Below are 284,518 nucleotides of genomic sequence, written 5' to 3'. Positions count from 1 at the left end.
TTGAAGCCGATACGACACATACAGCATATCATGTTTTATTGCTAATTGAGTTCTCGTCTTTGGTCTTCAGATTGGACAGGGTATTCATGATTTAAAAGTATGCAGCAATTCCCATTTTCTTTTAGACTCTTTCTCCCTCTCCACTTTTAATATAAAAGAGGCCAGCCGAGGACTCCGTGCAAAGCAAGCACAACATAAATCTCACTGCGTGTTTGGAGAGAATCAATTATGAGCTGTCACTGGGACGCCATGCTTAAGAGCTTGCACTCTAAGTAGGAAACATGGAGGTGACTCTGGAACCGATCACTTGGCAATGGGGTCTATTTATTATGGGTCAATTCATAAAATTACCCATTACACCCCATTCCGATTTTAGACTTCCAGTTGGAATGGCTTAACAAAGTATGTGTCCCTCTTGGCTGATTGGGGGGGCTCTCCAGAAACTTTCTTGGAAAGTTGTCATGGAACAGATCCTGTAGACAGCGAGCTAAACGGATCTAGACCAAAGCTCTGACATAATATGGGCATCTTCACATGAAAGAATCCACATTAGATTTTTCCACACAGATGCCACATCTAAAACCATGGCAGAAATCTATGACTAAGTTATGGGTTTGACCCGGTGTTTCTTGCGGATTCGTATACAGATTTTGCCGTTATCAATCGGCAGATCCCCAAGTGGAATGGAAAAAGTGAGTGAGAAAAACAAAAAAGATGGAGCACCCCTATTAGTTTGTCATAGCAAGCTACAGGAATGAACAACCAAAAACAGATAAGCGCCTCCTTGGAAAAGAAAGAGCAGCCACAAAAAAATGCAAAGGTGAATGAACGGTGAGCACTCACCTGGTGCTCGGTGGACTTCTGGTTAGCATGTATCTGAGACTCCTAATCCAGCTCCCTGGAGAGTTGTCTTGGGGAATACACCCACTAAGGGCTGACGTAAATTCAATCAAAGGAAAAAAGATCCCCGTGATCCGGAGTCCCGAGAAAGCAGCCATATATACGTATCACATAGGATAAAAGTTTTTAATGCAACGCGTTTCGGCAATCTTCATTTGCCTTTCTCAAGTGCAGGGGTCTTTTTTCCTTTGATTGAAGCTACAGGAATGAGTGCTCTTGGCTGGTCAGATGGGTGATGGGACAAGTGAGAGTAGTCTAGGTGCCACCAGCTTAGGTGAACGCCTCACCCAAAATAAGTGTGTGTGGTATCAAAGGCGAAACTGATAGAAGAACTGGGGTTTGGTGCAACTTGTCTGCATAGAAAATCAGAGTTGAGGAAAAAAGCCACGTGCGCCTTCAGCCAATCACACCCATTCAATGATGTCATTGAATAGTGTGATTGGCTGAAGCCACGTGCGCCTTCAGCCAATCACAGCCATTCAATGCTGTCATTGAATGGCTGTAACTGGCTGACGGCGTGTGTATTAGCTTTCTGGAGGCGGGGATTTCAAGCCCCGCATTCAGAAAGCAATGCTGCGCCGGGGACGAGGAGCGAGCGACATCCTGCCGGAGCGCGACAGAATGCCGGGGGAGGTGAGTAATGATTTTTTTTTTCTCCACTACGGTATGTCTTACTTTCGGGGTACGGCTTACATTGGCTGACCCCCCTGACACCCCCGATACGTCTTACAATCGGGGGTGTCTTACTATCGGGGAAACACGGTATTGTGCCACAACTTGGGCCCTCGAGAGGATCTTTTGGAGATCTAGTGGTACTCTGCTACTCTGACTGAACCTAAACCTACTGAGAGAGCTCACTGTATCACAGGTGAGGGTATCTACTAGAGGTTGGCCTGATAACACTAACTTAAACTTAATGGTGCTTTTTTTTCTAAGGCCTCAGTCAGACGGGCATTTCTATGTGCACATGTTACCTGCGTTTGTGATCCGCATCTATCCAGAACCAATGCTTTTCAATGGCAGCGGTCATATGCCCGATATTTACCTGCGCACAAAAATGCGCAGTGGTAAATATAGGGCAGTGGATTTTAAAACGCAGGTAACTGGGGCCAGAGGCAGCAGCACCCACCCCATTGAGAACATACAGTGAAAATCGCGTTCCTCTGGCACAGCTGTGGAACAGGAGAGCAATGTTCTCCCATTGAATTCAATGGAGTCAGTGCTACAGATGGCTCAATTGAAAGCAATTGGCTGCTGGCAAGCCCTGCAGTGATTTTCTGGGAAGGGCTTTAAAGCTTCCCTAAAATGTGTAAAAAAAAAATTTCAAAAATATATATACTCCCCTCCTCACAGCTCAGGGGCTCAGGGGCATCCAGCCGGGTCTTCACCCTGCACTGCTCTGAAGTGCTTTCAGCAGGAGGGGATTTTTAATTCCATGTCTGCTGAAAGGGCTGCCTCTGATTGGCTGACCACTGTGACCAATCAGAGGCAGCTCTCAGCTATTGAAAGCACTTCAGAGCAGTGCAGGGAGAAGACCCGGCTAGATGAATAGAAACAACTTGCTGTCGAAAGGGGTCAGGGAAGGATGTCAAGAATCATTCTGCACAGTCAAGCAAATTGTAACCAAATACAATTCCGGTGTCCAACCAACATCTCCAAAAAGGTATTGAATTCAATGTAATCTGTGCTTGCCTTACCAACCTGCTACAATGTGAACCGAGCTATCTACTTCCAAGGATACCTGCTCTGACAATGGGCCTGGTAACAGCTGGTCACCTTGGGTCCCAATAGATCAGCAATAGATAAGTCCAAGAAACCCCCTTTAATCATTGAAATCTTAATTCACACTCAATTTCTATGAATGAACTGATACTGAACCACAAGGCATAAATCCGCGAGAAGTAAGAAGGTCTTCTGGAAGTGAGGTCGGCGCACCAAGCACTGTCTTGTTCCATCTTACATGTACAACCTGCACTATAAATATATTCTGCAAGCAAAGCTCCCATTCCAGGGTATTTATTTTTATTTTTGTAGAAGTTGCATCAGCAATTATATTGAATCCGACAGGCACAAGAAATGCAAGATTTCAGCATTTATACATCTAATACTGGAAAACGGCCATTTGTGGAGTTTTTCGCAAGAACCTATGAATTTTGTGTACTGAAAGAAAATTACATTTGTCCAATGGCTAGAATATAGCTCTGCTGATATGAGATCACTGAGGGGTCTTCATGAACACCAGCCATGTACTAGGAAGACTCAGGAGCACATTATAATCTATAAATAAGTGAACCCTTCAGAATGACCTGGATTGCTGCATTGATTAATTAAAAAATGGGCTTGATTGTTAGGAATCATAATTATACATCAACACAATGTAATTAATTACACACAGACAGGTGTGCCATTCATGTCTTTTAGGGTCCTCCTGTGGTGCAGAGTGCTAAGCAGTATGCAGTCCTAAGCTCTTGCTCATGACCTGAAGGTTGCGAGTTCAATCCCTGCTTGGTTCAGGTAGCCGGCCCAAGGTTGACTCATCCTTTCTGATGTCAGTAAGATGAGTAACCAGCTTATAAGTAAATAAATTACTTGAGAGCACTGCAGAATAAGTTGGTGCTATACAAATAACAAGTCCCATTCCCACCCCTACCATTTTATTGAGTGGAGGGAGAAAAAGTAAGTGAACCTCTGTGTTAATGACTAGAGATGAGCGAGCACGCTCGGTAAGGTGAGTTACTCGAGAGAGCCTCGCTCATCTCGAGTAACTGCCTTCTTCTCCAAGCGTGCTCGGGGGGGGGGGAGGGGAGAGCGGAGGGGAGCAGGGTGGAGAGTGAGAGAGATCTCTCTCTCTCCCCCCCCCCAGCTACCCCCTGCCGCCTGCCGCTTCACCCCCCCCCCCCCCCCCCGCCTTCCCAAGCACGCTCGGAGGAGAAGGCAGTTACTCGAAATGAGCATGGCTCGCTTGAGTAAGTCACCTTACCGAGCGTGCTCACTCATCTCTCTTAATGACTTCTTCAAGAACTAATTGGCAAATGGTATTTCAATGAGGGCTCAGTCACATGGGCGTTTTTCCACACATAAAAAAGTGCACACTAGATAGAACCAATGCTTTTCAATGTGAGCGGTCACATGTGCGAATGTTACATAGGGGAAAACTCCAGCGGCGAAAATCATAGGACACTGGTTGGCAGAACACATGTAACTGCGGCAAACCGGTGTTTTGTGTATGTGAAACACAGAAACACGGGTTTCACCTTGCACTCAATGGGGCCGGCGGCATATATTGAGAATATATAGTGAAGATCATGATCCTCTGCCACAGCTGTCACAGGTATGGCAGAGGAGCGTGATGTTCTCCCATTGAATTCAATGGAGCGGGCAATACAGTCGGCACCATTAAAAGCAATGGGCTGCCGGCGAGCTCTGTAGTGTTTTTTGCGGAAGGGCTTAAAATATAAGGCAGCACTCATGAATTCATGAATGGAAAGTTGGAGCTTCACAACATAGAGAGAGTCACAGCTTGGGGGTTACTGTTTCATCTATATATATAAAGACGAAAGCCCTTACTGACTCATTGACTGACTGACTCATTCACTCACTCACTGACTGACTCGCCAAAAGTTCTCCAACTTCCCGATGTCGTAGAAACATGAAATTTGGCGCAAGCATAGATTATCTCCAAAATAGGAAAAGAAATTGGGTCCCAACTCGATTATTCAATTCTAGCGCAAAAGAATTGGCGTCGAAATTTTACGTGCATAATCTAAATCTCTCACTTCCCAATGTCATAGAAACATGAAATTTGGCACGAGCATTGATTATGTCATAAAAAGGAAAAGCTAATGGGTCCCAACTCGATTATTCAATTCTATGCGCAAAAGAATTAGCGTCCAAATTTTACGTACAGAATGTAATTTTCTCACTTTCCAGTGTCATAGAAACGGGAAATTTGGCACAAGCATTGATTATGTCATAAATAGGAAAAGCTAATGGGTCCCAACTCGATTATTCAATTCTATGCGCAAAAGAATTAGCGTCCAAATTTTACGTGCAGAATATAATTTTCTCACTTTCCAGTGTCATAGAAAGGGGAAATTTGGCACAAGCATTGATTATGTCATAAATAGGAAAAGCTAATGGGTCCCAACTCGATTATTCAATTCTATGCGCAAAAGAATTAGCGTCCAAATTTTACGTACGGAATCTAATTTTCTCACTTTCTGGTGTCATAGAAACATGAAATTTGGCACGAACATTGATTATGTCACAAATAGGAAAAGCTAATGGGTCCCAACTCGATTATTCAATTCTAGTGCAAAAGAATTGGCGTCGAAACTTTACGTGCGAAATGTAATTTCTTCACTTTCCAATGTCATAGAAACAGGAAATTTGGCACAAGCATTGATTATGTCATAAATAGTAAAAGCGAATGGGTCCCAACTCCATTATTCAATTCTATGCGCAAAAGAATTAGCGTCCAAATTTTACGTACGGAATCTAATTTTCTTACATTCCGGTGTCATAGAAACGGGAAATTTGGCACGAGCATTGATTATGTCATAAATAGGAAAAGCTAATGGGTCCCATCTCGATTATTCAATTCTATGCGCAAAAGAATTAGCGTCCAAATTTTACGTGCGGAATGTAATTTTCTCACTTGCCGGTGTCATAGAAACGGGAAATTTGGCATGAGCATTGATTATGTCATAAATAGGAAAAGCGAATGGGTCGCAACTCGATTATTCAATTCTAGCGCAAAAAAATTGGCGTCGAAATTTTACATGCGGAATGTAATTTTCTCACTTTCCGGTGTCATAGAAACAGGAAATTTGGCACGAGCATTAATTATGTCATAAATAGGAAAAGCTAATGGGTCCCAACTCCATTATTCAATTCTATGCGCAAAAGAATTAGCGTCCAAATTTTACGTACGGAATGTAATTTTCTCACTTTCCGGTGTCATAGAAATGGGAAATTTGGCACAAGCATTGATTGTGTCATAAATATGAAAAGTTAATAGGTCCCAACTCCATTATTCAATTCTAAGTGCAAAAGAATTAGTGTCCAAATTTTATGTACGTAATCTAATTCTCTCACTTCCTGATGTCATTTTATATGAAGGAAACGTCGCATGGTTACCTCCACGTGGTGTTTCCTGGGTAACACAGAGAACCATGCAAAATGGTGAACATATGTTTTTCCTCAGTATCTCTAAAGTAACCACGACTTCATAAGACTTTCCGTGTGAACACCAGATAAACACCAGTACCAAATTAACTCGGGCGAAGCCGGGTATATCAGCTAGTCTGATATATAGGAATCTCTTTCGGAGGTTATATAGTTACATAATATATTCCTCTGTTTCTATAATTTTGCAGAGGTCTTTCTCTCACTAAATCACCAAATACATTTGTAATACATTTTTATTAAATTCTATGTGCAGAACGTTTACGCAGATCTCTGTGCAGAAACACCAAAGTAGTGCTAGGAGAGAAGTACGTTGAGTTTTCCTGCAGACAGAGAGATTAGAGGCCACTGCTGGCCACAAGTGGTACTGCAGTTTTATTTTGCTTACTACGACTTTTTATTTAAAAAATGTGATTTTAACCCATCTAAATCTGGTTTATCATATTGCTGTGTGTGATGATAGATAGATAGATATGAGATAGATAGATAGATAGATAGATAGATAGATAGATAGATAGATAGATAGATAGATAGAAAGAAATGGGATAGATATAGAGAGAGAAATGGGATAGATAGATAGATAGATAGATAGATAGATAGATAGATAGATAGATAGATAGATAGATAGATAGATAGAGAGAGAGAAATGGGATAGCTAGAGAGAAATGGGATAGATAGATAGATAGATAGATAGATAGATAGATAGATAGATATGAGATAGATAGATAGATATGAGATAGACAGATAGAAGATAGATAGATAGATACGAGATAGATAGATAAATAGATAGATAAATGATAGATATATAGATAGAGAGATATATATGAGACAGATAGATAGATATGAGATAGATAGATAAATAGATAGATGAAAAAGATCTAGCACTCCAAATATACACTCATAGAAAAAGTGAGTCTATTATGTTATTATCTTAGCCCCTACCCTGCCATTGCACAGTCCGATTTGTGGTTGTCTAAACAAAACCAGGGGAGTGATATATATCATGTAATACACCAATTGCAATATACAATATATAAAATAGATGAAGAAACACTTATACTTACATGTAATGTATGGGAAGAAGTGTTTTATGATCATCTATATATACACTGAACGATCCCTGTATTCGGACCAGCTGGCGCATGACATCATGTGATCAGTCACATGGTACCACGTGATGGTAACGTAATGATCTACTCAGATAATATGCTAACTCTCCTCTGAGCAGCAGAAGCCAACATAGGCAAACGTGTAGACTTGAGTGACTCTAATTATGGGGGATTGTTGGTGCCCGGTGGTGTGGTGCCAGTATTTCTGAAACAGTTGCTGGCTGTTCTCAAACCACCATATGAAGAGTGCATGACTATCTGAGCCATAGACAGACATTCGACAGAAGAACATCACACAGCAGCAGGCCACATGTGGTTGATCCTAGAGGCAATCCTAGGGTACCACATCCGGTATCTCAGCAGCTAGAAGCCACAGTGGACCAACTGACCTAGGATGCAAAAGTGGGGAAGTCAACAAATGGTCCCTCATCATCGCTAAGAGTGCCAGGAAAAATGTCAATGGACGTTGTACACATGATAGAAGGGGGTTTGACAGATGGTAGTGTCAGTGTCATGGTCTGGGGAGCATTTTTTTACTATGACTCTGGACTATTAGTCATATACCTTAATCCTGTTAGTTGACCATTTGCGCCTATATATTTAGGAAGTCTTCCCTGATCATAGTTCTATCTTTCAATAGGACAACACTTCACATCATTGAGCTCGGATCACTAGGGAGAGGTTGGAGAAACACGACAATGAATTCTCCACACTGATTTGGCCCCAAACACACCAGGCTGTAACCCCATTAAATATGTTTGCGATATCCTGGGAAGGGTTGTGACATCTGCTACCACTTATCCACAGATGGAGCTGCTGTAGGGGGCATGGATTTTAGTTGAGTATGGAGGATGTTTGCCACCTTGTGTAATCTGGTCCACGATGCCTGAAAGCCATGATCACCCAAAAAAATGGAGAACGAAAGAAGCAAGCTCCATATTGTATGTTTGCACTCATATCATTATGTGTATATCACCAAAACAATTGATCTTTCAAAATCACATGCATCCATTTCAGGGCTTACTATCACAACCGTATATGCAGCTATTTAGCTGCGTCCAAAAATCAGGCAAAAATCGTAACCAACTGAAGCATTGGATTCCAATGTATATATTCAGATGAGCAATTTTGGCCAATATTATATGGTGCGTCCAAAGATAGGTCTTGCCTTATCTTTGGCCGAGATACACTGGAAGTTCCCATAAACTCATAAGGGAGCTAAAAAAAAAGAGGGAGGTGGAGGGAGTTACCTGAAACCAATGCTGGCAAAAGTAGCTGGTTCTATTTAAGCATTAGCAGTCATTCCAAGGATTTCTGATGATCGAGGTATTTGCACACGGCAGCGTATTTTTTGGCCGGTAAGCAGCAGCCGGCCGTGTGAACAGAAGAAAATACGCGCCTAAAGATCGGGACTTGATCGCGGCTATTCTTCATTTTATAGCATGCACGGGTGACCGTAAAAAGTGGGCAAAACTTTCTTTAGTGGAAGAGCTCACTCATTTGACACCATTGCCAGGTTCTAGGCTCAGGAACTCACTTATACAGGATATACCCACTATCACCTGAGTCTGGTTGCTCCTGTATTTCTGGTCTTATAATTAAGTATAACCTAAAACTAATTAAGTTTATCCTTTTCTAAAAATGTAATGACAGCTTAAAATCCGGGTAAGTTCCTCCTGTGTCTTGTGAGATGGTTGTTTCTGCTGTTTGCAGCCAGGAAATATTCATAGAATGTCACTATAAAGGTAGAGAACGCATCTCCTCCGAGGTCTAATTAATGAAATGGAAAAAAAACGCGCTAGATTGGCTGCCAATTGGGAGAATTGAGTCAATGGCAATGAAAATTAAGAGTTGTTTGGGATTTAGTTATTATTTCTATTCAAAAAGCAACACATGTCAAGCCAGGTAATTAATTTTTAGGAAAGATTGTAAATAACCATTGAATTATTTAGGCATATGTGTGCACATAACATTATTTAAAGATTACAACAATTAATTGACATTTCTCACATATGCCTGAAAAAGTTAAAAATATACATATATAAAAGTCTTGTTCATACCAAGCCCTCCTTTACTAAAACAACTTGGAGGCCTCCAGTGCTGCAACCCCACTGGAATAAAATCAAGCAATACTTTAAAAATGGCTCAAACAGGGACTTTGGAAAAAGGCCTTTGTAGGTGGGAACTTGTAAAAGACTCCCACCTCCGAGGAACTGTAAAATCTCAGGAATTTACCATAAAGTCATAGAACAGAATTACAGGGGTCAACAAATGGCAGGTTCTTCTGCCATGTGTGGTAAATCTGGCTCCATATTTTGCGGTCCAATTTAGTTTTTGCCGCGAGGCATACTTTCTTATGAATATGCCAATAAAGATCAAGGTGCAGCTACTGTAGAAATACTTTTAATAAAACAGCAGTAGCTGATTTGGAGTACTTTGCTACATTATTTCATGGGGTTGCTGTGCTCTATCTGTTCACTACAGAGCTCCAATATTCTGTTACAGGAAAAAGATACTGTGCACTCTGCTTTTCTGTAGTGAGTTCCACCTAAATATTGTCCCCCCTAATAATGTTGCCCCTTACTAAGAATACTACATACAGTATGCAAAATTATATACGTACAAGAAAATGACCCCCTATGTACAAGAATATAACTACTATAATACTGCTCCCCTATGTACAAGAATATAACTACTATAATACTGCCCTCTATGTACAAGAATATAACTATTATAACACTGCCCCCTATGTACAAGAATGTAACTACTATAATACTGCCCCCTATGTACAAGAATATAACTACTATAATACTGCCCTCTATGTACAAGAATATAACTATTATAACACTGCCCCCTATGTACAAGAATGTAACTACTATAATACTGCTCCCCTATGTACAAGAATATAACTACTATAATACTGCCCTTATGTACAAGAATATAACTACTATAATACTGCCTCCTATGTACAAGAATATAACTACTATAATACTGCCCCTATGTACAAGAATATAACTACTATAATACTGCCCTTATGTACAAGAATATAACTACTATAATACTGCCCCCTATGTACAAGAATATAACTACTATAATACTGCCCTCTATGTACAAGAATATAACTACTATAATACTGCCCCTATGTACAAGAATATAACTACTATAAAACTGCTCCCTGTGTACAAGAATATAACTACTATAATACTGCCTCCTATGGACGAGAATATAACTACTATAATACTGCCTCCTTATATACAAGAATATAACTACTGTAATACTGCCCGCTATGTACAAGTATATAACTAATATAATACTGCCCCCTATGTACAAGAATATAACTAATATAATACTGCCCCCTATGGACAAGAATGCAACTACTATAAGGGCTCAGTCAGACGGGCGTTTTTTCACGCGATTTGCGCATGCGTCCGGCGATTTTATAAAACCATTGCTTTGCAATGGTATCGGACACATGAGCGCTTTTTATGCGCTCGTCCGATAAATTATAGAACAAAAAACGCAGATCGCACCTATCTGCGATCTGCGATTCCTGTTCTCTTCTCTATATGCGCTCAATGGGGCCGGCAGCAGCAGCGCCGACCCCATTGAGAATATATAGTAGACAAATCGTTCTCCTCTGCCACAGTTGTAACAGCTGTGGCAGAGAAGAATGATGTTTGTCCATTTAATTCAATGGAGCCGGCAATACAGCCGGCTCCATTGAAAGCAATGGGCTGCCGGCGAGCGCGGGATGAATTTTCGGGAAGGGCTTAAAAATATAAGCCCTTCCCTGCAATTCATCCAGAAATGTGTAAAAACAAAAAAATATATATACTCACCTGGTCCCGGCAGATGGAGTTCAGCCGCGGCCGGCGGCAGTTCTCCTGAACTGCTCTCTGTAGTATTCAGCAGCCGGGGATTTAAAATCCCCGCCTGCTGAATGAGCTGCCTCTGATTGGTCACAGCCTGACCAATCAGAGGCAGCTCTCACTCACACCCATTCATGAATTCTCTGAATGTAAGCTGAGAGCTGCCCCTGATTGGTCCCTGCGCTGAGCCAATCAGAGGCAGCACTCACTCACCCATTCATGAATGGGTGTGAGTGAGCGCTGCCTCTGATTGGTCAGGCTGTGACCAATCAGAGGCAGTTCATTCAGCAGGCGGGGATTTTAAATCCCCGGCTGCTGAATACTACAAAGAGCAGTTCAGGAGAACTGCCGCCGGCCGCGGCTGAACTCCATCTGCCGGACCAGGTGAGTATATATATATATATTTTTTTTTTTACACATGTCTGGATGAATTGCAGGGAAGAGCTTATATATTTAAGCCCTCCCCGAAAATTCATCGTGAGATCACCCGCAGCGCATTGCTTTCAATGGAGCCGAATGTATTGCCGGCTCCATTGAATTCAATGCGTTGGACAGCGCTGCACTGCTCCGGCCCGTTTCTATTGAAACGCAGTAAGGAGCAGTTTTTTCGGGCGATTTTTCAGCCCCAGTCACGCGATTTGCAGATGCGCATCCGTCATGCGATCTGCAAATTAAGAGAAAAAACGCCCGTGTGACTAAGGCCTAATACTGCCTCCCTATATACAAGAATATAACTACTGTAATACTGCCACCTATGTACAAGAATATAACTACTATAATACTGCCCCCTATGGACAAGAATATAACTACTATTATACTGCCTCCCTATATACAAGAATATAACTACTGTAATACTGCCCTCTATGTACAAGTATATAACTATGATAATACTGCCCCCTATGTGCAAGTATATAACTACTTTAATACTGCTCCCTATGTACAAGAATATAACAACTATAATACTGCCCCCTATGTCCAAGAATATAACTACTATAATACTGCCTCCTATGTACAAGAAAATAACTACTATAATATGGTCTCCTATGTACAAGAATATAACTACTATAATTCTGCCCTTTATGTAGAGGAATATAACTAGTATAATACTGCCCCTATGGACAAGAATATAACTATTATAATACTGCCCTTTATGTACAAGAATATAACTACTGTAATACTGCCCCCTATATACAACTATATAACTACTATAATACTGTCCCCTATGTACAAGAATATAACTACTATAATACTGCCTCCTATGTCCAAGAATATAACCACTAAAATACTGCCTCCAATGTACAAAAATATAACTACTATAATACTGCCTCCTATATACAAGAATATAGCTACTATAATACTGCTCCTATGTACAAGAATAAAACTACTATAATACTGCCCTCTATGTACAAGAATATAACTACTGATTTATTGCCCCCTATGTACAAACATATAGCTACTATTATACTGTCTCCCTATATACAAGAATATAACTGCTATAATACTGCCTCCTATGTACAAGAATATAACTACTATAATACTCGCCCTATGTACAAGAATATAACTGCTATAATACTGCTCCAATGTACAAGAATATAACAACTATAATACTGCCCCTATGTACAAGAATATAACAACTATAATACTGCCCCTATGTACAAGAATATAACTACTGTAATACTGTCTCCTATGTACAAGAATATAACTGCTATAATACTGCCCCCTATGTACAAGAATATAACTACTGTAATACTGCCCCCTATGTACAAGAATATAACTACTGTAATACTGCTCCTATGTACAAGAATATAACTACTATAATATTGCCTCCTATGTACAAGAAAATAACTACTATAATACTGCCTCCTATATACAAGAATATGCAGTGACCGAGGAGCAGGCCACTGCCTAGGTGACAGCAGGGTAGAGTTTGGGCCTTGCCACAGTGGCTCTACCATTTCTCACCAAGAGAGTAACCGGTGACACGTCCAAGGGCCGAGGGCTGGTTAATAAATGAGAACCCACATAATGGATTACCTTTAGCCTGCTTATGTCTCATGACGCCACCATTTCTTCCACAGCGAGGGATTTCTGGATGATGGAATAAATCCTCTCCCGCGTAGCTTCCGTGGAGGAATTCCTAGGTGACGGAGTAAATCCATCCCACTGCCGTTCCCTGCTACTTAAAAAAAATCCGAGCCTGGCACCTCTTAATCAGAGTGCAATTGTCCAAAGTGAACTAACTTTCAGTGTCCTACACAATAACATCTGGAGCACAATCTATACAGTCGTTGAGTGTGCAAGGCCAAACTTGTAAACATAACTCACCTTCCTGTGCTATTTAGAGCTCACCCATCAAAGTGTCTTGAGACTACTTATTATGTCACGTTTTGTGTCTATCATTTATGTTTATGGCGGCGTGTACGGAAAGTGGTATGGCCATTACCACAAGAATCTGTTAGGCTGGACAGAATCCTGAATGCACGAACATTGCCATGGGGCACTTTCATAATTCTTCTCCCCAAGGACTAGTAGAAAGAGAAAAAAAAGCATCATACCGCTACTAGTCAAAAAAACTGAAAAAGGGTTGACTGGCAGTATTAACACAGAAAAAGTGGAAATATTCAACACTATTCCGGAAGACTATCTCATGAAGGGTCATAACATTAGGTAAATACTCCCAACTGAGTGAAAAGGAAGATGTAGATTGTGGATGTTTTCCTTGAGACAGGTAAAGAAACATGCTGACACACACACACAACTAGGAAGACTTGCAGAAAAGGGAACTCCCACTCAATTTGCATACAATGACTTCCACAAGCATACATGAGAGGCAAACCAATTTTGCTTCACACACTTTCTTTATCCCTCCTCCACCATCACTTAAACATTACATAACATTAGTAGATAAGTGCAATATAAACATTTTTGCAACAAATTATTGTTTCTATGAAAAAGGGAAACATTTCTTTAAGTCCTTTTGGGGCTAATAACAGTGCAGTAAATAAACAGTCTCTTTCTGTACATGAGTCTTAAAAACAGCGGGTAATGGTGGACTCTTCGACCTTTGATTTTGATGTAAAACCAGTGGGAATGGCACAGCTTCTCAACAAACAAACACCCACATACGGGTAGAGCAACAGACTTGGGCAGAGAAAGGCTCTCCCTTCCTCCTTCTCGGCATCGCTGCAGTCCCCTGAAGAAGTGACCATGGTTGAAGGTCGACTAAGGGGCCGAGGCAGCTCCGAATACAATGTCGGCGTCTTCTGCCCTTCGATATAGCGCTGCACTTTGGGCTCCTCAAAGTCCCTGATATGGAAACGCAACCTTGGAGGTACGACCACTCAAACCTTTGTGTTGTGCTGATGGATCACAATCCATGTAGGTGGAGAAATCCACTCTCGGCTGAATGACCTCCATGCTGGGAGCACTCATAGTAATGGGCGCCTCATTCCCCATGGTGGGGCCTGGAGGAGACCTCTTCCGGCCAGGTGCAGGTTTCAGACCTCTACACCGAAGAGACTCCCATCGGGATGGCTCCTCTAAATGCTTCTTAAGCAGTGGAGAACTCGAGGACGGCAGGAGCATCACTAACTCTTGTATCCCCGGCTCGTCGCCCCAGTAGAACCTGGGCTGTGGCAGCTGGTATACCGCTGGAACAGCGCGGAGCACAGCGCATCTAGACATGTCCTCTTGCTCAGGAAGCTGCAGGTGTGTCTGAGCAGACAAAGCCAGCGGTTCGCTGGAAACAGAGGGACACTCCACCTCTGGGCAGCCTTTTACTGTAAACTGTTGCTCCGCGGTGGGGCGACACCCCCCCCCCCCTACTTTTTCTCTAGTCTTGGCAGGAATTGAGTGGCAGGAACTTTTTGCAGGCTCGACACTCTCTGAAGAACATGGGGCCTTGGCGCCATCTTGACCCATCCCAGTATCAGAGTCCATAACTTGAAATGGTTGTTCACCATTCCATAAGACCTAACAACACCACACACTCTCTTTGAAGACAGTAGAGCATTTTTTCGCCACATAAAAATCAGAATCTTATTGCTGTATTTTAGACACACCACTAGTCTGACACCACTCTGACGAATGTCCATAGGCTCAGAGGACCCACAATCTATTTGTAAGAGTCAGAGGGATCTTGTCCTGGATGACTGGGCGAAACAGTGGGCCTTGAAAATTGAAACTAACTTCACCTTAAGCATTGCACGGGCAAAATCCTTCTGCGACGAGAAAATGGCGGGAACTTCTTTTCTTTAATTTTTTTGCAGTTTCTTGTAAACAGGAACATGAGGTTCATTCTATTCATGACACACCAAATTAACCCGTGCCCTGCAGTGACCAAGGAGCGGGCCATGGCCTACGGGACAACGGGGTAGAGTCTTGGCCTTGTAACGGTGGCTCTACCATCTCCCACCCGGAGGGTAACTGGTGACACGTCCAATGGCCAAGGGCAGGTTAATAAACGGGAACCCACGTAATGGATTGCCTTTAGCCCTGTTTTCTCTCATGATGCCACCGTATCCTCCACAGCAGGGACTTCCTGGTTGATGGAGTAAATCCTCCCTTGCGTAGCTTCCATGGGGGATTCCTAAGTGATGCAGTAAATCCACACACACATGGGTAATGTCAAGACACAGCCTCCGGAAATAGATGGTTGTTTTACTTTTATGGGACGTCTGGAAAAACCACAGCCACAGTTATCTGTAGGTCCTGGCCCAGTACCACTCTTCTTTCTCTCTCTGCCTCTACCGGTTCACATTCATGGTCGAAAACACGCTTTAAAACTTTTGGAGAGTAGTCCCCAACATTCACTAGGCCATCCACTCAGCCTCCTCCATTCTATGTCTGTGAATTGAAGGTACCCATAGACATCTGCCTTGTACTCCTCTCCCTCACAGGACCCACTCAGGACTCCCAACTCAGCACTCTCACAGCTTTCAAAGACATATATTATGCTACATCACATGATGGACAAAAAAATACAAAACCAGACAGCCATCCCACCTACCAGTCACTTTAACCCTTTCAGTGCTGCAGCTATGCAATACACACCAATCTTGCAACATGAAAGACACAGACAACACAATACTGAGCATGCACACTATTCAGGAGGGGCCACTACAAAAATAGCTACTATAATACTTCCACCTATGTACAAGAATATAACTACTATAATACTGCCTCCTATGTACAAAAAAATATAACTACTATAATACTGCTCCCTATGTAGAAAAATATTACTACTATAATACTGCCCCCTATGTACAAGAATATAACTACTATAATACTGCCACTATGTACAAGAATATAACTACTATAATATTGCTCCCTATGTACAAGAATATAACTTCTATAATACTGCTCCTATGTCCAAGAATATAACTACTATAATACTGCCCCCTATATAAAAGAATAAAACTACTATAATACCGCCTCCTATATACAAGAATATAACTACTATAATACTGCCACTATGTACAAGAATATAACTACTATAATACTGCTACCTATATAAAAGAATATAACTACTATAATACTGCCCCCTATGTACAAGAATATAACTACGTTAATACTGCTTCCTATGTACAAGAATATAACTACTATAATTCTGCCTCCTATGTACAAGAATGTAACTACAATAATTCTGCCTCCTATGTACAAGAATATAACTATGATAATACTGCCTCCTATGTACAAGAATATGACTACTATAATACTGCCCCTATGTATAAGAATATAACTACTATAATACTGTCCTCTGTACAAGAATATAACTACTATAATACTACCCCGTATGTACAAGAATATAACTACTATAATACTGCCTCCTATGTACAAGAATATAACTACTATAATACTGCCTACTATGTACAAGAATATAACTACTATAATACTGCTCCCCATGTACAAGAATATAACTACTATAATACTGCCCCCTATGTACAAGAATCTAACTACTATAATACTGCCCCCTATGTACAAGAATATAACTACTATAATACTGCCTACTATGTACAAGAATATAACTACTATAATACTGCTCCCCATGTACAAGAATATAACTACTATAATACTGCCCCTATGTACAAGAATATAACTACTATAATACTGCTCCTTATGTACAAGAATAGAACTACTATAATACTGCCTCCTATGTACAACAATACAACTACTATAATACTGCCTCCTATGTACAACAATATAACTACTATAATACTGCCTCCTATGTACAAGAATATGACTACTATAATACTGCCCCTATGTACAAGAATATAACTACTATAATACTGCCCTCTATGTACAAGAATATAACTACTATAATACTGCTCCCTATGTACAAGAATATAACTACTATTATACTGCCCCCTTTGTACAAGAATATAACTACTATAATACTGCCCCCTATGTACAAGAATATAACTACTATAATACTGCCCCCTATATACAAGAATATAACTACTATAATACTGCCCCCTATGTACAAGAATATAACTACTATAATACTGCTCCTACGTACAAGAATATAACTACTATAATACTGCCTCCTATGTACAAGAATATGACTACTATAATACTGCCCCTATGTACAAGAATATAACTACTATAATACTGCCCTCTATGTACAAGAATATAACTACTATAATACTGCTCTTATGTACAAGAATATAACTACTATAATACTGCTCCCTATGTACAAGAATATAACTACTATTATACTGCCCCCTTTGTACAAGAATATAACTACTATAATACTGCCCCCTATGTACAAGAATCTAACTACTATAATACTGCCCCCTATGTACAAGAATATAACTACTATAATACTGCCTACTATGTACAAGAATATAACTACTATAATACTGCTCCCCATGTACAAGAATATAACTACTATAATACTGCCCCTATGTACAAGAATATAACTACTATAATACTGCTCCTTATGTACAAGAATAGAACTACTATAATACTGCCTCCTATGTACAACAATATAACTACTATAATACTGCCTCCTATGTACAAGAATATGACTACTATAATACTGCCCCTATGTACAAGAATATAACTACTATAATACTGCCCTCTATGTACAAGAATATAACTACTATAATACTGCTCCCTATGTACAAGAATATAACTACTATTATACTGCCCCCTTTGTACAAGAATATAACTACTATAATACTGCCCCCTATGTACAAGAATATAACTACTATAATACTGCCCCCTATATACAAGAATATAACTACTATAATACTGCCCCCTATGTACAAGAATATAACTACTATAATACTGCTCCTACGTACAAGAATATAACTACTATAATACTGCCTCCTATGTACAAGAATATGACTACTATAATACTGCCCCTATGTACAAGAATATAACTACTATAATACTGCCCTCTATGTACAAGAATATAACTACTATAATACTGCTCTTATGTACAAGAATATAACTACTATAATACTGCTCCCTATGTACAAGAATATAACTACTATTATACTGCCCCCTTTGTACAAGAATATAACTACTATAATACTGCCCCCTATGTACAAGAATATAACTACTATAATACTGCCCCCTATATACAAGAATATAACTACTATAATACTGCCCCCTATGTACAAGAATATAACTACTATAATACTGCTCCTACGTACAAGAATATAACTACTATAATACTGCCTCCTATATACAAGAATATAACTACTATAATACAGCTCCCTATGTACAAGAATATAACTACTATAATACTGCTCCTACGTACAAGAATACAACTACTATAATACTGCCTCCTATGTACAAGAATATAACTACTATAATACTTGCTGAATATGTCCAAGTCAGGAGGTGGAGGTAAATTAGCCCTACTCTTTAGGACAGGGGTCCCCAACTCCAGTCCTCAGGGACCTCCAACAGGTCATGTTTTCAGGATATCCTATAGTAAGAATACTTGTGACGATGTCTGAGGCACTGACAATAATTATATCTCCTGTGTAACACTGAGGAAATCCTGAAAGCATGAACTGTTGGCGGTCCCTGAGGACTGGAGTTGGACAACACTGCTCTAGTAAATAGGAGGAGTAAGCCTCACCCTCTCCAGAACAAGCCTGAACGATTGGGAAGCTTCTAGGCTTTGAATAGGTGCTCTGTTAAAAAAAAGGCCTGCGTCACAGCAGTGAGTGACGCATCATATCAGAGGGACACAGCTGCCATTAAAGCAGTGGAGGCCGTGTTGAAGGTGCAGTAGATGGAGTGGTAGGAGTCTGACGCGTCTGAAAAAGATCTGTGCAGCAGCCACTGCGCAGATAAGGAAAAGGCCTGCTGCTACTGTGAAGCAGTTTCCTCAAAAAAGTAGAGGAGATGGGCCTGAGGACCCAAACACAGAGGAGGTGGTGTTGAAAAGGTCTGCACAGCAGACACCGCACAGATGAAGGCCAAACAGGATGCTGGTATCCATCATAAGTGCACTCTTTTTCCTGGATAGTGAGGAGGAGTTTCAATGGTTGGTTCCATAAATGTGGGGTTGAATGGTTTAACAAAAGTAAAGTTGCATTTAGACAGAAAGATGATCACTCAAACTACAGTTTGAGTGACAGGTTTGAGGGATCATTTTTGCATAACTCTTAAGTGGCTAATTAGCTACTTAAAGAGTTAAATGCAGGCGGAGCTGGACACCGCTTATAACTGAGAAAAGCAGCTGTTTTGTATATGCAAACAGCTGCTTTGTTCTTGCAGTTATCAGCAGTGTTCTGCTGAGCTGATAGCTCCACTAAACAGCAGGAGTTCTGACAGCTGCTTTGCTTTCAGAGCTTTCAGCTGGTATCCCACTGAGAAATCACAGCAGAATACCAGCTGAAAGTATGCTATCAGCGCTGCTGATAAGAGTTATCAGTGATTTCTAGCTTGCTAGAAATCACTGATGAGCGAATCGTGCACGAACAGTGCATGATGCTAGCAAATTTAGACATGACAATTATCGCTAAAAAGATGGCTTTTGAGCAAATTTTGAGCGATAATCGTTGTGTCTAAATGGGCCTTAAGTTGCGAAAACCATATAATTTTGTAAAAGACTTCCGTGCATGTATTATGTATCAAAATGTTACAGAGATGTATAGCCAACAAGCTTCCACACAACTTGGCAGAAGAATTGCTGGATGTGGAATCCCAGTGGCTACCAGCATGAGTGAAAGTTATGGAAAGTATGGTGAGAGCCTTAAGGCATAAGGTCCGAGGAACATGGAGGCCAAGGAAGAAGTTGACTAATGTCACCACCTGCACAGCCAGTCCATCTGTTTGGTGGTCACCTATTGAGCTCAATTCGGACTTTATTGTGAAAATGAAGGGGGGCCCCTTCTGTTTGATGACGAAACCCTTTGATTGTTTCCTTTTGGAAAATAAAGGGTCCATACATTTTCCTACAGGTTATGGAGCAAAACACATTCACCTTGAGGGGTCACACATACGCTCCACATAGACAGGTGGGTTTTCCCTCCCCAAGATTCTGACATTGCATTTGTTATCCAAAGGTGGTAGGTGGCTTTATCACTAGAGCCCCCTGAGTGGTGCAGAGTGTTGTGGTTGTTTATTCATTTTTCCATCACATCTCTCAAAAAATCGTACGTCTAAAAGTTTAACTACTGTGATCGGAGTAATTTATTATTACGATGGTTATAGCTGGATGTCCGCTATCAAAGACAGCCAACACCCACCATGTATAGAGTGGGCTAAGCTGCCGTCACTCTATACATTGATATGTGTATGGCAGGGCACTCTCTTGCTTCTGCACTGCCCACATGGTGATAAGAGATAGATAGTTAGATCGATAGATAGATAGATAGATAGATAGATAGATAGATATGAGATAGATAGATATGAGATAGATAGATAGATAGATAGATAGATAGATAGATAGAAAGATATGAGATAGATGAGTAGGAGATAGATAGATATGAGATAGATGGGTAGGAGATAGATAGATAGATAGATAGATAGATAGATAGATAGATAGGAGATAGATAGATAGATAGATAGATAGATAGATAGATATGAGATAGATAGATAGATAGACATGAGTCAGATAGATAGATAGATAGATAGATAGATAGACAGACATGAGTCAGATAGATAGATAGATAGATAGATAGATAGATAGATAGATAGATAGATAGAAAGAAAGATATGAGATAGATGAGTAGGAGATAGATAGATAGATAGATAGATAGATAGATATGAGATAGATAGATAGATAGACATGAGTCAGATAGAAAGACAGACATGAGTCAGATAGATAGATAGATAGGAGATAGATAGATAGATAGATAGATAGATACATAGATACATAGATACATAGATAAATATGAGATAGATAGATAGATAGATATGAGATAGATAGATAGATAGATAGATAAATAGATATGAGATAGATAGATGGATGGATATGAGACAGATACATAGATAGAAAGATATTAGATAGATAAATATGAGATAGAGAAAGAAATAGATAGATATGAGGCACATAAGTAGATATAAAAATAGGTAGCTAGCTAGAAAGATATTATACATAAATAGATACGTAGATAGATAGATATGAGAAAGATAGATCGCTAGATAGATATGAGATAGATAGAGATGAGCTATGTAGATAGATAGATGGATAGATAGATATGGCATATATACCTATGAGATAGATAGATAGATAGATAGATAGATAGATAGATAGATAGATAGATAGATAGATAGCAGGAGCCCTGTGTGTTGCAGACTGAAATGCAGTCCTAAGCTCTTACTCACGTTCTGAAGGTTGTGGGTTCAATCCCCGCTTGGTTCACGTAGCCAGTTCAAGATTGACTCAGCATTCTATGCTTCTGAGGTCGGCAAAATAAGTGACCTGCTTACTGGGGTAAAGATGACTGGGAAAGGCAAGAGCACACCACCCCGCAAAATCAGTCTGCCAAGAAAATGTCACGATGTGACGTCACCCTAGGAGTCACTCATGACTCGGTGCTTGCACCAGGGGACTTTACCTTCATAAATCGGACAACCCCTTTATAACTTTTTAGAATGAAGTAAGAGCAGGAATCCAGCTTCTGAAAATCTGGGCCATAACATTGATAACAAGTGTCAGCCTTCCATACATTTCTTCTGCAGAGGAAGTGTAGTATCACATGGCAGCCATTGAACTTATGTAAGACATTCCCATTTTCTTCTGTATTCTGCAGAAATGCCCTTTGAGGGTTAATATGCTATTTTCACCTCTACAATGGCTCCGTACATTCAGTGATCTGGTGTTACAGGTTTTTAAGCAGCCCTTATACCGCCATATAATGACTCTGTGAGGCACCCTACTTTAATTTATCTAAAAGTTTAGCTAATGTGATCGGAGTTATTTATTATTATGACGGTTATCAAAGACAGCCAACACCCACTATGTATAGAGTTGGCGGAGTTCTTGTCACTCTATATAATGATATGTGTATGGACATGAAAGGCTCCACCCTCTTGCTTCTACACTGCCTGCATCGTGATACCATCCCAAACATTGGGAATCTGTAGGTGCCATATTATAGTTCCATTTATTGTGTAAATGCAAAATTTATTTTCCGTTTTCCTGTAGATATATAGATAAAAAGATATGTAGACAAATAATAGATAGATATGAGATAGATAGATAGATAGATAGATATGAAATAGATAGATATGAGATAGATAGATATGAGATAGATAGATAGATAGATATGAGATAGATAGATAGATAGATAGATATGAGATAGATAGATATGAGATCGATAGATAGATATGAGATAGGTAGATAGATAGATAGATAGATATATATGAGATAGATAGATAGATAGATAGATATGAAAACGATAGATAGATAGATAGATATGAGATAGATAGATAGATAGATAGATATGAGATAGATAGATATGAGATATGTAGGTAACTAAGTATGAGATAAATAGATAGATAGATATGACATAGATAAAAAGATATTCGATATGTAGATAGACAGATACGAGATATACAAAAAGATATGAGGCACATAGGAAGATGGAAATATAGAAAGATATGAGAAAGATAGAAATATAGATTGATAGAAAGATCGAGAAAGATATTAGATATGTAAAAAGATAGAAATGAGATAGTGAGCTACATAGATAGATACATAGATAAATATGTAGATAGATAAAAATTAGATAGATAGAAAGGTATGAGAAAGATAAATAGATATGAGGCATATAGTTAGATAGATTAGAGATGAGCGATCACGCTCGTTTAAGGCTGATGCTCGATCCAGCATCATTCTTGTCGAGTAATTAATTACTCGACCGAGCACCATGCGGGGGGGAGGGGGGGCGGCGTGAGCGGGTGGGGAGCAGGGGGGAGAAGGAGAGAGAGAGAAATCTATATATAGCTATATAACTAGATAGATAGAAAGATATTAGATATGTAGATAGAGACATGCATGATAAGTAGATAGATAGGAGATACCGTATATACTCGAGTATTAGCCGACTCGAGTATAAGCCGAGTCAAAAGGTTTTACCACAAAAAACTGGACTCGAGTATATACTAGGTAAAGAAAAAATGCAATACTCGCCTCCCAGTCTGCGTCTATGTCCCTGGCGCGATGATCTCCCTGTCGGTGTGGCAAGCTGCTTAAGACTTCTCCCCGCTGTCATCTACCTGCTCGCCACGGTCAGCGCTGTGTAAGTAAGCACTGTAATTGGATTGAGTGCCAGCCAATCACAGCTGGCGCTTGATAAAGCAAATCACAGCCATTCAGGGATATCATCCAATGAAAGGCTGTGAATGATCGAGCGCCGGCTGTGATTGGGTGGCACTCGATCCAATCACAGCACTTACCTACACAGCGCTGATGGTGGGGGAATTCAAAGCTGAGCAGGGAGCTGACAGTGGGGAGACTTCTCAAGCAGCTGGCTGCACCGCTGGGTAGACCATCACGCCGGGGACACAGACGCAGGCTGGGAGGCGAGTATTGCCGGTTTTTTGTTCTTTTTTTTTCACCTCATTCAAGTATAAGCCGAGGGGGCTTTTTCAGCATTAAAAAATGTGCTGAAAAACTAGGCTTATACTCGAGTATATATGGTATGTAGATAGATGAAAAGATAGATAGATAGATAGATAGATAGATAGATAGATATGAGATAGATAGATATGCGATAGATAAATAGATATGAGACAGATAGATAATGAGATAGGTAGATAGATAAATAGATAGATAGATAGATAGATATGAGATAGATAGATATGAGATAAATACATACATAGATAGATAGATAGATAGATAGATAGATAGATAGATAGATAGATAGATAGATATGGGATAAATAGATAGATAGATATGAGATTGATAGATAGATAGATAGATAGATATGAGATAGATAGATAGATATTATGGATAGAGAGATATGAGATAGATAGATAGATAGATATTATGGATAGATAGATAGAAGATAGATAGATAGATATGAGATAAATAGATAGATAGATAGATAGATAGATAGATAGATAGATAGATAGATATGTGATAGATAAATAGATATGAGACAGATAGATAATGAGATAGGTAGATAGATAGATATATATAGAGAGAGATATGAGATAAATAGATAGATAGATATGAGATAGATAGATAGATATGAGACAGATAGATAGATAGATATGATGGATAGATAGATAGATAGATATGATGGATAGATAGATAGATAGATATGAGATAGATAGATAGATAGATAGATATGATGGATAGATAGATAGATAGATAGATAGATAGATAGATAGATAGATGATAGATAGATATGAGATAGATATGAGATAGATAGATAAATAGATATATATGAGGCAGATAGATAGATAGATAGACAGATAAATAGATAGATAGATATGAGATAGATAGATATGCGATAGATAAATAGATATGAGACAGATAGATAATGAGATAGGTAGATAGATAGATAGATAGATAGATATGAGATAAATAGATAGATATGAGATAGATAGATAGATATGAGACAGATAGATAGATAGATATGAGATAGATAGAAGATAGATAGATGATACAAAGATAGATAGATAGATAGATAGATATGAGATAGATAGATAGATAGATAGAAGATAGACAGATAGATAGATAGATAGATAGATAGATAGGAGATAGATTGATAGATAGATAGGATAGATAGATAGATAGATAGATAGATAGATAGATAGATAGATAGGAGATACATAGATAGATAAATAGATATATATGAGGCACATAGATAGATAAATAGATATATATGAGACTGATAGATATGAGATAGATAGAAGGATAGATAGATATTAGATAAAGAGATAGATAGAAGAGATAGAGATATATAGATATATAGATAGATAGATAGATATGAGATAGATAGATAGATATGAGATAGATATGAGATAGATAGATAAATAGATATATGTGAGGCAGAGAGATAGATAGATAAATAGATAGATATGAGATAGATAGATATGCGATAGATAAATAGATATGAGACAGATAGATAATGAGATAGGTAGATAGATAGATATGAGATAAATAGATAGATATGAGATAGATAGATATGAGACAGATAGATAGATAGATACATAGATAGATAGATATGAGATAGATAGAAGATAGATAGATAGATGATACATAGATAGATAGATAGATAGATAGATAGATAGATAGATAGATAAATAGATAGGTAGGAGATAGATAGATAGATAGAAGATAGACAGATAGATAGATAGATAGGAGATAGATTGATAGATAGATAGGAAATAGATAGATAGATATATAGATAGATAGATAGATAGATAGGAGATAGATAGATAGATAGATAGATAAATAGATATATATGAGGCACATAGATAGATAAATAGATATATATGAGACAGATAGATATGAGATAGATAGAAGGATAGATAGATATTAGATAAAGAGATAGATAGAAGAGATAGAGATAGATAGATAGATAGATAGATAGATAGATAGATATGAGATAGATAGATAGATAGATAGATAGATGATAGATGGATAGATAGAGAGAAGATAGATAGATATGAGAGAGAGATATGAGACTGATAGATAGATATGAGATAGATCTGAGATATAGATAGATATTAGATAAAGAGATAGATAGAAGAGATAGATATGAGATAGATTGATATGAGATTGATTGATATGAGATTGCCAGATATTAGATTGACAGTTATTTTCTTTTAGTTCATTTTTGCTTTTGTTGATTGTTTATTTGTTTTTGCTTACTTTTTCTGTTCTTTTTTGTGTTTTCAGCTTTACATTTAATTATTTTTCTAAAATTGGAGGAGTTGCTTTTTTTCAGTTTCTCCTTTCATTTTTTATGTATTTTGTTGTTTTTTGTATTGTTTTTCTATATCTTTCTGTCTTCATTCATTCCTCTTCAATACCAGCAAACCTAAACTAGAACCACCTCAGTTACAAACACAATATTGTTGTTTTTTTTATCTTCTCGGTTATTTTTGCTGATAATAAGCATTTTTTTCTGGGGGAGATGCAAATGTTGAAAAATGTGAGTCTCTATTGTAATAAAAGAAGTAGCTGGGCTGATTTGCTGACCCAGTGGTACTGCTGTATATAGACTTTTGGGAAAATGGAATCTCAATCACAGCATAGGCTTTCTTTGCCCCAGGCTAAAGAAGGTTTGGAGGTGATGCTGGGAGACTGGGATGAGGGATGTGTTCAGGGAAAACGCAGTTGGTTGGTTTAAGATGCAGCAATATTGTGCTTCATCAGACAGGAGTCGGGTCCTTGGGGAAATTCTTGGGAACACTTAGCTCAAGATAAAAGACTCGTCGCAAGCCAAGGCTCCCACATGCACAGACCACAATGTAATGCTGAAAATCCTATGTATTAGGAAAATATTGAATACGATGGTTTTGGGTGCAGAAATAATTAGACATTAATCTTGCGTTCCATAGTCGTGTCATAAATTAATATGATTGTGTGATAATAGGATGATAACGGATATGAGAAATTAGATTATATAAAGCACAACACATATAGCATATCCTACAGGAATCAGTAATACAAGAGCTAAATAAAACATCTCTGTATCATATTATCTTGGTGCAGAAAATGTGACCTGAAATCATGGAGAGGCTCAAATCTGCTTTTTTATAGATAGTTTGGGTGTAGACTATGACAAAAAAAATTCTCTCTCCTTGTTTTTTTTAGAAGACTTTCATATTAGAAATGGGATAGATAGATAGATGGATAGATGAATAGATAGATAGATAGATAGATAGATAGATAGATGTGGGATAGATAGATAGATTGATAGATATGAGATACATAGATAGATAGATATGAGATAGATAGCTATACGATAGAGTGATATGAGATAGATAGATAGATATGAGATAGATAGATATGAGATAGATAGATAAATAGATATGAGATAGATAGATAGATATGCGATAGAGTGATATGAGATAGATAGATAGATAGACAGATAGATGGATAGATAGATAGATAGATATGAGATAGATAGATAGATAGATAGATATGAGATAGATAGATAGATAGATATGAGATAGATAGATAGATAGATAGATAGATAGATAGATAGATAGATAGATAGATAGATAGATAGATATGAGATAGATAGATATGCGATAGAGTGATATGAGATAGATAGATAGACAGATAGACACGGAGATATGAGATAGATAGATAGATAGATAGATAGATAGATAGATATGAGATAGATAGAGATGAGATAGATAGGAGATAGATAGATAGATAGATAGATAGATATTAGATAGATATATATGAGATAGATAGATAGATAGATAGATAGATAGATAGGTAGGTAGATATGAGATACATAGATATTAGATAGATAGATAGATAGATAGATAGATAGATAGATAGATAGATAGATAGATAGATAGAGGCATACTTATTTACCGGTGAAAGTTAGTTATGCTCCGGGATCATTCTGACAAATGTATTAAAAGGCTCAAGCCTCTTAACACATTTGTCAAATGTGCATGCCACCTCTATGCAGCAGAATGAAAGCTATGCCAACTACGAGCTGGCGTAGTTTACATCTACGGTTTACGCCAGCTGCTGGCATACATTTCAGTAAATCTGAAGAACCGTGCATGCCCATGTGAGGGGTTAATTCTAGATTTTCCCCTGTCTCAGAAAAAATAAGAAAAATACATTTAATTTCTCTTCCAAACTTACCCTTTATCTGTCCTCTTCCCACTATGTGACCCTGAAACTTGTCTTATCTGTCCTTTCACATAGTATCCTGTTTTCCTATTCATGTTCCAAGAATCTTATCCAAGGACATATTCTGCTTTGATACAACTGTCACCGAGCGTTGATATATTGTTTATGTAGGAGACGTCTTTGAAAGACGTATTGTTCATTAAAATTTCCAGATGTCCAGCGACCTCGGGCATGCGCAGTAATTAAATCATTACGTAAGCAAACTTTTTCTATAACTTCTGTAACTCTGTGAATAAACTTCACTTCGCTTATGACCATCCCATGGTGCATGTGGCTGTCCATTTGCGTCGTCTGAGTACTCACATCTAAGACTAATTCGGAAGCAGACAGCATCAGCTGAACGGTCTGTTTGACCCCCAACACCCACATACACTAGCACTGCAGGGCCTGGAGCAAGACTTCAAAAAGTCCCATGTTTGGTGCGCACACAACATAAATACCTATGCACCATTGATTCTAGGATAAAATGGGAATCGGAACAACTTAAGACATTTTTATAATCATTTTTGTCTTCTGTAGCTTCTACATATCACTGCATACCGGCACTGCAGTATAAAGGCTCTTCTACACAGAACGATTGTCGGGCGCCAACAGTTGTCCCAGTGATATCGCTCCTGCGCTTTCACACAGAAGTGATGATCACTCAGTGATCGGAGGTGGAGCCGGTCCAGATGTCTTCATTCACAGTAATGGGCAGTTGTTGAACGACTGCCAGTTTTCATGGGCCAGTAGTCGGTTGGTTCTTATATATGCACAAACTGAGCAACAGACGATTAGTGACCAAATATCATTCATCATTCAGTCGCTGGCAGCGTTTACACTGAATGATTGTCATCAGATTCGCACGATCCAGAAAGAATATGAATGCTAATTGTTCCATGTAAGAAGGCCCTGCGTTTCAGTAGGAGATCCACCAGTGAGGCTGGACTGATGGTTCGGCTTCCATCTGCTCTCCTCTCCTGCATCTTCCTGACAAAGACCCATCTTTGGTTCGAAACGTGGTACTTATTCAACATGGAGGAATAAAGGTTTTGGAGAACTCTGCACCAAAAAATTCTGCCACAGTTCTTTCTTCTGATTCATTGGCTCCTCCTGCACCTTCTTGTCTAATTTATGACCACAACAAAGTTTATCTTATACAAGTAGTTATAAGAAAAAATTGCTTGAACCTAAAGTGGATAAACTGGCTCAGAAGAGGTCTTAGGGGGGTTCGTGTTGGTGGGTTGCTTAAAGGGATTATCCCAGAATCATCTTTTATGACCTCACCACAGGATAGATGATAAAGGTTTGATCTAAGGGGTCTTACCTCTGAGATTCCCACTGATCCTGAGAATGAGAGTTCTGTGTCCCCCTCTCCTCCTTACTGCACTCTCCACAGTGAGGATGAGCTTGAGTAGAGAATCAGCCAAATATATATGCTGCTACTCCATTAATTTCAGTAGGACTACCAAAGATAGCCAAATGCAAGTGCTGAGCTCTTTCTGCAAACCCCATAGGGTTAAATGAAGTGGTAGCATGCATGCTGGCTCACTGTTCTATTCAAGCTCATCTTCACTTGGGAAATGCAGTGATGAAGAGAGGGCATGGGACTCTCATTCCTGGCATCAGTGGGATGCCCTCTGGTGAGACCCCCATGGAACATCCTGCAAATAGATGATAAAATTCAATTTTGGGAAAACACCTTAAAGTTAAAGGGGTTGTACGGTTTCTCGAGAGCGTTGCCCCTATACCAGTAACAAAAGAGCAGTACTTACTGTTTCTCGGTCACAGGGATCCAACACTGTAGCTCCACCATTCTCCCAGAGTTTGTTATAGAGATGTTGTCCTAGGAAGACACCTGACTGCTGCAGCCAATCAAAGGCTGCAGTGTCACCATTTTGAACTCCTGGCATCATGATGTGAGCACTGATGCCAATAAAATGGGCGGTGATGCTACAGCCGCTGATTGGAGGGGACACCTATTACTAAGGAGAGCAGCAACAGTCCTAAAATGTCTCCATTCATAGACAATTTGTCTAACCATGGATTGATGTACACGAAGGTCTTTAGCAATGCTTTTGTAGCTTTTTCCAGCATCATGTGCCTCTGTAACACGTCTTTTGAAGTCTTCTGAATGTTATTTCCATTGAAGCATGGTTCACATTAACCAGTCTTTCTTGAGAAGAGCAGATTTGTTAGTAAACAGACTTTGTGTACCTTTATTTAATGGGCAAAGCACCTGTAACACACAAAGTTCCAATCTCATTTCCTTAATTGAAATACCTTTTGCCAATTAGCTCTCAGAGAAGTCAAAACAAAGGTTCACTTACTTGTTCTCCCTGCATTCTGGATAATTACTCAATGTGCTCAATAAATGTAACAATCAGACCACATTTTATTAGTATTGGTATTTCTATTTTATTCCACATTTTAAAGGGCCATACAGAGTGACAGCACAGAATGTTACCCTGGTCCATTTACACAATAGGGTCATATCTCTATGCTGGGGGAGCTTCAGAATTAGGCATCCTGGGCAGATGGCAATGCCAACTAGGCTTCTGGGCCAAACTTCAAGTTATTGGGGGTGGGCCACGCAGGCTTATCTCCGCTTAATGCAGGAAGACGAACAGCTCTCTCCCTACACACAAATGGAGAGAGGGCTGTCAGTCTATAGGGCACTCAGCTCTGAGTTAAACTTCAAAGTTCATTTATTCTGAAACACAACAGGGTTTCAGAATAAAACACCCATAGGGGCAACAGGCTTCTCTGTCCTGGGTTCACGCTGCCTCTGTTTCGAGCAACATGATCCTGATGACAAAATCTGTTTAAAAGGTATTCCGGTCATTTACCCCTTTTATTATCGATGACCTATCCTCAGTATGTCCACCAATTGAAACCTCTAGAAATCACCTGATCTCAGCTACCACCTTCAATGCAGCAGGGCTAGACATCCGCCACACTGGGGTTAAAGCTGGAAGGCTTTGATCCCATTGAAATTAAAGGGAATTTTACCTTCTATGGTGCTTACATCTCCAATCCCAAAAGAAGAAGATTTGTGTTTTAAAATGGCCAAGTCAAAGTCCTGATCTTAACCATATAGAGATGCTAGGGTATGACCTGAAGAGGGCTTTGCATGCACGGCATCCCAGAAATATTGATTTACTATAACATATTTACAGAGAGGAATGGTCCAAAATTCCGCCTAAATGTTACGCAAATCTTATTTACGGCTACAGGAGAGCTTTGGTGGAGGTGATTGTTGTTAAAGGGGATCTGAGGGCTCACTTATATGGGCATATTTAATCCACCTATTATATACAGATTTTTCACGAGTGTAAAAACCCGTTGATTTCTATTGGGCCACTTACAGCCACTTACATGTAGTACACACGTGGAAAAAAATGCAGCATGTCCTATTAATACAGAGGGCGCGTGGAAAATACACGCGTAATAGAGAATGACAATACGCCCATGTGAGTGAGCCCTAAAGGTTATTAAATTCATGGATTCATTTACTTCCTCTCCCTGCACTATGGATGCTTATTCAATGTAGCCAATAGAAGACATGAATGGTACAACTGTCTGTGTTTTATTAGTTAGATTGCGTTTGTCTATAATTGTGACTTAGATAACAAGCAGACCCCATTTTATTTGTGTTCAATGCTGAAATCCAGGTGATTGCCGTACTGGGACCGAGACCAGGTGATCGCTGGTGGCCTGAGGAGTGGAGCCCTGCCAATCAACTACTGATCACCTATCCTGAGAATAGGTCATCAATGCTAAAAGGGGTTAAATGCCCTAAAGAGAACTAATCAATCTGAATGAACATGTTGTCATACTTGTGAAGTTTGGCACAGAGTATAGGGGACCCCTGTCACTTTGTTGCTCCAGAGCCCATACACTGTAAACCTTCAGCCTGTTCTGTAATATGGAGCACAATTGGTGAGATTGATTTAATCAATTTTTGTCCTGTAATTCCAGTATTCTGAGTATCTGGAAAATGTGTCAATATTTGTAACTGTAATCTGCACACTGATCATTGGGGTTGCGATGACTTGTCCTAGCTGACACTTATGACTATAAATAAGTGAAATGAAACCATAGAATCTGAATTCAGGTCGAGCTTAACTACAAGTGTGGTTCAGTGAGAACCCGAACCACAGTCAGATTGTTTTTGCCGAATCGGAAGTTCATGAAACCCCCTGAAGCTAACATTAAACACTGTCTAAGAGTAAGGTGGTAGAATGGAGGCAGCTACATAGTTAGCACTGGGACTAAGTTCAAATCTGACGAAGGGCAACATCTGCAAGGACTTTGTAGGATTCGATGCAGATGTTGTCTTTAGTTAGTTTGGAACCTAGGATCCCAGTGCTGCAAAGCAACAGTGCTATACATTGAGCAACCAAGCTTTCTTCTACTACTTGATCTTCTTATTTTTCTCCTCCCCCTTCTTCTTCTTCACTTCCTCCTTCTTCATTCTTCCCCTTCTACTTCTGTTTCTTTTTCTACGCCTTTTTTATTCTTCTTCTACACCTTCTCTCCCTCCAGAGGAAGCAAAGGAAGGAGAACAAGAAGGAAGAAAAAAGCTTGGTGGCTCAGTGGTTTTGGATCCAGGGATTTGCCCTTCCAAACTGACATTGAACATGTATTTTATTCCTGGTGACTGAGTGGTTAAATCACTTCTTTGCTGTTCCGGTGGGTTTTTTTTTTGTTTGTTCTAAAGATTCCAACCTTGTTTAGGGCATTACTAATATTATCCATGGTGGGTTAGTGGTTTAGTGATAATAACCTAGGAGATCTGAGCATCATGTGGTTAAGCATTGTACATTCTGCCTATATAAGGCAGGTGAATGATATAAGAGATAGAAAACTGTTTATACAAGATTTGACTGTCTTTGGGATTAGGCAGAGTGCTGATCAGTCTGATCAATAGCTCATATTGACTGCATTTCCAAGGTTCAGTTAACCAACTAATAAAGACAAGTCCTCATTTATAGTTGGTCCCCTTAAGCTCCAAGGCTGGGGTGCAACCAGATCCTGTGCACCTATTAAAGTTATGCCCCTTATGAACAAGTTTTCTGTGGATCAGTTTCAGTGTGGATCCACATCGGATGAGAAAATCCAGCAATCTGAGTGACGTCTAACGAGGCCCGTTCATCTGTGCTCGACTAGCCAAGGCCAGGATTTCACTGTCAGCTTTGAGGGGTTTTGTCATGCAGTGGTGTGGAGAATACACCAAGAATGATATGATCGAGGTAAGACATTCAGCAAATGGAGATTAAAACAACTCATTGGTGAAAGGGGTCAAAGGGGGATGCCAAGAATTGTTCTGATGTACAGGCACTGCACAGTCAAGCAAATTGAAGTCAACTATAACGCTGGTGCTCCAACTAACGTGTCCGAATGTGCAGCTTGTCATTTCTTAGTGCAGATGGACTATATCAGAAGACAACCAGTTCCAGTACCATTATGTCTAAGAAAAACAGAAAGACAAGACTACAGATGGAAAACCATCCTCTGGTCAGATGCATCCAGATTTCTGCTGCAGTATGCTGATGCGAAGTCAGAATTTGTCACAAGCGGCATAAATCGATGACCCCTTCCTGTCAGACTGTAATGGTGCGGGAAATGTTTTTCGGGCCCCCTTGAGTCCTCTGATACCTGTAGATGGATGTCATGATGAATTGCTTTGCTTCTGAAGCCCAAATAAAGTCAAAGGTGATACTTGATGAGTGTCTCTAATGAAATGGCCATTTAGTGTTTATATATTACATTTTTTATTCTAATCTAGGTGTAGATTTTCTCCAACTTTTGCCCAATTTTCAGGTTCTCTTCTTAATACATTGGACTAGAACTACATCTGCCTGGAGACCCCACTCTCTATTGTCATTAGTTGGTTTTCAAATATGGCGACCAAAGAGAAAAGTCACAAATGTTTGTAAAAATTAGTTGCAAGTCATTGTTGGCAATTTTTTGGCGCAGTTTATGCCAAAAACTGGTTTAAAATATTAAGTAAATGTTGGATGTTGTGGATCACTTTCTTATTCTTTGTGTCAAATTCCTGAAATTGTCACACAATGGGGCCTATTTACTGTCTAAACGTTGTGCCAGATTTCTTATAGTAACTCTGCTGAATGATAAATTGGTAAGTATACAGTTGGCTGTCTAGTCTAAGCTTAGACCACCTTTTATTTGTCTTAAGTTGCTGAAATTTTGCACACTTTTTGGCGCAGTTTGGGTTCTGCCCATTTTTATTTTTTTTTACAGAGGAATGCCCCTTTTTCAGATTTAGCAAAAAAGTGTCAGAAAGTGTCTAAAATACATACTAAATGTGATGCTTAGTATATTTGACAGTTTTTGGTGCAATTTTCACCAGAAAACTGTTTGTTTTTCAATAGTGAATAAACACCAAGTGTGAGTTAAATTTTGCCCAACTGGCGCCAGCGGGTAGAAAAGAACGCATGTGACCAAAGTGGATTTGAAAATAAAACGAATGATAAATTCTCCCATTGTGTACATTCACATGTCTTGCTCTCACCAAGTCCTGCAGGTCAAGTGCTCAGGTACAGGGGCAGAGAAGAACACATAGATACATATCTGAGCATGTTGGACATGTGAAGGGCAGCCTCTATAAAAAGAAAAAACAGGAATGTTTCCATTCACTGAAAGCAAGCAGAAATGCATTGCAATTCCATGCATTGTAGTATAGTGTAAAGCACTTTCAGCAGGACACAGACAGCAGAGGGCCTTGAGCACAATTATAGGCTCCTGATCATAGAGGACCCCTTTATGTCACTCTAATAATCCACCAGTAATAGTGACCTACATAATTAAAGGGGTTGTCTAGGGAGGTAAAATACTTACCTGTTCCAGCAGCAATAGAACCTCCACTTCTGTCTCAGTTCCAATATCTATGTCTCCTTCTGCTACTGGTGATGTCATCGGAAGGTGTGGCTATTCAGCTCATTTGAATAAATAAGCCAACCAACATCTCTGTTACAGATGAGGTGGAGCCAGAGAAGGGGCTGGCTTAGTTATTGAAATGAGATGAACAGCCAGTCCCCTGACATGACATTACTGGCAACAAAAGGTCCATACCATGTGACCTGGTGTCAGACTGGGGACAGAAATGGAAGTTCTGATACTTGCTATACCAGGGTAAGTATTTCCCCTCCCTGGACAGCCCCTTTATGTAGCTCAGTTGCAGTGGGTCTATTTATTTTCTGGACTTCCGTGTAACTGCACAAGTTTAACAGAAGGTACATTGACTTGCAGAAAGTGTAGCACTGCTCATCACATACACACAGTTGCAAGAAAAGTAAGTGAACTCTTTGGAATATCCTAGATTTCCTCACTGATTGGTAATAAAATGTGGTCTGATTGTTACTAAGTCGCCATTATGGACAGATACAATGTAATTAATAACACAAACAATTGTAACATTTGCAAAAGATTTTTGTTTTGTAATGGCCAAGTGAGACCAAGTCAAAGTCTTGACCTTAACCCTATGGATCTGTTTTGTGTCAAAATTTACTAAACATTCAGTGCAAACACAAACAGATCATCCCAGCCAAACCACTGGCAGTGGTTGCCCTGTTGCTCAGCAGTTAGCATTGTTGCATAAAAGCAATGGGGTTCCTAGGTTGGAATCTCACCAATGACAACATCTGCATGGAGTTTGTATGAATGTTTATAGAAACCCACACAAGCATACATGCAGATGTTGTCCATGCTCAGATTTGAAGCTATCATGTGAGCAGAAGACCACCACCTTGAGTAGTAACGGTGCCATGGGATGTGAAAGCAAATTTCAGCTGCTCACATTCTACTCATCAATAGGCTTTTGCTCTGTATTGCTTCAGGGGCCACAATACAATATTGAAATCCATGTTCCAGGGCCCAGAGGGGCCCGTGCATCATACCATTATGTTGCAAATCCACGCCTTCCTATTGAAGTACGCAATTGTTCTTTCAAAAGAGGACACCAGTACTGAGATATATCACTGGGTCAGGCTGTATAAGCAGGACATCCATCTTTACCTGCCGTATTGGACTCTGACAAAAGTTTTTGTCCCTTTTCTCATGCACTGTGCATTAAAGTCAGTCCTACAACTGTAGACCCGGCAGAGTTTGCTAGGTGTTGTAGCTGGTCAAAGTCTGTGTTTTAAGAGTTGGAGATGAGCACCACTGTGGTGTATTGTGTGTGATGTAACAATGCTCATCTCCTATACAGCATAACGGTAACTCAGATTAGCAATTCATTATCCCCAAAAAATGATTGGAGATAATCCCTTCATCTGCTATGCAAATGCATGTGACAGAATGGCAAGGAAGGGAAAAATAATCTGCACTAAACTATCTCTTATAATTACACAGCTCTTCCAATTCAACCCTGTGACACACAACTTAGACTGTATTAAAATAAATGTACAAGTATTTAGTGACTAATCCCTTTAAGTATTTTAATGCCTAATGAAGATTTCTTGAAGAGAGAAAGGCATCTGCTCTTTCCGTTAGAGCTTGCCTGCAGGCGGGGATTCAGCAGATTGGACTATATTAATTAATATTTCAGCCCTTTGTATTTGGCGCACAGAGCTGCTGCTGGTGCTGAAAGGACAGCACCACTATCCAGATAATTCAGATCATTCCTCAGATCCAACATAGGGGGCACTAAAGCATCCATAGTAAGGTCCGTGAGCTGCCAGAAAATAGCCTCACAGGCAGAGTGGGTTATAAGGAAAACTTTTTTCATAGGATGGATGGGTGAATAGAGAGATAGATAGATAGATAGATAGATAGATAGATAGATAGATAGATAGATAGATAGATAGATAGATAGATATGAGATAGATAGATAGATAGATAGATAGATAGATATGAGATACATAGATAGATAGATAGATAGATAGATAGATAGATAGATAGATAGATAGATATGGGATAGATAGATAGATAGATAGATAGATATGAGATAGATAGATAGATAGATAGATATTAGATAGATAGATAGATTTTAGATAGATAGATATGAGATAGATAGATATGGGATAGATAGATATGAGATAGATAGATAGATAGATAGATAGATAGATAGATAGATAGATAGATAGATATTAGATAGATAGATAAATAGATAGATATGAGATAGATAGATAGATAGATAAATAGATATGAGATAGATAGAAAGATATAGATATATAGATAGTTAGATAGATAGATATTAGATAGATAGATAAATAGATAGATATGAGATAGATAGATAGATAGATATGAGGTAGATAGATAGATAGATAGATAGATAGATAGATAGATAGATAGATAGATAGATAGATAGATAGATAGATACATAGATAGATAGATAGATAGATAGATAGATAGATAGGAAATAGATAGATATGAGATAGATAGATAGATTGATTGATTGATTGATTGATTGATTGATTGATTGATTCACAAGTGGAAAATCAAAACAGAACTTGATTCTGAAATCAATGCATTTCCAATAAATGTAAATTAATAATTTTAGATAGAAAGATCTGAGATAGATATGAAATATATTGATGATAGATAGATATGAAATATGTTGATGATAAATAGATAGACCAGATGGTTAAAGAATTGATCGATACTGCTGCTAGTGCTGAAAGGACAGCTTTACTCCTACAGCTAATGTGTCATATCCAGCATAGTAAGTACTGGAGCCCCCTTAGAAACTTCTGTGTGCTTCCATAAAGTAGCTTCGGATAGATAGATAGATAGATAGATAGATAGATAGATAGATAGATAGATAGATCAAATGTATATTCACATCGACATATCTAGCTAGTTATCCATCAGTTCAGTATAGATTCTCTTATGACTATTACTATATATGCGTTGTCCTCTTGGCTTCCGTAATGTAACTTACATACACCAAGTGCTAATGAACAGATTTCGCTGTAGGACATGATACTAATCCAACAGTTTACATTATTCTCTCTTCACAGGCTTAGAACTCGTCTATAATGTACTGAAGGTTCTTACTGGTTCGGTTCACCCAACCTTGGACTGCAGTCCGTGCACTTATTTATAAAGTGTTGGCTAATATAATCTGGAGGAATCAGCTGCATTATTTATAATGATATTGCATTGATTAATTATGAATTAGATTTTTTTATTAAGAGTAGGCACGAAAAGTGTAAAAGTAAGTGTGTGTGTCTCTTTCAGAAACCTCCGTGCAGTAGATAGATAGACAGATAGATAGATGATAGATAGATAGATAGATAGATAGATAGATAGATAGATAGATAGATAGATAGATAGATAGATAGATAGATAGATAGATAGAAAGATAGACAAGAGAACCTGCTACATTAGTGTTTACAATATTTCTTCAGTTGCTGCAGGTTTGTACTTGACATATGGGTATGTCTAGCAGAGCTGAATTTGTAATGCAACTGTGTATGTCAGAGATAAAACCATTTGGTTAAGTAATTGTAGTGAGGAATTTCGTTACTCTGGTTATAGTTCTGCATGCAAATACTGTATTGGGTTTATTCATTATTACATTGATCTAGAGCAGGAATAAAAATTAAATGCTCCCAAGATCAAAGTGGAAATAATTACAGGTCGTCGTTTCATCCTTGGAATGGCAAGTTTTTTCTTCAGTTAATTATTTTTAGGTTTGCAAGTTATTCTTGTTTAGGGGACCGAGGCTTAGATGAAAAGCCGTAATACACATACATAACATTGCAGATACAGTAAAGCACTTTCTGTGCTGTACTATATAATACACTGCAAACACATAATGTGCTGTATAACATATTGCAGATAGAGTAACATATAATACACTGCAGATACAATAGAACACATACTGAACAGTATAATCTGTTGCTGATACAACACGTATAACACACTGTAGATACAGTACAACACATACTGTACTGTATAACACATTGCAGATACAGTAACACATATGATACACTGCACATATAGTACAACACATACTGTACAGTATAATACGTTGCAGATACAACACGTATAACACACTGTAGATACAGTACAACACATACTGTACTGTATAACACATTGCAGATACAGTAACACAGATAATACAGTGCAGATATAGTAGAACACATACTGTATTGTATAACACTGCAGATACAGTAACACATAATGTACTATATAACACATTGCAGATACAGTAACACATATAATGCACTGCAGATACAGTATATCACATGCTGTATTGTATAACACTGCAGATACAGTAACACATAATGTACTATATAACACATTGCAGATACAGTAACACATATAATGCACTGCAGATACAGTATATCACATGTTGTACTGTATAACCCATTGCAGATACAACACATAGAGCACACTGCAGATATTAGTGCAACACTTAATGTACTGTAGACATTAAAAATATAGTAATACATATAACACATTGCAAATACAGTAAAACACATACTGTACTGTATAACACATTGCAGCTACACATATAACACACTGCAGATACAGCTGAATACAAGGTCCTGCTGTAGCGGATATTTGGCTGCATTTGGGTCCGGGTTCCCTCAGTGTAATAATCGCTGATAGATTAACAACACAACATTTAATGGGTTAGAACTTGCATGTGATATGAGTTATTTAACAAGACGAAAGTGTATGGTATAATACAAATGAGCTATGACATAAGTATTGTAATTTATAATGCAAGAGTTAAAACAAAAGACGTTTCAATGATGAGAGCAAAATAAATAGTTTAGAACAACATAATATTACATTTATGGCAACATACATAAAGATTAACCCTTTTCATTTATTACAGAATTAAAGCAGAAGACAGACAAGTGAATAACAAAAGACAGCTATGACACAAGCATGAATGTGACAAAAGACATATATGATATGAGTTATATGACAAAAACCAGTGATAACAAATCAAGTAAATATGTAAAAGTCATGGATCAAGATAGAGGAAACAAGAGAAAAACAAATAAATGCATGTGTTTAATATATGTTATGAAATATGATATTATATATGATATAGGATGGTATATGTCAAATGATATGACATGGCATATATCGACAGTATGATAGACCATTTATTACACAAACACAAACATGAGCCCGAAAAAAGACACCTGCTAGAAGGTTTAGGACAAAATACATGACAATACATGAAAGTTAGGACATAAAACATTTAGTTATGACTCGATTTATAATAAAAGTTATAGAAGTGGAAGTGGTTAATAGATAAGTTATGACAAAATACAAGTTATAAGACATGATTGAAGTCACATGACGTGATTTACAACGTGCAGTGATGACAAAAGAGATATCACTTATTATTACATGAGCCTGACAAAAAAAGTAAAACGTAAGAAGTGATGACACTGCATTTCACGCTTGCTTTGAGGCAAAATAAACCCGGAAAGTGGTGAAGTGAGATTTCTCAGCGATTCTCAGCGACAACAGATGTTCTCATTTCTGTCCCCTTATTACATAACAGTTGATAATGTGATCAGGCTTTCTGTGGAAATAGAGCATAACGTGTACACCTAGAGGGGAGATTTGTGCAGCAGCAGCAGCCCAGTATATCCTGGAAGCATATAAATCTAGATAGATAGATAGATAGATAGATAGATAGATAGATAGATAGATAGATAGATAGATAGATAGATCTGTGCAAATGTTTTAGGCAGGTGTGGAAAATATGTTGCAAAGTATGAATGCTGTCAAAAAAGGTGTTACTAGTTTATTTTTGTTAATTATTAACAAAATGCCTGACCAAAAGCCAATTTAAAAGCAAATCAAAATTTGCTGTGACCACTCTTTGCCTTCAAAGTAGCATTAATTATTTTTCAAGGCGCACTTGCACACAGTTTTTGAAGGAACTCAGCAGGGACATCTTGGAGAACTAAGCACAGATCTTCTGTGGATGTCAGCTCGCTCAAATCCTTCTGTCTATCCATGTAATCCCAGACTTCCAGGACTCCTTGTTCTTCTTTACGCTGAAGATAGTTCTTAATGACACCGGCTGGATGTTTGGGGTCGTTGTCCTGCTGCAGAATATATTTGGAGCCAGACAAATTCTATTCTTTCTTGTCAGCACTTGAGCACTTATGTCCACAAGTGCCTAAAACTTTTGCCCAATACACTATATATATATATATATATATATATATATATATATATATATATATATATATATATATATATATATATATATATATATATATATATATATATATATATATATATATTGCTACAGTTTATTACAACTTGTTGCAAGCAATCTACTGTGAAATCTCAGTTTGCACCTCAACACCTGCACCTCAGTGCGAATGTAGTAGATTGGTGATACACAAGCCACACCAAGTTGTAACCAGATGTTGCTACATGTGCTTCCTCCTCCTTCAGATACTCTCCATCCACCCCCAGAATCTCCTCCATATTCCATTTTGTACATTGCATTTATGTGTTCCTGTATATTGCACAGAAGTTGCTTGAGTCTTGGCTTCCTCTCCTCCTCCTCCTCCTCCCATTCATGGTGACGCTATCCAAGACGCCCTGCCCTCCTCCTCCTTGTGTTTTATTTGATTAAGTGAAATGGAGCACATTGGCTTGATGAGGCTGCTAATAACACGTAGATAATGCTTTGCTGTTGACCCCTATGAGATGCACTTTTCTATTTCACACAATGAGCCTTGGTGTGCCTTTGTCCATTACAGAAGAGGCACTTGAATGACAGCTTCTTAAGACATTTAAGAGTCTAGTAGCCAGCCCTACTAAATCCTGACCCTTCCTGCTTTGCAAAGAAAGAGTCTCTCGTCTTTGTTTGCCTGCGGCCCCTTATTAAGACACCTTCCTCATTTTAACACTTGAAAGCAAAACCATATTAACTCCCAATTAAAAACCAGTCTCCAGTCTTATGTCTTCGGGCTGTGTCTCCACTTCTGAGGAGGTGTCTATTATCACAATCCACACATGCAAGGCTTCCTAGATTCCTAGTCTATTTGTTCACATGTATCCCCTACATTGAAATACCCTGTGTCTATACAACCTGTTTGCTTTGTGTCAAATATACATTGACGTATAGTATAAAGCTGCGTCAAAACGTATCAAAAATGCATCAAAATGTATCAAAATGCATCAAATTGTATCAAAATGTATTAAAATGCAGCCCGTCCCATTAGAAATCTCTATTATATTATATATATTAGGTTTCATCTTTTAGCCGCTTTAACAAAAGCAAGGCAAAAAAATCGATTTACTTATATGATTATTAGATTTCCTCCATATTTACCTTTATTATATGTTGTCTTTACAAATACCTTAAAATGCAGTTTCCTGTTGTTATTGCATTGCCATTTTATTATATCTTTGTGCATCGTTTGCATTTGTCTCCAAGTAATTCCTATTTGGTTGCATTTTTATTGCATTTTTAACCTAAGAATCCGATAATAAAAAAAATTCTAAAATGTACAATAAAATAGCATCGACCTAAGCAAAGTTAAAGCAGTAAGATTAAGAAAGAAATGGATAAAATGTCGAAAGATCCCAGAGATCCCTATTAGGGGAAGATACAATATTTATTCCTTGTCTCTTGGGATGAAGCTGCTCTATCTATTGTCCTCCCATTTCTCACTGCTGATGCTTAATTTTCAAAACTTCTATATTGCCAAGGGACCTACGACATCAGCTAAAGAATTATCCAGCAACTACAAAATCTGATCCAGGGAGCTGGTTTTGAGCAGAGGGGAAATTTTTTTCCTCCTGCAGCTTTTTCAGGGAGAGTAGGCGAAAGAAGGTCTATCTGCAAGCCCCGCATTATCTTCTGGAGAAGCTACAGGAGAGGATTCTTCTAGGAGAAGTCTAGATATATCTAAACTAAAAAAAGGGCAAACATGTCAACTTCATTCCCAGGACTGGTCCATGATTCAGAGGTATATTTTATCTTTCTTTATTTGCTTTGGTGTTTTTATCACCCCTAATCCTTGTTGCAACCGTTACAGTCAATGACTATGGGCTTCTGCAAAAAAAAAAAAAAAGTTACAGAAGAAGAGAAGGAAGGAAATTCGTTATGACATCTGTCGTCTGGAATGGCATTCTGCAATACAACAGTTGTTATAACGAAAAAGTAGGGGAAAAATAATCCCTGGTAAAGCGCTACAGCATAGGGGGGCATGCTAGATCTGCAAGAAGTGATCATCAGATGCTTTGATAGACAGACTCAGAGGTTTGTGTGGGGAAGATGGGGTGTGTGTGTTATGATTTAGGGGAGATCAGTTCTGGAGTTTTTGCTTTTAGGGTCTTATGGTTGGTGATTTTATGAGTCAAGATTGAGTTCTTGGAGGAATTGCGCTTCTATTGGACTGCTTTACTACATTGCACCTGGATTAGAAGACTTGAGGACTGTTCTGTTGTCGGTACTTGCTATTTTAAATGACAAACCTATTTTTTCCTGTCTTTTTCTCTCCCTTCCTTCTAGATACGTCATGATGGATCAAACAGTTACCGTTTGATGCAGCTTGGGTGTCTGGAGTCTGTGGCCAACTCCAGTGTCGCCTATTCTTCCACGTCTCCTCTAACTTATTCCACCACTGGAACTGAGTTTGCATCCCCGTATTTCTCTGCAAATCACCAATATACTCCACTCCACCATCAATCCTTCCACTATGAGTTCCAGCATAGTCACCCGGCGGTCAATCCTGATGCTTATTCTTTAAACTCCTTGCATCATTCCCAGCAATACTACCAGCAGATCCACCATGGGGAGCCTACAGATTTTATTAACCTCCATAACGCCCGGGCGCTCAAGTCTTCCTGCCTGGACGATCAGAGGAGAGACTTTGGGTGTCTAGATGCCTACAGACGGCATGACTTGTCTCTTATGAGCCATGGATCTCAGTATGGCATGCACCCAGATCAAAGGCTTTTGCCAGGATCCAGCTTGGGTCTTTCTGGTGCTGGAGGGGACGATTTCCAGGTAGGAAATGAAATTCATTTTTATTCTTTATAGTGCGACAGTATCATTCCTGTCAACAAAGGAAAATATGAAAATTCCTATCTGCTCATAGCTTAGGTGTGGCGGAGAACCTGGTCTCAAAACTATCAAGGTGTAGAGAAAACATATTGTGGGACTGTGTTAGCCAAAAAAATCCTTGTTATAATAAATACTCTTGTATAAGAAGAGCACAAAACTATTATAGAGGTGATTCAAGTCATATACATGCAGGCTTTTGAGGTTGCTTTATGCACCTTCATCAAGCTGTAGTGAGATAATAACTGTCTCTAATCTGCTGTATATAAATATGTTTCCTCGGGCATAATCTGACTAAACCTAATGACGAGGCATTAAGTAGCCTCAAAAGCTTGCATATAAAAGGTTTTTGATACCCAATAAAGGTATCACCTCCACAATACTTTTGTCTGGTTAATATTACAAGTCTCAGAATTATAAAACTACTAATATATTAATAGATAGATAGATTCAAATAAGTTTTCTTTTGCAGGATTAAATCGACATCAGTATTGGCAAAGCGGATAGGGTAGGGTGAAAAACAGGGCCGGGGATTTAGGAGGTAAGGGTACTTCTGAAGTGAGGGGCATAGAGTTTCCTGGCATATACATATATATGCCATGGATTATATACATATATAATCCATGGCATATATGTATGCGCATATACCTCATGACATATGTGTATATGCATCATGCATCAGGTAGAATACCTGCCTTATTTTTCTCCCTAGATCTTTAATTCCATAACTACAGAGAAAAAAAAGCGACCAATTTAAATAAGAATAAATGGAGAATAATGGGGTAAAAAATAAATTAGGATGAAAACAAGGCATCAAAAGATAAAAAAAAGATGATTTAAAAAAGATCAAATAAAAAAATCGAAAATGCCTAAAAAGTGTAATAAAAAGGGAGGTAAGATATAAAAAATGAAAAATCAAAAAATAAAATAATCTTTAAGAATCAAATAAAAAGTCATGGGAATAAAATGGGACAAGGGGATACAATAAAAAAATATAAAATAATTTACGACACAGTATAAAGGAAGTACATGCTATTAAGCATAGAGAAAATATACAAGTAAAAACTGGACTGATAATGATGTGAAGATATAATAAAACACGGAAAATAAGGATGAAAAAAGAAAACGGCATAGGAATAAAACATATCTAATAACAATAACAATAATAATAGTACTAGTAGAAGCAATAATAATAGTAAATAGGAATAAAAATATATACACAAATAATAAAAGCCGTAGATATAAAAGTCAAAGTAGGAGATTATATATAAATAAAACAGAGACAGAAGGAAGTTGTATAATTCTTGCTCGCTGTGTAAAGAAGTGTCAGTAAACGTGACTTTCCTTGTTTAAGTGAGTAAATCATTGTAGCGGGCAGTGTCTCTCACAAGCTCTAGTCCTACAACAGGCTCTTTAAAGTGGATAAACCCTTCCAGTTTTCAATAGGAGAGCGACTCATTCTTTTTATTCTTTTCCACGTCTGCTGCTGATTTTCTCAATCTGTACAAATTTTTTTTCCTTTGCCAGTCACCAAGCATGGCATCATTCAAAAGAGGGATTAGAAAATTTGCAAGGGGGGGAGACAAAAGCTAATTCCCCAGCAAAAGAACACCGTAGTTTATCCAATTTGCGACTTAAACCTATTCAACTGGTCATTTATGCAATGTCATCCGACCAAACAGCATGTTACAAGTTACCAAGAAGACAAAAAAAGAAACACTAACCAATCCATATGCCGAGACTAAAATAATCTGCCAGATGTTCCCCAGAATAATATTTATTGAAACTGTAAGATTTTTTTTTTATTTATTTTTTTATACAAAATGAAAGCATTTGTCGGCTATAACCGCATCGCATGGCCAAATGCACGCATTCTATTCAGTAGTTTATTTAGCCCATTTAGAGTAATTAATGCCAGAAATGTAAATATATTTCCCTGTGTGGAATAGTAAATGAGCCCCCCAATACTTTGCAGGGTGTTTAAGTCAAGGGAACAGATGCAAACAGTCTTGCGGCTGCTAGACGCATCTTTGAGTCCCCTAAAAAGATTTTCCATGGGCAACAAAAGCTCCTGTCACACCTTTTCTCATCACGGCGGTAATTTATACAGAGCCTCACGTTTTCTCTTCTATCGATTTCATAATCACTTTAAGGCAGAACTCAAACGTGTGTTTTTTCTGAAGAGATCTTACAATTCGGGTTTAGAAAGAAAACGTCGAGACTGTAAAGGGCTGCTGGGGGGGAGAGAAAGAGGTGACATGACCTGACTGCCTTATCCCACCGTTTGCCAGACTGGTTTTTCAAAGCTTTTGAGGCCTGGAAATTATATCTAGAAGATTATAGACATTAGAAATGCAGCAAATTATCGGTATTGTTGGTAAAAAATTGGAATAAAATATGTTTAAACATGGTCTCCTCATACATATTCAGTGTGCATATGGTTTATAATCGTGATAATAGTATGTGCATGCAAGAATATAAGCTAAACAGATATATCAATGATAGATAAATAGATAGCTAGTTTAAGATAGATATGAGATAGATAGGTAGATAGAAAGATAGCTATAGATAATTTGAGATAGATAGATATTAGATAGATATATAGATAATATGAGATAGATAGATAGATAGATATGATATAGACAGATATGAGATAGATAGATAGATATGAGATAGATAGATAGAGACAAATATGAGAGAGATGGATGAATGAATAGATGGATAGATAGATAGATAGATAGATAGATAGATAGATAGATAGATAGATAGATAGATAGAACCTCGAAATGTGTTTTGACTTTCATTTCTATTTCTCTATTTTTTTTTTCATTCATTCTCTTCCTCTTTTGCAGGGATCGGTTGAGGCCCAGTGTGGACTTGTGCTTAACAGTCAGGGAGGTGTAATAAGAAGAGGTAGGTGCTCCTATCTTATAATGAAATGTTTATGAACTGTCTGGTGTGTATTATAATATGTATAGCCATACAGTACCGACTACATCCTGTCATACAGAGTCACAGCTTACTGACACATGGACATACAGCAGGTTTATTCCTTATTATGAGGACTCTTGTTTGCTAGAAGCAGTCATTGTCTTCGGCAGTCTGTTTACTGGGTTCTCCACCTGCTGCTTGATGTATTTTCTCTGTGTTCCATACATTGCAGAGATGAAATAGTTAACTGTTATATACAAAGCCTTTATATCTGTATAGAGGCCCGTGTATTATATTATCTATCTATCTATCTATCTATCTATCTATCTATCTATCTATCTATCTATCTACCTACCTATTTATTCTTTCTATCTTATATATGTCCATGTAATATGTAGATTTCAGAATAGCTCACATAACTCACCGCAAGACACAGATTGGAATGAATCGACTTATTGCAATCCTTACATATGGATATTTGCATTCATAGTCCGTTTTATCCTTTTTTAGTTCATCATGTTGCATTTACCTATGTAATATTATGATATGATATTTATAAGTAGAGCATCCAAAAGTAAAACACACAAATATATATATATATATATAAATATATATATAGCTAAATGAGTAAAGCATTAATATATGAAGTGTATACTATATATAAATATATATACACACAGGTACTAATGCATCTGTACACGTGCTTAGAAACACACATCGATAGAAAGACAGATAGATAGATATGAGATTAGATAGATAGATATGAGATAGATAGATAGATAGATACATACATAGGAGATAGATACGGAATAGATAGGAGATAGATAGATATGAGATAGATAGATAGATAGATAGATAGGAGATTAGATAGATAGATTGATATGAGATAGATAGATAGAAGACAGATAGACACACATGCGCACACAAATACATACTGTAATATAGACGCATAAAGCACTCCCAGATACATTGACACATACACAGCCAAATACATAAATGCAGTACTATACATGCATGAAGCCGTACAGTACATACATGCATGCACACAAAGGATAAGTACTTCCATGCCTCAGTGCAGTACATAGGAAGGAGGCAGTAGGAGGAGAGGGATGGTGCTGAACGGACAGCTCCTCTCCCGGCGATATCAGGAAAGTCTGCACATATTTGTATTGTCTTAACTAATATGAAGAATTATTCTTATTATTTCAATAGTTTGCCAATAATCTTGTGATAATTAGTTCCGTGTAATTACCCTAAGGGCCAGTTATTTAATTTAGATAGCAGTAAATGAACAAGATCGAGCTTTACCAAACCAGTAAGGTATGATATGTGATATATGATAATTATATGAGAATATAATCTCCAATGCTAACCATATATTAAGTAGGATGTACACCAGCAATACCCAGATATCACTTACTAAACACCAGGACACATAATGAAACACATAATAGTATTATTATCATTATTACATGTTAAAGGGACAAATTATGCCAACATCTATCTTTATCATATCTATCTATCTATCTATCTATCTCATATCTATCTATCTATCTATCTATCTATCTATCTATCTATCTATCTATCTCATATCTATCTATCTATCTATCTATCTATCTATCTATCTCATATCTATCTATCTATCTATCTATCTATCTATCTATCTCCTATCTATCTATCTATCTATCTATCTATCTATCTATCTATCTATCTCATATCTATCTATCTATCTATCTTATCTATCTATCTATCTATCTATCTATCTATCTATCTATCTATCTATCTATCTATCTATCTATATATCTCATATCTATCTATCTATCTATCTCACATCTATATATTAATATGTCTATCATCAATCATTGATTATCTTTTCTTTTTTTTAGCATATTTAGCTATTTCCTTTATTCACATCTTAGAAAGCCAAAGGGCTACCCCAAAATTGAATGCAGGAAGTAGTGAATAGATTAATAGTGCACTAGCAACATGCATACATCATAAAATGTGCCAAAAGGACTTAAAATCTAAAGTCTATCTGATCTACCATTGTAGTGTTGATCTACTTATTTTAGTTATCAACTATTCCAGGCTGAGGAAAGACTAACTGCCGTGTTGGTCAATGGGATGATTGGCAGGAAATCCGAAAAATGTCAAAACTCAAAGCCCCCACTTTTTGTCATTTCTCTACTAAGACCCTCCACATGGGTTTGAATACTATTAACAGCAATTTGATAAAGGAATTTCCTTTCCTACGCTGTAGACCTCAGCCCTAGTATTCCATTGGTCCTTTCATCCAGATGGGTGTTGTTCATTGTCTGAGCGCCTTGTTTTGAGAATGTTCTACCACAAGGCCTGGGATCGTAGGGACTAGATATAATATTTGCAGCTGAAGTGACGCAAAGATCCCGCTGCTATCACTTCTAGTTAATGGTGTGCACCACATCCCCTCCAGCTCCTCTACTCTCCCCATCACAACCAATAATCTTTACTCTGTCTGCTTCTTGTGTATCGATGCTTTTTCCAGCCTAAGGCACCTACTTTGATATGCTAATATTTCCGAGTAGCAAACTCTGCAGAGATCATATTAATGTTGTTCATACAGAGTCGAGCTTTTGCCTTAGTTGAATATTCAGATAACCAATTTCAAAAGAAATTACTAAGAAGCCGGGCCGCTATTTACAGGAGCAGGCAGTGTTTTTAATCATTAAAAAAAAAATCTACTTTTTTTTTTTTCACGACTTTTTTTTTTTTTTTGTCGGAGAATTGATGCTTAGTTAAAAAGATCAGTGTGTTTTCTGAAGAATTGTTTGATAAAAAGTCAAATGTACAGCCGTATGGAGTGGAGCTTAATGTATAAGGTGGGGACAAGGTTCTAAATATTTGGAGACAAAGAAGGAAATAACAAAAAAAAAAAATAACATGGTGACATTTTGGCCCGTAACCGTTTCATGATATCTCGATGATGGAGTCCAAAAAAACTCATGTTCCTCTTTGTGATCATGCAGCCTGGACGCCCCAGGCAAATTTCAAAAAGCTTAAATACTACTATCGCCTCTAGGCCATGAAGAGAGGACAAGACTAACGGCAACAAGGTTTTTTTTCTTCCATTTGCCCTTGGCAACATAAAATACAAACTACTTTGAATCAAAAACATTTTTGGGGAATTAATATGATCTGAACTCCTTTCAGTTTTAAAAGATCTTGAGATTGTCAAATCGCTTAGAGGTGACTGACATGCGGATAGCGAGGCGTTTACTTCAAGATACAAACGTCAGATCTTATTTGGTTAAAACAAAACCTCTAGACCGGGCCTGAATCACTAGAGTAATGTCTGCCACTTAGCAGAGGGCCATTCGTCAATGCCCAGGTGCCAAAGAAAGGGGTGAACAAGCTTCAGTGATTATAACGGAAAGGCACTCCACCCATCACTACATCCCATAGACATATAACATGTTCCTGCTGCATTACTAGACTAATATGTGCCCATATATCTGTGCCTGGGTGCCAGGGCAAGGTGTATGTGGGAAGCTTCAGTGATTATAATGGAAAGGCACTCCACCCATCACTGCATCCCATAGACATATAACATGTTCCTGCTGCATTACTAGACTAGTATGTGCCACACAGCAGAGAGCCATATATCTGTGCCTGGGTGCCAGGGCAAGGGGTATGTGGGAAGCTTCAGTGATTATAATGGAAAGGCACTCCACCCATCACTGCATCCCATAGACATAGAACATGTTCCTGCTGCATTACTAGGCTAATACCTGCTAATTAGCAGATCGCTATTCATGCATGCCAGGATGCCAGGGTAAGGGGTTGGATAACGTAAGTCATTGAGATAAGAAGACACTCCACCCGTGCCTACATGCTATAGGCGTACAATATACTCCTAATGTGTTACTAGACTAATACCTGCTACTTAGCGGAATGCTGTTTACTCATGCCAAGATGCCAGGGTTAGGGATTGGTAAACTTAAGTCATTGCAACAGAAAGGCACTCCAGCCGTCACTGCATCCTATATATACACACTATGTTCCTACTGCATTACTAAACTAATATCTGCCATATTGCAGAGGACCATTCATCAATGCCTCGGGGCCAGGACAAGAGATGTGCAAGTTTCAGTCACTATAATGGAAAGGCACCCCACCCATCACTATATTTCATCGATATGTAACATGCTCCTACGGCGCTACTAGACTAATATCTGCTACTTAGCAGAATGCTATTCATTCATGGCAGGATACCAGGGCAAGGAGTGTGTGGGAGACATCAGGGATTATTATGGCACTCCACCCATCTTTTCAACCCATAGATACATCATATGTCCCTATTGTATTACTAGAGCAATATCTACCATAATGTAAAGGCACTCCACCCATCACTACGTCCCATAGACATATAACATGTTTCTACTATATTACTAAACTAATATCTACCATATTGCAGAGGGCGATTCATCCATGTCAGGATGCTAGGGAAAGGGGTTATAGTGGGAAAGCGCTCTATTCATCACTTGATCCTATATATATACACAATATGTTCCTATTGTATTACTAGATTAATACCTGCCATATAGCAGAGATCCATTTATCAATGCCTGGGTGCCAGGACAAGGGGTGTGCAAGCTTCAGTCATTATAATATAAAGGCACTTCCCCCATCACTACATCTTATAGACATATAATATGTTTCTACTCTATTACCAAACTAATATCTTCCATACAGCAGAGAGCCATTCATCTATGCCCGGGTGCCAGGGCAAGGGGTATATGGGAAGCTTCAGTGATTATAACGGAAAGGCACTCCACCCTTCACTGTATCTGAAAGGCACATCATATGTTCCTCCTACATCACAATACTAATGATTGACTCTTAGCAAAGGCTATACTTTAATTCTCAATGTTCCTCTACGTCACTAGACTGATATCTGCCACTTAGCAGAGGGCCATACATAAATGCCAGGATGCCAGGGCATAGGGGTGTATGGGAGTCTTCAATAATTATAACGAAAGGCACTCCATCCGTCATTTGATCATATTCTATATAATATGTTCTTACGGTATTACTAGACTAATATCTCCCACATAGCAGAGAGGAATTGATCTCTCTGTCATGTCAGGATACCAGGGCAAGGGGTGTGCAAGCTACAGTCAATATAATGGAAAGGTACTACACCCATCACTACATCCCATAGACACATCAAATTAAATCATACTTCATCACTGTACTAATATTTGACTCTCGGCAAGGTGTTCTTCAATGCCAGGATGCAAGGGTCCAGGGCATGTGGAGAGCTTCAGTAATTATGAGGATTCAACAGTCCAGCCATTACTGCATCCCACAAAACAGATGCAACATGTCTTTCTACTTCACTAGACTAATATCTGGCACTTAGCAGGGGGTCATGCATAAAAGCCAGGATGCCAGGGCACAGAGGTGTATTCACTAATTAGGAAATGGTATACCACTCAGAACTTTATCCCATATGTACATAGTATGTTCCTACTGCATTACTAGACTTACATAACAAGGCATTATGTATCAATGCCAGGATGCCAGGGCAAAGTAAGAATGGGAGGCTTCAGTCATTATAATAATGGAAAGGCAATTCATGCATCCCATAGACACATCATATGTTCCTACTACATCACTACACTAATGTTTGACACTCAACAAAGGCTGTGATTCAATGCCAGGATGCAAGGGTACAGGGCATATGGAAGCTTCAGTAATTATAAGGATACAACAATCCATCCATCATTGCATCCAATCCCTCTACTTCACTAGACTGCCACTTAGCAGAGGGTCATGCATGAATGCCAGGATGGCAGGGAATGGGGTATATGGGAGACTTCAGTCATTATTAATGAAAGGCACTCCACCCGTCACTATATCCCATAGATACACAATATGTAGCTACTATATTACTAGACTATTGTCTACCACATAGCGGAGAGTCATGTATCAATGCCAGGATGCCAGAACAAAGGGATTGTGGGATTCATCAGTACAAGCAAATGGTTAATAACCCATCATGATATCCCACAGACACATCATTTGTTCCTACTAGATGTCCACTAATGTCTGACGCTCAGCAAAGGCATACTTCAGTGCCAGGATGCCAGGGCATGGGGAGGATGGGAAGTTTATCTTATTATGAGCCGCTTATGAGAAAGCCATATATCTATGCCAGGGCAAGGAGCGTTTGGGAGGCTTCAGTCATTATAATAGAAAGGCACTCTTCCCATCACTTCATCCCATAGATGCATAACATGATCCTACTGCATTACTAAATTAATATTTGCCAAGTAGCAGAAAGCCATTTTTCCTGCCAGGGCAAAAGATACATATAAAGCTTCAGTGGTTATAAAGGAAAAACATTCCACCTGTTACTTCACCCCATTGACATCTACAATAACCTGTCCTACTATATCCCTTAAATAATACCTACCGCTCAGCTCAGGTCATGTATCGATGCCAGGACAAGGAGTATATGTTAGACTTTACATCTTGTAGTGGAAAGGCACCCCCCTCCTATTACTTCATCCCATGCATGCATGTTCCTACTATAGCACTAACCTAATATCTGACACTCAACAAAGGTCATGATTCAATGCCAGGTTGTCAGGATACATGGGGGCTTTAATCATATAAAATATAAGGTGAGAAATACTTCACCCATCATGTCATCCCATATATCGCATCACTAGACTAATATATACCACCTAGCACAGGGCTATTCATTAATGACGGGATGCCAGGGTGCTGGAGGCTTCAGCTGCAATAAGGGAAAGGCACTCCTAACTTCACTTCATCCCACCAGCACATTACATGTTCCTACTGCATCACTAGAGTAAGATCTGCCACTTAGGAGAGTGCTATGTATTAATGCCAGGATGCCCGGATAACTGGTATATGCCACACTTCTGTCATTATAAGGGGGAAGAACACTCCATGCGTTACTGCATCCCATTAATACAAAACATGTTCCTACTGCTTGTATAGATTATATAGTTAAATAGATTAACCCCTTTAGTGGCACGCCCGGAAAATCTCCTAAACATCGGTGTTGAAATGTGCTGAAGACTACCTAAACCTGCCACGGAAGGGGTTAATATCAATGCCAGGATGTCCAGGCAAGAAGTATACGTGAAGCTTCACTTATTATAAGGAAAGTACAGTCAACCTGTCACCTCCTCCCATAGACAGAAAACGTGTTCCCACTGCTTCTCTAGATTACTATGTGCCACTTATCAGTGGCCTACAAATTAATGCCAGAATGCCAGGCACGAGGTCATTATAAGGCCACAGTCATTATATGGGAGACACTCCACTTCATCACCTCATCCCAGACTAATATCTGCCGCTTTAGAATGGACCATGTACCAGTGCCAGGATGCCAGGTCATAGGGTACATAGGAGGTTTTCGCTTACTTCATCCCATGGCCACATAGCATGTCCTTAATACATCACTACTCAGCAAAGGCCATGTATCAGTGCCATGATACAAGACCACCGGGGTATATGGGAGGTTTCAAACATTATAAAGAAATGACACCCTTCATCCCATATCACTAGAGTGAAATCTGCCACTTAGCGGAGTGCCATATATCAATGCCTGGACGCCCCGAGTATATGGATGGTTCAGTCATTATAACTTTATCTCATAAACATATACATGTCATTACTCATCGCCTGCCACAGAGTATATTGGGGGCAGCAGTCATTAAAAAGAAAGTATACACCATGCGTTACCAGCTCCCATAGACACATACATGTCCCTATCACATCATGTTATTGTTCTCAGTATGAGAAACCAGGTAATCTTGTAGATATGATACCTTTTAGTGGCTAACAAAAAAGAAATTGTTATAGCTAGCTTTCGAGGCTCCTTGACATCTTGATTAGGATTTAAAGCCTTTTAAGCCTGATGAAGAGGCCAAGGTGCCTCAAAAGCTAGCTATAACAATTTCTTTTTGTTAGCCCTTAAAAGGTATCATATCTACAAGATTAGAGAACAATAACATTTTGTCCTATTGTCTAACACGGTACCAAACCGTTTTCAGTTTACCTATCATATCGGTAACATAACAACAGAGCCTGTATAGGGCCATGCAACCGTGCCAGGATGCCAGGAGACAGGCTACTGTATATGTCACTTTACCCCTATAATGCATTGGGTAAACCTGTGTGCCCCCACATCACTGATAGGGGACTTATACATGTGTGGATGTAGCTGCCTGTCTAGGCCTTCATAGGGAGCCCATTATAGAGGAGTGTTAATGGAACCATTTGTGGGGATGGATAAAGCACTTATATTTATTCTTACTCTTCCCTGAGAGGCCGAGCGTGATGATATAAAGGTATACAGTAGAATGCCTCACTTCTGTTGTAGAACATGTGTCCTTATGGACTTTAACAAGGAAATCAGGCATGCTATTGCATTGAGTGTAATGTGGGATATCACATACCAGGGTAGCGTAATAGGACTATAATACACAAAGAGAAGTGATATTGTTTAAAATAGTATATTAAAGACTATTAAAGAATAAAAGAGTTTAGTATAGTGTAGTTTACGGCGTTTTATGGTATGTAGTTTAATATAGCGCAGCATGCTATAGTATAGTGCAGTAAAGGGCAGTATAATATAGGGTACTATAGTATAGCATAGCATAGTGTATTGTACAATAGTGTAGGATTGTATAGTATGTAGTGTACTGTAGTAGGATAATGTAGTGTAGTATAGTATATAGTAGGGCAGTGTACTGTAGTAGGATAATGTAGTGTAGTATAGTACAGTAAATTGGAGGGTAATGTAGTATAGCATAGTGTTTTGTAGCATAGTCTAGTGTATTATAGTATATCGAAGGATAGCATAGTATAGCATAGTGTATTGTAGGATAGTGTTGTGTAGTATAGTATATAGTAGGATAGTGTACTGGGATAGTGTACTGTAGTAGCATAGTATAGTGTAGTATGTGAAGAATAGTGTTGTGTATTATAGTATATAGTAGGATAGTATAGTGTAGTATGTGAAGAATAGTGTTGTGTTGTGTAGTATAGTATATAGTAGGATAGTGTACTGTAGTATAGTACGGTAATTTGTGGGATAGCGTAGTATAGCATAGTGTATTGTAGGATAGTATTGTGTAGTATAGTATATAGTGGGATAGTATAGTGCAGTAAACAGGATGCAGAAATTGCAATCACACTCATATTGTGGAGTTTGAGAGGGCCTAAAAGGTTCTTGCTTCATACGAGACACTCTTATACATGATGCATAATAATTGAAGGGTTCACTTACAGATTTCAATGGAGACCATGAGCTTTACATTATCATAGTATGGTGTATAGACTTGTGCAATATAGTACAGTGCTAGTATGGTGTGGTGTAGTATAGTATTGTCTCTTCTGTCAAGGCTCAGCGCACGTCCACTGATTGTGTCCGGCCAGGTGTTTTTGTGAATTAATTGCCACTTAATGATTTCTTGGTTTCATATAAGTCTCTCCAATGATTCCAGGATACTTTGTATTGTTAGTATTATTATATAGAGTGAGCTAAAGCCCCAGCACATCTATCTGATCCTCGGTAATGGAGCTCACCATATAACTGCTTGTGAGTCACAGACAGGGATAGAACACAAAACCTGAGCCATTATAACTTTAGGATGAATGGAGGAACTTTCATGAATCAGGATGGGTCACATATTACAAGTTGGCAATTTGTCTCTGTCCTGTCAATAAAATTGTCTAAATGGGGTTTACGTTTTTAAAGTTTCTTTCGGAAGAGACTCAGGTTGTGTATATAATAAAAAAAATCTTATAAAAGACAGATAAAGGATGGAGACTGGGTAATGATCAGTCCGTGGCCCGATATTTTTGGACTTGCGCGGATATAGTGTGGGGAAGTGAAGGCCAAGTGTTCTAGTTTGCCACAAGTTATGATATAAACCTGTGGAGTGGAATGGGCCACATGCATTTGAGGGCCTTTTTTTAGTTAATTAAGCATATCCCTCATGTTGGTTTTGAAGTCTTTCAAATTTTTGTTACAACTAAAGCTTGTGAATGTAATATAGACTTGATAGAATTAGATTGCATCGGCTTGCCTTTAAGTCTAACGGCTCCGAGGTATATTGTCTCGGCCTACATCCTTAGACTCCGTAAAGTTTAGCTAAAGTAACCTTCCTATTGACTCTACAGTGCTCCTTATAACTACATACTCTCTACAACGAACCTTCTGACTATGCTCCTTCACACCTTTTGGTATTCCTTAAAAGTCTACAACGTCCATTTAGACACCAAAATATTCTTTCAAATTCCATAACCTCTACATCGGTCCTTAAGACCACGTTTCTTCAAACTAGTCAATACTCCTTCAGATCTTTGAATATTGCTTTAGAATTTACGATATTCATTGTGACACTAAAATGTTCTTTCAAACGCTATCAACTCTGATAGTCCAGTAGAGAACTTGTTTCCAGTTTGTATAATGACTTGACGTTGACCATAAAATGCTCCTTAACGCTTGACGATGTCAACGTAGACACTACAATGTTCCTTCAAGCTTTAGAGAACTCAATGATGGTCCTTTAGACAATGTTCTTATACACTATAAAGTTCTTCCCCTAACTGCTCCTTAATACTCTGGTCTTCTACAATGTTCATTCGGATTCGATAAAGCCCCTTCAGAACTTTAACTGGAGCTTGGAGCCTGAGAATGTTCCATGAGACTCCACCATAATGCTGAACACTCTACAATGCTCCATAGAGTTTAACATTTATTTGTAAATCTTTGAATGTTTCCTAAGACTTTCCAATGTTCCTTTAGACTCCATAATGTTCTTTAAGATTCTTAAATTATGTCTTAAGACTCCACAACATTCCTTTACACCCTCCCATGTTGCTTGCAGTCTAATATTGTATGTGATATCTTTTCATTTGCTTTAGACTCTACTAGGTTACTCCAGACTTTAGAATGCCTATATAAATTGGTAAATGCTCTCTGACATTGCAGCGCTTCTGTAAACTCCACCAAATACCGTCACACTCTACAATGTTCCTTACCGTTTAAGATTTTCTCTAAAGCCCAATAATTAATACTTAAACCCTTAATACTCTATAATTTTTCTATATTTATAAATAGTGACGTTATTCTTTAAAAACAGTTATTGGATTGGCATTCAGGTGGTTTCAGATATCTTATATGTGTAAATGTGTTCAATCCAACGTGCTAACATTCTTCACATATTCTATTGGAAAATGTACATAGTATGGTATCTGGTGAAGATTAGTTTCTATGCCAGACCAAAGTCAATAGTAGTATTGTGGTGAGTGTATTATAACATTAATTTTTAGGAAGATCTATCTACCTCCTATCTATCTCCTATCTATCTATCTCATATCTATCTATCTATCTCCTATCTATCTATCTATCTATCTATCTATCTATCTATCTACCTCCTATCTATCTCCTATCTATCTATCAATCTATCTATCTATCTACCTCCTATCTATCTATCTATCTACCTCCTATCTATCTATCTATCTATCTATCTATCTATCTATCTATCTATCTATCTATGTATCTTATCTATCTATCTATCTCTCTCTCTCTCATATCTATCTATCTCCTATCTATTTCATATCTATCTATCTCCTATCTATGTATGTATCTATCTATCTCATATCTATCTATCTCATATCTATCTCATCATCTATCTCTCATATCTATCTATCGCTCTCATATCTATCTATCTCATCTATCTATCTATCTCCTATCTATCTATCTTATCTTATCTATCTATCTATCTATCTATGTCTCTCATATCTATCTATCTCCTATCTATTTCATATCTATTTATCTCCTATCTATGTATGTATCTATCTATCTCATATCTATCTATTTATCTCATATCTATCTATCTATCTCATATCTATCTATCTATCTATCTATCTCATATCTATCTATCTATCTATCTATCTATCTCATCATCTATCTATCTATCTATCTATCTATCTATCTGTCAATCTATCTCCTATCTATCTATCTATCTATCTCATATCTATCTATCTATCTATTTATCTCATATCTATCTATCTATCTCCTATCTATCTCATATCTATGTATCTATACCATACCTATCTTTCTTATATCTATCTATCTCCTATATATCTCTCTATCTATCTCATATCTATCTATCTATCTATCTCATCTATCTATCTATCTCCTATCTATCCCATATCTATCTATCTATCTATCTATCTATCTATCTATCTATCTATCTATCTATCTATCTATCTCATATCTATCTATCTATCTATCTATCTATCTCCTATCTATCTATCCATCTAGACTTTTTGGATTAACTTTCAAGTATATATATATTATAACTACATTTACATAACTATTATTTGCACACATGACCATTTAATATTCAGTAATCATTATTGAAAACGGGGGTATAGCTCCATAAAAAAGCTACTCTGAAAAACATTGGTGAGAGTATTGTTTGGACTTGAAATATGTATGTATTTGTCAATAGCCATCAGAGATTTTCTCATATATATAAATATATATATATATTGTATCCTTATATCTCCTACTAGATTCTACAAGTATTAGCAGAGCTCACGTATCACGTCATTATGTCCAATGTATATTATATGTCATAAAGACACAAGCGTATATATAGCATTCCATTGTATGGAGCCTTTCCTAATGATGTAACACATACCACACCGTTCCTTATATGTTTGAATAAGCTCCTACTTCCATGTATATCATGCTGCATAATATATCTCCCCAGAATGCAGGCAGTGTTGAGCTGAAGCAAAGATGTAGCCTTCAGCAATGTGATTGTTGTTACCAGCAGGATCCTTTTGTGAGCATGTTCATGATTTATTTCATAGTGCAATTGTCATTCATGTACATTAAAAATATATAGTGTACAGTCAGCCTCAAAGACGATCGCAGAATCAAGAAATACAGGCCACCGCTAATTTAAATCTCACACGTCAAAGCGCATTATTTGAGGATGCATATCATATAGATTTATGAGGTGAACCATGGGCTGCTCTCAAAGCTCTGCTACCTTCTCACAATCTAATTTATAGCCATAGACTGGAAGTTCAAGACTAATGAAATGCATATTATACAGTCCTCCAAAATCTGTATTTGGGATTCTTCTTTCAGTTCTTGGTAATCCATAAAATGTCAACCGTATGGATGAAATAACGTATAAATCTACTCTTAATCTGTAAAAAAAAACACCATATTTTGCTACTGTGGGGATATAGAAAAAGTCCCGGCTGGCGAGGAGCCAAATGTCATTTTTTTTTCTAATTTGTGTTTTTCTTGGCTTTTGTATTCTGAAATTGTATCTTCTTGATATATTACATTATTGACCCATAACCAGTTAAACTGTTTTAATATCAATGTTTGCAAAATAATTTTAGTTATAGCAACTATTAAGTAAATATTTCTTATTTTCTTGGCATTTACATATAGTTTTTTCAATATGAAATTCCTATAATGTACTGTACTCAAACTTTTGCCCATAGGGGGGACATTATAGTGCTAGGATTAGCATTTGGATTAGGATTAATTGTATCCAAACACATTATAACCCATATACCCTGTTTCCCTGAAAATAAGACATACCCTGAAAGTAAGACATAGCATGATTTTCCAGAATTTTTGAGGATGCAAAAGGATTTTTTCAGGCTTTTTGAGGACGCTTGAAATGTAAGCCCTACTCCAAAATTAAGCCCTGCTAACAGTTAGTTAAAAAAGTGAATTTAAATAGTGTCCAGGCAGCTATACATGTAAAAAAAGTTAAACCTTTCTGAGCAAAAATTAATATAAGACACTGTCTTATTTTCGGGGAAACACTGTATGTCATTTCATTGACTACTCAAGTTCTAATTTTTATGTTTTTTTTATTGAAGTCTAAAAAAATGAGCAGCACAAATACATAACATGTCATTTAGAAGACAGACATTTCTAGAGAACCACTATTCCCATAGTCATCAGGAGACAAAGGTCACTTGAAATAGTCATAATAACATATGAATGATAATTATATACAAGAACTGAGATAATATGGATTTTAGTCTTGCAGGAGTAAAATGATCTTCCTGCCGAATTAATATGTAAATGGTGGATATACTGTTTGAGCAGTCCTAACATATGCTTCTTGTTTCTCTCCCTTCTCAGGAGGTACCTGCGTAGTAAACCCCACAGATCTGTTTTGCTCAGTTCCTGGCCGGCTCTCTTTGCTAAGCTCCACGTCAAAATACAAGGTCACCATAGCAGAAGTAAAAAGACGTCTCTCTCCCCCTGAATGCCTCAACGCTTCTCTCTTGGGTGGTATATTGCGAAGGTAAATGCAGGTCAATATTTCTATATTTGTCTTAAGCAATTACGAAAGGAATTTAACCGTATCCACATACGAGTATACAATCTAATGCATATCTGCTCTGTGGAGGGTTCTGGATGTCCAACATAATGCAATTCATAGGGTTGCCGTCTGGATCATTAATAACTTAAATAGATCTTTAAGAGTCATCCTGTAAACTACAAAGACCAATTTGTGGATCCATTCATATTTTCTCTAATGGCCTTCTCGTTGTGCTCCTAATTACTTGAGCACGATGGAAAGGGATATATATACGCAGGACTCTCTTTGGGGGTATTTCAAGCAAACAGAGAAGGTACTATGTGGTCAATAATTCCTGCAATATGTGAATAATTATGAAAAATATCCCCATATAGCCGTTTTTCCTAAAATTAGTACTTCTATGTAAACATGAATCTGGACAACCCCAAGTAGAATCAACTGATTGCCGCAGGTCCAGTTTCTGTAAGTCTCGGTGATTAGTTGTGATCAGAGTAAAGATTTCTGTATGTCCACTCCTTTTCTGCCCTGTAGATGTAGTATAACAAGGCATCCATGCAAATGGCAAGACAGCCAATTAATACTTTATCACATGATGTGGTCTATTAGAGTTGGAGCCACTCTTTGGAGTGACTCTCTGCACCGAACAGGTGACCCTCTCCCCCTACAATGTCCATATGCCCTAATAGAATATGTGGACAGAGATTGTCCAAATGGAATAACGACCTTACTGATGACCAATCTATCTACGCAATTCTAGAGTCCACTTTTCTACTCTTCTTTTTCTACTTCAGTATACATAACGCAGTGGAACTCCATTCATCAACCTTAAATTTGGTGCTTCAAACATCTATTAAGTCTACCTGCTTCATGTGTTTCCAGACATCTCTACAGCCTATGGAGGTGCTTAGGCATGGACAATATCGAAGTTCATTTATCAACTTCTCCATACAAGAATCTTTATATATATATACTCCCTAAGATGAGACAAATACCTAACATACTTTGTAACACCTAGATAGATTTGTAGCTCATTGTAGTTCAGTCCTATATGCTAATTTAATTACACTAATGACATGCATATAATAAGGGCGGTCTATGCAGTTGGTTTAAGACTTCAGCATAAAGATTTTTCTTCACTGTCTATTTCAATGTATGGGAATCTCTTCTCCACAGGTCCTAAATAGAGATGAGCGAGCATACTCGCTAAGGGCAATTGCTCGATCAAGCATTGCCCTTAGCGAGTACCTGCCCACCCGGGAGCAAAGATTCAACTGCCGGCGGCGGGCAGGGAGCGGCGGGGGAGAGCGGGGAGGAACGGAGGGGAGATCTCTCCCTCTCTCCCCCCGCTCCCCCCTGCTCATGGCCGCAACTCACCGGTCACCCGCGCCGGCAGCTGAACCTTCTCTGCCGAGCGGGAAGATACTCGCTAAGGACAATGCTCGATCGAGTAATTGCCCTTAGCGAGTATGCTCGCTCATCTCTAGTCCTAAAACATTAGCAAAATAAAAGGTTTGAGGAATTAAGCCAAGCATCATGGAATTGGCAACCGTGCACCCATTCCTCTTGCCCTAGTTAGTAACATACCTTTGCTTATGGGTAAGGTGTTGCTGAGCAATTAAATGAGTAACATATTTGATAGCCAAAGTTTTGACAAACTTTTTATCTAGAGACCTAATAATAATGAAAAGGTGGCCTATAATTTCTTTAGGGACTAAAACATTCAGAATTTTTGTTACTGTCTCTACTAGTGTTGAGCAAAGCGAACCAATAGAGCTCTGTTTTGAGTCGGACTTTGTTAAAAAGTCAGTTTGGCACAAAACCAAAGCGAGCTTTTACAAAGTTCTACCAAAAACAGGGTTCTACTGGTTCCGTTAGCTCAACACTAGTCCTGAACACTGGTGTATTACACTGTCTAAGAGCAATTAAAGCACTGTATAACACTCTCAGAGTATTACACAGTCCTTTTATGGCTCTTAGACAGTGCCATATACTAGTTTTAGGAGTTTTGGTGAACTTCCGGTTCACTTCAAACTAATTTGGATAGAGCCAAACTTTTTATAACAGTACGGTAAACTGTCCATTCCAATAGTTCGCTAATCACTGGACCCTACAGATGTAGCAAAATCCAATCCAACATTGATAACCTGCTGCAACAAGTTATCTTATCACAAAATAGCCATTGGAAAGCTACTGAAAAGGAAAGAAAATGTCCGCCCCACAGTTCATTTAACTTGTTAAGTGTCAAGTTAAACTTTGCTAAATCTATCGATTCATTCAGGGGACATAACTTTCTTGCAGGGCAAAGTCGAAAAATGGGGGTCGTTGTTTAAGAGAGAAGTTGGACAGGCTTGGTCTAAACTTACCTGCAGGAAGGCGAAAAGCTGCTAACGTAACACTGTTGACATCCTTGGTGGAAGGTAAGTTTGCCTCTCGCTCCCACCCACAGGCTTTTACAACTTGGAATCAGATTAACTATGCCATTCTCCAGTTCTCAAACAATTGTAAATCTTTGCAGTAGTTCAGAACTTTCAGATCTGAAGAATATATCCCACTTGTCTTTGATCATTTTATATGAAGTCACACAGTGTATGAGAAGATAAAGTACCTGGATTGGAGTTCTGCTTTCAGTCAGAGTGGGATGAAAGTGCATCCTCACATACTGGGCATTACGAACCCTCTCCCTTTTATTCCCTTGAATGTTTGGAAGTGCTGATCAAATCAAGCAAGGTCTTTCTTCTAAGGTCTTAAGAGATCTTTCAAATACACTTCTAATAATTTCTCTTCATTAATTCACTTGTCTCGGCTCGCCACGTGTTTTCTCAGCCAAGAATGGGAAACTTTAATTGAAATGGGTATTTCTATCGTAGAACCGAGTAATCCATAGATTTTAGGTTCTTCTAAGACTGGAGATCTTGTGGTTTTACCTTGGAAAGCGTTTGATTGTTCCTACATTCTTTTTGGATACCTTGAAATTCATGTTTGTTCCACTTTATTCTGCGAGTTGGCTAATGCAACCCAAGCAGGCGGCTGATTTTACCGAGGATGAAGCAGCCGGCTTTTCATATGAATGGCCATCCATGTAAGAGAGAGTGGGAACCGCTGCTTGTCTATAACATTGATACACCCTAATAAGGCATACGGATATGGGTTGCTGTTGTTGAACAACCCCTTTAAGAGCTCATGACTGGCTATGATTACTTTTAGTGTTAAGCGAACTGAACCAGCTGAATCCTGTATTAGGTTGAACTTTGCTAAATGCTTAGTTCAAAGCAAAACCAAACCTCAGATAGTTCATCCTGGCTGAACCTACTAAAAGAAGAAGAAGAAGGTGACGGTCCTCTAGTGGCTTAATGGTTAGCACTGGTGTCCTAGGTTCATATCTGACCAATATAGGCATGGAGTTTGCATGTTCTTCGTGTGTTTCATAGTAATCCCCTTTATTTATACAGCGCATACATATTACACAACACTTTACATCATTGTAAATGTTCTGTCCCGAAAGGGGCTCAAAACCTATATTCACCTAGTATGTTTTTGGGTCAATTACTAGCACTATTGTCCTGCAGTGCTGGAGTCCCAGTTTCAAATCTAATCAAGGACAACATCTGTATGGAGTTTGTATGTTCTCCGAGTGTTTGCATGGGTTTCTTCCCACACTTCAAAAGCATACTAAATGATAAATATAGATTGTGATCCCCAATGGGGACAGAAAATGATGTAAAGTGCTGTGTAATATGTATGTACTATATAAATAAAGGGGATGAAACATAGAGAGAACATACAAACTCCACACAGATGTTGTCCTTGGTTAGATTTGAAACTGGGACCGCAAAGCCACCACCTTTTCTTAATGTTATACAGCAATTTCAAGGAACTGGTGAAGCTCCAGTTCAGTTCGAACCAAAGTGGCCCAAACCTTTTGCCAAAATTTATTGAACTGGCAGAACCAAATTTATCAAAAGTTTTCTCTAATTATTATGCTATCATGAGGCATCAACACGAATTCACCATTTTTGAGGCTAGGTTAGAACTGCCGAGAGAAGCGCTTGCATAGGTCTACATTTCATATTTATTAACTTCTTTCTCATTGCTTGTATAGCACCAACATATTCTGCAGCGCTGCACGGAGATCGTCACCAGTCACTGTCTTAAGCAATCTCTCAATCTAATTTCCCTACCTCAGATACATAGTATGGCCAATTTTACAGAAATGTAATATATTAGTATGTATTATGGAATCTAGGAAAAATACAAAGAATCTAGAGGAAAGTCAAGTAAAGGCAGAAAGAACATGCAAACACCACCTGATGTTTCCCTTGGTTAAATTTGAATTCAGGAACCAAGGTCTGGAAGGAAATAATGTTAACCACTGAGCCACTAAGTTGCCCATATATTCACTTTCTTTGTCACCTTTAATTTGTGGAAGAAGGGGGCATCTAAAATAATACATGTAACATTTTTGGTCAACATATACTGTGTTTCCCCGAAAATAAGACAGTGTCTTATATTTATTTTTGTTCAAAAAGGTTTAACTTTTTTACATGTATAGCTGCCTGGACACTATTTAAATTGACTTTTTTTAAATTAACTGTTAGCAGGGCTTAATTTTGGAGTAGGGCTTATATTTCAAGCATCCTCAAAAAGCCTGAAAAGTCATTTTGCATCCTCAAAAATTCTGGAAAATCATCTTATTTTCAGGGAAACATGGTAGTTGTAACTTTAACAAAACCTTCTCAACAGCGCTTGGCACCGAGCAAAAAACGCCATTAGCTGGGGCACGCTGATGTATAATATGGATGTTCTGGGTCCTCGAAAGTGATGGACACTCATTTGTTGCCTAATCAAATTGTTAGCGCTGCCAGAAAAATCATTGTTATCGGAAGCACTTTAATCTACTGGCAATAGCAATGTAAGTGTATGGGAGGGTGAGCAATCATATGAATGATCTTTCATCTTCCATACAGTCTGTGCTAAGTCCATTTAAACAGCGCCCATCATCATGCTCCTATGCAACTACCTGTTTTTAAATTAATTTTAGCAGATCTATTTGCAGCCTACAAGCCATTACCTTATCTCATGGCACTAATACTGTTGTTCCGTTCTCTGCAGGAGAAGCTCTGCATCTAGCCCGAGATTTTGGATACACTTGTGAGACAGAGTTTCCAGCAAAAGCTGTGGGAGAACATCTGGCCAGACAACACATGGAACAGAAAGAGCAGAATGCGAGGAAAAAGATGATACTTGCCACAAAGTAAGTAGTTGGGGTCTTCACAAGACTTGTTTTAGTCTTTCATGTTTGGTTTTCTGGTAGTGTTCATTTCTTTAGAACTTTACCAATAGAATTGTGTTGTTTCATGGTTTGTGGGAAATCTGTACTGGAGAATAGGGTTGATGTTCCACCATTTGGTTGTTGGGTTCACCAATGTCTTTCTACTGCAGCCATTGAAGATGGTAGAGGTTCAGATTAGTCTTAAGGCCTAGTTTACATTACTCGAGTAACTTGACCTAGTGAACTGGGTGCAGTAAATGGGGTGAGTACTTGACTTGCTGTCACGTTTCCCTGTAAAGTGCTTATATTAGGCAAGCAAAGGTACCTGTTGGGCCCATAAGCATGCAACAGCCATCCCACGGACTGCTGCCTGACTATTGCTTCTGTGCTTTTACAAAAATAGAGTTTACCAACAATCAATACATATCAATGGAGTTCATGTCTGTGTGGACGGGCTGTGGGATAATTTTGTAGTGATGGTTAAAAGGCTGGTAGAGGCGCAACTGTTCAAAACATGGTGTAGAATAAACGTTTTTCCATTGGAGTGGATTGAAAACCAGCATTAAAATGTGCTATGTTGGCCTCTCTACATCACACATTTAAGGTGTCCCTGGTCCTTTTCCCAATATGCATAACTGAGTTCACAGCGATAGTTGTGCATAATCCCAACTGAAGAAGAGACCTCAGCCTCAAAACCCATTTTTATGCTGGTTTTGAGTCCGTTCCTACAAAAATTCTTTTATTATACACCTGCTTCCCATGTTTTTGAGAGTTGTGTCTATACCAGTCTTTTACCAATCTCTTCCAAGTTATTATGCTATCCAATCTACCACTTGACTCCCCCACTATTGACCTGTTCACTCTACTACTTACTTGACCAATGTGTTTACACTGGTAAGCATATAGGCTTCTCCTGACTTGTCTGTCTACTTGGCCATTGACTAGACTAATGTAAATCAGATGTAAGGAGCAATAGAATGGCAAGGTCACTCTCCGAATCTCTTCTTGTTTGATCTCCATTTGGATAAGTGCCAAATAGCCATTCCATGGACTACAGTGTAGAGGCAGAGCAGGAGGCACATAGCTGGATCCAAACTAACCTTTCCTCTCTATTTCGAGCTGCAGAACTCCATAGGTGTGACCCACTTCAGCTAATAAAAAGTAGGTTAGGGAGGGGTTTTGGAACTGATGCCTGTCAGTGTGGATTACTGCTGGTAACAAGATAAGCAATCGCATGATAGTAAGAGTACATTTTTTTCAAAAAAATTGTGCACCCCCCCACCCCCACCCCTCCCAATATGAGGTGATGCCCTAGGCAGTCTGGGGCTACCATCTATCCCTTGCCCTGACCCTGATACACAGGAATATCATGGGGAAAGTCTTTCACTTGGAACCATAACTGTGTATGAGAACTGCTAAGTAAGAATGGCTCCCAGTCTGGCTGACCCAATTTGTTCAAGTATTACATGGTTGGCCTTTGTTTGATGGTCTGTAAAGAAGGTGGATATGGCTTCTCTAACCCCTAGTGATCAGCTGCTATGGATGAACCATAAAACTTGTGATAACTGTACTCTTCAAAAGTTCAGTTCGGCTGCTTCGCTGAATTTTGGCAAAAAATTTTGGTTCAGTCTGAATTAGTTTGAACTGAACCGGAACTTCACCGATACCCCTAAAACAGAAGATGAGGAAAGGAAGAAGGTGGATTATTTAGTGGGTTCAGCTAAAATGAAGCATCTGAGGTTCAGATTTATCCTGAACTGAACTAGTAGCAAAGTTTGACCTGAAGCAGGGTGTCTGTTTGGGGTTCACTCAACACTAGTTGGAAAAACTGTGGCAGCACAATAACTAGTTCTTATTAAAATGCAGAAATAATTTCTTATCCTACAGTATGGCCAAACAAGGTACGGCAGTTTAAATATAGTAAAAATCTGGATAAACACACAGGAAACATAAAAAAGGCAATCTAGTAGTGTACCACTCTTATTCACCTGCTCATCATGGATCAGTTAGTGTGGCAGCTATCTGGCTTCTGGTATTTAGTTTTGGGCCAGTATTCATACAGCTGGAATATCTGGGATGACACTGCAGCCAATTGGAAGGAGGACCTTAAAAAATGGTTAATTAAATTGTTTTTTTTTACCGGCCAAGCATTTTGGACTTAGGTTTATAGTTACATGATCCAAGATTGTGTGCTCTAAAATGGTTCAGTTTGCTCAAACGTAGTAAGCAATCCTATTGAATGTTTCATGGATTTTAGAAGCTTATTGAGATAGTTTCCTACGACTTTCTGAGTTGTGTTCGATATTTTTTGTCCTTAAATGTGTCATATGAAAATTACCTGTTTTACATATCAAGTTTTTATGTGAAACATATTTTTTAGAGATGAGCGAGCGTACTCGGCCACGCCCCTTTTTCGCCCGAGTACTGCGATTTTCGAGTACTTCCGTACTCGGGCGAAATGATTCAGGGGCGCCGTGGGTAAGTGGGGGGTTCCCCGCTGCTACCCCCGCGCCGCCACGCCTCCCCCCGGCGTCCCCCGAATCTTTTCACCCGAGTACTGAAGTACTCGAAAATCGTGGTGCTCGATCGAGTAATTACTCAAAACGAGTACGTTCGCTCATCTCTAATATTTTTTAATGAATTTTTGCGTATCTTTTTATTTTTTGATGTCACAATTAGAGTTAAGAGAACGTACTCTGGCGAGCTTGATGCTTGTACGAGTATCAGCGTACTCGATGGTGCTCGTTACTCGAACGAGCATCACGTCGTGTTCGACCCCGCCCCAGTTTTTGGCTCCTCCCTGCTGTGACATGCCTGTCTTGGCCCCTCCCCGCCGTGGCGCAACGTGCGCCTCAATGGCAATTTTTTTGGCTGGCAGGGAGGGGGAGAGAGAGAGAGAGAGAGAGAGAGAAAACACACGAACTAAGGAAAAAAAAAAGCTCGTCACCCGACGTCCCACATACAAAAATGCTCGAGTCTTCCATTGTAGTCAATGCGGTTCATTACTCGAGTGGAGCTCTCGAAATTTACGAAAAGCTCGACTCAAATAACGCGGACCCGAGCATTTGGGTGCTCGCTCATCTCTAGTCCCAATGTACGCTATTAAAACACTCCTAAAATCCTGTCATTTTCACACTGACCACTGCCTGCTCTGTAGAGATCCCTTCCCAGCAGTCATCTCATTATTATCACAGGCAAGATTACAATGAAAGGTGAAATCTATATACAGATAACCCAGGATCCACCATTCACAATAGATGATGGTCACAGTTCACTGTCTCCCACTCTTTGCACAGCTCATAGAGCATGCCCACAGCACTCTCCCATAGAAGTCAATGGATTCCCTTCTGCCTATTGTGTCTATGGCCTATGAATTTTTCTGTAAAGGATCTATAAATTGTATTAAAGGCAGCTTAAGCAAGACAACCACTTCTATAGTCTTGAACAGACAATAAAACCAGATCTATGAGAAAATAAAGAATGTTCAATTAGTTGGTTTCAATTATTAAAAAAATATACATGATACGGCCTGTTTTACAAGAACAGTACCACCTTGCTAATGTTCGTGAACCAGAAACATACAGATATAGCAATTGTTAACATGACTGATGATAACTCAATTTACAGTATTGTAGTACATTGTAGTCAAATTTTCATAATATGTTAAATGTCAAGTTAACGTTTACTACATCTGTAGATAGTGAAATTAGTTAGATCTTTCTTAGGAAAACATACAACAGCTGTGAGATGACATCATAAATAGTAGAAATTCATTGAGACATTGTGAGCATTTGGCTTGTCAAAACTTGACCAGAGGCAGTTTTTAGGGGCATTTTAGCTATTGGCATCTATTGACATCTTCACTGCCCTTCCACCCCATAGTGCTAATGCTCTGGTATCCCAATTATAGAGCATTTGAAGGTAGTGATGAGCCAACTTTTAAAAAGTTTGGCTAGGCCAGTCTGCTGAACTTTTGAAAAACTTCAATTTGATCTTTATTTGTTCGAACCGAACCAGAAGTTCACCAAAACCCATAAATCGGGAGTACAGCACTGTCTAAAAGGCATCAAAGCTCTGTATAACACTTTGAGTGTTAGGACTAGTGCTCAAGACTAGTGTTGAGCAAGTCGAATAAGTAGAACCCTGTTTCAGGTAGAACTTTTCTAAACTCTCACTTCGGGATTGTGCCAAACTAAAGTTTTAGCAAAGTTCTACCCAAAACAACGCTCTGCTGATCGGGTTCGCTCAACACTATTCGAGAGGAATTTTTTTTTATGAGCCATGCTCCTCACTTGTGTCATAACAAAGTGGTAAATTATGGTGCATGCCACAGATGAAGAATCATTTCCAACTTTTTGTCGTGGTTTGCACTTCTCTTGAAACTTCCAAAATAGCCGTGAATTTGCGTGGGAGTGTGGGGGAAGGGGCCATGGCCTTTTTTGCCTGATACATTCACTATAGTTTATGTAGATTTGCATTTTTGGTGCACGGACAGCCAAAGATGCTCCAAACGTAATAATAGGCGTGCTGCTCTTAGTAAATTTTGGCATATCTTTCCGCAGCTATGGTATAAGAATTCCAGACTTTAGTAAAATTACCCCTCAGCTGGTCATAATCCAGGAAATCCTGCCCTTTTGTACTTTTGGGTAACGTGAGCCTAGTGGTGTAGTTTTAACACCTTCCCAACATACACAATACATGTACAGCGCATTTCAGGTATAACTGTAGGGAGCTGAGCCTACTCATTACAGAGTGGGTGTCGGCTATCTTTGACAGCTGACACCTGCCCACAACTGCTGTGGTTGAAGATAGCACTGATTGTGGCAGTTAACCCTTAAAATGCCACTCTCTATTCTGCCAGTGACATTTAAGTGTCCTGATCGGGATTAATAATTTTTTTAATTATTTGAAAAAATACAAAAAAAAATGTTATTTTTAAAAACCCTCTTTTCCAAGTTATTGCATTAAAAAAATGTGAAAATTTAAACATTGGCATTGCTACATCCATAAAAATTCAAATTCTTAAAATATTACATTACTAAACAGTGAATTCCGTCAGTAAAAAACCCTGCAGTGCTGAAATTGCACTTTTTTGAATCCCCCATCTCTAAGAAAATTTGAATAAAAAAAGCAATCAAAAAGTCATATGCAGCCTAAAATAGTGACAATAGAAACTACAGGTCCAACCACAAGAATGATTCTTAATACAGCTCCATCAGTAGAAAAATAAAAAAAGTTATAAGGGTCGAAAGAGGATGAAAGAAAACAACTTTTTTAAAAACATTTTTTTAAGCAGCACTACATTGAAAAAAACTATATCAATTTGCTATTGCTGTTATCATAATAACCCACAGAATAAATACAACATATCATTTTTACTGCTGTGAAGGCCATCAAAAAATCCCCCCCCTCCCTCCAAAAATATTGTACAATTGCATTTTTTTTCCATTTCGCCCAATTTAGAGATTTGCAAAACTTTTACAATACATTATACAGTAAGTTAAATGGTGCCACAAAAAATACAACTCGTCCTGTCAAAAAAACAAGTCCTCATGTAGATATGTCACTGGAAAAATAAAAAGTCACGATTTTTTAATAGTGGGGATGGAGAAATGAAAATGAAAAAAACCCCAAAACGGCTGCAGTAGAAAAATGTTAATCCCTGGTGTCCAATGGACACTTCATTCCGCATGTACTATTATTCTTAAAGGAGCTGTTCAGAATTAGAAAACAGAAAACAGGTGTGGTGCTGCTTATAGGAAAAAAATGTAGACCAAGTTTTCTAATCTTGGACTACCCCTTTAAAATGGGTATATTGTCAAGACCAATTTAAAGTTTCCTTAAGATGCCTTTTAAGAGGTTTTGCTGCCAAAGGAAGGATAGAGGATAAATGTCTAATCCATGGGGGGTTCCAACTGAAATCACCATTCCACTGACTTCTATGAGATAGGTAGAGATCGCTACAATCTGCCTCCATTTTATGGAAGTCAATGGAATGGTAGTCACGCATGTGCACTGCCGGTCCATTCATATGGGGCATTAAGGGGTGCTGTTCTCAGTATCACCGGGGGTTCCAGTGGTTGGATTCTTAGCAATCAGACATGTATCCTCTATCCAGTGGTTAGTGGATAAATATTCAATTTAGTAGACACTAATTGTACCTTCTTAGTGATTCGTTAACAGTTATATGGCAACTACCAACTCAGATTCTCAATACTTGAGGCTGTATTGACCTTGTAGATTCCAAAAAAATCTCACTGCTGTTGCAACTATCATTCATGTTTGCTGAAAGTTACAACTTTATGTGGTTGTTTCCATAATGAGTGGATCATCATTGTTTTTTTAGGCAGATCTGCAAAGAGTTCCAGGACCTACTCAGTCAAGACAGGTCACCATTGGGTTCCTCAAGACCAACTCCAATTCTAGACCTTGATATTCAGAGACACTTAACGCATTTTAGGTATGATATTAATGTTGGGGCTTTAAGGGGTTTCCTCAATATATTTGCAATTGAAAATTCTATGTGAATTTCATTGTTCAAATGTTGTAGGGTTCTTTGTATTTCAAAAACTATCTCAACTGAAGAAGAGTTCTTTGTGTAGCCTCAACTGTAGTCCTTCAATTTGATGCATTGATGGTTCCTTCCACCTACTCATGATTTGAATTGGGTAAAAAGAAACTAAATGGGAAAAAAGAGTCCCGGTTTCATTTCTGTACGCTTTCAGCTATGGCGATTTGAAATATCCTGTACCTTCAAACAGTTCAAGAATAATAGAGGCCGAGGGGTGAAGTCTACTTCTGCTCAAACATTTTGGTCAAGTAGTCTGTGTAATATGAGAATCTCATCCTATTTTCTTGAATCGGTTGAATCATTATCTTCTTCTTGAGATTCTACTAAGTCTCGTTGACCCTAACCTCGGAACAATAACCTTGCCAACCTTAGCCGTCTGCTAATCCTAACCCTAATACCTTATCCGATTTCACACTATGCTACCTGCATACTCTAGCTAATATTTTTTAACTTGTTGTTGACAGCATTGGTTATATTTAATCATTGTCTCTTTTTTAGTAATGCAATGTGAAATCTGGTATCTTTGTTGTATTTATTCTTTATAGGCTTTTTTTTTTGGTTTTACTTATTTTTTACTTTAAGCTTCACTGTTCTGATCCCTTAGAATTATAGAGAAAAAAGTCAAATATAACTTTTATTAGGTAAATTAAAAATAACAATATTGAATAATACAAAATAACAAAATCCTCGGGCCAACATTAAACCAAAAGTGAGAACCCACCATCAGAATCATACAGGTCCGGGCTTATGAATGCAAGAACAGTATGGACAGTGGAATAGAATTCATAAATTAATAGTTTTTGCAATTCCTATCACAGGAGCATTATACATCCTACTCCCAGGAACAATAAGTACTTATCCCTCGGGCAGTAGTGGCAGATGATACTATGCCACCCCACTGAGAAGGGCACCCTAAGGCCCTTCTGCCTCAGGGAATACTTATTTCACTTTAGGACATTTTTCAATTTTTTTGTGGAGTGTAGAAAAAATCTAATTCTGATATCTCCCAATGACCAGTCCTATCTCGTCTTATTTTTATTCCCATGATGATTAGTATCTAGAAGCAAATTGACTCAATAACATGTGATTTCTGATGCCGATTCCCAGGGGCCCTGATGCAAAATGTGAGCTGGGCCCCCCCTCTATCTGTATCTGTACCCGTACCCATACCTAAACCATGCTGCACAGAGACATAACTTGAAGCTTCTGGGCCCCAATGCAAAACCTGTAACAGGGCCCCCAACTATAATGCTTTATTCATAGTACTGGGCTCCCTATAAGAAGAAGAAAGGGCTTATGGGCCCCCTAAAGGCTCCTGGGCCCGGGTGCAACCGCATCCCCTGCACCCTCTATAGTTCCGCCCCTGCCGATTCCCCATAACACATAGATAGCAAAAAAGTTTAGTGTAGTACAGTACGGTGCAAAAGTTTTAGGCAGGTATGAAAGAAATGCTGCAAAGTAAGAAAATTTTCAAAAATACAAGTGTTAGTTTATTTTTGTCATTAAACAAACTACAAAGTGACTGAAAAAAAAGAGAAATGTACATCCCATCAGGATTTGGTGTGGCGCCCTTTGTCTTCAAAACAGCATCAGTTCTTTTAGGTATACTTGCACACAGTTTTGGAAATCAGCAGGGACGTTGTTCCAAACATCTTAGCGAACTAACTACAGATGTAAACTCGCTCAAATCCTTCTGTCTCTTCATGTAATCCCAGACAGGCGGGATGATGATGAGATCCGGGCTCTGTGTGGCCACATCATCACTTCCAGGACTTCTTGTTCTTCTTTAGACTGAAGATAGTTGTCAATGTCATTGGCTGGGGTCATTGTCCGGCTGCAGAACAAGTTTGGAGCCAATCAGTCGCCTTCTATTTTTGAAAAAATTCTTACATTGCAGCATTTTTTGCATACTAGTCTAAAACCTTTAGGGCTCGGTCAGATGAGTGATTCTTTAGCGCATGAATAGCCGTGCTAAATAAATTGCACATCGCGTGTAGAAAAATCACGTGAATGGTGTATTTGCACTCACATGTCCTGTCTTTTGCAGGCGCAATTATTTTAGTGCTTCTAAAAGACGTACATGGGAACACTTTCATTGGAAAGCCTTGGTTCAAATATAGCCGCTTTTCAAGCACGACTCTTCATGCGCTAAAAAAAATCGTTCGTCTGACTGAGCCCTTACACAATACTGTATATCAAAAAATCCTACTTGAGCTCATCAGACCATTCATACTAGGATAGTTTTGTGTGCTCACAATACTAATACTCATTAATGTTCTATCCATATTATAGACCCCTGTTGATCCCCAGAATGAAGGGGCTGTGGCATTCCAGTGAGTGCCATGGCCCCTGCAATGCTTGCCAAGATGCTGCTGTTGCTCTTCAGGCTATGTTGTTCTCAGGTTCAGTGGGAGTCCCATCAGTTGGATCTGTATGTTATCCCTCATCATGCTGTTAGGGCATAATTTACTTTGGTTAAACAACCCCTTTAATTTAGCTAATCAGTGATGTTCCTGGCAGTTTTAACATGACTAATTACCATTTGTTGTCATAAAAAAAAACTTAAAATGATAAGAATCCCAGATCCGTCCAAATCACCACCGTAAAAAGTAACTGAAACTAAGTCAAAACTGCAAATACGTAAAACAAGTATATGGCAAAGATGTTTAGCTTTACATTTACTGACTTTTGAGGCAATGATAGTCAAAGGGGGGGAGGAGCTTCCCTTTAAAGGGGTTTTATGGGAATAAAATAAAAAAAATTAGCGGCAAATGTTGTTGTAAAAAAATAAATAGGGCCTACTCAAGCTACTTTAATGACATCCCTAGTCCACTGCAGATGCCACAGCCATGTTAATTTTATTGTGCATGTGACTATTCAGCCAATCATAGGCTTCAGCAGTCATGCTCTGCTCAAGATAGAGTCTCCACTGAAGCCTGTGATCAGCTAAGATGTTACATGTACAATGAGCCTCACAGGACTATCTATAATTTTCTGGCTTGGTTTCCTATTCCCAAAGACTTTTTAAAGAGTTGTCCATTGATTTGAAGGAATGCTGCCATCCAATAGCTGGCACTGCAGTGGTGAGGTGTTGTTCCATCTTCCTTATTTGCATAAATTACCCAGAGGAGCATGCAATGCCTTATAAGTCTCCTCACTCACCTCTCAAGTGTCTTCTCACACTCCTTCTGGATGCTTTTCTTGGGAGAGGCGATGCCCCCCTCCCCAGCCCACTCACCCCGTAGGTGTCTCCACACACACTTTTTGGGTGCTCTCCTTAAGGAGAAATGATACCTCTCTAGGACCAACAGAGTTTCTTCTGAGATCGGAGCAGTGGGGATGGATGATGGGGTGGGAGAGAGGCTATTGAAGGAAATGTCTTTGGCTTATTTCTTTTCTTTACTTTACAACATTCCCTGTCCCCCAACATTTTTTTTGTCCTGGAAAATCAATTTAAGTACTAGAATAGATTCCAGAAAACACGGCCTGTTGGCTGAGGCCTACGTAAACTATTATGCAATTTATTAAAATATTTGCAACTTATTAAAAAAAATGTGAAAAATACGAACCCAAAAATGAACGTTAAAGACAAAGTCTGTAACACAGAGCTACATTTACTGAAATAATCTGCTCCGTCTCTGTGGTTACGTAGGACAAAGGCTCTAATAAGTAATTCATCGCCTGTATGTATCCTTCACAGTAATCCATGTTCTGATAGAAACTTCTCAAGGTAAAAAATTACCATTCTGATGCCCAGGGGTTGCATGATTAGACAAGAACATTCCAGCTAATGTAGACAAGATCCATTCAACGTTTGTGAATTTTCTATTCAAAGTAATGCAGTATACCGATATGCTGTCAAATTACTATTTTTTTCAGGTTTTATTTTGAGCAATTACAGAAAATATCCAAAAAGTTAAAAAGAAAAAAAAATTCCAAAATATAAACAAATTAAAATAAAATATTCCGCGTAGAACATCAGTTAAACGAGTTCTTCCTTGTTATCGTTCTCCCGGTAGAATTGTTGAATATTCTTGTACAATAAATGGATTTTGTAAGTAATCTCATGTCACGACTTCAAGGCTATTTCACGTATTACCTCTGTATAACCTTTTTTCCCTTTTTCCTTTGTGTGTGGTTTTTTTTTGTGTATTCCAGCTTGATCACTCATGGTTTCGGGACTCCAGCAATATGTGCAGCTTTAAGCACCTTCCAAACTGTCCTAAGTGAGATGCTCAATTATTTGGAGAAACACACGACAAATAAATCAGGGGGGGTGTCGGAAAGCAGCCAAGGAAATAACAACTCAGAAAAGGGGCCTCTGAGGAAATCGTCAGACATTGTCGTAAAAGATGCCAAAACTGAAAAGACTGACTAGCTGGACTGATCTCCCTTTAGAGTTTTTTTTGCTGCTGACTATTTTTTTTAAGAAAAAAAACTGTATATCTCTTTAGGTCGGACTATTTACAAGGGACCAAAATCACGAACTTTTTGAACATTGTAAATTCCGTGAATTTTTTTCACCTTTTTAGTTGGTTTATAAATTCTTCGAAATTACTTATATATCATGAAGCAATTGATGTTCCCTACGATGGGTGTCACTACAAAAATGAGTTTCCAATCAAGAAAAAAAAAATTCTTTTCATGTTTTTGGATTTTTTTTTTTCACATCTTGTTTTTATTCGACGTGAGCTGTTTTTTGGTATGGGGGGAAAGAGAGAAGCAAAAGCACCATATTGAGATGACTTATAGAGCATAATAAAATTGAAAAGCAATTAAATTTTACTATGTTTTATGTGTATTGCATCGTGTTGTTAAAAACTTTTTGATCTTGTAAAGATGTTCGGTTCTTTGCTCAGAGAGAACGCTTCCCTTCAATTTGAAGAACGTGTTTTCAATCTAAAGTAAATTGTGTTTTTCTTAAAGTTTTAAAGCTATATATTAATTTCTGTTAAAACACTTCTCATAATACAAACTGGAAATGAAAAGGTCCAATATATAGAAAAAAGAAATACTTGCAACAGTCACCGGGTAGTCCTGGAAGTATTTGTTTTTGGATGTTTATGGATCTCTCCTTAATGCTGAGCACCACTAAAGATACAAACCTTTGACTCCAAAGTAGAGACTTAAGGCCAATTTATGCATAAAGACAATCTTTCAAATGATTGAAAGATTGACAGTTTTAGCGATCGTTTTGCATAAAGTGTTAATGGACACTAATGTCCATTATCACTTTATCAGCTTCATTTGCGTCTAAAAGGGCATCCAGGATCTGTTTGCAGAGCATTGTTCTCACACGGGCTATCGAAAGAATTCAATGTAATCTCTGACTCCCATGCAGAACACAGGGTACACAGGGTTATCTCTCTCCAGCTGAAACATTCTTCAGCTGAAGAGTGAACAATGGAAGCGTTTACACGCAACAATGATCGCTTATATGTCATCATTTGAATTAATTTTGAGTTATAATCTTAGCCTCTAAATGGGTCTTAAGATTTAAGCAGTGCTGGCATAAATCTTTGTACGGCAATTTAAAATGTACCTCCAAAGATTGTGTCAAGGTTACCAAGGCAACCATGCAACTCAGAAAGTGTGTTCTCTAAAGCTCACTTTTAGACTTGTGATGTGAGACTTGATCAGCAGCATCATTGAAGGTCACTTTTGTTGGCACAGTAAGTCTATAAATAGTCTTGTTAATAAGATCTAAAATAGTTGTCCAGGGGGATCAGGTACTTAAATGGATCCACGATTACAGAATCTCCACTTTCTGCCCAATTCCACCACCCGGTCACAAAGCATGGCCCCTTTGTCTGTGTGCATTACATCATCAAGGAGGCTAGCTGTTCAGCTCATTTTAATAAGTAATCCAGACCCTTACTTTATTTTAACATTAGTTGTAACAGAGAAGGGGGTTGGCTTAGTTATTAAGATGAGCCGAACAGTGACCCAGTATTGGGAATGGGCAAGAAGTGGTGCTTTGAACATTGCAAGAGCATGTTAGTATTTAGCCTCCCTGAACAACCTCTTTAATGGATAGTGAGTCTACTGCATGGTACCTCTGAGGGACTTTGGTTATCTTCCAGACTCCATGAACTTGCTTGGAGTCTACAAATTTCTATGAAATGTGATGGTTATGTGTTCACATAAATTCCATGACAAAATGACATATGACATACATTGGATATAAAAAGACCACACACCCCTGTTAAAATGCCATGTTTTTGTGAAACATTTCAGATTTATTTCCACCTTCGTTGTGACCCGTTATCTGAACAATTCCATTGGAAAACAAACTGAAACATTTAGGGTGGAAAAAAAATCGAAACTAAAATAATGTAGTTATATAAATATGCACACCCTAGAACTAATGCTTTGCCCTTCGACCTTACGACAGCATTCAGTCTTTTTGGGCAAGTATCTATCAGCATGGCACATCTTGACTCGGCAATCTCTGTCTTCTGTTCCTTGCAAAAGAGCTCCAAATCTGTCAGATTGCGAGGGCAACCTTGTGTGTGCTTCAGGTCAACCTGCAGATCTTCAATGGGATTCAGGTCTGGGCTCTGGCTAAGCCATTCCAAAACTGTAATCATCTTCTGACAAAGCCAGTCTTTTGTTGATTTAGAAGTATGCCTTTGGTTGCCATGCTTAAAGGTGAAATTCCTCTTCATCTTTGGCTTTTTAGCAAAGACTTAAAGGTTTTGAGCCTAAATGAACTGATATTTGGAACTCTTCAATTCCCTCCACTTTGACTAAAGTTCTAGTTCCAGTGGCAGAAAAACAACCCCAAAGCATAATGCAGGTTGGTGGTCTTCTGGTTATGCACAGTGTTGGCTTTGCACCAAAGATACCTTTTGGAAATATGGCCAAAAAGTTCCCCCCTTGGTCTCATTAGACATAACACGTTCTTCCACAGACTTCTGGCAGACTTGATGGAGGTTTTGACAACACATACCTGGGCTTGGATGTTTTTCTTTGTTAGATAAGGCTTCCGTCTTGACACCCCACGGCCCAGACATATGAAGAATATGGGAGATTGTTGTCACATGCACTACACAACCAGTACTTGCCAAAAACTCCTGCAGCTCCTTTAATGTTGCTATAGGCCTCTTGACAGCCTTCTGGCCCAATGTTGCCTGGTCTTTTTATCGATTTTTGAGTGATGTCCAGTCACTGTTGTGCCAAATTTACTCCACTTCTTGATGACCATCCTCACTGTGTTCCATGGTATGTGTAATGGCTTGGAACTTTTTTGGTCCTCTTGTCCTGACTGACACCTTCTAAAATTCAGATCCCTTTGATGTACTGTGAGCTCTTTATGGTTTTTGCTGAAAAATGCAACTAAGAAAATGTCTGGAAAATTCTCTTAGAAGAGCTGATCTTAATATGGGGTAAATTAGAATCACTGTAAATATATGGCAGCGGAGTACTGACTACTGTTTAACATGAGGTTAAATGTGATTGGCTACTTCTGAACAGAACCCTATCACCAAATATAAGAGGGTGTTCACGAGATGGCTTCCAGTCCTGGCCTAGGTCGGAAGATTGCTTTATTGACAAGGGAATGGTATGTAGTTAAGGTAGCTGGCCCAAGATACAAATGTATTCCCTATAGGATTAGGGTTAAGTGCTTGATTGTAGGGGGTCTGACTGCTGGAACCCCAACTGATCATAGGGAAGGAGATATAAATAGTATCCTTTCGATAGGGAAAAAGGATATATCTTGGGAAAAACACCTTAAGTACACTTATTGACAAAAAAAATAATGGAAGCAGTTATTGGAATTAAATTAAACTTTATATGTGTGATGGTAATGAGAATATATGTGATAAGTGATCATAATATCCATCCTACTTCTCTCATTTTAATGATGCACCAACTCTTAAAGTCTGTTAACTGGACAAAAGTCTTCTAGTGCATCGTAGAGGTGTCTAGTGGTCAACGAACTCTCAACAAGACTCCTCTACACAAAAGTGGCTTCTGAGAGCCTTTTTATAGGGCAACAGGGGAAGCAATTCTACGGACTCTGTACACAAGACCCCGTGTCTAATGAGACCACAACTGTAATCACTCCGCTTGAGACATAAGTGCAGGCTAAGTTTTGCAGCAATCCGACATTTCTATCTGGGTGCGATATTGTTTTGGAGTGTAAAAAGAAAAGATGACAATGAGCATTGTGTGAAGGGTTGTGTTTGGAGATGAGCGAGCGTACTCTCTAAGGGCAAATACTCGAGCGAACATTGCCTTTTGCGAGTACCTGCCCGCTCGTCTCAAAAGATTCGGGTGCTGGCAGGGGTGAGCGGTGAGTTGCGGGAGTGAGCAGGGGGGACAGAAGGGAGAGGGAGATCACTCCCCCCCCCATTCCTCTCCGCTCTCCTCCGCCTCTCCCCGCCCCCCGACGGAACCCGAATCTTTTGACACAAGCGGGCAGGTACTTGTAAAAGGCAATACTCGCTCGAGTATTTGCCCTTAGCGAGTACGCTCGCTCATCTCTAGTTGTGTTAGATTGGTAAAAGTCCATTTTTATGGGGAAATTTTGCTTTTAGTGAACTAAGGTGGCAGACAGAACTTAATGGAAATAGAACTCATGCCCAATCTTACCCAGAATGATCCGATCAAGTGCCAATCATCACGCTGACAATAGAGCAGATATATCAATATACTTACATCAGCTGTCTTCTGCAAATACATTTATGTGCCGCTTTTTCCTCCATAGAAGAATGTGTCAAGAAATGTTGGTGGGGCTTTAGAATTGCATTTAGAGCATGAATCATCATTTCTGAATATGTCTCTAGATACAAAAGGATCAGTAAACAATGGCTGGTAGAGCCTGGTATTCCTTTCTGCCAATGCCAAGTTATCAATTGCGCATTGCTGATAAAGCTGGTGCACATTGCACTTGAAGAGAGGTTGGTGCACCCAAGTCTAACTCAAGAGTGCTTGCTACCATTTGTTGTAGCTACCTTATTTAGTCTATATGTTGGATGCCAACTGACCATGGACGTTCTGGTTGGTGGAGTTTTTTAAATATGACGGAGTATAAAACTATGATCAATGATACGCCCTTATGTACGTAACTATATTATGGCTCTGCACAAGTTCCAATTTGAATGAAACCCTAATATGGCACCCCATGGGCTTATGACCCACATCTGTATGCCACTAATGTTACACAGTGGTATAATGAGGATCTGTCTGAGACAAATAAACTGTGTCACATTTCATCTGGTAAAGAGCCATTGCATTGGTTGTAGAGGAGAATGCCTCCATAGTACAGATCTACAAGGAGGTGCCATACAGTGGCACATGGAGTGACTACAGCTCTGTAGTATAGACCCCCATACAGACTTCATGATCTGCTGAGGCTTTACTTGTTCTCTTAGCAAAAATGTAATACATGTATAGTGAGTGGTGCATGCCTAATTAGGCTTGATCCAAAAAGTCCTTACATAGCATAGATAAAGAGATGTAGGCAGCACTCCAAGTCCAAGATCCTTTCATTTATATCTGTGCATCTTTATGCAGCGATGTAACATAGTAACATAGTATGTTACGTCCAACTAGTTCAGTACCCCCCCAACCCCAATGTTGATGCAGTGGAAGTAAAAAAAAAAAACACCAATGAGGAAGAAGTCAATTTTCCCCATTTAATGGAAAAATCCTCTTGTACTCTTTTATCGAGTTTGCCATCACCATGTCCTCAGGCAGAGAGTACTATAGTCTCACTGCTCTTACAGTAAAGAACCCCCTTCTATGTCGGTGTAGAAACCTTCTTGTTACAGTCACAGTTCTTGGTATAAATAGATGTAATAATGGTTATAAACAATTATTTTTTTGGGTAATATTAAAGGGATTGTGCGAGCATGCACAACTCCTCCCAGGATGTGCGTCCTGGGACAAGTAGCTGGTTAGCCTGGGTCCTGCTTTTAGCACCCCTGGCTATCAGCTGATTTTGGTGAAGGAACGTGCAACCATTGCAAGGGAGATCATAGAGGGGATCACTCTCTATTTCATTGATATGTACCAACAGGGCATATGAACAGGGGTTGTGCTCTTAGCACAACCCCTTTAAGTGAAATGTCCTTTAAGGGATATGTATGAAGACTGGGGTACTGGCTAAATGGTAGGCTAGACTGGGAATCAGTTTTGTGAGGGTTACAATCCCAAACTACGTCTGTGTATGTTGGGCTAAACAATAAGCATTGAGGAATAAGCTGGCGCTATATAAATAAAGATTATAACTATTATTGGTGGCTTATGATGGGGTAAACTTTTGTTTCAGCATAATTGCAACATCATTGCCTTTATATATGATCCCAATACTACCTATCCAATATAGGGCGGAGGACGGGTGCTACATCTGGTCTTGCCACCTTTCACAGCCATTGTCGGGCAAGAGCGTCCTTAAGGGGTTAAAGTATACGTGATAAATGTATAATCGCTGGGACTTCCATTGTTCACTAGAACAGGTGTCCGGAGCCCCCATTCCAGAGGAGTTTGAATGGAAGGATGGGCACTACCTATGGATAAGTGATAAATGTAATTCATGGGGAACCCCTTAAAGGATATCAGAAGACAGAATGGCAACAGTATGCAAATGAGGATGTTTTATTAATTCGCCTTCCATACATGCACTCACTGTTAGTAAATAATATATCTGTTGCTACCAGTAAGCATACCGCCTCTCTAATCTCATCTGAACAATCTGCTTAGCATTATAAGACAAGACAGAATAAATAAGAGACCACCATCTATTATCTCATTGTTCCGACAGCCCCAGTGCAGAGCTGCAGTCCCACAATAATTGAGGAGTTTTCCTGCTTTTACTGCCAAAGGCACAACCATGGGTGTTTGCAGCACCGGCATGCATGCAACAGACACTCTGCAGAATGTTCATGTTCTTTGCACTTTATTTATTTCTCTAGTAGCATAATGACCCGCCAACTCTTCAGACCAGCATTTTTGTCCCATGTATGAATTTAATTTATGGGGGAATTAAAAGAGCGTTCAGTTCAAACCAATTTGGGGTATGCAAAAGACCTACAAGTAGTATTTACCGATATACGTATCTAAAATTACAATCCCGTCATCACCGCTCTGAGTCATAAGGAGGTAAGCCCAAGTGATCAGCAAACTTTTCAAAAGTTTGGTTCAGCTGCTTGGTGAGTTTTGGCAAGAAGTTCTGGTTTGATCCCAATTAGTTAGAACCCAACCAAAACATGACCAATACCCCTAAAACTGGCGTAAGAGCCATAAAAGCCATGTATAGCGCTCTTAGGGTGAAGTCAGACAAGCATTTTTTTGTGCACAAAAAAGCACTTCTATCAGAACCATTGGTTCCCTATGATGTGTTCACATGTCCGTCTTTGCAGGTGCAAAATCTTTGCACATACAAATGATAGTACATGCGTGTGACGGGAATGTCCGTGCTGTGCATAAAGATTCCCTGCAGGGAGTCCCCTCCTCACTGAACACTGTGACAGCACTGTGTTCTGGCCCCATTGAAAGCAATGGGATGCAGACAACCCCTGCAGTGATTTTCGGGAAAGGGCTTGAAATATAAGCCCTTCCCTGAAAATCATTCTTAGCTGCTGTAAAAAAAGAAAAAAATATATATACATTACCTCTCCTCCGCTATGCAGCTCTGGCGTGTCTTGTTGCTCACTCGCTAGCACTGTAGTGAAGATCTTTCTCCTACCTCTTGAAAGAGCTGAGTCTGATTGGCTGAGTGCTTAGCCAGTCATAGGCAGCACTCAGCTATTCATTGAATGACAGCTGAGTGTTGCCTGTGATTGGTGACAGAGCTTAGCCAATGAGAGGCAGCCCTCAGCCATTCATTGAGAAAGTTCTTCAGAAGAATGCTAAGGAGCCAGCAAAAAGATGTGCCGGAGCCCCGACAGCAGCGGAGAGGTAATGTATATTTTTTTAATTTTTTACTGCAGCTAGGGATATAGCTAGCTAGCTGACATAACAGCTAGCTTATATTTTAAGCCCTTCCCTGAAAATCACTGCAGAGGTTGCCTGCGTGCAATTGCTGTCAATGAGGTGGCAGCAGTGTCAGCCCCATTAAAATCAATGAGATTGCATTGCAATCCTCTGCCACAGCTGTGACAGCTGTGGCAGAGGATTCTTTCGTCCCCGTGGGGATCTCCATCATCACTGAACACTGTGACAGTGTTCAGTGATGAGGGGGCCTTCCTGGAGCAGCTGCTCCAGTGAGCAGGCAAAGTTTCACATGCTGCACATATGAATCTTTGCCGGTTTCCATGTTTTCTACTTATGCAAGGAGCGCATTTTTTTCACACACATAGGCGCGCAAAAAACCCCACTCTCGTCTGACTGAGGCCTAAGCTTACATTTTTCTCCGCTGTGCACTTCCTGAGTATTTTTTATGTGCTCCCCATAGTAAGCTGCGTTAAAAGCGTATTGCACTAGCATGAAAATCGCAATGGGCACGGAGCTTCCATCATGCGCATTTTTAACATGCGTTGATCTGGCTTTTTTTAGCCCACACAAGTGCATAAAAACGATGCTTGTCTGACTGAGCCCTTAGGGGACCTATGAGTGTTCCTAAGTATGTTTGAACTGTTTTTAATACAAAGTTAATGAAGAAGAAAGAAAGAAGAAACAGAAGGAAAAAGAAGTAGTAGGAAAAGAAGGAAAAGTATGAAGGATGAAGAAGTAAAAGTACATGAAGGGAAAAGAACTCGCAAAAACATTCTCTTTTATTTCCTTCTTTTTCATTCTTCTTTTCCTTCTTCTTATTTTCCATCTCCTTATCTTTCCTTCTTCTTTTTCCTTCTTTTTAAAGGCAGGAAAAAGAAAAAGAAGAAGGAAAAAGAAGACAAGGAAGAAGAATTTTAGTGGGTTCGGCAAAGACCATGCACCCAAGGTGTCTCTTTCCCACAGAGTCCTAGTCAAAATGTCCTGGGTAGAATCAGCTCGAACAGGAAGGAAAAGTGTTGTGTACTAAGAGAGTGTCCAGCGGTGAGAAATGCAGTTGTTGGTAGAGTGGGAGTATGATATTTATGGTGGAGTAATCTAGCAACCAATGATCACTTACAGTATTCCGGAAATAGTAACAGAATTGTGTTGAGAAAGGAAATCCGGCTACTTAAATAAGTGGTGGCACGGAAACAGACACAGCCATGAAACGGAGAAGCAACTCAAAAAAACGTTGGCCTTAAGCCCTATTTACACTGAAAGATGATCGCTCAAAAATCGCTCAAACAACAGTTTGAGTGACAATTTTGAGCGATCATCTTTGCATAACTCTTAAGTAGCTAATTAGCTACTTAAGAGTTAAATGCAGGCAGAGTTGGACATCACTGATAACTTGTAGAACAGCAGCTGCTTTGTATATGCAAACAGCTGCTTTGTTCTCAGGGCTTTCAGCTGGTATCCCACTGAGAAGTCCCAGCGGGATATCAGATAAAAGAATGCTATCAGCATTGTCCCGCTGAGAACTAGACCTTAGTACACAAAAAACAAGCCCTCATATGACCATGTCAATGGAAAAATAAAAAAGTTATTTCTTTTGAAAAGTGAGGATGAAAATCCCCCCAAAATCATTGCGTCCTTAGAACTAAAATAGACCATGTCCTTTAGGGATTAATAGCCACCCTCTGTTTACTATCATTAAGTGGTGGGGATAGGAACAATACCGTGACTGACAAAGTTAATACTAATACTGCGATGAAATAAGAGGGAATATCCCTCATGAACCCATGCCAATATTAAGTTATACGGCTATTTTCATGTAGGTCCTCCAGGATAACATCTCTTAGAAACCCCTCAAACATTTTACCTACCCCACAATAGAAGTAAGACTTACCAGCCTACGGTTTCCAAGTTCACTTTTTGATCCCTTTTTGAATATCAGCACCAACATATTGTCATGCCAACTGTGTGGAACAAATCTCATTACCAGTTTTGGACAGGGGTGACTAGGGCTTTCCAATAAAGTTCATTCTGGGGCCCATGCCACAATTACCTGATACCTATTCACAAATTTCTATCCATCCCATTTCCATTCACTTCAATAGAAAGCTGTCTGCACTGAAGTATCTAGAGAATGTGGCGAGCAGGAACTGCTGGACCCCTGTTCACCTGATGGGTACAGATTAGAGATGAGCGAGCACCAAAATGCTCAGGTGCTTGTTACTTGGGTCAAACTTTTCATAATGCTCGAGAGCTCGTTTCGAGGAACGAACCTCATTAACGTCAATAGGAGTCTCGAGCATTTTTCAAGCTGACCGATGCTGTAGCAAGAGTATAGGCGAAACCCTCAAACCTTTCAGTAGCAAGTGTAAAGGTGAACCCCTGAAACATTTCTGTAGCAAGAGTATAGGCGGACCCCTGAAACATTTCTGTAGTGAAAGTATAGGCAACCCCCTCAGACCTTTCTGCAGCAAGTGCATAGGTGGACCCCTGAAACATTTCTGTAGCAAGAGTATAGGCAGACCCCACAAACATTTCTTCAGCACGAGTATAGGCGGACCCCTGAAACATTTCTGTAGCAAGAGTATAGGCGAACCCCTCAAACCTTTCAGTAGCAAGTGTATAGGCAGACCCCTGAAACATTTCTGTAGCAAGAGTATAGGTGGACCCCTGAAACATTTCTGTAGCAAGACTATAGGCGAAACCCTCCTACCTTTCAGTAGCAAGAGTATAGGCGGACCCCTGAAACATTTCTGCAGCAAGAGTATAGGCGAAACCCTCAAACCTTTCAGTAGCAAGTGTATAGGCAGACCCCTGAAACATTTCTGTAGCAAGAGTATAGGTGGACCCCTGAAACATTTCTGTAGCAAGAGTATAGGCAAACCCTCCTACCTTTCAGTAGCAAGAGTATAGGCGGACCCCTGAAACATTTCTGCAGCAAGAGTATAGGCAAACCCCTCAAACCTTTCTGTAGCAAGAGTATAGGCGGACCCCTGAAACATTTCTGTAGCAAGAGTATAGGCGAACCCCTCAAATCTTTCAGTAGCATGTGTATAGGCGAACCCCTGTAACATTTATGTAGCAAGAGTATAGGAGGACCCCTGAAACATTTCTGCAGCAAGAGTATAGGCGAACCCCTCAAACATTTCTGTTGCAAGAGTATAGGCGGACCCCTCAAACATTTCTGTAGCAAGAGTATAGGCGAACCCCTCCTACCTTTCAGTAGCAAGAGTATAGGCGGACCCCTGAAACATTTCTGCAGCAAGAGTATAGGCGAACCCCTCAAACAGTTCTGTTGCAAGAGTATAGGCGGACCCCTCAAACATTTCTGTAGCAAGAGTATAGGCGAACCCCTCAAACCTTTCTGTAGCAAGAGTATAGGCGGACCCCTGAAACATTTCTGTAGCAAGAGTATAGGCGAACCCCTCAAATCTTTCAGTAGCATGTGTATAGGCGAACCCCTGTAACATTTATGTAGCAAGAGTATAGGAGGACCCCTGAAACATTTCTGCAGCAAGAGTATAGGCAGACCCCTAAAACATTGGTGTAGCAACAGTGTAGGCGAACATCTGAAAAATTTGTTTACCAAGAGTATAGGTGAAGGCCTGAAAAATTAGTTGGCTAAGAGTATAGACAAAGGCCTGAAAAATTGGTGTACAAAGAGTGTAGACGAACACCTAAAAAAAATTGCTTATCAACAGTATAGGCGAAACCCAGAAAAATTTGTTTGCTAACAGTGTAGGCGAGGGCCTGAAAAATAGGTGTACCAAGTGTACAAATGTAACCCCAAAAAATTGCTTTACTCCGAGGGCAGTTGAAACCCATAAACATTTTGCAAAGATACAGCTCGTTGTTGCTTAATTTGTAACAGAGCCTGAAGGCAGCCCTCCGAAAAAAAATTGCTTTTAACAGAGCCTTTTGGCCCGCAGAAAAATTGGCAGTTCAACATGATGACATGCTGTTTGAGGAGGAGGAGTAATATCCGAGAGGGACAGATCAAGCTACTTCTCCCCTTTTTTGGAGTAATAGAGGATGCATTTTTCTCCTGTTGCAGCAAAAAGAATCTTTATGATCCACTGCTTTCCACTGGTGGAGAAGAGAAGTCAGGGGAAATCCAGCATTTGTTCATCTTTATGAGTGTAAGCATGACGGCGCTGTCAGTTGACAGGTGGGAACGCTTATCCGTGATGATCCCCCCAGCTGCACTAAACACCCTAGTGGCAGGGCAGGCCAGCACCTCCAGGGTATACAGCGCAAGTTCGTGCCACGTGTCCAGCTTTGACATCCAATAGTTGTATGGAGCAGAGGGATCACGGAGGACGGTGGTACGATCGGCTATGTATTCACTCACTATCTTTTTACAGTGCTCCCTCCGACTCAGCCTTGACTGGGGAATGGTGACACAGTCTTGCTGGGGAGCCATAAAACTGGCAAAGGCTTTGGAGAGTGTTCCCCTGCCTGCGTGGGACATGCTGCCTGATCCCCACGCCTCTCCTGCTATTTGGCCCTCTGAACTGCGTTTTCTACCGCTAGCCCTTTCAGATGGGAACTTTAGCATCAGTTTTTCCACCAGGGCCCTGTGGTATTGCATCACTCTCATACCCCTTTCCTCTTCGAGAATGTGAGTGGAAAGGTTCCCCTTGTACTGTGGGTCAAGAAGGGTGTACACCCAGTAATCCGTGTTGGCCAGAAAGCGTCTAATGCAAGGGTCACGGGAAAAGCAGCCTAACAGAAAGTCAGCCATGTGTGCCAGAGTCCCAGTACGCAACACATCGCTGTCCTCACTAGGAGGATTCTCCTCCTCCTCCTCCTCCTCTTCTGCCCATACACACTGAACAGATGAGAATGAGGCAGCATGGGTACCCTCTGCAGTGTGGGCAGCAGTCTCTTCCCCTCCTCCTCCTCTTCGTCCTCCTCCAAAACCCACTGAGATATAGACGTGAGGTTGGTCTGGCTATCAAGCGACATACTGTTATCCTCCGTCTCCTCTTCTAACCGCAAAGCGTCGGCCTTTATGCTTTGCAGCGAACTTCTCAGCAGGCAAAGCAGTGGTATGGTAACGCTAATGATGGCCACATCGCCGCTCACCATTTGGGTAGACTCTTCAAAGTTTCTGAGGACCTGACAGATGTCTGCCATCCATGCCCACTCCTCTGTGAAGACCTGCGGAGGCTGACTACCACTCCGCCGCCCATGCTGCAGCTGGTATTCCACAATTGCTCTACACTGCTCGTAAAGTCTGGCAAACATGTGCAGCGTAGAAGTCCAACATGTGGGCATGTCGCACAGCAGTCGGTGCTCTGGCAGCTGGAAGCGATGTTGCAGTGTCCTGAGGGTGGCAGCATCCGTGGTGGACTTGTGGAAATGTGCGCACACGCGGCGCACCTTGCTGAGCAGGTCAGACAAGTGTGGGTAGTTTTTCAGAAACTGCTGAACCACCAGATTGAAGACGTTGGCCAGGCATGGCACGTGTGTAAGGCTGCCGAGCTGCAGAGCCGCCACCAGGTTACAGCCATTGTCACACACGATCATGCCCGGTTGGAGGCTCAGCGGCGTAAGCCAGAGATCGGTCTGCTCCATCAGACCCTGTAACAGCTCGGGGGCCATGTGCCTCTTGTCACCTAAGCTGATTAGTTTCAGCAAAGCTTGCTGACATTTCCCCACCACTGTGCTTGTGCGCCGTGCGCTACTGACTGCTGGCGACGTGCTCACACTTCTTAATTGAGAGGGGGAAGTGGCGGTGGAGGAGGAGGGGGGGGTTGGAGGAGGTGGCATATAACGCCGCAGAAACCAGCACCGAGGTAGGACCAGCTATCCTCAGTGTGGGTAGCACGTGAGCGGTCCCAGGCTCTGACTCGGTCCCAACCTCCAACAAGTTCATCCAGTGTGCCGTCAGGGAGATATAGTGGCCCTGCCCGCCTGTGCTTGTTCACATGTCTGTCGTTAAGTGGATGTTCCCAGTAACTGCGTTGGTGAGGGCATGATTTATGTTGCAGGAGACGTGCTGGTGTAGGGCGGGGATGGCACACCGGGAAAATTAGTGGCGACTAGGGACCAAGTAGCGCGGGACTACCGCTGCAATCATGTTTTTGAAAGCCTCCATTTCCACAAGCCTGTACAGCAGCATCTCCAGGCTGATTAATTTGGCGATGTGCACGTTTAAAGCTTGTGCATGCAGGTGGGTGGCGGCATATTTCTGCTTTCGCTCTAAGGTTTGTGTTAGCGACAACGGAACGCTGTGCTGGGAGACATTGCTAGAGGCCGTGGAGGACCGTGGAGGTGAGGGTGTGGGTGCAGGCTGGTAGGCGCTCGTGCCTGCATCCTGGAATGGGGGATTGGATCTGTGTGGCAGGTTGTGGCACAGGGGAAGAGACAGTGGTCTGACCCGAAGGCGGTGAATGGCCTTCGTCCCACCTTGTGGGCTGCTTGGCCATCATATGCCTGCGCATGCTGGTGGTGGTGAGGCTGGTAGTGGTGGCTCCCTGGCTGATCTTCTTGCGGCACAGGTTGCACACCACTGTTTGTCCGTCGTCCGCGCTCTCACTAAAAAACATCCACACCTTGGAACACCTAGCCCTCCGCACGGAGTCTTGCCGCGAGGGAGTGCTATTGGAAACAGTTAGGGGATTATTGGCTCTGGCCCTGCATTTCCCCTTGGCCACCCCACTGCCTCTTCCAAACTGTCCTGCTGCTGCACTTGCCTCCCCCTCTGAAGCCCTGTCTTCAGTAGGCTTAGCAAACCAGGTGGGGTCCGTCACCTCATCGTCCAGCAGCTCTTCCTCTGAATCCTCTGTGCTCTCCTCCCTTTGGACTTACTGGCCTTACTACTACCTCACTGACAGACAACTGTGTCTCATCATGCTCATCCTCTTGAGACAGTTGCCGGAAGTCCCCTGCCTCATCACCCGGACTCTGGGAAACTTCCAAATGTTGGGCATCAGTCATGTCAAACTCCTCTGGTGGGTGAGGAACCGTTTTTTCCCACTCAGGGCAGGGACCCAGTAACAGTTCCTGGGAGTCTGCCTGCTCAGAATCTGTCATTTTTCTGGAGTGACAAGGCTGGAAGGAAGGAAGAGCAGCCAGAGGATTCAGAGGTGCGGTCCCTAGCCCGGTAGGAGTGCACTGCGTTGAAGACTGAATGGTAGATGTCAGATACTCTGCACAGGGGCAGAAAACTATTAACACAGTGGATAGTGCAGATAACTATGGCTACTTCACCGCACACAGCGAAAGGGATATGTGAGATAGTCTGCACAGCCCCAGTAAAAAGTAGCCCACTCTTTAGCGATGAGAACTTTGGCTACTTGACTGCACACAGCGAAAGGGATATGTGAGATAGTCTGCACAGGCCTAGATGCTTTAAAAAAAAGAATTGGTGCACTACTGCTCCCAGCCAGTAAAAAAAGTAATGCACACAATGAGGAGTAGCCCTAAGAAGGATCGTTGGGTTCTTGAAGAGAGGATCCTACTCTAACACTTCCCCTATCTCAGTTGCAGCTCTTTCCCCAACCTCTGCCAGCATGCGTCTGAGGCGAGCCGCGGGCAGGACCAGTTTAAGAACTCGATGGTCACCTGATCCCGCAGCCACTCATTGCTGTAGACGTGCACAAGGCTGGCATGTGTCAGCAGGAAGTGGTAATGCCTTCCCTGCATGTTTAGTGGCTAAAAAATGGCTCTAAACATGCGGGGAAGGAAATGCAATTGACTCAAGTACCGCGTGGTGCTCATCTCAATAATCGAGCATCTCGAACACCCTAATGCTCGAACGAGCATGAAGCTCGGATGAGTGTGATCGCTCATCTCTAGTACAGAGCCAAGAGTTGGCATTTATGGAATATCCTGTAAATAGTCAAATCTTGTTTCTGTTTGTGTCTTGGGCACCCTGCTGCCAAGCTCCTTTATTGGATTATTGGGCCTATCATCTTTGAGCCGGGTATCACAGCATCAAGCTGCAAGTGATCATCCATGTAGCAAGGCGGACAGCACCAGCAGACCCTGCACAGGATGCATTAACCCTTGACCTGCTTAACCAGGCAACAGATCTTTGCCTGTGTTGAAGCCACAATGCCACGACGTTGTCGTGACCGACCTGATGCGACTCATACCTCTTCTATTGGTACCCTATCTCACATATGGTGGCATTGTGCAGTAATTCACCCCTTTTGGGAGCGTATTGTACAGACTTTAAAATCTATAGCCACTCCTAATTTTAAGTTCACCTTGGATATGATTGTTCCTGCCAGAATTAATAATGCATATCGCCTCTCTAAACAGGGCTGCAAAATCTTTGGTACCTCTTAGCTGGTTGAACCAACTTTACAAGCTTAGTCTATATGAGTGGCTATGGTCAACTAGCGTATTGAGGTACTAGTAAGCTGATAAAGCAGAAAACATGACGAATTCATTAAGCTGTAGTCACCCTGGTCTGTGCTTGGACTCTCTATAGAAGCTTTTTGTCTTCTTCTCATGAAGAGCTCACACCAAAACATGCTTATAAAGTATCCTGTAACTTCTGTATTGTAATAGCCTCGGACACCCCGCCCCCTAGTCTTCCCTCCCCCCCAGCAAATTATGTTGGATTTCATATTTTTGTATTACATTGAACATTGTTTGTAAACTTTGGTCTTATTATTACATGTTAGGCTGGGTTCACACGTGGCGGATTTGCCGCGGAAATTCCGTGCGGAATTTCACCGCGGCAAATCCGCATGCGGCCGCTAATCTCCGGATTAGCCAGCCGAATGGAATTCGCTGCGGTTAATCCGGCAGAAACCGCCGCTGCGGCGCGCGGCTTTGCCGACCGCAGCCGCGGTTTCGCCGAACGCAGCATGTCTATTTTTTTTTATTTCCGCTGTGGCCACGCTCTCCTCTATGGGAGCACTGGCTGCAGTGGAAGAGCGAGCGGCCGGGCCGCTTCAAAGCCGCCGCCGCGGTTCTCACAGCGGGAATGACGTTGTTTTTCGCTGCGGCCAAACCGCGACATTTACGTCGGGAATCTGCCGGGTGTGAACTCAGCCTTAGGGTTGTTTCACACCTGGGTCCTTGATTATGCCTTCCTGCTCCATTCGGGGAGCAGGAAAGGGGAATCCCTGTGGCTGAACAGCTCTGTCTCGGGACTATTAACTCTAATGGGGTCCTTTTGGTTTCTATTCAGCTGCTCTGCCGGATGTTCTAACACACATGTGAACCCATCCTTACACCGAGAAAATGAGCCAGCTCCCCAGCAGGTTGCACAGACTTAACCAGGATCGTTTGTAGAAGACATACAATGTCCCGACAATCTGACATGTTTCAAGCTGTCACAACAGCTCTTAGTTATAGCTTGAAACGCGTGATATTATTGCAATCGTATATCCTTTCTGCTGGAATTTTAATATGCCGCAATAAAGCCGTGATTTTATGGATCCTTTACTTGCTGTCTATTATTACATGTTAATACAATAAAAAGAGAATAAACAATGGAAAAATTGAGGTGTTCTAAAATTTATGAATGGCAGTAGGCTATACAAGTATATAAAACCACCCATTTATTATATGGATGTAAAATATAGGCTGGCTAAGAGGCTGCCTATTCTGTATGTAGGGGGCCCACTCTTGGGTCAAGGCCCACCAGGTGATTCACCTGTTCCCCTCTTTGCCAGTCTCAGCCTCTTTGTCACTATGGAGTAGTTAGATATTAGATATATAATGTGATAGTATCAGCTATGTGCCCACTGTGGCTGAGCTATTTCCTACAGATCACAGTACAGAAGAAGGAAAAGCGTAAGACTTTACTTTACACTCCAGAACTTTTCCCGTTCTCTGGTCATCTTCTTCTTCTGAAGCTTCAGGGTTCAATAGTTGAGTGAGGAATAATGCAGCTAGTTACACGCTGAAGGTTATACATAGTGCACATTCTGCATCCAGCATCTGATACTATTCTCTTTGAATCTGTCTGTTGATGGAAGACAATGTAACCTTGTATCTAAAATGAAACTAAACTCCATGGACCACATGTGGATAGGCAGCTGTTATGTGAAGTATAGGCGCCCCCAGGTGGTGAATGGACAGAACAGACCATGGTGCAGATGAAATGTTTTATAAGAGTTTGTCATCCTTACACACCAATGTCGCCTATAGATGCACAGTACATTATAATAGAGTGATTAGAGGTGCTACAGCGGTACTGCTTACCTCATCTTGGAGTACAGGATTGTTACGGTTCATCACTGCAGGAAAGTCCTTCTCTGCGCCATCCGTTTACAAATAGTTGTCTTTTAAAAAGGGGTTATTCAGCAGCTGCAGTGTATATTCTGCAAGTTTATCTCTCAGCTGCTGCAGAACATCATTATGCACACCAAAGCCAGAGAACATCAAAACACACCACAGCTGCTGCAGAACTTCTTTAAACAAAAGCATGGTACGGGTACTGCAGACACAAAGTATTATATTTACAAAGTTAATAAAAGGCAGAGAAAGTCTTTACAGATACAGCTGGAATTCTCTGCTCAGTGGCACTGCACCCAGGAGACAAACCAAGGACATACAACCATCAAAGTCTGATGTCCTATTAGTATTATGGACATTCTCATGTGCATTATGTAATATCTATCTATCTCCTATCTATCTATCTATCTATCTCATATCTATCTATCAATCTATCTATCTCATATCTATCTTCTATCTATCGCATATCTATCTATCTATCTATCTATCTATCTATCTATCTATCTATCTCATATCTATCTTCTATCTATCTCACATCTATCTATCTATCTCATATCTATCTATCTATCTATCTATCGTCTATCTATCCCATATCTATCTATCTCGTATCTATCTATCTATCGATCTATCTATCTCATATCTATGTATCTATTTATCTCATATCTATCTATCAATTATCTATCTATCTAATATCTATCTATCTATACTTCTATCTATGTATCATCTATCTCATATCTATCTTATATCTATCTATCTCATATCTATCTTCTATATATCTCATATCTATCTATCTATCTATCTATCTATCTATCTATTTATCTCATATCTATCTATCTCTTATCTATCTATCTAATATCTATATATCTATACTTCTATCTATCTATTACCTATCTCATATCTATCTATCTATCTCATATCTATCTTCTATCTATCTCATATCTATCTATCTCATATCTATCTATCTATCTATCCCATATCTATCTATCTATCTATCTCATATCTATCTATCTATCTCCTATCTATCTATCTATCTATCTATCTATCCCATATCTATCTATTTATCTATGTATCTATCTACCGCATATCTATCTATCTCATATCTATCTATCTATCTATCCCATATCTATCTATCTATCTATCTATCTCATATCTATCTTCTATCTATCTCATATCTATCTATCTATCTATCTCATATCTATCTATCTATCTATCTATCCCATATCTATCTATCTATCTATCTCATATCTATATATCTATCTCCTATCTATCTATCTATCTATCTATCTATCTATCTATCCCATATCTATCTATTTATCTATGTATCTATCTACCACATATCTATCTATCTCATATCTATCTATCTATCTATCTATCTATCTATCTATCTATCTATCCCATATCTATCTACCTATGTATCTATCTCATATCTATCTATCTCATATCTATCTATCTATCTATCTATCTCATATCTATCTAACTATCTAGCTCATATCTATCTATCCCATATCTATCTATCTATCACATATCTATTTATCTTATATCTATCTATCTATCTATCGCATATCTATCTATCTATCTATCTATCTCATATCTATCTTCTATCTATCTCATATCTATCTATCTATCTAGCTCATATCTATCTATCCCATATCTATCTATGTATCTATCTATCTCATATCTATCTATCTATCACATATCTATCTATCTCATATCTATCTATCTCATATCTAGCTATCTCATATCTATCTTCTATCTATCTAATATCTATCTATCTCATATCTATCTATCTATCTATCTCATATCTATCTATCTATCGATCTCATATCTATCTATCTCATATCTATCTATCTATTGATCTATCTCATATCTCTCCATCCATCTATCTATCTCATATCTATCTATCTCATATCTATCTATCTATCTATCTCATATCTATGTCTCTATCTCATATCTATCTATCAATCTCTTATCTATCTATCTATCTAATATCTATCTATCTATCTATACTTCTATCTATCTATCATCTATCTCATATCTCTCTATCTCATATCTATCTTCTATCTATCTCATATCTATCTATCCATCTATCTATCTATCTAGCTCATATCTATCTATCTATCCCATATCTATCTATCTATCTATCTCATATCTATCTATCTATCTCCTATCTATCTATCTCATATCTATCTATCTCCTATCTATCTATCTCATATCTATCTATCTATCTATCTATCTCATATCTATCTATCTCATATCTATCTTCTATCTATCTCATATCTATCTATCTATCTAGCTCATATCTATATATCCCATATCTATCTATCTATGTATCTATCTATCTCATATCTATCTATCTATCTATCTATCACATATCTATCTCATATCTATCTATCTATCCCATATCTATCTATCTATCGATCTCATATCTATCTATCATCTATCTATCTCCTATCTATCTATCTATCTATCTCATATCTATCTTCTATCTATCTCATATCTATCTATCTATCTCATATCTATCTATCTATCTCATATCTATCTATCTATTTATCTCATATCTATCTATCTATCTCTTATCTATCTATTTAATATCTATCTATGTATACTTCTATCTATCTATTATCTATCTCATATCTATCTATCTATCTATCTATCTCATATCTATCTTCTATCTATCTCATATCTATCTATCTATCTAGCTAGCTCATATCTATCTATCTATCTATCCCATATCTATCTATCTCCTATCTATCTATCTATCTATCTATCTCCTATCTATCTATCCCATATCTATCTATCTATCTATCTATGTATCTATCTACCGCATATCTATCTATCTCATATCTATCTATCCCATATCTATCTATCTATCTAGCTCATATCTATCTATCTACCCCATATCTATCTATCTATGTATCTATCTCATATCCATCTATCTCATATCTATCTATCTATCTATCTATCTATCTATCTATCTATCTATCTATCTATCTATCTCATATCTATCTAACTATCTAGCTCATATCTATCTATCTATCTATCCCATATCTATCTATCTATCTATCTATCACATATCTATTTATCTTATATCTATCTATCGCATATCTATCTATCTCATATCTATCTATCTCATATCTATCTTCTATCTATCTCATATCTATCTATCTATCTATCTCATATCTATCTATCTATCCCATATCTATCTATCTATGTATCTATCTATCTCATATCTATCTATCTATCTATCACATATCTATCTATCTCATATCTATCTATCTCATATCTATCTATCTCATATCTATCTTCTATCTGTCTAATATCTATCTATCTATCTCATATCTATCTATCTATCCCATAGCTATCTATCTATCTATCGATCCCATATCTATCTATCTCATATCTATCTATCTATCGATCTATCTCATATCTATCTATCTATCTATCTATCTATCTAGCTCATATCTATCTATCTATCCCATATCTATCTATATATCTATCTATCTATCTATCTCATATCTATCTATCTATCTATCTATCTATCTTATATCTATCTATCTTCTATCTATCTATCTCATATCTATCTATATTATATCTATCTATCTATCTCATATCTATCTTCTATCTATCTCATATCTATCTATCTATCTATCTATCTATCTATCTATCTATCTATCTCATATCTATCTTCTATCTATCTCATATCTATCTATCTATCTATCTATCTCATATCTATCTATTTATCTCATATCTATCTATCTCTTATCTATCTATCTAATATCTATCTATCTATACTTCTATCTATCTATTATCTATCTCATATCTATCTCATATCTATCTATCTATCTCACATCTGTCTTCTATCTATCTCATATCTATCTATCTATCTAGCTCATATCTATCTATCTATCTATCTATCTATCTATCTATCTATCTATCTATCTATCCCATATCTATCTATCTATCTACCGCATATCTATCTATCTCCTATCTATCTATCTATCTATCTATCCCATATCTATCTATCTATCTATCTAGCTCATATCTATCTATCTATCTATCCCATATCTATCTATCTATCTATCTATCTATGTATCTATCTCATATCTATCTATCTATCTCATATACATCTATCTATCTATCTATCTCATATCTATCTAACTATCTAGCTCATATCTATCTATCTATCTATCTATCCCATATCTATCTATCTATCTATCCATCTATCTATCTATCACATATCTATTTATCTTATATCTATCTATCTATCTATCTATCTATCTATCTATCGCATATCTATCTATCTATCTCATATCTATCTATCTCATATCTATCTATCTCATATCTATCTTCTATCTATCTAATATCTATCTATCTATCTATCTATCTATCTCATATCTATCTATCTATCCCATAGCTATCTATCTATCGATCTCATATCTATCTATCCCATATCTATCTATCTCATATCTATCTATCTATCTATCGATCTATCTCATATCTATCTATCTATCTCATATCTATCTATCTATCTCATATCTATCTCATATCTATCTATATCTATCTATCTATCTAATATCTATCTATCTATACTTCTATCTATCTATCATTTATCTCATATCTATCTATCTATCTCATATCTATCTTCTATCTATCTCATATCTATCTATCTATCTAGCTCATATCTATCTATCCCATATCTATCTATCTATCTATCTATCTATCTATCTATCTATCTATCTCATATCTATCTATCTATCTATCTATCTATCTATCTATCTATCTATCTCCTATCTATCTATCTATCTATCTTATATCTATCTATCTCCTATCTATCTATCTATCTATCTATCTATCTCATATCTATCTATATTATATCTATCTATCTATCTCATATCTATCTTCTATCTATCTCATATCTATCTATCTATCTATCTATCTATCTATCTATCTATCTATCTATCTATCTCATATCTATCTTCTATCTATCTCATATCTATCTATCTATCTATCTATCTCATATCTATCTATTTATCTCATATCTATCTATCTCTTATCTATCTATCTAATATCTATCTATCTATACTTCTATCTATCTATCTCATATCTATCTATCTATCTCATATCTATCTATCTCACATCTATCTTCTATCTATCTAATATCTATCTATCTATCTCATATCTATCTATCTATCCCATATCTATCTATGTATCTATCTATCGATCTCATATCTATCTATCTCATATCTATCTATCTATCGATCTATCTCATATCTCTCTATCTATCTATCTATCTCATATCTATCTATCTCATATCTATCTCATATCTATCTATCTATCTATCTATCTATCTATCTATCTCATATCTATCTATCTATCTATCTGTGTATCTATCTTTCTATCTATCTATCTATCTATCTATCATCTAGCTATCTATCTATGTAACTCATATCTTTCATATATGTGGTTCATATAAAAACCACGGTTAGATGTAGTAATCAGTTAATGTGGAAGCAGTATGGGTGAGGGTCCTGCTCCAACGAGCTTACATACTACAAGTAATGGGGTGATACAGAGGGTAAAGGGGCTGGAGATGTGCATGGTATGGTGAGGTGTAGAGTGTGGGATGCTATACACATAGACAGTGGTCAGACACAAGCCGTATGATGGCTGAATCGGTGTGACTGCAGGGGTGGTTGATTACGGCTAGCAGGGGTTGAAGTCAGTAGGACACGGAGCATGTTATCAGGCTAAAGAGGGTTTGGTTTAGGGGATATGGTATGCCTTCCTGAAGAAGTGTGTTTTTACAGCACATCTAAAGTTTTGTGTGTCAGGGATTGCCTGGATAGTTTGGGGTAGCGCATTCCAGAGGGCCGGTGCTGCTCTGGAGAAGTCTTTGAGGCGGGAATGAGAGGTTTGGGTTAAAGGGGCGCTTAATATGATTTAGTTGGTGGAACGGAGGGCGGGGGCTGGGTGGTGGAATGAGATAAGGAAAGCAATGTAGGGCGATGCAGTGCTATGGTGAGCTTTGTGAATGAGGGCGGTGAGTTTGCATTGAACTTTGTATTTGACGGGCAGCCAGCACAGTGACTGGCACAGGGAAGAGGAGTGGGTATAGTGGCTGGACAGGAAGATGAGCGTGGCTGCCGCATTCAGGATGGATTGGAGAGGGTAGAGTCTGGGGCAGGGGAGGCCGATCAGCAGCAAGTTGCAATAATGGAGCCGGGAGAGGATGAGGGCAACAGTGAGCGTTTTTAGCGTGTCCACAGTGAGAAAAGAGCGGATTCTTGTGATGTTCTTGAGATGCAGCTGACATGATCGGGCCAGAGATTGGATATAGGGGGTGAAGAAGAGATCGGAGTCGAATATAACCCTAAGGCAGCGGGCGTGTTGGGAGTTATGGTGCCACACACCGAGATGGAGATGTTATATATCTATTATCTACCTATATGTCTGTCTGTCTACCTATCTATCTATCTCATATCTATCTATCTATCTATCTATCTATATATACATCTATCTATCTCATATCTATCTATCTATCTATCTATCTCATATCTATCTATCTATCTATCTATCTCATATCTATCTATCTATCCATCTCATATCTATCTATCTATCTCACATCTATCTATCTATCTATCTCATATCTATCTATCTATATATACATCTATCTATCTATCTATCTATCTATCTCATATCTATCTATCTCATATCTATCTATCTATATATACATCTATCTATCTATACATCTATCTGTCTATCTCATATCTATCTATCTATCTATCTCATATCTATCTATCTATCTATCTTTCTATCTATCTCATATCTATCTATCTCCTATCTATCTATCTATCTATCTCATATCTATCTATCTATCTATCTATCTCCTATCTATCTATCTATCTATCTATCTATCTATCTATCTCATATCTATCTATCTATCTATCTATCTATCTATCTATCTATCTCATATCTATCTATCTATCTCATATCTATCTATCTATCTCATATCTATCTATGTATCTATCTATCTCATATCTATCTATCTATCTATCTCATATCTATCTATCTATCTCATATCTATCTATCTATCCCCTATCTATCGATCGATCTATCTATCTATCCCATATCTATCTATATATTTCCTATCTATCTATCTATCTCATATCTATCTATCTATATATACATCTATCTATCTATCTATCTATCTATCTATCTACCTATCTATCTATCTATCTATCTATCTATACATCTATCTATCTATCTATCTATCTATCTATCCATATATACATCTATCTATCTATCTCATATCTATCTATATATACATCTATCTATCTATACATCTATCTATCTATCTATCTATCTATATATACATCTATCTATCTATCTCTCTATCTATCTCATATTTGTCTCTCTCATATATATATATTTATCTCATATTTACTTAATCTATCTATCATCTATCTCATATCTATCTATCTGTCATCTAGCTATATTTCTATCTTATCTACTTTATGCCATTTACATTATATTACTTGGAGTACAATGTAACACACATTTCAGTCTCTTGTTCTCCGTCATACTGATGACAAATCCCATCCCAGATAATTATCAGTAATTGTACAGTAATAACTAAGTACCGGATGGAAGGCTCTTTACTGTTCTTTAGACAAATCCATAAATTACCAGTGATATGTGGTGATTGGTGTCTCTGTCCAGTGCACTATTGCCCTCTTGTGGTGTGGTTGAGGTCATGCAGTGTCATAAATCAGTAACTCACTCTACATCAATTGTATAGATAGATATGACTGTGTATCCTATCCAGTGTAGCACAGATGTACATCCTATTTGTAGAAGGTGTATTACAATGTTTCAGTGCTGTATGTGTCTGTCATGAAGACTGTCTTGCAATTTCTAGAACTGAAAGCTGCCATGTAATTCTAGCTCTAAGCTGTCATCCGTCGTAGAAGCTTTTTGGACAGTTTTGTTATTTTGTGTCACTTCAGTTATTAGTTGCATTATTGATTCAAAATGAAAATACATAACATTTCTATTCAAGCCCCGGCACCTTGAGCAAGGTCTAATAGGCACACAGACATGGTAGGTGTGGAGCCTATGACAGGTCCAGGGCTGCCTGGGTAATCCATTGGTGTTCTGGAATTGTAGCAACAGCTGAAGAGAGACAGAAGATGCTTCCTCCTCTGATAAACCACCTAGATGCCATGGTCACTATTAATTTAGTTATCTCTGATCCCAGTTGTTCCAGAGGGATTTCAGATGTATATGGAAGCTGCTTTCATCATGCCATCACTACATCATATACACTCATTGTAACCCCCCCTCCCCCCTCCCCCAGTAGTAGTTGTTGGATGGAATGAAACTTTCTCTGTGAGATTGTAGCATCGATATAAGTGATTACAATATCAGAGCAGAAGGAGAATTTATTGTGGAAAACTGACCACTTGTAGGGAGGCTCTAGTACCCTGTTGTACCGCCTCTAGCTTGGATACAAGATGTGATACGGGCAGGCATAGAGGATCTATTACCCTGTTGTACCACCTCAAGCTTGGATACAAAATGTGATATGGCTGGGCATGGAGGCTCTAGTACCCTGTTGTACCACCTCTAGCTTGGATACAAAATGTGATACGGGTGGGCATGGAGGCTCTAGTACCCTGTTGTACCGCTTTTAGCTTAAATACAAAATGTGATACAGGCGGGCATGGAGGCTCTAGTACCCTGTTATACCGCCTCTAGCTTGGATACAAGATGTGATACGAGTGGGCATGGAGGCTCTAGTACCCTGTTGTACTGCCTCTAGCTTGGATGCAAGATGTGATACCGACTAGCAAGGATGCTCTAGTACCCTGTTGCACCGACTCTAGCTTGGATACAAGATGTGATATGGGGGGCATGGAGGTTCTAGTACCATGTTGTACCACCTCTAGCTTGGATACAAGATGTGATACAGGTGGGGCATGGAGGCTCTAGTACCCTGTTGCACCACCTCTAACTTGGATACAGGATGTATGTGATACGGGTGGGCATGGACATTCTAATACCCTGTTGTACCATCTCTAGCTTGGATACAAGATGTGATATGGGTGGGCATGCAGGCTCTAGTATCCTGTTGTACTGCCTCTAGCTTCGTTAAAAGATGTGATATGAGGGGGGCATGGAGGCTCTAGTACCATGTTGTACCACCTCTAGCTTGGATACAAGATGTGATACAGGTGGGGCATGGAGGCTCTAGTACCCTGTTGTACCGCCTCTAACTTGGATACAGGATGTATGTGATACGGGTGGGCATGGACATTCTAATACCCTGTTGTACCATCTCTAGCTTGGATACAAGATGTGATATGGGTGGGCATGGAGGCTCTAGTATCCTGTTGTACAACTTCTAGCTTGGATACGAGATGTGATACCGGCAGGCATGGAGGCTCTTGTACCCGGTGATATTGCCTATAGCTTGGATACAAAATGGGATATGGGCAGACATAGAGGCTCTAGTACCCAATTGTACCGCCTTTAGATTGGATACAAGCTATGATACGGGCAGGCATGTAGGCTCTAGTACCCTGTTGTACCACCTCGAGCTTGGATACAAGATGTGATATGGGCAGACATGGAGGCTCTAGTACCCTGTTTTACTGCCTCTAGCTTGGATACAAGATGTAATATATGCAGCCATGGAGGCTCTAGTACCCTGTTGTACCTCCTCTAGCTTGGATACAAGATGTGATACAGGCAGCCATGGAGGCTCTAGTACCCTATTGTATCACCTCTAGCTTGGATACAAGATGTGATATGGGCAGGCCTGGAGGCTCTAGTACCCTGTTGTACCGCCTCTAGCTTGGATACAATATGTGATTTGGGGGGCATAAAGCTCTAGTACCCTGTTGTACCTCCTCGAGCTTGGATACAAGATGTCTTACAGGTGGGGCATGGAGGCTCAAGTACCCTGTTGTACCGCCTCTAACTTGGATACAAGATGTGATTTGGGGGGCATAAAGCTCTAGTACCCTGTTGTACCTCCTCGAGCTTGGATACAAGATGTCTTACAGGTGGGGCATGGAGGCTCTAGTACCCTGTTGTACCGCCTCTAACTTGGATACAAGATGTGATATAAGTGGCCAGAGAGGCTCTAGTGCCCTGTTGTATTGCCTTTAGGTTGGATACAAGATGTATGTGAAACAGTTGGGCATGGACACTCTAATACCCTGTTGTACCATCTCTAGCTTGGATACAAGATGTGACATGAGGTGGGCATGCAGGCACTTGTACCCTATTTTACCGGCTCTAGCTTGGATACAAGTTGTGATACGGGGGGCAAGAAGACTCTAGTATCCCATTGTAACACCTCTAGCTTGGATAAAAGATATGATTCGGTGGGCATTGGGGCTCTAGTACCCTGTTGTACCAACTCTAGCTTTGGTACCAAATGTATTACAGCCAAGGATGCAGGCCCTAGTACCTTGTTCTACTACTTCTAGCTTGGATACAAGATGTGATACGGGCAGGCATGCAGGCTCCTGTACCCTATTGTACTGCCTTTAGTTTGCATAATAGATGTGATATGGGTAGGCATGGAGGCTCTAGTACCATGTTGTACCGCCTCTAGCTTGGATACAAGATGTGATACAGGCGGGCATGGAGGCTCTAGTACCATGTTGTACCGCCTCTAGCTTGGATACAAGATGTGATATGGGTGGGCATGGAGGCTCTAGTACCCTATTGCACAACTTCTAGCTTGGATACAAGATGCGATACAGGCAGCCATGGAGGCTCTGGTACCCTATTGTACCACCTCTAGCTTGGATACAAGATGTGATACGGGCAGGCATGGAGTATCTAGTACCTTATTGTATTGCATCTAGATTGGATACAATATGTGATTTGGGGGCATAAAGCTCTAGTACCCTGTTGTACCACCTCTAGCTTGGATACAAAATGTGATACAGGGGGTATAGAGGCTCTACTACCCTATTGTACCACCTCTAGCTTTGATACAAAATGTAATTCAGCCGGGCATGCAGTCTCTAGTACCCTGTTGTACCGCCTCTAGCTTAGATACAAGATGTGATACAGGAGGCATGGAGCCTCTAGAACCCTGTTGGGCCGCCTCTAGCTTGGATACAAGATGTGATATGGGCAGACATAGAGGCTCTAGTACCCTGTTGTACCGCCTCTAGCTTGGATACAAGATGTGATACTGCGGGCATGAAGGCTCTAGTACCCTGTTGTACTGTCTCTAGCTTGGATACAAGATGTAATATATGCAGCCATGGAGGCTCTAGTACCCTGTTGTACTGTCTCTAGCTTGTATGTAAGATGTGATATGGGGGGCATGGAGGATCTAGTACTCTGTTATATCGCCTCTAACATGGATATAAAATGTGATATGAGGGGATGGTGGCTCTAGTACTGTATTCTACTTCCTCTATCTTGGATGCAAGATGTGACATGAGGGGCATGGAGGCTCTAGTTACCTGTGGTACCTCCTCTAGCTTGGATATAAGATGTGATACGTACATGGCATGGAGGCTCTAGTACCCTGTTGTACCACCTCTAGCTTGGATGCAAGTTGCGATACAGGGGGCATAGAGGCTCTATTACCCTGTTATACTATCTCTAGCTTGGATACAAGATGTGATACGGGCCGGCATGGAGGCTCTAGTACCCTGTTGTACCACCTCCAGCTTAGATACAAGATGTGATACAGGTGGGCATGGAGACTCTAGTACCCTGTTGTACAGCCTCTAGCTTGGATACAAGATGTGATACGGGCCGGCATGGAGGCTCTAGTACCCTGTTGTACCACCTCTAGCTTGGATACAAGATGTAAGACGGGTAGCATGGTGCCATACTGTTTCTGTATGGTATCCTACAGCATATTGGTCCACATTTGCTGTACCTGAGCCTCTCGATCACACAAACTGGTAGACTGTTTAAATTGGCATCCCAAATGGAGACATGCATGTTTTACTGGCAATAAATTTGGCAATTCGTCGCTGTAGACTACCTGGTTCCACTTTGTAACGTTCCAGTTTCATCATACATGTCACCACTGCAAACAGATAATAAAACCAAGATGTGGCAGCATCCAAGGTTCAAATAGACAAAAATCCTTTATTCTTCCAAGATGACAATAAACAGCGAAGCTTTAACTTTAGGAGTCGAAACATGGCTATTTATTGTGGTCTTGGATGAATAAAGGATTTTTGTTTATTCGCACCTGGGATGCTGCCACATCTTGATTTTATTTTCAGTGCAAATTTGAACCTTGGATGCAGGTCAAACGTGGCTCTGCATTTTCTCTGCCCCACTGGAGACGGTAACTAGGACTATGCTGCTGGCACCTTCTCTCCCTTTGCACCACTGCAAACAGATGCAACAGTGGGTAGGTGTCAAAGGCAGACCAAATGTCCCCCAGCTAAACACCAGGAAATGGTTCCGCCAACACAGGGACCTATAATGATGGCATCACCTGTCTCTGGATAACGGACAATGAAAGAGTTGCAGCTGCTTGTGCTTGTCGGATGATCAGATCGATTCCTCTCCACTGGTGGTCTGTAGAGGTTGTCCTGAGCCAAGTTGCCTTGTGGTCCCAACACCTCTTTACAGTCTGTTCAGAACAGCCCAGGTGGTAGACAAGTCATTGATACGACTACCCAGCTTCTCACAATACAATAATGCGCCTCTCAAACTCTGGTAATTCGGAAAATCAATTCAACTACATCGTAGAAGCATCTAGTGGTCAACAAACTCTACACACGCTGAAAGAGATGGGGCACTGCAAGGTTCAAGAGCCACATAGGAGGTCACCTCAATATTTATGGGCTACAAAGAAGAAAGTTGCAGCTCCTAATATATGGTCAAGGGTCTATTCAGTGCTGTCCATCATAAGACAGACCTGTTCAGCCAGGGAATTCCACATTCCATCTTCCTGAATGGAGCAGGAAACTGGAACCTCCTGACGGAAATGTGAAAGAAGCCTTAGTCCAGCGCCCACTTTACTTAGACTAGAATATGAAATGACAGCCTAAATAAATATGCCCCATTGTGTGTGTGGGATCCAAGTAACCTATTGTCTGGGGTCATCATGAGCATCAAACACCGAGCACATCATGACCAGCATACCCATCATGCTAATCATTCGATCAACAGCAGTAATATACATCTGCAGCCAAGCTGCAACCTCTGATCTCTGCCATTTAACCCCTTCCCACCTCAAGGCACATAAGTAAATTTTGCGTGGGAAGAGGTTTGCATGAAAAGACGTCTAATTATATGATATGGATGGTACAGGCTCCTTTTTTGTGTAAAAAATATTATTAAAAAAAGCTAAAAGTTTAGTATCACTGCATTCATAATAACCTCATATATATACCTAATGGGTATCAATAAAAACTACAGCTTATAAAAAAAACAAGTCTTTACAGAGTTCTGTCCCTGGAGCAGGCCATTCCATTCTTTGAAGCCCACTGGCTTCTTCTTGTCTTAAGTAGTTATGACATAACCTAGAAGTATGTTTTGGATCATTGTCTTGCTGTAATATGAACCCCTAAGCAACTAGGCGTACACCAGAGGGTATTGCAAGGTGTATCAAAATACTGTGGTAGACCTTTTTAGGTTCAAATAAATTTTATTAATATTATAATAGGTTCGGGGCGTGGCCTGGAAGCCCAAGAGGGAAGACGTGCCCAGAGAAGCTCCGCTTTGCAGCCGCCTCAATCTGCGGCATCCTGTGTGACTGAGGCTCGGGGCGGCGATTCGGAGGCCGGCACTGGCTCCCCCGTCCCGGGGGGAACAGTTAGATACTTTTTTGGGTCTCCTCCGTGAAGGATTATGGTGAGGCCTTCTGGGCCTGAAGATCCCCAGCCTAGAGTACCGGCCGGCCGCAACCGGAAGTGCCGGCGGGCCGCGACTGGAAGTGGAAGACCACGGCCTCTCCTGCCCAGCGCAGAGGAGCGAGGACTGTGCCGGGGACACCGGTGGAGGGGGAGAGAGCTGGACTGCCTGCTATAAACAACAGCGGACCGGGTGAGTGGCGTCGTGGCTCCCGCCGCTGGACCCTGCGGGACTGTGAGATTGCGCCTGGGGATACCAGAGGCCCTTTGGAGTGGGCTCCCTGCCGTGTGGCTACCACCTCAGACCGGCAGATACATGGGGCCCTCCCCGCCCCTCCCCCCAGTCAGATACCATCAAGGAGAAGAGAGATAGGGGGTCCGGGGGGGAGGGGGAGAGAGAGGTGGGAGCACAGTGATGGAAAGGGGAAGTGGGGGAGCGTAGAGAAGAGCCGCATGCACAGCGAGGTGCACCGCGCACAGAGCCCCCTCGCCCCCCAGGAGAGTACTCTACGCCTGAACAGAGAAGCGCGGAGGCAGCGGATTGCCCCCCTTCCAACGCACCTTGCCTCATAACAGATAGCGCCGGAGGTGGAGGAAGACGTGGGCTCGTGGATCTTCTCAACAGAGGCATTCCGTGATCATAATTTACTGTCCTACAAACACCTTCAAACTGGGCCCCGGGCGGCCGTCTGGGGGTAGCGCGCCAGTGGCACACGGACACTACCACATTATGACCGTATCCCAACAGCTATGCAGTAAAGCCTAAACTGCGCATGAATCCCCCCCTGTGACATCTCATAAGCTCGAGCCTGCGGACATCCTCTTATACTATCCCCTAAACGCGATGGCACCCAGCAAGCAAGCCAAAATAACTAGCAAGCTGCAGCAGTATTCTTGACCCAGCACCTTAACGGATTCCCGATCTAATACACCCTCTAGCCCACAGAGTGCACCCGCCGAGGGAGGCGCACCAGCTTCACCCTCTGCACCTGGCCCGACTATTGCCGACGTACTGAAGGCAATCACAGAATCGCGCTCTGCCCTCACAGAGAAAATCGACGCACTACAGTCGGACCTTGGTCTGCTGCGGGCAGATGTCCAAACATTGAGAGAGCGCACAACAGAGGTCGAGACGCGAGTCTCCAACTTAGAGGACACTGTTACACCACTATCAGATCAAGTGCGTACCCTCAACTCCAACTTCATGGCGCAGAGGAAAAAAATGGACGATATGGAGAACCGCCTGCGCAGATGCAACCTCAGATTCATAGGACTGCCGGAGGGCGCCGAGGGTAGAGATCCCTGCGACTTCCTGGAATCGCTTCTCAAGCAGGAGTACAGCCCCAATTCTCTGTCACCCTTATTTTGCGTTGAGAGAGCCCACCGCATCCCATCAAGGACTCCACCGCCCGGAGGCCCTCCACGCACCTTCATTGCAAAGCTGCTCAACTACAGGGACAGAGACAAAATCCTGGCACTCAACCGTGAGAGAGACCCGTTAAGGGTTGACGGACAAACAGTCCGTATTTTCCCTGATTTTTCCTTAGAGGTGCAGCAGAGGCGAAAAAAATTTATAGAAGCAAAGAAAATGCTGCGCTCAAAGCAACTTGTTTATGCCATGTTATACCCTGCCAGATTAAAGGTGATCAAGGATAACCGATCCCATTTCTTCGAAAATCCAGAGGATGTCCTAAAGTAGCTCGAACAAAATTGATCTACGCTGTGAGACTCCTAATATTATAATAGGTTTACATACATATTCAAAACCAAACGTAGGGAAGGGGAAGGGGAGTTGGAGAGCAGACACCACTAAAATAAAGCAAATCTGCATTGATTATATGCATGAATAGCCTTGCGTGTGGTATTAAACATCGTCTAGTGACATATCAGAAAGAGAGTTACAAGACTGGCATAGGCACTTACAAAATATTTGCTTGATTCAGCTGATGCACTCAGACAATACGAGGAAGAGCAGGCCGCCCCCTCCCTCGCGCGTCCAGCCCTCCTTTCATCAATACTACTGCAAGGGCCATTAACTTTAGGCTGAGTCAATGATTCAACTAGACTGTGAGATGCAACTTCCCGACTAACTAGGGGGAATAAACAGAATTTTAAGACAATGAGGAAGGGGATGGGAGCAGGTAAGGGTGAGTAAAGGAGGGGGGCAGGGAGAGAAGGGGGGAAAGAGGAGGCCCAAGAATGCCATCTTCCTTCACATTAGCTGGTTTGTCTCCAAGCCGCTCCCATTCTAGCCCGCTAAAGATTCTGAACCGCCATTTGTCAGATTACTCCCAATGCTATCCAGTTCCTTAACCTGTCAGTGGTACTGAAAGCTACCCAAACCAGCCATGTCCTGTAGGTCTCTTCCCAGCCTTCAGGGTCGTCTGCCCTTAACTTGTTGTAGCGCATGAGGGTGGGAAGTTCCTCCACCCACATTCCCCTAGTTGGAACAGTCGTGGAGCTCCACAGCCTTGAAATGATTCTCCTAATTACAGTTATAAAGAATTTTAGGAGACCTGATCTGGCGTCCCTCACCGATCCTGGGAACAGTGAAAGCAGGGTCGAGTATCCTCAGGATTTGTTGTCTGATAGATTAAATGTCAGCCTGGAGTGCATCATTTTGTTGGCGTTTATTGGCAGTCATTTTAGTCCTCAAATCGGCCAGGAGGCCAAGAAGGGCAGCCGACCTTTCTTTTTTAAGTCTAGCTTCCTGTGAGATCAACATCCCCCTCAACACACATTTCAAAGACTCCCATTTCACCGGAGCTGGAGTGGGATCAGTCCGGTAAGTTTCTGTGAACTCCTCAACCGCCTACCGTTGCCATTGAGCCTCCATGAGTAACCCCTAGGGATTCCTCCCCAGCCTGAGACACTCCCGAACACAGGAGAGTAGTCAGACCACAGGAGGTCCCCATGTGAGCAAGTTGGGGCACAGTCCAGCAAGCTACGAGACACAAGGAGATAATCTATTTTACTGTAAGAGTTGTGAGCAGCTAAGTGGGAGGTGTAATCTCTAACTCCCGGATGTAGGATTCTCCAGAGGTCTACTAGATGTAGTGAGTCTATAGTTTTCCTAAATGTACGTGTTGTTGCCCAAGAGATGGAGGACTTACCAGAAGATGTATCTGTGATTGGGTCCAGCACCAAGTTAAGGTCTCCCCCCAAGACGATCAACGAGCCTCCTGCGAAGTCAGCCAAGTTTTTCAGGAATCTTGTTACATGTGCGATCTGGTTCTGGTTGGGGAGATACATATTAGCAAAAGTAAACACATTGCCTGCCACTTCCAGCTTTAGAAAAATAAATCTACCCCCAGGGTCTGTCATGGAATCAACAACCTGTTGCTGAAGGGATCTATACAGGGCAATGGAGACCTCACCCGCCTTCCTTCTACGATGGCGGTTTTCCAAATCTGTTGGGAGTGAAAGTGCAGTTCCTGTGTGTGGACATCTACATTCTCAACTACTTTCTCTTGCGCTTCTTCCATGTTTTCAACTCTCTAGCCCACTTGCCGAATCTCTTGTTGCAGGGCCACAACATCTTTTTTACGTGCAGATTCCAACTTGTGAAACAAGGTATCGATATAGTGCTGGGTCGGCATAGGCCTCAGGTGCTCCTTCCAGTCCCACTCATCTCTCTCTTCATGGACTTAATTGGAACAATTTGAACCAGCCTGCAGGTTAGGTGATGATAGCCCCGTTTGGGTGTTTGTGGCTTCAGTGGGAACATAGGTCAGTTCAGCCATGTTTGTGTGTGATCCCCGGCTGGTGGACCCGATTGCTTCCTGCGCAGCTATGAACATCGCTCTATGTTTTCGGTCATCCCTTTGCAGAAGTGGGGCTGGCGTTTGTTTTGGGTAATTTAGCACAACCAGTGAGGGGGCCAACTCGCTGTCATGTGGTCCCCTTTCTTTGCGTAGCTGGGGCGGTGCGCTTTCTGTGTTGGAGCGTGGTATTGTAATCTTGGGGGGGGGGGGCAGGAATCTCTCCTGGGCAATTGTCTGAGCTCTGAATCTTTCCCGTGTGCTCCTGAATCTCTGGGCTACTTGAGTTCAGTGACTCAGTTTGGCTCACCTGCTGTGCCGGGCTTTTCTGGCTCTGTTACGCTGCGTGCCTCCCCTCTCTCTGCCCCTCTCTCATGCTTTCTTTGGGGCCTATTACCTCCTCCCCTCCAAAATTGTCTCCTCCGCAGGGCTGCCCACCGGCAGCGAGCTGCTTCCTGCTTCTGCTGCTTCGGCAGAGCTGCCGCTTGTCAGCCTGAGCAGCTCTGTCTTCTCCAGCTGTTCCTGGTGCAGGTCGGGGACCACGTGTTCTGCCGGCAGCACCGCCAGCACCATCTTGTGTGTGGCTGAATGGGTCTTTTCGCTTGCGGTTCTGTGGAGAAACAATGCGAGGCTTCCTTCCTGCTCCTCTGGGCTGCTCTTTGGGGTGCCTCACTTTTTCCGCTTTGCTATAGTACAGGTCTGTCGGGTCAGGGTCAACAGCCAGGTGCTGTTCAGCGGGTCTATAGCAGGAACTGAGCTGCCGCACGTCCTATTACCTCATCAGCTGGCCACGCCCCCCCCTTCCCCGTGGTAGATCTTTTTGTCCAGTTTGCTAGTCACTCTGGATCCAGCAAAAAAAGCCACAGACTATCACGCTTCCCTCTCTATATTTGACAGTTGCTGTAACACACTCAAGAGCCATCATTCCCCTACTCAGTGGCATACAAAAACCTTGTACCAAAGATTTCAAATTTTAATTTATCTGTCCATAACACTTTCTTCCTCTATTCAGTAGTCCATTAAAGGTGCTGCTTAGCCCCAATAAGTCTTTGTTGTTGTTTTGCAGTCTTAGCAGTGGCTTTCTTACTGATACTCTACCTGTCAGACCTGCTGATAGAAGTCTTCTCTTCACAATTGAAATGGAAACTTGTTTATTTTTGCAATGTTAAGCTGTACTTGAAGATTTTGTACTGTGAGGCACCAATCACACAAACTGTTGACTCTCAAAAACTTGTCATCTCATTTTGTACTTGCCTTTGATCTGCCGGACCTCTTCCTGTCAGAGTTTCCTCCAGTTTCCAAGTGCATTTAATGGTATAGGAAACTGTACTGACTACCACCTTGGCTTTCTTGGCAATTTCTCTGTAGGACACAGCTACACTTCTAAGGGCTTTAATTGTCTGTCTTTTTTGGTTAATTGCCTTTTATCCTGCCATTATGATAGCAGATATATAGAATCAGAGGGTTGAAAGTAATCTACAAAAGTTGAGACACCTGTAGGAATAGTTTGCATCCAATTTTAAACCATAATTCGCTTTCTGTTTTGCAGAGTGACTGTCCTTTTTGTGGTCTCTGAAAAAACACTTTGGTTAAAATCATAAATTAAGATTATTTTTGCATTTCAGCTTAAAATTTCACCAATATCTTTATGTTTTTAACTGACTTTTAAACCTTTAAACTCTTTCACTTATTTGCAGAATTTGGACTGCGTTAATGTCAAAAATAACTGGAAAACTGAGGTGTTCTAAAACCTTTGACTAGCAGTGTACCTCAAAAATGGTACCAATGAAAACAACAGCTCGCCACATAGCAAACAAGCCCTCTTATGGCCATGGTGATAACACTGCTGACCGAATGATTTCTTAACACTAATTCAGGGACCATAAAACCTTCAGATCTATGTTTGTATTTCCGTTTTAGTATTCTTTTAAGTGCAAATTAATCCCACCATGTCTGTGCCTTGTCATAAGTATGTGTGTGTGTGTGTGTGTGTGTATATATATATATATATATACATGCCTCTTTGGATCTATTTCATTATGCTTTGATGAAGGACCCTGTGAGGTCTGAAAGCTTGCATTAACATCATGTATTTTTGTTAGCCATTAAAAGCTCTCATATATACAAGATTATTAATAATAATAATAATAAACTTTATTTGTATAGCGCCAACATATTCCGCAGCGCTTACATAGACAGGGGGCACTGGCGTACATATAGGGGGTGCTGGGGGTGCGGTTGCGACCCGGCCCCAGAGCCCCAGGGGGCCCACGGGGCTTACTTTGCAGTCAGTCAGGCGGCACTGACTGACTGCACTTACTTTCACTATGGTCTCTGCGCAGGCAGGCAGGCTCTCCTGCACATCGGCGCTCCTCCCAGGACCTCCGCTCAGACCCCTCCCCCATCTGGTTCTCCAGCACAGAGATCATCAGAGGGGAGGAGTCTGAGCGGAGGTCCTGGGAGGAAGCACCGATGTGCCCGGATATGTGCACCGATGTGCCTGCCTGCGCAGAGACCATAGTGAAAGTAAGTGCAGTCAGTGAGAGGGAACCTCCTCGGTATGATTAAGAAGGGGGAGGGGGTGAGTGAGGGGTGTTCTGTGTGTGATGGTGAGTGGGGGAAACGAGGGGTGTTCTGTGTGATAGGGAGTGGGGGTGAGTGAGGGGGGTTCTGTGTGATGGGGAGTGGGGGTGAGTGAGGGGGGTTCTGTGTGATGGGGAGTGGGGGTGAGTGAGGGGGGTTCTGTGTGATGGGGAGTGGGGGTGAGTGAGGGGGGTTCTGTGTGATGGGGAGTGGGGGTGAGTGAGGGGGGTTCTGTGTGATGGGGAGTGGGGGTGAGTGAGGGGGGTTCTGTGTGATGGGGAGTGGGGGTGAGTGAGGGGGGTTCTGTGTGATGGGGAGTGGGGGTGAGTGAGGGGGGTTCTGTGTGATGGGGAGTGGGGGTGAGTGAGGGGGGTTCTGTGTGATGGGGAGTGGGGGTGAGTGAGGGGGGTTCTGTGTGATGGGGAGTGGGGGTGAGTGAGGGGGTTCTGTGTGATGGGGAGTGGGGGTGAGTGAGGGGGGTTCTGTGTGATGGGGAGTGGGGGTGAGTGAGGGGGGTTCTGCGAGACGGCACCTGACTTCACTATTAGAGGTATGCTAGAACCGAGCCGCTGTATTGGTGACTAAGGGCTCAATGCCACAGCCGTAAGCCTACAACACTGTGGGAGACCACCAGCATCTCACACATTTCCCAGCCGTGCACGCTGCCGGCAGGGACCACATACGGCTTTGTGTAGCACTGCACATGCACAGGAGGATTCTTTTTCTAATTCCCCACTCTGTTTAGAGTGACAATGCATATGGAAACAATGTAATGTGTATGGGCAGCGTATCATACAAGTGAACAGGGCTCACGTTGCGTGGTACGCAGAGAAAGAGAGCATGCTGGGATTACCACGTGTACATAATACGTGGTGAAAACCTGGTCGTGGACATGAGCCCTAACATGTTATAAAAGTTAGCTCATGCTGTCTCCAATGTATGTGTGCCTGTATTATGTATGTGTATATATCATTATTTTTTTCTTTCTTGGGGAAGCAGAGCGTGCCTTGAGGCTTGTGTTCTGGATGTTTTAAAAATCTAAAACCCCTGATTACTAATGATCCATTGATGGGTCATTAAAAAAAACAGTAATGTAGCTAAAAGTGATATACAAGGAGTAGCTGTGAAAAGGAGTGGTGGGTGGACGGGTCTGGAAGGGGGCCCCAAGCTAAACTTTTGCACCCGGGCCCATGAGCCTCTAGCTACGCCCCTGACAGGGGGGATACAGAAAGACAAAAGTACAAAAGTTACAGAACCACAGTTACATAGTAATCAGTTGATGGAAACAATAGGGGTGCGGGTCCTGCTCCAACGAGCTTACATACTACAAGTAGTGGGGTGATACAGGAGGTAAAGGGCTGGGGATGTGTACGGTATGGCGAGGTGGAGAGTGAGGGATTCTATACACATAGACAATGGTCAGATATTTAGCCGTGTGATGGCAGAAACAGTATGACTGCAGGAGCGGTTTATGATGGCTAGCAGGGATTGCAGTCAGTAGGTCAGGGAGCATGTTATCAGGCGGAGTACAGAGGGGTTTGTTTAGGGAATGCGGTATGCCTCCCTGAAGAGGTGCGTTTTTAGAGCACGCCTGAAGTTCGAATTAAAGGGGCGCTCAGTCTGGTTTCGTTAGCAGAGCGGAGAGCCCGGGTTGGGTGATGGATTGAGATGAGGGAGGCGATATAGGGGGTCGCTGCACTGTGGAGGGCTTTGTGGATGAAGGTAGCGAGTTTAAATTGAATTCTGTATTTAACGGGCAGCCAGTGCAGTGACCGGCACAGGGCAGAGGCGTCCGAGTAGCGGCTGGACAGGAAGATGAGCCTGGCTGCCGCATTCAGGATGGATTGGAGAGGGTAGAGTCTGGTGCAGGGGAGGCCGATCAGCAACGAGTTGCAATAATCGAGCCGGGAGTGGATGAGGGCAACAGTAAGCGTTTTTAGCGTGTCCACAGTGAGAAAAGAGCGGATTCTTGCGATGTTCTTGAGGTGCAGCTGACATGTTCGGGCCAGAGATTGGATGTAGGGGGTAAAAGAGAGATCAGAATCAAATATGACTCCAAGGCAGCGGGCATGTTGTCTAGGAGTTATGGTGGCGCCACACACTGAGATGGAGATGTCAGGAGGAGGTCGGTTAGTGGAGGGTGGAAATACCAGCAGGTCAGTTTTAGAGAGGTTTAGTTTTAGGTAGAGAGAGGACATGGTGTTAGAGACAGCGGACAGACAGTTAGTGATGTTTTGGAGTATAGGTGCAGAGATGTCGCGGGAAGAGGTGTATAGCTGGGTGTCATTAGCATACAGGTGGTATTGGAGGCCAAATCTCCTGATGGTTTGTCCAATAGGGGCTGTGTAGATAGAGAAAAGAAGGCGGCCGAGGACAGAGCCCTGGGGGACCCCAACAGCAAGGGGAAGAGGAGGGGATGTAGAGCCAGCAAAGGAGACACTGAAAGAGCGGTCAGATAGGTAGGAAGAGAACCAGGAGAGGGCAGTATCCTTTAGGCCAATGGAGCGTAGCATACTGTGGAGGAGTTTGTGGTCAACAGTGTCAAATGCTGCGGAGAGGTCGAGGAGGATCAGTAGGGAGTAATCGCCCCTCGATTTGGCCGTCAGTAGGTCATTGGATACCCTTGTAAGGGCAGTTTCTGTCGAGTGTTGAGGTCGAAAGCCAGACTGTAGGGGGTCTAGGAGAGAGTGCTCTGATAGGTAGCTTACAAGGCGGGAGTAAACCAGCCATTCTAGTAGTTTGGAGATGAAGTGGAGGTTTGAGATGGGTCGGTAGTTGGCAGCATCAGTCGTATCCAGAGTCGGCTTCTTTAGCAGTGGGGATATGATGGCGTGTTTGAAAGAAGAGGGAAAGATGCCAGAGGTCAGAGAGAGGTTGAATATAGGGGTGAGTTGGGAGATGACCACTGGGGAGAAGGAACGAAGGAGGTGTGAGGGGAGGGGGTTGCTAGCGCAGGTGGTGGGGCGAGCAGAGAAGAGCAATTTGGAGACCTCTGTCACTGGTCTGAGTACAGACAGTGAGCAGGAGCTAGATGCAGTGCTGACAAGACTAGGGTTAGGGCTAGTCTGGGGTTGGGAAGTTATTTCCTGACGGATGTCATCAATTTTCTTTTTGAAGTAAGCAGCCAGCTCTTCGGCACTGAGATCCGTCACCGGGGGCTGTGGTTTAGGGCTGAGAAGGGAGTGAAAAGTATTAAAGAGCCGTTTAGGGCTGTGGGATAGTGAGGAGACTAGAGAGGTGAAATAGACTTGTTTGGCATGGTGGAGGGCAAGGTTGTAGGTTCTGAGCATGAATTTGTAGTGGAGGAAGTCTGCGGACGTTTGCGATTTCCTCCACAGCCGTTCAGCACTTCCAGAGCACCGCCGGATGAAGCGCGTTTGAGGCGTGAGCCAGGGTTGCCGTGGTCTACATCGGATGGCTCGGGTCCTGGGGGCGCCGCTTCATCCAGGGCATGTTTGAGAGCGGTGTTGCAGTGAGCGGCAGCCAGGTTGGGGCAGATTACTTGGTTTATCTTACTGAGAACAATCACACTTTGATGAAAAATAAAAGCATTATGGCCTTTGACAAAGGGAAGATAAAAATCCCCCAAATTGTCAAGTCCTTAGGTCCAAAATAGGTCACGTTATAAAAGGGGTTCATTCTTTGAATTATGCAATTAACACTCATGATGTCATTTAAAGGAAGAGTAAGGTAAGGTCTTTCATTTGATCCCTTCACAGAGAATCTCTATATTACGATGGGAGCCCATAGCTTATATGAATAGACAGCCCTGAGGCCACTGAAAGATGTGAGGGCTTCCTGAACTAAAGGCCCACTTACACTGGATGCCCGCCATTCATCCCTGTGTGTACTCGCTCCCCTGCTGCACAGGAGCGAGTATCTCTGGCTCACAGAGATTGGAGGAAATTTCTCTCCTTGCTCTCCCCCGCCCCTCTCCATTCACTTTAGCAGCGGACGTTCAGTATTGAACAGCTGCTGTTTACACTGAATGATCATTGCTCAGGATTTTAAGCTGCATATAATCCTGAAGAGAGGCGGGGAAGAGCGAGGAGAGAAATCTCGTTCAGCCGCCCCAGCCCCCTGCGATACTGGCTCTTGTGCAGAAGCAGGGGAGCGACTACACACAGGGATGAGTGTCGGCCATCGTTTGCCCGACATTCGTCCAATGTAAATGGGCCAATATTCTCTGCTTTTTGAACATATTTAGGGATGGTAATGTATTCACCTTACCCTGCGTTGGTGCTGTCTCTTTCTAACAGACTTTTCGACAGGGATTTCAGGTTTGCATGTCTGAGTTATCAGGACACCCGACTGACTGTAAAATCAGGGAGTTGGGTACTCTAGTTAAAGGGGTTGGCTGGGATTTTTTTTCTATTGACGACCCGTCCAGTCAGCTGATCACTGGTGCCAATGCCACTATGGAAAGCACAGGAAGCAGACCACACTGACCTAGTGCAGCAGCCTGATTACTATTGCATTGATTTCAATGAAAGCTGTGCTTTAATAGCAACCCAGGCCATTGGTCTATGGTCAGCACAATCTGCTCCCTGCGCTTTCCACAGTGACAGTAGCTCTAGTAATCAGCCCATTGGGAATCCGAGCGGTCGACCTCCGTTGATCATGTATTGATTACCTCTCCTGAAGATAGGTCATCTATAGAAAAAATCCAAAAAGGCCACGGCCAAAACCGACATGGATTTTTTTGCTGCAGTTTCAGCCTCTGTAAACCATGGCATAAATCTGCAGCTATGCCATGCATTTGTAACACAGATCCACACGCAGATTTAGCCCTGTGAGTCAGCAAAATGTGCATGCAGAATTTCCAATGCGGTTCCATGTAAAAAAGTGACATCACTTCATCATGTGGATCCATGCGAAATTCCATTGGAAATTTCGTACACAAATTTTGCCGATTCATGAGACTAAATCTATGTACAGATCCACAGCAAATAGGGTGCATAAATTTGTTGTTTTAGAGGCGGAATCCACATGAGAAAATCTGTATCACACTCCGCCATGTGAATATAAAACTCTGAGGCTTCAGGCTAGGCTACAGGATAGAGTATATGTTTTTCATTGGTCTGGGTCCAACCACTGGAACCTTCACCCATCCCCGAAACAAGAGTACCAAATTTCATCACATGAATGGAGGTCAAGACTTCATGCCGTTCATGTCAATGGGAGTGCTAGAGAATGCTGAGTGCCTATACTTGGCAATTTCCAGTGCTGCCATTGAAGTGAATGGAATGGTAGGGCACATGCGCGACCTCCACTCCATTCATGTGGGCACCTTTAGGACCTCTGTTTTCAGGGATCTTCTGTGGATAGGAGAAAAGTTTTTAGCTTGGCACAACCCTGTAATGCGCATAAACTATAAAGTCGTGGATATCCAGGTAACACCTCACAGGTTTCACCCCCTGGCTTCATCAAGGTTCAAGGCCAGAATAGTCATGGTTGGTAATGTTCTGGTGCAAGTTGTTTTCCTCTATCACTGAATTCTATACTTATAACTCTTTCAAATCTTGGAGAAAAAAATTGTGCATTTACCTCCTCAGGCAACTATTTCTTCCACCACCAAATCTTCCCCATCGTGTATCTCTGGTTGATTGTATTCTTTCTGCCTTATTATCTTTCTTAGATTTCAGTCTGTAGAAGAGACTTTTTTAGTTTTAAAAAACTTTCCTGGGGGCAGCCATATTGGAGATATTCCCTTCCTGTATTTCCTGTATAGACAGTGCATCTGGGTGTGTAATTTATGGCAGCTGCAATGAGTGGGAGTCTGTTGGGGACTTTTCACATTCCGCAGTCACATCCGCGCCCTAATTCTGTACCAAGTTTCATTGTGGATTTTGGTGCAGAATTGCAAGCCGAACTATGCCATTTTCATAAGGAGCCATATGGGTTTTGGTGCAAAATTTATGGTGGCGTGTAATGTAGAGAATTTCCAATTATGCGAAAAGTGTAAATTATTACAGTCACGAGGAAGCGATGGCGCTCAGCCCTTCCCCCAGAGATCATAGATTGGTAGAGGATCCACATACAAAACCTTGTATATATGTACAATGTATACTGTCTTTCTTTATCTGGGACTAGGAGCAATCTGCCAGACATGTGAGACCAGTCTCTTGCACCTACAGTATGTGAGTCCGCATTGTCACAGGTCTCCAAAATTACTGTAAAAGAGTGATAGAGATGATTAGTTGTGAGTGAAGTTCTAAGTGCCTTGCTGTTCTATTGGCACACATATAAACACTTGGCTCTCACCAGAAAAATGCAACAATGCCACTGGTGGTCACAACTCATAGACTTCAGTGCGGGAGCCCAATCCCTGCTCTTCTGTGTCTCACACAGAGACCTCTCTCCAAACTTCAGAGCTTCCAGGACAGTCTCACTCTGCCTCAGTCTTCCTTGTAAAGCACTTCCTCCATGCACTCATTGGCCTTACTCTGCCAAGCAGCATCACATTGGTTAGACAATTTTTAAAGGAACACTATAAAATTATGGTAATTCCCTGCATATTTAACCCATTAGTGATATGGGTATAAGGACAGAGCAATTTTGGGGGGAAATTTCATCTCCACTTTTCAAAAGCCATAACTTTTTAATTTTTCCATTGACATGACCGTATGAGGGCTTGTTTTTGGTGTAACGAGCTGCAACTTTCATTGCTACCATTTTTGGGTACATGTAATGTATTGTAAAACTTTTTCTGAATTTTTGTAGTGGGCAGGGAGAAAAAATTCTGCCATTTTTTTGCATTTTTTAATAGCATGAATCATGCAGCATGAGGGTTTAGTCACACGGGCGCATCGGCACCCGTGTTACTGCACTAAAAGACGGCCACACTGCAGATGCAGATGAATCTCGCACCACCGGAAGAAAGAACATGTGACCAGCTCCATTGCAATATGTTCTTTCTTCAGCGCTGCGGGGAGTTGTCCGTCCTGAAGTGCGGCCATCTTCTTCGTGCAGTAAGGGCTCAGTCACACGGGCGCCTGTGTGACTAAGCCCTGAATGATATGATGCATTTTTTTCTGTGCAGTACCTCTGTACAGCGATGCATTATCGCTATAGCTAGCAAAAATATGTCATGGCAGACTCGGACGCCAGGAATTGGCTTCCTGTTGCTATTGCAACCCATTGGCCCACTGTGATGATATTGTGGTGGGCTGATGACATCACAGAGGAAACGCGCTTTGCATGCCATGATTAACATTGACCATGGCATGTAAGCGGTTCTCACCAATCCCCACTGTTGCAGTAGGAAGCCGGATGGCATTCACAACTGGCTGTCATTGCAGATGGCATGGGCTCATCACATACGTTTACGTCCCATTGTGGTACCATCTGCCCAGGATATAAAATTATGTCATATAGTGCTAAGAAGGTAATGGAGTATTCCGATTACACAAAGTTGCTGTTGGCTGAATTATGAACAAAAGTTAATAAAGTTTACATTGTTGTTCTACTTTGGATTTTTTGTCTGTAGCTCTATAAGCTATTCTCCTCTCCCAACACTTCAGAAGTGTTTATTCTCAGGTTGCCCTGGATCCGTCCTGTAGGTATTACAGCTAGTGATGAGCGAGCATACTCGCTAAGGGCAATTGCTCGAGCGAGCATTGCCCTTAGCGTGTACCTGCCAGCTCGAGAGACAAGGTTCGGGTGCCGGCGGCGGGCAGGGAGCTGTGGGGGAGAGCGGGGAGGAACGGAGGGGAGATCTCTCTCTCCCCCCCGCTCCCCCCTGCTGACTGCCGCAACTCACCGCTCCCCCGCACTGGCACCCGAACCCTGTGTCTCGAGCGGGCAGGTACTCGCTAAGGGCAATGCTCGCTCGAGGAATTGCCCTTAGCGGGTATGCTCGCCCATCTCTAATTACAGCCCTACAGGTCAGTCTTGCTCAAAACAAATGACCTGGGACGGATTTTTTATCATTCAGCTCCCCGGACCGGATTACTGACCATTAATAGGGATGCAGACCGGACGTACAGAGCAGGGAATTGTGATAAATGTAGTTTCAACTGCATGTCAGCAGGTGGCCATCTTGGGAGAGAGGTGGTCTGTTTCCCTGGCAATGAGCAGTAACCAACCACAGAGCAGAGGAATCAATATCTGCAATATCTGGAGAACGGAGCATTTTGGAAATAAACATCTTATAGTTGAGTGCATTCTGATTGTAACACATTGTAATAGAGGTCCAGAGATGGGAATACCTTTTTTAAGAGACTGTATGTAATTATAGTGACTGTACATATATAAGGTAAGCTGCAATGGGCCTATAGTTGTGGATAATTGACTTGTTCCTCCAAAGGCTGCGAACTGAGACAGTGTTACCAATAAGCGCAGTCAGCACTGCCAACATGTTTGCAACTATGTTGCATCGTTCAAAACGTGTCTCAAGCTAAAGGGATTCAACTGCCAAGTAAAGCCAGCTGTTGTTTACCGGATTCTGCGTTTCATCTCTCAATCTACCTCCATGTAGGGGTCCCCCACATATTGAACCATCTTTCTTGAGAAGAACAGATTTGTCAGGGACCAGATTTTGTGTGCCTTTATTTTATGGTCAAACCTGCGCTTCCATATCTTTGCTTTTGGAGCATCATTAGTAGAGGGGTTCACTTACTTTTTCTCCCTGTACTATGGATGATTACACGAACAGTACAACTCTATGCGTGTTATTAGTTACATTGTGTCTGTCTATAATTGTGACTTAGATATACATCAGAACACATTTTATTACGAATCAATGCAGAAATCCAAACACTTTCAAGGGTTCACTTACTTTTATTTGCACTGGTATATCTTATATATACATTAATATTAATCGCTTCTTCACCTCTGCCATACCATAAATGTATGGTGCTTGTGGTTGGGCCTTTACTGTTCTGACAGCTGTACATTTGTCGAATTGTGATTATACGGGAACAGCAGTCACACCCATACAATCATCCACCGGAGGGAACATGTGACTGACAGGCGCCACCCCGTGGCAATAGCTGGGATCAGAGAAAACATTGATCTTGGACATTTAACCCCTGTGAAGTGAAGGCCAAGAGTGGGGGTCCTCCTTTTGCCCCTGATCATCAATTGCTAAGGATTAGAGTAAATTTCCAGGCCTGGAGAAACAAAAGATGGCTGCACCAACGTCTCTGACTACCTGGTGCTGCCAATGTGCTACCAGCATGAGCAGTGCTGATGAGTCAGAGCAGCATGGGAATCAGGTAAGCAGAGAAGCAGTTTGGCCATCTTTGTTTAAGGGGTTATCCTGGACACAGGGGCGTAGCTATAGAGGGTGCAGGGGATGCGGTTGCACCCGGGCCCATGAGCCTTAGGGGGCCCATAAGGCCTCTTTTCTCCATATAGGGAGCCCAGTACTATGAATAAAGCATTATAGTTGGGGGCCCTGTTACAGGTTTTGCATTGGGGCCCAGAAGCTTCAAGTTATGCCTCTGTGCAGCATGGTTTAGGTATGGGTACGGGTACAGATACAGATAGAGGGGGGGGGGCCTGCTCACCTTTAGCATCAGGGCCACTGAGCCTTTAGTTACGCCCCTGCCTGGACAATACTATTGATGACCAATATTCAATAGTTGATTGGCATGGGTCCGCCACTAGGGATCACCACTGATCAGCTGATAGCAAATAGCAATGGCCAGGCTTCATACTACAGGTACAGCTCCCATTGAATTCAATCAAATCCTATCCTAAAGGTTGTGAATAGTTGGACAGTAGTAAAAGTCCTGGACAACCCCTATAAAGCTGTATGGGACTTACCTTGACAACGGCCTGTGTATGTTTATATAGGTATTCCAATGCATTGTAGAAAAAATAACAGTAAAATAAGATGTAAAATCTGATTCAATAGTCAATTAAAACAAACATATTGTTAAAAGGGAAAAAAACGAAATCATTATTTTATGCTAAAAAAAGAGCTAATAAAAGTCATAAAACAGCAAGAAGGAAAGTATAAAAAAAACAATGGCAGATCATCCTCATTCACCTCCACAGAGGTGAGATGCAATACCAAATACGACCACTGGACAGGTGTGGCGCCACTTCTGGAAGAAAGCAGCCAGCTTTTTCTAATTTTGGACAACCACTTTTAAGCTCTATGCCTTATGTACAAGAAAATTATATCATAATACTAGGTGGGTTGATTTGGCTGGTTGATGGTGTGGATTTCTCCAGCCAGCCAATCACCTGGGGTCTGTGCACATATATATACCAGCCCCTCTTGCTGGAGGATGCTGGTCATTATACCTTTACATCTCCTAACTTACCCAGGTGTTATGATGCACGCTGTGCAGATCTTTATTTTGTTTTGTGTCTTGTTCTGTCTGGTTTTTGTCTGATGGCCCCTCCGTCTGTGGGTGTGCAGACACCCATTTGTGAACTATATTGTTTGATGTACTTTTTCCATCCTTAGGTAGGAGGACGCCTGATCTCCTTTAGGTGTGCAGACGCCTGGTGTGAATTATTCTCTGTCTGAATCACGCTTCATCCTTAGGTGTGCAGACACCTGTGTCTGAACTACGTCCTATGTCTGATCCACCCCTCCAATTGCTAGCCAGATGCCCAGTCCATGTTTGTTTGTCCTACCTGTCCATTGGTGGGCAGTTTCCCAAGTCTTGTACTGTTCATTCCCCTTCATCTATTGGTTGGTGGATGTTAGGGCCTTGTCCTGTTCATTCCCGTTTGTCCATTGGTAGGTGGACCCTAGAGCCTTGTCATGTTCATTTCCCTTCATCCATTGGTAGGTAGATGCTAGGGCCTTGTCCTGTTCATTCCACTTTGTCCACGGGTAGGCGGACGCTAGGGCCTTGTCTTGTCTGTCCGTCAATCTGTAGGTGGGCAGACGCCTGGTGTGATCTATGTCCTTTTGGTGGTTGCTGTGTCTATACTTTGCCCTGAGCCCATCTTGTGTTCCCTATTTCCATCTAGGGTGAGTGAGCTTCCCTAGGTTCCTGTGTAGGCCATCCTTATCAGGACGACCACCCTGCATTTAGACAGGATTCCAATTTCTGTGGTCTTTAGTTATGTTAGTGTAGGGACAACATAACGAGGACCATTGACGTGGGCTTGCAAGCTTATGTACTTGGTCCAAAATATTAACCAATATCTCATACTTATTGGTAATTCTATCTGCCTTTTAGTATTAGTAAATGTCTGGTTGGAACTCCGTCTAATGTTGTGTCTGATGCCTGAATCCCCCTTTTCTGCAGTTTGGTTCTTGTTTGGTGTATCTCAGTGTTTGGTCTTGAGTGTATAGTCTTCCCTTTAGCCCTATATATATGACATTCGTGTAAGTCGCCAATTACACTTCCTGCACGAACAGGACAATGACCGAATACACATTAATAGCAAATAAAACAAGATGTTACATAGCAATGCCAAAGAGAAAATGAAAAAGTTATGGCTGTTGGAACACAACGAGGCAAAAACACTCCGCATCCTGAGGGTCAAAATTGGCCGCATACATAATTTGACTCTCCAATTTCAGGACAAAATTCTGTCCTGGGACTGGAGGGGGGCATATTACCGGCAGTTGTTCTTTCTGGCAACCACCATTTACAGGCCTCATCTTCAGCCATCCAAGATGGCTATCAGATTGACCAGCGCTGATCATCTAAAAAGCTTTTGTCAATCAAAGGGCAAGTATAGTGTGTTAGTAGACTAATACTAGCAATGCACGGTGGGGATTAGGTAGCCTGAAGAATGTGTCGGCCATATTGGTTGGGCGAAAACATGAATCAGAACCGGTGGATTAGAGAAATGGCAAAGAACAACAACTGCAAGTAATATACCCTCTGCCCCCCCAGGTCATGGGAAAGAATTATGTTCCAATGGAGGGTGATTAAGGGTGCATTCACAGGTAGCGGATTTGGATGCAGATCTGCAGCAGACTTCACCTCTTCAATTGAAAGTCAAAATCTTTGTCAAAGTCTCCCTCTGTGACATCATCAGCCCGCCATGATGTCATCGGTGTGGGTCAATGGGCTGCAATGGCAACTACATGCCAATTCCTGTCATCTGAGTCTGCCATGGCATATGTTCGCTAGCAATAACGATAATACATTGCTATACGACGTACTGCAGTATATTATCATAGCGATCATACAATCAATATAAAAAATGTGTAAAAAAATCTGGTGTCAGAATCGGAATCTGATGTTGATTTTGATGCCGATTTTGCCAAATCCGCTTTGTGAGAACGCACTCGAAAGGCTTTGATCAATGTCACATCCGGTTAGATTTTTTTCTACTCTGATGTATCAAAAAATGTAAAATGATGCACGTTAAAAATTATTTCTTCATGGTTTTCGAGATCTCTGCTTGCTGTCATTCAATAGGAACCTTCATTATTAACTACCAAGGGATAAAAATCTGCGCTGGTCATGTGATGTAAATGCAGGTTCTGGGCTCGTTACAGTGCAGGTATCAGAGCTGTGTCTGGCCATGAGCTGTGCGCCTGTGAGACCATCACATGACCAGCGCAGAATTTTATATTCTGGGAATAAGCAACGAAGTGTCCTATTGAATGACAGCAACTACACTGCAATACTTCAGTATTGCAGTATATAGTGATTTTTGATGTTGTCTATCCAGCCCTGACACGGCATCTATGATATCTAAGATAGGCATATAATCATGGCAGGCCTAGAGCCGTCAGCAGGCTCTGGGTTGGGCCGCCTGCACATGAATGGAGTTGCATTGCGGACTCCGCGGTCAGCGTCCGCGCTGTGGATCCGCAGCAAATGGTGTTCACTGCATGCTTTTTCCTGCACACTCGCGGAATCAAATGGCGAAAACTCTGATTGTAGCAGTTACTGGCGGCAGTCAGGTATCAGAAACAGCTGTGTACGGAGCAGACTCGGCTTCAAAGCTCACTCCATAGACATTACATGGTCATGAAGTGGTTAACCTATTGACGCCACGGGCTGTAAGTTTACGTCCTGGTTGGGGAGCAGTTAACGCGACAGGACGTAAACTTACATCTTATGCATGGCTCAGGCTCAGAAGTGAGCCAGCACCATCCCGTTGCGGGAGCTGGCTGTGGCTTCTAGCAATCAATGTACATCGCGGCCTGTATAGGATTCACAGAGCGAATGCTGGGTTGCCATAGCAACCAGACGCCTTACACTGGTACTGCAGTACATAACCATAGCGATCAGAACTTTTGTGTTTCAAGTCGCCTGCAGGAACATAAAAAATGTTTTTAAAAAAATAGCATTAAAAAATGTAAAAAAAAATTACAAAAAAAACGTTTTTGCAGATCTCCCATTTCTAAAACAAAAAATAGACATTCTTTAAAAATCCCACATATTTGGTAGCATCGAATCCTCTGCAGTGCATTGAACACACTATGTATCTTGCGTGGCAAAAACTTGAGACAAAATGCTTATTTTCTTCATTTTGCCTCCCAAAAAAACACAATAAGGCCTCGGTCAGACGGGCGTTTTTTTGCGCGACTTGCGCATGCGCATGCGATCTGCGCATATATAGAACCATTGCTTCGCAATGAGATAGATCACATGTCCTCTTTTTATGCGGATATGCGATAAACACGACGAATCGCAGATCGCGCCTATCTGCGCTCTGCGATTCCTTGTGTTCTATATATGCGCTCAATAGGTCCGGCGGCAGCAGCACCGACCCCATTGAGAAATATACTATAAAGATCATTCTCCTCTGCCACAGCTGTAGCAGCTGTGGCAGAGAAGAACGATGTTCGCCCATTGAATTCAATGGAGCCGGCAATACAAGGAATACATATCTATTATATTAAAAATATAAGCCCTTCCCTGAAAACCATCCTGAAATGTGTAAAAATAAAAAAAAATGACAGCTGAGAGCTGCCTCTGATTGGTCCCTGCGGTCAGCCAATCAGAGGCAGCACTCACTCACCCATTCATGAATTCATGAATGGGTGAGTGAGAGCTGCCTCTGATTGGTGAGGGCTGTGACCAATCAGAGGCAGCCTATTCAGCAGGCGGGGATTTTAAATCCCCGCCTACTGAATACTACACAGAGCAGTTCAGGAGAACTGCCGGCGGGCCGTGGCTGAACTCCGGCTGCAGGGAAAAGGTGAGTATAATTTTATTTTTTTATTTTTACACATTTCAGGATGCTTTTCAGGGAAGGGCTTATATTTTTAAGCCCTTCCCAAAAATTCATCCCGCGCTCGCCGGCAGCCCATTGCTTTCAAGGGAGCCGACTGTATTGCCAGCTCCATTGAATTCAATGGGCGAACAGGAGACCGCGCTCCTTTGATTGGGCCTGTTTCGCTGAAAAGATTGCTAGGTGCAGATTTTTCAGCGAATCGTCGGCCCCGGTGCGCATCCATTATGCGATCCGCAAATCGCGTGAAAAAACGCCCGTCTGACTGAGGCCTAAAAGTGATTTAAAAAAACATTTACACCCTGAAATGGTACAAAAAAAAATCTACAGCTCATCACACAAAACGCAACCCCTCACAGAGATCCGTCCATGGAAAAGTTAAAAAGTTATGGGACGTTGAATATCTCTGACAACAATATAAAAAAATAATCATTTCCCCCAAAAAAGGGATTTTGTTGTGCAAAAGTGGAAAAAAATTAGTAGTAGTAGTAATTTTGGTATCATGTCATTTATGCTGCATGATTGATGCTGTAAAAAAAACTATAGCGAAATTGATGCGATTTCTGTCTCTTGCCTCCCCAAAAAAATGAAAAAACATATAATGTATTGTAAACGTACCCAAAAATGATACCAAGAGAAACTTTAGTTTGCCACACAAAAACAAGCCCTTATACGGCCATGTCGACGGAAAAGTAAAAATGTTATGGTTTTTGAAAAGTGGAGATGAAAATGCCCCAAAAAGTGTTGTCTCTTTATGGCCAAAATAGACCTTGTCCTTAAGGGGTTAAAGAGTAGGACATTGCTAATCAATATTTAGAATAAGTCATCAATATCAGATAAGTGGTGTTCTGCCTCCCAAGACCCCCGGTCGATCAGCTGTTTGAAGAGACCGTGGCATCCTCTTCAATGCATACCACGCAGAGTGCCGTACATTTTGTAGTGGCAGTGCCTGGTATAGCAGTTCAGTCCTATTCATTTGAGTTCTCAGGCCACATCACAAATGAATATGACTTTACTAGGCAGAGAAGAGGTGATAACATTCACCTGAGGGCCACAGAGTCTTCCCACAGCTGACCGGTGAGGTCCGGGTGGCACATCCCCAACCAACTTGATACTGATGACTTCTTCTAACGCTAGGTGTGGATTTCCCTCTGAAATCTTATTACAAAGTACTTCCCATTCACTTGAACAAGACACCGTGTCGCCTTCACCACGCAGATTTTTACACCAAGGCTATCTAACCCGCATTGCTGAAATGAAGAGAAGGGCCGTGACACTACTTAGCGCAGATCTGCGCAGAGTCGGCACCCGAGAAGTAACATACTCAGTACTACCATAGTTAGATTTCTTCACCATTTTGCCCTTTGTTTCTGCGTAGTTCAGAGAGCGCCCTTAGTAAATGTCTAAAGCTGTGCCATTGGACTGCATGGCCAGCAGGGGGCGCTCAGAAGTGATCATTTCTCTGTAGAACACTAAATGCACATAAAGCAATGAACTGCTGTAACTTCAAGATCTGGGTTGCAAAATCTGAGCCACCCCGAACTGCCCCATGTTATGTATTACAGCTGTCTGCACATGGTTAGCTCTTCCATCTGGCTCTAGCTCACAATTCAAGAGAAGTAAAGCTGCCTTCCAATAGGTGGCACTGTAGAGCTATTGTTCCATCGCTCCAATTGCATATTTCCCAGCAGCATGGATGGCTTTACAAGTCTCCTCACACCTTCTAGATGTTCTCCTTAAGGCTGAGCCCACAGGACCCTAACGCACATCATGTCGGCTGTGAGGTGTATGCGCATGGCACGCAGTGAGCACTCAATGACATTGTGTATTGGCTGCATGGTGCCCATTGGCATTTACTATCTTGGCATGCATGCGATAATAATTTGTGCCAAGATAGAACATGCTGTGATTTTTCTTCTGCACGAAGTTTGCACAATTTGCACAAGTGAAAAGATTGGTACAGCGTATTCTGAACGCAACATACACTATACTGAAACACTCATGTGAGCCCGGCCTAGGGAGGAACTATACCTTTCTTGACCCAAGTTATATATTGTTACATGTGTATGATGATAGAGAAAAGTGCATTGCAGATAGATAGATAGATAGATAGATAGATAGATAGAGATAGATAGATAGATATGAGATAGATAGATAGATAGATAGATAGATAGATAGATAGGAGATAGATAGATATGAGATAGATAGATAGATAGATAGATATGAGATAGATAGATAGATAGATAGATAGATAGATATGAGATAGATAGATAGATAGATAGATAGATAGATATGAGATAGATAGATAGATAGATAGATAGATAGATAGGAGATAGATAGATAGATAGATAGATAGATATGAGATAGATAGATGATAAATAAATAGATAGATAGATAAGAGATAGATAGATATATATGAGATAGATAGATATGAGATAGATAGATAGATAGATAGATAGATATGAGATAGATAGATAGATAGATAGATAGATAGATAGATAGATAGATAGATAGATAGATAGATAGGAGATAGATAGATAGATAGATATGAGATAGATAGATGATAAATAAATGGATAGATAGATAAGAGATAGATAGATATATATGAGATAGATAGATATGAGATAGATAGATAGATAGATAGATAGATATGAGATAGATATGGAATAGATAGATAGATAGATAGATAGATATGAGATAGATAGATAGATAGATAGATAGATAGATAGATAGATAGATATGAGATAGATAGATAGGAGATAGATAGATAGATAGATAGATAGATAGATAGATAGATAGAAGATAGATAGATATGAGATAGATAGATAAATAAATAGATAGATATGAGATAGATAGATAGATAGACAGATAGATTATAGATAGGACAGATAGATGGGTAGATAGATAGATTATAGATAGATAGACAGATATGAGATAGATAGATGATTGATAGATAGATAGATAGATAGATAGATAGATAGATAGATAGATAGATAGATAGATAGATAGATAGATAGGAGATAGATAGATATGAGATAGATAGATGATAAATAAATAGATAGATAGATAAGAGATAGATAGATATGAGATAGATAGATATGAGATAGATAGATAGATAGATATGAGATAGATAGATATGGAATAGATAGATAGATAGATATGAGATAGATAGATATGAGATAGATAGATAGATAGATAGATAGATAGAAGATAGATAGATAGATATGAGATAGATAGATAAATAAATAGATAGATATGAGATAGATAAATAGATAGATAGATAGATAGATAGATAGATAGATAGATAGATAGATAGACAGATTATAGATAGGACAGATAGGTGGGTAGATAGATAGATTATAGATAGATAGACAGATATTAGATAGATAGATAGATAGATGATTGATAGATAGATAGATAGATAGATAGATAGATAGATAGATAGATAGAGAGATATGAGATAGATAGATAGATAGATAGATAGATAGATGGATAGGAGATAGATAGAAGATAAATAAATAGATAGATAGATAGATAGATAGATAGATAGATAGATAGACAGATAGATTATAGATAGGACAGATAGATGGGTAGATAGATAGATGATAGATAGATAGATAGACAGATATGAGATAGATAGATAGATAGATGATTGATAGATAGATAGATAGATAGATAGATATGAGATAGATAGGAGATAGATAGATAGATAAATAGATAGATATGAGATAGATAGGTGATAAATAAATAGATAGATAGATATGAGATAGATAGATAGACAGATAGATTATAGATAGGACAGATAGATGGGTAGATAGATAGATGATTGATAGATAGATAGACAAATATGAGATAGATAGATGATAAATAAATAGATAGATAGATAGATAATAGATAGATGGATAGAAGATAGATAGGACAGATAGATAGAGAGATAGAGATAGATAGATAGATAGATAGATAGATAGATAGATAGATAGATAGATAGATATGAGATAGAGAGATAGATAGATAGATAGATTTATAAATAGATAGCTAGATATGAGATAGATAGATAGATATGAGATAGATAGATAGATAGATAGATAGATAGATAGATAGATAGGAGATAGATAGGAGATAGATAGATAGATAGATAGATATGAGATAGATAGGAGATAGATAGATAGATAGATAAATAGATAGATATGAGATAGATAGGTGATAAATAAATAGATAGATAGATATGAGATAGATAGATAGACAGATAGATTATAGATAGGACAGATAGATGGGTAGATAGATAGATGATTGATAGATAGATAGACAAATATGAGATAGATAGATGATAAATAAATAGATAGATAGATAGACAGATAGATATGGGATAGATAGATAGATAGATAGATAGATATGAGATAGATAGGAGATAGATAGATAGATAGATAGATAGATATGAGATAAATAGGAGATAGATAGATAGATAGATAGATAGATAGATAAATAGATAGATATGAGATAGATAGGTGATAAATAAATAGATAGATAGATAGATAGATATGAGATAGATAGATAGATAGATATGAGATAGATAGATAGATATGAGATAGATAGATAGATAGATAGATAAATAGATAGATATGAGATAGATAGGTGATAAATAAATAGATAGATAGATAGATAGATAGATAGATAGATAGATAGATATGAGATAGATAGATAGATAGATAGATAGATAGATAGATAGATATGAGATAGATATGAGATAGATAGATATGAGATAGATAGATAGATAGATAGATAGATAGATAGATAGGAGATAGATAGAAGATAAATAGATAGATAGATAGATAGATAGATAGATAGGATATAGATAGGAGATAGATAGATAGATAGATAGATAGATAGATAGATAGATAGATAGACAGATAGATTATAGATAGGACAGATAGATGGGTAGATAGATAGATGATTGATAGATAGATAGACAAATATGAGATAGATAGATGATAAATAAATAGATAGATAGATAGATATGGGATAGATAGATAGATAGATAGATAGATAGATAGATATGAGATAGATAGATAGATAGATAGATAGATAGATAGATAGATAGATAGATAGATAGATAGATATGAGATAGATAGATAGATAGATAGATAGATAGATAGATAGATAGATAGATAGATAGGACAGATAGATAGATAATAAATAGATAGATAGATAGATAGATAGATAGATAGATAGATAGATAGATAGATAGATAGATATGAGAGAGATGATAAATAAATAAGTAGACAGAAAGATGATAAATAGATAGATTGTAATGCAATCCTATGCTGGTGTCCAGGGGCGGAAATTCTGTGAGAAATCCCGCCGCACAATTTCTGCCCATTTGCAGGGGGCCATATGCTGCCATATCTACAACATTATTTTGTTTTTCTTACTGAAAGCAGTGACATTTTAGTTTGCACGGTAACAAACTCTTCTTTCTTAGAGCTTTCATTGTTTTTTGTCATATATGTATGCATCACAGAAATGTCCATGTTGCACACTCCACCACTAGGGGGCACTCTGGCTTAGAGAATCTGTGCTATCATGCAGAACACAGTATTGATTGCTTTGGGGGTGTTTTTTCGCCTTTTTGCTTAACATCATTAAGACACAGAAGATAATAAAGTAGTTTTTCTTAAAATAATGAGAAGGAGACATTAAAACAGAACTATCCAAAAAGTTGGACTCAAGTTAGATAAGACATTAGAGGAGACATTTGGACATCTGAGAGGATCCTCACAACAGTTTATATGGAGGCCCATTGGCAACTTTATAGAGGGAAGTACCGGGGCTACATCTCCCAAAGACATTACTGAGCGTTCGCCCCCATCCTGCTGTTCGAACGCACGTGTAGTCATCATTATGAAGCCCCAATGGACATAGCATGCAGATGATCTGCCCGTATAAAGCATCTTAAGAAGAACCTGTCAGCACTTTTACCATATTAAACCAAGCAGGAGAGTAACTATAGGAGTTTCAGAGGTAGCAGTCACTACCGGGCCCTAGAGCCATAGAGGGCCCAAAGGCTCCTCTATCATATAAAAAAGCGCCAGTATTATAAATTGCACAGATTTTGCAATGGGATCCCCTACATTTAGCCTCTACCAAATCTTTTAAGATTCAGAAATGTCCCCACCTGCTAGTGTTGCATGTTTGAGCTCCTTAAGAAACCAACAATGCATAGAAAAGTTGTAGGGGGCGCATATTAGCCTATTACTCCCCAGTTCTACACAAACCAATCTAAACAACCAATCACCGTGAATCAGGCAACTCAAATAACCAATCACTAGGACTCAGCCAATCCAAATAACCAATCACTAGGACTCAGCCAACTAAAATAACCAATCACAGGGACTCAGCCAACCCAAATAACCAGTCACCGGGAATGAGTAAAACCAAACAACCAGCTAGGTTGCGAATGGTGTGCATTTGGGGAGTAATATAGATATATGCGTGGGAGGCACCTATGCTGAACTTTTGCGTCCGACGGGCCTATGAGATTTTAGCTCCGCCTCTGAAACCCAGCACTAGAATTATTTCCTACACCCGTTTCGAAAAATATTTTTCTATGTCTCTATATAAATCTGTATCTGAGGAAGTGGTGTTAAAAAAGTTCCCGCACAGCATGTAGATTAGGCAGAGTGATCTGATTGGTGGGCCGGACCGTTTCTCTTCTCAGCAAGCTTTACCTGTAAGTCACCCCTTTTCTTCTCATCCAGCCAATCATATAGGAATCTGGCCTAAGTCATAAAGGTAACCATCTACACTTGGCAAATTCACCCCATGTTTGACCAACTGCCTTATAACCACTTGGTGAAGATGTGTACAACCTCATTATTACTCTTAATTCATATATTGGTCATTACTTCTTAGCATTGTGTGATCTAAAACTTTAAAGAATGGTTGATGAACTATCCAACCAACGAATGATATTAGGATCGGCCTCCAGAGATCATTCATTTCATATACAGACAGTTATTCCAAGCACTTGGTATAGGCTGCACTGTACTACTGATCTACCTGTGTGAAAAGACCCCTAATACACAGCCAACTTACCATATGAGAGCAAGATGTCACCCCAGAGAGAGGAGAGTGAGTCTGTTCCAGGATTGCAGTGCATTACATTAGGTAGGACAATAGAGGGCGCTCTTGGCCAATTTACCTGTTGGTTTCTTGTAAACATAAATGATAACTTGTTTTCTTTGGTTGTAACAGTGAGATTAGTAGCTACAGATACATGGGCATGTCACTGCCAGTCTGTGAAACGTGCCTGATTCTTCATAACCATGGGGCCTAAATTAATCAGTAGATATTAAATATACTTTATATTTTATTATCCAAAATACTGAATGATGTCATAATCATCATTATCATCATGTTTTATATGTCTCGGGTCCTTTAATAACGGCTCCGTATCTCATTTCATCACCTTAATGATCCACATGTAATAATACTGTGTATTTGTACTATTTATGTGTCAATTATCTATGTAATATTTGTCTATTTACCTATCTACCTCTCTTCTATATTTGTTTTTCTTTCTCACGACTATTTATCTTTATCTTCTATCTATCTTGCATCTATCTTATATCTAGATAGCTTACTGCCTATTTGTGTGCTGAGGTTATTTTATCTAGACATTACTTAAACTTTCTCCTATTTGTCGATCGTTTTCTTCCCTGTTACCATTTGTCTTTCCTTCTTTCTATCCTCCCTCTCTCTATTATCGATTCTATCTATCTTTCTTTTTCTCTTTTTTTTCTTTTTCTTTTTTTTCTTTCTTTCTTTCTTTCTCACAGCTATTGATCTTCATATCTATCTATCTATCTCATATCTAACTATCTATCTCATATCTATCTATTTATCTATCTATCCATTCTATCTATCTATCTATCTATCTATCTATCTATCTATCTCATATCTATCTATCTATCTATCTATCTATCTCCTATCTATCTATCTATCTCATCTAACTATCTATCTATCTATCTATCTCATCTAACTATCTATCTATCTCATATCTATCTATCTATCTATCTATCTATCTATCTCCTATCTATCTATTTATCTATCTATCCATTCTATCTATGCATGCGTATACATTATATCTACATAGATAGCTGGCTGTCTATTTAGGTATGCTTCTGCTATTTTATCTAGAAATGACTTTGTCCAACTTTATCCTATTTGTCTATCGATCTTTTCCTTCCTTCTTTCCCTTTTTTTTCTCTTCTCTTTCTTCCCTTCTTCCTCTCTTTCTTTCTTCATTCATAATAAAACCCTGTACTTACTATATTTTGCATCATCATACAGTGATAATGAGTGGGGAGGGGCAGGGGACAGGTAGACTCATCCCTCAGTTGAGAGAAGGTGTGCCTGACCAGGTTGGCTGGGGTATTATAGCAGGAGATGTGGGGACTATGACTACCCCAAATTTCTCCCTCTCTGCTCCTTAGAAGGGCAATATCCCTGAGCCTGGTATTTACTCCCGTGATACCCACTCTCCGCTTATTCTGCATGTAACAATCATCACCTCTACCAATTGTATTTCTATAGATGAATTAGATAGAAAAGTTATAATTGCACTTATTATTTGTGGGCGATAACAGCAGAATTATTAAAACGGAATTAAAAGAATCATCTGGAATAGTTATTTAGTTGCTAGAGATATAGAATTTGTAGTTTGGGTTTCATATCATAATTCTACTGTATTGTATGTTTATTTGTTCTGTTCATATCCTATTATTTCAGTTGTTAGCTTTATTTTATTATCAATAGGTTAATAGGTGAAAAAAAAACGAAAGTAGTAGGTAGAAAGATAGACAGATATGAGATAGATAGATAGATAGATAGACAGATATGAGATAGATAGATAGATATGAGATAGATAGATAGATAGATAGATAGATTAGATAGATAGATAGATAGATAGATAGATATGAGATAGATAGACAGATAGATAGATAGATAGATAGATAGATAGATAGATAGATAGATATGAGATAGATAGATAGATAGATAGATAGATAGATATGAGATAGATAGATAGATATGAGATAGATAGATATGAGATATATTGATGACAGATAGATGTAGTTAGATAATACCATCAACAAATAAGAGATGATATACTGACAGATACATAGATAGGAAATACATACCGTTCAGAAATAAGAAAGAAAGAAAGAAGGAAGGAAAGAAAGAAAGAAGAGAATAGATAACTGTATGTAACCAAGTAGTTAATAGAGATTTAAACAGACTATGTTTTGTGTGTGTATATATATATATATTAGTTAGGGTAGGTAGGTGGATAGATGGATATTCCTAAACAGATAACGTCAGTGGAGAAAGAAAGAAAGAAAGAAAGAAAGAAAGAAAGAAAGAAAGAAAGAAAGAAAGAAAGAAAGAAAGAAAGAAAGAAAGAAAGAAAGAAAAAGAAAGAAAGGCTGTTGGGTAATTTCATTGATGATAGATAGATAGATAGATAGATAGATAGATAGATAGATAGATAGATAGATAGATAATTAGATAGATATGCGTTTATAATTGATTACATTGCAAATACGACTCGTATAGTTACATACAAATAACATCTATAGACAGAAATATCTATATTCCTGTAAATCCTGTACAGCTGACTTACTACTCCACTACAATGCTGTACCCCTGGCATACTTCCTACCCCTGGCCCTGTACCCCCCTCTGTCTGGCATCACTCACATATACATAAGAGTATAGTAAATGCATATGATGGATGAGGGGTAGGGGCATATGAGCCGTGTCCTGCTAGCTCAGCCTTTTGTTCCCAGCCCCAGATAGTGAGAGGTTGCTGTATTCTGTGGAGTGGGTTCCCCCCACTTTCAGTTGTATGTGGATCATTACAGACAGGGAGTGAGTGAGACTGCAGACATCTGCTCCTCACATGAATGCGCTCACCACACACTGAACACTCAGCCACAATGCTCTGGAAACTGGTGGAAAATGTCAAGTATGAAGATATCTATGAGGTAAAGGATACCTTGTTTCACTGCTTTATTCCCATCCTGTTATATACCGACTTTATCCAGGAGACTCTCTATATACTATCCATACACACCGTACATGCATTGTCCACTTTCCATACATTGCCTATACCATAGACCCATACATCCTCTGTATCACTGATTTTACTTATACTTTCTATACTTTATATTACATTATATCTCTACATTGTCTTTATTATAAACTTTCCATGTGTTGTCAGTATACTCTACAATGACCATACTTTGTCAATATATTTATACATATGACTTTCCATATAGTACATACCTTCCTTAAATAGATTAAATAATAACTGGCATTAAGTTTCTCCACGTTGTGTGCCTTATCATCTCTATCTAGTGTGTTATATATATTGACCGTACATGGTATTTAACACACCCATATTATATAGTGTGCATATCTTGTCTGTGTAATCATTTCCCATACAGTGTGTATTCATGTCACTTTTTCTGCTCATTATATAGTTTGTGTAGCTTCTATTCATCTTCTTTACACTGAGCGTATCCAGACATTCTCCTTACCATATATTACACACAGGCTGTATATTGTCTATTGAACATTTTTATACATTAGGTTTATATCACGCCCTTTTTTGCTTTATCTAGTTTAAATAGTTTGCTTATTTTTTTTTAGATCTGTAGATGTATTTTATATCTATTTTTTCTGTACATTTTCATGCATAAACCTATATATTATACACTGTCTACAGATTATCCAATGTCTATGTACGATACAGTGTATACATTATCTGCTATACACTTTCCATACATTGTCTATATATTCTATACAGCCATACCATTACATTTCCATACATTGTTTACACTGTGTATTATACTATGAGCTGTCTGTATGTTATATGTAACACACTTTTTATACCTTGCATTACACACTTCCTCTACCAGATCTCCATATTATATACAGTCTATATTTTATATCTAGTATACTTGTTTGCCTTGTAGCATACATTTTCACAGCAAGATCTATATCTTATGCACAGTCTATAGTTTATATCTAGTACACTTTTTACATACACCTTGTATTAAACATTTTCCATGCAAGATCTATATATTGTATTATAGATTATAGATACATATTGTTTTATGTACATTACTCACAAGGTTTATATAGTGTACAATTTCAGTACATTCTTTTATACATGTATTATACATTTGCCCTACAAGATATATATTATATACTGTCTACAGATTATCCAATGTCTATACAGAAGATAAGTCTATACATTGTTATACATTTTCTATACATTATCTATATATTATATAAGCCTACACATCATATTTGTATACATTGTGCATTTATTATACTGTGCACTGTCTACATTGTAGATTATATGTAATAAACTTTCTGTCTTGTATTGTATACTTCCCTTACAAGACCTATATTTTATATACTGTCTACAGATTATATTTCATGCACTTTTATACCTTCTATCATACATTTTCCCTACGAGATCTATATAGTATATACTGTCTATACATGTTATATAGTTCCTATGCCTTTTATTGTACACTTCCCCTATATGATGTATTTATTACCCACTGTCTATATATTTGTAATACATTTTTTTTATTCCTTTTTATACATTTTTCCTCCAAGAGCTATATATTATACATTGTCTATAGATTTATGTCATGCACTTTCTACAAAATCTTTAAACACATTACTCATAAGGTTTATATTGTGTACAATGTCAACACATTCTTTTACACACTTTTTCTACATTGTCCTTTTTTTTAAAGCTTTTCCTTTATGCTTCCGTGTTATGTTATGTATAATATCCTATATACAGTTATTATATAATTATGTACTCTGACAATTAGATCTGGTTGCTTTCTTTACGAATTCCACTTTAACTGTCATTTAAAAATTACCAAAAAGTACAAAAATTCTGAGTTTCCTTAGATGTAGCAAAAAGTCGCACATAAGTTACCAACTATAGTACAATTCTATGTTGTCCTTCTGCTGTTATAAAGATGCAGTACAGTTCAGCAGGAACCCCTTTCTGCTCACTTGGGACGGGTCTTTACCCTGGAGATCTGGTACTTGGGGTGTTTATCCTTAATAACAATGGAGGAGTGTAAGTGAGGGATGGGGGTGGATGGATGATTTGGGGAGGTGAGACCCTGAAGGGTGAGTGTTAGGAGAGGTCACTGCTGCAATATGGCCTTCAGTCCTGGCTCTAGTTAATGGTTAAAGACGAATTTAGAACTTCAGGAAATACAACAGGAGATGAAGTGGAGATGTGAGAGCTGGCGGGTAATTTATTCTGTGCAGGTTGAGTGCGGCATGGAGGTGTAACGTTATACGATTATTATATATAGTGCGGTCAGATAGGGATGCATCGGGTTTGGAGGGGATAGATGGCCCCCACTCCCTGCAGGCAGCCGGCTCTTAGATAAGGGGGATGTTTCTGCTCTCAATAGCGCCAGTCACGCTAATTAGCACCGGAACGCTGTTCATAATCTGGCATATGCTGAATTAGTTACGCGCGATGCAAAACTGTGTTGCTCTCTCTGTGCCCTCTCTGTCTTTCTGTACCCCCTTTCTTTCCGTGCCCTCTTTGTGCCATATTTCAGTTCCATCTCTTTCACTGTCCTCTCCATCTGCTTGTGCCCAATCCTTCTTCTCTTGCCCCTTCTCTTTTCTTCTGCCCCTCTCTACTTCTGTCTGCGCCCCCTCTTTTTATCTCCTTTCTCTGTGTTCACATCTTTCTATTCCTATTCTTTGTCTGTTTGTGCCCCATATTTTATCATGCTCTTCTCTTTCCCTCTGCCCCTCTCTCTTGCTGTATATACCCCACATTTTGCGCCCCCACTCTTTATCTCCCCTTTGTTTGCGCTCCTTCTTCCTGTCCCCTCTTTTTCTATCTGTGTCTCATCTTTCTGTTCCATCTTCCTTCCTCTATGCCCCCTCTTTCTGTCCTATTCATCTGCATGTGCCCCATATTTCTTTTTGCCCCTTTTCTTTCCTTCCATACCCAATCTTCCTGTGCCGCCTCTTTCTCTATGTGTCCCTCTTTTTGTCTTCTCCATTTCTGCTCCCATGTTTCTATTCTTTCTCTTTTTCTGGCTGTGCCTCATCTTTCTTACTGCCCATTCTCTTTCTGTACATGCCCCTCTTTTTGTCCCCTCTCTTTGTATCCCTCTTTCTGTCTTTGCCCCATTTTTGTTTGCATGTTCTCTTCCTTTCCCCTCTGTCTCTATCTGTTTCCTCTCTTTCTGTCCCATCATTTTGCCTATGCACCATCCTTCTTATTGCCCTTCTCATTCTGTATATGCCCCTTTTTTTGTCCCCTGTCTTTCTGTCCCCTCTTTTTCTCTTTTCCCATTTTTGTTTGTGCTTCTTTTTCCTATCTCCTGTCTTTGCCCCCTCTTTTTTTACTCCATCTGCCGTTCTCTGTTCCCCCTTTTATATCCTATCTCTCTATCTGTACCCCTTCTCTTTCATGGTCCTCTTTCCTTCTCTATGTGTCCCTTCTGCCCCCTTTCCATATCCCTTTGCTCTCTGTGCTGCATTGCTACTCTCCATTTATTTAACCATTTTGCAAATAGTTAAATCGGCCAACCACCACAGCATTTCTCTATAACACAGTCTGTTACTAAAATCCCTCACTACCCCTATTCTTAATGCTACTATACACAGTCTAATGTCCTATACAAAGAGACAGAGAAAAAGTCGGCAGCGCTTTTGAGTCTGCGTCAATCAGCTATGTAGGGAATTGAGGCAACTCTCCACCTTCCTTTCCTCTGAAGTCCTTATAATACATTAAGAAAAGAATAATTAGGCATAAAATTTGCTTATATCCTATCTAGGCTGAAAAATGCACCCAACAAACAAGCGCATCCTAAACAGCAGGAACTGATCCCAGCCTAGAAATGGGTTAAAATGCAGAAATATGTTCCAAAACAAGCAGATAATAATGACAGGCAGACTGGTTTTGCTAGTTCACAAGACATCAAAAGACAGTATAAAAAATGCCTGTGGCCATTTATGAAACTAGAAATTCACTTTTTGCAAGAAAAGAAGAAAATTCCAAAATTCAAGAACATCAGAATTTTTTCCCTCCCTTTAGTCCACCATGCGCAAAAATCTACCCACACCCCCTTCTTGTAAAAAGCCCTTTGTTTATTTGCTTAAAGCACAAGTGTTAATCACTGAAGGCTATTAGCAAGGTATAATTAAGTGAAAGAGAAGGAAATCTTTTTTTTCTGTAGCCTCCAACCTCCCACCACCTCTCATTCCATATTCCAGTAGGGGCTGTGCGTAAAAATCTCCCTCTCCTCTAATTGACAGTTGTTCATCCTTCCACTGGTAAACTTTTAGCCAAGACTTCCTATCGCCAGCCCCCTTGTCTGATTACATCTAGTAATTCTCCACTGAATGAACGTCATTTACAATAGTAGGGGAGCTAGAGAGCTGCATGGAGGAGCTGTAATATTAATAGTCATGAATATCAATTCTTATGAGGCGGTGTAGAGCATTGCTGGGAAGGGGCGTCCTAGCAGTCTCACTCTAGCCTTGGGTAGAAGAGGAGCTTAAAGGAGGACACACAGAGAGGACCATCCATACACTCCCTATTTGTGGCCATTATTTGATGGATAGACTTGGATATAAGTCAAGCAGTGTTCTTGTAAGGTTTCCATCCTATAGTAAAGCATTTGATTTGATTTAACTCTTGAAGGCTCCAGCATTGTGTCCAGATGTTAGTACACACCTATTCAGCTATGGTGAGTTCATTGCTTCCATTATTTCGTCTCCCTTTAACGCCTTTGGCTTTTAGTCATTTAGGGCAATCATTGGAAGCTACAGCTGGGCTTTCTTCTTATTATTAGGAGTGGACCATAGTCAGCTGGAGACAAGAAAAAAAAAACTTCTCCACATATTGCTGTTGGCGATTTGGACTGATTTTTTTTTCTTGAAATACCTTCTTTTTCATGGATTTTTCCGATCGCCCCCTCCTTTTCCAGTTGGGAGAAGTTAAAGTTCTGATTTGTTCTTGCTTTGCATGCTGTTTCCTATTTTTAGGAGAGGTTTTTTTTTCGAAATATTTTGTGAGAATTGAAAAAAAATTGGCGATTTTTTGTGATTGTGTTTTTTGTGATTTTTTTTGTGGGATTTAAGTGGGGCTTTATTCTCTTTTGGGAATATTACTCTCATTTTTATTTTGATTTTTTAAAATTATTTTGTTATTTCACTTTTATGTATTAAGACAAATTACTATTGTTTTTTATTTGCGATTTTTTGGTAATTATTCCTTTTTAATATTATATATTAGGCTGGGTTTTATTTTTACTGTAATAGAAAATTATTAGTAGTAGTATTTTATTGTTATTCATAACAATCACCTAAATATTTTTTTCTTACTGTATAATTCTAAATCTAGTGAGAATTAAATCTGATTTATATTCACAATCTTTTTACTTTTTTTCCCTGTGGAATTTGCTTCGATTTCCTGATAAGGATTATTATAATTTGCAGTATTTTCTCCTTTTTGTCCTTCGGGCCCTTCACTTGGTTTATATTCTATCCCTTAAGGTGGCTTCACACACAACATTTTTTGAAACACGCACTTGCAGTTTTTTGAGCCAAAGCCAGAAGTGGATCCAGCAGGAAGGTGAAGTAGAAGTCCTTCCTTTATAGTTCTCATCCATTTTTAATCTACCTCTGGCCTTTCCGCAAAAGAAGTGCAGCAAAAACTGCAAATGTGTTTTTCAAAATTGCTGTGTGTGAAGCCACCCTATTTAGTCTAAAATTCTTGAAGCTTTTGACGCCTTTTCATATCTTCAATTGTCAAAAAAATCAAACAAAAGTATGTGCATATGGTTTAAAATGTTGCAATGATGATTAATAATTAATGTATATAAATAAACATGTAATAAATATTATTTTGTTCGAGTAGGAGAAAATTATTTACATGTTTCAGAGTAGAAATACGTTTCTCAAACACATTTCTCTGATTGCACAGGCCACATCCACTTGATTGTGATTGGAACGTGTAGATTTGTTATGTGAAGTTATTAATGTTACAATATTTTTTATGTATTTACAAGATTTAGGTTCACAGCATGTTTTATTTATTATTTCGTTTGCTATCCTTTTTTTTTTTTGCGACATTTATTATTCTCAGTAATTATCTGATCTTCATTACCCTGATGAATGAGAATATTATCGGATTTGCCTTCCAGGACCGCCATGACGGCGTGCCCAGCCACAGCTCCCGACTGTCCCAGTTGGGCTCAGTCTCCCAGGGACCCTACTCCAGTGCCCCTCCACTGTCACATACGCCTTCCTCGGACTTCCAGCCTCCTTACTTTCCACCACCTTACCAGCCGCTGCCCTACCATCAGAGCCAGGACCCTTACTCCCACGTCAATGACCCTTACTCCTTAAATCCTCTGCATCAGCCACAGCAGCACCCATGGGGGCAGCGCCAGAGGCAGGATGTCAACTCGGACACTGGATCTCTCTTACCGCAGCCCAGAGCCTCCCTGCCCCAACTGTCAGGACTGGACCCCAGGAGGGACTACCACTCGGTCCGGCGGCCAGATGTCCTGCTCCACTCTGCTCATCATGGCCTAGACTCCGGCATGGGGGACAGTCTGTCCTTGCATGGTATCGGACACCCTGGCATGGAAGATGTGCAAGTATGTAACTATATTACATTACCTCATGTCATATCATGATAGATAGATAGATAGATAGATAGATAGATAGATAGATAGATAGATAGATAGATAGATAGATAGATATGAGATAGATAATATTGGGGATAGGGATATTATATGGGGTCGATTTTTCCATATCTCACCTGGCATAGCAGCTATCCAGGTATATGCATATTCATGTGATCATTCTGTTATATGTTATTACTTCTCTAATCAGGGATAGATACTTCCTATAGGAAATCCTCTGCCTTCCCATAGAATTGGGCACATTAATTTATGTAATATACAGTACTTTGTTGCATTTTCTATCACTGCCCTATCATATATTAAAGCACTTTGGACGGTTTATAGATGATGTAATGAAAGGCGTTCGTCTACAATGGAGTCACTAACTTCACCCACAACCTGTTAACTTATGTAGTTCTAGGTGTCCCTCAGACAGATAAATCATATAATCAACCGTTTATACACTAGATTACTACTAGTTTTGCAATCTATGATAAAAACATAATTTATTGTGATTACCTGCTCTATTTCTTGTACTTTGTTGGATTTTTCCTTCTTCTTCCACATTTCCTTCTTCTCCTGCCTCGCTATTATCATGACTATTGCCTCAGCCAGAAGCTAGTTTACAAGGGAAGTGACATTACAACCTTCCATGTTTGCACTGAACTCTGTGTGATACATTGTTACATTCTCAAGATAATCCTGGCTGATGACTACAATGTATCATATACATCATACGTCACAAGGACCTGCCAGTGTATACAAACATTGTACACAGAGATCACTTACAGATTACATTGATATCGCCTATAGGTTACAAAGAGAGAGGGCGCAGCTTTCCTTTATAGCAAAAGCATAGTAGCTTGTTCTGATACCTTTGCACTCAGCACCCCATTAACACCCAGAATCCCCAACCACCTGCATCCCTAAGTATGAAAGATCACCTATAGATTACATAGGAATCTGTTTACATACAGATCAGCTAAAGATGGGTTCTCAGTACAGCCTTACAGCCCCGATCAGTCATGACGTGTGTTATAACAATCAGCACCGCATTGATTAACCCTTTAAAGAAACGATTGCTGTATGTGTATGGGAGGGTGCAAGAATTAAATACAGACCCATATACAAAGTAATATCACAATTTTAAGTCAAACAGGACTTGATTCTGAAATAAGTACATTCCCAATAAATGTAAAGTCATTATTGCTTCCCTTGTCAAAATGGTAACACGTCTTTTCCTAGGCTTATCCGTTCTTAGAAAAGCTGTGTGACTACCAATATGGTTGCTCCAAAGCCCCCATTGCAAAATCAGTATCGTTATGTTATGGACAAGGGAGAAGTATTAAGACTCTGGAAAAGCTATGTGACAATAGACAGTCAGACAGATAGATAGATAGATAGATAGATAGATAGATAGATAGATAGATAGATAGATAGATAGATAGATAGATAGATAGATAGATAGATAGATAGATAGATATTACAGTGTGACCATGAATAAAACAACAAGTAGTGAAGTGTCAGAGTACACTGCACCTCCCTGCTCTCTCTCCCTCCTATAGAAAGTAGTGTAGTACAGTAGTAATTAAAACTCTCAGTAGTTTGTGGCATCTTCTTTCCTAATTAAATCTTTACGATGCTCTCAGTGACTATTAAGTGCCAACATGCTGGGCACATCTCCTTCATGAGGACCCAGCAGGAGGCTGTGATTAGATACCAACAGCAGACATGACTCTTCTCATTAACTACAACAACTTCTCCATGTTACGGGGGAGGAGGAGGATGGGGGTCATCTACCTGGCAACCTCCCCACCCCCTACCATAGGTCATTACAATGATCCCAGATTATGACAAGGGCTGGGGGTAAATATTAACACTTTCCCGTTAACTCTTCAGGGGCCAGCCCTGGAGCCATGACTACTGGCCATATTTCAGCTGACCCTTTTTCCCAGTCACCACTGCTGCTGCAATGGTTCCCACATATTGGCGTTTTTTAAACTAATTATAGATAATTAGAGCTGTATATAATTCCTTGGTAATGGGATGAAAGGGTAAAACATAGTTTTAGCATTATCCCAAAACTATAATTATATACAATACAATGCAAAACTCTAGAAATGCTATGTCTTGTAGCTATGGTCAGCAACCTACCTATTGTGAGACTACAACTCTCAACATTATCTATCTATCTATCTATCTATCTATCTATCTATCTATCTATCTATCTATCTATCTATCTATCCATCTAATCTATCGTCCTTCACACTTTACACAGTTTTTCTTTTCTTTCTGTGTATTTTTCTATCTCTCTTTCTAACATCTATCTATTTGTCTATCTTTATAAACATAGATAGACATTAAATAGATAGATATGAGAAAGATAAATAGATAGATGTCAGATAGAAAAAATACATGAAGAAATAAAGAAAAAAATTATATAAAGTGTGAATGATGATAGATAGGATAAATAGATAGATAGATAGATAGATAGATAGATAGATAGATAGATAGATAGATAGATAGATATGAGATCAAAAAGTATATTTATAAAGAAACATGCCAGAAGAAAGGAAGGAAGGAAAGAAAGAAAATAATAGATAGACAGATAGATAGATTCAGTAATCGTTAAAGTAACTAGTCAGTCGAAATTGTCGAATCCACCGCAAACAAATTGGTGGTGTACAGTGGTGAATTAAGTAATTATCCCCCTTAAATTATGTGTCTTGTCTGCAATAATATTTTACTATTTTAATTTGCTGGATTGCATTGACTGTTTTGGATTAATTTTAATAACCACAGAATAAACAACATCAACAATAATAATCATCATCGTATTTAGCAGAATTACACTAATACTGCTAGTTATAATAATAATAATAATAATAATAATCAGTAACTACTGGCTGGAGATAATTTAAATCTAAATGTTCCATAGTAGAGAAACAACCTGGCACCTATAATATTGCTGATAATATAATATGGTAGTATTCCCGAACTCCTCTGATTCCTCATTTTACAAGCACCTCCTCCTCCCCCTACTTTTTCATTATACGAAAACCATTAAACAATCATTAGTTATTATACAGCCCAACTTAGAATCGAATGGAATCAAATCGAATCGATAAAAACCAAGCGACCTCCTTCCATCGGCTTCCAATAGACGGAGATTTATTTATATTTAAATGGGAATTTATTTAAACCGAAGCCAGCCTGTAAATTATGCAGAAAGGAACACATGAAGCCCATTGATTTAGCATTAGATTGCAGGGAAGGCAGAATCCTCTGTGTAATTCAATGTTTAACAAGATAAGAAAATGACTCCCTCACTTGCAGGCTCTTCATCTTTTATTATTATCATCTGGAGATATTTCATTTCCACTCAGTGTCCATATGTGCGGCAGAATAATATACAGTGTCCTGGCGGGTTAATATAAATGGAAATGTGTGAAGCACCTCATGATTTATATATATTTATATATATTAGGTTTTAATATCCCTCCTAGTGCTGCTGTTAATCTCTCTCGGTTTATATTCACAGTCAGTGGAAGATGCTAATAATGCTATGAATCTGTTGGACCAGTCAGTCATCAAGAAAGGTAGGTATTATTGTAATGGCCACCCATTAGTAGTCATTATACTATTGATAATAAAATATCACGAGTCTCTGCATAAATATTAATGTCGATTATTTCTGCAAAATGTTTTTTTTTTCTAAGTTCAAAATGGCGGTTTTCTCTTAACAAGGGATAACCAACATTTAATTAATAATTTGAAATTATTAATTTCATAAAAGATAAATCTAGAAAGGAGTTTCTTGCTTCGAAATATGATGTTTTCTGTATTTTATTAGATATTTCGATTTTACTTTGGTCTCTTTAAAAAATATGTCTGACAGTTAAATTGAATTTCCCTCAAGCCTGTTAACATGGTGGCCATTTGGGCTTAATGACTTAAAACACATGGAAATTCTGATTGATATAGCCCACTGTTACTGAGTGTGTGCTCTTAACAAATGTTTGCAGTCTCTTGTACAGCTGTAAGCAAAATAATTAACTCATTAAACTAATTAAATGTAATTACAATAACTCATTTTGGGCTTATTGCCTTCTATTCATTTTTCCTTGTGTGACAAATACTGACGATGCATGACATTGACAATGAGGATTTGCTGACTGTCAATTGTCTCCCATTCAGTAAACTAGGCCTTTAAGCTCATCAATCTGTGCTTACAATAATTCATAATTAGCGGAGCCCGGGTGTTTAATTGTGAAGGCTCTGCAAAGCATTGCTTTAAATAGACGGCATTAAATGGATCACATAGATTAACAAATGTAATATATAATCTACATTGTACCATTGCAGGGAAGGGTATATAATGTATACTTTAGGACAATATACGGAGATGCTAATGCATTACTCAATTAACGGGTATTGTTAATCACATGACTACAATCAACTACACAAGAACCAGAATGGTATATGATAGAGATAGATAGATAGATAGATAGATAGATATGAGATAGAAACTCCATTGCACTGAGACATCTCAGTTACTAAATACATAAGCAAAGGCATCCTCAGGTTTGACGGGGTTTCGATGCAATGAATTAATTCACAATCACTGACCGACAGGGCTTAATTTGGTGTTTTGGTTCAATGAAAGCTGAAGGATTCAGGATAAATGACGAATCCGACAGAATAAAATATATAAATACTAAAAATAATGAAGTATAATGAATACTAGGTAAAATACAGAACTACAAATACATAAAAACGCACACACACACATAGAGCATGTATATAACTATATACATACATATACACATATGCATACACATACACATAAGCAAACATATGCACGTATACCTATATTTATACTTCTGTACCCATATCTATCTATCTATCTATCTATCTATCTATCTATCTATCTATCTATCTATCTATCTATCTATCTATCTATCTATCTATCTATCTATCTATCTATCTATCTATCTATCTATCTAACATGTATAATACCACACACACACACACTTACAAGCATAGCTGCACATACACATACATGCACAGACATATACAAATATATGTACATATGCCTACATTATACTTTTATACTCACATCTAGACATTTACACACATATACCAATGACTTCACATATGCATATACAGTACACACAGATACATACACACAAGATGTGTAAATACATCTACATTTATACCTTTGTACCCATACCTAGATATATGCACAAATACACACACACCTACATGTATAGCCACAAATGCAAACATATATGTATATGCATGCACATGCATATACACACCTACATATGTAACTACACACATAGATATACACAAAGACATGTGCATACATATCTGCATTTAGACCTATGCATCCACCCCTACATATATACACATGCATAAAATATATACACACATATAAACAAACATATGTGCATGTACCTACATTTATCCCCATGCATAAATTTATACCACATCTACATATATTCACACATACAGACACCTACATGCATATATACATATACACATATGCATGCTCATGCATATACACGTGCTCACAAAGACATACATGTACATATAGGTAAACCCAGATACATACCCATGTACACACTCTCAATGACATACATATATAATTACTTACACACCTACATGTATAACAAGACACATACATATGCTCACAAATACACGCATACCTACATTTATACCTATATACTTACACCTGCATTTATTCACACACCTACATGTATAGCCACACACATATATACAGACAAATTCATACACCTACATGTATAATTACACAAATACATACAAAGTCATAGGCATACATACAGATACCTACATTTAGGCCTGTACATCCAGATTTGCATACATACACACACCTACAACTATAGCCATGCATGCACATATATTTTTACATATGCATATACACATATATTTACAAAGACACACAGATCCAAATATTTTTTACATAGATACATACACATTCACACACACACATATGCACATCCATGTACCTACAACACACACATACACTAATACTCCTACATGTACAACTACACAACTGCATACATATACATATGCACACATATTATATGTACATATCACCTGAAGGGTTTTCTGGGTGTAGCCCCCTCTATGTTTATATGTTTGACACTAATTGTTTATATTGAAATAGCAACAATAACAATAATAACAATAATAATGATAGCTAACACACAGCCAACCAGCAGCACATCCTGGAGGGAGGAAAGATAGAAGGGAAAGACTTCTCTTTTGGAATCTACTCCTTGATTAGGTAAAAGCACTGCATCAAAACCTGTATCAAAACTGCAAAACTGTACAAACTATCCTGGCCCTAAGGGTACATTCATATTAGGTTTTTTTCTCTTAATGCAACTGATTACATAACTGATGTATCAAATAATATCAGTTTTTCTGATCTGGTTCTAGCTTCAGGAAGTTTATTTTTCACATAGTGAGAAATGCACCAGGCAAAGCCGGTGGAAACGTGTCCTGATGCTGTACTGTGTACAGGAGGCCTAGAGAACCACAGTGATTAGAGCAAAAGTAACTGGGCAGGAAAAAAAGATACTTTTTTTTTTTTTTTTTACAGATCCCATTCATTTCTATGGGATGCAAAAATACAGACACAGTGATAATAGCCATAGGGGGAATTTACATATAATAGACTGGTATCAGTCAACTTAGAATTCAAACAGTTGGGTTGAATGGATCCCTGTGTGGTGTTCGCCATTTGCATCCAGTTGGACAGTAAATCCAATTGTCATAGGTCAACCCAAAAAAAAGGAAGGCCTTGCTTTTTTTAAAAATATTTTTTTTGCCAAAAAAATCAAGTAACGCATATTTTTACCCTCATGCAGCTCGCTACTATTATGTAGGATCAGGTAAGGCAATGCTCTCTTATGTCAGGCCATGCTTCCTCCCCCCCCCCCCCCGCCCCCCCCTGGTCTGGTAGTGAAATGCTGGAGGTAGGAGCCAATCCCATTGTATTCTATGGGATTAGTTGTTGCAGCAGACCTGTCAAGGAGTCAAATAAAAAAATATGTGGACTGCAGCATTTTCCTGTCCGGCTATTTCAGGCTGTGGACTTCAGATTGGTGCACAATGTGCATAAAAATGTCATAAGTTGTTGTGAACAGCTCAGGCATTAAAAAACTGGTCAGGCAGAACCAATCTATGTGAACCAGCCTTAAAATGACCGCAATGTATATATTTTTGGAAAAAAATTGTTTTCCTAAACTCAGGCTGGGTTTACATACATTGGTTGTGTCCAGATAGGGTTTTCACGCCAAGTGGGACACAACTGGTGCTTTGGTTAATTTCTGCTCCAGTCTGGCGTTCATAGGATAAAAAAACGCTGCATGCAACGTTTTTCTGTCTGGTACAGGGCAGCATCCAGCATATAAACGGATGGACCGAATGCCATAAGTGATCCCATAGAAATCTATGGGATCACATCTGGTATCAGTTTACCTCCGGCATTTCATTATGCCAGAGGGTAAAAAAGTTGGATGGTCAGACATGCAATATGAGAAGCTAGCATGAGGTTCTACATGATATTTATTTAAGGGTGCGTTCACACTGGCAGTTTTCACGTGACCCATTGTGTTATGGTCAGATGTCGTATGTGAAAAAAGTCAATTAATTAAAATCTGTTTATTTGCTGGATTTTTCTCTTGGGCCGATGGTTCAGGATAGAAGAGTCGCAGCGTGTCCTATGTTTGGGTGATTCTTCTTTAAGAATCACCAATTCTTTTCTATGGGAGTCTGAAAATTTGCATCGCACTCACATGAGATTTTTAGCATTTGAACAATTGGAATCATAAGTGTTTTTCACGCTCATGATAACCATGCGTGTAAATCACATGTGTAGGGATGCAGTTTTCTCGAAAAACACATTGCAATAGCTAGCAAAAAAACTGAGGTTTATGAATGCACTCGCCCTAAGGCTTTATTTAAATGGACGAATGCAGAAACGCAGACGATATCACAATCTTGGGCTTCTTTAGATGAGCCTGTTTTACCGCATGTGATCATCCCGCGCGCATAACAAGGAGAATAGAACCCATTGATTTCAATCAGTTCATTCTCACTTCTTTTTATTGGGGTTTTTGCAGGTACAAAAAAATAGGACCTGCTCAATTTTGTGCGTATTTACGCACCAAAGAGCCCCATGGATGTCTATGGGAGGTATGCAAACACACACATCTCCATGCACGGGTATACGCGGAATGCTGCAAATACCCGCAATCACTGGCACCTCGTTAGGCTAGCTAGCCATGTAAATCTGGGTGAAGTGATTCCCCCCACGCATGTGAAGGAGTGGTGCTTTCGCAAATACGCACAGTGTTTCTGCTGGCATATGCGCAAAATATGCTTGTTCACTGCGCAATTTTATGCGTAATTTCAATAAAAATAACACATTGCATCGCTGCACCTGGGATTTTTACATGGGTCAAAAATATACGTAAAAATTGCATGTTGTTCCAAATAAAAAAATTTGCATAGCACGCGCAAAAAAAATCGCAACTACATGCGATGGCGATGTGATTTTTTTTTTTTGCCTTCCAAAAGAAGAAAACTGGTAATTCTGGAACAGAATTGCCTAAAAGTAGAACATACTGCGATTTTTCTATCTTGCAGAGTCCCTGCGAGAGAACAATCAATCGACCTATGCAAAAACACATATAAAATAATGTTTTTTTCCCCCATTTTCATTTTGCAATGCAGAAATTGTTAATGTAAAGGCACACTTAGGATATATTTACACGCATGAGCGCCATATTGGATCCGTGAAATTTGGGCCAATGTTGCACTTGCAAACATGCAATTTTCCCTGTGATTTCCCATGTGTTTTTCAAGAAAAATGCATCCCATTGCATCTCTGCACAAGCGATTTTCATGTGTTTTTTTCACACGCGTGGAAATTATATATTTTTTCAAAAGGGAAAATATCAAATCGCACTCACATGAAAATCGCGTTTCCACGACAGTGCGATGTGATTTTAAAAAAAAACTCCAATAAAAAATAATGGGCTATATTGCCCAAAAAATAAGACATGCTGCAATTTTTCTATCTCGCAGCATCACTGCAGTAGACAAATTGGGCATGCAAATACACCCAATGTAAATGATGGATTATTACATGCAAGTTCTGTGCGTCTTGCAATCACACAGCACTCATGTTTTTTTGCACCCGTGTAAATACGGCTTTAAGTGAAAAGATAAAATTCAACATACTGTTCTACGTCATATTCATTTAAGGCCCCTTTTACAAGTGCACTGAGGCACCGGATGATTTCTGTTGTTTGTCTCCATCCCCAGAGCTAAATAATGAAAATACCGGAACTGTTAGATATGTCGGCACCAAACGGACCCAATTGACTATAATGGGGTCCATCCAGAATTGTGATTTTACTAGGTGAAATAGCCTAAGAAAAAAACCATCAGTTTGTATCTGTTGAGGCAGGACTCTTCTTTTGGGAGCTGGGGAAAAAAACAGATGAAAAGAAAAATGAATAAAAAAACGGATACAAACGGATAAAAAAATGTATATGGGACTCATCCAATACAATTCTAGCTGCAGTGGAAATGCAAGAAAAAAAACATTCAGAAAACAAGCAAAAAAAAAACAAAACAAAAAAACAACCAAAAACGTAGGGCATTTTTAGGTCCTAAAAAACGTACAGCTAGCAAAACCTACTGGAAAATGAATGGAAACCTACAATTTATGCATCAATTGCTCAGTTTTAAAAAACATATAAAAAAAAAGTGTAGCAACACAAAAGTAGTGTGAACCTGGCCAAAAAATTCATCTACACATCCCAGGCAAGTGCCCCAGGGGGTCATGTAAAAATACATCCGCCAGCCATCATCCAAAAATTGATGTATCACAAAACAATTGCTTTTTTGTATTTTGTCTGGAGTATACAGGACAGGTCTAGCTCATAAATCTAGGTTTTTGGCAGTTATTAAATATGTCTCAATATTAGGACTGCCTGGCAGTCTATCCCCCTTCCCCCACACACATCCAACCCAAAAAACCGGTCAGAGCTCTCCTTAGTACAAGAATTTTACCGCATAAATGTGCTACACATGCATGAGCTCTATAATATGTAACACATAGCTATAGCTATTCAGCCCAACCCATGCAATCTGAAAGGGGCAAACACTGGAGGATCCTGATTGATTCACTGAGAATAGACATTTCTATGTAATGTTTTGCCATTACACTCATTGTATATGTCGGCTATATTGAGTATAATAACCCCTTTCCCCCAATGTAACAACCATTAGTCTATCGCTACAGTTTAGTGACATTTCCCCAACACGATGATGATAGATCAGGAATCGGATCATACTCATTACTCATTGCATTTAGTTCCTCCATAGTGACATATAGTGACACCTACGGGCGCTCAGTTGTGCTCACCATAGTCATAGGTGGTAGGTGAAAAGTCATAGGTGGTAGGTAAAAAAAAACAGGTCAATGGTCGGTATGTAAATGTTCAAGAGAGGAAGGGGACTCTTGGGATGAAGGGAGGAAGGATATAAAGAAGGGGACCACAGAATAGGGGTCCCCTGTGCCATGCTGGGAAGTGGAAATTGGCTGCACTGATTTATGTCTTTAAGGATATTATGAGGGACAGAAGCAGTATATATATATATATATATATATATATATATATGCAAACATATCTTCTAGAGCAGGTATCTCCCGCAGCTGCATAGGTCCTGCAGAACACCTACGGTATATAACAATAGGAAGAGGCTGTAATAGAATGGTATAAGTAATATTTTGGTGGCGGTAGACAATGTCGCATCTGTCACTTGGCAAATTGTAATTTCAGACAGAAGATACACCCAGGAAATATATGTTGATGGCTGCATACAGTGAATGTCGCACCCCTCTTATGTCATGGCTTGCTGAATCTTACGCATGTGAAACGTAATTCTGGTGCGTGGCGCCATACAGCAAAAATGTCGCATCATTGCAGTGATCTCAGGTGCCATAGAATACTGACATTTCTAGTTTTCCCCCCCACAAGCTATAGCTTGCAGGTAAAATGAGGATCCCATTTCCAATAAATGTGTCTTCACTTCGCAAAGGTCACATGTTACAGCATGCTGCGACTTTTAGTTCCACCCACAGTTGACTAAGCAGCTCTCATTGAGGTGGGTTTCCCACCTCTGCAGAGGTCCACCTGTGTCATACCAGCCCACAGCTTATTCCTCCCCCTTATCTGCTGCAGCTTTCTCAGCTTCACTGATGTCATTTAGTTAAGGGGGAAATGAGTTGTTCCCAGTAGAGGCAGTAAACGAGTGCAGTGCAGGTAGCAGCCTGATAAATGGCTCTTTCATTTGCAGATCTCCAGAGCTCGTTTAAGGCTAATTTTCTGTATGAGCCCCCTTTGAGCCATTAATGACACATAGTCAGGGGCCCTGGTCCATTAGAGCCCTCATCAGGGGACAGATACTGGGGGGATAATGGAAGGGGCACTTAACAGCTACTAATACATATTGGCAGAGGGTGGTTAATACGATTTGGAGGGGCTGGTCAATGAGCAATCAATAAAAGCAATAATGAGAAAGATTCGCTACATTAACACATCCACATTCCAAGTAGACATTAAAAAATCATTGGAAAGGCTCCTACCATCAAGACAGGAGGCTGCAGAGGCCAGAATAACATCATTTTTACCATACAGTGGCTGCAGATACAAGGACTGCAATAGGATAGCTATTGATTACACACTAGAGTAATAATTAAAAGTATTGAACATAATAAAACACAAAACATATAGTAAGATTAATGAATACTACTAATCATGAAACTACTATTACTAATAATATAAAACAAAAAAATACATAAAAATAATATTACTACTACTAATAATATAAAACACATGAAATACATTAAATGTGTATAATAATAATAATAATAATAATAATATGTAGAGCAAAAATAATGTGATTACTGTGTTGTATTAAAAAAGACAAAAGTGTTATAGAGCTGATAGCTTTATTGGCTAACCAGAAACATTATACATGCAAGCTTTCGAGTCTACTTCATGCAACCTTCATCAGGTTTAATTATTCGGTCATACAAGGATGATGAATGGGCATTAAGTAGCCTCGAAAGCTTGCATGTATAATGTTTCTCGTTAGCCAATAAAGCTATGACCTCTATTATACTTTTGTCTTTTTTATGCAAGTGTAAGTATTACTATTATTATCATCATTAATAATATTAATTAATTTCATTTTATTACTCCCTAGCATTTAATATAGTGAATTTAATGATAATATTGAGATTATTACTATAATTTATTTTATTTTTCTTCATTTTTATTTTATTATTTTAGTTTTAGAATATATATTATTAATATTATTATAACAATTATTAGTTTAGGATTTAGTATAGACTGTAATTGTATTTATTTTTAATTATATTATTATTGTTGTGATTCCTGGTCATAACTCTCCAACAGCTAAAATGACTTCTGCATTCTAATTGCATTTCGTATGCTTATCTAAAGTTTATGTAAAACTAAAACATTCTGTACTATGACTTTTTTAATAGCTATATAATAAAATATATATTTATTATGCAGTAACATAATAACATAGTAATGTAATATATAATAAAATTAAGTTTCAACATTTTGTCAGTGAATTTGGATTCTTACATACATTGACTTCCCACATATGTCAGTAACTAATATATTTTACAACCCCTCCCCACAAAAAATGTATATATATTTAAGGTCACCACCATAACTACACTTTAGGCTAAGTAGGTTAACATTTTCCTTGCCCTGGTGGATGAAGGGAGCTGTCCCCTCAGGGCACTCTCACCTCTTTCCAGGGCTCAGTGTGTGGAAGAAGGGGTTAATGTATGCACAGAGACTGTAAACATGGAGAGAAGTAGAATCTGCCCCTGCTGAGTGTTTTCCATGCTCCATTTCCTCACTATTTCCTCCCAGAGCAGGAGAACACTGTGCACATAATTACTAACAAACCAAGCGAACCTGCACCCACAACCGCAGCACCAAATTATTATTACTGCATGTACTATCCCTGGTAGAGCACATAGCATGTCACCTACCTGCGGGTCGGTCCTGCTGGAGGACTATGTACTCCTCTATGTCCTTTTTAAGTATTAGCTCTCAATTTTTTACTATGTATATAGTGTATTCTAATATATCTATCTCCTATATTCTAGTTATACAATAATTAGAATATTAGTGTATTTTAATACATCTATCTCAGATCCATCTATCTATGTATATATCTATACATGCATGCAAGGTGTGTGTGCCTGTATCGAGAGTCAAAGCTATCAAAATCATCTGCTGATTTGCATTAGCATAACAACTAGATATGTTCTTGCTGTGATTCTAATATAACTGAAAATAAATAACTGTGTCCACGGAGTAGTATAGCATATAAGGCGTTAAGACTGAAAGAAATACTGGACGACAAAGCAATGCAAGGTTCTGCTCTAATAGCTATATATTATAAGATCGTGTTCTGATGACGTCATAGGTGTCAGTTCGATTGGAATTGTTATATTGTGTTATTGAAATAGCAAAATAATTATTACAATCCATTCCCTGATCGATCTGTTTGTTTATCTATCTATCTATCTATCTCATATCCATCTATCTATCTATCTATCTATCTCATATCTATCTATCTATCTATCTATCTATCTATCTATCTATCTATCTCATATCCATGTATCTACCTATCTATCTATCGCTATTTATATTTTCTTAGGTTGTTCTAGCATGACTATGTTTACCTTCCTCTTATTTGTCTATCGATGTATTTATTTCTCTATATACTTTCTTTCTCTCTCTCTCTTTCTTTCTTCTCTTTTCCCTTTTGTTTCTCTGTATCTATCTATCTATCTATCTCATATCTATCTATCTATCTATCTATCTATCTATCTATCTATCTATCTATCTATCTATAGATATACATAATTTTCCAGAGTCTTAATACTTCTCTCTTGTCGATAACATAACGATATTGATTTTTCAATGGGGTCTTTGGAGCAACCATATTGGTAGTCACCCAGCTTTTCCAGGAACGGATAAGACTGGGAATAGAAATGTTACCATTTTGACAAGAGGTGCAATATTGACTTTACCTTTATTGGGAATGCATTGATTTCAGAATCAAGTCCTGTTTTGATTTTACACTTGTGAATCTATCTATCTATCTATCTATCTATCTATCTATCTATCTATCTATCTATCTATCTAATATCTATCTATCATCTATCTCATATTGTCTCATATCTATCTATCTATCTATCTATCTATCTATCTATCTATCTATCTATCTATCAATCATAAATTTGAATTGAATTGGATTCCTATTTGATAGAATAATCATGACCTCGACAAAACCTAACATTGTCCTTTGTTTCTCCTCAGTTCCAGTCCCCCCAAAATCTGTGACCTCCCTGATGATGAACAAGGATGGCTTCCTAGGAGGGATGACAGTGAATGCCGGGGAAGTGTTCTGCTCTGTGCCGGGTCGTCTGTCCTTACTCAGCTCCACATCCAAATACAAAGTGACAGTGGGAGAGGTTCAGAGACGCCTGTCTCCCCCAGAGTGTCTCAATGCTTCTCTCCTGGGAGGAGTACTAAGAAGGTGAGCATCAGCACTGGCATAGAAAGGGTTATTATATCACTTCCTCTCCTCCCCAAATGTACAGAGCAGACAATCCAATCTGCAGCCATCATATTACTGCTTCTTATGGTCTGAGAAGTGGGAGTCATGGTGATTGCGGCAGATTTATCAATACAGGTGTATATGAGTCGCAGGGATATATATTTATATATAGAACTATAACGACCCAGTATACTTTATCGGACTGTATTAATATCTTGTTGCAATGCTAGACCTAGAAATCCAGTATACTTTGCTGGACTACAACGCCCAGCATGGTAGGTTTTATTGGACAAGGCTTGTAGTCTAGAAGACTCTGGACAGACTTAGGTTACAGATGTCTATAATATTCAAGCAAAGAATACATTTTCTGTGCTGGTGGAACTACAAGTCACAATATGCTATTTTTTTTTAGCATAGCTATGTCATGCTGAGACTTGTAGTTCCATTTGTCGTTTTTGATGTTCATGTAAGCTGATTTCGGTTCACGGTACAGGTCCTTCTTCTGTGACCTAAAAAACAACAACAACATCATCAATAACAACAACAACAGTTACAACAGTAACTACATCATCCGCAATTATGTCTCCAGGGCAAAATCCAAAAATGGTGGAAGATCTTTAAGGGAAAGACTGGAAAAAATTGGGTTGAATTTGCCAGCTGGAAGGCGCAAAGCTGCCAACGTGACCCTGCTGACATCCCTGGTGGAAGGTAAGACGATACCAAATGTGTAAAATTAAAAGTAATTACAAACAATCATTCTGCAGTGAGATGAGCATTCAGCTTGTGGAGTCCTGCGTGTGAAGTACATGCATACAATGTACAAAGCGGGATCGAGTGATTATATAACAAGTGCTGAAATCCCTTTATCTCCCGAGCATCAATCATGTGCAGAGAAGAACTCCCCACAGTAATAATTACCGGCTGTGTAATAGGGGGAGCGTATAGATGATGGGAGAGGGGCAGTAATTCATAGAAATCATCATCTACTTGCACTATGCTCAATGAGAACACGACTGCCACTTGTCAGAACAGCAGATCCAAGGCCTTGCAACTACCAGTCATGAACGGACTTATCTATCTATCTATCTATCTATCTATCTATCTATCTATCTATCTATCTATCTATCTATCTATCTCATATCTATCTATCTATCTATCTATCTATCTATCTATCTATCTATCTATCTATCTATCTCATATCTATCTATTTATCTATCTATCTATCTATCTATCTATCTATCTATCTATCTCATATCTCTATCTATCTATCTATCTATCTATCTATCTATCTATCTATCTATCTATCTCATATCTATCTACTTCTGCTGTATTCTTTTTTTTCTTTTTATTTCACTCTCACGTCTTTCTTTCTTTCTTTCTTTCTTTGTCTTCCTTGCTCTCCAATTTATCCCATACTCTATCTATCTATCTATCTATCTATCTATCTATCTATCTATCTCATATCTATCTATCTATCTATCTATCTATCTATCTATCTATCTATCTACTTCTGCTGTATTCTTTTTTTTCTTTTTATTTCACTCTCACGTCTTTCTTTCTTTCTTTCTTTCTTTGTCTTCCTTGCTCTCCAATTTATCCCATACTCTATCTATCTATCTATCTATCTATCTATCTATCTATCTATCTATCTATCTATCTATCTATCTATCTATCTATTTCTGCTGTATTCTTTATTTCTTTTTATTTCACTCTCACGTCTTTCTTTCTTTCTTTCTTTGTCTTCCTTGCTCTCCTATCTATCCCATATCTATCTATCTATCTATCTATCTATCTATCTATCTATCTATCTATCTATCTATTTCTGCTGTATTCTTTATTTCTTTTTATTTCACTCTCACATCTTTCTTTCTTTCTTTCTTTGTCTTCCTTGCTCTTTAATTTATCCCATACTGCTTCTATCTATCTATCTATCTATCTATCTATCTATCTATCTATCTATCTATCTATCTATCTCTGCTGTATTCTTTATTTCTTTTTATTTCACTCTCACATCTTTCTTTCTTTCTTTGTCTTTCTTGCTCTCTAATTTATCCCATACTCCTTCTATCTATCTATCTATCTCATATCTATCTATCTATCTATCTATCTATCTATCTATCTATCTATCTATCTATCTATCTATCTATCTCATATCTATCTATCTATCTATCTATCTATCTCTGCTATCTATCTATCTCTGCTATATTCTTTATTTCTTTTTATTTCACTCTCACATCTTTCTTTCTTTCTTTTTCTTTCTTTCTTTCTTTCTTTCTTTCTTTCTTTCTTTCTTTCTTTCTTTCTTTCTTTCTTTCTTTCTTTCTTTCTTTGTCTTTCTTGCTCTCTAATTTATCCCATACTCCTTCTTTCTATCTATCTATCTATCTATTTTGCAGTTTTTTTTCTCTCTTTCTTTCTTCATTCCTTCATTCTCTCTATTATCTCTTTAATTTATTCTATCTGCTTTTGCTGCTTTTTATTCATTCCTTTCTCTCTCTTTTATCACTCTAATTTATCTCATACTTATCTATCTATCTATCTATCTATCTATCTATCTATCTATCTATCTATCTATCTATCTATCTCATATCTATCTATCTATCTATCTATCTATCTATCTATCTATCTATCTATCTATCTCATATCTATCTATCTATCTATCTATCTATCTATCTATCTATCTATCTCTCTATCTATCCATTATGTATGGTCCAAGGATCAATGTGATACAGTTTTCAAATAAGCTCACGCGAGGCCTTATTCAAATGTTCCAGCACTTTTGCTCTCAGCGATTTCCCTTTTCTTCTTTCATTCTTCTGAACAATGCTCCTTGAGACCATCTGAAAGGATAGATCTTGTGGTTGCGCTCTTGAAATCTGTCCAATTCCCCTAGGTTATATAAAAGTTTTATTCTTGAGGGGTAAATCTGCCAGACTCCCCTTAGAGCTGACTTGTTGTGGCCCATTGCTGCCTCTGCTTTTTTTCCTATGTGGTGACAATCGCATTCCTTGTGTCTGAAGAAGGGTTACAGGCTGCAGGGGAGAAACCTGAGAGCTCAGCCGCTAGAGAAAATTACAGGATAATGTGAAGACTAATTCTTACTGTTATTATTCACTTTAGTATTATTATTGCTTTCATTGCTGTTATTATTGTAATATTATTACTACTATAATTATTATTTTTAGCTTCATTATTTGTTTTATTACTATGATTATTTTTTCTTCTAAATAGCAGTTCTGTTTGTCTTAGACCGTTGTGCTTTAATTATTCTAATACAGTAACATTCCTTTGATCCAGCATAAAGGTCCTGGATTATCAGATGCTGTGGATTATCCAATGATTAAAGAAAAACACAATATATAAAACTCACCTGTGTCATGGCTTCCATGCCTAATGCATCCATGATTGTATGATGAATGCCCGATAAATGTCTGATAGGACATGCTCTATTGTCCTGCGTATTTGCACACCTGAAGTCTATGGGAGATGTACAAATGCAATATGCAACGGAATGCGCTATATGCTGTGCAAACCCACCAGGAGAAGCACATACTGGGACCTCATTAGACTTTATAGCCATTTATATCAGGGTGGTGAGGGGTTATCCATGTGAACATGACATGCCTGTGCAAATATGTACAGTAAAGTACACAAGCACACGCGCAAACACGTGGCTTGCGCTGAGGTGAGCATATTTGCACATACGCTCATCTGAAACCGCCCTTAACCCCTATTTACATCATGTATTTTGCCAAGGACTTGATGTGGAATCCGCTTCGACTCTACATGTATTCCATATCCGTGACAAGTTCACGCCAATTAAAGGATCCATCCATTTGAATGGGAATCCACTTGTAATCTTTTCTCCATGGATTTTCCGTGTGCATGCAGTTGAAATCAATGTGCAAAAAAAAAAAAATATTCGTGAAGAATAGCCGAGACCAAGTCGCTGCTATTCTTCACGACTTTTCACGGCTGGCTGTGGTGACTTACAGTGAACTGACGCCGCAGCCCCGAAATCCCTTGGTCGGCAGAACTACTTAAATAACCTTAAAAGCCTCACTGGAGGCGCCTGACAGTGTTTAGCAGCGCTAGCTGTTGTTAAACTCCCTTCCCCTCCCTTTTTCTTCTGACTCCCATAGACTCCCACAGGAGTCTATGAAACCTCCTGCGTTGTGCCGTTAAAAGATAGGACAAGACCTATCTGTTGGCGGGAAAGAAAGTTGGGCGTTGAAATAACGCGCCTATGTTCTAACTTTTGCGGTGCGATTTTTTAGGCTTGTGTATTGTACTCTTTTGTGCATGCAAGCCCTGTTCATATGTGTGCATGACACCCCCGATACTGATTTGAAAGGCTGTTTAGCTTAATGGGGTCCAAATGTGTTCTGTTTCACGGAATTACGCAGCATTTTGTGCACACCTTTGAGCACCTTCCATAGACTTCTATAGGGCCCTTGGTGCACAAATACGCCGTAAAATAGAGCAGGTCCTATTTTTTGTGCTCAAGAAAGGAAATAAGAGTGAACCGATTGGAATCAATGGGTTCTATTTTCTTTGTTTTGAGGATGCAAATGAGGAGGAAGGGGGGACACAGGAACCGTTCTCGAGGTCGGAGGAGTCTCAGTGGCTGGATCCCCACCGATCAAAAAGTTATCCATATTTGATGGATAGGATATACCTTGAAATCGTAATACAACCCCTTTGACACAGGATTGGAAGAATTCGGGTCCTGAAGGTCCCCATATGAATGGAGTGGACGTCATGCAGGTGCACCACCACTCCATTCATTTCAATGGCAGCATAGGAAATAGCAGATTACAAGTCCTCACCATTGAAATGAGTAGAGCAGCAGTGCGAATGCATGACATTCACTCCATTCATATGGGGACCTTCGGAACGCTTATTCTGTGAGCTTTTTAGACCCCCATTTAGGATTGTTCCAACATGGATTTCAACTGTGTGAATATAGCCTAAGAATGAAACTGCAAACTATAGTAATCTCAGCACGCCATTAACATGGGTGCATTTTGTGTCCTCATCATGTCTGTACTTCTTATGGACGTAATTCGGACCCCAGCCAGCACCATTGATTTCCATTGGTGTATTTGGATGTGCATTTTTTACATGCATATATTAAAGACAAGTGAGAGTGAAGCCATTGAAATCAACGGGTTTTAGTCTCTGCGTATTGTGCACACGCGAATACGCACACAAAAACACCCGCGCGAATCGACCATAAGGGCTCATTCACACAGCCGTATTGCGGATATTGGTCCGTGAATACACAGCATATTCGCTGCGTATTTCTGCCTATTGGCGTTTTTTTTACCTGTAATATGCAGGTAAGGAACACTTTGATTTCAACAAGTTCATTCTCAGCCGCGTATTTCTCATGCTACTTTCGGTTGCGTGAAAAAACCCTCAGCATGTCCTATCTTGTTGTGTATTATACACCATAACAGCCTATAGAAGTGAATGGAAATGCATAATATGCAGAAAATCAGCAGGATTTTATGCGATTTTTTTTTTACGTGCGTAAAAAAAACTGCCAATAGGAAAAAAAATTGAATCAGTGCGTTTCAGGCTGTGACTACTCTGCATATCCATGGACCTAAATATGAAATATGGTCATGTGAATACGCCCTGAGGGTTTATTTACATGGAAGATATTTCTGTGTGAGTTCTGTGCGATGGCAATAGGAACAGAAGCTGCACGAAAAAATAACCCAGTCTCTTAACCCTTTCCAATCCAATTTGTATCTTGGTTTTCCTAGGGGGCTTACTCTTTTTCTGCCGTTATACAACGGCGCTATCTGCTGGCTAAAGCCAGTAGTGCATGAGGTGACCCGTTGGATAGGCTCCGACAGCAGAGAGGCTGGCAATATACAGTAAGAGAACCCCGACAGATGTCTTCCAACATCGGAGCTGTACAGCCTTAAATCATAAGGTCTTCTGATGTCAGACAGTGGATTGGAAAGGGTTAAACTGATGGTCAAAGTTTAAAAAATCTTGTCCCATTCTTGTGTGAGGTTCGCATGAGAGCAGGACTTGTAATGTACGGCGTCCTGCACAGCAGACAGCGCCCGGACGGAGTATCTATGTGCCGTCTGATACAACATGTATTCGAGAGTCTCAGGGCAGCTCGCTTTTAACCACGCGCACACGGCCTTACTTTTTTTCTGTTCAGTCTTCTGCGGTTCTAAAATTGCGCATAGTATCTTCTTTTTACACAAATGCCAGATTAACGAAATTTTACTGCAATTTACTGTTAAGAAATGTAATTGTATCCAAAGGACAAGCCAGACCTTTAAATCCTTGTTGCAGCCATCATCCTCATCGATACAATGTATCAGGGTAGATAGTTACAGAGTATTGTCTATATGTGGAAGCGCCGTCTCTGATCCCACACATGTATGTTTCCCACAGGTGAAGCTGTCCATCTAGCCCGGGATTTTGGATACATCTGTGAAACAGAATTTCCAGCCAAGGCGGTGTCGGAATACTTGAATAGACAGCACACAGACCCCACTGATCTGCACTCCAGAAAGAATATGCTGCTGGCTACAAAGTGAGTGCCAAATTCTCTGCTCCAAGTGCTATGAAAGGGATCTGCACATCTGCCTGTCTCTCACTGAGTGCACTCCAATTTCTAGCTGCACCCCTCCCCTTTCTGCATCCTCACTGTCTTCCAGTATATTTATTGTGTGCTCATTCAATGGGCTCTGCACTCTCATTTTTTGGTATCAGACACCCAGTGCTGCGGCATATCATTTTGGAATCCATGCCTAAGTACTGCATCAATATGCTTCATAGTTTTGGCGGTTAGGATTCTAGTAATGCAGCTCCATGGTTTGGGAGGGGGGTTTGATTATGGTGGCCTGAATATTTTAGGAGCAGGATCTCACTACTCAGCTCCATTGGTTTTAGATGGGGATCTCAGTACTGCAGCCTCATTATTTTGGGTCAAACTTTGCTAAAAGTTCCGTTCCTCAAGAACCTGAACCTCAGATGGTTCATTTTGGTCAAACAGGAAGGTCATGAAACCCCCTAAAACTAGTTCTGAACACTGTCTAACAACTCTGAAATACTGGTGGTGGTGGCAGTTGGTCAATGGATGTGGTCAGCACTCTTCCCTTGTACTACTAGGGCCCTAGGTTCAAATTTGACTAAGGACAACATATAGATGGAATTTTCTTTATGTTTCTTTTTCTTGTCTTCTCCTCCTCTGGAGAACCAAGAAGAAGCATGGTGGGTAAGTGGTTAGCACTCTTGCATTATAGCACTGGAGTTTCAGGTTCTAATCTGACCAAGGACAGCATCTATATTGAGTTTTACAAAGTCTCTGCAGATGTTATCCATGGTCAGATTGGAACAAAGGACTCTAGTACTGCAAGGTGACAGTACTAACTGCTGAGCCATATCCATTGAAGGGCCACCAAGTTCTTAGACAGCATTCAGTACTAGTGATAGGACTTTTTATGAACTTTTGGTTTGGTTCAAAGTAATTCGGATAAAACCAAAATTTGGTAAACCAGCCGAACCAAACTTTTGAAAAGTTCACTCATCTCTAGTTTTAGATATTGAAGCCTTATGGTATTGGCATCACGGCCCCGGTACTGTAGGCTCATTAGTCGGGATGTAGGCGCCGAGTTACATTCCTTCACTGGTGTTGTCTTCTGTCTTTCTCCCTATAGTTTTGGCCACCTCTGAAAACTATGCAAAATATGTGCTTAGACTTTGTAGTAGATGATAAATAACCTACATGACACTAATTTTTGGTTACATGTATGACATCAAAGCTTTAGGTGATACATTGTAACATGTAAGCAGGGGCCCAAATTCAATAACATCATGTAAAATTCCCCTTCATGGGACCCCGGCAGCTAAATTCAGAGGGTTTCTTTAAAGGGGTTGTCCTAGTTCTAGCTTATCTGTAAACCTCCTTTACCAAGCTCTAAAATAACAACTAGTGATATACTCACCTCTCCTGCTGTGTTCCGCACCGGTGCTCCTATGTTTGTTTACAGGCTGTTATCCTGCTCAGTTTACGGGACGTCACAGGTGCTGTAGCCAATGACAGAGCTCAGTGATCGAGCTTGAGCTCTGTTATTGGCTGCAGCACCTGTGAAGTCCTGTAAAGAGGCAAGAAAGCAGATATAGTGCATTGGCAGTCTAACACTAGCAATGCAATGTGGAGATTAGGTAACCTGAAGATTATGTTGGCCATCATGGATGGCTGAAAATGGGCCCTGGAATTGGTGGGATGGCAAGGATGAACAACAGCAGATAGTGTACCCTCCTCTCCCTCCAGTCCTTATAAAGAATATTGTTGCTTTAAATAGTCTAATTTTGTGAAGATATTTTGAGGTCCTTTGGACCAGGAGTGGTTGATTGGAAAGAAAAACAACTCTCTTTGAGGTGCTGCTCTGGAATCAGGTGGAAATCTACTCAAACACTGGTATGTAAACAGAGCTCAAGCCTTACTCTAAGCCCACCATCGAAAACTATGTCAGAGATGCAACAAGCGGATGCAGATAGTAACTAACACATTTCGCTTCTCCGAATGACCATAGTTTGGTGTTCTTATATTTAAACCTTCAAGATGAGATTGCATGCACTTCATACCGCATGATTTCAATCTGAAAAAGAAACTTCTTGTAGGGCATCACTTGACCAATACAGTACCGGTCTGTTCAACTATATGAATGACTGGACTTCCATCTGATTCCTAAGCAGCACCTCATCTGAACATACTGGTTAGCAATCCTTAGAAGGACCTTCCTATCCAGGGACGGCTTCGGGTTTATACAGGTCCTTTAGTGACCTGTACATTGGGTTCCCTGAGTAACTTATAGGCCCATGCAGTGCTGCTGTCATAGTCAATTGTATCCATGTCTTTAAGACACAGATACAGTTAGTTTCAAAGAACAAAGACAAGATTTATCCTACCCCTGAGTGGGTCCTGGCACCTGCCCGAGGTTGTTGGGCATTAGCGCTGGCCCAATTCCTGGCATCCTGCTTTGTTCACTCCCCTTTACAAAAACCTGTGTACGACTGACCTTTCCAGAGAAACTGGGAAGCAAGGGATTGAAAAATTGGTCAAAGGAGTCATGGAAAGGGTCTGAAAGAGGGAGCAAATATCATGGCCTTCTGCAGTGCTGGCTCCAGCCCTATGTGGGCCTTTGGGCAATAGAGTCACAATGGGCTCCTTATGTCATTTATAGGTCTCGGTGTGCCCTGAGTCATTTATAGGCCTCATTGTGCCCCCCTTAGTCATTTATAGGCCCCGCTATGCCCTATAATAATAAACCCTCTCCAACTCTCTAAACTCCATCATGCGCATGCCCTATTATAATAAACTCTCTCAACTATATCATGTTCCCATGACATCTTCTAATCTCTGCTTTGGCCTCTTCCGGCCAGGATCGGGCAGAATGAAGGAGGTTGTACGATGACATCATCACTCCACCTGTGAGACAAAGAAAGCATTTGGACAGTGGAGCAGGAAACGCTTAGCTCCCTGTAGTTCTACTGTCATAGTAAATTGTATTTGTGCCTATAAGATGTTGATATAATTGATTTAAAAAAATGAGGTCCCCTTGGGCTTAGTGGGCCTTGGGACCTGCCTGAATTTGGTAGGTGCTGCCGCTAATCCAGACCAGGTGATGTTAAAAACTTTTGTATAAAAAAGACACAAGTATTATAGAGCTGATACCTTAATTGGCTAACCCCCAAAAATGATACTGTATATGGAAGCTTTTGAGGCTACTTAATGACTCTTCATCAGGCTGAGATAGCTTGATGAAGAGGCATTAAGAAGCCGCAAAAGCTTGCATATATAATTTTTCTGTTTAGCCATTGAAGCTATCCACTTTATAATACTTTTGGTCTTTTTCACACTATTTCTGCTCTACGTCATCCCAGGTGACAAAAAACAACACCATAATATTGGCCCATTTTGAACTTCGATATCTTCTTTTTTTCTACCATTCTTTGGTTACCAGATCAAAAGGTATATAAGCAGCTTAAGGTCTGGTGGATCACAGAGAAGTAAGGGCCTTAGAGTGGTCATGTAGTTTGAGTTTTTGGGCCCATCTGTGTCAATGTAGCTTCAGATCGAATTACTGGGCAAATGCTAGAGTATGGTCACGGCAGGTTTCCATTCTCATGAAAGCATGGGGGGAGGGAAGAGTTTTCGCCAAGTTCAACTAGAAACATTGAATGAAAAAAAAAAATCTAAAAATACCGAGCCCATTTCTCACATATGTTTTGCTTAACATAATTTGAATTTCATTGCCTCCTTCTCCAAGGTCAGGAGATATCGGTCGCTCAGACCTTTAATTACTTTCAGATCCCTTTGAAGATGTATAATCCCTGACTTCTTGCCATTCACTTTCTAAATTCAAAGTTTCCTTTCACATTTTGGGAATGTGATTGACAGGTCAGGAAAAGCAACAATTATCCCATAATACCTTTAACCCTATGGGGTAATTAGATAACACTTAGATATAATCATTTAGCATGCAATTCAGATTATTCAAGGGTGATTTGCTACAGAAGTAAATGTTTGCAGCAAGTGTTGGGCCTACGTTGGTTTGATATGTGGTGCCGAATGCCCAGATTATGGAACTTTTGACTATGATCTTTATTTTTCATATATTTCATTATTAGAATATTTACATGAATTTGAAATTAATTCTTATTTATTTTATTTTTGATACTAATTGCATTGCTTTATTGTCTTTTTGTGTTCTTATGTGACAGTGGTCACCCCATACCCAATCACAATTTGAGTGATACGACAGGTGGTGTCATAGCTTGAAAACATATACTATCATCTATGCAGAATTCATTTCAGAGATGAATACTAATTACAAAAAGCTGTGTGCAAATTTTTTGACAGCTTTGACAATTTTTGACATTGCTGTGGCATAAAATAGAAAACGTATCAAATCCAGTAGGATATGTTATAGCATGTTGTATAATATTAGTATATTATTGTGAAGCCTTAGTTTAAGTGAATGTGATGTACATTGGGCTTTTTTATGTCAAAAATTTGTACCTTCAGCTTGTGTTTTCTAATATTGGAGGGGTTAACATTGCTTGCATCTCTAATTCCCCATCCCTTGTAGTCAACAAGGTCTTCTTGATCATTAAAGTGACCCTCCTGTTTCAGGACAAAGTTCTGACCTAAGACTGGAGCTTGCGCGGATACATTACTTGCAGTTTTTCTTTTATGTTGGCCCTCTCATCTGCTGGTTCTTGATCCCATTTTTAGTTGTCCAACATTGCTGATGAAATCTTTAGACAACCTTAACCCACAGTGCATTGGTAGTGTTATACTACCAAAGTACTAAACCTGTTCTCCCTGGGGTGGACAATCAGGGAGCATAGGTAGTTAGAAAACTCCAATCGCCAACTTGGATGGCCTAAAATGGGACCTGGAACTAACTGTTCAGAGAAACATCAAAGTATAGGTAATATATCCCTTCTGCCCTCTGGTCACAGAGCAGCATTTTGTCCTGAAATCAGAGGGTCACTTTAAGCCAGTTCTTCCATCATTTCTTTAAAATATAATTATGCTTGTGGAAAGGGAGCCCTGTGTCCCTTGGGGAAACATGGTGGGCAACCTAAGCTGGAGCTCATGCTTTTTGAACCATATAGGAGCAATAGATACCGTCTCCACTGTATATCCAGCATTGGTATTGCACCTAGTATTAGTCCCTTTCATTACTTATATCCTCTGTTTTGTTATTTGCTACAGGCAACTTTGTAAAGAATTTACAGATCTGCTGGCCCAAGACAGGACGCCCATAGGCAACAGTCGACCAAGTCCTATCTTGGAACCTGGAATCCAGAGCTGCTTGACTCACTTTAGTCTCATCACCCATGGTTTTGGTGCACCAGCCATCTGTGCAGCTCTCACGGCTCTCCAAAACTACCTTACTGAGGCCCTGAAGGGCATGGACAAGATGTTTTTAAACAATAACAACTCTAACAGGCACACATCTGGGGAGGGGCCTGTTAGTAAAAACGGTGACAAGGAAGAAAAACACCGAAAATGAAAACCGGACATCGTTTATTTAACATCTTTCATTTTAGCTTTAAAAAAACAAAATAAAAAAATACTGGACTGGCTTTGGAAAATTACAAATTCTATATATAAATATATCAGATTGAGCCCTATAGACGAATATCCAGCGCACAAACAGAAAACACAGGCTCATCATTTGTCAACAACTTTGTATTTATCTCCATTTTTAAGGACACTTTCTAGAACTCCCCAGCACCCTTAAGAAGAGAACAGTGACCATTTACTGGAGGTTTTGTGGAATGCAATCTTTCTTCTTATCTCCTTTATTTCTGACCTACAAGCCCCATTGCTGCTTCCTTCAGAACCATTGGGAGATGTCTTAGAAAACTGGAAGGAATTTTTGGGAAGCTGCAGATCTTGTGGGAGCACAGTTATGGAAGTATCTTGTCTCAATGGGACATGACAATGCCATGAAATACCCTACTTGGACGGTCATCCCCCTCTATTCAACAATCATATACCCAGGAGTTGCCTGTCTCCTGGTTCTTTTGAGTCTTCACTTTGAGACTTTTATTTGTTGTAAAATATGTGTTTTATACAACCCACGGTCAATTATATGACCATTTCCTCACCCCCCCATCTTCCCTGTACAAGTAATATCTGTATTTGACCTCTTACAATTAATGTTTTCACTGTAAGTGTTGATTTACAAAAAGGCATTTCAACCCAATGTGTCATTTTCAAAAACATTTTCAACATTTTCGACATTTTCACCAATGTCAAATATTACCCTTATAATCTACCCCCAGACTCCCCGTTGACCTCAAAAAAATAACTAAAAACAACAAATGGCACTATAGTAAAATGATACAAATATGTCAAATAATTAATTTCACCAATGTTCTCTCATTGATAGGACAATTGGTGAAAATTTGAAGCTTTGAACAATCACATAACTGGTTTTCCTGGTAGTTTGATATCTTTATTAAGCCATAAATGGTTTATTGGTTTATAATCTGTGGTAGTGATAAATATGAAGACTTGAAAAACTCCCGATAGGTCAATAAAGATTCCCAGTGTGTTAAGAAAATTGAAACTATGTTGTTATACTCTAGAAAAAGTCAACTTATAGGCTTTTCGTCTGTTCTACGAGTCCAATATAGGTAGAGCTGCACAGCCATTTTTCATTGGGTGTCTACATTTGAAGTTGCATTAGCCAATTTTAATTCAATTTCTGAATTTCGAGAAAAAAAATAAAAATATATTTCTATTTTGAATTTGGAAAAAAATTAAAATATATTTCTATTTTTAGGTTTCGTCTTTGTTACAGATATGTGTAGCCAATGCTAACTTTAAAAAATAGAATGATTTAAATAAAAACTGCAAATTACATAAAAAAGTTAAAAAAAAAATAATTATAAAATACAACACTTAATGCCTATGTTGTAATAAAGAGTCAGCTCCTGCAGGGGAGATTCACTTTAAATTAAAAGCAGGAGAGACCCCAATGAAACGACAGTTTTTAAGTTTTTCATGTAAAATATATTTGTATTTGATTTTATATTATGTGATGCTGTAAAGAATTTTTTTCCCATTTGTTATCATTGTACCTTGTCATTTTATTCAGAAGGCTGTGCCGTGTATTTTCATGTCAACATCATAAAATTATATTGCTATTATCTGCTCTTTATTTCAATCTTTTATTATGGTGTTAAAAATATTTTTTATTTAGTAAAATGAAAAAAAAAAATTCAGAACATTAAAGAAAAAAATAAAAAAAAAGCCCAAAACAGACCCCAAATTTGCAAGTAAAATGTGCCAAAATTAGAGTTTTTTTTGCTATCGAGAGCAAGGAAAAATATTTTTAGAAATGAAGCATAAAAAGTAGCATTTTCATTTTTTGACATCTTCTTATTTCCAGTTCATTTTAGACCGAGTCATCTGTTATAAAAAAAACAAAAAACAAAAGCAGAATTAAATTGTACCGAAATATTCATAATTAAAAACCCAACAAACATGCAAACCAGAGGGGAGATAATGTTAAGTTTGTATATATTTATTTATGCTTAATTTAACAGGAATTTGTATATATGGCGAGTAAGTACTTATTTATATGTGAGTCTGTACCTCTGTGAATGGGTGGAAACGCTTGAAATTAAGTAGTCTCTGACATTTTTATTTTTTGTTCTTTAAACCAACCATTATAGCAATGAATAGATAAACTGATAATTGTCCAGTGATGATCTGATTTACATTAATAAAACATTGTTGTGTTTTTGTTGTATGTTAAGCTTCTCTTTTTGTTAATTCAGTGCAGAATGAAAAGGACAGAAGGATTTGGTTACAATTTTAACCACAAATATAATTGCCGCTAATTTTTTGACATATTTTGTGAAAAAAAAAAGGAAAAAAAATCTGCAATTAATAATAATAATAATAATAATAATAAATGAATGGATCTGTTGACAGATCTAATTCATTATTATGGGAGTCAAACTTATGACCAAGTACACAATTTTGCGTTTTAGCTCTTAAAGAAAAGTAAGACCAGGAAATTGTAAGATTCTTGAATATTTTACCTGACTGTTAATAATTAGAGATGAGCGAGCACGCTTGTTTAAGGCTGATGCTCAAGAGAGTATCGGTCTTTTCGAGTAGGGGGTCGGCAGGGGGGAGCAGAGGGGGTGGGGGAGAGTGAGAGAGATCTCTCTCCCCTCCGCTCCCCGCCGCCCCCCTGTATGGCACTCAGACGAGTAATCAGTTACTCGAAAAGACCGATGCTCTCTCGAGCATCAGCCTTAAAGGAGCGTGCTCGCTCATCTCTAATAATAATATATTTCTTTGCTTAATTTATGACGGCAGCTAAACTATGTAGGATAATCCATCCAGCATGACATCGCAGTGGAGGGACAAAAGAACGGAAATTTATTTAAAGTAAAAATGTGCATAAAGTAAACAAATATCTTCAGAATGTAACAATACTTATACTTAAGCATGCTGGAAAATAAGTATACAGGCGCTAGGGTATGAAATTTAGAGAGGTATTACCCATACCAACCAATCAGATTTTCCTATTGTAGGGCCTGTGTGGAAGGAGTTTCTATAGAGGCATTTAAAAAATACTAAACAGAGAACCGTTGTGTTATGCTCCACCCCCAATGCTTTACTAGGCATTAGGGATGAGCGAACGTGTCCGTTACGGACACATCCGCACCCGGACACCGGCTTTGCCGAACACTGCAGTGTTCGCGCGTAAGTGTCCGGGTGCCGCCGGGGGGCGGGGAGATGCGCGGCGGCGCGGGCGGCAGTAGCGGGGAACAGGGGGGAGCCCTCTCTCCCTCTCCCCCCCACTCCCCGCCGCACCCCCCCGCGCTGCCACGGCGGCCCCCGAACTTTTTCGCCCGAACACTGAAGTGTTCGCAAAGTTCGGTGTTCGGGCGAAAAAGGGGCGGAGCCGAACGTGTTCGCTCATCTCTACTAGGCATTACACAGGGTATTCGTTTTAAACAGAGTGTTCCTTTAAGTTTCACTTTTTCAGCATTCGCTCGAAGAATAATTGCGAAGTTTTTTTCTTAGTTTGGATTATATATTTTTGATGCCTCACAGTATGCTTGACCCCTATAAGCCTACAGTCCTACATTAATTTATGATCAAAAACGTCTTCATGAGATTACGAACAAACATAATAAGTAAGAAATGGAAAATGGCAAATCTGTTTAGGGCTACCAAAGGGTTTAGAAGTATGTTGAAAAAATATATCTTTGCACAGTCATGAGTGCTTAACAGAGTTGACCAGGGTTGGAAAAGCAGGCCAGTTTCTTCCAAAGTCAGTGTCATCCTTGTCCATGGGTTGTATCTGATATCGCTCCCTTCCTCTTTAATGGAGCTGAGCTCCAATACCACACACAACTCTACGGACAAGGGCGGTGGTTCGTTTGGAAGAAAGCAGCAAACTTTTTCTAACCCTAAACAACCCCTTTAACGCTAAATACCTGAAGGCTTTCTGTTTTGCCATGACACTGCTTCCTGATTGATCTATGGACTTACTAGTTTCCTAAATAAGGCCATTGTCTGGATCGATATCAATGTCGTCAATATCCACATACATACTGTACATATACAACAGTCAACACTGAAGCTAGTTAGGTCATCTAAGTAATGACCTCGTTGGTTATTAGGATCCATACAATGATGTGAACTGGCAACACTTCTCTGGTGTTCTCAGTGAAATAAATGACTAATTTAGTCTGTTTATCAGAAATCACAATCAAATATCACTGAATGACATGAAAAATACAATTATATATAAATTAAAGGGATTATCCTACTGGTACATTTAAAAAAAATTGGCTAGAAATGTGGTAAAACAAAAAAAGTACCACTACTTACCCACTCATTCATTTACTTGGAGATCCTGTGCTGTGGCTATGGTTGGCCTTCCAGTCTTTGTTTACAAACAGCTACCAATTGACCATGACAGCCAATCAGTGGTTGCAGTGGCCAAGTGTCGTAATCCATACATTACTGCTCAGATGCTGGGAGCCATGATGCCAAGAGTAAGGCAAATGATCACATGATCATTTTTAGGTTTTAAATACAGGGCAGGATAGTTTTGATGGCACGATCACACTTAAAGAAAATGCTGACGTGGTTTCATATATTCAAACACTTTGATGGAGGTTCTATTGGTCATCTGGCAAAGTGCAAAAGTCGAAATGTAAAATAAAAAAAGTTTCTTTCCTCATCCGATGCTGTATGGAAGAAAGCTGTTTTTACATATGTCCAGCATTCCAAAGAGTTTAAAGCCAAGTCCAATGGGAACACCAGATGACTGTAGCTCAACATAGCACCAGGAATGTCAACTAGCCAGATCACAAAATGCTGCAGTCAATGTGTTTCTGATCTGGTGAAACAACGCTGGAGGGAAACTGCACCAGATAGTCAGACTAATGTGAATCCACTCGAAGAACTATGACAGCGTCTAATGAATACATAAAAAAATGATGGCCTGAGAAAAAGAGAAGACCTTTGAGAATACCATGGACCACAAGTTAAAAAGCAAGTAGATACTTGACCCAATCAAACCGAGCTTTCTATTTGAGTAGCACTCGCTGGATAGAGCATGGTGTGGTGCAAATCCAGGGCTCACACAGTCATGGAGTCCCCAAATATATCAGAGTACGGAAATGGACAGTACACTTTAAAAACAATGCAGAAAAATCTCAAGGCTTTATTGACAGGGTTCCTGATTAGAGATGAGCGAGTATACTCGCTAAGGCTAACTACTCGAGCGAGTAGTGCCTTAGCCGAGTATCCTCCCGCTCATCTGTAAAGATTCAGCTGCCGGCGCGGTTGACAGTTGAGTTGCAGCGGTGAGCAGGGGAGAGAGAGATCTCCCCTCTGTTCCTCCCCGCTCTCCCCCTCCGCTCCCCGCCCCCGCCGGCCCCCGAATCTTTACAGACGAGCAGAAGGATACTCGGCTAAGGCACTACTCGCTCGAGTTGTTAGCCTTAGCGAGTATACTCGCTCATCTCTATTCCTGATCTTTGCAGTAGAGGTTGAGGCAATGTTTTGGGCCTTTTGTCAAGCTGGAGGAGACAAGAATTGAAACCTAAGGTCACCGTAACGGTGATTCTTATAGCCAATTCTCATCCACTCTAGCAATGCTTATAACTAATTCTCATTTCCTCTGTCTTGCAAAGGGGCTTTGGGCCCGAAATCTTGTCTCAACCTCTACTGTATATATTGGGACCTATCAATAAATACTCAAGATTTTCCTGCATCATTTTCAAAATCTGTGCTCTCTGGTTTGGTACGCTAACCTTCAACCAATGACCAGTCTGAAGTTAAGTTTGATGCAGAACACACTGAAATGTGATCTAGCTAACTAGAAAATAGTTAAGGGTAAAGAAGAACGCATACTAATGGATCAATAGATGATAAAAATGATTGCCCATCATACACTCTGATGACCTTATTAGGGCTCAGTCAGATGAGCAAATTATTCACACATGTATAGTCGCATTTTCAAAACGGATCTATTAGAACCAATGGTTTCCAATGAAAGCGGTCACATGTCTGTTTTTAGGAGCAGAGAAAGTTCGCACCTGCGAAAGATAGAACCTGTCAGTGCAAATACACCCGGTAACGCGATTGTTTTTCTACACGCGATGTGAGATTTTTTTCCCACGCCTATAAAGCGTGAAAAATTTGCTCATCTGACTGAGCCCCAAATGGGGTTTTCTTGGACTACTATCTTCAGGATAGGCCATTAATATCTGAAGGGCTAACTTTTGACACCCCCAGCTAATCAGCTGACTGAGGGGGCTACTTCTGTTTGTTCAGATTGCAATATTTGGCATCTCAAGATATTTTTTTCTTTTTGTTGCAGGGGAAATACGTGACCAATGACCATCTCATAGTAAAATTGGTATTCTGGGACTTTAATTATTGATGACCTATAGTCAGGATAGGTCATCAATAACTGATTAACAGGGGTCCATTCGGGATTCCCACCGATCAGCTGATTATTTAGCCTACTGTCAATGCAGTGGGCTGATGTCATCATTGGAGGTCAGCGCTGGAAGTGTAATAGCTGGCTTTACACCCATTGAAAAAAATGGAAGTGATGCCTCCTAGTACACTTCTGGCTTCTCATTGGTTAGACATCTGGACATTACATTAGAAATGGCAAACCTGATTTCAACCTGCTCCTAGCGCTTGGCAAGTAGTCAAGATAGAACAGAATATAAGACTGGGTAAGAATTTTAATATGCTTAACCCTCTCTAAAAATGGCCATACACATTAGGTACATATTAGATGAAAACAGCAATGATCAAATGTGTATAGGGCCTACTAACTCTCACATGAGGACAGTTATAGGGGAAGATAAGGATAGGGCAGTTGGATTTCAATTGGTCAATCTTTTTATGTTTGGACAGATAAACGGCTGCCACAGGAGTCTAGCACTGGCTTGCCCTCCTCTTCTCACTCAGCTTACTCTAGAGTTTATGTGTATGAGGGTGCCAGGAATGATCCCTATTGACCAAAGTTTTTTGAGAGTTTAGAAGACAGCTACGTAATGTGTATGGGGGCCTCCCAACAGATATCGGGGAGGATAAGGATTGGGCAATTGGATTTCAATTGGCCAATCATTTTGTTCTTGGTAAACAAAGGCGTACTCCCCTATTCTCTCTCAGTTGAGCCTAGTGTTAATGTGCATTGAGCCTTGTGTGGCGTAGAGAGCAGAAATGCAGTCGTAAGCTCCTAATCATGACCTGAAGGTTGCAGGTTCAGTCCTCTTGTGGTTCAGGTAGCCGGCTGAAGGTTGACTCAGCCTTCCATCCTTCCAAGGTGGGTACAATGAGTACCCAGCTTGCTGCGGGAAGGGGGGGGGGGGGGTCAAAGCTGACTGGGAAAGGCAATAGCAAATCACCCTGCAAAAAAAGACACAATGTGACATCACCCTAGGAGTCAGTCATGACTCAGTGCTTGCGCCAGGGACTTTACCTTTTTACCTTATGTGCATGTGAGTGCTGGGCAAAATACCTGCTGACTACAGGAGTGTTCAAGAGACAACTACTGTATCTAATGTGTATAACCAGCTTTACTTAAAGCTTCCTTGAGGTAGCAATGGGAATTGTTAGAGTTTTCTCAATGATAATATGGTTGGGAATCATCAGGGAGGGTTTATGATTGCATCTTGATTCTGGTGCCTGAAAGGGTCCAAAGAATTTTCTGCACATAAGAAGACACCATTATAAATGATACATGGTAGGTGAGGGCCCTGTAATAGATTTTGGATTGGGGCCCAGAGGCTTCAAGTACACTTCTGAGAATCACTGTTAAAACAGCTTCTTTTCCTTTCTCTGAATCAACTTTACTATGTAGACATATTCTTCAAGATTTATACCAAGTACTGTAGGAGATTTGTGTTTATCTCATCCATTTACATGAGATACGTTCATAGATTCCTATATAAGTAGACAAGATGAGTAGAGATAAGGACTTTGCCCATATATACTGAGAGTTAAGTGAGAGAATTGATGGACTAGCGCTCCAAACTACAGGATTCCTTCAAGGAGGTGGCTAAAGGATAATAGTAGGGGAATGGAACTGTAGAGGAGGGGGACTTACCTGGTGTGGGGCGCCCATCAAGGGACAGGCATCCACACTGTCATTCCGGGAGGGCTTAGTAAGGTGTCCAGATGAGCAGAATCCCTAGTGTTTAGGGAGAGTGTCAAGGGAGGAGCCCGCAGGTGGAAAACCTTGGTTAAAACACAGTGGACAAAATAGGAAAAAGGACCCCACGCTCCTGGGTTCTTAGGATAGTGTGGAGGATATGAACGAAATGTAGAGTGGAACAGGAGTGCGGGGTCCTTTTTCCTATTTTGTCCACTACACTAAAGTCTTGGTGCCAAGCATGTAAATAGAATTTAGAGCATTCCTAGAATCTCCCAAAATGTATTTGGCAAGTCTTTCAGTGTGAATACATTTTGACAATCATCAAGATATTTCTTCTTTTACAGCATTAGCATACAATGTTTCACTCCGTGACTCGCCATCTCCATGTAGATTCAGTAAGGTTCCACTCCACTCCTATCTCCCCTGCTTAATATTACAACACCGAGCTGTTATACCCTTCATCCTGAGATCATTCTGTTTAGTGCCCAGGGCCCTTCCAAACAAGGGTCTCCATAAATCTAGCAGTAAGGTGAATTATGACAGTAACAATAAATTCAAAGGTCATGTTTTCAATAAAAATGAACAATGTGGAGCAGAATAAGGAAGTCTACAAGCATGTCACGTGTAAGTGGGAGACATTGCCACAGCAATAATGTCACCTCATTTACGGCCCATAATATACTGTACATATATGTGCACTGGACATTTTAAATGATCCTAAATTCCTTTATTTCAAAAATTCCAAATTTAAAGGGTGTTTTTCAAGCTATTTCCATTGATAGCCTATCCTCAACTATCAATACTTGATCAACTACGGTCCGCTGCTCAAGACCTCAGCCAATTGACTGTTTGGTTGCCCTCTGTCAGTGCCACAACACAGGGGTAGGCAGATAGCTTCGAACCCTATGCAGTGGCTGGTAATTGCAAGCACAATGCCAATTAAAATCAATGAGATGCACCTGCAATTACTAGCGCTAGCCACCAGACAGTTGTTGGAACAATATGCTTTAGCTCCATTCACTGTGTTGTGGCACTGACAGTGGGTGCTCAAACAACTGATCGGCCAGGGTCCCGAGCAGCAGACCACAACTGATCAATTATTGATGATCTACCCTGAGCATAGGTCATCAATAGAAATAGCTCAGAAAACCTCTTTGAGTATTACTGTTAAATCAGGGAAAGACAGAGACAACCACCGAGGGCGATACAAAAACAATTTGGGGGAGATTCCTCACTACAAGGGAGAGTGTCTGGGAATTCTTGGCCAGCTTCAGTCAGACAAGACACCCTGATTTTGTGGTTAGACCATTAGCATCTGATATTTATGGTATAGACACACAAAGCATGTATAGTGGCAAACAAAATTTACCAGGCTTCTACAGCATTATAGGAGGCAGTATTATAGTAGTTATATTCTTGTACTTAGGGGGCAGTATTATAGTAGTTATATTCTTGTACTTAGGGGGCAGAATTATAATAGTTATATTCTTGTACATAGGAGCAGTATTATAGTAGTTATATTCTTGTACATAGGGGGCAGTATTATAGTAGTTATATTCTTGTACATAGGAGGCAGTATTATAGTAGTTATATTCTTGTACATAGAGGGCAGTATTATAGTAGTTATATTCTTGTACATAGGGGGCAGTATTATAGTAGTTATATTCTTGTTCATAGGGAGCAGTATTATAGTAGTTATATTCTTGTACATAGGGGGCAGTATTATAGTAGTTATATTCTTGTACATAGAGGGCAGTATTATAGTAGTTATATTCTTGTACATAGGGGTAGTATTATAGTAGTTATATTCTTGTTCATAGGGAGCAGTATTATAGTAGTTATATTATTGAACATAGGAGCAGTATTATAGTAGTTATATTCTTGTACATGGGGGCAGCATTATAGTAGTTATATTCTTGTACATAGAGGGCAGTATTATAGTAGTTATATTCTTGTACATAGGGGGCAGTATTATAATAGTTATATTCTTGTACATAGAGGGCAGTATTATATTAGTTATATTCTTGTACATAGGGGGCAGTATTATAGTAGTTATATTCTTGTACATAGGGGGCAGTATTATAGTAGTTATATTCTTGTACATAGGGGACAGTATTATAGTAGTTATATTCTTGTACATAGGAGCAGTATTATAGTAGTTATATTCTTGTACATAGGGGGCAGTATTATAGTAGTTATATTCTTGTACATAGAGGGCAGTATTCTAATAGTTATATTCTTGTACATAGAGGGCAGTATTATAATAGTTATATTCTTGTACATAGGGGGCAGTATTATAGTAGTTATATTCTTGTACATAGGAGCAGTATTATAGTAGTTATATTCTTGTACATAGGGGGCAGTATTATAGTAGTTATATTCTTATACATAGGGGCATTATTATAGTAGTTATATTCTTGTACATAGAGGGTAGTATTATAGTTGTTATATTCTTGTACATAGAAGCAGTATTATAGTAGTTATATTCTTGTACATAGGGGGCAGTATTATAGTAGAAATATTCTTGTACATAGGGAGCGGTATTATAGTAGTTATATTCTTGTACATAGGAGGCAGTATTATAGTAGTTATATTATTGTACATAGGAGCAGTATTATAGTAGTTATATTCTTGTACATAGGGGAACCGTATTATAGTAGTCATTTTCTTGTACATAGGAAGCAGTATTATAGTAGTTATATTCTTGTACATAGAAGCAGTATTATAGTAGTTATATTTTTGTACATAGTGGGCAGTATTACAGTAGTTATATTCTTGTACATAGGGGGAGTATTATAGTAGTTATATTCTTGTACATAGGGGGCAGTATTATAGTAATTATATTCTTGTACATAGAGGAACGATATTATAGTAGTTATTTTCTTGTACATAGGAGGCAGTATTATAGTAGTTATATTCTTTTACATAGGGGGCAGTATTATAGTAGTTATATTCTTCTACATAGAGGGCAGTATTATAGTAGTTATATTCTTGTACATAGGGGAACGGTATTATAGTAGTTATTTTCTTGTACATAGGAGGCAGTATTATAGTAGTTATATTCTTGTACATAGGAGGCAGTATTATAGTAGTTATATTCTTGTACATAGAAGGCAGTATTATAGTAGCTATATTCTAGTACATAGAAGGCAGTATTATAGTAGTAATATTCTTGTACATAGGGAGCAGTAATATAGTAGTTATATTCTTGTACATAGACGACAGTATTAAAGTAGTTATATTCTTGTACATAGAGGACAGTATTATAGTAGTTATATTCTTGTACATAGGGGCAGTATTATAGTAGTTATATTCTTGTACATAGAAGGCAGTATTATAGTAGCTATATTCTAGTACATAGAAGGCAGTATTATAGTAGTAATATTCTTGTACATAGGGAGCAGTAATATAGTAGTTATATTCTTGTACATAGACGACAGTATTATAGTAGTTATATTCTTGTACATAGAGGACAGTATTATAGTAGTTATATTCTTGTACATAGAGGGCAGTATTATAGTAGCTATGTTCTTGTACACCAGGAGCAGTATTATAGTAGTTATATTCTTGTACATAGGGAGCAGTATTATAGTAGTTATATATCCTTATATATAAGGGCAGTATTACAGTAGTTAAATTTTTATCATTTAGGGGCAGTATTATAGTAGTTATATTCTTGTTCATAGGAGGCAATATTATAGTAGTTATATATCCTTAAATATAGGGGCAGTATTACAGTAGTTGAAATGTTATCAATTAGGGGCAGTAGCATCTTTCCATTACCAAAAATGATCTTGAATCTCTTTTTACTTAACATGTCTCAAATTTGAGAATTATGTGAAATGGTATCATAAGCAATATATAATACACAGATCGATTAGAATTAAAATGCATTTAATGTTGTTTATTTTCCATTTTCTGTCTACCACATATATTTCAGTACCGAGAGTAGCCAATTATCTGAAGTATATGGCAACAAAAAGAGATGTGATTACAATATAATAATTTTCAATGGTGCTTAAAATAGACTTGGTAAAAGGACATGACAAGGGCAAGAAAGGGGACCAAAGTGCCTCTTCTATGCTGGTATATAAAAGGACTTTAAATTAAGAGAGATAAAGTGATTTGCCCAGGGCCAAGGGAGTCATCCACTTCACAGTTCAGTGTTTTAACTACAAGGTCACTCCTCCATGGTGCTTAAAATGCGACTCTATTTTTATGTCTTTGACTTCATCCATTCTGATTGTGAACGATTCACTATAGAAAAAAATGACAATCTTTCCAGTAGATAAACAACTTTTCTGTTCAATGAATGGAAAACGAAGCTAAAGAAGCGTTTCCGGGGATAATAACTTAAGAGCTACAATCTAAATAAAATTTTTCACCCTATGCGCCAGGGCAAGGGTGCCAAATGTTTTTGAGTCCAAAAATATTGGCAGTGTTAAAATTCTCATTAATCTTTGCAGAAATGTTTCTTGAGCGTTAGAATATTTCCACTCTAACAGCATCAGTCCCCATAGCATCTATAGTCCTTCAGTGATAGCTACATTGACCTCAGCAGTCACAGATCCTAATATCACTCACAGACCACCAATACAATCCACATGACCCCCAATGAAAGTGAGAGTCTAAGACCCCCAATAAAAGCGCCGCTACAGACCTTCTATGAATGGGGTCGCTATACTGCCCCCCTCTCTATCAGCGGCAAAGCAGCAGCCGCCAGCACAACTGTATTTCTTCTTCACTCTGAAGTACCATGGTCCTAGGCAGATTCTTGCATGAACTACTTCCAGAGTTTACCATGTGTGTACTGGGGAAAATTTAATGATGAACCAATGTATTTCCATATTGTTTTAATGTATGGAAATGAACCAGGGCGACTTCTCCAAACCAGATGTTGGTGCTATTTAAATAAAGACTGTTATTATGTTGCCCAACGATGTTTAAACCTATGATCCCAGAGCCGTAAAGTAGCCATGCAGCTTCTGAAAAGCTTTTCAAGCAAACCGAGAAATATGGAAACAAGTTGAACAATAAATGTGTGGGAGAAGTTTGAATAGATTATTCCCAGGGGCGTAACTATAGGGGATGCAGTTGCACCCGGGCTCAGGGGCCTTAAGGGGCCCATCAGGTCACTTTTCTCCTTATAGGGAATCCAGTACTTTGAATAAAGCATTTTATTTGAGGGTCCTGTTGCAGATTTTGCATGGGGGCCCAGAAGCTTCAAGTTTTGCCTCTGTTTATTCCCATCCCAAATGGATGGTTAACATGGTCTCAACCCATTGTAGTATCAAATGGAGACCGATGCAAAGAAATCAGCCATTGTTAAAAGTACGCCTTTAGTAATCTTTAGTTGTGATCCACAGTTGAACATGCCTAAAACCTAAGTTCAGTGTTGACTTTTACCATGGGAATATTGGCTTGGATACAGAAGACAAAACTCCAGGGTCAATCACTTGGATGTGGCATACAAAGCCCCAGGGTCATTAGCTTGGATGCAGTAGACCCAACCCCAGAGCCATGGATGCAGTAAACACAACCCTTGGGTCATTGACCTAGATGTAGTAGATGCAACGCTATGTTCAATGGATTGGATATAATAGACACAGCTCCAGAGTCATTGGCTTTGATACGGTGGACAAAATCCCCTGGTCAGGTTCAGATGCAGTAGACCTGATCTGAGGTTGATTGACTTGGATGCAATGCACACAATCACTGGATTTTTGACTTGGGTGCAGTAGACACAACCATAGCGTCACTGGCAGAAATGTAGGAGGGACAACCCCAAAGCCATTGTCTTGGATGCCAAAGACACAACCCCAGGGTCATCAACTTGAATGCAGTAAACACAACCCAAGATTTATTGTCATTGATTCAATTAGCACAACTCCCAGGTTCATAGATGTGAGTGCAGAAGACACAGCCCCATGTTCATTTACTCTGATGCAATGAACACAATCCCAGAGTTAATGTCCTGAATACAGTAGACACAACTCCCAGGTTCATAAATTCATGGATGCAGTAGACACAGCCCAAGGTTATTGTTCTGGAATCAGTAGGCACAACCCAACTGTCATTGGCTTAGATGAAGGAGAGACAACCCCAGGATCATTGATGTGGTTACCATAGACATAGTTCAGGATCCAATGTTATTCTTTCAGGTAGCATTCTTTTGAGTCAGCCAACATGTTTTTTAAGTGTTGGGAAAAAATAGCACACAAAAGGTAAAACTATGCAAAGACAAGTGCTTGAATCAACTTCAAATAGACCTGATATGTTGCCTCCTGTGCTTACGACTGCACCACCAAACAACAACCAAACCTAATCCTTTTGACATTATTTCCATGGCATGTATATGATATATGGAAAATAATGCAAAACTGCAAAGATACATCCCAATATGTCTTTTTGATACAAAAAAAGTTTTGAATTTTAAAATCAGACAACCCCTTTAAAGATCTGGGGGAATCAATACTTTTTCTAATATAGGGTAAAGGCGTGACCTGTAACTGCACAATTAGTGTAGCTTCTATTAAGATACAAACTGCCATGAAAGTTCACCTGAAGAATTGATCCGGGATTGTGGAATTTCGAGAGGTAGCATGCATCTGATGCATATAAAACAGTTGCATATTGAATCCTTTAAAGCTCAAGCTGCTGTTTGAACCTTCAGATTTGATCCATGTGCTAACAATTTGTTTTCACTTTCAATGATGTGTGAGAAAAATAATGCAGATACCAATGGCTCACTGGTGTCCATTTACTAACGCGTCTAGACAGTTCTATGAGCTAGATGTATGCAGGACCAGGAGCTGCCTATGCTAACCCATACCAAGCTACTTATCCCATATTACTTGTAGTATCTGCCAAATAATATTATTCTCAGCAATAAAAATACCATATATCATGCTTTGCAGGGTTCTATCTTAAGGGTTGTTTTCCGTTAGCACTGAATACTCTACTGTAATGAGTCGTGTACCCCTTGAATAGGACAGATTTGTTCAGAGTTGAACTGAGTTTCCTAAATCTGCTGATCACCCTCCATCCATATTGGACATGCACACGTCCACTTATAACCACATCATAATCTTTGCAGGCATCATTATACACACAAGTGGTATTATCAACATGATGTAATAGGTTATAGTAAATCAGCCCACAAGAAATAGTCTCTAGTAGGAAGGGATTGACTCCAAAGTCACCTCCAAATGGGGTCTCTTCTGCTGGAATTTTGAGTCTGAATCTCTTAGGATCCTCTAGTACTCTGGTGGACCAGTCCTATTCTGGATTATTTATCCCCTACAAGTAAGGGTGGCTTCACACGAGCGTGTTTTTGTGCATGCATATGCACGCACAAAAACACACTTTTATTACATCCAATGCATTCCCTATGCTGTGTTCACATGTCCGTGTTTTATAGGCATGCGCCTGTAAAGATAGGACATGTGTGCACCAAGGGAATGCACGTATTGCCTTCAATTGAGCCGTGGCTGCTGCCGGCACCCCTGAATTGTTTTTCAGAGAAGAACTTTAAATATAAGCTCTTCCCTGAAAAACAACCATTTTAGTGTAAAAAAAAATAAAAAAAAAATACTTACCTGTCTGCCGCTGCCGTGTCCCCTGCGGGGATGAAGAACATGTCTGCCACATGCAGTAGATGTTTTCTTCATCCCCGTGGGGAATAAAGAATTACCTGCTGCACGGGGATCCAGCTGCCGGCACCCCATAATTGTTTTTCTGGGAAGGGCTTTAAATATAAGCCCTTTCCTGAAAAACAAGGCAAAGTAGTGTTAAAAATAATAAAAACCACATACTCACCTTCCTTCAGCTGCCGGGGGCTCAGCCGCATCTTCTCTGCGCTGTCCCTGGCTCTGCAATGCAGTTCTTTCAGTAGGCGGGGATTAAAAATCCTTGCCTGCTAAAGGGGCTGCTTGTGATTGGCTGAGGCGCTCAGCCAATCACAGGCAGCTCTGGCCTGTCATTTAGTCAGTGAGAGCTGCCTGTAATTGGCTGATGTGACAGGTGCAGCAGGGAATTCTTTATTCCCCGCGGGGATGAAGAAAACATCTGCCGCATGTGGCAGATGTGTTCTTCATCCCCGCGGGGTACACGGCAGTGGCGAACAGGTAAGTATTTTTTATTTATTTATTTTCTTTACACTAAAATGGTTGTTTTTCAGTGAAGAGCTCATATTAAAAGCTCTTCCCTGAAAAACAATTAAGGGTTGCCAGAAGACCATTACCTTCAATATAACCGCCGACAGCAGCAGCGGCTTCATTGAAGGCAATGGGCACGGACCTGCATTCACGCGTGTTTGTGCACGTATGTGGGTGCGCACCTTTGTGCACACCTATGTACGGCACACACACATGCTCGTGGGAAGCGACCCTTAACAACGAGGGATCCTAATACAGAATACCAAGCAGTGATCTTCAGTTCTTGCGGAATGGCTGCACCGAAAAACCCAGAGAATGCAGCTGGAAAAGCGCAACTTCATAACCAGCGGGTTTTGGAGTGGTTTCGCAGTCGGCATTCCGCCGCGGCTTTCTCTCCCCACAGAGAGAAGAGAGGCTGCTGCAGAAAAAAGAATTGACATGCTGCGGAATTGAATTCTGTACCATATCAGTTTTTGTGCGACTTGGTTGCAGGGGATTGGCCGCAGCATGGAGACATGATTTTTGCAAAATCTCATCCACTTAACTGGCTAATCCCGGGATTAGGAGCCGCACGGAAATTCCACAGCAATTCCGCACCATATGAACCCAGCCTAATTGATACAGAAAGAACACACCATCCTAACAAAAGTCATTGGACACTTGAGAAAGAATCATAAGTAATATTTATTTACTGGCATGGCATACTTTCTACTAACATCTTGATATGTTTTAGCTGCCATTTCCTTACATTCATCCTGCAAACATCTGGTGAGTTCTATCAAAGAAGATGGACACTGTTCATATATTTCCTGACTGGATATTCCTGTTCATCCTAAATATGTCCATTAGGGTTCAGGTTGGGAACCTGTGCTGGCCGGTCCAATCATGCAGCATTCATATCCTCCAACCAAAGTAAAACAATGCTTGGTTTGTGAGAAGGCGCGTTGTCTTGTTGGAAGTATGGTCGACCATTTCCAGAGTATTACCACATTGTCAGCAGCACATTATTGAGAAGAATATCAAGGTACAGCTCCGTGTTCATGGTTCTCACTACTACAATGAAAAGATGGAGAACATGTTAAGAAAAACATCCCCAGACCATAATGGCATTTCCGTTGTACTTAAAGGGGTTTTCCAGGTCGCTGCTCTGACTCCTGTTTAGTGGCTGGTGCTCGTAATTGCAGTGCAGCTCTCATTGATATCAATAGGACCCCATCATGCAATTACAAGTGCAGTTCCCAATGATTTCAATGAGAGCTGTGCTTGCACTACCTAGGGGTTGGAGCGGCAGCTTCCACTCCAACTCCAATGTATCCCGGCTATAAAAGCGGACGCTGCCTGGGAAAAGCCTTTAACTGTTGGCACAACACGCTCAGGCAAAAGGTATTCCCCAGGCATGTCCATCTGATTTTACAATGATGACAGTGATCCATCACTCTATAGAACGTTCTTCCATTGCTCAACTTTCCAGTGACGATGTTTCTTGCATCATTGTAGACCGACCGATGGAATGGACTTTGTCATAAATGGTTTGTGTGCAGCCGCATAACCTTTATATCCAATAGTGGGCAGTTTCCAGGGCAAACTGTGGCTAACACCTCCGAGGGTCTGCATCTTATGTAGCACGGTTACACAATCTATCCTACGGACAGGGGTGCCCAAATACTTTTGGTAGGGAAGAGAATTGTATTTTTTTTTTAAATTCAAAGAATGCTAATAATTTTCTGAAACTGGATTACCCTTTAAAAATGGCCATTGATAAGTGGAATCTATTGGTATAACAATAGCATTATAGCATCTTTGACTGGGCCCAGAGCCTAAGGGGACCATTTGTGAGGGAAAGTTTACCTCCTCTTGGGGCGAGAGGAGAGATGGAACACTTTTATGGCTTTCAGTTATCAGTCTCTACTATTTGCAGAATATCTGATATCAGGGGCGTAACTAAAGGCTCAGGGGCCCTGATGCAAAAGCTGAGCTGCCCCACCCTCTCTCTGTACCTGTACCCATACCTAAACCATGCTGCACAGAGGCATAACTTGAAGCTTCTGGGCCCCAATGCAAAACCTGTAACAGGGCCCCCAACTATAATGCTTTATTCATAGTACTGGGCTCCCTATATGGGGAAGAGAGGCCTTATGGGCCCCCTAAGACTCCTGGGCCCGGGTGCAACCACATCCCCTGCATCCTCTATAGTTACGCCCCTGTCTGATATACTATATGACCCTACTATTCATTCTGCTGTTTCTGATAAGTAGTTATATAGCTATTTGCATGACTTCATTGTTGACACCTTGTTACACAAACATTATGAAGATCGCCATTTATATCAATGTACATGCCCTAACTGGTGGTGCCAATTATATATGTATACAGTAGATGATAAGGTCCTTTTACGCTGTCCAATAATAGGGTAAATAAACATTAATATGAATGCTTCCAACGCAAGGAACTTCAGATGGCCTTAAAAATGTACCTCTTTAAGGAAGCATATCAAATCTCCTGATCTAATCCCCAACCCCCACAACATGCCCCCTGCCCTTTCCTATGGCAACTCACATTTTTCACTTTGCCTACTGTGTACATCTCCTGCCCCTGTACCTCCTGTATCACCCCCACCCCGTTTGAATACCACATATATTTGTTGTATTGCTTGTGTTCCCCATTCGCCTTAAAAGCGCTGTGGAATAAGTTGGCGCTATACAAATAAAGATTATTATGTTTACACTCCTTCGTTGGTTAATCACATCTTAGGTGCAGCTGAAGAAAACATTGTGTGAACAGGGGGTATGCCGCTGACAATGATACAACCGTACGTGGGACGAATGATCATATAAGCAATTGTTCGTCCGCCATAGAGTCTGAATCAGCCCTTATAAAGGCCAGGTAGACGAGCGACGATCTCATTGATCAAAACTCATCTACTGGAGCAAATCGACCATCTAATAAGACCTTTATCATGAGCCAAGTGGTCACCCCGAACCAATACAGAGGGTCACAAAAGTAAGCATGCAGCTTGCAATTTGTCCTTTAAAGCTTTCAGGAATGGGCTGAATGACCTCAAATAATCACCAGCAGTCTATTAAGGACAAGGCCGTAAAGCCAACAACGGCAAGACTACACAGTCAACAACAGGGGCAGTGGTGATATTTTCACATGGGCATGGTATCAATGTCTACTCAACTAGTCCTAGTGCCCTCTTCCTCTCAGGGTCAGTGTTTCAGACAGTGTCACTAACAGGGAGGGCTATGTGAGGACATAGATGTCTGGTGTTAGAGTCAATGTCAGGAAGAGATGTAGGGAGAGCTAGCGTTAGAGATAGGATTGCTCCCGTTGCATACCATCTGCTACAGTCTCCACCGCCAGTTTCATAATCACCATCATCTTAATCCTATTCATCGAGTTACCATGGCCAGTTACGCCCCTGTCATCTAATGGTGAGTTCCTAGTTGGGTATTGGTGTTTTCACTGTGTTGATACGTGCTTCATATTTGTTATTCTCGGAATGGTCTGGTTGGTCTGGTCTATTCGGTTCTACTGTAAGTACTGGGAGTATCTGAGTACTGAGAGACACAGTAAGTACCCAGGAAAGGCAGCTGTTGAAAGTGAATTCGAGCTCTGCTGTTAAGTGTCCAACTGGCATCGTTATAGCCACTAACCACTATTGGTCCCACTGCTCCCAAGACCGGTCCTATGATTGCCGGGATACTTGTCCAGACGAGTGCTATTTTTGCGCTTCTATGCTGCGAGAAACCAATGCTGCTATAGTCCTGAATAGATCGCGTGAACGGATGACTTCGAACTCCGTGAAGTCACCCGTTCACAGCATCTGAGGCCAGGGGCGTAACTAAAAGCTCAGGGGCCCTGATGCAAAAGGTGAGCTGGGGCCCCCCTCTATCTGTATCTGTACCCGTACCCATACCTAAACCAGAGGCATAACTTGAAGCTCCCGGGCCCCGATGCAAAACCTGTAACAGGGCCCCCAACTATAATGCTTTATTCATAGTACTGGGCTCCGTATATGGAGAAGAGAGGCCTTATGGGCCCCCTAAAGGCTCCTGGGCCCGGGTGCAACCGCATCCCCTGCACCCTCTATAGTTACACCCCTGTCCGAGGCGCATGCTGCATGTTTTCCAGCTCCCATAGGAGTATATGGAAAACACTCAGCAAACATAGGACAGGTCTTATCTTTGCACACACCTTGGAACCGACATATGAGTTTGCACTCGCATGTCCTATGTTTTTTAAATGCGCTGATTCAGACTGTCTAACAATCATCCATGTGAACGCTTCTATAGGAACCTATTGGTTCCTACATAAATGCGTTCTGAGCTCTGCTTAGCAGCGCTGAAAACACGCTAGTCTGAATGAGCCCTAAATAACGAATACACATAAAAAGTCTGTGTTCAGGTAACACCATGTGATTACCAGAAAAGTTAACTATAATGTAAAAAAAGCATCGTATTTTAATTTTTTTTCATTTCAAGCTATTAGCTAGAAAATGCTAAAGAATTCTGAAAAAAATCCAAAATATGAAAATGATTAAAATAAAGAAAAGCCATAATGTTTGCATTCATGAATTTTCTGGTGCTGGACTTCCCCTTTGCTATTACTTCATGCTTCACCCAAGACCCAGCTCAGTGCATGTTCGTGCATTAACATATTCTCCCTAGATGACTTCTGTATTGGAAACATACGGTGAGCTGCTTTTTATTCTTTCTTAAATAAAAAAAAGAAACCGGCATCGGTCATAGAAAAAATAATTGCAAAAATCACATCATTAGTCCACAAATATTAAAAAGTTTGATTATTAACCCTCTAACACCACAGGATGTACATTTATGTCCTCAGGGTGCATTCACACAAGCATGTGCACATGCGTACATAGGTGCGCACAAAACTTGCCACCTACGTAAATGCACAAACACGTAGAATGAAGGTACATTCCAATTGCCTTAAATGATGCGGCAGCAGCTGCTGACTGCGGCCCTATTGAAAGCAATGAGCTGCCGGCAACCCCTGCAGTGATTTTCGGGGAAGGACTTGAAATATAAGGCCTTCCCTGAAAATCATTTCTGGTTTGTGTAAAAAAAAAAATCTCTCTCTCTCTCTCTCTCTCTATATATATATAGATAAATATATATTGTTGAAAGTCCTCCAGGGGGTGGGGCGGCGCAGACACTCTGGACTGAACGGGGATAAACTTGCCTCAGTTTATTCAGGAAACAACACAAAAAGTCCAACTCTAAGTCATAAATGCAAAGGTGCACCACACAGGGTGCTTCAGGTTCAGGCTGCAGGATGCTGCGCTCTCCTCAGCTTGTCAGACACTGACCTCACGGACCTGCAGCCTTTTATGCCCCAGTAACGGGGTCAGTGCCTACAGCTGGGTCGAGAGCCAGGGTGAAGCTGTGGACTGGATCTCCACCCTGTCCAGACTAAGAGCCTGGGAGGGAGATATATCCCATCCACAACCTCACCCATTACCTGCCTACAATATATATATATATATATTTTCACCTTTCTACCACTGCTGTGTAAATATTCCCTGCGGGGAGTAAAGAATCCCCTGCCACAGCTGTCACAGCTGTGGCAGAGGATCCCAGTGTTCTCCCATTGGTTTCAATGGGACCGGCGCTTCTGCAGCCCCATTGAAAGCAATGGGCTGCCGGCAATCCCTGCAAGGATTTTTGGGGAAGGGCTTTAAAATAAGCCTTTCACTAAAAATCATCCTTAGAATGTGTTAAAAATAAAACAAATATATACTCACCTCTCCTCAGCTGCTGGGGCTCAGGTGCGTCCAGCCTGTCTTCTCCCTGCTCTGCTCTGAATCTGTTTCAGCAGGCAGGGATTTAAAATCCCTGCCTCCTGAAAGGGCTGTATCTGATTGGCTGAGCGCTCAGCCAATCACAGGCAGCACTCAGGTATTTATTGAATGACAGCCGAGTGCTGCCTGTGATGGGTCACAGCACTCAGCCAATCACAGGCAATACTCAGCCAGATGCTCATCTGAATCCACCCTCAGTGTTCAGGATTTATATGGATCGAGAATTAAGAAGTGACCCCATTTCATAAAAGGCGGGTGCTGTCTGTCTGTAATAGCAGAGAACCGCCCACAACAGCAGTGATCAGCACTATTGCTGATCATGGCTCTTAACCCTCGGTCCCCCATGAAAAGATCACTGGGTGTGGCTTGGTTGCAATGGCATATGGGGGCCTTCTAAAGGCCCTCAGGGCTGCCATGAACTAATGCTTATATAGCATGCCTTCATTACACTATAGAAGCGATGAAATGATCGCACGTTCAAGTCCCCTATGGGGATTAAGAAAAAAAAAAAAATAGCCAAAATAAATAAAATAAATAATAATATAAATCTTTACTAATTATTGGAAAAAAATTAAAGGAAGTCAAAGAAGTGAAAGTTAAAAACTAGAGATGAGCGAGCATACTCGCTAAGGGCAATTACTCGATCAAGCAGTGCCCTTAGCGAGTACCTGCCCGCTCGGAAGAAAAGATTCAGCTGTCGGTAGCGGGCAGGGAGCTGCGGGGGAGAGCGGGGAGGAATGGAGGGGAGATCTCTCTCTCCCTCTCTCCTCCCTGCTCACTGCCACAACTCACCTCTCACCCGCAGCGGCAGCCAAACCTTTTCTTCCGAGCGGGCAGGTACTCGCTAAGGGCAATGCTCGATCCAGTAATTATCCTTAGTGAGTATACTCGCTTTTCTATTAAAAAACCTTTCCAACATTAGTATTAATAAACATAAATAAATAACAGCATACTTGGTATTGCCACGTCTGTAAAATTCCATTCTATCAAATTAACACATTATTTTTCTGCACGTTGAACATCATCAGAAAGAAAAACTGTCAGAATTGCGCTTTTTTTTGGTCACCCATCTCCAAGAAAAAAAATTATAAAAAGCGATGAAAAAGTCACACAAACTCCAACATGATACCAATAGATATTACGGGATTTATAGCAAAAAGTGAGACCCCACACAGCTGTGCTGATGGAAAAATAATAAAGTGATGGCAGTCAGAAGATGGCGGCAGAAAATCATTTTATTTTTTTCTAAAGACATTTTATTTTTTAGAAGTAGTACAGCAAACGTAAAACCGTACAGATTTGGTATCATTTCATCTGTTTTCCATTTCACTCTACTTTTAACTCCAATTTTTTTACATTTTTCAGTACATTACATGGTAAATGTTATAGCGCCACTGAAAAATACGACTCATCCTGCAAAAAAACGAACCCTCAGAAATCTACGTCAAGAGAAAAATGAATGAGTCATGATTTTTTGGAAGTGAGGAAGAAGAGTCAAAAATGAAAAAAAAGGCAGCATCCTGAAGAGGTTAAACTACCAAGTACTAAAAATGGCTAAACTTTAAAGGCCCCAAATACCCTGAACCTGTTAACAATGCAATAAAACTTTGTGGGCCTTCATCGAATAATCTGTAAATTCTGATTTTAGAGAAAAGCAGGTTTCATCACCAACATAGAAAAGGGTTCTTTACTGTAAGAGCAGTGAGACTGTGGAACTCTCTGCCTGAGGACGTGGTGATGGCAAAATCAATAGAGGAGTTTAAAAGGGGACTTGATGTCTTTCTGGAGAGGAAGGATATTACAGGATATAAATCTTAGGTTAATTGTTAATCAGGGTATATAGGAAGGTAGGAACTATTAGGGGTTGATCCAGGGAACAGTCTTATTGCCATTAGGGAGTCGGGAAGGAATTTTTCCCCCAATGGGGCTAATTGGCTTCTGCTCTTGGTTTTTTTTGCCTTCCTCTGGATCAACAACACAGGAGGATAAACAGGCTGAACTAGATGAACATTGTCTTCATTCGGCCTTACGAACGATGTTACGAACTATGTAATCCGAAATATGACAAATTGGATATCATAATATAAATGACCTATCCCGGTTGGGCGCCCTCTGCAGGTCGGTGGCTATTCCCCTGATGTCGGTGCTAGTCTTCACTTTTTGAACAGAAGCCTCCAGATCTTCAGAATTTTCCTCTCTTAGAAATCTTCTGTAATTATTGTCTTCATGCAAATATTATTAATTATGACAAAAGCTCCAACATTTCAGGCCCACTGAACATTTTTGCAATTTAGATTTGCATGATCGTTATTACTTTTCTTGCAGCTTTCTAGGGCATAATAACATGATTATTATTCCACGTTCTTTTGTATCCAATACCTTGATGATCTGCAGTCCGGCTCATTTCCTATTCCCGGTATCCACCCTTGCCTCCCCTCCTGCACCCTCCCTGTCCTAACATTCTGTCAAGCAATGGTCTGTAAAATAGTTATCCAGCCCAGCAGACAGGCAAGTGCCGTTTGAGAGTAATTTCAGCCCCTAGCATTTAGCCAGGGGCAAAGCAAGCGTGCTCTCTAACTGATCAACCTGGATATTTCATTATTCATTAATTTACTGTTTAACCAAATCCCACTCATTATCAGAGGCAACGCTTGGCAGAGCCCAGAGAACAGTAGCAGTTGGTGTCAGGCGTGGAGAATTGGCCCATTTGATCCTGGGCTGTTTTATTATTCAACACCACTGACTGAAGAAGAAAAAAGCCTATGAATAATAAAGAAGCAAAGGATGTTTGAGCTGAGATGCATGACACAGCCTAACAAAACAGTAGCATTTAGAAAATTAAAGGGTACTTGGCCCTGTCCTAGTGTTTTTTTTTTTCTTTGTTGTTGTCTCCATTATGTCTGGCTATAGGCAAAGCAGATCTAGTCTATTGTTTTGCCTAAATATGCCTGAATAATGAGACAAAATGTGAGAGAAGATATTTATGTCTTAAGTTGCAAAAAAAAAATAAAAAAAAATAGCAAGAAAAAAATGAAATAAGAAGTAAAAAAAAAATTCAGCAAACAAAATAAAAACAAAAAACGCAAAAGAAAAAAACAGCAAAATAAATATAACGAAGAAAAAAAAAGAAAAGGCAGCAAAATAAACGGAAAATAAAAAAGACCAAAAAAATGAACAGAAACAAGAAAAACCAGCAAACATGAAAAAAGGAAACTCAACAAACACAATCAAAAAGACAAATGAAAAATCAACCAAATAAAAATAATATAGAAGAAAAAAAAGGGAAAAACAAGAAACATAAAAAAAGAAAAATCAACAAACAAAATAAAAGTCAATAAAAAAATGTAATAAAAAGAGAAAAAGAATGAAAAATAAACAATAACAATAAAAGTATATATAAAAAAAAGAATAAAAATATTAATAATATAAAAACATTACAAAAACTGACAAGATAAAAAATGAATAAAACAAGGAAAAGCTGCTCCGCCCTAATTAGTAATAAAATGATTTGTAGTCACTAAGGTAACGGACAAGTGCTGCAAAGTCTTGGAACTCCAAGGTGACCTCCAGCATTTTGTAGAATCTATAGTAGGGGCTACATGATGCTATGTAGTACACGCCTCAGCTGCTGCTGCAGAGCCTCTTTTTGAGAGATCCTTTTACAAACCACAATTTCTTACTCTGGGTCAACCTGTTGCCAACCACATCATGAAAGTATATGGCAGTTAGCGGTGTGCCCGTCTGCCCAACGGGCGTATATTTAATGAAAAAACAAACATTTAAGATTGAAAACGCATACATATTTTAGGCATCCCATAATCACTTATACATTAACCCCTTCCAGCCACCCACAGTACATTTACAGTGGATGTCGGATGCCAATATATGAGTGGGCCCAGGAATTGAACTCACTCCATTCACAGCAGCTGCTGGCTGTTAAACACGGCCGACATCCTGCTGCGATAGACGGGTTCAGAGATGGCTCCAATCCTGGCCACCTATATGAGAGAGGCAGGGCAGGCTCGCTCCCAGGCTTATCGTGGATTTCTTCTCACTAAGCCCTACTTGTGACAGCTCTTAATATGAAGATGTTGAATGTACAATTTACTGCAATGCAGAAGTATTGCAGTGTATTGTCCATGCAATCGTACGATTGCTAAAAAAAAAGGTAAAAATTGCTTAAATAAAGATTTTTAATTATTACCTAATTTAAAAAAAATGTTTAATGAAAATCTCTTTTCCAGCCATACAGAAAAATGTTAATGACAATGGTATCGTGGGTCCAACTGATTAACATCTCCCATTATTCATCCTGCACAGTGAACGCCATCGGAAACAACAATGCCAGAATTGCGTTTTTGGTCACCCCATCTTAAAAAGTTGTTTGTACCCCAATATGGTATCAATGAAAATGGCAGCTTGCCACAAAAAAACCCCAATCCTTCATCCCCGTCAGAGGAAAATGATGAAGTCCGGAGTCTCAGAATATAGAGGCAGGAAGCAGTTTTTTGAAAAACTTTTTTTAAAGAACAACATAAAATACTTCCTAGATGCCGTAATGCCGTAATCATACTGATCTGCAGAATAAAAAGAAGATGACATTTTTACAACAACTTTGCAAAAAATGGCAAAATTGTGATTTTTTATTTTCATTCGACCCCCCTGAGAAATCTATAAAGGCTTCCCAATATATTCTTTGTATGTTAAATGGTAGCATTAAAAAATATACCTCGTCCTTAAAAACAACCTTATACAGCTGCGTCCCCGTAACAATATAAATGGGGGATCAAAAAATGAAAAAAGGGCTGCAGTGGGGGAGGGGGGAAGGGTATTCGGTCAGATATACAAAATGTTAAACATTGTAAAAAAAACAAAAACTGGCAGAATTGCATTTTTCATGTATTGCGCCATTTTGAAATTCATATACATTAAATTTAAACTTATATACGTCATACTCCAAATACCGTGTTTCCTTGAAAATAAGACAGTGTCTTATATTAATTTTTGTTCAAAAAGGTTTAACTTTTTTACATGTTCAGCTGCCTGGACACTATTTAAATTGACTTTTTTTAATTAACTGTTAGCAGAGCTTAATTTTGGAGTAGGGCTTATATTTCAAGCATCCTCAAAAAGCCCGAAAAATCATTTTGCATCCTCAGAAATTCTGGAAAATCATGCTATGTCTTATTTTCAGGGTATGTCTTGTTTTCAGGGTAACAGGGTAATTTCTGCATACTTTACAACTCATCCTGTAAAAGACAAGCTATGTAGATATAAACATGGAAAAAGATGATAGTTCACAGAATGCAGTAATGCAAAAGCAACAACAACAAAAAACACAGCGCTCCCTAAAGGAATTGCCCCATGATAAATATTTAAAATCTTTCCATGAGATAGGTGAAAAATATCTGATCACTGAGAACCCCACAACGAGGACCCTTTAAAATCACAAGAAGGGTCCTGAGCACCCTGTTCCTTCTCACTACAAGATCTCACTGCACACTGCTGCTCCATTCTGTGTCTATAGGGCTGATGGAACAGCTCAGCTGTCCTTATCAGTCCCACATAGTGTGAACCCAGCGGTACGGCGCTTGCTCAACTACCACTCCATTCCAACTCTTTCTTATTACTGCGGTCATATAGTGAGATGGAAAGAGGACTTCTGGGATCGGAAAACGATCTACTATCCTATGGATAGGGGATAAATGTGCATTGTAAGATCAAGATTGGCTTAGCCCTTAAGGGGTTAAGGTGGGGTGTGTTTTTTGGTTCTGCTGAGCTTACGTTGCATCATCATAGGGAGCTATGACAGTCTAAGTTTTATTCAGTAAAAACGTTGGCGGTCCATTCATCAGAGTTTAGTGGTCCGAACTCACTGATTTCATCGGGCCGGACAACTCTCTAATGGTTGTGGAAGCTGCACAGCATTCCCCTGGCCGATGATACAAAAAACGTAATAAAAGGGACAGCTCTCCAATATACTATTTAAAAAAATTCTATCTATACAGATAAAGGGACTCATGTGGCGCGTTGGTATTGCCCTATAACTAGGCCAGACCACTACACTAATGAGCCGCGTCTGTCTTTGATCACCTTGTGGTTGAAAGTTATGGTAGAAGGAACCCTTGAGCGGGGAGGAATGGAGGGGAGATCTCTCTCTCCCTCTCCCCCCCCCCCCCGCTCCCTGCCGCAACTCACCTGTCATCCGCGCCGGCCCCCGAATCTTTAGAGACGAGCGGGGAGATACTCGGCTAAGGCACTACTCGCTCGAGTAATGTGCCTTAGCGAGTATACTCGCTCATCTCTATTTATTAGCAATAAACATTGCATTACGTATAACATTTAGGACATGTAACTGAAGTTCCCGATCTATTTTGGAACTGCCTTGTATTTAGGGGGTAGTGGGAAAATGTATGCTCCATCGCACCTCCCCCACAAGTAAAGGCCCATTTACACGCAAAGATGATCACTTAAAATTCGTCAGACACTAACAGTTTTGAGCGATCATTTTGCATTAGGTACCAATGGGCTACTTAGCCAATCAGTAGCTAACTAGATTAATTTTCATGTATTTACAGAACAGTGAGTGTGCAATATTTTTAACGTGGCTATTCATGCGCTAAAAAATTGCTCGGCTGACTGAGGCCTTAAGGGTATATTCACACAGCAGAAAATTTGCCACGGATTTGCCACAGAATCTGTGTGGATTCCGCACCAAATCCACAGTAAACCCATCCCCCATTACTGTAGTCTCTGCAGTGCAGATTTATTTTTTTGCACATGGATTAGAAATCCACATGTGGGAAAAAATGAAGTGACATGTCACGTATTGGTGTTCTGTGCCAATAATTCCCCACACAGAGAAAGGCCTAAATCCTGGTGTTGATCCGCATGTATACATACTAGAGATGAGCGAGTATACTCGCTAAGGCACATTACTCGAGCGAGTAGTGCCTTAGCCGAGTATCTCCCCGCTCGTCTCTAAAGATTCAGGGACCGGCACGGGTGACTGGTGAGTTGCGGCGGGGAGCGGGGGGGGGGGGAGAGAGGGAGAGAGAGATCTCTCCTCTGTTCCTCCCCGCTGTCCTCCGCCGCTCCCCACCCCCTGCCGCCCCCCGAATCTTTAGAGACGAGCGGGGAGATACTCGGCTAAGGCACTACTCGCTCGAGTAATGTGCCTTAGCGAGTATACTCGCTCATCTGTAATACATACCCTAAGAAGGAATTCAAAAAGATTGACATTGGTAAATGTGCATCGAGGAAAAAAAAAAGGAAGAAAATGGAATAAAAAGTTGAGATGGAATCTTGTGGAAAAATCTGACGGGGATTCTGCGGTGTAAACATACCCGAAGTAGGAATTCAAAAACATTGGCAAACGTACATTGAGAGCAATGAAGTAAGAAAATAAAAAGGTAAAAGGATATACACACCATAGATGGAGACCCTATGGCTGCTATGCAGAAATACTGAACTTTTAGGAATCTGTATAGACTAAGAGAGAATTCAAAAGCATTGATGGGAACAAGGTAATGAAATAAAAAGGTCTAAAAAGGACATGTGCAGCATAGAGGTAGACCCAGGGGCGTAACTATAGAGGATGCAGGGGATGTGGTTGCACCCGGGCCCAGAAGCCTTAGGGGGCCCATAAGGCCTCTCTTCTCCATATAGGGAGCCCAGTACTATGAATAAAGCATTATAGTTGGGGGCCCTGTTACAAGTTTTGCATCGCGGCCTGGGAGCTTCAAGTTACGTCTCTGGGTAGACCATAAGGCTCCTACAGAACTGCAGCAGAAATCTTCAGCTTTTGGAGGAGAAATCTGTACTGAAAAATCCATCCCAAATTCTACTGTATGCCCACACCCTAAGAAGGAATTCAAAAACATTGATACTGGCAAATGTACATGGAGCTATATGAAGAAAAAATATATAAAAGGCCTAAAAACAACATACATACCATAGATATAGACCATGCAACTGCTATGGAGCTGCTGAGAGCCTGGGCAGGCCTCTGGTTGCTCCTTTGCTTTTGCTATTAGGTAGCGAGAATTTGGGCAGGACCGCCTCCCCAGACAAGCAGTATTATTAGGAAACAAGGGGATGCGGAATGGTCCCAATGGTGGTGAGGGTGTGGAAAGGGCAATAGCTGGCACTATGATGGGAGGCCCACTGCAATTCTCTCAATGCTCCTCTTTGCTATGTATGCCATCACATACTCATTTTCTAAGAATTGTGGTCCAACGTCTGAATGGAGTCTAGGCATCATCTACATCTTGTGTTTTGTTATAATATCATCTACCTGCTCCACCGTGTTAATCATTAACCTGCTGTATATCCTTACATTGACGCTGCAGTGAACGACCTTTCAGGGTTTGTTTGGTCTATAATCCATTTTTGTAAACTCTAATGGTTCCATGATATTAACTTAATTGCCAGCTTTTACCCAAGCAGTGATCCATGACCACTTCGGGTTCGGAATAATAACTTTATGTTTAGGAAAACTATTTTCTGACTGATGGAGAGAACAGTAATTAGTGTTTGGGAGCTACACAAAGTGCAAATAGTATATTAAAAAGGATTATGAAAAAAGGGTTGGTGTATGTTCCAAGAACAGCGCATACTTTTATGTCTGCTATTGAGTTTATGGGGTGACCTGCAGTACCAGGTATAGCCCATGGACAAGAGTGGCGCTGTTTTTGATTTAGTACAGCAGAAAAATCTGATCCTTTCTACAACCTTGGACAACCTCTTTAAGGGGGTTGTTTGATTTCACCCCAAAGACAGGCAATGGTGACCAACTGCATAAAAAATAAATAAAATAAGCAATATTTACTGTAGCTCTTATATCTAGCGCTGCCGTTCTAGTTTTTCCAAGTAAGGAGGTAGAAAAAATAACTTAAAGGGGTTGTACCAAAGTTGACTTTTATCACTTATCCATATGATTGAGGCAATTAAAGTCTTATTAGTGGGGGTCTCACAGCTGAGACTTCTGCCAATCCTGAGATTATAAGACCCATGTCCCTCTCTCCCCCTTATTGCAGGCTCACTACACCTCCAATCCCCATAATAAAGAGGCAATTAAATAGATTGGTGGTTGTCGCTCCATTCATTCTCAATAGGACTGCTGGAGATAGTTGAGTGCTTGTACATAACTACCTACAACAGCACTATTGGAACGAATGAAGTGGCGCCATACATCTGTGACTGCTGCTCCATTCAACCTCTATATCACTGGGGGGGTGCACAAGCCTGCAGTGAGGAGAAGAGTAGGTTATTGAACCCCAATCTCATGATCAGTGGGAGTCTCTGCTGTGAGACCCCAGCGATCAGACTATCCCATGGAAAGGTGATAAAAATCACTATTGGTAGAAGCCCTTTAAAACTCATAAAAAGCCTCAACACCTTAGAGCAAAATAGAGGGTCCTATTTGATCTTTGCTATGGGGTCCCTTCGCTTCTACAGTATGCACACCATTGGTCATGTCACCAGCCAACTGCGATTATATTTTATGGGTGTGACAGTACTATTTTTTTCAACTTTAACCTTTCCATACAATGGTGAAATATCATAAAAGTAAAAAGTAGTAATAGACAAAAGTAGCAAAGTTTCTTCAATCCCTAATAGTTTGGGAATTCTGATACTTTCTTATTCATTGCCAGTCCAGTTGTATGTAGGGTTTCCTCAAGGTAGAGCATTCAAGACCTCAGAGATCAAGTTATGTGACTGAATCTTGGAGTGCAGCTGCACAGAGACAATGTAGCATTGCTTGGTTAGGTCATCTGGTAAAGCCACAGTGATCATAAATTTTGCCCAGAGGTCAAGGCACAGCTTTAAGAATCTAACCCCATTCTTCTGTCCTGCACTGTTCACAGAGATGACAGATTACTATTACATACCCCCTGCAGAATCCCCAGGCTAAAAACTGCTGATTGCTGTGAGTTTTAAGAGATGGACCCATGGTGGCTATGTTAAAGATGGCATAGATAGATAGATAGATAGATAGATAGATAGATAGATAGATAGATAGATATGAGATAGATAGATAGATAGATAGATATGAGATAGATAGAGAGATAGATAGATTGATAGATAGATATGAGATAGATAGATAGATAGATAGATATGAGATAGATAGAGAGATAGATAGATATGAGATAGATAGAGAGATAGATAGATATGAGATAGATAGAGAGATAGGTAGATTGATAGATAGATATGAGATAGATAGATTGATAGATAGATAGATAGATAGATAGATATGAGATAGATAGAGAGATAGATAGATATGAGATAGATAGAGAGATAGATAGATTGATAGATAGATATGAGATAGATAGATATGAAATAGATAGATAGATATGAGATAGACAGATAGATAGATATGAAATAGATAGATAGATAGATAGATAGATAGATAGATAGGAGATAGATAGATAGATAGATATGAGATAGATAGATAGATAGGAGATAGATAGATAGATATGAGATAGACAGATAGATAGATATGAAATAGATAGATAGATATGAGATAGATGGATAGATAGATAGACAGATAGATAGATAAAAGAGTTTTATACATTCAAGGGGCAGTAACGTTTCGGACAACTTATGGTCATCTACTGCTTGTGTTAGTATCATAATCTCTGTAATATGCTTGTACTTATATTTTTTGTTGCTTTATGACTGGAAGTCACATTTGAAGGGGTCTCCTTTCCAGCTTCTCAGCAATCTACTGTCTGTTGTTAAGTACAAAGCGTCCAGAGTAACATGGACACAGGGATGTTTGCTTAGCAGTGGGGGGGGGGGGGGGGGAGCTATATTCATAGGGGTGCTCCTGTGCACTCAGAGGCTGCAAGCTGACATATCTGCAGGAACTGCGATAACAAGCTACCCAATTTCCGCCTCTCCTGTGTGTGTGTGTCTGTGTGTACATGGACATTGGGTTTACTCAGCATTTAGCTAGACTATCTAAATCATCCTGGGACAGAAAAGGTGAGGGCATTCAGATATTGTCCCCCTGCTCATTGGACCAGAGACAGATCAATGCAGTAAAGAAAGTCAGGGCAAAGAAGTACAGGACAGAGAACTACTGGCAGAATGGTAGGCTTGCTACATGATCCCCACATGAAAGTAGATTACAAACAACAGAAACATGGGGAAGACTACATGAAAATCAGAACTATCAGGCATGAAACATGATGGAAACTGCAGCAAAGGAGAAGAGGTTAAGGAGAACCTGGTGTATATTAGAAAACATGTTGCAAACTCAGGTACACTGTAGTCTATAAATGTAAGTAGGTTCTGCTCCAATTTGCGTGGGGGAGACTCTTTCCAGAGTCTACAGAGCAGAACCGGCAGGAAGTCCACGATGAAATAGTGCAGCATGCTGTGCCTAACAGATCCTATTACAGTCAATAGTGTCCATTGAGTGCTGTTCATTTCCATCGTGGGATGAATCCAGCATTTCATTTTCCTGTTCCCATTAAAGGGGTTGTCCCGCGCCGAAACGGGCTTTTTTTTTTTTCAATAGCCCCCCCGTTCGGCGCGAGACAAACCCGATGCATGTGTTGAAAAAAAAAAACGGATAGTACTTACCCGAATCCCCGCGCTCCGGTGACTTCTTACTTACCTTGCGAAGATGGCCGCCGGGATCTTCACCCTCGGTGGACCGCAGGTCTTCTGTGCGGTCCATTGCCGATTCCAGCCTCCTGATTGGCTGGAATCGGCACACGTGACGGGGCGGAGCTACGAGGAGCAGCTCTCCAGCACAAGCAGCCGCATTCAACACGGAGAAGAACGGACTGCGCAAGTGCGTCTAATCGGGCGATTAGACGCTGAAAATTAGACGGCACCATGGAGACGAGGACGCTAGCAATGGAACAGGTAAGTGAATAACTTCTGTATGGCTCATAATTAATGCACGATGTATATTACAAAGTGCATTAATATGGCCATACAGAAGTGTATATCCCAACTTTGTTTCGCGGGACAACCCTTTTAATGGACATGGCAAAGTGGAATGTGAAATGCAAGTGTAAATGAATAGACTGGATTTGCACCAGCACTATGGGGTTCCATTATTCAGTTCAGTTCTAGAAGCAGAACAACAGTAAAACAAGTGTCAGAACAGAACGGTGCCAGATAGATCAAATTTACTACAATGGGTCTGTACAGCTTCTGGCTTGCCCAGGAAATAGTGCAGCATGCTGTTTTACCTGACATTTTGTGCTGTATCAGTGAGAGATTCCCATTGGAGCCTCTGGTACAGATGTGAGGGCTGACTGAAACAATAGTGTAAGCCCAAATTGCAAAATACGTATCAGAATTACCCAATCATAGTCCTCAACCAAAACATATAAAAACAGACAGACAGATAAAAAGATAGATAGATAGATAGATATGAGTTGGATGGATGGATGGATAGATAGATAGATAGATAGATAGATAGATAGATAGATAGATAGATAGATAGATAGATATGAGTTGGATGGATAGATAGATAGATAGATAGATAGATAGATAGATAGATAGATATGAGATATATAGATGATGGATGGATAGAGAGATAGATAAATAGATAGATATGAGATAGATAGATAGATAGATAGATAGATAGATATGAGATAGATAGATAGATATGAGATAGATGATGGATGGATAGATAGATATGAGATAGATAGATAGATAGATATGAGATAGATAGATAGATATGAGATAGATGATGGATGGATAGATAGATGTGAGATAGATAGATAGTAGGTAGATAGATAGAGATAGATAGATAGATAGATAGATAGATAGATAGATAGATAGATAGATAGTAGGTAGAGATCCGCGCCACCACACAATGTTCCGAAGAAACCAAAATTAGGTTCTACTCACCTGGTGCAAAGCAGGGCCCCTAAAAAATATAGCGGTGCACCCGCTTGCACCGATGATCCTGGTTTGCTTGTAAAATATAAAGACCCCCGAATATCCTTACACGTCAAGGAGATGCAGCAGGAAGAAAGACCCCAAAATGTATCAAAAACCAAGAATGGGGAAAATACAAATAGGAAGATAAAAAAGTCCTTCCGCGCTCTTTCTAAGGATCTTGTAGTCCAGATAAGTGAACTGTCGTAACCCGTTAGTCTTTAACACAGTGAATTTAATATAATATAATAAACGGAACGTATCATTAAATTTGCATATGCAACGCGTTTCGTCGTTCTAATACACGCCTTTTTCAAGCATACATGAAAATAGATTTTTTTTTCATTTACAATTTTCTCCCATTTTTAACACTTTTGATAACCATTTGAACCAACAATGTGCATATTCCAGTTCATTACATAGAAGGCAGTTGTTAGGGCGTAACAAAAACATAAATCGTTACCTTGTGTTTGGGTAGATGAAAAAAAAAGTTCCCCTGATGCTTAAAATATATGTTCCCTGTTACCATAGCTAAAACACAGCTGTAATAACTCATTTCTGCAGATAGAAACTGAAAACTTGTACACCATAAAATCAATTTGCATGAATTAGCTGGAAAATAAATTTTACTCAAGCAGGGCACAAAAACCGAGAGAGAAGTAAGCATTTCCTGAAATCGGCCCCTTCCACCTAAAGCTAGCTAATATTAGTCATCAATGGTCCTTCCGAAATCTAATTTGAACCACTTTTACATGACTGCAAACAATACCATTGCTTGTTCTGCTAGGGTAACTCAATTCAGGACCAATCTGAGCCTCTACCACCCCCCATCCTATATAACACAGCTCATAAAAGATGCAAATATTCAATTGAAACAGTTGGGTTTGGTTTTCAATCACAATCTTTAGAATTTTTGCCCCTGGGTTGTGTGTCGGAGCTTCTAAAACGCCAAAGATTCCACGGTTTGATCCACATATTTTAGGACATTAGAAGCAGGAAGGTTGTATCGGTTTTTCATTTCCTGTTCGGATGTTAGAAACCCAAACAGTAATGGAGTCTGGAATGACTATGTGTGTAGAGAGGGAGAGAGGGAAAGAGTGTGTTGAATTATCTTAAAGGTCCGATAGGAAATGCTCGCGAGATGTTAGATAGAAAAATAATGTAGCCATTTCAAAGTGGTTTAATTCTTAAGAAAGCATGTAAAGCCGAGTCATTAGATATCTAGAGAGACTGCGCTTTTTTCAAATACCTTCCTGACGGCTAATTAGTTTGAGTTTTCAGTCCTGTGTAGAATTTGTATTGAGTTTCAAAAAGTTGGAAAAATGTATTTATGCCAATCTATAGAATATATGTAGTTACCAAAAACAGAGCCGGTGGAAAACTAAACATTCAGCTTGGAGGAGGAAATGTTTAAAAAGGTTCATGATCATACGTGAGGGAAATACAAACAATTCTATTCTATTTATCTGTCTATCTACTATGACTTCAGTCATAATGAATGTGACCCAATACCTCTCTCCACCCTTTGTTATTTAAATCTAACTTCGGACTGCCACCTAAAGTTCAGAAGGTTAGAGATCTCTACTCTACATCCTTTCTTTAATCTATAAGCAGATCTAAAAAAGATTATCAGGTTTTCCAAATGCATGAGCTTTTTGAGGTTCCAAGACACAGGTAGGGTCAACAAGGAAAGTTTGCACGGCCATCTTTAGACATTTGTTTACAATGTTTATGAAGGACATGTCCTTAGTAGCATCATCAGGCAGATTAAATGTAGATGTAATGGATACAAGAAAACCACCTTGCAGATGTTCCTAGCAGATTAGATCTGAAGTGTTTCAAATCAACCCTTATATCAGGACTAAATGAGTTAAGGAGAAAAAGGTCCAATGATGCCAGATGGAGAACAATAGAGAATAATCTGGTGAATACCCACTGTTAGATGTACTGTTCAGACTAAAATGTCTGTCTCTGGCAGACGTGGGCGTTGTCCTGCTCTAACTCTTCCCTGAGTTTTTACTTATTCTCTACTGCTATGGTTAATTGCTTCTGGGTCTCCTGCTCATCTGATGCACCTTTTCCAATCTTTGCCCTATATAGCAGACCTAGGCCTTCCAGACAGTGCTTCAGTGTTGTTATAAGATTTGCTCCATAGCTTCATGTATAGCTGCTGCTCTTGCAGTTATTTGCTATTTTCCCATGCTCTGTGCTTTATTGTTCCTCCATTCGTGTATCCTGCTGTCTCTCATCCTTGTGAGTCTGCTTCTCTTTTTATCCTTGTCAGCTTGTTCCTTCTTTGTTTCCGTACTCCCTGATATTGTTCTGTCTTTTGTTTTATAGGTGTTCTGTCCTGTCAGGGTCAGTCAGTGCCTAGAGGAAGACTGCAGGGTCGTTCTTATCAGGATGTTGGCCTTGCTTATAGGCAGGGTCTTCCCTCTCCCTGTTACTAGCTCAGGGCAAGATACATCAGGCATCTTACCTCCAACGCTGGGGTCGGCTGTAAGCCGTGCTGGATTGGGTCATCATCTACCCAATAGGTTGACATAGTGCTTCCACATTCACAGTCATTACACCCGCCAATTGTCTTGTATCTGATGATGTCACACATAATCCAGAGAGGCAGAAGCTATAATCAACAGAATGTGGCATCTTGTCCTAATGAACAAGCCGCCATGTATACAGTGAACAAAACCTCTCTAGGGGCCCTACCAACTGAGGGATAGGCAAAATAAAAATGAAAGCCCTGTTCCTTTTCTTTTTTTTGCCTATCTCATCTCTCAGATGATGACTGGTAGATGATTCTACTTGAAAAACTAATTCAACGTCCCGTCCTGACCATCTGGACAGGTACTGGAAATATCTTCACAGTGAATGATGGATAAGACCTGACCTCTGATTGTTATTAGTATTAAAGATCCTTGTTGAATCCATCTTGAGGGATCTGAAGAGTTATTTCTTCCACCACTAACTTTTTAGTCAGGAAACACATTCTAAGGCCTTAGTCAGGCGGGAGTTTTTAGCCGCGATTTGCGCATGCGTCCGGCGATTTTATAAAACCATTGCTTTGCAATGATATCGGACACATGAGCGCTTTTTATGCGCTCGTCCGATAAATTATAGAACAGAAATCGCAGATCGCACCTATCTGCGATTCCTGTTCTCTTCTCTATATGCGCTCAATGGGGCCGGCGGCAGCAGCGCCGACCCCATTGAGAACATATAGAAGACAAATCATTCTTCTCTGCCACAGCTGTAACAGATGTGGCAGAGAAGAACGATGTTTGCCCATTGAATTCAATGGAGCGGCAATACAGCCACCTCCATTGAAAGCAATGGGCTGCCGGCGAGCGCGGGATGAATTGTCGGGAAGGGCTTAAATATATAAGCCCTTCCCTGCAATTCATCCAGAAAAGTGTTAAAATAAAAAATATATACATACTCACCTGCTCCCGTCAGCCGGAGTTCCGTGCGGCTGTACTGCAGTGGGTGTGAAGGGGGTGTGAGTCAGACCTGTCCCCTGATTGGCTCAGCGCTGAGACACCACACCCAGTCTATCCAGTAGCCTCCCGAAGCTCTCATCAGTCCGAATGGAATTACTATGGAACCTTTGTTTTTTCTGGCCTTTGTCAAGAGACAGGGGCATATCTATATACCAAATGGAAATTTCCATGAATGGAGAAGCCCATAGCATGTATGGTTTGTCATAATGGACTAAAGAGCAAAACATCTCCAAGGATAAAACTAAAAAAACTCATGAATAGAAGGAAAACTCAAGAAAGCCAATGATAAATGTGAAGACTCATCACAAATGCAAACCCAAAAATCTAAAAGAACAATGGTAGAGGCACATTGCACTAGTTTCATGGCAGGATATGGGTCCAAAAGGTTGATTCTCCCTAGCCATCCAGCAAACAAGTGATAGACTCTGTGGCCAAAAATTGGCATGCATGTCCCAGACCAGAGACGTAACTTGAAGCTCCTGGGCCCCAATGCAAAACCTGTAACAGGGCCCCCAACTATAATGGTTTATTCATAGTACTGGGCTCGCTGTATAGAGACGAGAGGCCTTATGGGCCCCCTAAAGCTCCTGGGCCCAGGTGCAACTGCATCCCCTGCACCCCCTATAGTTACGCCCCTGTCCCAGACTAACAGTCTTGACACAGTGCACATGCATAGACCAAGTGTCCAACATACATCATGTATGAGAAAGACCACACTGCTATTCCCTGGTCAACACTGGCTATCTCCTTTTCTTTTCTCGCTCCCTGACCTCTGCCTGTAGAACCCATAGGTGCTCTGACTCTTAAAGGGCCACTGCATGCTTCCTAAACCTGTCCTCCTGTGATCCTGTCACAGTATCTGCTATATTAGGCACCCTAACCCTAAGGTGGATGCCTAAGAAATGTAGTCTCATACTGCCAATTGTTACAGAACCCTTGTTTGTGTATCTTCTAGTTTTGACCCTTGCCTGACTATTCTGACTTCTGTGCTCCCTGACCTCGGCTCTGTATTTTCAACTTCATTATTGCTTGATGCCTTTCCAGACCTACAGACTAGACCTTGTAAATGCTCTTGTGTGGTTAGCCCTGACTCAAGGTTGCTTTTCAGATTTGCTATTGTTAAGACCATCAGGTACTGTGCTTCGACCCAGTGCAGCATCAGCAGCCATACTGCCAGGGCTATCTCAGTAAGTAATGGCTTGAGGACCCTGTACAAAGACCATATCCTACTTTGAAAGGTCAAGTGTACCCCAAATAGCCCAAGTCAAACCGGTGTGTGACACGGTGGATCCACATCTGCCTGCCTGATACAATATATTCAATGAGGTAAAATGAAATCCTGACTCATTTCTGGCATAGCGGAAAATGGTGCCCAATGGGAGGAGAACCATAGGAGAGATAACTGTGCCAAGTATTGATTTTTTATGCAGAATTTTTGTACATGCTCTACCATTATTTTCTCTCCACTGAAAAGGCTTACATGAGTTACCATGATGGCTCACTGCTCGGAATTGATGTCTTGCAGCACCAGGAGCCTTGGCTTCAACTCAAGCAAGAACAGCATCTGCAAAAAGTTTGTAAGTTCTCCCAGTGCTGGCATAGTTTTTCTCCAGGTTCTCCTTTTCCCTTTGCCTCTCTGAAAACATATTGATAGGCTAATTGGCTTCCTATAAAAAATTATTCCAAGTGACACCAGCAACCTGGCCATGTAATGTATGGACCTTCCAGATCCTAGAGGGAAAAGGGCATATCTCCACCATGCCTAGTAGAGTAAGTCCCCTGGTGCAAGCACCAAGTTGTGACCAACTCCTGGTTTGCCATTGCCTACCCCTGTCATCTTTACTGCCCCCAGCAAGCTGGGCATTCACTTTACTGACCTCATAAGGATGGAAGGCTGAGTCAACCTTGAGCCTGCTACTTGAACCATGTGGTTATTGAACCGGCAACCTTCAGGCCGTGAGTGAGAGCTTGGGACTGCATTCTGCTGCCCTAACACTCTGCGCCACATGAGCTTCTCCTGGGTGTAGTCTCTGTCTATTCACTCTATACACCCAACTGTATTTTTCTGTACGTCCCAACTTTCTCATGTGTTTATAGCTGTTAATCTTCTCACATTGTAAACAACAATTCCAAATTTCCTCTCTCCTCTGAATAAAACAAAAAAATTGATGCCTTTGCCTAAACAACAGCGTATCCCATTTGCATTGCTCATGAATGTATAAGAAGTTCCAGATGTTGTCGTATCACAAAAGATGTGTTTAAAATATATTTTCTATGTTAATTGTGTGACACATCGGAAGTCTTTGCTGGGCTTCGGAAGACAAATGCTTGAACTGTAAGTGCCTGAAATCTGTCGATGAAAGATATCCATTTATATTCTGACAATTTTTTGCATTTTTTAGCTAGATTATGTTTTTATCTTAGTTTTTACAGTTGTGCTTGAATTTCATTTCAGATTTCCTTTAGTAGCTGAAAACTTTTTTAAAACATTTTTATGTATTGTGCATGGGCACTGCCAGGGCCAGAATAAGGCTGCCCACCATGTGGAGTGGCTCAGTCATGATCGTTCCCCCGGGTCGCCACTCCCCAGCGGGAACAATTATTTTGCATTGCCTTTTTTGGGCAAAAATGTAAAAAAAATGAAAAGAAGGAGGGTTGTGGTGCATACTCCTGTATATTTTAGGCCACACCCCTTCTACACTAAACCACAGCCCTTCTTATCCTCTCCCAGTTATTGTGCCTGCTTGTGACCACCTCAGAATAATAGTGACCATCTCACAGTACTATTATATTTCTAAATAAGTCAGATACCTGCTCTGCACAGTAATAGTGATTCCACTGCAGTTACCTCCACTGATCAAAGATGATGTCATCTCTGAATGTTGTCATTCTCTTTTCTTTTTCTTCTATATACGGGCCCAGACTGCCATGATGACTTCTCCTGGCCGCAAGTTGTCTCTGCAGAAGTTGATATGCAGAAATCTTTGGTTCCTTACTTTTCCATCAACCTCCCTACGTTTTCCACATCTCTACACAATAGATGGTATCCCACATAGCAATTAGGCCTACACAGTAAGTGCTGTTTTTAGTGCCATCCACACAGTAAAAGTGTGCTGTGTTTATGCACCATCAGTAATAGTGCCCCCTTTTTTGTCCCATAAGTAGTGCTTTTTTTGACCTCCTGAGTAATAATACCCCTTTCTGTCTCCATAATTTATAATGTTTAAAAACACCATAAAAAATGGAGATATTGGGTTTTATTTCTAACTTGTGTGATGTATGGAGAGATAATCAATATTCCCTGTATACATTTAAACTTTACTTTGTTTGTTTTTTCTGTTAGTTTAATAATGGAATCTATGCACTCCAATAATGATTTAGCTACATCCCCCTGCGTGGGGTCTATGCGGCAGAGTGTTGCCAACTTTCTGATTTTCTGATTGAACTCAAATAAAATCTTTTGAAACATAATTTATAATGTTGCTTTTTTTGCTCATGAAGGTAATAATGGCCTTTTTTCCCCCAGAATTAATATTGCCCCCCATATGCATTAATAATGTACCTCGATGACCCTTACCTCTTGGTGCCCCTTTTTGCAGTAACAGTGCCCCTTAGTGCCTCCTAATATAGTGCCTCTAGATAGCCCTTATATGGTAATAGTGCACCTTGTTGGCCCATAATACAGTAATAGTGCCCCCTTATAATGTATTTGTGTTCCTCGGTGCCCCCTTATATGGTAGTTGTGCCCTCTTATATAGTAATAGTAGACCTCAGCGCCCCCTTACATTGTAATAGTGCCCTTCAGTGTCCCCTCATATAGTAAGAATGCCCCTCAGTACACCATCATATAGTAACCCCAAATGCACCATTTTTAGGGCGAGCACCCACTGGCGTTTTTTTACCTGCGTTTTGCGTTTTGCGTTTTTCCTGCACAGGCATAGAGATAACATGTGTTCCTGTCCACTGGCGTTTTTTTTGCGTTGCGTTTGCGTTTTTAACATAGGAACTGTCAGTTACATATGTGTCCTTATTTTTCTCCTAATGCACCCATGAAAGTCAATGGAAATTAATGGAAAAGCCGCGAAAACGCCGCGAAAACGCTGCGTTTTTTCCCCGCGGAAAACGCAAACGCCAGTGGGTGCTCGCCCTTAATCCTGCTCTGAGCACTGCTCAAAAATGATCAAGTTTGAGTTTTTACTTTAAGGGCGAGCACCCACTGGCGTTTGCGTTTTCCGCGCGTTTTTCACGGCGTTTTTCGCGACGTTTTCGCGGCTTTTCCATTAATTTCCATTGACTTTCATGGGTGCATTAGGAGAAAAATAAGGACACATGTGCAACTGACAGTTCCTATGTTAAAAACGCAAACGCAACGCAAAAAAAACGCCAGTGGACAGGAACACATGTTATCTCTATGCCTGTGCAGGAAAAACGCAAAACGCAAAACGCAGGTAAAAAAACGCCAGTGGGTGCTCGCCCTAACTGTCGTTTATAATGTCGGGTCTATGCAGCAGTCCTGTGAACAAGGTTGTGTCCAGACAGGGAATAAAGCTGCTCTTTCTGCCTCTTTCTAAGCGAGAAATCTCAGCAGTATTCAAATCATTGATTCACTTATACTTTAAAGCAAATCATGCATAAATCTAACTTTTTGAGAAAATTTGAGAAAAATATTGTACCACCAGGTGTAGATAGGTTGCAATCCAGTTTTCCCCTAGAATTCTTCCTTCCTCTCTTCGTATGAAAATGAGTAAAAATAGCAGGAAAACTCGCATGATGAGGCGTCCGGCACACATCTTCTCTGCACATGCCAGAATGCCGAATGCCTCATCATGATGGTTCGTGTCATTTTTACCCCTGTAGGTACAATTGTACCCCATCGTGGATTTCTACTGTACCTATTCCAGCTAAATTGAGGGAAGGGTCTTATACCCCAAAATGTGTTTTACTGCTGGTTGTTGAAATAAGGGGAATTTGGATTTTTACTCCTTGTCCCATGCTCATATTTGGAAGGTAGCACCATGTTACCAGTGTTTGTTGTTTATCGCTTCTAATTGTGCTTCTGCCCACTTGAAGCATTCATCTGTTTGGCAGCACTTCTGTAGCATTCCACAACGGCTTTTATTCTATGGCCTTTACACTACATCACTGGCCCCACTGGTAATACGGGTTTATTCCACCCATTTTTTTCAATATCTATCATCTAGTCAGCTAGGAGACAGGCTATCAATGTGAGCCCTAGGGGTGGGAGAAGATATGTTTCTCCTTGTGGAGAACACCACAGGGGTGCAGGAAGCCTTACAGGGCATGCGATGCTGCCAGGGAAAAAAAGCTATGCAAATACGTGATGCAAATATCCTCCACAGCGCCATGTAGGTAGCTTCTAATAGGTGGCGCTATAGAAGATTATTCCAACACTTATCAACGTAGATTTTTTTTTTCAGGGAGAGTGGCCTATAAGACCCCCTACACCCTTCTGATGCAAGGAGAGATGTCACCCCCTCTTCCTGGATAAGATACTCCAGTTTCACTTGGTTGACACACTTGAATTCTATCTGTTCTGTTAAGTAGTAGAGATGAGTGAACCTACTCGGTTCGGGTGGTGGAGCGGGGGATAGCAGTGGGGAACAGGGGGAAGCTCTCCCCCCCCCACTCCCCTATGCAACCCCCCGCTCACCCCCGGCGCCCCCCCGGAATGTTTTCGTCCGAGTAGGGAGTTACTCGGAAAAAGCGGTGCTCGAATTCAAAAACACCCGAACCGAGTAGGTTCGCTCATCTCTATTAAGTAGTGATTTCTAATCTATGGCTCTTCAGCTGCTGCAAAACTATAACTCCCAACATGCTCGGACAGCTGCAGCTTGATCCCCGTTATAAGGGAGTTCTCGCAGTTAATTTCATTAACTATTCATCACCATTGAGCTCAATATTGACACTTTTTGCATAGAACATAATGAATACTTTGTGGTCCTTCTGCTTTGCCTGCTTTACTCTAAAGCAGAGGTCACCAAGCATTTCCAACGTGAGAGCTAACAGATGGCGTAGAACTACATTGCAGAGTATGGACACTCTTGCGAACAATCAATCTAAAATAGAAAATTACGCAACTTTGCAAAGAGTTTTGATAAAGAAAGTCTAATGTTTTGTGTCTACAGCTCCTATACAGACTTGTATGCCTATATGACTGCACACAAGCCCTGTGTATAGTGTAATCCTATGGCAACATGCTACTTTCTTCCATCTGACTTCAAATAGTTGTCTTTCTTAGAACATAAAGGATAGTGTTGAGCAAGCGTTTGAAAAGTTAGGTTCAGTTGGTTCACCAAATGTTTGCCGAAAGTTGGCTTTGGCCTGAACTCCTTCAAACCAGAAGTTTACACAAAGCCCTAAGACTGATATACACCACTGACTAACAGCTATAAAAGCCCAATGTAACACTCTAAGTTCAGGACTTGGGTTGAGCAAGCCCAACCAGTAGAACCCTGATTTGGGTAGAACTTTGCTAAAAGCTCGGTCAGGTCTATGCCAAACCAAACTTTAAGCAAAGGTCTGCCCGAATCAGGTTTGGTTCAATGTCCAAAGAATATGCTATCAATGTAAGGTAGATGCAATTCCCACCTCTGGACTCACAGTTTTCTCCAGAATTGCCCCATAACTCCCACTCCATCGGATGAGGTGGGCATCAACCATTAATCTCTGCCCCTCCCACCGTGGGCTGGAGTTTACATAATGTTTAGGAAATTCTGCATGCTGTTGCACAGGCCCCGTATTCAACTCCTCCTGTACATCTGCAGTGCTTTCGTAGACTGTCCATACATTTTGGATACAGCTCTATTGACCGCCTTTTCTCAGAGGGGGGCATTGTACTACCTTTCTTCCCCTCTACCAGAGATCTGCCACAGTTCTGAGACTCCTCTGCATGATGTGCACTGAACACTGGTAATGCATTGGTAGTCTAAGACACCACACTCTGCTCTGATTGGCCAGCGCTGCATAGATGACCAGTCCTGGCCAATGCGAAAGCAGCATGCAGTGTCTGACTACCACGCATCAAGCAGTGACAGGAGCTCCAATGGTTTTCTTGACAGAATGAGGACACCGGATGGCACCAGGTGATATAACTCCCTCATTCTGGTTCCTGGATAAATTTTGTCCCCGAGACTGTAGGGTGGCTTGGATGTTGGTGAGCCTATGAGATGATGGGAATTATATCATGTATCTGTAGGACTTAGCTACATGTGACTAGTGCGGTCAAATAGTGCATTGGGCATTAGCTTTTAGGCATCTCCACACCTTAGTCCCATCCAGTCAAATGACCTTTGCTCATGTGGCAGTGTCTTGCGGAGCTACATGAATCATCCTTCTCCTGGTTCTGTCTCTTCCTCTCTGATGTTCTGAGGTGCTGCTGTCAGCCCATCAACACTCCCGCAACACAATTGCATAATTCTGCTACTTGGTTCTGGTGCTGTATCTATGTCCTGAGCTTATTTCTGGTGTTGTATCCATGTGTTGAGCTAGGCTCTGGTGCTGTATTAATGTTATGAGCTTAGTTCTTTTGTTGTATCTATGTACAGAGGTTAGCTCATGTTGTATTTATGTTTTGAGCTTGGTTCTGGTGCTGTTTCTATGTACTGTTCTTGGTTCTGCTCTTGTATCTATGTATTGCAAGCTGATTTGCAATACAAGTTTGCAAGTTTGGTTCTGGTGGCTTGTTTATGTTATAAGCTTGGCTTTGGTACCGTATTTATTCACTGAGCTGTACTGGTATGGTGCTGCTTTTTGCTCAAGTGAACACAGGCAGACAGCCTATCAGTGCAAAAGATATAGTTTTTTGCTTATGACAGGTGCACCAAAAAAAAGAAAATTCTGCACAGGGTGCCATCTAACCTCAGGTTGGCGCATCTTTTTAATCATTACGGCTGACCTGTGATTGGAATGTAGCAGCATTTTGGATCCGTCTCCCAGTATTACTAATTAGTAGCACAATTACACTATTAAACATTGCCCATGTATCTTCCTGTAAGCTACACCCCGAATTTACAAAGGCGTACAGGGTCCAATCCATCACAGATCCGAGTCAGTTACATAGATGCCAACGAGGGGAAGGTTTGTGCCACGTTAAATACAACGATGCCGACTCATCTGCCTCTATAACATCCAGCCTTCTACAATGCATTTCAGGAAGCTAACTGTTGAGGGTGGGATTGTAGCCCCCCTCCCCCTCCCCCGCCGAGTTCATTCAGGATAAATCTCAGGCTGTCCTGTATTGGAGTGTGAGCCTCTCGCAGTAGGGGTGATTGGACTTTTACCGCCCCAGGCACAACATATGCTACTTCCCATCCCTTTAATAGGCATTAGTTCCGCAGAAAACACTGGTCAAATGTACATTATTCACAATCACTTTAATGCAAATATGAAAGACGGAGCGCAGAATTATCACAAAGAAGTAAACTCGCAGATTTTCATTTTCCTTTTTTTCCCCTTTTCTCTTTAATCTTGTTATTGCTAATTATATCTGCTTTATTGGATCACTTTTGATCAAGGGGCTCTCTTTTGTAGCGACATCTTTAATCTTCGTCTCCAAGAATCGCGCTCCCTTTTTCTATCTTTAATGCGGAATTACAAGGGAAATCGAAATAATTATTGTACAGAAAAAAAAAAGTAATTATTTTAAAAAGTAAATGAAAAAAGGGATACTTTGTAGCGGGATCATTCCCTCACCCCCCCTCTCTTCCCGACGACATCTCACCCCCCCACCCGAAAACGTCTCGCCCCTTCCTGTATCCTCTGGTCTGTTAAAAATAGCCTCAGGGCTTATCAAAAAGGTGTGTGTGTGTGGGGGTGGGGAGGAAGGGGGGGGTGGCGCACAAAATCTGTCTGTACAATACGTAGAGAATAGAGGCCATTGTTTTTAAAAGGTTCCTTTTTTGTGCGTGCAATTGGCTTGCAATAAAAGACGCAACATGGTAAATTTCGGTCGCATTTGTGCATCAAAGGTCCCATAGAAGTCTATGAGGGTGCGCAAATGCACACATATATGCGCACGAGTATGCGCAAAACATTGCGCATACTCATGAACACTGCCGCCTTAATAGCTATTTACAATGGGGCCGGGGGGATTACCCCGCTTATGTCAATGAACGGTGCCTATGCAGACGCAGACAGTGTTTGCGCAGGGACGCACGCAAAAAATACTTCTTCACTGCACAGGAGCGAGTGGTTTTGCGCCTAGGCTTGTCTGCAGGAGCCATATTGGATATTTTTATTTGTTTGAGGCCAGATTCACATGTGAGTGTTTGTGCGCACAATATGCAGTGAATGATTTCAATGGGTTTGTTCACCCGCACGTATATATCTGCTGGGCATTTCGGTGGCACACACAAAGAAAACCGCAGCATGCTCTATTTCCCCTGTGAATTTGTGCATCAAAAGTCCCCATAGAAGTCAATGTGGATGCACAATTGTGTGTGATAGGCAAGAACATGCATGAAAGGCTGTGGAATCGTGCAGGAAAAAGGACACATCGTGAACTGATAAGCCTCCTGAATGGCTGGGAGCATCGCTGTGTATTATTTTGCGCATGCGCACTAAAAGTACAGCAAAATACATCAATGCATGCACACAAAAAAAACATTTGTACCACAAATACACGGCGCTCATGCACGCACAGATGCGCGAAGCTCATGCATGCACAGATACACGGTGCTCATTCACGCACAGCTGTACGGTGCTCATGCACGCACAGATACACGGTGCTTATTCACGCACAAATTCACAGCGCTCATGCACGCACAGATACACGGTGCTCATTCATGCATAGATTTACGGCACTCATGCGCACACAGATATACGGCGTACATGCATGCACAGGTACACAGCGCTCATTCACGCACAGATACACCGCACTCATGCGCACATGGATACGCGGTGCTCATTCACGCACAGATACACGGTGCTTATTCACGCACAAATTCACAGCGCTCATGCACGCACAGATACACGGTGCTCATTCATGCACAGATATATGGCACTCATGCGCACACAGATACACGGCGCTCATGCATGCACAGGTACACAGTGCTCATGCGCACACAGATACACATACACTCGGGGGAATTTTGTCTGAAGAAAATCTATTTGTCAATATTATTATTTTTCTTTATTTTTTATTCTAGATTTATTGACTTTTTACAAAGCAAGCATCACCTGAGGCCGCCAGGCACCGAGAGAAAGGCCGCGCCGACAACATGAAGAAGCGGGAGGTGACGGGAGCAGTGCAACTGTGGAAACGCGGTTGACCCAGAGCCACAATATCGACAGACAGTGCGGATCCAGACCCCACCCCATTGCGGGAACGCCATGGATTCCACTACGGAAAATTTGCAGCACTACTGCCACATGCAAATACGCCCCAAGGTACATTCTGCATCGCATATGAACACAGATATTATACACTATTATCTAAGCTGAACTCAGAAAAACAAAAAGAAAGAGCGTTCCCTGAGGAGCGAAGAGGAACGGGAAGGAAAAACAAAAAGAAAGAGCGTTCCCCGAGGAGCGAAGAGGAACGGGAGGGAAAAACAAAAAGAAAGAGCGTTCCCCGAGGCGCGAAGAGGAACGGGAGGGAAAAACAAAAAGAAAGAGCGTTCCCCAAGGAGCGAAGAGGAGCGGGAGGGAAAAACAAAAAGAAAGAGCATTCCCAGTGGAGCGAAGAGGAATGGGAGGGAAAAACAAAAAGAAAGAGCGTTCCCCAAGGAGTGAAGAGGAACGGGAAGGAAAAACAAAAAGAAAGAGCGTTCCCCGAGGCGCGAAGAGGAACGGGAAGGAAAGCAAAAAGAAAGAGCATTCCCCGAAGAGCGAAGAGGAACGGGAAGGAAAAGCAAAAAGAAAGAGCGTTCCCTGAGGAGCAAAGAGGAACGGGAAGGACAAACAAAAAAAAAGAGCGTTCCCGAGGCGCGAAAAGGAACAGGAAGGAAAGCAAAAAGAAAGAGCGTTCCCCGAGGAGCAAAGAGGAACGGGAAGAAAAAGCAAAAAGAAAGAGCATTCTCCAAGGAGCGAAGAGGAACAGGAAGGAAAAACAAAAAGAAAGAGTGTTCCCCGAGGAGCGAAGAGGAACCGGAAGGAAAAACAAAAAGAAAGAGTGTTCCCCGAGGAGCGAAGAGGAACGGGAAGGAAAAACAAAAAGAAAGAGCGTTCCCCGAGGAGCGAAGAGGAACCGGAAGGAAAAACAAAAAGAAAGAGTGTTCCCCGAGGAGCGAAGAGGAACGGGAAGGAAAAACAAAAAAAAAGAGCGTTCCCCAAGGAGCGAAGAGGAACAAGAAGGAAAAACAAAAAGAAAGAGCGTTCCTCGAGGCGCGAAGAGGATCGGGAAGGAAAAACAAAAAGAAAGAGCGTTCCCCGAGGAGTGAAGAGGAACGGGAAGGAAAAACAAAAAAAAAGAGCGTTCCCCAAGGAGCGAAGAGGAACGGGAAGGAAAAACAAAAAGAAAGAGTGTTCCCCGAGGCGCGAAGAGGAACTGGAAGGAAAAACAAAAAGAAAGAGCGTTCCCCGAGGAGGAGCGAAGAGGAACGGGAAGGAAAAACAAAAAGAAAGAGCGTTCCCCGTGGCGCGAAGAGGAACGGGAGGGAAAAACAAAAAGAAAGAGCGTTCCCCGAGGCGCGAAGAGGAACGGGAAGGAAAAACAAAAATAGAACCAATTTATTGAACAACTGAAGTTCTTGTTGGACTCTTCACGGATATCATCAGAACACAAGAGATCTCTCTTCAGAGGAGGGCAGCGCACGGCAGTAATAATGATGTGGTCGCAGCAATACCAAATATGTTTGGGGGGGATTATTTAGATTTTTAAATTAAAAATACGGCAGAAGGTTGTTTTTAAAAAACTTTTACTGCCTCTTATTTAAAAAAAAAAATTAATAAAAGTTTTTGAAACTGCTTTTCATATTTGTTTTACTTCTTCCTATCGGGGACATGAACATGCGATGCATATTTCATTATACCGCGGTCTGTGAGGCAATCGATCAAGGCTGTTTCATCTCAGAGGAGGGGGGTGGGGTGGGGTTGGGACCTCTAATCTCTGATCGGGACATTTGAATGCTACAGTCAGAATTGGCAGCAGCATTTAAAAGGTTAACAGTCGCGATTAGCATGAGTGATGATTGCAGCTGTTGCCAGCAGGTGTTGGGTGTGAGAAACAGTCAACACCCGCAATGTATGGTGTGGGATCAACCCCCGACCCCACTTCATAGAAACCCTAAACGCACATGATGTAACTGTAAGGGGTTAAAGGACTTTTCCCACAACTTAAAATTGCCCCATATGCACTGTGTCCTTCCTGGTTGCTGCTGACCAGGTCATGTGATTGCTGCAGCCAATCGCCACATGAGTGATCTTCTATAGTTAATGACTGACTGCAGCAATCACATGATCTGGTCAGCAACAACCAGGAAGGACAGAGTGGTTGTGAGGCAATTTTATGTAGTGAGAAAACCCCTTTAATAGTAGTGAGATCATTGCTACCATGTTCCCTGAAAATAAGACCTACCCCGAAAATAAGACCTAGCCTAATTTCCGTCGAGGCTTGAAAAATAAGCCCTGGTTAGACTACATTTAAAAAAAAAAAGAGAATACATTACCTAGCAGGCTTGGTCCAGGTTGCTCCCACTGCTCTCTAAAGGCTCGGCACAGTACCCGCAGTCCTCAGCCACTCGTACAACATCACATCCTGGCAACAGGATTCCTAAATTCTGCCTCTAATGTTGTATAAACAGCCGAGAACTGCGGGAACCGCGCCGTACCTCTAGAGAGTAACAGGAGGGACCTGGACCAAGCCTGATAGGTAATTATAATAAGACCTCCCCCCAAAATAAGACCCTGTGCCTAATATAAGACAGTGTTTTATTTTCTGGGAAACATGGTATTATTCTTCACCTGAATTTTGGATCAGACTAGCTTCATTGATCTTCTAAAACCCCAAACCACTAAATGGAGTTCTCTCAATAAGAATTTACAAAGATGATGTAATTAATACCCCAAACGACCCCTTTATTAGCCCTCCGGCCCTCTCACAATTGGAGCTTCTCCTTGTATAGAAATTCTCCCCGTGACCCCAGAGTGCAGCATAACATCACTTGACAAGTTTTCCGTGGATCAGTTTCGAAGTGAATCCATATTAGATGGGAAAATCCAGCGAACTGAGTGACTTCCAACGAGACCCGGTCACTGTGTTGTACTTCATCATAGAATTTGTGTATATTTATTAAAAGTGCCAAAGTTGAGAAAATTTTGAAAAACTTTCATTTTTTCACATTTTCAATTTCAATAGCATAAATATGTGCAAAAATGCTGTACAAATTTCTGTTAAGATATATATTTCCATCTGCTTACTTTATTCTGGACGCACATTTAAAAAGCTTTAGTTTTTTTAACCATTTAGGAGACGTACAAATTTAACATTGATTAAATCAACATTTTGAGGAACACTTTGTTTTCCTGCACCAAGCCATGATTGTAAAGGCTCATGGGTGTCAGAATGATAGATACCTCCACAAATGACCCATTTTAAAAACTACACCCTTAGTATATTTACTGAGGGGAGTCAGGAGGATTTTGACCCAACAGTTTTTTTTTCAGGAGTTAATGCAATTTAGAGGGGAAGAAATAAAATGTCATATTTTTGCAAACATGTCATTTTAAAGGCAGTTTTTTTTCTATAGTGCACCTTAAAATGAGGATTTACACCCAAAATGGATATCCCTCTTTGTCTTGTGTTCAAAAACATACCCATTGTGGCCCTAATCTTATGTCTGTATGCACAACAGGGCCCAAACCAAAAGGAGCAGCCGGTGGCTTTCAGAACAGACATTTTGCATGGAGGTAATTTTAGGTCCCATTGCCCACTTGTAGAACCATTGAGCGGCCAAAATAATGGAGAACCCCCATAAATTACCCCATTTTGAAAACTAGACCCTTTAACAAATTCATCTAGGGGTGTACTGTGCATTGTGACCCCACAATTTTTGAATGAATCTAAGTAAAGTAGAAGAAAAAAAAAAGATGATTTTCAATTTTTTTGGCAATTGTGTCAATTTAAAAACATTTTTTTTGTACAGCACACACAAGAATGAAGATGTTCACCATAAAACGGATACCCCTGTTTTTCCCATGTTCAGAAACATAGCCATTGTAGCCACAATCTGCTTACTGGACACATGGCTAGGCCTGTAATGGAGGGAAAAACCATTAGATTTCAGGGCACAACTGAATAAATTCCAGGCCCCATTGCTTTTTCTTGTGCAGAAAAAAAATTTGACTCCCTAAAAACAATCCCCCTTCCCCTCTGTGCCCTTTTTGGCGCTACCTAAATCTTGCGGAGGCTCGCAGCAGATTCCAGCTGTGAGCCTGCCCGTGGCCCTGCGTAATGTACTGCACATAACTGCCTACTCACATAGGAGGTCATGCGCAGGACACCATTTTTGTTTATATTTCCCATGCCTTCACACAATGGAGTTGCGTATGGGCAGCGGGTATATCCGTGACCATACAGCACAATGGGCGCTATGTTGCAGATTTCCGCGGTAAAATAGAACATGCTGCGTTCTGTTTTCTGCAAATGGATTACGTGATTCTGACCCGCTAATCGTGTAATCTGATGCATTTGATTGAGCTGCATATTACTGCGGATCAAACGCATTCGGAATCTGCAATTTCTATCAGGTCGTGTGAGACCGGCCTAGGGTAGATTGCTACCTTTTCATTACCTTTTTATCATGCGACCAGGAACCGCTAATGAGGCCACTGGTCACTGCTCCAGGCTCCCGACACAAGGAGCTTTTACTTTTCCTGGGCTTCTGCGGATGTGTCTGGCATATTGCCGGTGGACGCATGCATAGAAGCCGGGGATCACATCAGTGAGGGGAGATGAAACTTCAACTTTTTTAAAACTTTTACGTGATCGCCATTATCCATTGGATAACGTCGATCACGTGACCAAGAACCCCATACTGTGGCATCTCCAGGCTCTTGGCTACCTTTGGTAGCAAGGAGCAGGGAGATTTTAAATTTACCGGACAATTCTTGACTTTAGACGTGTCCACTATTTTGCTGACGGACGCATGCGGCGAAGCTGGTAAAGGTCCTGGGATAAAGATCCGATCAGGGCACAAATCGATGGGACCTTAGGTATGTAAGTTCATCTCCCTTCAAGGATACGATCCGTAAGGGGAGATGAAACTTTAACTTTTAAAACTTTTTTTTTACACTTTTTAACTTCACATGATCGCCGTTATCCAATGGATAACGGTAATCATGTGACCACGAGCTGCATACAGCGTTCCCCCGTGGCATCTCTGGGGGTTCTGTCATGTCCTCTATTACACAGACAACCTATTACTTTGAATGGGTACTATGTAATGCTTAATTTCCCTGGTGGTGGCGCTGCAGGGAAATCAAACATGTACTGCCAGGTTTCCTTACTGATTAGAGATGATCACTGAGGGTCCCAGCTAGGGAATACTCTATGATCTACTTATTGTCAAGGGAGCCTTCCAACAAGTAGGTTTCAGAGAGAATAAAAATATATATTTTTTTTACACTTACTTATACTTACTTAGATACTTAGACCGGCCTTTCATACACCAGTAGACCCTGCACCCATCTGCCAAGCCTCTTAATACATTTTTATCATTTGGTGGTACTTCCATATGGTAGTTAAAGCTAGGAGCTAGTGGAGTTTTATGGTATACGCCAGTTTCTTGTGTAGACTATAGTAAAGAGCTGGGCTATGCTCCTTAAATATAGGCCCGACTACTTTTTGCAAAAGTGTGGTGTAGAAAAGCCCCAAAAATTGCAGAAGAAAGGTTCTTAAGTAGGTCCCATTGTCTTTAGTAAACACTGGTGTCTTTATGACATCTTGTCATTCTGGTCCATATGACTAGAGGTCCTTAAATGCAGGCTGAAAATCGGGCATGAACACTTAGATGAATACTCATTTGCTTATGGTTGGCCAGTGTAAATCTGCGCAGGATAATCCAACGAACAAGCAAACACTCATCAGTTGATCGCGTCTTCTGTTCAGCGTAATGTGTTAACAGGGAATGTGCTGCCAACAGCGATGATTCTCTATGGAACAATTGCATGAACGGTAGAGCCTGGATCATTCCGTGTAAAAGCCAGGTAGATGAGAGCCAATCTCATTGATTGGTGCTGGCACACATCTACTTGAGCAAATGTAAAAGAACCTTTAGATATATCACTGACAGCATTGCAACATTTTTTTGGCCCTCTCAGAAAAGATTTTTAAGTGGATGGTACATTGTTACCACTACAAAGCCTGCCTCTTTTCTGAGTGTTGACAGTAAACCAGACTAACCGGTTTGCTATAATGTGTTTTCTATTTGCTGTGTTCTCACTCTGAAGCCTTATTTATCTGGAATATTAGACATGAGTTAAAGCTTTTCAAGAAAAAAAGTCCTTTCACAGTGTAATTTATTAAATGAGCGTTCTTATCAAACTCATCTGAATTGTCAAGAAGAAGAGTCGCTGCTACTAACTTGTTGACGTGTTTTACGTAATGCCAAGTAGTCATCCATGCTTACATGGGACATTCGGTGTGAGAACTTTCTTCTCCTTTGAAGACATCTCAGTTAGAGGACACTAGTGACTCATCTGCCAGGAGTCAAAGTCAACAAAAAGACAGCACGCAAGGGAAATAGAACAAAGCCAAGAGGTTCTAGGGGACCAAGTGTATATATATACGAACGACAGAGCTAAATATCACCTTGATAAAGTTGACTTTAAAAAGTTATGGTAAAGAAACATAAAATAAAACTTGGTCCCAATGTCTATAAAAGTTTTCTAATGCGACACATTTGAAAAGGATCTTCCTCTGTTTCTTTTTTGTTTTCCCTTTGGGTCAGAGAGGCCAACCAGAGTATAAGAAGATCCTCTGGTGGGACCAGGTTCTAACGCAGTAATGGCCCAGAAGGTCCAGCAGAAGACAACCCTATTTGGAGATAACCTTAAAGATAATGACTTGCCTCTAGGATCTATTTCTTAAGAGATGATTGACAAATAAGTAAGGATGAGCGAGTATACTCGCTAAGGCACTACTCGCTCGAGTAATGTGCTCTGCCCGCTCGTCCGAAAAGATTCGGGGACCGCCGCAGCTGACAGGTGAGTCGCGGCGGGGAGCAGGGGAGAGCGGGGGGAGAGAGGGAGAAAGAGATCTCCCCTCCGTTCCTCCCTGTTCTCCCCCGCAGCTCCCCGCCCCACGGCGGCCCCCGAATCTTTAAGGATGAGCAGGGAGATACTCGACTAAGGCACATTACTCGAACTAGTAGTGCCTTAGCGAGTATACTCGCTTATCCTTACAAATAACCTATTGGATGATATATCTTCTGTGTCCAATGGTAATAAAGATTACGATACAATTAAGAATGGAAAGGACATATTCTACATCAATAGTGAGTGAGGATCTGTTACACAGCAGAAAGGTTTTTACTTGAGATGAGCGAGCATGCTCGTTTAAGGCTGATGCTCGAGCGAGCATCAGTCTTTTCGAGCAACTGATTACTCGTCTGAGCACCATGCAGGGGAGCGGCGGGGAGCAGAGGAGAGAGAGAGAGATCTCTCTCACTCCCCCTCCCTGCATGGTGCTCAGACGAGTAATCAGTAACTCGAAAAGGCCAATGCTCGCTCGAGCATCAGCCTTAAACGAGCGTGCTCGCTCATCTCTAGTTTTTACTGCAGAACAGGAAGTGTCAGCCTATGATTGGGTTAATTGATCAGTGTAAAATGCAGGATTTTAGGATTTTTTAAAAACATAGATTTTGACATTGAAAATGTAAAAAAAATAATCAAAAATTCTTCAAAATATGTCTAACATAAAAAGCTTGATTTATACAATAGGCCATTTTCTGTTGACACATTTCCTTTAAAGGGGTTTAACAAGCGCTAAAAATGTAAATCAGCTGAAAATGTCTTAATTAGAGATGAGCGAGCACCAAAATGCTCGGGTGCTCGTTACTCGGGACGAACTTTTCGCGATGCTCGAGGGTTCGTTTCGAGTAACGAACCCCATTGAAGTCAATGGGCGACCCGAGCATTTTTGTATTTCGCCGATGCTCGCTAAGGTTTCCTTGTGTGAAAATCTGGGCAATTCAAGAAAGTGATGGGAACGACACAGCAACAGATAGGGCAGGCGAGGGGCTACATGTTGGGCTGCATCTCAAGTTCACAGGTCCCACTATTAAGCCACAATAGCGGCAAGAGTGGGGCCCCCCCCCTCCCAAAAACTTTTACTTCTGAAAAGCCCTCATTAGCATGGCATACCTTTGCTAAGCACCACACTACCTCCAACAAAGCACAATCACTGCCTGCATGACACTCCGCTGCCACTTCTCCTGGGTTACATGCTGACCAACCGCCCCCCCTCCCCCCCACAGCGCACACCAAAGTGGCCCTCATGCCACACCACCCTCATGTCTATTTAGAAGTGCGTCTGCCATGAGGAGGAACCGCAGGCACACACTGCAGAGGGTTGGCACGGCTAGGCAGCAACCCCCTTTAAAAGGGGCGGGGCGATAGCCCACAATGCTGTACAGAAGCAATGAGAAACAGAATCCTGTGCCACCGCCATCAGGCCCAATACTATAGCAAAGCTGTGGCAGCATATAATGATGCAAAAAAAAGGCTTCTTGATTAAAGGAGCATATTTTATTGTTTCACAGTTTTAAAAGAGGCCATCAGGAGCTGCACACGTGGGCATAGCAATGGGGAACCTATGTGCCACACACTATTCATTCTGTTAAGGTGTCTCTGCATGCCCCAGTCAGACCGGGCTTTTTAATTCATAGACACAGGCAGGTACAACTCCCTATTGTGAAGTCCCTGTCGACCGACAGCATGGGTGGCTCCCTGGAAACCACCGGCGATACACAAAAATATTCCATTGCATTGCCCAACACAGCTGAGGTAGTAATGTCGTGCTTAATGCAGGTGGGCTTCGGCCCACACTGCATGCCCCAGTCAGACTGGGGTTCTTTACAAGTGGAAACAGATGCATTTATAATTCCCTGTGGACCCACAGCATGGGTGGGTGCCAGGAAGCCACCGGCGGTACATAGAAATATCCCATTGCATTGCCCAACACAGCTGAGGTAGTAATGTCGTGCTTAATGCAGGTGGGCTTCGGCCCACACTGCATGCCCCAGTCAGACTGGGGTTCTTTACAAGTGGACACATGTAGGTTAAACTCCGTGTGCACCTACAGCATGGGTGGCTCCCTGGAACCCACCGGCAATACACAAAAATATCCCATTGCATTGCCCAACACAGCTGAGGTAGTAATGTCGTGCTTAATGCAGGTGGGCTTCGGCCCACACTGCATGCCCCAGTCAGACTGGGGTTCTTTACAAGTGGAAACAGATGTGTTTATAATTCCCTGTGGACCCACAGCATGGGTGGGTGCCAGGAAGCCACCGGCGGTACATAGAAATATCCCATTGCATTGCCCAACACAGCTGAGGTAGTAATGTCGTGCTTAAAGGGGTTGTCCCGCGCCGAAACGTTTTTTTTTTTTAACCCCCCCCCCGTTCGGCGCAAGACAACCCCGATGCAGGGGTTAAAAAAACAAACCGGAGAGTGCTTACCTGAATCCCGGCGGTCCGGCGTCTTCATACTCACCTGCTGAAGATGGCCGCCGGGGTCTGCTCCCTCCGTGGACCGCAGCTCTTCTGTGCGGTCCATTGCCGATTCCAGCCTCCTGATTGGCTGGAATCGGCACGTGACGGGGCGGAGCTACACGGAGCCGGCATTCTGCACGAGCGGCCCCATTGAAGAACAGAAGAAGACCCGGACTGCGCAAGCGTGGCTAATTTGGCCATCGGAGGCCGAAAATTAGTCGGCACCATGGAGACGAGGACGCCAGCAACGGAGCAGGTAAGTATAAAACTTTTGATAACTTCTGTATGGCTCATAATTAATGCACAATGTACATTACAAAGTGCATTAATATGGCCATACAGAAGTGTATAGACCCACTTGCTGCCGCGGGGCAACCCCTTTAATGCAGGTGGGCTTCGGCCCACAATGCATGCCCCAGTCAGACTGGGGTTCTTTAGAAGTGGACAGATGTAGTTTAAACTCCGTGTGCACCTACAGCATGGGTGGCTCCCTGGAACCCACCGGTGGTACATAAATATATCCCATTGCAGTGCCCAACACAGCTGATGTAATGTCAGCTGTAATGCAGGTGGGCAAAAAATTAATTGGATTACACTGTAGGCGAGGGCCCACAAAAATTGGTGTACCAACAGTACTAATGTACATCAGAAAAATTGCCCATGCCCAACCAAGAGGGCAGGTGAAACCCATTAATCGCTTTGGTTAATGTGGCTTAAGTGGTAACTAGGCCTGGAGGTAGCCCAGTTTAACGAAAAATTGGTTCAAGTTAAACTTTCAACGCTTTTAAGAGCATTGAAACGTATAAAAATTGTTTAGAAAAATTATATGACTGAGCCTTGTGGCCCTAAGAAAAATTGCCCGTTCGGCGTGATTACGTGAGGTTTCAGGAGGAGGAGCAGGAGAAGAAGGAGGAATATTAGACACAGATTGATGAAGCAGAAATGTCCCCGTTTTGGATGGTGAGAGAGAACGTAGCTTCCATCCGCGGGTGCAGCCTACGTATTGCTTAGGTATCGCTGCTGTCCGCTGGTGCAGAAGAGAAGTCTGGGGAAATCCAGGCTTTGTTCATCTTGATGAGTGTAAGCCTGTCGGCACTGTCGGTTGACAGGTGGGTACGCTTATCCGTGATGATTCCCCCAGCCGCACTAAACACCCTCTCCGACAAGACGCTAGCCGCAGGACAAGCAAGCACCTCCAGGGCATACAGCGCGAGTTCAGGCCACTTGTCCAGCTTCGACACCCAGTAGTTGTAGGGGGCAGAGGCGTCACGGAGGACGGTCGTGCGATCGGCTACGTACTCCCTCACCATCCTTTTACAGTGCTCCCGCCGACTCAGCCGTGACTGGGGAGCGGTTACACAGTCTTGCTGGGGAGCCATAAAGCTGGCAAAGGCCTTGGAGAATGTTCCCCTGTACATGCTGCATGATCTCTGTGCCTCCCCTGCTACCTGGCCCTCGGAACTGCGCCTTCTGCCACTAGCGCTGTCGGATGGGAAGTTTACCATCAGTTTGTCCACCAGCGCCCTGTGGTATTGCATCATTCTCGAACCCCTTTCCTCTTCGGGAATGAGAGTGCAAAGGCTCTCCTTATACCGTGGGTCGAGCAGTGTGTACACCCAGTAATCCGTAGTGGCCAGAATGCGTGTAACGCGAGGGTCACGAGAAAGGCATCCTAACATGAAGTCAGCCATGTGTGCCAGGGTACCTGTACGCAACACATGGCTGTCTTCACTAGGAAGATCACTTTCAGGATCCTCCTCCTCCTCTTCCTCCTCCTCAGCCCATACACGCTGAAAGGATGACAGGCAAGCAGCATGGGTACCGTCAGCAATGGGCCAAACTGTCTCTTCCCCCTCCTCCTCATCCTCCTCATGCTCCTCCTCCTCCTCCTGAACGCGCTGAGATATAGACAGGAGGGTGCTCTGACTATCCAGCGACATACTGTCTTCCCCCGCCTCTGTTTCCGAGCGCAAAGCGTCTGCCTTTATGCTTTGCAGGGAACTTCTCAAGATGAATAGCAGAGGAATGGTGACGCTAATGATTGCAGCATCGCCGCTCACCATCAGGGTAGACTCCTCAAATTTTCCAAGGACCTGGCAGATGGCTGCCAACCAGGGCCACTCTTCTGTAAATAATTGAGGAGGCTGACTCCCACTGCGCCGCGCAAGTTGGAGTTGGTATTCCACTATAGCTCTACGCTGCTCATAGAGTCTGGCCAACATGTGGAGCGTAGAGTTCCACTGTGTGGGCACGTCGCACAGCAGTCGGTGCACTGGCAGATTAAACCGATGTTGCAGTGTCCGCAGGGTGGCAGAGTGCGTGTGGGATTTGCGGAAATGTGCGCAGAGCTGGCGCACCTTTCCGAGCAGGTATGACAAGTGGGGGTAGCTTTTCAGAAAGTGCTGAACCACCAAATTAAACACATGGGCCAGGCATGGCACGTGCGTGAGGCTGCCGAGCTGCAGAGCTGCCACCAGTTTACGGCCGTTGTCACACACGACCATGCCCGGTTGGAGGCTCAGCGGCGCAAGCCAGCGGTCGGTCTGCTCTGTCAGACCCTGCAGCAGTTCGTGGGCCGTGTGCCTCTTCTCTCCTAAGCTGAGTAGTTTCAGCACGGCCTGCTGACGCTTGCCCACCGCTGTGCTGCCACGCCGCGTTACACCGACTGCTGGCGACGTGCTGCTGACACATCTTGATTGCGAGACAGAGGTTGCGTTGAAGGAGGAGGAGGAGGAAGGTGCTTTAGTGGAGGAAGCATACACCGCCGCAGATACCACCACCGAGCTGTGGCCCGCAATTCTGGGGGTGGGTAGGACGTGAGCGGTCCCAGGCTCTGACTCGGTCCCAGCCTGCACTAAATTCACCCAATGTGCCGTCAGGGAGATATAGTGGCCCTGCCCGCCTGTGCTTGTCCACGTGTCTGTTGTTAAGTGGACCTTGGCAGTAACCGCGTTGGTGAGGGCGCGTACAATGTTGCGGGAGACGTGGTCGTGCAGGCCTGGGACGGCACATCGGGAAAAGTAGTGGCGACTGGGAACTGAGTAGCGCGGGGCAGCCGCCGCCATCATGCTTTTGAAAGCCTCTGTTTCCACAAGCCTATACGGCAGCATCTCTAGGCTGATCAATTTTGCAATGTGCACGTTTAACGCTTGAGTGTGCGGGTGCGTGGCGTCGTACTTGCGCTTGCGCTCAAACTGTGGCGCTAGCGACGTCTGGACGCTACGCTGAGAACCATTGCTGGATGGGGCCGAGGACAGCGGAGGTGAGGGTGTGGGTGCAGGCCAGGAGACGGTAGTGCCTGTGTCCTCAGAGGGGGGTTGGATCTCAGTGGCAGGTTGGGGCACAGGGGGAGAGGCAGTGGTGCAAACCGGAGGCGGTGAACGGGCATCGTCCTACCTTGTGGGGTGCTTGGCCATCATATGCCTGCGCATGCTGTTGGTGGTGCCTCCCCAGCTGATCTTGGCGCGACAAAGGTTGCACACCACTGTTCGTCGGTCGTCAGGCGTCTCTGTGAAAAACTGCCACACCGTAGAGCACCTTGACCTGTGCAGGGTGGCATGGCGCGAGGGGGCGCTTTGGGAAACAGTTAGTGGATTATTCGGTCTGGCCCAGCCTCTACCCCTGGCCACCACACTGGCTCGGCCTGTGCCCACACCCTGACTTGGGCCTCCGCGTCCTCGCCCGCGTCCACGTCCTATAGGCCTACCCCTACCCCTCAGCATGGTGTATTACCAGTGATTTGATTTCCCAGGCAGGAAAGAAAGTGGCGCAAGCCTGCAGCCAAAATACAATTTTTTCCCTTGTTTTTCAAAGGACAAGCCACACTGCGTGTATTCAATGAATACTACTAAGTTTAATAACTGTGTTGTGGCCCTGCAAATGTGTCAGAGGACTGCAGTGATGCAAAGTTATTCGCTACAGCAGATCAGGGATTTCCCATGCAGGAAAAAAATTGGCGCAAGCCTGCAGTGAAACGTAGCTGGCTGCGTCTGATTTTTTTTAATGTTCTGCACACAGCACACACGTACCCAGAGCTCTGAGGACTGTCAGAGGCAGGCGAAATAGAATTTTTTCCCTTGTTTTTCAAAGGACAAGCCACACTGCGTCTATTCAATGAATAATGTATGTCTTCTGGCCCTGCCTACACAATTCTATCCCTGTAGTATTAATGCCGGGTGCAATGGTCTGCACAGCCGGTTTTGAGAAAAAAAATAAAAATGCAACACTACTAACAGCAGCCTGGACAGTACTGCACACGGATAGATGTGGCCCTAGAAAGGACCGTTGGGGTTCTTGAAGCCTACACTTACTGCTAACACTCTCCCTGCCTAACCACCACTTCTGTCCCTATTGCAGGGCGCAATGCTCTGCAGATCCAATTTTGAAAAAAAAATAAAAAATACAGTGCTAACACAGTACTGCACACTAGTAGATGTGGCCCTGAGAAGGACCGTTGGGGTTCTTGAAGCCTACACTAACTCCTAACGCTCTCCCTACAGCAGCTCCAGCACGATACCACTGTCCCTCAGCTAACTCACAAGGCATCTGAGGCGAGCCGCGGGAGGGGCCGATTTTTATACTCGGGTGACATCAGATCTCCCCAGCCACTCACAGCAGGGGAGTGGTATAGGGCTTGAACTTCACAGGGGGAAGTTGTAATGCCTTCCCTGTCTTTCAATTGGCCAGAAAAGCGCGCTAACGTCTCAGAGAGGAAACTGAAAGTAACCAGAACACCGCGTGGTACTCGTTACGAGTAACGAGCATCCCGAACACCCTAATATTCACACAAATATCAAGCTCGGACGAGTACGTTCGCTCATCTCTAGTCTTAATCCCTTTCAATTTTTGAACTTTTTAATAACACCATTTAATGAACCATCGAAGATACTGAAAAACCTTTAACCATTTTTTGTTGGATATAATGGGGAAAAAAGAAATAGTGCCACAGGTTTTTAGGTTGCAGTTTTACTTCATTCACTGTGTGGTTAAAATTGCACAGACTAAATCCTTTGGGTTGGTATGATTACTGTGATTTCAAATTTATGTAGTTTTCTTACATTTTTCTATTTTTAGAAAATAAAACCGCCTTTAAAAAAAAACTAAATTATGAGACCCATAACATTTTGTTTTTCAGTTGATGAGACCATGTGAGGATTGTTTATTGTAGAGTGACCCCTAGTTTTTATTGGTGCTATGTTGTAATGTAGTACTACCACTTTTTGATCACTTTTTATCCTACTTTTACCTTTGGGAGTTGCAGTGGCTGATAAAACTACAATTCTATTGCTACATTTTATTTTTTACCGGGCAGGATAAATAACATGGTTTTTTAATAGTTTGGACTTTTATGGATATGGCAAAAGCGATTATGTTTATTTATATTTTTATAGAATAAATTGGAAATTTTTAAAACTTTTTATAGTCTTTCATATTCCTTGATCGCTCGAATAATACATTGCAGTACTTCTGAGTTACAATGTACTATGTTTGTAATATTAATCTATTAAGCACTGCTTCCAGCAATGCCTAATAGGTTTTCATACTTGTCAGGCCTATGGACCATTGTTAGGTCCCAGGCTGACATGTCAACTGCTCAACTCGTGGATTGTGTCACAGATAGAGATGAGCGAACCTACTCGGCCACGCCCCTTTTTCACCCGAGCGCCGCGATTTTTGAGTACTTCCTTACTTGGGCGAAAAGATTCGGGGGGCGCCGTGGGTGAGTGGGGGGTTGCAGCGGGGAGTGGGGGGGAGAGAGGGCTCCCCCTGTTCCCCGCTGCTTCTCCCCGCTCCGCCACCCCTCCCCCCGCCCCCTGGCGCCCCCCCGAATCTTTTCACCCGAGTACGGAAGTACTCAAAAATCGCGGTGCTCGATCGAGTAATTACTCGAAATGAGTATATTTGCTCATCTCTAGTCACAGAAGGAGGTGGAGGCAATGGGTGATAGGTAAAGCCCCTTCTTCTCTCTAACCTCTCAGATGCCATGGTCACTATTAGCTGTGGCATGTAAGTGGTTGAGATTAGAGTTATCTCTAGTACAGGCCATTACAGGTAGATGTCAGTTGCATAACATACATGGCACCCATCATGTATGAAGCAGACTTTCATCATGGCTTATGTATGGTATCACTACATATGTCCTGGATTTTCGGTTCCAAAACGAAAAATGAACACTATTTAAAAAAAAATATATAAAAACACTTCTCAGAAATCAGTTTTAGTGTGGGGTGCATTTCATTTTCAGGATGCTCTCCTTTTTCTGTAAGGTACCTGTTATATTTTTGTATCATGGCCCCATTACTTCCATACTGACATAGACACAGAACAATATATATAATTTGTCAGGATCTTTTCTGATTCCAAATACGAACTCCTTCCCTGCGAGAAGCAGCCTCACACTGAGCAACAAGACTCTATCAAAAGAAGTTCAATTTCTTCCTTGGCTTGAACCCAAATGCCATCAGAACTAATTAAAAACAAAGCCACGCTGGTACAAGACTCAGTCCCTGTGTTTTACAATAACCGAATAGGAAACCGGGGGTGTCTAATGAGAATAGTTTGTTTTCGAGCGTTGGGCAACTATGTCAATTACTAGAACGGCAGCTAAGGGCTAGCAAGCTCTCCGTGAGATGGAAAGAATGCAATTTCACATACTTGGGTACAGATTTAGACTAACTTGTGATTCATGAGATATATATGTTCCTTTAGCATCAGCCCATTGAATTGCATTCTACTTTTGAAGGATGCTTTTCTTCTTCTTTTTCTTCCGCAGTCCTCTGATTTTCTATTATTGACCAAAGATTAAGAAAATAATTTCAAAATGATAGAAAATCTTGGATTCTGTAAATCATTTTCATTCCACGAGGTTTTCTTGCTTAAGATGGAGAAGTAAAGTGAACGGCATACAAGAAGGTTCTCGAGAGGATCGTTTGACATTGGGGTCATGCTAACAAGGTGGCTGATGGAACTGTGGCTCCAGGCCGCTTATGTAAAATAGACCCTACAGATCCTGTAAAAATATCTTCAGGAAACTAAGAAGGAGGTGATGAAATAAAACACATTGGGTCATTTAATCAATATTGAGCTAATTCCAAATCTCAAAAAAGACGTTTTTTTAGATTGTTGGTTTTACGATCTCGGCATAAAATGACAGAAAATCCATATCTATATTAAAGATGGCGAGAATAAAAAAGTATCCAGCCTACTTAACATACATCCTATGCAGGTAGCTCTAGCGCTTGCTATGGGGTCCGATATAAGGGGATAGTCATAGCTTAAAGAGCTTGCCTCGCGAGAGTCAACTCCCTTGAGAATGGAGTCCTGTTCCTGGCATCTCTGGCTAATAGCTGATTTTGTTGGGAAAAGTCACGGTCAGTCAAAAATTTCCACTGCAGGTGTATTTAGGGGTATTCACATAAATGACTGTCCGATAATAAAAGAATGGCTCATGATTGGGGTCTGCCATTTGGGACCCACTTTGATGAGCTTTTTGAGCTTGTGCACTTAGCTGATTTCTGCAGGAAGCAGACAACTCTGTTTCCACTGCAGTGGTGAGTCTTGGTATTACAGGCAAAGTTCCTATTGAAGCAAATAGGAACTTTTCCCCTAATACCACGTGCAGTGGGAATGGAGCTGTCTACTTCCTGCAGAAAGTTATTCAGTGCACACTGCACAAGCACATGCAGCTCATCAAAAGGGATACCAAGTGGCGGACTCCTACTGATCTACTATTGATGGCCCATTCTGTGGATTGGCCATCAATAATTTACAACTGGACATCCCCTTTAAAGGTGTTGTCCGACCACTTAAAATTAAAAAGTGCTCAGAATACTATAAATATTAAAAGAGGAATACTCACCTTACCAGTCCCCGCCACTCTGATTCTGTTGCTTTCTGGGGTCCTACACTGGTATCTGTATTTCATGGTCCTGGTTGACAAAGAACACGTGACTGCCAATCACTAACCATCGTGGTCCTTGTTGACATGGAAATATGACCACCACAGCCAATCAGTGGTTGTAACAGGTCATTGCTGTGGTCAGTAATTGACTATAGCAGTCACATGTTGCTGTGAACAAGGATCAAGAAGTATAAAGCAGAACGTGCGACTCTGGGGACCATCAGATCATGAATGGCAGGGGATCGGTAAGATGAGCATTACTTGTTTTATTTTTTTTTCAAGTATTTTAATGTTTATTTTTACATTAAAGGGGTTTTCTGGGAAAATACTATTGATGATATATCCCTAGAACAGGTCATCAATAGTTGATCGGCAGGGATCCGCCGCTCGGCATCACCGGCGATCAGCTGATAGTCCGACTCACTGTCAGGGCAGCGGGGCTGGATGTGGTCATCAGGGTCGGAGCAAGAAATCCCAGAGGCAGCTTGAATTCCATTGAAATCAATGGGAGCGAAACTGCCTATTACACTTCTGCTTCTGTATTGGAGTTAGAACAGGAAGTCTCAGATGCAGCTTTGTTCCGACTCTGATGACAACGTCCAGCCCCATTGCAATGACAGCAGAACAGATGATTAGCTGATCGCTGGGGATCCCAAGCGGTGGATCAGTAGTATTCACCCAGTAAATCCCTTTAAGTGGCTGAACAACCTTTTTAAGACATGGTTCCTATATATCAGTTGCGTCCAAGCCAAAGTTTATAGACCAGAGCTGGACACAACTGATGCTACTTTTGTGCAGTTTTTGCACCAATCTAGTGTTTATAGCTGGACGTAGTTGAAGAGAAAAACGTTACATGTGACTTTTTTCTGTCCAGAACAGTACGGCATTTGGCATCATTATTGATGTGATGGATGCCATTAACTGTCCCATCATGACATCAGCTTCCCTCTGGAATTTCGTACAATGCCAGAGGTAAACAAGTCTGCCAATTGGCTATATGGGAACCTGGTCTTAGATCATCTTTTGCCTTCTTGCAGGAGCTGCTAAGCTTGGGGTTCTGTGAAGAAGACAAGTTCTCATCAGTTGTCGTTAGATCTATCAAGTCAACTGTGCAACGGTCATTGGACAGGTAAAGGTCTGCAGGTGGAGTATCTGAGGAATGGCACTTCTCAAGTTGTGGAAAGGAAAAGCCAAGTGCATTGCACTTTTTTCCCCAAAATTATGCACAGCTGTAGATTAATTGCAGCTCTAGGACATTCTACCTAATCCTCCGGAACAAATTTGGTCCTTTTTTTGCTTCAAGACAGAATCTGAGCTAACAATAACTTCAACTCATTTCGTATTCATTTTTTTTCCAGTGTTCTAGCGATGTGAGTCCTTGGGAGTTAAACTATTTTGCAAATGCATGGCTAATTGAAAGGCTGTATCATTCCCAACGTCTTCTAATAAAGTGTTTGTGTGGTTAAGTTCTGGAAGAGCATCACATTTTCTAAAATTTGTTAACCTGTAATGCCTAGAGGTGTTTCTAGATTTGGAGCACTCTATGAAAAGATGTAGCAGAGTTGAAACTCGGTGAGGCAATATACTGTAGAACTCAATAAGTTTATTTGCCGTCTTATGGAAAAACACAACAAATTGTGATATCATAACAAGTTGGGCCAAATGGTATACTCCGCTCTGCCCTTCCATCTAATCTGGACGGTATAGAACAACATCAATTAAATATTAATGTACCCTAAAAGTGAGCTCTTTAGCAGCCAGATGTACAAGGCCACAAAACATTCAGGCAAATAAGACTATACAGCATCAAGGTCTAGGGCAATGATGACTTTTCTCTGCACCCCCTGTGGTCAAGGGCATTGAAGTGTTTAATGTCAAAATTCCTGGTGGTCTAAGGCAGTGAAGGGGTTTCTGTCAGGATCCCTGGTGGTATTGATACGTGAAGGAGTTAAAGTCTTTGTTGAGGGTGGTGGTATTGCAACATATATTCGGGATACGATGCAGCAGAAGGAGTTACAAAATTAGGCAATATTTATTTACAAAAGAGGAAAAGTGAGTAAAGTTACAACAACAACAAAAAAACTTTTACCTTTAACTGTAGGTTCACCTGACGCTAACTATGGCTAACTGAATTCTAGGATCCATAATACTCTATATACAATATGAAATAACAGTAATGCAGAAAACAATATCAATAATGCTGTAAAGAGATTAGTCCTGTTAAACAGAAATATAAATCACATAGTCTGTACTTTAAGGGGTTAACCCTTTACTACTTATAACATAGTCCACTTGAGACGCAGCATTCAAACACCACCAGATATGTCTCTATTGATTGGGCTCCTGTCCCTGTGGCCCTATCTCAGTTCATAACTGCGAGTACTAGGACGGTTCAAGTCCTATGCAACAGGCCTTTTGTTTAACAGAGTTGCTAATGGTGTACACACCTATTGTCAATTTGAGACTGGTCTCACTAACATTATGTCGTAGGGGAGTGCTCACTTTAACCGACTTAGTCTAGTCCAGGGTCATAAGTACTTTTCAGACCATGATTACCAGGAATCCTTGTCGCTGTCCAGATGGCCCACCAGGTTGGGGACACAGTATGGTCTCTCTCTATATCTTATGGGGCAGGCAGTTTCTGGTCCCTCTGAACGGCACTCTTTGTCTTCTCTAAGCAGCCCACTCCACATTCAGGGGCCAAGGCTCCTCCTGCCTTTTCCTCTATGGCAACAGTAGCTCCTCTGCAGATCATTGCACCTCTTCAGCAATAGCTACTCTGCAGAGGATTGCACCTCTCCAGCAGCTCCTACATTCACCACAACAGTCCCTGTGCTCTGTCTTGTGATGCAGCCAAAATTGCCCTTTTATAGGGTGCCATCAGGACACCTGGAAAGTTCTGCTTCATTCTCTTGGGGGTTGAGGCTTCTACCTAGTGTTGACAAGTGCAATTAACTTCTGCACTTCGTGCACCGGATTTCACTGCTGTGCACCTGATTCTGGTGTACGACCAATCTTTTCCTCTCCACTTCCTCCTGCCTTGCCCTGGAGCTTAGTGTTGCTGGGAGTCTCTGTGATTTGATAAAAGAGGAGTTGAGTACCATTCTCCCCTCTTATATCTGTATCTCTGGTGGTCTAGGGCATTGAAAAGGCAATTGTCAGGATCCCTGGTGGACTAGAGCAGTGAAAGGTTTATTGTCAAGATCCATAAAGGTCTAGAGCAGTTAAGGGTTTATTGTCAAGCTCCCTGGTGGTCTAGGGAAATGAAGGGGGTTATTGTTAGGATCCACGGTGGTCTAGAGCAGAAAACTTTTTCATTTTAATATCCCTGCTAGAGGACAGTGAAGGGATTAATCCTTCACACTTGGAGTCCAGTTTTATCCTCTCCAGGCTCCAACATTGTTCCAGCTGTAAGAAAAGGCTGAACACTGGTCCTTCAACCTTTTATTCTTTTCCTGCACTGAACGTATAGTTGCATGTAAGGAGGATATATAGCAGACTATGCATCTGTAACTGCATGGCTATTTTAGACAGAACTTTTCATAAGCACTCTGCCCAATCATTTAGGGGGAACTCAGGAAGTCCACATGGGAGCAGACTTTCTCTGAGCAAGAATAACTTCTGAGCTGTCTGTCCATGCTGCCACCCAGCTTAGAGACCATAGGGTCCACTGTGCTCCCCTACAACACCAAACTCAGATAATCAATCACCAACACATTGAGCTCAGAGATCGGTAACAAATAGAAACTTCACAACTTGGTCAATTTCTGCTTGCCATAGCAAGGTCTTCCAATTCCTGACTCCAAAAAAACTCAAAGTTGGTTAATGTATGACTTGCTTGGTGCCTAAGTTGATGTGTTTCCATAATGGGTCTTGATAACTTTCAGGCAACTCATCTGTAAAATAATTATTCTGGTACATTTTCCTAAAGGGAAGGGATTCCCATTAGTAGCTCATCTTCCAAGAGATCAAGTGTTCAGGCATAATGAACTCCAGCAAGCCTGATCCTTCTATTTCACAATGACAGTCATTGTCATAAAGGCCAAAACACATAAGGTAGTTGTCCCATTCTGCTAATACAAACTGGTTTGGTTGATGTTTAACTGATACATATGGCCAACTTTCTAGACATCTTATGCATTGGCTCCCTTGGCCCTATGTAACTTTCTTTCTGCTGCATTGAAAGTTTTAGCCAATTAACCAACTGATTGGGTGAGAGTCTCAGGCATGATGAACTCCAACAAGCCTGATCCTTCTATCCCCAAAAGCAGTCATTATTCAAAAAGGCCCTCACACATTAGATACTTGTCTGATACTACTAAAACAAGCTGGTTTGGTTGGGTTTTAATTGATGTATATTGTCAATTTTTGGACATCTTATCCATTGGTCCCCTTTACCCCATATACATTTATTTATGCTTCATTGAGAACTTTAGCCAATCAACCAACTGATTAACTGCGAGTCTCTCTATTTTGCATGTTGTTATCACTTAATATGGAGTGAATTTGGCAAAAATGGCTGGTAGAATGGCACAACCTTATAAAAAGCAAAAGAGAGGTGGCCAGCCTGAAGAATTTTGACCAACTTCTCATTTATTGTATTAGAACCAGAAAAATTCTCATGTGTTGAGGTTCAAGACCTCTTCATCAATAATGCTGGGGTACAGAACAACTGTAGCAAAGTGCAGAGCTTAGCTGTTCAAGGAGGCTACGGAAGCCGCACTGAGAATGAGGGAGCCTAATGAAGCCAGCCAGAAAAGCCTGCACTCTTGTTTTGCACCCCAGCATTGCTGATGAAGAAGTCTTTCACCTTGAAACACGTTTATTTGCTGGTTCTAATACAATAAGAAGTCGGTAAAAATTCTTCAGGTTTGCCGCCTCTACTTTGCTTTTTATAAGTTTGTGCCATTCTTTCAACCATTTTTCCCAAATTCACTCCGTGTACTTATATGCTTGCCTCCAGCAAGGTCTTCCGCCTGGTTCGGCAACTCCACACCTCTTTGCCAAAGCAATCCACTTTCTTGTTTTTCAAGTTCTATTATCATCTCATTGATGTATCTAACAATCATTTGCATTTGTGCCACCAAGTTTTTCCAACGTCTTCTCTTCATCACTTAATGTGGGCCTTTCAGTTAATCATTGGGCAAAGGCTCCGCATGGGAACTAAAGCCTAGGAACTAAAGTTTAGAGCTAGAATTTCAGTTTTGCTAATCCCCCATGATGCATTTGATTCATTGAATTGACATAGACTGACATGCCAAAAGTCATGGGATAGCAGTATATTGATTATGAAGTGGTGTTACCTCAGGGAATGGCTTGGGAATGTCCACACCAGTATAACGTGTGAGATGTTATCTTGTGAGCGAGGTTGAACACTGGCCCATGTGTTCATGGCAAGACAACATTATCGGATTTTGAAAGAGGCCTGATAGTGAGTGCCATATGGACAGGACTTTCCATTTTAACATTCCTCAATCTATAGTATCACATGTGTACCGGGAATACACGATAGAAGACATTACCACCACAGTGGATAGAGCAGTGGCTGCCAACGGGTGCTTAATAATCACAATCAGTGGCGGCTAGCTTGAATTGTCCATATAAACAGACAAGTGACTCCAGTAGAAATCACATCCGCATTCAATGCAGGAGACCCCACACACATGTGACACAGGTCAGTGTAACATTCATTAGCTTACATGGGATATTGCAGTAGTAGACCCACAAGAGTGTCTCTATTAACATCACAGCACGGGACAGAGCATCTCAATTGGGCTTGTGAGGTTGCTAACAGGACCTTAGAGAACTGGCAACATATGACATGGTCCAGTAAGTCATGTTACCATTTGTTCTGGGCTGATGGTACAGACCCCATAAAGCCATGGAAACCAGTTGTTAACAAGGCACTGTGCAATCTGGTGGTGGAGTGTGTTCCATACTTGTGTTGAGTGTATTCTGATGGCATGATTTGGGTCTACAATCCACCTAAACACGTCATTAATTGGTGCCCGCTCTGTTTCAGTACTTGGTTACCGCTTGCAGCCCTTCATAGACTTCATTTTCCCTCACAATGATGGGATATTCCAGCAGGATGATATATCATGCCAATGGACCTGAAATTATCCAGAATTGCCTGCAGTCTGGAGAGTTCCTACGATGATGTTGCCTGTACGTTTACCTAACATGAGCCCAATCTAGCATTTATGTGATATGGTAGAGCAGTCCACTTGCACCTACACCTACAATCCTAAAGTCCACCTTGATCCTGCACCTACAAATGCCATGAAGCTGTGCGCGGCTGCCCAGATGGTGTGGCTCAACATCCCTCCAGACATCTTCTGTCCACTTGTGGGATCGACACCACGTTGAGTTGTTGCCCTTTACTGATCTAGAGAGGGTTCTACACAACATTAGTTCCTGTTCCATGACTTTTTACATGTCAGTGGTTTTATGAGTCCTATTTTATTCATACTATGGGTTCATAATTTGACCACCAAGTACAATGATGTGTTCTCTACTATGGACAACACCAAGTGTGCCACAAAATGACACCCACAAGAGTTGTCACTCATTTCTATGTTGAAGCAAACCTCAGAGATAAGAAGACCTGCCAAAACTGGACTAGTTTGAATGCTACTAATACATTATTTTTGTTAAAAAAATCATCAAGTATTTTTGGTCTAAATGCTCTTTCGGGGTCAATCATAGAAGCATAATTGGAAGGGGCCTCCAGGGTCATCGGTTGCAACCCCCTACTCAATCATCCCAGACAGATGTTGGTCCAGCCTCTGTTTGAAGACACATTGAAAGTGAACTCACCACCTCCCGTGCAACCTGTTCCACTCGTTGATCACCCTGATAGTCAATAAAACTAAAGAAGGAAAAGTACCAACAAGTATCAATTGGTTTCAGTGGAAAACCACTTTAGAGTCCATGTAGTAGTAATATATGGGGCTTAGTTGTTCTTCTGTCCTCCTTCATTGAGGTCTTCTCCAAGCTGCATATATTACCACAGGTCATGGGGAAGACTACATTTTTTGACACACAAATCCATAGATCTCTATGGTGTCCTATTTAGCCGGTAGTTTTCCAGGACTCGGTTAGAAATTCTACAGGAAGGCTGGATGGTTGGACAAGCACTTAAACTACAGCATGGGTGACTCCAGTTCCATTAGGCAGCTCTGTATGTTTTTAATGAAACTGAACTTTGATGAGTTCATGTCAACTGTTTTCGTGACACGGTTAGGTTTTTTTCCCCTTTAAATTACGAACACGTATCCGAGCGAAATTTCATTTTAATCTCAACAGGTGACCTGGAATTTAATCTTTCTCCTTGCATTAAGATAAGACTAAATGAAATTCACTTGATTAACAGGGAAATGGTAAAGAGAAGCGTAAAAACGCATGTGGATAGTACAATGAGATATTACTTTTCCAAATATACAAGTGTCCCGATTTCTGCCTTAAAAATGGAAATAAGTCCATTCCAATAAAGAGATAGATGGAGAGATAATTATGTAGAGTGTGGTAGTGTAATGTGCTCACTTTGCTGAGATTCACCATCATTTTGTCACCCGGCTGGCATCCATTGCAGTGAGTCTTGTCAGGGATGCTAGGTGGCACATACACAGAATGTGAGGCAACCTGGCTAATCAAAGTAAGATGCGCCATATTTAAAACTCCATCACACTTGCCCCAGGACTCCTTCAGAAGGACGTGTTTGCGCATGGTTCATTCTCATTTCCTCTTTTTGTGCACATGCATTTCTCGTATATGTGCAAAAAAATAGAACCTGCTCTCTTATCCTGCTTATTTGTGCATCAAAGGGCCCATAGAAGTTTATGGGAGGTGCGCAAATGTGCACGTAATACGCAATGGGATTCGCAATAAACTGCGCAAACCCACTGGGAACAGAACACACCATGACCTCATTAGGCTTTGTAGCCGTTTGAATCAGGGCGGGTGTGTGTGACATATTTTTAAAGAGTTTTTGTAGATTTTTCTTTCCATTTTTGATGTCACGATATATGTTTTAAAAGACTCCTAAAACCCTGCAGTTCTCACATTGACCACTAAGCCTAATAATAGACTTCCTGACAATTCCTGTTCTGTAGAGAATACTTCTCAGCTGTGATCCTGTTATCATCACAGGCAGGATTACAGTGAAAAGTGACACTTATATATAGATAACGCAAGGTCCACCATTTACAATAAGTGATGGCCATAGCTTACCTTCTCCCCATGTCCACAATACCCTCCAATCAAAGTTCCCCTCCTGTCTATTGTGTCCATGGCCCATGTGGCTGCTGTAAGGCATATCACTAAATGCTGTTAACTGCAGTTCAGGAAATATGGCTATCTCCATAGTCATATACTGACTACAGAATTTAAAAAATCTATATGTATAAAAGTGAAAATCTGTTTGTTCTTCATAGGATCCTTTAACAAGAGCCACTTAAGAAATGATCATTGGTTGCCGTGTGCAACAAACATCATTTTTTACACCATTTCAATAAATTAGGCCTTTTGTATAATCTATGGTAAAATAAGATGTTTTGTGATTCAGAGTGGTGAATAATTTAGATGTGTGGTGGATCCTAAATGCCTCCAGAAAAATGGAAACCCATCAGACAAGTCCAGCCGAAAATAAAGAAATTTAAATTACTGCAATGGCGGGAGGTAAGTGAACAACATGACCAATGGCTTAAAAATTTGAAAGAAAGAGCCTGGACATCAGGGTCTGCAAACACCTCTGAACAGCATGAGGCTTATATTTAAAAAGAGAGGGAAAGAGCCAAGACATCAAGGGCTGCAGAGACCCCGGAACAGCATCAGGCCTAAATTCAAAAAGAGAAGAAAAGAGCCAGGACCTCAAAGGTTGCAGAGACCTCAGAATATTATCAGATCTGAATCAAATAGAGAAAAAGCCAGTGCATCAAGGGTGACCAAAAACAAAGAAAGGTAAATTATTGCAATGGAGTGAGGTAAGTAAACAACGTTACTAATGACTTAGGAATGAGCAAGAAAGAGCCAGGACATCAGGGTCTGCAAAGACCTTTAAACAGCATGAGGCCCAAATTTATAAAAAGAGGAAAAGAGCCAAGACATCAAGGGCTGCAGAGACCTCTGAACAGCATGAGGCCTAAAATAAAAAAAAAGAGGGTAAGAGCTAGGACATCAAAGTTTGCAGAGACCTCTGAACAGCATCAGGCCTGAATTCAAATAGAGAAAGAGCATGAAGGGTGGCAAGGCTAACCATAGCTAGTCATAAAATAAGACCAAGTTAGAAAATGAAAAACATTTCACCATCCAGTTTTAATTAGTAAATATGCAGATGATACATTCCTTTTAGGAAACACATAAATCGAATTTGTTACAAGATGATTCAAAGGATCGGGCTTCTTGATAATTCAGTTTTCTGTCATTTATTTCTGTGGAAGATCATAGACTTTTTGGAATTTTTTAAACATTTTTTTTTAATATTAAGTAGAATTGCCGAAATCAATAAGCGTCGGATCCTTTAATTGTCCAGAAATGGAATGGAGCTCAGTGCTGACTACATAGATCAAACTACTCGGTGGTGCAAATGTAGTGCACTTAGTAAAATGTATTCGTCTTCACTCCCACCATTGTCACACGTCACAAGGGGTTAATCTACAAATGAGCACCCGGTGGGCATGTCACGTTTCGCTTCCTATCCATTTTATTATGTAGATTCCCTGGAGCTTCTGCCTGCTGCATTAAACATCTTATACATCACAGTCGGGGAAAAAAATGCAGAATCAGTGGCCCACTTAGTTAACTTAAAAGAAATGCGGAGAAATATACTACAATATTGGATTTTTTTACATATCGTAACTGATTTGTAAGTTTATCCCAGATGCTATTAAAATAATCACTCAGGCCCAAAACAATTAACACTCGAGCACTAGTGGAGTCTTACAAGCTACTCTGGGGGTCTCCGTAGAACAATCTTTCCTTGTTTTCTGGAATAAAATATAAGCTTCGTCTCAGGAAGCGACGACGTACGAAGAAGGAGGTATAATTATTCAATAATGTATAAAAAGAGACGGAGAAGGCCGGGAGCGAAGGCAGAGAAGTTCAGGCCTTGAAAGTTTGATTAAAGAGTTCCTCCTTAATTCTGTATATTCATAAGCTGCTCTATGGGCAGATTTAAGAGAGGGGCTCAATATGTTTTACCTTGAGGACACTTTTTCAACTGCCCTGATTATTCAACTGTATCCATTTTTCAAAAATCATAATGGAAGATGTATGAATACTGTCAGAAAAAGCATGTAAAATTGGGGAAAATTGGGCACATTGCTCCAAATTTATCAAAATGTTGAACATGAAATATACATTGAATGGCCACTTCATTGGAGACCCCGACTCTTTCATGATTCGGCTTCTTGGAAATTAGAGAGGTGACCTCGGAGCGCAGTATGAAATCACATGACACGTTTTCGGGGGATCCGTTTCAATGTGAATCCATATAAAGTAGTAAAATCCAGTGATATGATTGACTTCCAACAAGGTCTGGTCATCGGGGCTAGGCCAGATGAGGTCAGTATTTTACTGCCAGCCTTCAGGTGTGGAGGGTTTACCGAGAATGGTGTGATTGAGGAAAAACATCCAGCGAATGGGGATCCTGTGGGTGTAAACAACTCTTCACTGAAAGGGGTCAGACGAGGATGTCAGGAATAATTCTGAAATTGCGGTCGAACACAACGCTGGTGCTCTAACTAACATGTCTGAACGCACAGCTCACCCCTCCATAGCACGGATGGACTATAACAGCCAACCCCCCGTTCCAGCGCTATTGCAGTCTAAGAGAAACATGAAGGCGAGACTCCAATGGGCAAAATTGCGCAAATATCGTATCTCTGAGAAGCGGAAAAACATCGCCTGGTAGGATGCATCCAGATTTCTGTTGCATCGTGCTAATGGGAGGTCGGAATTTGATCCAAGCAGCATGATTCGATGACCCCTTCCTGTCATGGGGTCAGAACATGTCAAGATCTTCATCTAATGTGCGGCACCTACAAGAAACTTCATGTCCACATGGGCCGACATTCCTACAGAACACCTAGTGGAATCTACACCATGATGAACTGCTGCAGTTCTGAAAGCCAAAGGAGGTCCAACACCCTACTAGATGGTGGTCTCTAGTAAAGTGACCATTGAGTGAACTTTATTGATGACTTCATTTTGTGTTCATTGAATTCCTTTTATCATATATTTATATTTTTATTATTTTTTTATTAGATCATTTCTTACAAACACGTTTCCTTTGTATCCATCATGAAACAATTCATAAACCCTGACTGATTTTAATGCCGCCGAGAAGCGACTTGCCGTCTTCTGGAGGCCTCTGTGCTGCTGCGCGGAATGCTACCACCGCACATTAATGGATTCATAGCAGCTATTTCTTGCATGGCCCAGTGGATGTTGCACAAGTTAATAGGATGGGTGAAATTCCCTCTGTTCCGCTCACTTTCTTTGTGTACAATTCATGCTGTGAAGCCATCTGTCTGGGACTGACAGGAAATTTCACTAAATACATTTGAGGTCAATCAGATGCCGAGAACCACAACGTCTTCAGAAATAGAACTTTTTTTTTTCTTGACACGTGTACCAACATCTGCAGCCCTGTATATTTGTACTTCCTTGTATGTATACATGTAAACTAAGCCAATTAGAGTACTATAACATTCGCACACAATTTCTATTTGGCATTGGACCATTCCAGCACTCGGGAGGCTGGGGTGTGGAGCACATTGTGGCATTTTACTGATTATTGGGCTGATAGTAAGAAGTTGTAAGAAGGCCCTCGGATGGAGGTGAGGCCACCAGCAAGTTCTCTGATGGGTGGCCTGCACTGTCGAGCGCTGTTCCAGAACACCCAAAGTGAGCCTGGTGACAGCTCTGGTATAGGATGGACAAGGGCTTCCTTTGGGGCATGGATGTAGTGTCCCAGAACAACATCCTGGTCCCCTCCATAATTGATGTATATGTATTGTCTTACATGGATGCATGGACAAAGCTGTCATGTCACCTTCTGTATGTGAGTTGCACAGCTGCGGCGTCTGAAGGGTTAACTCCCTTAAAATCGTTGCCTGCCAGCTCTTTCTGCTGCTGAATGTATCTTTCCTACTGTGTCATGTGGTACAAGTGAGGTTATAAAAGTGAGTGTCTGAGAGCGGGAGTGGTGGTTGATTGATCATCCATCTACCCATGCTGTTGGAGGACCCACAGTGATGCAGGGAAGCACCTTTAGCTTCCCTGTATTGAAAATGGAGAAGAAGGAGAGGCTCCCCATGTTGGAGCTGAGGATCTTCCCTCTTCTCCAATCCGCTTAAGAAACCGCAGGGGCGCAGGGAGACACATCTGGTTTCCTTATGTCTAATATGGAGGAGAAGGAGAGACATCCCTACCGCATGTAAAATGCATGGGAGAATGAGTGAGTTACTAAATTCCCCAGAGTGAGAGCAACCCCCAAATAATTCTGCATATAGGGACCAGCCATACCAGGTACCCGTTCACACCACATGCCTTTTTTAGAGATGAGCGAGCACCAAAAGGCTCGAGTGCTCGTTACTAGAGTCAAACTTTCAGTGATGCTCGAGAGTTCGTTTCGAGTAACGAACCCCATTGAAGTCAATGGGCGACTCGAGCATTTTTGTATATCGCCGATGCTCGCTAAGGTTTTCATTTGTGAAAACCTGGGAAATTCAAGAAAGTGATGGGAACGACACAGAAACGGACAGGGCAGGCAAGGGGCTACATGTTGGGCTGCATCTCAAGTTCCCAGGTCCCACTATTAAGCCACAATAGTGGCAAGAGTGAGACCCCCCCCCCCGCACTGTCAGCATAAAGATCGTTCTTCTCTGCCACAGCTGTAACAGCTGTGGCAGAGAAGAACGATGTTAGCCCATTGAATTCAATGGAGCCGGCAATACAGCCGGCTCCATAGAAAGCAATGGGCTGCCGGCGATCGCGGGATGAATTGTCGGAAATGTGTAAAAATAAAAAAAATATATACTCACCTTGTCCCGGCAGAATGATGTTAGCCCATTGAATTCAATGGAGCCGGCAATACAGCCGGCTCCATAGAAAGCAATGGGCTGCCGGCGATCGCAGGATGAATTGTCGGGAAGGGCTTAAATATATAAGCCCTTCCCTGCAATTCATCCAGAAATGTGTAAAAATAAAAAAAAAATATACTCACCTTGTCCCGGCAGACGGAGTTCAGCGCGGCCAGCCTGCAGTGGGTGTGAAGGGGGTGTGAGTCAGACTTGCCCCTGATTGGCTCAGCGCTGAGCCAATCAGAGGCAGGTCTCACTCACACCCATTCATGAATTCATGAATGGGTGAGTGAGTGCTGCCTCTGATTGGCTCAGGGGAAGCTCTCAGCTGAATGACATTCAGCGCTGAGCCAATCAGGGGCAGGTCTGACTCACACCCCCTTCACACCCACTGCAGGCCGGCCGCGCTGAACTCCGTCTGCCGGGACAAGGTGAGTATATATATTTTTTTTATTTTTACACATTTCTGGAGGAATTGCAGGAAAGGGCTTATATATTTAAGCCCTTCCCGACAATTCATCCTGCGATCGCCGGCAGCCCATTGCTTTCAATGGAGCCAGCTGTATTGCCGGCTCCATTGAATTCAATGGGCTAACATCGTTCTGCCGGGACAAGGTGAGTATATATTTTTTTTATTTTTACACATTTCTGGATGAATTGCAGGGAAGGGCTAATATATTTAAGCCCTTCCCGACGATTCATCCCGCGATCACTGGCAGCCCGTTGCTTTCTATGGAGCCGGCTGTATTGCCGGCTCCATTGAATTCAATGGCCAGTGCTCGTTTAATCGAGACGAGTACCGTGTGGTGCTCGTCTCGAGTAACGAGCATCTCGAGCACCCTAAAACTCGAACGAGCATCAAGCTCGGACGAGTATGCTCGCTCATCTCTAGTCTTTTTCCTTTGCAGCCGTCCGTCAATAGGATCACCACACAGAGGTACGTGATTGTGACACTCATGCGGATGTTGTGCGGGGTGCATCTAGACTAAGCCATTCTTATAAAGTAATTTCTGTCTGCCAGAGTGTATGTGGAGAGACCCCTACCCCTTTCCTCCCCCGGAGTGCTCCTAAATTCCAGGACCGTTGACATATAGATAATGTGGACTATAGGGCTGTATTGTTTCTGTGTTTCCTCCCAACCTCTGAGCTTCTGCCTCTAATTTCTGCAAGTGAATTATACCTGTAACTACCTGTTTATTCAAGTTTATGCAAGTAAAGTTTTACCAGGCCTCACCCGTTCCTGAGGACCCAAGGTACGATACACAAGTCTCCGTGTTATTACTCCGCCTCTTAGATTAATGGTGTGTGGGAACGGTGGCGTCACAACGTGATATCTACTATTACCCCCCTCATCCCCTTATTGGCACTCCCCGCCAAAGGAGTGTCGAAGCTCGGCCGGCAATCTACACTGGCCTTGGCAGTGTGTCATCCCTCCAGGACCAGAGCATGGTAAGTGCCACCGTGACACGTCAGCACTACACCCTCCGAGCTCTTCACGTCACTCAGGTGTCCAGGGTCACCCCTCTGTGGTGTTGCATGGACACCAATGACAACCACATGCTGCTGCTATCAACTTTTATTGTAACAAGGAAGTTTAGGAATGATATAGTTTCGCCTTAGGGAGAGCACCTAGAAGGTCACCCATGCTCCTCTGGGAGGTATGCAAATCAGAAGATAAAATAATTATTATACTGCCACCTATTGGAAACTAGCATTCTGGCAAGTCAGATCTTTTAACAAGCCTTGTAACAATTACTGGGAATTATGAGCCAAAGCCAAGCTGTTCTCCAAAAGGCTTGTTTATGTTACGAGCTTGACTCTGATGCGGTACTTATATTATGAGCTTGGATCTGAGGCTAAATTTATGTTATGAGCTTGGTTCTGGTGCTGTATTTATATTATGAACTTGGTTGTGGTGCTGTATTCATATTATGAGCTTGGTTTTGAGGCTGTATTTATGTTATGAGCTTGGTTCTGGTGCTGTAGTTAGATTATGAGCTTGGTTCTGAGGCTGTATTTATATTATGAGCTTGGTTCTGAGGCTGTATTTATATTATGAGCTTGGTTCTGAGACTGTATTTATGTTATGAGCTTGGTTCTGGTGCTGTATTTATATTATGAGCTTGGCTCTGAAAGGCTGTATTTATGTTATGAGCTTGATTCTCAGGCTGTATTTATATTATGAGCTTAGTTCTGGTGCTGTATTTATATAATTATCTTGGTTCTGAGGCTGTATTTATGTTATTAGCTTGGTTTTGGTGATGTATTTATATTATTAACTTGGTTTTGAGGCTGTATTTATGTTATTAGCTTGGTTCTGGCGCTGTATTTATGTTATGAGCTAGATTCTCAGGCTGTATTTATATCATAAGCTTAGTTCTGGTGCTATATTTATGTTATGAGCTTAGTTCTCAGGCTGTATTTATATTATAAGCTTAGTTCTGGTGCTGTATTTATAAAATTATCTTGGTTGTTAGGCTGTATTTATGTTATTAGCTTGGTTCTGGTGCTGTATTTATATTATGCGCTTGGTCCTAAGGCTGTAATTATATTAAATTGATAAATATGTTAAGGATGGAAGGACATTGTGTGGCTGGTTGTATACAGCCAGTCTACGCCCACATGCAGTGCCCAGTTACTACACAGATTTGACAGGCATTTGTGTGGCCATGGTTTGGCTGGGTGTGGCCACCTGCACCCTGTGTTTCCCTCACTTGGCAGATTCACGCCAAAATCTGCATCAAAATCCACAAACTTTCCACTGCAGATTTGACCTTTTCAATTTGGTGGAGAATTCGATGCAGATTTTGGTGCAGATTTTCTGCTGTGGACACACACCCTTAGGGCTCCTTCGGACGAGCCGAAGTACAGAAACGTTCACACTAGTGCGACTTTGCGCGTGTATTTTAGTTTTTTACTGTACTTTCTGCGCTGTGATCTAATGCCCTATACAACCTAATTAGTATCCAGAGTTTTTAGTTTCTCCCCAAAATTCTGCAGTTCATTGCACATTTGCGCATCCCCCTGGACTAGAGCATTTCTCGAAAGTGAGAATGAACCCTGTGGAAAATAATGGGATCGATTCTCTGCGCAAATGTGCTGGTGTGAGGAAGCCCTTAGCGTCCTTTTAGACAAACGAATGAATGAATGTTGTCACCGCTAGCTCATTCGCTCTTATTCAGTCAGTTTAGCCAGATACATCATTGGTTCATTCAAAAGAGCATCGTTCAGTCTTTTACATTCATTGTACAACGGAATGAGAAGGACATAATGATCAGTATTTAAACTGAATGATTGGTGAATGAGCCAACGATGATTGTTACGCTGGCAGAAAATGAACGACGAGCGAAAAGTGACCGATTCTAGTTCATCGTTGGGGTGTTGGCTTGCATCTAGACTGAACTATTATCATTCACTTTTGCTCGTTTGGATGATTTTTTGAGCATTAATCGTTCCATCTAAAAGCACCTTTAGTTTCCGTTCACACGAGCGCTGTCTTCACGCATTACAGGTGCGAGAAAAGATGGCGGTTATCCTGCACTGAAGATCGCGTGAACGGGTGAATACCAGCTATTTTAATTGGCCTGTTTACACGATCGGAGGTGCGAGGTATGTGTTCTCCAGCTCCCATAGGAGTCTATGGAAAACACGCACCACAGACAGGTCAGATCCTACCTTTTCTCAAGCATGTCCTATCTTTGATCGGTGCGAGGATTTAGCTAGCTGGTGGTCTAAAATTCATTCATCTGAACGGTTCTCTAGGAAACCACTGGTCCTATTTAGGCGCGATCTCTTCATGCGCCTATAATGCGCAAAAACAGAGGCCTTATGGTGGGCCACTACTCATGGGCCAGGGCTGTAAGCGTGCTCCCTTGAATAAAATTTGCCAGCCAGCCCCTGACTGTAGCCATCACTTGCTGATCAGTGGGCAGTTTGACTAGAGGAATCACTCTCCATCATAAGAACAAGGGGGCTAAGGTCACTTCAGAATTTTCTTGGCATTGCGCCATTTCTGCCAGAGGCTGTACAGAGAACTGCAACTCAATTCAAGTAAAAGGGACTGGTCTGCACAAAGCTATTCTCATCTAGATGCTATGCAGGGGGAAATTCAGAAGGAGCTGCTAGGGTATGTTTATACAGGACCACTGGCGTAACTATAGAGGGTGCAGGGGATGTGGTTGCACCCAGGCCCTGGAGCCTTAGGGGGCCCATAAGGCCTCTCCTCTCCATATAGGGAGCCTAGTCCTATGAATTAAACATTATAGTTGGGGGTCCTGTTACAGGTTTTGCATTGGGGCCCAGAAGCTTCAAGTTTCACCTCTGTGTTAAGGAGTTAAGAGAAGTTGGGGGGGCCCAAGACAACTTTTGCACCCGGGCCCATGAGCCTTTAGCTACGCCCTAACGGGACGGATTTGCAACAGATGTTTTGCAGATTTCCCCTGTAGAAGTTCGGCATGGAGAAAATCTGCAACAAATCAGCCCCATGTGAAGATGGCCTCAGGGTGTATTCACAGATTCCGCTGCAGCAAATCCACAGCAGAGAATTCTCACAAAGGGGTATGGGTTATGATGCGGGTTTTAGTGCAGATTTCACTCCCTTAGGCCTCATGCCCACGGCCGGGTCGGATTCCGAATGCAAATATCGCAGCGGAATCAGACCCAGCGCCCCCCAGAGACCCTATACTTACCTGTCCGGATCCACCGTGAGTGCAGTGCAGAGCATGACACGCCGGCGCTGGGCTATGACGCGGAGTCCCATGATACTTCCACAGTGCTCAGTATGGCGGAAATTCTCCCCCGCGAACGGAAAATCTCAGTTGATTTCCGCTCGTGGGCAAGGCACAATCTTTAAGCATGTCTGTGGACGGACATTGCTGCGGAATTCGCGGCGGGCATCTGGCCATGAATTCCACAGTGATAATCCGTCCGTGGGCATTGGGACTTAGGCTGGTTTCACACAGGCGAGAAAATCACTCGATTTTCAATGATTTTCAATGGTTCCATTCCCATCTGCGATGTTTTCACTCACGCGATGTTGGATGGAAATAAAATTGCGGCATGGTCTAATGTTTTGTGCTATGGCGAGAAGTTTGAAAAGCCCAAGAAGGAAAAAAAAACAGCCCTTTGTGTGCAATTATGCTACGTTCCGGCGAGTGCAATGGCACATATGGCCATCTGAAACCGCCCTGATGCAGCATAAACCGAGTGCAGAATTAGGGCTTAAACAGACGAACATATTTGCGGAGGCATTTCCGTATGTTAAAATCTCACCCGTATAACGCGATGAAGCATTCAGACGAAGGAAGGGTGTAACACGCCAGCGTGTGAACGGGCATTTGGGTCACAAAAGTTGCAGTACTGTTCCCTGGCACGTACATACCAGCCTCTTTCTTGCCATCTCCCAAGTAGTTCATGTACAAATACGATCCATAGCGGCAAACATATTCGTGCATACGGCCATCTGGAACCGCTCTTAAAACCTACACCGCATGTCGATTCCCCCAAACCAAAACCCCTAAAACTGAGAGTTCTAAGGGACTTTTATGGCTCTGAGACAGTGTAATACACCAGCCGTCAGGACTAGTGTTGGGCGAGTGGAACCAATAGACCCCTTTTGGGCAAAACTTTGCTGAACTGAACCTTTAGCAAAGTTCAACTTGAAACAGGGTTCTACTGGTGAAGTTCGCTCAACACTAGTTGTCACTTCCTGAAACTTGAAAACCCCTAGAAAATAGAATTTTGAATGAATGATGAGTAGAGATGAGCGAGTATACTCGCTAAAGGTAATTTCTCGAGCGAGCAATGCCCTTAGCGAGTACCTGCCTGCTCGAGACGAAAGGTTCGGGTGCCGGTGCGGGGGGGCGGTGAGTAGCGGCAGTCAGCAGGAGGGAGCCGGGGGGAGAGGGAGAGAGAGATCTCCCCTCCGTTCCGCCCCGCTCTCCCCCGCAGCTCACTGCCCGCTGTCGGCACCTGAACCTTTTGCCTCGAGCGGGCAGGTACTCGCTAAGGGCAATGCTCGCTCGAGAAATTACCTTTAGCGAGTATACTCTCTCATCTCTAATGATGAGCCTTCTAAGGGTTTCTTCTCATCCAATCAGATTTGCCATACATCCAAGTTTTGCTCTAAATTTTAGGTGACCGGATACAGATCTGTTCTCCTATTAGTCAAAGTGCCACAAAATGTTTTTGCCCCATTGGGGTTAGTAGGAGAATGGACATTTCCATGTGATATGCTGTTCTAAAATAAGGGAACATATCCAGATTGCACATCTGCTTTAAAGCGACCCTTCGGTTTGGTACAAAATTCTACCCTGTGACCAATCAGAGAGCAGGTATACAAATGCACTATGGGGATTGGGTAGTTTGAAGAATGTGGATATAGTTTGAATATCTTGGATAGCCAAAAACAGAACCCGGAGCCAACAGATTGGAAGAACAGCTGCAGGTAATATACCCTCTCCGTTTCTGGGACAGAGTTTTCTTCCAAAACTATAGGGTCACTTTAGGAAAAGCTCTATGTTGTAGAAATATATCATGTATGGTGGCATAGAAGCATTGGGCTTAAGGGCGCCTACCCACTTGCGTTGCCGATTTTCGCGTGTGAAAAACGCGGCATTTTCATGTGTTTTTTGCGCATTTTCTGCGCATTTTTCGCAGCGTTTTTTGCGCGTTTTGTGAAGCCCTCCATTGACAATCATGGGTGCATTAAGAGAAAAATAAGGAGACATATGCAACTGACAGTTCCTATGTGAAAAAACCCCATGAAACGGAAAAAAACCCCAGATGGACAAGAACACATTCTATACTAATTGCTCTTGAGAAAAAACGCAAAACATCACAGGAAAAAAAATCGCAAGTGGGTAGGCACCCTTAAGGTGATAATTCTAGAGTGGTTGAAAATTCATGCAGAATCCTGTATCCTCAAACCAAAACCACATTTTCTTGGCATAAAGTAGAATAAAAACATAGTTGAGGAGAGACAGTATCATAAAATGAAGTCTGGCTCGCTCTGCATGTAGTGAAATGAAGTGCTAACATGGATATAAGCGGGTCCAGGTATATCGGCAGCGTTTAGGATCCGCCATTGACTTTAAGATGTGTTCTATTAATATTTTTAATAAAATCCCAAGTGTATAATCCACGACGGCTGAGAGTTTTAAGGCCGACCTGTTCCACCCTGCTAATGGAAATTCATCACGTATAACAAGAAACAGGAAAGTTCCTACATCTTGTAATCTAAGACGGAAACTTCAACTTTATTGGGGCATTGTTAGGATCTCGTTACACCCACTCACCCTGAGGAGGGGCAGGCAGTACAGCACATAAAATTACTTTCAGTCACACCTTAGTCTTACTTTCAAATTATCTGCCCCCATCACAGACACTTAGATCTCTGAGGGTCCTTCCTCCTCAACACCTTCCTTTGTCTCATGACTGATGTCTAACAGCTCCAATCATTAGACAAGGGGAGGTGTTAAGGAGGACCCAGCAGTAGACATGGACAGAACGGTGACTTAGTGTATTGCCTTGGGGTTCTGGGTTCAAATTCCAATAAGGACAGTGCCTTTAAGTTGTCCTTTAAATTTAGAATTGGCGATAAGGCTACCGGGATCTGAGTTCTCTCATGTGTCCACTTAGCGATGATCATTGGAGAAAGAACAAGAGGCGTCAACTGTGTGTTAAGGTGCTATGGTCCGGTCTCTGAAGAGCTAGCTCAGTGTTAACTTTATTAATAGTGCAAAGTAGAACAAAGAAATGCGTAGTGGTCCAATCACAGGGGTCAACACCCTAGGTCAGAGGCGTAACTTGAAGTTTCTGGGTCCCGGTGCAAAACTTGTAACAGGGCCCCCAACTATAATGCTTTACCTATAGTACTGGGTTTCCTACATGGAGAAGAGAGGCCTTATGGGCCCCCTAAGGCTCCTGGGCCTGGGTGCAACCGCATCCCCTGCACCCTCTATAGTTACGCCCCTGCCCTAGGTAACACCTTATTGCAGTAGAAAAGTAGCAAATTATTACAAAAGTTTAGTACTGACAAGTGAATACATAATATGACATGAACTACATTGATAAGAGTAAGGAAAGCGGATACAATGTCCAGATATGATCTCCAGGAAAGACTCATGCTCCCACCAACAAGCCCAGTTCAGTCCAGTATACACTGCTCTTACAAGCTTTGGACTAAACTGTATTAACGCCTAAATAACAAGGTCATTTCAGTACTTTCATAGGCAGACAGGAATCAAATTGGTAAGTTGATAATGACTCCTTTTGTTATTTTATCCATTTTAAGCTGTTTGTAAAATATTTTATGTGGCTGGACTACCCCTTTAAGCTACGCCCCGCCCCTTCTTTTAGTGGGGAGGAGGGTATTAAGAGGATTTTTACCACCATGTTTGTACAAGTTTTGCAGAAAGTGTTGCAGACTGGCAAATTTCTACATAATAGTTTTTAATTTCTTGCCTTTAATTTTAGGTTTACTGCCCCTTTAAGAATTCTGTTGCACTGTGAATGTTTCAGCTCTGTTCCCAGAGTCAGCAGGATGGCAGCTCCGTGTGCATCGCGGTACTGGAAGGTCTGAGCAGAAAGCAAAAAATTCAATTATATTTAATACCTATATTTCTCTCATATTAATGTAGCACATTAAACAGCGCGCTGAACACAACCTGACATCAAACCTTGTTAGACCACGGTCAGTGGGGAAAATACCAATATGTCAAAAAAGTATTTTCAGCAGAGGTCATCTATTTGAATCTAATAAACCCAGGTATTTCTACAGATCTCTACTTGCAATATGTCATGTTGAATTACATCTTGTCATGTGACATGCGCGCACCCCATGACCCGTGTAACACAATTGGAAATGATGCAGGCATTTGGATAAGCACAGACTAATATTATATACAGCAGAGATGTACTGTGTGCTTACAGAAGGCTGGATCCCTAAAACTAGATAGATAGATAGATAGATAGATAGATAGATAGATAGATAGATAGATAGATAGATAGGAGATAGATAGATAGATAGGTAGATAGATAGATAGGTAGATAGATAGATAGATAGATAGATAGATAGATAGGTAGATAGATAGATAGATAGATAGATAGATAGATAGATAGATAGATAGATAGATAGATAGATAGATAGATATAAGATAGATATGAGATAGATAGATAGATATGAGATAGATAGATAGATAGATGGATATGAGATAGATAGATAGATATGTGATAGATAGATAGATAGATAGATAGATAGATTAGATAGATAGATATGAGATAGATAGATAGATAGATTAGATAGATATGAGACAGATAGATATGAGATAGATATGAGATAGATAGATAGATTAGATAGATAGATAGATATGAGATAGATAGATATAAGATAGATAGCTAGATATGCGATAGATGGATATGAGATAGACAGATAGATAGATAGATATGAGATAGATAGATAGATAGATAGATAAATTGATAGATATGAGATAGATAGATATGATATTAGATAGATAGATAGATATGAGATAGATAGATAGATAAATTGATAGATATGAGATAGATAGATAGATATGATATGATTAGAGATGAGCGAACGCGTTCGTCCGAGCTTGATATTCGTGCGAATATTAGGGTGTTCGGGATGTTCGTTATTCGTGACGAACACCATGCGGTGTTCTGGTTACTTTCACTTCCTTCCCTGAGACGTTAGCGCGCTTTTCTGGCCAATTGAAAGACAGGGAAGGCATTACAACTTCCCCCTGCAACGTTTAAGCCCTATACCACCCCCCTGCTGTGAGTGGCTGGCGAGATCAGGTGTTCGCCTAATATAAAAGTCGGCCCCTCCCGCGGTTCGCCTCAGATGCGGTGTGAGTTAGATGAGGGACAGTGCTGTTTATACCGGAGCTGCTGTAGGGAAAGAATTGGTAGTTAGTGTAGGCTTCAAGACCCCCCAAAGGTCCTTATTAGGGCCACTGATAGCTGTGTGTTGGCTGCTGTTAGCAGTGGGATTTTTTTTTTTCTCAAAATCGCCTCTGCAGACCGTTGCACCTGGCATTAGGGACAGAAGTGCTGCATAGGCAGGGAGAGTGTTAGGAGTGAGTGTAGCCTTCAAGAACCTCAACGGTCCTTTCTAGGGCCATATTTAACCGTGTGCAGTACTGTCCAGGCTGCTGTTGGCTGTGCTGCATTTTTTTTGGGCTTCTCAAAATCGCCTCTGCAGAGCATTGCACCCTCCATTGATACTGCAGGGAAAGAATTGTATAGGCAGGGCCACAACACAGTTATTATTCATAGAATATACGCAGTGCTGCCTGTTGGTGGGAAAAAACTGAAAACAAATCTATTTGTCCAGCCTCTGTCCGTCCTTACGGGCGGTGGACACGTGTGAGCTGCGTGAAAAACATTGCTAAATCATACGCAGCCAGCTACGCTTTACTGCTGGGTTCGCCATTTGCTTTCCTTAATTGGGAAAAAAAATACCTGCTCTCCAAGAGTTATAATAACTCTGCTACCCTCACGTTCTGTGACACATAAGCAGGGACACAGCGCAGTTATTAAACTTCGCAGGTTCATTGAATATACGCAGTGCTGCCTGTTGGTGGGAAAAAACTGAAAACAAATCTATTTGTCCAGCCTGTGTCCGTCCTTACGCCTGTGGAGACGTGTGAGCTGCGTGAAAAACATTGCTAAATCATACGCACCCAGCTACGCTTTACTGCTGGGTTCGCCATTTGCTTTCCTTAATTGGGAAAAAAAATACCTGCTCTCCAAGAGTTATAATAACTCTGCTACCCTCACGTTCTGTGACACATAAGCAGGGACACAGCACAGTTATTAAACTTCTCAGGTTCATAGAATATACGCAGTGCTGCCTGTTGGTGGGAAAAAACTGAAAACAAATCTATTTGTCCAGCCTCTGTCCGTCCTTACGGGCGGTGGACACGTGTGAGCTGTGTGAAAAACATTGCTAAATCATACGCAGCCAGCTACGCTTTACTGCTGGCTTCGCCATTTGCTTTCCTTAATTGGGAAAAAAAATACCTGCTCTCCAAGAGTTATAATAACTCTGCTACCCTCACGTTCTGTGACACATAAGCAGGGACACAGCACAGTTATTAAACTTAGATAATTCATTCACTAGAGGCAGTGGGGCCTTTCGTTTTCCAAAAAGGGCAAAAATTGTATTTGGCCTGCAGTCTTGCGCCAATTTATTTCCTGCCTGGGAAATCTAATCACTGGTAATACAGCATGCTGAGGGGTAGGGGTAAGCCTAGAGGACGTGGACGTGGACGTGGCCGAGGACGCGGAGGGCCAAGTGAGGGTGTGGGCACAGGCCAAGCTCCTGATCCAGGTGTGTCGCAGCTGTCTGCTGCGCGATTAGGAGAGAGGCACGTTTCTGGCGTCCCCACATTCATCGCCCAATTAATGGGTCCACGTGGGAGACGGTTATTAGAAAATGAGCAGTGTGAGCAGGTCCTGTCCTGGATGGCAGAAAGTGCTTCGAGCAACCTATCGTCTACCCGCAGTTCTGCGCCGTCCACTGCTGCCAATCCGAATCCTCTGTCTGCTGCTCCTCCTTCCTCCCAGCCTCCTCACTCCACTACAATGACACCTGCTCAGGAGCGGGAACACTCCCAGGAACTGTTCTCGGGCCCCTGCTTAGATTGGGCAGCAGCGGTTCCTCTCCCACCAGAGGAGTTTATCGTCACTGATGCCCAACCATTCGAAAGTTCCCGGGGTCCGGGGGAAGAGGCTGGGGACTTCCGCCAACTGTCTCAACAACTTTCTGTGGGTGAGGAGGACGATGACGATCAGACACAGTTGTCTTGCAGTGAGGTAGTAGTAAGGGCAGTAAGTCCCAGGGAGCAGCGCACAGAGGATTCGGAGGAAGAGCAGCAGGACGATGAGGTGACTGACCCCACCTGGTGTGCAACGCTTACTCAGGAGGACAGGTCTTCAGAGGGGGAGTCAAGGGCATCAGCAGGGCAGGTTGCAAGAGGCAGTGCAGTGGCCAGGGGTAGAGGCAGGGCCAGACCGAATAATCCACCAAGTGTTTCCCAAAGCGCCCCCTCGCGCCATGCCACCCTGCGGAGGCCGAGGTGCTCTAAGGTCTGGCAGTTTTTCACAGAGACGCCTGACGACCGACGAACAGTGGTGTGCAACCTTTGTCGCGCAAAGCTCAGCCGGGGAGCCAACACCAACAGCCTCACCACCACCACCATGCGCAGACATATGATGGCCAAGCACCCCGCAAGGTGGGACAAAGGCCGTTCACCGCCTCCGGTTTGCACCCCTGCCTCTCCCCCTGTGCCCCAACCTGCCACTGAGATGCAACCCCCCTCTCAGGACACAGGCACTACCGCCTCATGGCCTGCACCCACACCCTCATCTCCGCTGTCCTCGGCCCCATCCAGCAGTGTAGTTCAGCGCACCGTTCAGCCGTCGCTTGCGCAAGTGTTCGAGCGCAAGCGCAAGTACGCCGCCACGCACCCGCACGCTCAAACGTTAACCGTCCGCATCGCAAAATTCATCAGCCTTGAGATGCTGCCGTATAGGGTTGTGGAAACGGAGTCCTTCAAAAGTATCATGGAGGCGGCGGCCCCGCGCTACTCAGTTCCCAGTCGCCACTACTTTTCCCGATGTGCCGTCCCAGCCCTGCACGACCACGTCTCCCGCAACATTGTGCGCGCCCTCACCAACGCGGTTACTGCCACGGTCCACTTAACTACGGACACGTGGACAAGCACAGGCGGGCAGGGCCACTACATCTCCCTGACGGCACATTGGGTGAATTTAGTGGAGGCTGGGACAGAGTCAGAGCCTGGGACCGCTCACGTCCTACCCACCCCCAGAATTGCGGGCCCCAGCTCGGTGGTGGTATCTGCGGAGGTGTATGCTTCCTCCACTAAAGCACCCTCCTCCTCCTCCTCCTCCTCCTCCTCTGTCTCACAATCAAGATGTGTTAGCAGCAGCATGTCGCCAGCAGTCGGTGTCGCGCGGTGTGGCAGCACAGCGGTGGGCAAGCGTCAGCAGGCCGTGCTGAAACTACTCAGCTTAGGCGATAAGAGGCACACGGCCCACGAACTGCTGCAGGGTCTGACAGAGCAGACCGACCGCTGGCTTGCGCCGCTGAGCCTCCAACCGGGCATGGTCGTGTGTGACAACGGCCGTAACCTGGTGGCGGCTCTGCAGCTCGGCAGCCTCACGCACGTGCCATGCCTGGCCCACGTCTTTAATTTGGTGGTTCAGCGGTTTCTGAAAAGCTACCCACGCTTGTCAGACCTGCTCGTAAAGGCGCGCCGGCTCTGCGCACATTTCCGCAAGTCCCACACGGACGCTGCCACCCTGCGCACCCTGCAACATCACTTTAAGCTGCCAGTGCACCGACTGCTGTGCGACGTGCCCACACGGTGGAACTCTACGCTCCACATGTTGGCCAGGCTCTATGAACAGCGTAGAGCTATAGTCGAATACCAACTCCAACATGGGCGGCGCAGTGGGAGTCAGCCTCCTCAATTCCTTTCAGAAGAGTGGGCCTGGTTGGCAGACATCTGCCATGTCCTTGGTAATTTTGAGGAGTCTACCCAGGTGGTGAGCGGCGATGCTACAATCATTAGCGTCACCATTCCTCTGCTATGCATCTTGAGAAATTCCCTGCAAACCATAAAGGCAGCTGCTTTGCGCTCGGAAACGGGGGCGGGGGAAGACAGTATGCCGCTGGATAGTCAGGGCACCCTCCTGTCTATTTCTCAGCGCGTACAGGAGGAGGAGGAGGAGCATGAGGAGGATGAGGAGGAGGGGGAAGAGACAGCTTGGCCCGCTGCTGACGGTACACCGGCTGATTGCCTGTCATCCTTTCAGCGTGTATGGCCTGAGGAGGAGGAGGAGGAGGAGGATCCTGAAAGTGATCTTCCTAGTGAAGACAGCCATGTGTTGCGTACAGGTACCCTGGCACACATGGCTGACTTCATGTTAGGATGCCTTTCTCGTGACCCTCGCGTTGCACGCATTCTGGCCACTACGGATTACTGGGTGTACACACTGCTCGATCCACGGTATAAGGAGAACCTGCCCACTCTGATTCCCGAAGAGGAAAGGGGTTCGAGAGTGTTGCTATACCACAGGACCCTTGCGGACAAGCTGATGGTAAAATTCCCAGCCGACAGCGCTAGTGGCAGAAGGCGCAGTTCCGAGGGCCATGTTGCAGGGGATGTGCGTAGATCGAGCAGCATGTACATCCCAGGCAGTGCAACAGTCTTTAAGGGCCTGGCCAGCTTTATGGCTCCCCACCAAGACTGTGTCACCGCTCCCCAGTCACGGCTGAGTCGGCGGGAGCACTGCAAAAGGATGGTGAGGGAGTACGTAGCGGATCGCACGACCATCCTTGGTGACGCCTCTGCCCCCTACAACTACTGGGTGTCGAAGCTGGACACGTGGCCTGAACTAGCCCTGTATGCCCTTGAGGTGCTTGCTTGTCCTGCGGCTAGCGTGTTGTCGGAGAGGGTGTTTAGTGCGGCTGGGGGAATCATCACCGATAAGCGTAGCCGCTTGTCAACCGACAGTGCCGACAGGCTAACACTCATCAAGATGAACAAAGGCTGGATTTCGCCAGACTTCTGTTCTCCACCAGCGGACAGCAGCGATACGTAAGCAATACGTAGGCTGCACCCGCGGATGGAAGCTACGTTCTCTCTCACCATCCAAAACGGGGACATTTGTGCTTCATCAATCTGTGTCTAATATTCCTCCTCCTCCTCCTCCTGTTCCTCCTCGTGAAACCTCACGTAATCACGCTGAACGGGCAATTTTTCTTAGGGCCACAAGGCTCACTCAAATAATTTTTCTGAACAATTTTTATAAGTTTCAATGCGCTTAAAAGCATTGGAACTTTAACTTGAATCAATTTTTCGTTACACTGGGCTGCCTCCAGGCCTAGTTACCACTTAAGCCACATTAACCAAAGCGATTAATGGGTTTCACCTGCCCTCTTGGCTGGCCATGGCCAATTTTTGGGATGTACATTAGTACTGTTGATACAGCAATTTTTGTGGGCCCTCGCCTACAGTGTAATCAAATTAATTTTTAGCCCACCTGCATTACAGCTGACGTTACCTCAGCTGTGTTGGGCAATGCAATGGGATATTTTTGTGTACCGCCGGTGGGTTCCAGGGAGCCACCCATGCTGTAGGTGCACACTGAGTTTTTAATACTTCTGTACACTTCTAAAAAACCCGTCTGACTGGGGCATGCAGTGTGGGCCGAAGCCCACCTGTATTACGCACGACATTACTACCTCAGCTGTGTTGGGCAATGCAATGGGATATTTCTATGTACCGCCGGTGGCTTCCTGGCACCCACCCAGGCAGTGGGTCCACAGGGAGTTAAACCTACATGTGTCCACTTGTAAAGAACCCCAGTCTGACTGGGGCATGCAGTGTGGGCCGAAACCCACCTGCATTAACCCTTTCCAGTCCACTGTGTGACCTGTGAAGACATTAGGGTTTAAGGCTGTACAGCTCCGTTGTTGGTAGACGTCCGTCGGGGTTCTCTTACTGTATATTGCCAGCCTCTCTGCTGTCGGAGCCTATCCTACGTGTCAGCTCATGCAGTACTGGCTTTAGCCAGCATATAGCGCCGTTGTATAACAGCAGAAAAAGAGTAAGCCCCCTAGGAAAACCATATACAAATTGGATTGGAAAGGGTTAAGCACAACATTACTACCTCAGCTGTGTTGGGCAATGCAATGGGATATTTCTATGTACCGCCGGTGGCTTCCTGGCACCCACCCATGCTGTAGGTGCACACGGAGTTTTTACTACATCTGTACACTTATAAAGAACCCCAGTCAGACTGGGGCATGCAGTGTGGGCCGAAGCCCACCTGCATTAAGCACGACATTACTACCTCAGCTGTGTTGGGCAATGCAATGGGATATTTCTGTGTACCGCCGGTGGGTTCCAGGGAGCCACCCATGCTGTGGGTCGACAGGGACTTCACAATAGGGAGTTGTACCTGCCTGTGTCTATGAATTAAAAAGCCCGGTCTGACTGGGGCATGCAGACACCTTGACAGAATGAATAGTGTGTGGCACATAGGTTCCCCATTGCTATGCCCACGTGTGCAGCTCCTGATGGCGGTGGCACAGGATTCTATTTATCATTGCTTCTGTACAGCATTGTGGGCTATCGCTCCGCCACTTTTAAAGAGGGTCGCTGCCTAGCCGTGCCAACCTCTGCAGTGTGTGCCTGCGGTCCCTCGTCATGGCAGACGCAATTCTAAATAGACATGAGCGTGGTGTGGCATGAGGGCAGCTGAAGGCTGCGCAGGGACACTTTGGTGTGCGCTGTGGGGGGGAGGGGGGCCGTTTGGGCAGCATGTAACCCAGGAGAAGTGTCAGTGGAGTGTCATGCAGGCAGTGATTGTGCTTTGTTGGAGGTAGTGTGGTGCTTAGCAAAGGTATGCCATGCTAATGAGGGCTTTTCAGAAGTAAAAGTTGTTGGGAGGGGGGGGGGCCCACTCTTGCCGGTATTGTGGCTTAATAGTGGGACCTGGGAACTTGAGATGCAGCCCAACATGTAGCCCCTCGCCTGCCCTATCCGTCACTGTGTCATTCCCATCACTTTCCTGAATTGCCCAGATTTTCACACATGAAAACCTTAGCGAGCATCGGCGAAATACAAAAATGTTCTGGTCGCCCATTGACTTCAATGGGGTTCGTTGTTCGAAACGAACCCTCGAGCATCACGGGAAGTTCGTTACGAATAACGAACACCCGAACATTTTGGTGTTCGCTCATCTCTAGATATGATGTTAGATAGATAGATAGATAGATAGATAGATAGGAGATAGATAGATAGGAGATAGATAGATAGATAGATATGAGATAGATAGATAGATAGATAGATAGATAGATAGATAGATAGATAGATAGATAGATAGGAGATAGAGAGATAGATAGATATGAGATAGATAGATAGATAGATAGATAGATATGATAGATAGATAGATAGATATGAGATAGATAGCAGATAGATAGATAGTTTATTGATAGTTATTGTGATTACTGGATTCATAGTGCTGTAGTACATTGTACTAGGGGTGTTCTGTGACTTAAAAGTAATGTTAAAAGAGCTGAAAATTAAATACCCACCTATTACGGCGACTTCCCATCCAGCGCTTCCACCTTCAGGAACCCTGAAGATGCGGTGGGCGGTGATGTGCATATAACCGCTCAGTCACTCACAGCAGTGATCTCTGGCCGCTGAAACCCATGATTGGCTGAGAGCTGGACGGGGAGCTGCTGGGATTGCTGGGGGGTCAATTTTTTAAATAATTTTAAGCCCTTTTAACTTTAATTATTACTCCCGGAAACCCCCTTTAAGTTACCAACAAATCCCATCTGAAGCTAAATGTTTACTACATCTGTGGGTGGATAGATAGAGATTCTTCTTTACTGATTTGTTTATTATTTTTTTCTTTCCATCGGTCTTCGAAAACCCCTTTAAAGAGGTTGTCTTTAGACAATCCCTTTTTTCTTGAAGGCTCTACAGCAAATAGGCTGATCTTCTGTCCTTCTGCTACTGGGACCTCCAGTAGTCAGCTCTAGTCTGCAGGGTATCCTGGCAATAAGTCTTCAAATCTCCTGCAGCGCCACCACAGGGTAAAAGGAGTATTACGCTGTTCTCATTGACTGTCTTTGTAACGTAAAGACGTGTTGAGTCCTCCAGAGAGAGGGACGCTCTTTGTAGCACCGCTGTCTAATAGACCGGAGTTCTATCTGAAGGATTTCCCTCTATAAACTCTGAGTCATCTAATAGTGTCCTGAATAGTCTTGAAGATGGGCCGTATTGGGTGGGGGACACTGTAGGCGGTGGACTTTTCTGCTCTGATAAAAAAAATGGATTCTGACACAATGGGTGCAAACGGATTCCAAAATAAGCCCAGATCCATTAATATGAAGTAGTCTGAATGCCATAGAAATTCATAGGTCTGACCATTATCCTCCTGATACATGCATGTCCCCAGAAAAGGCGATTGTTAGCGGGTGATCTCAGCGGGCCGATCACATCTTGATGGAAGCAGGGCAGGAGCAGTGAACAGGTTTGCACAGTTAGATTGATAAACGGATGCTAAGTCGATCTGACACAGCTGCTATTGCTGAGCTGGAGAAAGCAGGTCAAGGTTACCGGGAGAAAGTGCGGTTCTGTCTCGTAGCTGAGAGCAAAACAGACCCACGTGGAAGGAGAGCCGCGGCCTCCAGAATACATTTATCCAGTTTATATCGTTTTTGGCTAAAAAGACGAAACCCACTTTAAGGATTGAGGAGTAATTACTACTTTATGGCCCGTTGCAGAATACATTACTACATGTAATATCCTTATAGAAAGTATTTGTCTAAGGCCGGATTCACACGAGTGTATGGGTATTTGCTTGTACAGTGTTTTTGCGGAACGAACGCCTACATGCCTCTCTTGCGTTTGTATTTGCGTATCGCCATTGACTTCTATGGGGACTTTTGATGCACAGAAAAATAGAGCATGGTGGGATTTTTCCGCGGAACCCAAAAAAATATGCGCCAACGAATGAACCTATTTATATTAATGGGTTCTATTCTCTGCGTATGGCATGCACAAATAAGTGCACAAATACGTCTGTGTGAAGCCAGTCTTACTTCTGTATATTGTCACTTGCCCTACCAGCACTGTAGCTTAGTTTATGGCGCTTTTAGTAGGTGACAGGTTCCCTTTAAGTGCTGCAAATTGTTGTAATTACCGCCATTCTGCATCGTTCTCCGGCTGACTTCACTCACTGTTATTGTAACGATAAAACACATGTTTATACAAAGTATCATTTTCAGATGTTTGGTGGATTAAGGGCTCCTGCACCCACGCAGATTTGATTTACGGAAACCGGGGCCGGCGGCTGTACTCGGATTCCGCAGCAAATACTGCCCATAGCCCCCTATGGAGAACCGCTGCTTTCCGCACACGAGCGGAAATTTCCGATCGTGGTAGGAAAATCACAGCATGCTCTATTCTGTGCAGATTTGTGCATGGACGGCTTTCGTTGAAGTCAATGGAAGCTGTCCATCCTCGGTCTATCCACAGTGAGCAATGCAGAAGATTCGCGGGATCCGCGTCATCGCCTAGTGACAATGCGGCATAATCTGTACTGCACATGCGTACCAGCGCAACGGCCGCCGCTCTCGCAGTACAGATACAGAAGACTTCAGACAGGTAAGCGGGTTTACTGGCTAGGCACAGGGTCAGATCCCGCTGCGTCATCCCGCATGCCTGAACCAACCCTGTTGTGTGCAGACGGCCTTACGTGGGACATTGCTATTTTTATATTTCTTCTTTACCTAGTGTCTTTGTTGGTGTGAAGCCTCCAGAACATCAGCAGACTCTGCAGGTAACACCAGGCGGTCAGCAATGACAGCTATAATGATATATTTATCATACTTAGTATCTCCCTGTGTCAGGTGTGATGAGTAAGCATTAGTGCTACAGAGTAACCAACTTTACTCCACAGAGTCTTGGCCACATACGTTCTCTAATACTGGTGGAAGCAGTAAGCAGGCTCTCTTGGGGTGTTATCTCACACACTATCTCACTCAGCACTGCTTGGTGCTCGTGGACTTGTGGGCTTAGCAGTCTTCTTCTGACCATCTCGGGAGCACTCCGCTGGAAGTCACGGACAGACACCATGACCTGCTGGTACTGTTTAGGAAATATATCCACAAAAACAGCATTTGTCAACTGACTGTCTTGGTTACAGCACTTGCAAAACCATGTGACACAGCCTCTCGCCCAACAACCTCACCTACGTGCAGGAATCCTCTTACATACACCTACAACAGCCACTCCCGCCTAACATGTCACTAGTTGTCCTCTGCCCAGAACCGCTCAGTGGAGAGGACAGCATGCCTCCAGTTGCTATGAAATTGGTATGGCTGTGAATTATTTGTGAGCCTTGAAATGTTTTTCCAATGATAATGGTTTTTCTAGGTAACAGATGGCAAGTGAAGGTCCAAACTTTGAGACCCCCAAACATTCTGAAGAATGAGAAACCTCAAGATACCCTTCTGGGTCAAACAGTTGGCCACACATGCAAAGCCACTCTTCATAGAAATAAATTGGACATGCAGGTGCATGTGTGGTCCATAACGACTTGTGGCATCTTGTGTCTGATAACAGTGGGGGTCTAGTGGGTCATGACCCCACCTGCCAGACTTTTAGGACCTTTTTAATTAATATGGGCTGCCCTTGGACCACCCCTTTAATTTAGACTTGTGATGTTGAAGTTATCATGAGTAGTGTGCTCTATAGCAGTTGAGTAGATTGATGGAAAAGATTTGGCATAAGTTGGAATTTAATTGCCATAAACATTTATAAAACGTTGATGAGTGTAACTAACATATGACCTATGAGCAGAGACGTAACTTGTAGCTGTTGGATTTCAACAGAAAATTTGTAACAGGGTCCCCAACCATAATTTACGGTACTTGTCTCATCATATTGAAAAAAGAGACCTTATGGGCCATGAAGGCTTCAAGGCCAGGGTGCAATTGCACCATCTTAGCATACTCTGTACTGCTGGAGCCACTTTCAGTAGCTTGCCGCCAATTAGCTGCATGGAGCAGGAGCCACCGCCGTTTTCACTGCTATGTGTTCCTAGCCGGCCGGGAGGAGAAAGCATGGAGCTGGAGCCACCGCCACTTCCACCCTCGGTGAGGGTGTGTACCCCCGTGCCAATCAGAAGGTGTGGGTGTTCTCTCTACCTCCACCCAGCCAACCCATTTCTCCACCCATAATTCTGGTGGAGACATAATGTACCAGTACCGTCACCTCCTCCTCACCATCCTCCTCCTCCATTTTAGGTATATTGTTGAAATTCTGGTTTGATTGAAACTAATTTGAACAAAACTTTTTCTCCAAATTTGTGAAACTGGCTGAACCAAACTTTTGAAAAGTTCACTCATCACTGTACGCTCACTGTCTTCCACAACCTCACCTTCATAGCAGAGTTTGGCTGTTCCTCACCCAGTTTTAAGCCTCCTACACAGCTGTTTATGTTTCAGTTAATGACTGCATTTCAGACTACATATGAAAGCAATGATCATTCTCATCTGCTTGGTATAGGTGGTTAACCATACACCTGACTATAACCCTACAAAATTCCTGACTTTGCAAGTGTACCAAGAAGAATTGATGCCGTTTTGAATGCAAAGGGCGGTCACACCGAATACTGATGTGATTTAGATTTCTCTTTTGCTCATTCCCTTTGCATTTTGTTTGCTACTAACACGTCTATATTTGAAAGCATTCTTACTTTGCAGCATTCTTTCCACACCCGCCTAAAACGTTTGCACATACTGTTAATAAATTTGCCATTTAATTTGCTAGGACGCAGTGTGAGAGGGCGCTACACCTTGACATAAACCTACGCAAACCACTGGCCATAAATCCTCAGTTTAAGTGTCTTCAATAAAATAATAATATAAAAAAACATAGTTATAGGGAAAAAAACGGAGACATTAAAGTACATTGCAGGACTGCACTTGCATTAATTGTATGTAGCCATAGAAATAGAATCAGGGAGATGATAGACAATTTCTCCACAGATGAGCCCAGCATGCAGCATATAATAAGCTCAATTGCCAATCTTTCGTTAACTGCACTGAAAACATCGCTTTAGGCTGGAGAGACTGTAGTTAATTCCCTGACTTGGATCTCACCAGGTCACCAGGATGAGTCTAGCAGTCTGCCATTCTTCACCCAAGGCATATTTATCCACTTCAGGCTCCTCAGGTGGTGGCTGCAGCCCTGCAGGGGTGTATATGTGTCTCATAAATACATAAACATTAGGGATTAGGCACTCCATAGAGAAAGACCCCTATAAATGTATATTCAACCACTCTGACTCCTTGCCAGCCTAAGCCCCACTGCAGGGTGAATGCCACTGTCAATGAGGACCTCTGGGAGGTTACTTGTACCCTGAGGTTGTAGGGAGTCCAGCAAGTGCACAGTCAGGAGCCTGCTCTATGTATTAGCATACTGGGAATAGGATGAGTAGATTGGCATGTGCTAGGAAAATGGACTGACATCAACTGGATGGTAAAAAACAGTCATGCATGTAATTGGGGCCATCAATGAAAAGTAAGAGGTACTTGAGGGAAGTGATTGAAAACGCTGCAATATTTCCTCAATATCTAGAAACTTAAGTTGGAAGGAAATCTCCAGGACAGGTCTAGTATTTCCAAGGAGAATGTGGTTTGATCTAGAGGATCCAGAGGAAACCAAAAAAATCTCTATGAGTTAGTAGTCAGTTTTCCTCATTTTAGGGGAATAACCAGGAGATGCAATAAATATCCATCTGATACGTGAAGTTTGGGAGAATTGGGGTCTAATAACCCCCATTTGCCAATTCCTGGGCACTGTATACTCCATAGAGAGAAGTGACTGTGCTTGCATGTGGCTCTCTATAATGAAGTCTAAGGAGGTTATGGAAAGAGCCAAGCAAGTGTAAAGGGGAAGCACTGCTTGTTCCCTGTCTTATGACTGAGTGGTTTATAATCGCTTGTAGAAGCGGCCCAGTGGCTGCGCTGGACTCCACCCAACTCCGGTCTGAGACTCAGATGGATAGAAAGGAAAGCAGTCGAGGTGTGGAGCACCGTTTGGGAGCCCCAGTCTTCTGCCAGAGAGCAGCAGGAGCAGGAAGTGGGGAGGATAAGTAGTGCTGTGAAGCACTTGTGAGTGCAAGAATGAAAGCTGCACCCCCAGCAATAACGTGGCGGTGATATTACACCTACCAGTATAGGACCCATGCAGGAAACTGTATAAGGCTAGACCACCCTGAAGTACAGGGTAACTTCTTGGCACTTCTAGTGCCTGATATAAAGGGAATTTAGGCTGTGTCACAGAGTAGTGTGATGCAGCTAGGACAGCAGACCCAGCAGCAAACTGAGAGAGGGGGCACATTAGCCGGTGAAGTGGTGGTGGCCACCAACAGTAGAGGACAAGGTAAGCAGTGCTGTCCCCATGCTGGGGAGCAGCACAGGAGAAAGTAGGGACTGTGTAAGTGTGTAGAGGTGCTGCTGAGCTGCTGCTGGAGAGGTGCAACAATCTATAGTAGAGATGCTGGAGAGGGAAGAGATGCAGCCCCTATGAGGTGGAAAAGGGTCACACATAGGTAGCGGAGCCGTTATTGACCAGATGGCGTAATGAGGTAATGTGTTGCAGCCCGGTTCGGGACATATGCTAAAATGTAACGTTCTAGTAATAAGGGTTCTCTTATGGAGAGAAAACCAAATTGCCATTTTAGTAAATTTCTTTTTTTTTAGATGTGCTGCCTCTGCCTTCGTCTGTTACCACCGCGTCATACACACCACCTACCTGCTTCACAAGCAGCATACATTGTAATTGATCTACGCTTAAAGGGGTTGTCCCGTGCCGAAACGTTTTTTTTTTTTTTCAATAGCCCCCCCGTTCGGCGCGAGACAAACCCGATGCAGGGGTTTAAAGAAAAAAACGGATAGTACTTACCCGAATCCCCGCGCTCCGGTGACTTCTTACTTACCTTGCGAAGATGGCCGCCGGGATCTTCACCCTCGGTGGACCGCAGGTCTTCTGTGCGGTCCATTGCCGATTCCAGCCTCCTGATTGGCTGGAATCAGCACACGTGACGGGGCGGAGCTACGAGGAGCAGCTCTCTGGCACGAGCGGCCCCATTCAGAAGGGAGAAGACCGGACTGCGCAAGCGCGTCTAATCGGGTGATTAGACGCTGAAAATTAGACGGCACCATGGAGACGAGGACGCTAGCAACGGAACAGGTAAGTGAATAACTTCTGTATGGCTCATAATTAATGCACAATGTACATTACAAAGTGCATTAATATGGCCATACAGAAGTGTATACCCCAACTTTGTTTCGCGGGACAACCCCTTTAAAGAGAACCTGTCATCTTCTCGAGTCAGTAGAGTTGGCTACATAGCTTTATAGCCATGGCCCTGCTGACTCTATAGCAGCTTTCATTTTCTTCTTACTCTTCCCCAGTTTCCTTGCACGATTGCTGTTAGATTACAAGTGCCAGGACCTGAAGCTGTCAGGTGGCCAGTTTTAGGGGCTAAAAGTTAATTCCGTGATAGTTTAGAGGTGTTTTTATAGTGTATAATGTGATTGTTCTCAGCAAGAGAAGCCAAGTAATCTTGTAGATGTGATACCTTTTAATGGCTAACAAAAATACATGATGTAATAGAAAGCTTTCCAACCTACTCAGGTTCTTCCTCGGGCATAATGAAATAGATCTAAAGATGCATGCATATATATACATACATACATATGACAAGGCAGAGACATGATGCGATTAATTTTTACCAGAACAGGATGAGTAGAGAAATGAATAAATACTTTGTCCACTGATACAGATGTGAAAGTTTTATAGTCTGTAAATTAGTGTTAGGGGGTCACCAGGCCAGAGTGTTATCTGTGTTATAGATTTTTCATACTTTTTTCATTTTTATAGCGTATGTAATGGATGTAAAGTCTGGCACAGTGGAATCAGAAGAAAATCAGATGCCATCTTCTTGGTTCAGTAGAAACAGAGAGGAAGAAATGTACAGACAATGAGAAAATAGGTCCCATGTGCAACTAGAGGACAACTCTGATTGCAGAAAAAACTACATGGAAGAGCGAGCAAGAGGTGGACATAAAAAAGAAGACCAAAAAAAAGACCAAAAGAAAGGGGAAGACCGAGGCGGTGGTTGGGATAATTCCTTCTACTGGTGGATTATTGGAGCCAAAGCTATAGGCAGTGCTGAAGTAGGAACTGGCAATTTGACCTTCATCTGACAGGCTGAAGCCAATTTAATCGGCATCATAAATCCCATTCTCAGGTGGTGGAAAGAAAGTATGGAATTAAAGCCTCATGGCCAGGTTCTGGCCATTTCAAATCCACAGAAGGCCTGTGGTGGACCTCATCATATTGTGCCCGAGATAGGATGGGTTGTCGTGAGCTCTGAGGATAGGTTGAGTATTCAGAGCTGTGACACAGTTTCACTGCTGAACTTTTATTGAACTGGACACATCGGGTTGATCCGGCCGCATAATAACAAACAAGTCCACAATGAAAGGTAAACTGTTAATGATAGCACTACTGCACTTATAGTCTCAGTAACAAGATATGGACTGTTACCAGTCATGTGTTACTCCGCTTAAGGCCTTACTGATCATATATATACGGTATCCGCAAGTAGTCCTTAGTCTTACCTGTTACCTTCACAAGATTTTTTACATATATCCAGACTGAAGTCCTTTTTGTTCTCCTCAGCAAGAAATAGGCATCCAAGCGGGTTAACGGGGGTGTGAATGAAAACTCTAAAAAACCGGGTACCGGCTGTCCGGGAGATGAGCTGAGACTCTGTGTGATGGAACCACTCTGGAATGTACAAACAATATTGGCCCGTAGGGCAGATGGCACTGGCAACCCAAGGAGGCCAGGCCCCTCAGGAAGGATTTGGGTCTGTGTCCCTACATGCTCGCTATCAGACTCACTCTGATTGGATGCTGGCCAGAGTGCTCAGAAACCAATGAGAGGAGCACCCCATCCACACAGCAGTCTCAGCTACCACTCCAGTCCTCCACACTCTGATATCCTAAAAATAACAACAAAATTTAAGTAACACAACCCTGAATGCACCCCCCTTTACACCTGAGATTTATATTCGGGCACCGAAACCTCATCAGCACCTATTCACCAGCATGGCTGTTTGAAGTATAAGAACTATTCAGCTGTTAATAAAGAGTTTGAAGCAGCAATGTGGTGCCATGTATTAAATGTACTTTGAGCACTAGGATGACCGAAACCCAGCCATGCAATCAAGCCTTCTTCTTGAGGTATGGCCAAGGGGAATCGGTGTTTCACTGTAAGGGATTCTGGTCCCATCGAATCAAACCTTGGAACCTGCCCTGCAGCCAGAAGTTGTTGCCGAGTCCAGAGCCTCACATACTGATAAGGGACCACAGGAATGCCACCCAATAAACCCTCCTTGGCCTATTCTTATCAGAAGCAAAGAGTCACTGCCCATCCAGGTCAACTCGCAGTCACCACTATTTATCGAATCTGAAGTAATTCCATTAGACATAAGAGAGACATAAAGGAGATCCAAAAACAAATCGGCTTCTTCAACCAAAACTTCCTCTTTATTCTTCCATGGTTAAAAATTGGACAGACATCACGCTGAACGCGTTTCGGCTAAACAAATCGCCTTTCTCAACAGCTAAGCCTCCCACCTGACACATTTGGCTCCTGGCACTTGTTTGGAAAAGATGGGGGTTAAGTAGGAAAAAAATAAGACCTGCTAAAGAGTAAGCAAGGCCACGGCTGCAGGGCCAAGTAGCCAGCATTGCTGACTGAAGGACATGCCAGGTCCTCTATAAACCATCTTTCTTATATTTGTTTTGGTTTCTTAAACCACCCATATCCTTAATCACTTTGGTTTTCCACCTCTGAAAGCTCCAGTCTAGCTCTGTTATGTGTATATTTTACAGGTGCCCGGACTGTAAAACACTATGTGCGGTCTAAGTAGTGATTTATATCGCTGTAAAACCATATTCTCAACATCTAACCACCTTTTGATTCATGCCAGGATTTTATGTGCTTTAGCAGCAGCTGCCTGGCACAGATTCCTAAAGTACAACTAACCCAGATCTAAGGGCTTTTTCAATTTTTGTCTTGTTTTACATTTTAGGAGATTGCATTCACAGAAATGGAAAAATAGCCTTCCAAAGATACACCAATTTTTATATGAATTTTCAGAATATTTGGAAAGCCTGCTTACAATATTGGCCTGAAGCGTTAGTACGTTTGGCCCATGCTTTCTATACATCTTTTTTAAATATTTGTGACATTTTTGCAATATTGACCGATTAATGAAGAACAGGTGGAGCATGTGTAATCACTCTCTATTGAAATGCATGGGGTTTATGGAAAGCAGTGGCCATAACTACTGGTATGGTAAACATTCTCTACCCTCACAACTCAACTACAAGAAATCTTAAGCATCTATCAGGAATTTAATAAAATGGTTTCCAATGGGAGGAAGAAAAGCTAAGTTCATGTGCAACTTCAAATTTTAGAATTTTTTCTTTATGACCATTTTTGTAGTTTGACAAATTACGGATAACTTTTGATCCACTATCAGAAAAATACATCAGGATTTCACATTTTAAGGGTGGATTCAGACGACTGTATATTGGCTCGGTTTTCACGCCGAGCCGATATACGGTGTCCTCATCTGCAGGGGGGGAGGATGGAAGAGCCAGGAGCAGGAACTGAGCTCCCTCCCCCTCTCTGCCTGCTCTCCACCCCCTCTCCGCCCCTCTGCACTATTTACAATGAAAGGAGGCGGATGGGGGCGGGGTTAAGTTCCTCAAATTAGCCCCGCCCCACCCTGCCTCTCCCCATTGTAAATAGTGCAGAGGGGCGGAGAGGAGGCAGAGAAGGGGCCGTAACTCAGAGCCCTGCTTCTGGCTCTTCCAGGCTCCCCCCCCTGCAGAGAGAGACGATGTATATCGACTCGGCGTGAAAACCCAGCCGATATACGTTCATGTGAATCCAGTCTAAAGGCGTTTTATCATGCAATTAAAATAGCCTCACAACCCCTCTGTCCTTCCTTGTTACTGCTGACCAGGTCATGTGACTGCTGAAGCCAATCACTGACTATAGGAGGTTATATAAGGTTATATGGCTGCAGCAGTCACATGTCCTGGTCAGTAGTAACCAGGAAGGACAGAGTGGTTGTGCGGCAATTTTAAGTTGTGGGAAAACCCCTTTAAGTAAAGTTTCATGAATAAGCTGAAAAATCAGTTTTCGTTTTGCCCAAATTCCATGCGGTCTACTGACTCCCTTTAAGATTAATGGCCCGCTCAGCATTTATTCTTAGATCTTCTACTGTCTCTTAGGAGGCCTCTTCTGAAACTTGTATTTTCTAGGCTTTTGTATAACAACCATTGATCAAGACTTCAGAGCTTCTGGAGAGTCCGTTAGGAGGCAGTTGGAGACCTGCAATGGACACCCAGTAGGTAATAAAATTTGGGGAGCTGCAATGTTGGTGAAAGTAACGCTAATATAATCTGTATAAAGAATTCCAGCTTCTTTAAGGGCTTGTTCACACTAGCGTTAGTGATTTCTGCTTCTCTGTTCCATTTCTGTTTTTTTGAAAACCCATTGAAATCGATGGGGAAAAAAAACGGATCAGTTTTTTTCCGTTTTATTTCCATTTCTCTGCTCAAAAAATGGAACCGAAAAACGGCGTATGTGGTGTGTAATACCTATTTCAATAATGGAATAGCCACTTTATTAGAGCCCCGTCCCTTGCGTGATTCTAACTTACCTGTATGAATTTAACTAGCAACCTTGATGGGTTTTCTCGTGCAACAGTGTAACGGTGTGGAGAGCATATGGTGTGACCGAGAAAAACCATGCAGCAAAAAGGGGACCATACGAATGTAAAGAAACTTGTCCCCGAAAGGGGTCAGAGGAGGATGTTAAGAATTGCTCTGTTGAACAGGTTCAAGGGCAGCTGAATACAGCACTGGTGCTCCAACTGGCGTGTCCGAACACACAAGCTGTCGTTCCTTAGCATGAATAGTCTATAACAGCAGTTCCAGCTTTATTGCTAAGAGGAACAGAAAGGCAAGACTTCGGGGAACGTAACAGTGCAAAATATATATCATGGAGCCATGGAAAAATGTAGTCTAGTCAGATAAATCCAGATTTATGTTGCCCCGTGCTGATGGGAGGTCAGAATTTGGGGCAAGCAACATGAATCGATGACCTTTTTCTGTCGGGCTGGTCAGAACATGTCAGCACCTCCATGTAATGTGCAGCAACTACAAGAAGCTTCCTGTCCGCAGGGGCCGATATTCCTGCAGAACGATATAATCACTTAGTGGAATCTACACAATGATGAACTGCTGTGGTTTTGAAAACCAAAGGAGGTCCAATGCCCTACTAGATGGTGGTCTCTAATAAAGCAGACAGTCAATGTCTGCCTTACTTGACAGTTTTGAAAGGTTTGCCTAAGGCCTTAGTCAGACGGGCGTTTTTAGCCGCGATTTGCGCATGCGCATGCGTCCGGCGATTTTATAAAACCATTGCTTTGCAATGGTATCGGACACATGAGCGCTTTTTATGCGCTCGTCCGATAAATTATAGAACAGAAATCGCAGATCGCACCTATGTGCGATCTGCGATTCCTGTTCTCTTCTCTATATGCGCTCAATGGGGCCGGCGGCAGCAGCGCCGACCCCATTGAGAACATATAGAAGACAAATCATTCTTCTCTGCCACAGCTGTAACAGCTGTGGCAGAGAACGATGTTTGCCCATTGAATTCAATGGAGCCGGCAATACAGCCGCTCCATTGAAAGCAATGGGCTGCCGGCGTGCGCGGGGTGAATTGCTTAAATATATAAGCCCTTCCCTGCAATTCATCCTAAAATGTGTTAAAATAAAAAAAAATTGTATACTCACCTTTCCGCTGCAGCCGGAGTCCAGCCGCGGCCGCTGTCAGTTCTCCTGAATTGCTTCTCGGCACTATTCAGCCGGCGGGGCTTTAAAATCCCCGCCTGCTGAATGATCTGCCTCTGATTGGTCACAGCCCTGACCAATCAGAGGCAGGTTTCACTCACACACCCATTCATGAATTCATGAATGGGTGAGTGACTGCTGCCTCTCAGCGCTGAGCCAATCAGGGGCAGGTCTGACTCACATCCATTCATGAATTCATGAATGGGTGTGAGTGAGACATGCCTCTGATTGGCTCAGCGCTGAGCCAATCAGGGGGCAGGTCTGACTCACACCCCCTTCACACCCACTGCAGGACGGCTGCGTGGAGCTCCGGCTGCTGGGAGAAGGTGAGTACATATATATTTTTTATTTTTACACATTTTAGGATGAATTGCAGGGACGGGCTTATATATTTAAGCCCTTCCCGACAATTCATCCCGGGCTCGCCCGCAGCGCATTGCTTTAAATGGAGCCGGCTCTATTGCCGTCTCCATTGAATGCAATGCGCTGGACAGCTCCGGCCCATTTCTAATGAAACGCGGCTAGGAGCAGATTTTCGGGCGATTTGCGGGCGACTTGCGCGCACCGGTCACGCGATTTGCGGATGCGCATCCGCCATGCGATCCGCAAATCGCGTGAAAAAACGCTCGTGTGACTAAGGCCTAAATGTTGTAAAAGAGACCAGATTTATTAATGCCGTGCGCCATATTATTAGCTGAAGATATTGGCGTTAAGTAAACCAAGAGGTGGCATTATGTCGAGCGTACTGCACTAACGTTCTCCTATAGATCAGTTTGGCGCAGTTTTGGCCTGTCTGATCAAGCTTCCATACTTTCTAACTTTAGGATAATATATTTGCCATTAATTACGGGCATAATAAAAAGTAACCAGCAATTTTGTAGTAATGATGTCACATGACCAATCTGATACATTTGGTGCAATTTGTGATTTCCACTATGCCTGCATCCCATGGTGCCAATGATAAGTCCCCTTCAAACGTCAGTCCTTGCTATTAGGCTGCATGACCGACTACTTCTTCATATAGAAGCATTTCATACTTTTTAGGTTCTGTCACACAAAGCATTGACATTGCAGTTCAGGCTCTGTGAGCGCAGAGGGACGGAGCATCGGGGTTTGGGACAAAGTGAAAAAAAAAGGTTTGGGAACGCTGGCAAAATTTCTCATTGAATGTGTCTGAATTGGAAGATGTAGGCCCTGCAGGCATCTAGCTGGGACCATTGTGCTTTTTCCATTAGAGAGATACAATACTGAGTCAAAGCGTGGCATTGATTTTTTTTTTTGCCTATTTATAAAAGACTGTTGAAAGTGCTTTTTGACTTAATTGAAAAGAGCTGTTTCTGGACAAAGTACTTCTTCTAATGCAATGCTGATTTAATGGATCTTTAAAGCAAACAAACGATGATACATGTATGTAAAGAGATAGATAGATAGATAGAAGATAGATAGAGATATGAGATAGATAATATAGATAGATAGATATGAGATAGATAGATAGATAGATATGAGATAGATAGAGATATGAAATAGATAGATAGATATGAGATAGATATATAGATAGAAGATAAATAGAGATATGAGATAGATAAATGATATAGATAGATATGAGATAGATAGATATGAGATAGATAGATAGATAGATATGAGATAGATAGATAGGAGATAGATAGATAGATAGATAGATAGATAGATAGATAGATACGAGATAGATAGATAGATAGATAGATAGATAGATAGATAGATATGAGATAGATAGATAGATAGGAGATAGATAGATAGATAGATAGATAGGAGCTAGATAGATAGATAGATAGATAGATAGATATGAGATAGATGATGGATAGATAGATAGATATGAGATAGATAGATAGATATAAGATAGATAGACGATAGATAGATAGATAGATAGATAGATAGATAGATAGATAGATAGATAGACAGGAGATAGATAGACAGGAGATAGATAGATAGATATAGGACAGATAGATAGATATAAGATAGATGGAGATAGATAGATAGATAGGGGATAGATAGATAGATAGATAGATAGGAGATAGATAGATAGATAGATATGAGATAGATGATGGATAGATAGATAGATAGATAGATAGATAGATAGATAGATATGAGATAGATAGATAGATATA

General features: G+C 41.2%; 2 protein-coding genes and 1 long non-coding RNA gene across 6 annotated transcripts; 2 read left to right on the top strand and 1 right to left on the bottom strand.

Moving 5' to 3' along the window:
- Positions 1-43,255: 43,255 nt before the first annotated feature.
- Positions 43,256-77,945, top strand: TFAP2D (transcription factor AP-2 delta). Its single transcript, XM_066595349.1, has 8 exons — positions 43,256-43,294; positions 43,840-44,337; positions 47,244-47,304; positions 61,544-61,709; positions 64,026-64,144; positions 66,837-66,978; positions 73,343-73,456; positions 77,726-77,945. Exons 1-8 carry the CDS (start codon positions 43,256-43,258, stop codon positions 77,943-77,945), a joined length of 1,359 nt encoding a protein of 452 aa, XP_066451446.1.
- LOC136620522 (uncharacterized) lies at positions 75,100-147,454 on the bottom strand. The gene is made up of 3 exons (XR_010791151.1): positions 147,308-147,454; positions 112,677-112,797; positions 75,100-75,401 (listed from the first exon to the last, which is right to left on the bottom strand). It is a non-coding gene; the product is annotated as an uncharacterized lncRNA (long non-coding RNA).
- Positions 139,883-175,833, top strand: TFAP2B (transcription factor AP-2 beta). Of its 4 annotated transcripts, none has more exons than XM_066595306.1 (7): positions 139,883-140,065; positions 146,303-146,761; positions 150,330-150,387; positions 161,275-161,494; positions 162,009-162,223; positions 167,942-168,083; positions 173,280-175,833. In XM_066595306.1, the coding sequence occupies exons 1-7, from the start codon at positions 139,985-139,987 to the stop codon at positions 173,578-173,580; spliced, it is 1,476 nt and encodes a 491-aa protein (XP_066451403.1). In that variant the 5' UTR covers positions 139,883-139,984; the 3' UTR covers positions 173,581-175,833. The 4 variants fall into 4 exon arrangements, with proteins under 4 accessions (XP_066451403.1, XP_066451422.1, XP_066451413.1 ...); XM_066595325.1 differs by having other exon boundaries at positions 139,887-140,065; positions 162,105-162,223; XM_066595316.1 differs by lacking the exon at positions 139,883-140,065 and adding an exon at positions 144,505-144,844.
- The last annotated feature ends 108,685 nt before the right edge of the window (positions 175,834-284,518 follow it).

Source organism: Eleutherodactylus coqui, chromosome 1 (genome assembly GCF_035609145.1).
Source record: "Eleutherodactylus coqui strain aEleCoq1 chromosome 1, aEleCoq1.hap1, whole genome shotgun sequence".
Taxonomy (NCBI): domain Eukaryota; kingdom Metazoa; phylum Chordata; class Amphibia; order Anura; family Eleutherodactylidae; genus Eleutherodactylus; species Eleutherodactylus coqui.
The sequence above is the reverse complement of the archived record's forward strand: the minus strand, read 5'-3'. Positions and strand labels throughout refer to the sequence as shown.

What these genes read in the sequence shown, in the direction of transcription:
- TFAP2B (XM_066595306.1), top strand. Translation starts at nt 139,985, where the DNA reads ATGCGCTCACCACACACTGAACACTCAGCCACAATGCTCTGGAAACTG. An exon ending in AGTATGAAGATATCTATGAG is followed by an intron (nt 140,066 to 146,302) that starts GTAAAGGATACC and finishes TTTGCCTTCCAG; the next exon opens with GACCGCCATGACGGCGTGCC. An exon ending in AATATGCTGCTGGCTACAAA is followed by an intron (nt 168,084 to 173,279) that starts GTGAGTGCCAAA and finishes TATTTGCTACAG; the next exon opens with GCAACTTTGTAAAGAATTTA.
- TFAP2D (XM_066595349.1), top strand. Translation starts at nt 43,256, where the DNA reads ATGTCAACTTCATTCCCAGGACTGGTCCATGATTCAGAG. An exon ending in GACTGGTCCATGATTCAGAG is followed by an intron (nt 43,295 to 43,839) that starts GTATATTTTATC and finishes CCTTCCTTCTAG; the next exon opens with ATACGTCATGATGGATCAAA. An exon ending in CTGGAGGGGACGATTTCCAG is followed by an intron (nt 44,338 to 47,243) that starts GTAGGAAATGAA and finishes CCTCTTTTGCAG; the next exon opens with GGATCGGTTGAGGCCCAGTG.